The sequence below is a fragment of the Canis aureus genome, chromosome 24 (assembly GCF_053574225.1).
Source record: "Canis aureus isolate CA01 chromosome 24, VMU_Caureus_v.1.0, whole genome shotgun sequence".
In the NCBI taxonomy this organism is placed as follows: Eukaryota; Metazoa; Chordata; class Mammalia; order Carnivora; family Canidae; genus Canis; species Canis aureus.
The window spans coordinates 6,678,056-6,966,413 of NC_135634.1; the positions used below are offsets into that span (position 1 = coordinate 6,678,056).

General features: G+C 38.6%; 6 long non-coding RNA genes and 1 pseudogene across 8 annotated transcripts in view; 2 read left to right on the forward strand and 5 right to left on the reverse strand.

The window, feature by feature from the left end:
- Positions 1 to 78,239: 78,239 nt before the first annotated feature.
- Positions 78,240 to 85,571, reverse strand: LOC144296425 (uncharacterized). The gene is made up of 3 exons (XR_013363544.1): positions 85,361 to 85,571; positions 79,650 to 79,864; positions 78,240 to 78,529 (listed from the first exon to the last, which is right to left on the reverse strand). It is a non-coding gene; the product is annotated as an uncharacterized LOC144296425 (long non-coding RNA).
- Positions 85,572 to 85,629: 58 nt separating this feature from the next.
- LOC144296426 (uncharacterized) lies at positions 85,630 to 170,946 on the forward strand. 3 transcript variants are annotated; one of them, XR_013363545.1, is made up of 5 exons: positions 85,630 to 85,894; positions 86,882 to 87,012; positions 87,736 to 87,945; positions 135,276 to 135,393; positions 137,277 to 137,410. It is a non-coding gene; the product is annotated as an uncharacterized LOC144296426 (long non-coding RNA). The 3 variants fall into 3 exon arrangements; XR_013363546.1 differs by lacking the exons at positions 87,736 to 87,945; positions 135,276 to 135,393; positions 137,277 to 137,410 and adding exons at positions 168,100 to 168,215; positions 170,702 to 170,946; XR_013363547.1 differs by lacking the exon at positions 87,736 to 87,945.
- On the reverse strand, positions 85,988 to 131,986 carry LOC144296427 (uncharacterized). The gene is made up of 3 exons (XR_013363548.1): positions 131,793 to 131,986; positions 94,609 to 94,680; positions 85,988 to 88,713 (listed from the first exon to the last, which is right to left on the reverse strand). It is a non-coding gene; the product is annotated as an uncharacterized LOC144296427 (long non-coding RNA).
- Positions 170,947 to 189,851: 18,905 nt separating the features above from the next.
- LOC144296428 (uncharacterized) lies at positions 189,852 to 207,122 on the reverse strand. Its single transcript, XR_013363549.1, has 3 exons — positions 206,935 to 207,122; positions 205,733 to 205,801; positions 189,852 to 190,531 (listed from the first exon to the last, which is right to left on the reverse strand). It is a non-coding gene; the product is annotated as an uncharacterized LOC144296428 (long non-coding RNA).
- A 19,235-nt stretch (positions 207,123 to 226,357) lies between these two features.
- On the reverse strand, positions 226,358 to 233,602 carry LOC144296429 (uncharacterized). The gene is made up of 2 exons (XR_013363550.1): positions 233,493 to 233,602; positions 226,358 to 226,627 (listed from the first exon to the last, which is right to left on the reverse strand). It is a non-coding gene; the product is annotated as an uncharacterized LOC144296429 (long non-coding RNA).
- Positions 233,603 to 281,534: 47,932 nt separating this feature from the next.
- Positions 281,535 to 281,659, forward strand: LOC144296642 (U4 spliceosomal RNA; annotated as a pseudogene).
- Positions 281,660 to 287,738: 6,079 nt separating this feature from the next.
- LOC144296430 (uncharacterized) overlaps positions 287,739 to 288,358 on the reverse strand; it is a 2,639-nt gene continuing 2,019 nt past the window's right edge. The window contains exon 2 of the long non-coding RNA XR_013363551.1: positions 287,739 to 287,964. This is a non-coding gene — a long non-coding RNA (uncharacterized LOC144296430). The remainder of the gene's footprint in view (positions 287,965 to 288,358) is intronic.

The window sequence follows — 288,358 nt, forward strand, 5'->3', positions numbered from 1 at the left end:
ACGCTTACCACAGTAGCATTATTTAACACCTTTATGTCACATAATTACCATTTCTTCTTGTGGTGAGAACTTTTAAGATTTACTCTCTTAGCAACTTTCAAGTATATAAAACAGTACTATTAATTATAATCACTGTGCTGTACATTAGATCTCGAAAACTTATTCATCTTATAACTGGCAGTTTGTACCCTTTCACCAGTGTCTCCCAATTTCTCCCACCATTCTGTCCCCATTTATTTATCATTCTACTCTCTGTTTCTCTGATTTTGGCTTTTGTGGATTCCACATATAAGTGAGATCATATAGTATTTGTCTTTCTTTTGTCTGTCTTACTTATTTAACCTCAAATCCCATCCATGTTGTCAAAAATAGCAGGATTTCCTTCTTTCTCGTGGCTAAATAATATTCCATTGTGTGTGTATCATATATCATATATATATGTATATATATACACCCACACATATGATTTAATATATATATATATATATATTTATATAGTGTGTGTGTGTGTGTGATATAACGGATATACCACATCTTCTTTATCCATTTGTCCATTTATCAAAATCTCAATGAGATATCACCTCACACCTGTTAAATGTCACACCTCACTAGTCAAAAGACAAGAGGTAACAAGTTTTGGCAAGGATGTGGAGAGAAGGGGACTCTTGTGTACTGTTGGTGGGAATGTAAATTGGTGTCGTCACTGTAGAAAACAGTTTAGAGGTTTCTCAAAAAATTAAAATAGAACTACCATATGATCCAATCCTACTTCTGAGTATATATGTAATGGAAGTGAAATCCAGATCTTCATTCTCATGTTCACTGCAGCATTGGAATGCCCTTCTTATGCTATCTGCTATCTATATCCTAGGATCCTTTATGATCCATGCCAACTCCTCCCTGAGTCCATCGCTGGTCATTTTAGTTTTCCACAATCTCCCAGGTTTCTCGTAAGAGTTCTGTAACACATGATCATACTTAGTCCAGCAAGTCCTATCATGCTGATGTTACTAGCTCTTCTATGATTTTAGAGCTCCATGTTCCATGGATTAAAAAACGCTCTATAGGTATTAACTATAATTATTCTTAAATTAAGAAAATTTTCAAATGCTGCATAATTATGAAGTCACAAGTAAAATTTTATTTCTTACCTTCAGGCCCATCTCTTCTTAACTTCTTGATTTCATCAGTACTAACATTAGCCTACTTTTACATAAAGGTTTATAAAACTTACTTTTGGTTCTGCAAATCCGAAGTTAAATCATTTGTACTTTGTCTCTAACTTTCTCCTATGACAGAAGCCAGCAAACCGTAGTCCGTGCACCAAATCTGGCCAGTTCTTGTTTTTGTACACCTGTAAGCTAAGAATGGTTTTTTCAATTTTAGATCATTTAAGAAAATCAAAAGGTAATATTTCATGATACATGAAAAACATATAAAAATTGAATTGCAGTGTCTATAAACAAAGTTTTACTGAAACACAGCCAGTATCATTCTTTTATGTATTATGTATAGCTGCATTTGTGCTATAATGGCAGAGTTGAGTAGTTTACAACAGAGACATCCGGCCTACTAATCCCAAAATATTTACTGACTGGGGCTCCTGGGTGGCTCAGTTGGTTGAGCATCTGACTCCTGGTTTTGGCTTAGGCTATGATCTCATGGGTCATAAGATTGAGCCCTGCAAAGTCTGCTTGAAGATTCTCTCCCTCTGCCCCTCCCTCCACTGGCACATGTGCTCTCCCTCTTTCTCGCTCTCAAGTAAATAAATAAATCTGAAAAAAAAATTTACTGTCAGGCCTTTTAGAGAAATTATTTGTCATTCTTCTTTCATTGTAACACAAAGGGTTTTTTTTTTTTTAAAGATACTGTATAACTTGCTTACCACACTGTTGAAATAAAAAGACCTTTTTTCTTTTCTTTTCTTTTCTTTTTTTTTTTTTTAAGATGGTCTTCTTAGCAGAGTTTAATTGAGGTCAAGAAAATTTTAGGCCACATCCACTTCTTTGTGGGCTCTGATATATTAAAAAATTGGCATATATATGACACTATATCTTAGTAAAACCCCATAACACAAAGAGTGAACCCTAATGCAGACTTGGACTTTAGTTAATAATAGTGTGTCAATATTGATTCATCAATTGTAACAAGCAAACCACAGTAATGTTCATAATAAGGGAAATTGATTGCTTGTGTGTTAGGGGTGAGGGGGGAAGCATATATTGGAATTTGTACTTCCTGTTCAATTTTTTGGTAAACTTAAAATTGCTATAAAAATTAAAACCTATTATAAAAAGAAGTACCCAAATTGAGTTATTTACATAATATTTTTCTTACTAGTAGGACTATAATTCTGTTGGCAGGGCACTATACCTAGTTTTTAAAAAATGGCATTGCCTAGCTTTTGTTACAGACCAGGAGAGAGGCTTGCTCAATGAGATGTACATGGAAATTGTCTGGAGGAAATTTGTGCACAGTTCTTAAAGGGAGAGCAAACTCTTTTTTTTTTTTTTTTTGAGTTTTTTTTTTTTTTTAATTATTTATTTACCCATGAGAGACACACAAAGAGAGGCAGAGACACAGGCAGAGGGAGAAGCAGGCTCCACGCAGGGAGCCCTACATGGGACTTGATCCCAGGTCTCCAGGATCAGGCCCTGGGCTGAAGGTGGTGCTAAACTGCTGAGTCACCCAGGCTGCCCCCAGGGAGAGCAAACTCAGTTGGCATCTGTCCCTTGACCTTTTTCTCATTCCTTTTTTTTTTTTTTTTTGCCTAATATATTGCACTAAGACTTTAGCAAGCTCATGAGGCTAGGCATTCCTGGAGTGCTCAACCTGGACTCCATTGAGTTACTATAGTGGCTAGCCTTAGAGGGTGCCAACCTCAGAGTTTTTTAATTTCATAAGAAAAAAATTAATTCATACATTATTTAAGTCACTGTTATTTAAGTTTTCTGTGAAGGAAGCTCAAATCATGAAAAAATTTTAAGAGTTTGGTCTCATCAGTGTATCTCTGTGATCACGTGCACACCCTGCACGTGGAGGAAGGAATCGGCACCCCTTTGTGAACAAGAGGCCAAGACAGGGAGCCATTCTCCCTCCTCTCTCTGGGAGTAGCCTCCTTATACTGAGTCCTAAAGCATCCTGGATGCACCAAGGCCAGTAGATTTCTAGGTGTGCTGTATGGCTGGTTATGCAGGATTTCATTTCTTTTTGTTGAACTCCTGGGTTATATTGTGAAACTAAAGTCTTTCTAGTCTTTCCATTTTTTTTTTTTTTTTTGGTGGAACACATCTTGGAGTATTTTTTTGTACAGCAGGTAAACGTTTTTATTGCATATATATATGTACATACACATATACATATACACACATATATATACATATATATGCATTTCATTTTATCTTCTCATTTGAGTGATATAGAATTTTAGCTTCAAAATATTTTGCCTCCAATAATGTTGAAGATTTTGTTTACCTCCTAGGTAGTGGTATTTACTGGTACCATTGGTACTCAAATTTAGTGTTTCTGATGAGAATTATGATGTCAATCTGATTATTATTCCTTTGAAGAAATTTGTTTTTTTCACCTTTCTAGAAGTTTTTAAGTTATTGTTTTATCCTTGGCAATCTTCATGAGGATGAAGGCTTTGACATACAAAACACATATTTTAAGATGAAATGGTGAATCTTCAAATTGCTAAGTCTATACAACCTACAAAGTTAATGTAAGTGCAGCAAAGGTGAGACCCAATGAGTAGCTCTTAATGTTAGCTTTCTCCATATACATGTACATACATTATACTATATATATATATATATATATGTGTGTGTGTGTGTGTGTGTGTGTATTTTTTCCCTCCTTTTCATCTTGCCCATACTCTCCATCTGATGATTCTTAGGTTTTCTTCTAGCTCCAAGCATAGATTTTGCCTTTTGGCTTCAGGACCAGCCAGTACCTTAAGTTTGAGAAAAGGTAGGCTGACACATATTGCCAAAGGGAGAAGTTACTAGACATTTACATTTGCTTTGTGGTCAAGAAAGAGTTTTTAAAGGATATGAATGAGAGACACGAGAGGGAAGTTGAAGACTCTTTTTAGAGTTTGACAGAACTGAGATTTGGGGGATGTCTGCCTGAGAGCCATGAAAATCGAATTCTGGGCCTGTTCCTACTTAAAAAGTCTGCAAAAGATTTCACATTCTACAAGAAGGGGATGGGGAAACATGATGGCACTGAAGGTCCCCTCCAGGGATCTAAAGTTCTACTCAGTGGTTTTTCACAGGGGGATGCCACTGCCATTAAGGAGAGTTTGGAAACATGGGAAGTGTTTTTGGGTTGGCATAATGACAGGACATCACTTTTGGCATTTAGTATGCAGGCCCCAGAAATGACTAAAATTTTAGAGTAAATGGTAAAGTCTTACAAAAGAAACAATTGTCCAGAAAAAACAAGAAGTCAGTAGTGTCCTACTGAGAAACACCATGAGACACAGGGCTACCACCTCTGAGGTGATGTCTTCTGCTTCCTGGAGTCTTCTATTCTGGCCCTTCCTGGGAGAAGAGAGGATGTGACAGGATTCCTGTAGCCAGTTGACAGAGAGTCTAACCTGGTTGTTTCCTAGTCTCACAGATGGCTTGAATAGAGCCATTTCGTCCCTCTGACTTGACTCAACCCAAAGACTATCGAGCCCCGAAGTTATTCTGCAAGACTGAAATGGAGGAGATATGATGTAAGAGGTTGGCTCTTTCTACTCGCAGCCCAGGGAATATCAACAGCAGTTTAGATTAAGGAGGTCTCTGAGCAGTCCAAGGTCTTTGATATAAGGATTTTACATGTGCTCAGCATACTTGAGGGAAAGAACTTCAGATCCGTGAGGTAAAGTGCAGAAGATTAAGAGCTACTAATTGGGTCTCGCCTTTGCTGCACTTTCATTAGCTTTGTAGGTTGTATTGACTTAAAAGCAATTGGAGATTCACCATTTCATCTGAAAATATGTGCTTTGTATGTTGAAGCCTGCCCTTGGCTTGGTTCAAACCCTCCTTAGAGACACATTTTAACAGAAACAGGTCATTCCAATGGAAATCTAACTATTCAGGAATAAACTCCCGCAATTCTCAGCACAAACTGAGGATCTGAGGAGTCGGGAGACAGCAGCCCACACACATACCACCTGCTTCTGCTTCTGGTTTGCCCCTGCTACCCTGGCTTCTCTATGTTCTCCAGCTCTGGGCCTAGTCCACAGGCCTCCAGGGGTCTGAGCTTGTCTACCTCTAGAGTTACTTCCTCTGAACCCTTTCCCCTCTATTCCATTTTAGTTTAGTTATACTGAAGTGCCACAGTTTCACAAATGAATTTTATCTCTCAAAAGTTTGGCCAATTCTGTTTTTCTGTGGGAATGGTTCTGTCTTTGTTCCCACTTTTTCTTCTTAGGAAACTCCAGTGGGTCCTATAATCCCCAGTGTAGGAATCACATTCCATGGAACTCCTCCTTTCTGTTTCTCAACTTGCCCTTATTATAACAGGAGACAGGTGTCTCCAAGTGTGGTCTGAATTACCCCAAGAAGACTTAAACATGCAGATTCCTGGCCTATAACCCAGACTTACTAAATTTGAGCTCTGGGGTGGGACCCAGGTATCCACTTTTTTCATAAGCTATTTAGAATATGGAAGAGGGCTTTTGAATGTAGTTCTCTGTCTCTTACTAAATCATAAACATTTTTTAGAAGTATTTATTTATTTTAGAGAGAGCAAGAATGAGAAAGGGAAGGCACAGGAGGAGAGGGAGAGAGAGAATCTCAAGCAGATTCCCTGTTAATCATGGAGCCCAATGTGGGGCCCAATCCCACATCCCTGAGGTCATGACCTGAGCCAAAATCAAGAGTTGGGCTGCTTAACCAAATGAGCCACCCAAGTACCCCTAAATTGTAAACATCTTGATGGAGTCATGTTATAATATTTACATCCATAGTACGTAAACAGTGCCTGACACACAGCTGGTATTGAACATATCTTTTTGTTGAAATAGTGGTCAAATCACACCACAAGGATGATTTAAGATCTGGGTTGGGTCCTGACTACCACTTGCTGGATATATGATTGGGACAAGTTATCAAAAATTTTTCTCACTTTAATTTGTAAATTAGAGATAATAATACCTATGTGCCAGTGCTTCATGATAAAAATGAGACATACATCATTATTAGCCTGATAGATTTTTAGGTGGTTTAGGGATGCTCAGCAGTTGAGTGCCTGCCTTCGGCCCAGGGCATGATCCTGGAGTCCTGGGATTCAGTCCCACATCGGGCTCCCTGCATGGAGCCTGCTTCTCTCTCTGCCTATGTCTCTGCCTCTCTCTCTCTGTGTGTCTCTCATGAATAAATAAATAAAATCTAAAAAAAAAAAAAAAAAGATTTTTAGGTGGTTTTAAATCTCCAGTACTGAAAGACTATGAGGAAACTCCCCTGAATTGAGGAATTTCTATGGGAAACTTTTCAAAACACTGTATGAATTCAAAATTTTAGCATATTAGACCCAGAACTGGAAGGAATGAACCTCTGGGTTATTCCAATTCTCTTGCAGTGGTCTGCAAGGCTGGTGTTTCTCTGGATATCTCCTGGTTCAACGTGTCTGGTATTAATAATCTTTCCAGACAGATAAATGATGGTGAACAGATTGAATAGAAGACTTGTGTCTACATCAACTGAGCTATTTGCCTGTAGGCACCAAGTTTTCTTTTATTTCAACAATGTATTCATCTGTCCACCCCATCAGCATTTATTGAGCATCTACACGTGTAAAGTAGTAGTAATTACCATATTTTTGGGGTATTGATTGTGTGCCAGCCCCTGTGCCATGAAATTTATGTGCTCTCTCTCAATTTCCACGACAAACTTACAAGATGGTGTTGTTAGTTATCCCCATTCTATAGAAGAGGATCTTGAATGTACACTTTTCCAAAATATTAGAAAGAAATTGTGGAAGCCACATTTAAACTTAAACCATCTTACTCTAGAGAACTCTCTGTTAAATTGCCCTATTGCCCCTGGCATAGACCTTCTCATATGGATTCGGCAGGAAATGCATAGTGCAGGAAGAAACATGACAGGAAGAAACACAGCAGTGACCAAACCAAAAAGCAAAATCGTTCTTTCTTGATTTTAAAAAATCCACTTTCTCACTAACTTTCCAGGGATTAACAAAGTCAGCCTCTTGTTCTGGTTGTGCTGCTGATCTTCACACCATTGAACAATTTTCTTCCAGTACGGCACATTCTTGTTTTTAGTGATGGGTTGAGAATGGTGATTGTTTATAAAGGACTTGCACTATGTAGAAGAGACATAGATATTTGTAATGCATAGCTGACCTCACAGTTTGTAAGATAGGACAGCAGTAGCTACAGGAAGCACTCAGGAAGTCTAGTATTAATATGTGTCAGAAAGGGCTTTGTTGGGATTAGTATGTGTCAGAAAGGGCCTATTCTGAGAGTGGAAATAGGCTTATATTTATTTTGACTTTAAGAGTGTTTCAGACTGTTTCGTCATAGCCTCAAGAATGGCAGAGATCATTATGTTGACTTTTTAATTTTAAATCCTACAGCCTTTTACTGTTCTGGCTATGTTTATTACAGTACTACTGAATGGGCTGGCTCTGACATATTCTGCCAATTCCAATTTGCTCACCAGGCCCAGTTATTTCCCCACTGTTGTGGTCGAAAACAGTTCCCTAAAGTTTCACCAGAAGTAGTCTGTCTATTCTTGGTAAGATTGGCTCTTCATAGTCTAGCCAGGGTGTATGGTGATTGTTTCTTAAGAGCCTTGTTCGGTTTACCAATAGAAAATGTTGTCACTTATTGGGGATTTCTGAAATGTCATAGGGATGATTAACATCTTGCTTTCTGAATTCTGTATATGTAAAATTTCTCTAAAATGTGGAGCATTATTCAGGTGTCTGGGGCTGCATTTCCCTAATAGATTATTTTAAGCTTTTATCACTCATGACAGAATAGGAGGGGTGAAGTTATCTTATAAATCTTTAGTACAGATTGAGGTAATAAATTAAAACACCATAGTGAGAAGCTTCCATACTGATTTAAAATATAATTAAATGATCGTAGGCAGAATGAACAGTTCCACAGATCAATATGCAGGCTTCAGAAAAACGGGTACATTAAGTTCTAAAGCTTACTTTTAAAAGAAAAGAAAGCAGTCATTTTTCCACCAAAGTGTTTTTTCATGTATTTGAAACTGTGAGGAATAAAATAGCTTGTTTATAATCTTTTTTTCAAGTGAGTAATAAAGAATAAATAAAGCTATTAGGTGCTAATATATACTGAGAAGTAGAAAAACTATTATCAATGAGTATTTATTGAATACTAATGAATCCTTAGCACAATGACTTAATAGGGCATTAATTACTTATCATCACATCTCAAAACTTGTGGATTGGAGGGGAGAGTACCTAATCTTCAAAGTTTCCAAATAAAAACTGGTCACATTTTTATTTGGCCTTATATAGAAATTGTTCTATATAAGGCTATAATAAAATATGATTTTTACTTTTGTGTTGTTTTCATGTTAGAGAACATGCCATTAAAGTGTATTTGATATTTATGAAGGCACAATCACTACCATAGGATGACCTATTAATATTAATGATAGTAAAATTAATGAGGTTTTAGGATTTATCTGACTCATAAAAAAATAGTCCAGCAGCAATTGGTATGAATATTCTTGATTTTTACTGTAGATTTGTTAGCATGTAAGCAAATACTTTTTCAGAATAAATAAGACTATGGTCTTTATCCTTAGAAGAATAAGCCAGAAAGAATGAGTTCTGACATGGCTAATTTGAAGGCTTTCCAGCAAAGCCAGTGCCATGAATAGGATGCTGGTACTAACCAGCAGGGCTGATACTGCCATGGATGATGCCATAAGGAGTTCTTTATGGTTTAGAAAGAAATCAACTCCAGTTCACAAATCAGAAAACATGTTATGACATGGAGGGAGTGGGAAAGGTAAACAAAGAGATTTATTAGCATTAGTCGTGATGAATATGCAATTTGCAGAGGAAAATTGATTTTTCACATAAATTAGTGTGTTAAACATGATAGTCTAATAGGATATTCTGTCTGATATTTCCAAACCATACATTAAAATTGTGTGTGTGTGTGTGTGTGTAGGGGAGGACCTTTCATATTTGAATAAAGATCTGTTTTTCCAAGGATTTGCGGTGAATTTATGTTATGCAATTAGCTTTGTTGCTAAGCAGCCCCAATAGCAGTTTTGATGTGTAATTTGCTTGAAACTATTAAAAGGGTTTTGCTGAAGGTTTGAAACCATCTGAATTAGCCTCAGAGAGCATTAGGTGTTGCTATTTTAATGAACTGAATCTTTACATTTGAGATTAAGTTCTAGTGAAACCAAAATAAAATGGCACTTTGGGAAATGAAATGTGTTGAACCAAGTTGAAGGAAATCTAATATTCACTCTATCTCTTTGGGCTTCCTGAGCTTTATCCACTAATGTCCACTCCATATCTTAATTTGGGGACATTTTGTCTCAAAGTGCATTCTGTGAAGCTGCTGCCTAGAGGCCGCCTTCCTTTTAAATCTGCTCTGTCTTTGCTTCCTCCCCAACCCCCAACAGTGAAGGTCATGGGTACAAGGAAGAACCAAGTCAGGGAATGTCGGCTTTTCCTCCAGCACATCTTCTCTGCTCCTGTCTTGGTGGTTGGAGGGCCAGCCCAATGTCTTGCGTAGAGTTTTCACCTCTATGGCTAAGACTGGTCAGACACTTGATTTAGACTTAAAACTCTGACTGTAATAGAAAGTTGTTTTTTGATCTCCTTTATGTTTCTGTTTTGAGGACTCTGACTCACCCACCTCACCCTTGGGCTCACCCTCCCAAACTCCCAGCACAAGTATGACTGAGCTTTGGATATTCCAGGGGCAAAATTGGGCAGCTTCTTTCGGTTTATTGTAGGAGGGGATTTCTGGATAACCCTTGGCTGTGGATGACTTATAAAAATGCTAATAGAACTTCTGATCTGAGAGGTACTTAGAGAACTCTGCTTTCTAAATCAAAAGATTTTTTTTTACTCCATTAGTTTCATCTTGAGTGTATTTATTGCATTTTTGCTTAGCAGCTGCTTGAAATATATACTATCAGCTTGCTTCTCCTCTGCGGTTTTGCTGTTTAAAGGCTGACATCTTACCACATGCAAAGGTTATACTTAGTTGAAGCATATAAGTATATACTTAGTGAAGGGTGTGAATATATTAAGATATTTCTTCAAAAGTTGCCTTATCAGAGCCTTGAGTTTTCTTGTGTAAAGGAAAAATGGAAAACATAAATATGGTTTAGGACATTAAAAAAATACAACTAATTTCCCCATGATTGCTGTGATTTCTGACGGTAGTAGTTTCACATAAAGCGATCATATGTTTTTGTTATTGTGAATTCTGTATCACAAATGTTTAGATTAAAAACTGTGATCTACCAAATGATTATTTTCTGAATACATGTGGCTTTGACCAGTGTATCATCTGGATAGAGTTGATGAATGCCTGAGTATTTTACTGTGAACAAATCAGGGCAGAATATTCAGATGTGGAGATAAAACTCATACACTGCTTGCTAATCTAAAATTAGTAATTCATTATAGTGCATTCAGGCTTTTATTTCTGACTAACCTGTTAGTATGCAAATCTTCTAGTATGATGATGTCTTAGCCTACCAGCCATTAACATCTTAGTAGAGTTTCACTTATCAGATTGTTTTCTAATATAAGCATTGGCTGTGATGGGCTAGTACACACAAGTGGAAAGCTCTCAAGAGTGTGAGAGTTGAGCAGTTAGCTTCATATTTTATACTTATCTTATACCTTTTTAAAAAATGTACTGAAAATAGATCTTTCATTCATATTTGGAATTTCCTACAATATCCCTTTTCTTCTGTAAAAGATTGAAAGTCCTTTAATGCTAACAGTCAGAAATGGACATGACTCAGACTCTTGGTTTTATGTAGCCAGATTTTGAACTTCTCAGTTTGGGAAGGCTTCAACTTTATTTTTAGCAATTTAAAGCTTTGTTATAATTATGTAGTGTTTCTCTACCATCCTGTGAACTTCTGTGAGCCCCTGGTTGGTAGGGAACCCATGACATCTAACATAGCACATAGCCCACAGCAGATGCTTAGTAAAAAAGTGTGTATGAGAACACACTGCCTGTCACTGGGTGCCTGAGCAGAGAGAGGAACATTTGGTGTGATATCTGTTTCTGTGTGTGTGAATACAGAGCATCAGATCCGGGTGCTGTTGTGTGGGGCAAGAAGTTGAGGCTATGATGTCCGTCAGTGAAAATATTCTTTTTGGACTGAGAAGTCCTCTCCTGACATCACTGCTATAGTGAATAAGGATTTCCTTGACAAATATTCTCTTAAATCAAATAATCAAATCTTGACTGAAGACAAACACTAGGAACTGTTTGGTGAATTTTAAAAAAATTCAGTTGAATATCATCCTGATGGCTCTACCCAGAATTCAATTAAAGTGGCTCAGATTATTGAAGAAGCAAATATTGGGCAGCAAATATCAGTTCAGTGGAGCTATTTAATGGAATAACTGCTAGATGCTGTGACCTGTAGGTCTATAATCGGATGGGATCTATGATAACAATTCATATTCAATTCATCATTCAAATATTCAAAGTCCTCTTAATTCTTTAGATTTTTCATTGCTATGTACCTTGTGTGATATCTCTGTTTTGTTTGACACATATTTGAAAATATTCAATTCTTCTGAAAAGAAGAAAAAGGTTAGATAAAATTTATAGATAGATGAACTGATAGCCTACAAGACAGAGACAAAATTCATGGGATATTTTAAATATAGATAATAAATAAGAAACTAGATTGGGAAACAGGCAAACTTGCTAAGATGTATTAAAGATAAATATTAAGTTTGTAATCTGTTAGATTGTAAAATATAGAAAAATAAGAAACTGTGTGTGTGTGTGTGTGTGTGTGTGTGTGTGTGAACAAACAGGACTTTATTTCTCTGGTAAACATCTTAGTGTGACTGGTCCAGGAACTGAGCTGGGAGCAGAGCCTGGCTTCTGCTTTTCTTGCCATGAACTGTGCACCAGGAGCATAGCAAGAAAAGGGGGTAGAGGTAGAAGAACCTGAGGCCAGCAAGGAGTCTTCGTGAGTAGGCACCTATGCCTTGGACAGGTGGGCCTCACTGGAGCTTAAACTTCAGTACAAGAGGTGAAGGGACCATTCCTTTCTCCTGTTGTCCTGGCAATAGCCACACAATCTGACATCTTTTTTTCTGCAAATGTGGCCCAGAAAACCCAGCCATGAGAGCCAGAAGAGGCAGAGAGGCTCTGAGAAAGAGAATCTCAGGTTTTGCAAGCAGAAAGAAGAGGTGAGCTGACCTCGCCTTTGACCTTGATATGTGGGACCCAAGGAATTTAACAAAAATCCCCTACCCCTGGACAAGCAGAGCAGGACTAACTAAGGCACTCCCCCATCCTAGTCAAGCCGCTGAGCACACCCTTACCAGAAACCGGCTCATATAGGAACGCGGAACCCCTAGCCAGAGAATGTAAACCCTGTCTTTTGCCCGCCAAACCTGCACACCAATTCTGAGCAGAGTGATAGGCTAGTTCCAATGGTCACTATAGGGTAGGTTGTAATTCAATTGGCCACCTGCATGTGGACCGACATGACTATGTAACTTTTTGTGTGTGTTACAATCTCATTGGCCACTGGCCCCTGTAAAACTGCTACGCCTCTTAACCTCGGGGTCCAAGTCCCTGCTCCGCTGTGTCGAGTATACTTGGACCCAAGCTCAAGCTTGCAAATAAACCCTGGTGCGCTTGCATCAGTGTCCGCTCCTTGGTGGTTTCTTGGATTCGCAATCTTGGGCACAACAGATTGAGAGGTGTTTGGAATCACCTCCAAAAGAAAGGAGGAAGGACCTTGAGAAAAGACCATACCCTGGTGGCAGCCAGCCTGTTACCTTCCCCATTCCCAAGTGAGGAATTCCATGAGCTGACCCATGATAGAGTCCAGAAGAAGATGCTGGCCCAAAAGAATTTATTAAAAAGTTAAGTAACATTGAATGCACCCCAATGTTTATAGCAGCAATGTTCACAGTTGCCAAAGTGTGGAAAGAGCCCAGATGTCCACCGACACATGAATGGATAAAGAAGATATGGTATATATACAATGAAATATTGCTCAGCCATCAGAAAGAATGAAATCTTATCATTTATATTGATGTGAATGGAACTGGAAAGTTTTATGCTGAGTGAAATAAGTCAGTCAGAAAAAGACAAATTCCACACACACAGACACACACACACACACACACACACACACACACAAGAATATTACTCGGCCATCAAAAAGAATGAAATCTTGCCGTTTGCAACGATGTAAATGGAACCTGAGGGTATTATGCTAAGCAAAATAAGTCAGAGAAAGACAAATATATTATTTCACTTATATGTGGAAGGAAAAATAAAATAAAACGAAAGCAGAAAAGGAGGCAAATTATAGGAGACTCTTAACTATAGGAAACAAACTGAGGGTTGCTGGAGAGGAGGGGCATGATGAAAGGGGGTAATTGGGTGATGGGCATTAAGGCAGGCATTTGAAATAATAATGAGTACTGGGTGTTGTATGCAACTAATGAATCATTAAATCCAACCTCTGAATCTAATAATACAGATCTATGTTAATTACATTGATTTTAAATACAAATGTTTTTTTTTTAATACAAATGTTTTTTAAAGATTTTATTTATTTATTCATGAGAGACACACAGAAAGAGACAGAGACATAGGTAGAGGAAGAAGCAGACTGTCTACAGGGAACCTAATGTGGGACATGATTCCAGGATCCCAGGATCATGACCTGAGCCAAAGGCAGATGTTCAATCTCCAAACCACGCAGGTGCCACTAACTACAAAATTTTTTAGAAGTAAGTAACAATGAGTCAATGTAATCATACTATTGAGTTTCTTTTCCACTGAAAATGTCCTCAGTGGTGAATAAATACATTAGCTTCTAAAACCTTTTTATTCAAAACTTCTGCCCAGAACAAGGCAGCCTCATCTTTAAGTTAGTAGCTTAGTCGTTCTTCAAGAAAACAGCTTTATGATATCATATAAATACAGGCAGAACTTGATTGTCCTGCCTTTCAAAATGTGATAGATTGCCTCTTTCCCTGAGAGGTGAATAAATCATCACAACCTCTTAAATCTTAGTAATCAGTTTTCCTCCTAGTTTTAAGAATGTCCATGAATAGCTCACAGGGGGTCCATTAAACAAAAAATGGTAGAAGAAAAATAGGGAAAAATAAAAAGTGAAAGCCAGAGTTAAAGTACAAAATGAGGAAAGTATGGGTGAGCCTTTGTGTGTGCCCGGCTTATGGGTGTGTAGCATGGTCTCTAGGCCCATCTTTATGAAGTGGAATTTGGAAAGAGATTCTCTCACAGGGAAGGAACTTAACTGTGTTAGGTTACCAGAAACATGTGCTTTTAGGCTCTGTTTATTGCAGAGTTCTAGCTGGGTGAATTTGGGGTGCTTTCCACCTTTGTCCTGGGAGGAACAACTATAGGAAGATTTGGGGCCTGTTGGATGAATCATCAAAATCCCAAAGCATATTTCTAAGTTAACACTCATCTTTGGTGTCACGTAGACTTGGGTAAAGAGAAATATTGCCATATGGTGTCACATAATTGATATTAAAAGATATGTATATTATGTTTGGACATCCTTTTTATCTGTGTGATGGCTGCTGCAAGGCTTATTTCTCAGAAAGGGGAAAGAATGAGAGATATAAAGTAGATTTTCTCTAATTATATTCCTTATACTTTTTCCCCCCTTTTTCCTTTGGTGTAGCACCTAAATCCATATGACACCAAAGATGTATGAATTTTTGTTATCAGGGAACATTTAGGTGTTTTCGGTGATCACTGGCTTATTTCACAATAGCAGAGTTTAATGAAAGAAATGCATTTTTAATTGAGGATGTGAGATTTTATTATATGCTATTATATGCTAAAGTGATATATGCCTTTGCCATTCAACAATATTCATTGAACAAATACTTATGAATAGCCTATGATATATCAAACCCAGTACTAGGCTTTGAAGATTGAGATGCAAATAAGAAAGATTGTATTTCTGCCACCCTGGAACTTTAACTACTGTGGAAAATCACAAACAAGTAGTAGGCAATCCTAACAATTGAGTCTGCTTTGTTTAGGGCTTTACTCCCATACTTTCAATAGAGACTGATGTATGGTTGGTGCTCAGGAGACGTTTGTTAAATGGAGACTCTCGAAGTAAGTGCTATGGCAAGGGGGAGTAAAGGTGCCATGGGTAATCAGCAAATTCTTTTTTCCCCCAGCTGTACTGAGGTATAATTGACCAATGACTTTGTAATATATTTAAAGTATACAATTGATGATTTGTCTGGTAAGTTTTCATGTTACTAATTAGCATCCTTTCTTTTCAGCTTGAAGAACCGCTTTCAGCATTTCTTGTAGGGAAGATCTAGTGGTGATTAACTCCCTCTGCTTGTTCGGGAAAATCTTTAATATTTAATCTCTCCTTTATTTCTGAAGGAAAGCTTTCCTGGATGAAGTATTCTTGATGTTTTTTCTTTTCTTTTCTTTTAACATGTTGAATTTATCATCCCACTCTCTCCTGACCTGGCCACAATCTTCTGTTCCTGATGAGAAACCCATTTAATAGCTTTATTAGGGTTCCTTCGTATGTGAGAATATTTTTCCTCTTGCTGCTTTAAAAATCTCACTTTCTCTTTGTATTTAGACAATTTTGCTATAGTGTGTCTTATAGAAGATGGTTTGAAGCTGAAATTTTGGAGGGACCTACAATCTTAATGAACTTGGTTGTCCAAATCCCCAGATTTGGGAAATTCACAGCCCTTATTTCTTTAAATAAGCTTTCTGTTCCTTTCACTCTCTTTTCTTCTGAGACTCCAGTGATAGACAGATTGTTTTCCTACTGGAATCCTGTAGTTCTTGTAGGCTTTCCTTACTCATTTTCAGTTTTTTTTTTTTTTTTTTCCTCTGACTGGATAATTTCAATTGACCTGTCTTCACATTATTTCCTTTGCTTGATCCAGTCTGATGATGCTGGTGTTTGGTGCATTTTTCATTTTATGCTTGGTTCTTTCTTATGACTTTTTTCTCTCTTAAACTTCTCATTTTGTTATATATTGTTTTCCTGATTTTGTTGAATTGCCTTCTATGTTTTCTTATAGTTCACTGAGCTTGCTTAGAACAACTATTTTGAATTCTCTCTTTCTGTGGGGTTGGTTACTGGAAAATGACTTTATTCCTCTGGCGATGTCATGTTTTCCTGATTTTTCATGTTCCTTGAAGACTTGCATTGCTGTCTTGGCATTTATAGAAGTAGTCACCTCCATCAGTCTTTACTGACTGGCTTCTAGAATCTTCCCTGTTAGGGATTCTGAGGCTTTCTCAGACCTTTCCAGTGGATACCTGCTCCACACTTTTAATTTCCACTTGGAGGGGAATTTGTAGGATTATTTGCCTTCTGTCAATCGTGCAAAACCAGACTGGGCACCAATAGCCTTTTGTCTGGTTTCCCTAGGGTGATACTGAGTGCTGAAGCTTGTGTTTTCTAAAAACACTGCAGATTTCGGCTAACATTCTGCACGTGCTCACTAGTTGTTTCCAAAGGCTCTTTCTCTCCACCTTTGCCCTCAGGAGCACACAGAGAGAGCTGGCCAAGGGGGAGGGTGTCATTAAGGTGAGGTACTCAGAACACTGAGGTGCCCATAAGCCAATTGGGGGAATCAGCAGGTGTGGCATTGCTAGTGGCTCTTAAGCAGGCATCCTGATGGAGTCTGTAAGGCAGTAAGTAGGACACGTGTCCTTTGATATGTTCCATGCTGAGTCCTGGCTGCTATTCTCCCAGCTGCTCTCTGCCTCCCACTCCTACAGTTTGCCACTTAGTATTCTCAGTGGGATGGGGAAGAAACGGGTCTTCCGGGCAGTGTCTCGCACAGCTAGGAAAGCCAGATGATCATGCACACACCCTCATTTTCCCCTGTGGTAAAAATCATGGACAGAGGAGGTCTCTCTTGCATTGAGCTCTGTTACCATAGGGGAGGGATGAAATAGGTAAAATGAAAGTGTTGCTCTAACATTCTTCAGTGTGCCCCATCTTGGATCTTGTTTAGCTCCAATGATGTTCCTGAACTTTCTCCATTGGATTCCCAGACTTCCACAAAGGCATCCTTGTCTGTGAGTGATTGTCCAAAATCAGTGTTCTTTGGGGGGAAATGGTGGAAAACTACTATACTGTCATTTTACTGATGTTGCTTTGGAAAGAGATTTCTTCATGTGATTTTAAATATGATGTGGGAACCATGTAGTATAGTACGTAAGGGCTATACCTGGTGTTTATCCCTAACTGCCCTTTTTAGCTGGGTGGCCTTACCTAAGCTTACTGGGACTTAGTTTCTATGTCTGCTAAATGAAGATGATGATAGCACACCAAAGGATTTTTTGAGAACCTTAAATGAGCTAATAAATGCAAAGCACTTAGAACAATGCTTCTTACACAGGAAATAATAAATGTTGGCTAATAGATTTACATGACAGATGACTAAAAGCTTAGGGACAAATCGAATATATCTAAATTGCTACTCCAATTTAGTCCCTAATTCATATATGTTTTATTCAGGCTCACAACTCTTTAAATAAATCCTTAGGTCCACATATTTTTATAAATTGCCTCGCTTTAGTTTAGGTCAGTTTTTTTTTTTTTTTTCCATTGGACTAGTTATTGGTAGAAACTTTGGTTTCCAGAGTATTTGGGAACCTGGAATGCAGATAAGAACTGAAGACATAGATTTTGTATTTCATGGGTTTGCTGTTATCTTGTGTGTATTCAAACACAAGAACATGGTATGTATAGACCATAATATCAAAAGGAAAGTACAATATTTTCCTCCTTAAATAACTCCAAGTGTAATATGATGGTTATGGCAGAGATACTTGGTGATCAGCAAAAATCCATGTTTCCCGGCATTTTCCAAGCTCCTTTGCACTTAGTTTGGGCCAATGGACTATAAGCAGAAAAGATGAAAATCACTTCCTGACAAGGCAGGTAAGAAATATGTGCTTCTCCATTACTCTCTTCTCCTTAGTTGTAATAATAGGGATATACCAGCAGAAAATCAAATCTCAATTTTCTCCCTCATTGAGAAACATATAAATGTGCAAGTTGGATGGATGAGGGGAAACATCCATAACCCTTCTCACCCCCAGCTCCTGCTTACTACTTCTGGATTTCATTAGTAGATTATTGCCCACATCCTTGGAGGCAATGTCAACTGACCAGCTCTCTTTCTCTGTTTCTATTTCAAAAGTATACAGCCCTATTCCTCCTATATATACTAAGATACAAACCAATTCCACGTGCTTAAGAAAGAATATGGCTTTCTTCATGGATAAAGTATATTTAAGGCTGTGAAAGACCACGAAGGAAGAACCTTTAAAATGTTAAGCTCTGTGAAAGAAGCCAGACACAAAAAGACAACTAATATATAATTCCACTTAGGTGAAGTACCTGGAATAGTCAAATTCATACAGATAGAGAGTAGAAATGTGGTCACTTACGTTTTGGAAGAGGGAGATGGGGGAGTTATTGCTTAAGAGATAGAGAATTTCACTTTGAGGTGGTGAGAAAGTTCTGGAATTAGTGGTGATGGTTTCACAACAATGTGGAGGTACTTAATGTCACTGAACTGTATACTTAAAAATGGTGAAAATGGTAAATTTTATGTTATGTGTATGTCACCCACACACAAAAATAGTGAAGACCAAAACTAATCACATTTAAGATATGGTGAATACCCTGGAGTTGGAACAAATCACTTCCCCTAAGGCATCAAGATCTATGCTATGAGACTGCAGGTGGGTGGGTGTTACATCATATCTTCTGTGCATCTGGCTGCTGATGATAGAAGGGCCCCACTCATCCTAAAAGGGAGGGGTCAATGGAGAGTCTTCTGAGCACTCATCTCGCCATTACATCAATTTCAAAGAGGAAAAAATTTCAACATAGATATACCATTTTCCTTTATTTTGTATCTAAATAAATTAGGGGCTAAGCGAGATGATAAAAATTTCATTGATAAATTATTAGTCATTAGATAACAGATACCATAAAAACAGTTCACTAATGCTTTATTAATCCAATTTTTGGCAAGGTTTTTTTTGCTTGAAAAATAATGATCTCTTTTAGCATCTGGTAATATATGGCCATGTTGCATGGAAAGCACAGGGAGCATCAACTATGGTAAGAACAATTTTCCCTCTTTAGTGTTATAGGTACTCTAGCTGTTAGTGCTTATGGTCTCAGAGGTATCTTCCACACTTCTGTCTGTAATGTGATTCTTCATGAGATTCAGTGGATCATGGTTTCTAGTGTCAAAGAGTTACAAATCAGAAGTCTAGGAAAGGGGATCCCTGGGTGGCGCAGTGGTTTAGTGCCTGTCTTTGGCCCAGGGCACGATCCTGGAGACCCGGGATCGAATCCCACGTCGGGCTCCTGGTGGATGGAGCCTGCTTCTCCCTCTGCCTGTGTCTCTGCCTCTCTCTCTCTCTCTCTCTCTCTCTCTGTGACTATCATAAATAAATAAAAATTAAAAAAAATACTTAGAAGTCTAGGAAGGAAAACTCAATATCATCCTCTTGAAAGATTTATTTGGCTCCAAAAGTGTTAGGCTGTCAGAGCAAAACTTCATTGGTCTTCCTAGCTTCTCCAACATGCCTTTTAGATCATTGTCTCCCTTCCTTCATCCTGCTATTTCCCTTGACTGGAATGTTTTCTCAGCTTCTGCTTTCCTATTTAAGTTCTTTTTTTTAAAAAAAGATTTTATTTATTTATTCATGAGAGAGACAGAGAGAGAGAGAGAGAGAGAGAGGCAGAGACACAGGCAGAGGGAGAAGCAGGCTCCATGCAGGGAACCCGATGTGGGACTCGATCCCAGGACTCCAGGATCATGCCCTGGGCTGGAGGCAGGCTCTCAACCACTGAACCACCCAGGCGTCCCTCCTGTTTAAATTCTAACCACACCTCAAGGCTTGTTGGAGGCTCATCAGCATTAAGACCTCTGCCCTGGACTGATTAGTCCAGTCCTCCTGCAATGTTCTCACATAGCATCTATTTTCTGAATCAATCACTCATTCATTCATTCATTCATTCATTCAATCATTCATTAAAGCTTAAACTTTTTCACAAGTAGCAACTATTTTTTTTGACTTTATTTATTTATTCACGAGAGACACAGAGAGAAAGGCAGAGACAGAGACATAGGCAGAGGGAGAAGCAGGCTCCCTGTAGGGAGCCCGATGTGGGACTTGATCCCAGAACCCTGCCTTTGCCCTGAGCCAAAGGCAGACGCTTAACCACTGAGCCACCCAGATGTCCCAGTAGTAACTATTCTAATCAATGCTCTCTGAGAAAACTGACGCTACTAATTTTATTTCTGTCTGAGTTAAACCAGTTGAAGAGAATAATTTGACCATGGACCTAAAACTTAGCAGAAGCTGAGGCAAGACCTTGATTTAGAATAGAATCCACTAAGTCAATGTTTTTAAAATCTTTTCATTCCATGAATTCTCTAGAAGTCCCTTGATGGTCTCTTCTGCTGCTGAGTCCTCTGGCTCTTTTTTGCAGGCACTGCCGTCCCTAACCTGCCCTGTAGAATTCTAGTGCTTCAGGCTCTGCAACTGTGTCGGGACCCAGAAGTTTCACACAACAGATTGAAAAATGCTTGACTCTGACCCGTTACATCCATCATTTCAGTTTTTGGTGTTGGCACTGTGGTTTCAGATAAAGATAACATATCAAGCCTGTTATAAAAGGAGGAAGGAGAGAAAACATACCATCATCTAGAAATGTTACAAACTAAAAATTGAAGAGTACTCTCTCTGCCTATTTATCTTCAATCACTGTGTACCAAGGTGCTTTGGCAAGAGAGATATTTTGGGACAAACAGTAACTGATATGAGGAACAGTGTTGATTTGCTCCATCTATGAGATATAACTAATAACAGATGGATGTTATTTATAAACTCTTACATGTTTATCCTAGTTCTTTTGAACTCTTTCTATTCTGGGTCTATCAGCTGTTGCTGTTTGGATAATTAATTACACAACCAAACTCAGTTTAACATTTTGAAATGTACATTCTCTATATGATCTGCATACTGAATTCTGTTGTTCATGCTGTCCAATGTTTTATATGCCACTTATTGCCTGACATACATATACACAAGCATGGGGGCATAATGTGTTCATTAATTTTTAAAACTTCATGTCAATTTTCTTTTCTTTTTTTTTTTTTTTAACTTTCCTCAATCCCCTGGCCATATCTGTATCAGCCTAAAACAGAAGCAGTAAAAAAATGTGACCCAAATTATCATGCACTATTTTTAAATGTATTTGTTGCTTAAAAATCATTATTAAATAAATTTTGATAATATGGCTTATGTCAGAAAATGGTTGAATCAGGTTCAGCTGAATCCAAGATAGCATTCTACCTCTAGCTTCTCTCTCCAAATAGGAGCGGAACATTTTTTAACCAGTAAGCAAACTGATCATTAGAACAGAATATCTGAAGTGCTCAGAAGACCAAGGGAGAGAGGGAAGAAGGGACAGGAGGAGGAATGGTGAAAGAGAGAGAGAGAGAGAATCAGAGTTTTTGTTTTTACAACTACATGCAAACAGAACATATTACAAGCAGTACAGGGGCGCATGAACTCTCCTGATCAACTCTGAAGTGAAGTCTCTATCTGATTAGGGCAAAGTGAGTTAGGTTGGAAGAAGAGTATTCAAATGTCTAGAAGGTCAGGAGAGTTTAACCAGTTCTGACTGGTACTTTTTTTTTTTTTTTTTTTAGTTTAAAAGCACTCAAATTCCAAATTTCTTTCTTTATGAAATTATCAAAGAATATCAAAGGAATTACTTCTAAGCTCATCTTTCTACCCAAAAGTCTTTAAAAGAACTTGTGAAAACATTACCAATAAAAATGAAGTTTTATTTGGCAAGAGTTCAGAGCGCTAAATCATCAAGTTTGGCAAATGGGTAAATAAATAGCCATATAGATGAAAACAAAGTATAATATATTAATTATACCTTTAAGAATAGGAGCACCTGGGTGGCTCAATTGGTTAAGCTTCTAACTCTTGGTTTGGGCTGGGGTCATGATCTCATGGGTCCTGAGGTCAGGATCCATGCTCAGTGAGGAGTCTGCTTTAAGATTCTCTCCCTCCGCCCCACCCCCCAACTCATGCACACACACACACTCTCCCTCTCTTTCTCTCTCTAAAATTAATAAATCTTAAAAAAAGAAAAATTTCAGTCATACTGTTAAAAAATTCTGTATTTGTATTTTTTTGCAAAAATTCATTGCTGAAGGAGCAGTTCTTAATTCTGTCTTAATAGTGATATCTCTCTTTTTTTTTTTCTTAATAAAAAGTGAAGCAGCTTTATAACTGGCCAGAATTAGAGTACATAAGGAAATGAAGGGATGTTGAAAAACTGGCCAATAGCCTCACCTGTACTTTTGAGACAGGTAGTGAAGAGTGCCCTGAAATTATTCCTATTGAGCCCAAATCCTTGCTTCATAATGTGGAGGTAGCCTGAAGCATAATGTAGGTTCAAATATTCTCTCTGTTTAAATAGTCTTTCTGCCCTTTCTACTTACATTATAATCATGTTCCTTTGTAATTGTGAGTCTGGGATTCCCTCATGCTAAAATTGCTTTTTATTCGTTAATGCTTTTGTAAAATTAATCAATGGTTGTTCTATTAGGTTTGTTCCTTATAACATATGGATATTTAATGTATCTACTCCTAAATATCTATTGCTGCAATACTTATATACATTTGTGTTATGAAAATGATCTTATATCTGATTAGCCTTAGCTTATACTCTGCAACCAGGAAACAGGGTCTCTTTGTGAGGTCTTTCCTTTGGAGGTTTCCAGAGAGATAATACATAAAAGGGTAAGAGCGTAGCTTTGAGAATGAGGAAGACTGATAGAAGTAATAGAAGGTAGGGGTGAAGAGCTTGGGCTTTGGAGTCAGACTGAGTTCAATTAAATTCAATCTCCACCAACATGTGTAATCTTGCATATTTCACTCAACCTATTTGTGCCTCAGTTTCCTCAAGTATAATTGGGAAATTAATTATAGTATCTACATTATGGAATTGCTTTGAGAAAGAAATAACACACATAAGTATTTAGAGCAATGTTTTGATCCACTTACAAGTATAATCAATTGCCATTTATTATTGTAATTATGAATATTAAAAAGTTCAAATTCCAGCTTTATTACATACCAGTATGATCTAGTGCAGTCTTAACCCTTCAGTTTGTCCATTGCTAAAAGGAAGATTACAAGACCTATCTCACAGGGTTGTGATGGGCATTAATGGCATATTATGAAAACTATTGACCATAGAACTTGGGATATGTAAGTGCTCAGTAAGGTTATACACTCCCTTTCTGTAACTTCTTCAGTGGCTCCTACCAGTGAACATGTGACTTAACATGTTTCTTGGAGTCCTGACCAGTGAGATTTAAGAGTAAGATTGAATTTGAGTTTTACAAGTGGAAGTGTTATGATGCACCAACATTGAGAAAGTATGAGGCAGTTTTACTAGAGTTGAGGAGACTCAGAGGAATAGCCGTGCACCCAAGTCAAGTCACCCCCATCTGGCATAGAAATCAGAATGCTAGTGAGAAAGATGGCTGGTGAGTAGACCTCTGATAACGTAAATTTCTTTCTCTTCCGTAGAAAATGTCACACGGAAGTCAACACATTCCAGGACAGTTAATTGTCAGTTGTTCTTCTCATCTTTGAAACCCTTTTAGGAGTCTGTGAGGTCAAAACTATTTTTATAGTAATATTTAGAGCCAATTTGCTTTTTAAACTCTCTATCATGATTACACAGTGGAATTTACCAGAGTGTGCAAGATGTGTGATGATGTCATCAGTCTGACAACTAATAGGTTGTATTTAAAAATGTTCTCATTTTTAATTCCAATTGTGGTAAATACCTACAGATATAGTTCATATAAAGAAAATCTCATTGGGGTCTTCAACAATTTTTAATGTTTTTTTTTTTTCTTTTAAGATTCCATCCATTTAAGGCATCTGGATGGCTCAGTGGTTGAGCATCTGCCTTTGGCTCAGATCATGATCCCAGAGTCCTGGAATCAAGTCCTGCATCGGGCTCCCTGTGGGGAGCCTGCTTCTCCCTCTATTGTCTCTGGCTCTCTCTCTCATGAATAAATAAATACAATCTTTTAAAAAAGAGAAGATTGCATTCAGTTATTTGAGAGAGAGAATGAGCTGGGCGGGGGGGTGGGGGGGGACAGGGGGAGAGGGAGAAGCAGAGTCCTCACTGAGCAGGGAACCCAACTCGGGATTAAATGCCAGGATCTTGAGATCACGGCCTAAGCTGAACTCAGATGCTTAACATGCATCTGATCCAAGAACCTAAGGATCTTGAGATCACGGCCTAAGCTGAACTCAGATGCTTAACCAACTGAGCCATCCAGGCACCCCAATAATTTTTAAAGCTTTAAAGGGGTCCTACAACCAAAATGTTTGAGGATCACCAATCCAGAAGAAAGGGTCCATTTTATTTCTGAAAGAGGCCATTCTCTAGCTTCTGACTGAAGGTATTTTATGCTATAAACTGCCTAGAATCCTCACCTGATTCCCTGAATATTTGCTTCCCCTTTTCTAGACTCTTGTGAAGACCACCTCAGCTCCTCCTACAAATTATGGTACAATTGATTAGGTGCAGTTTCCTTTGGCCACAATCATCTTCAGACCTTAATCTACCTACCCTAATCAGTTTGGATTGCAGCCACATTCTGTGTGATTGAATTTTGGATACAATCTATCTCTCAAATCATCACATTTATAGTCCACCTCTCAGGGTGGGCCATTAGGTTACTATTTCCCAAAGTTAGTCCCAGAGAGCATCCCAGGCTTTTGAATCCAGGCCTTTTAAATGGAAACTCCATCACTGCATTTATTGTACCAAATACATAAATAGTAAAATCTTAAGAGGAAAAGTGAATATGGCATTTGTTAAAACTGTTTCAAGTTAAATTTGGTGTTTGTTCTTTGCTATTCTGAACTGATGTAATCATAAAAGTCTGGTAAAATTATTCAGACCCATGAAATGACATCTGGAAAACAAAGCTGTGTTGCTATTCATTTGAAGTGCTTATGGAAAGCTGTTAAAATGAATAATTTGAGGAGCTTGGAAATATATTAATACTATATGAGGCAATCATGCAAATTAATAGGAGCCCACTGGTCCTGGATCAAATTGGATAAGGCCCAAAAGAAATTTGATTTTGAACAAGTGAGAATTGTAATAAATTTAAAAAATATTATCTATATTTATTGGCCATAGAAGCTTAGTTTGTTACCTGCTTCTTTGCCTCTCACTGTGAATTAGAAAAACCAATAAAATATAGAAAGGCTATTGAATTCTGAATTTTTACTTTTCTACACTACAAAATTTAACAATTATACACGATTGTATTTTATACTCATATTAACTTTTATTTTTAGTCTTTTATTTTACATATTTTTTTAAGATTTTTAAGATTTTATTTATTTTATTTTAGCTCTTTTTTAAAAGAGCTAAAATAAAAGATTTTATTTTATTTTATTTATTAATCTTTTTAAAAGATTTTATTTATTATTCATTTATTTATTATTCATGAGAGACACAGAGAGAGAGAGAGGTAGAGACATAGGCAGAGGGAGAAGCAGGCTCCATGTAGGGAGCCTTATGTGGGACTCGATCCGAGGACTCCAGGATCATGCCCTGGGCAGAAGGGAGGCGCTAAACCACTGAGCCACCCAGGCATCCCTATTTTTAGTCTTTTTGAATATAGTGGATTGAAACTTGAAGACTTTCTAATTTCAGCTCTGGTTAATAGCTGTACAAAAATAATTTTTTTAATTTATAAGGTAGAAACAACAGCTCCTTATTAAAAAATCTTGTTACAATCTCCTGGTAGAGTATAGACTTGGATTTGAGTTCTAACCCTGGGGCCTACTTATTGACTGTGTGATTTTAGTTATGCTATTTAACTTCTCTGAGCCTCAGTTACTTCTTTGGTGAAATGAAAATAAAAACACCACTGGAAAAACTCAAGCTCCTTCTTGAATTTCCCCCAAATAGTCCTATGCCTGCTGAGGTGCCAAGGGCACCCCATCCAGTTTTTCTCTTACTTACCTATGGGCTCCCAATTTCTCTCTTGTATTCCTCTACCTCAAAGTGGCTATGTCTCCTATGACTGGAACGGCTGCTGATACGTTATTATCTGTGGCTGTGCCACAATTTACCTCAATATTTTGTGGATTAAACAGTAAACATTTGTTATCTGACAGAGCCTATGGGTCAGGAATTCAGAGGTGACTTAGCTGGGTGACTTAGCTGGCTCAGGGTCTTTTATGAAGTTGCTGTCAAGATGTAAGCTTGGACTGTGTAATTGTAAGACTTGACTGGGGCTTGAGGGTCTGTTTCCATGAGGTTCACTTACAGAGCTGTTGACAGGAGCTTTCAGTTCAATGGTGTACTGAAGCTGTTTCAAACTTGCTTTTTAGAGCTAATTGTGGGGCACCTGGGTTCCTCAGTGGTTGAGCATCTGCCTTTGGCTCAGATGGTGATCCCAGAGTCCTGGGATTGAGTCCTGTATCAGGCTCCCTGAGGGGAACCTGCTTCTCCTCTCTGCCTCTCTCTCTGTGTCTCTCAGGAATAAATAAATAAAATCTTTTTAAAAAAGAGCTAATTGTTAAATTTTAGGAATGTTTGCAAGCCAATGGTGAAATACAACCATTATTAGAAATTAAACTATATAAACTTAAATAAACTGCATTAAATCTCAGGGTAATAAAAACTCATGACTTCCTACATTTTCCTTTTAGTTGATGCCCTTGTGGTTATTTATGTCTTTTGTATCTGTATGGCAGAAATATTATGGGGTTGTGTTCTATTGCACATCTTCATCTTGTCTTATCTCTGCATTCAGTGATATTATTTTGGTAGCTTGAAATCTGTCAGGTGGGAATATTTATACTTGGATATCAGCAAACACTACAAATTGGAACTTGATTTATTGTTTTATTGATTGTTTAGACTTTAGAAAGTGTAAATTGTGTTCTATACATCCTTTATAATGATAAAATTACACACACATGATTTTTTTGGAAAGCCAGATGTTAAGTATTTATCAGCACATTAACATACTACTTTCTCTTCCACATACCCTCTCTATAAGGCTACTTGAATGTCCTCATAATATGGAAGCTGACTTTTTTAAGGCAGTGAGCCAAGAGAAAGGGTAAAAGTAGAAGCTTCGAGGTCTTTATGATCCAGCCTTGGAAATCACACACTGTCATTTATGTAATATCTTAGTGGTTACATAGGTAAGCCCTATTCAGTATGGGAGGAGATTACACAGGATGTAAATTCCACGAGTCAGAGAACATTGGGGACCATTTTGGAGGGAGATTACTATGGTCCAAAATGGACCTCCTGGCCCCCAGTGATTCATGACTCTCTCACATGCAAAATATATTCAAACTGCACCTTAAATCCCCCAAAGTCTCATTCTATTGTAAACTCAGCTTGAAGTCCAGAATCTCATCACCTAAATCAGGCTCAGACAGATCAGCTTCTCAGATATAGTTTCTTAAGTACAGCTCCTTGAATACAGCTGCTTTTGATTGTGAACCTAAAGATACAAGCTATTTCCCCAGAATACCCCCAACAGACAGTGGTGGGTTAGGTGTACAATAACTGCTCTAGCCATTCCATTTAAAAACGTGGAAAACAGGGAGTGTACAATGTCAGTGGTCTCAACTCTAACTGGGTATATTTGGGAAGTTGCCTGATTAGAATGCAATCCTGCTTCTCTGTGGTTCTTGGATCTGCCCTCTGGGCTCTTGGTTCTGCTCTCTGAGTCACTCATCCTTTTCCAAGAAACTAAGCCAGGTTTGTAGCTGTGACGCTTTCAAGCCTGCTTGCTGGAAGTTGAATTTTGGAAGTCTGAAGTCCTTGTTTTCATCTTGTGCTGTTTCTGTTCTTTTTAGTCCAAGCTAGTGGTGTTTCTGCCAATATAATTGTCTTAACAACTTTGTGGGTCCCTTAGACAAAAGCCATGTCTGCAAATCTTTTTTTCAGCTAAGTCCTCCCACTTGGGCTTCTGCTGATATTGTTGAAGAAATTCATCCTTAAGCTTCTTAGAAGCCCTATTGTTTGAACAATTCTCTGAGGCACCATGTTAGATCTAGATGAAGTTTTAACAAAGGTGTTTATTGCCACACCCTTGATTTATTGCAAGATCATATTTTTCTAGTAATGTCTTGGACTTCATCTTTGCCTGGAAGCTATTCTGAATTTTAGCAATGTTAGTCAGCTTGAGAGGCTGAGACTCTTCAAAACCAGAATGTCCTTGGCTCCTTTTTGTTTAAAAGTCATTCCTTTGAGCTTTTCTCTCTATGCTTGCATTTTGCTTTAAGAAGCAAGAAGCACCCAAGCAGCACCTTCAACACTCTGCTTTGAAATTTCCTTAGTTAGGTCATTCCCTTGACATGATATGCTTTCTCCTTTCCACATAACTGCATAAAATAGTGTCACTAAACTTCCTCACATTATATAACGAGCATCCCTTTATCTTCAGTTTCCAATAAGCTGTCTATCTCCTTTAATCCCCCACTCATCTCCTCCTCAAAGGTAGTCTGGCTTCCACCAGCAGGCTGTTCAGCACATTTTAGGCTGTCACTAATACCCTCCCTAGAGTCTTTGCAGCTTCTGCCCACTGTCTTTTTCAAAGTCACTTTCATATTTTTAGTTGCTTGTTGCTCTGGTACCTCATCTTCAAGTATGAGAGTACCAAAATCAATATTGGTCATCTATGGCTGTGTAACAAAATATTTCAGAACTAAGTACCTTAAATTAATTAACAATTATTATTGCATCATTTTTGTTGGTCAGGAATGCAGAGTAGCTAGGCTGGATGGTTCTGGCTTGAGATCACTAATGAGGCTGAAGTTAAATTTTTGGCTTGGGATGAAGTCAACTGAAGCCTCGACTGGGGCTGGATGGTCTGCTTCCCAGATGGCTCACTTATAAGGTTGTTGGCAGGAAGCCCCGCTCTATCACTGGCTTTTTGGCAAGAGCTCTCAGTTCCTCACTATGTATCCTATCTATAGGACTGTTCGAGTGTTCATGACAGCTGACTTTTCACAGAGCAAGTGATCCAGGAGAGAAGAAAAATATATAGCCACAATGTCTTGTATGACCTATCCTGGGAAGTCAGACACTGACATTACTGTAATATTCTACTGGTTCCACAGGTCAATCCTACTCAACATGGGAGGGATTATACAAGGACATATAATACCAGGAAGGAGAGATCATTGAGGGCTCTCCTGGAGGCTGGCTACTACCAGTTATCAAATTAAGCATCTCTGGCATTGATATTCACTGAAGATGTCTTGCTACTAGGCCCTCTCATACATGGCCAGAGCTATGTGTAGATGCTGCACTTGGTGCCTAGGCTAAAGTTGAGAATTCTTGCAGTGGAGACTGCTGGTATCTCTTAGATAAACACAATGTACATAAAGCATTAGCTCACTGCCAACAGCCAGATAAGCACAGCAAAAGTTGTATTTTTTCTTGTTGTTCCTATTTTACAGAAGATTTTTGATCAATTTCTGGCTCTGAAATGCAAGTAGCAGCTTCTGGCACAAATATGGGGGACAACATTGCCCTCTTCATGCCAATTTAAATTGTAGTAAAAAAAAATCTAGACCCTTTGATTTTCATCGGTTCTCTTTCATAGTCCTTTGACTGACCCCCGGGAAAATGGAGCTTATTGACTGTCACACTGTGCTTCCCTCCAGTCCAATGACTCGCCTCTTATTTTTGAATCAAACTTCTGCCCCTCCCACAACCTCTCCATTTCCTCCAAGTATTAATTGTTGCTACCCCTCAACTCCAGCCTGAGTGTCCCCAAACCTTCATGCAAGTAAACCCTGTTGCACCTCTCTAACCCCAGGCTTGCTGGTGTAGGGCTGAATCATTTTTGTGCTTGAGCTGGAACCTTCCCTGCTACCAACAAGAGAAGCAACTAAAAAGATGAGGGTCCAGGTGAAAGCTAAGGTTCAGATATAAAACTCCTAATTGACTGAATAAGCCAGGTATATTCTCAGCCTGGGAAGCTGAGTTTCTTCTTTTCTCATCAATGGCTCACCATTGTGGAATCATCATTGACTCCAAAGCATAAATGATACAGTTGTTGGATGTCATTTTCTGATTGTATCTGTTTGAGGCAACAGATATTGCCTTGAAATAGACTCTTCTGTTTGATTTCCAGATGAAAATTAGAATCAGAATCAAGGAAGTGTGGAATTGTTTGAAGAATTTGATGCTTGACATTTAAAAAAACTTCTTCTCAAAGCACACTTGTTCAATCAAAGTAAAGAATGCTGCTCAATGCATTACTTACACGACAGTTCAGGTGCAGCTTTTTGAAATTGTCTTGTCATATGTCTGTCTGCCACCAAATACTCGGTGATTCTATTTTCTGAAGGCTCTGTGGAGGCTTCCCTACAATGCACTATAGGGTCCTGTGAACTGGAGCCACATTTTAGGGAAGAGATGGACAACAGCATTTTAAAAATGTAGATAAAATAGCAACCACATATACTATGGATTTTATAAAAGATAAATGCTACCATTATTTTTAAAATGCTCAAGTAATAAATTATTTCATAAAAGCAACATAAAATAGTTTAAAATGGGGTAATATGAGAGTCTTGTTAGGAATACATTTGTTAGAAATAAAATTGACACTGACAGGGACTGTGATTTATGACTTGATTTATTTTAGGTTAATCTGAATTGCATAAGCCAAGGGTTTACCAACTCTTCAGATGGTCCCTTTGGAGGCATTATATGAGGTGGACTAGGAAAGGTTCAGGGCAAGGAGCTCCTGGCCTTCTGGAGAAGTAGGCAAAGAGGGTGTGGAAGAATTTCAGGAAATGTCAGGGACAAACTGCAGGCCTGAAAAACAAGAACCCCAGGCCTGGAGATCTCCTATGAAGATACAGAGGGAAAGAAAAGCTGGTCTGAAGCAGATGTATAGAAGCTAAACCCCAGGCATGTGGAAATGGTAAGTGGTGGGTGATTGCGCCACTTAGCTTTTTGGACCAAGTTGATTCATTGGTTCATTCCTTCTTCACAAACTTTTTTGGACAATGACTCTGTGCAGATACTGTGTAAACTCTGTAGGACCAATATCACTATTTTAGGTTTTTGGCTTTAGCTCCACCCCGGCTGACACCTGTCAAGTGTAGTTCAAGGCATGGCCCATTCATACAATCGATGTCTTAAGAACCAAATACAATGCCCCATGGTCATCCTCGAAGAGCCAAGTGTGTATGCCTTTAAACTTCAAGACACAGTGGAGAGAGAGAGAGAGAAAGAACTTCAGATCCATTCCTTTGAAAGCCAAGCTTCAGGAAGTCCAGTGTATTTCATATCTCAAAGGCAAAAGGATGTGTGAAGTCAAATGAAAAGAAGTTAGAACTCTGAAAACGTTACCTGGGGGGGTTACGTTAAACCAGTTGTAGCAGAAGTGATGCTGATCCTTGCTCTTGAGAGGTCAGAGCTGATTTTCAGCCTGCATCTCTGAAATGATTTTCACTGCTGACATGGTTGCAAGTTCTCTGTCAAAGGCAGATGGCTCCCTGGCATATATTTCATTTTCTACATCTCTTGGCTCACTGATTAGCAATCCTGTGGGTGTGCCTCTTACTCCTGTTTTTCTCACCCTAGAGGTGTGCAGTAACAGGTGCTCCACAAACGCAGGCTGCTTGCCTTACTTGGCTTGGTGTTTACAATATATAACTTTATTAAAGATCATATAAAAATGCAACAGGGAGGCAGAACCAAAGTCATAATTCTGCATAGCCCTTAAGCTAAAGCTGCCATGAATCTTGCTGATGAGTTTTACACAAGTAAAGGGAAACAAGAGCACAGTTCCAGCCATCCAGGCCTGAGTCTCTTCAAGAGGAGAGTTGCAGCCCTAGGGTAGAAGAAGCCTGCAGGCAGAGGCAGCCCTGAGTTCCCACACCTACTCTGTGTGGGAATGTGAAGTGCATCCCTTGGAAGTGATCACTGTTACAAAATGACAGCATGGAAATTAGAAAAAAAACTTAAATGCGTTGCAGCTAAAATTCTTTGGGTTTGTGTTTTAGTACCACTGTATAGCTAAAATGTATGAAGTTTCTCTCCCTTGAGTGTGAGTTTTACCATGAAGCTAATTTTCTTTTCTTTTCTTTTTTTAAGATTTCATTAATTTATTTTATGGAGAGAGAGAACACAAGCAGGGGGAACCACAGGCAGAGGGAGAAGCAGGCTCCCCGTAGAGCAGAGAGCCTGATGCGGGTCTCTATCCCAGGACCCTGGTATCATGAACTGAACCAAAGGCAGACACCTGAGCCACCCAGGCACCCCAGGAGCTGATTTTCCATTACTGACATCTTAATAATTTGACAAACCTTAAAGGGCAGCCCAGGTTGGGAAAAGCACAGCTTGTAACTATTCTGCACTTCTGATGGTCTAACCACCCACACTTTATGACCATACTCTATTCAATCATACTTTTCAATTTCAGAAAAGTGCTTAATTTGAACACAAGCAGCTAAAATGGTTTCATTATTTTAGACAAAGCTTGCTTTATTTCCTTTTGTTTTTAATTACCTTACTGAACATTATGCAAGTCAATGTATCAAAAATAGTCTATGTATTTAAGAAAAAGTGATTATCTCTACACTTGAAAGAATTGAGCAATTAATTGAGAGTCATTGCTGTGCATTTAATTATATTTCACATTAATGCATAAAATAAACTGTGAAGGTTTTTATAAAAATCTCACATTAATTATTTGATAAGGTCAGAGGAAAGCTTGACCCATCTGAGAATTTGAGTCAAATGTCCACCCAGAGTGATTATACTAAAAAGAAGGGGGAAAAAAATCCCAACATTTTGGCACACAGATTTGGAGGACTTCAAGGTTGTTTGATCTTGCTCTTTTTCTCAGATAGAAATGTACCTTAGGCAAAGGCAATTTGTTTTTGGTAATTTCTCTGCATTGGTTTTCTATGATTAACTGTTATTCTCCAGCTATTTCAACTAATTATCATTGTCTCCCCAAAGGCTGATAAAACAAGGAATCTGAACAGAATTAGGCTAATTTTACTCCATGGCTTATTAGGCATCCACATGCATGCGTTACTGTGCTAAGTACTGTATTGAGCAAGTTCAACTGCTATTATCCCTCCCTTCCACATGAGCACTCCCCAAAATGCTCCAGAACAATCTGCATAAAACATAGAAGAGGGCCAGCAGCTGCATGATCCACTTCCATGCACCCCAGGGAGGGAAAATAAAGGTGAGAAGAGAAAGTAGCTCACAAAGAATGAGGATATATGGACATTACTCACCCCTCTGAATTAGTTCTTTTTTTTTTGAGTCATCTTAGTTCTTCATGTGGAAGCATGAGTTGGCACACAGGATGTTTGGAAGGACAGGTGGGGGAAATGGACCAGGAGAATCGTCCTTTGTCATTTTACTTGGCAACGGACCATCCACATGTTAGCCTGTTGTAACCACCTCTCTGAGCTCTGATGTCTATTTTAGGTCCCATGCCTTCTACATCCTCTGCATACGCTATTTTTTTTCTGTGTGTTGAGAAATGATGGAAATCCTTGTTGAAGAAAATAACTAATTTTGTTTTCTTAATTGTGCTTGGCACCCTGTTTCAGTGCTGCAGGTGGTTAAGCCATCTAAAATGCACACTCCTCAGAGCAGATGGGTTTATAATATGGAGAAATGAATAAAAAAACCTATATTTTGTTTAATCAGTTTTCAAAGTATCTACATTAGTAAATTTAATTATCTTCCCAGCCAAAAATGGAATAATTATGGAAATCCAACTTCCTGAATAGAGAGAGCTCAACAGAGACCTAGGTAAAAATGGAGAAAGTGACCTATGACCCTTCCACTAGATCAGTGGGTCATTCCTTCAGAGATTTGGGTTCAATTGGCTTGGGGTGGGGTCCAGACATCATTAGCTTTTGAAAGTTCCTGTGGTGACTCTAACAGGCAGCCAGGTTGAGAACTCCTGTAACTAGATCAGATTTTCAGTATATGGAGAATTAGGACCAGTGAATACCTTTTCTGTTAACAGTGATTAGTAGCAGAAGCCTGAGAAAGATTTGACAAACTAGTTCGATTAAAAAAATGATGGTAAAATTACTATATAACAAACCCTACTCACTACTAAACTGATTTATAAAAATGTGACTTAATTATATTACACCAAAAATATGGTAGCAAAATGAAGGGAATTCTAGATTAAAATGAAATAGTTTTGTAATTATATCACTTGAAGAAGTTAAATACTTGCTGCCATGGAGAAAATACACTTACACATTCACTCTGCTGCTTTAAGCAAAAGTTAAGCATTTTTTTCCCCTCTCAGTGCACTTACCGCATTGCATTGTAATTGTTTCTTCATTTTTTATCTTTTTGTCATTGTTTCTTTAGTTATTCATATCTTCTGATAGGCTTTTCAAAGTTCCATGAGACTAAGATAACTTATTCTTGCTCACTCTTACATTCCTTATTGCCTAGCACAGTCATGTATGTAACGGGTAATACTTGTTAAAATGAACTATTGTTCTTCCATATTATTCATATTAAATAATTAACATAATAATAAACATCTGCATCATATAATAATAAACATCTGCATCATATCCTATGAAATATGTGTTCTTGAGCACTTCTTTGTATATATTTGGGTTCTTGTCAACTTTTCCAACATTGTAAATCAGATTAGATGAATATTTTCATGCATGTAGTGTATTTCCTCTTTTCAATTGTTTTCTAAGAATAAGTTTCTCAAAAGAGAAATTCCAAGCTCAATGAATAGATGCTTTTTATAATTTTTAAGAATAATTTTGAACATATCGTGGAAAATTTCAAACCTAGACAAAGTAAACAGAATAGTATAATGAAATCCCATATCTCTGTTATCCAGCTTCATTGACTATAACTCTTTGCCAGTGGTGTTTCATCTCTGCTCCACTCTCTTCCACCATTGTGTGGCTACATGCCAATGTGTCTATCCAGTTCTCAACTGCTGGGCATTTGAACTACTTCCGATTTGGCTATGATGAGTAAAATTGCTGTGCTTTTTCATATAAAAATGTTTATTTAAAATGATAGGTTTTCATTTTCCTGGGATAAATACATAATTGTGGAGTTTTTGAGCTGTATGGTAAGTGTGTATTCAGGTTTATAAGAAGCTGTAAAACCTTGCCCCAAAATAGTTGGACTATTTTATATTCTCATTAGCAATGCATGAGAGTTCTAGTTGCTCCATATCCTCGTCAGCACTTGGAAATGTTAGGCATTTTCTTTTTTAGGATTTATTTATTTATTTTAGAGAGAGAGAGAGAGCATGTGTGCAGTGGGCAGAGGGGCAGAGGGAGAGAGAGAATCCTGAAGCAGGCTCCCCACTCAGTGGGACTATCCCAGGACCCTGAGATGACAACCAGAGCCAAAACCAAGAGTCAGCCACTTAACTGACTGTGCCACTGAGACACCCCTAGGCTTTTTCCAATAGCCATTCTAGTGGTTATATTGATATTTCACAATCTAATTTGTACTTGTATGATGACAATGATGTTCAATATCTTTTTCATGTTCTTATTGGGCATTCAAATATCTTTTTTGTGTGAAATAGTTGTTCAAGACATTTGTCTATGATTTTATTGGGTTTTTGGCTTTTATATTATGAAGTTTGTTATATATTCTGAATACTTGTCTTCTGTTAGAAATGTATACTGAAAATATTTTTTCCTGGTCTTGGGCTTCCTTGTCATTTTGTTAACAGTGATTTTTGAAGAGCAGAAGTGTTTTATTTTGATAAGATTCAACTTATCAAATTTTTTTATGGTTCATGTTTTTGTATCCTATCTTAGAAATTTTGCGATGCAGAAGTTGCATTAGTTTTCTCCTATATTTTCCTCTAGAAGTTTTGTAGTGTGAGGATTTATGTTTAGGTCTGAGAATGATTTAGAAATAATTTTTGTAGGATGTCAGTGGAGGTTGTTATTTATTTTTTTGTATGGATATCTAGTTGTTCTATTACTACTTGTTGAAAAGATTATTCGCTCCCCTTGGCATCTTTGTTGAAAAATCAATTCACCATATATGGGTTTATACAGATGCATGTACATGTATAAGCAAGATGGTAATATAAGCCCTCAACCACCCATCACCCAGCTCAATAACTATCAGCATTCTTCCAGTCTTGTTTCATCAATGCTTCCTTCCTTCTTCCAATCCACCACCCTGATTATAATTTTAATAGATTTTTTAGATAGTATTTTCATAAAATTTTTCTGAGTATTTTATAAATGTTTAGGTCTATTATCTATCTCAATTTTTGTATATGGTGTGAGATAGGGGTTAAAGCACTTTTTCACATATGGCTATTCAGTTATTGTAGCACATTTTTTGATAAGATTTTTCTTTTCCTACTGAATTGTTCTAATGCTGCTGGTAAAATTCAATTGGTCATAGGACTGTAGATCTATTTCTAGTCCCCTTATTCTGTCCCATTGATCTATTTATGCCATGTTACATTTTAGTGCCAGTTTTTATTGTCATCAGCAATGAAAATTTAAGAGTATAAGGTGCTTCTTTGTAGATTTCCTTAGAGGAGAGGCTTGAGATGAGGGTTTTTATGTAAATTAATTATCAAGGGTGTGCTTTTAGGAGTAACCTGTAAAAAACTGAGGGAAGCAGGATGGAGCAGAAAAAAGCAAGGCAAAAACACAGCTTCAGGAGAAATCTAACCTTAGCCTAATTCCACAGGGAGCCAGAATTGTACCACAGATATGGTTTTACTTCAGAAGTAAGGGTGTCGGACTGTTATACCTCAAGTCAGTTGTGATTGGCTATGGACCACCTCTGTAGGGAGACTGTCAACTCCCAGAAATCTTCAGGTCAGTTGGCTTCCCCCAGTGAAGGGCAATCTCTAGAGCCAAATGAGGTGTGAGCCATGAGTAGCCAATACCCACACATCTGGGAAATTAGTAAACTGCACCAAAGAAGCACATCTGGGTGGGCACCAATAGCATCTGTGAAAGAAGTATTTTTGAGGTTGGCTTTAACAAAGAGAGTCTCTGGGTATTCCACAAAATGTCCACCATGTTCTTGTCAGAGCACTATTTGTGACCCTGGATACCGAGCTGTCACTTTTCAACACTTCTTTCTTTAAATCAGCACTTTATCTTATGTCAAACCTTTTTTGTGATTATGGGGAGAGTTGAAATTGTTCAGCATTTAGTAGATTAATATTTGCCTTCCTAGTATAATACTAGGCAAATAAATGGTGCTCTCTCTTATCATAAATGAGTATATTTAAGATGCACTTTTTTGTATTTTTATTTTTTTATTATTTTTGATTCAAGAATAATCAATATACAGGGTTATACTAGTTTCAAATGTACAATATAATGATTCAACAATTCTAAACATTACTCAGTGCTCATCATGATAAGTGTATTCTTAAACCCTTTATCTATTTCACCCATCCCCCTACTAATCTCCGTCTGAGATTAAACTATATAATATAGTTTAATAAACTACCAGTTTATTCTCTATATTTAAGTCTTTTTTTGTTTATTTATCTTCTTTCTTTTTTTTTCTTTGTTTTGTTTTTTAAATTCTACGAGTGAAAACATATGGTATTTGTCTTTCTCTGACTTATTTCACTTAGCATTATACCCTCCAGATCTATCCATATTGTTGCAAATGGCAAGACTTCATTCTTTTTTATGGCTGAGTAATATTCCATTGTATGTATATATAAGAAGTATATCTTTTTTAATCCATTAATCTATGGATGGACATTTGGGTTGCTACCATATCTTGGCTAACATAAATAATACTTCAATAAACATAAGGGTTCATGTATTAATGTGGTTTTGTTTTTTTTAGTAAATATCCAGTAGTATAATTACTGAATCATATGGTAATTCTATTTTTAATTTTTTAAGGAACTTTCATGCTGTTTTCCTTCATACAGTGGTCATGCCAGCTTTTATTCCCACAAACAGTATGCGAGGGATCCTTTTTCCTCACATAAGATGCACTGTTGTCCGTGAGTGGAGAAGTAAGTGGTTCTAAAATCATGATGGTTCTCAATGGCTCTAGAAATCCAAAATTAAATATAGAACTTCAAAATGTATAGGGATCTGTTGTACTTGAAGCTAAATTATATATTTATGGAATGATTAGCTTCTACTTGGTGTAGAGACTTGACCTAGCAGCTTTCATCAGGAACTCAACTTTTCTAGTGGCAACAGGAAGCATTTCTGATTGCTCAAATCTCTATTTGCATTTCTGAGTTCACTTTGAATGAGGCCAAAAATAGAATTCTGTGTTGCTTTGAATAAACAAGGCAATTGTAGCACTTCACTGTTCTGCAGCAATAACTGTTTATTAAGGGGACCGTCATGTGCACAAGTGAACATTCAGCTAGAGTGGCTCCATATTTTTATCTTCTTAGACTCATTCAGATGTCTAAAAAGATCAAAACGTTTTTTGATCTTCTTACTTTTATTTTTAAATTTTTGAACTACCTGAAGTAGCATCTGAAACATGTGAAATTACTTTGTAAATAGCTATATCTGATACAAGTTTTATTGTTATTAATGTTACTACCTAGAATTAATCTACAGGCAGTGATTACAGTTGAAGATAACATATACCTGTTTCATTTCATAAATGAAACAATTTGACTTCTTACTAGGAATGAAAAGTTTGGTCAAAACATGAAGCTTAATAAATCACTCCAAAATTGATACTTGAGTTACATATATTTATTATATTAATGAACATAACTAAAGAGAGGAACTTTCATATAGGTTGAACCAATATATGGTATCACTAGAGAAGGTATGAAAGGTTGTCTAGGAATAATACCTGTCTATTCATATGCATTAGCTTAGTAAGTAAAGGAAGGAGGTAGTATAAGAACCCAATTTAGAAGAATAATCTATACATTTTTTTAATTGACACAGAAATTAGCACTAGAAGTAGTTCCAGAAGAACTGACCTTAGAAAGGGGAGTCTCTGAAATGGTTCTGAGTTATTTGAAATTGATTAGATTTAAAGGCAATGATGATCTTGTTCCCATAGGTAAAGAGAGGAGGCATTAAAAGCCGTGGCATGAACATGGAAAATAATTAAACTTTTACCTGTTTCCTCTTATAATCAAGTGCCTGTAAAAAGAAGGTAAATCTTTGAGTGACTGCTCATTTGTTGCCATAGAACATTTTATTATGAATAAAGAATATAATAGGTTTGACTGGTTGCTTCTAAGTTCACTCATTGGTGAACTTGACTCTTTTTTAGAAAAAAAAAAAATGAACTCAGACATTTAAATTCAAGATGCAGTCTACTCACCAGAAATCTATGATTTCCCTAGAAGAAATTCTTATCTTATGTGCCACAGATTTCTGAAAACTGGATCCAGAATCTAATGTGCTGGATGACTGAATTGCAATATATCTTCAGGCGGTAAGGGGCATTGGCATTGACTGGTGACCATGATGGAACTTTTTATGTCATACACATCCCCTCCAAAGGAAACATTGAGGGATCCCTGGGTGGCTCAGCAGCTTAGAGCCTGCCTTTGGCCCAGGGCGTGATTGTGGAGTCCTGGGATCCAGTCCCACGTCGGGCTCCTTGCATGGAGCTGGCTTCTCTCTCTGCCTGTGTGTCTCTGCCTCTCTTTCTCTGTCTTTCATGAATAAATTTTTTAAAGAAAGGAACATTGATAATTCTCACTCATGGAGCTAGTGGGACCATTTGCAGGCTTTGTATGTAATTTTTAACCATGATGTTTAACAATAAGATTTGAGAACATTTTATCTGCAATAAACCTTGAAAATATTTGCATCCATAAGTTACTGAAAAGATAAATTCTGAGGTCAAGGGTAAGGGATGTGCCATCAATGGACCTTGGCAGTATGACAAACAGCTCAGTTTGCTGCATTGAAAATATAATCAACACAGGACAGCCTTGGACACAAAATGCGAAAACAGAAGTGACAAACCAAGTGAGTTTAATAAATGGATTTTGATGATAAAGTTCAATCTAAGGCCCCTATTGAAGACATTTAATGGTTCCAAGTGGTATAAAAAATGAACAAGATAAGGGGTAGTGTGCTATAATGGAAAAGAGATAGGAAGAATGTGGAGCCTGACTGATCCAAAGATCTTTGTTCCAACATTTATTAGCTGTGTAATCTTTAACAAGGTGCTTAGTTCTTCCCCTATAAAAATGGCAATAAACTGCCTTGCAGGGTTTTTAATGAAGATTAAATGAGGTAAAGTCTGAAGTTGCACATGGTAGATGTCATAAACTTTTTTCTCCTAAAATTTGTGCAGTTTACTTCCTAGATATTTTTTGGGCAATCAGGGAAGAAATTTATGCTTTCGGGCTAATAAACTGTATTAGTTCTTCTCAAAGCTTACCGTGCATGCATTTGATTTATCTGGGATCTTGTTAAAACGTGGATTGTGCTTCAGGGTAAGATCTGAGATTCTGCTTTTCTAGCATGCTCCCAGACAATGTCTACCTTGCATTCTGCAGACTTCCACTGAGTAGCAAAGATCCAGATCCTATTGACTGCTTTTGTCACACAGTGGGAGTGTCATTGGTAAGAACCCATGCTGTGGGAATGGGCTGGCTTTCAAGTCAATTAAGATCTTGGAGTAGTCTGCTTGATAATAATAGACTGTGGTTGGTGTGAAATGATGAGTACTTAACTGAATGAACCAGAAATCCACTCAAAATATAAACAAGTACTGATATGTAAACACAATCTCAACTCTTATTAAAAAATTTAAAAAACTCAACTCTCATTTTAAAAAGAGACTTAAGTTTATGACATTCTCTGTAGCTAAAATCCATTTTACCTGGCTTAAAGGTTTGCTTAGTTTTATAAAATAATCATGTATGTGGGTGGAATTATTTTGTCTTTTGTTTTACCCTTTGATAGAGTAACTAATGTGATCAAGGTCTTTAGAAAATACAAGAGCTTAGTTTAGGTGAGTCACTTTACAGTAATTTTGAATTACAATCTTTTTATTTTTTTCAGGTCTTGAGATGCAGAACATTGGTTATACCAACTAATCTCATGGTTCATGATTGAACATAAGGCTTTAATTCACTTGTGGACATTTAAAAGATATTTTAAACAGCAAGCACAGTGCAAATTCTTAATATTCAGCCCAAAATGAGGTATTATTTTTAATAGCAGCACAAGATTTGCAATCACCTAGTCATTAGGTTTTTTTTTTTTTTAAAAGTCCCTCACACTGGAGCAGAAGACTTAATCTATGCAATGCAGGAAGAAAAAGATGACTGTGAATTGAATTTTAGAGGACAGAGATAACTGAGAGAAAACCACCACTCTTGCTGTGAAATAATCATTCAAAAAATACTAGAGACACATGAATTCTATAAATACAAATGGATTAATGATTCCATGAATCTTTATGATTTTTATTTATAATCTTTTAGTTTCCATCTTATAGCTAAATTCTAGCTACAATTTTTTTTTCTAGAAGAAAAAAATTTACAAAGTAAAAATGAGATTTGAAAAGATGGCTAGGAATCGCTTTCCAAATGTATTCAGCAAAAGAAAAATATTAAACATTAAACCTTCTAACTCTGGGCCTCCAGCTGTCTAACAAAGCACACATGTATCCTAAGTAGACTTTGTGAACTATAGTCACATGGCTTTCCCTCGATCTACTTGATATCAAGCATCCAGGTGGAAGCAGAAATACTCCATCAATCAACTTTTTGTAAATAATAGATATGAAGCTTCTTGCATGTAATATGATAAATTTTGGAAAGCCAGATTTTTTTTCGGTTCTTTTTTGGAGGTTGTAATGACAATTTAACTTTCAATTGCCTTAAAAAGTCCCAGCTTTTTTTTTTTTTTTTTAAGATTTATTTATTTATTTGAGAGAGAGAGAGAGAGAGAGAGCGAGCATGAGGAGGGGGAGGGGTAGAGGCAGAGGGAGAGGAAGAAGCAAACTGTTAGCTAAGTGTGGAGCCCAATGTGGGATTTGATATCAAGACCCTGAGATCATGACCCTAGTGGAAACCAAGAGTTGGAAGCTCAAATGAGTGCACCATCTAGGCACCCCAAAAAGTCCCAGCTTTAAATAAGAAAGCAATGTGAAAGCTTTGGGGGGCTTGAAAGGAGGGTTTCAAATAACCTACCACAAGAAAAGGGTTTAGTTTTTGTAGTTAGAAAGTTAGGCTGGGCAGCCCGGGTGGCTCAGCGGTTTAGCGCCACCTTCAGCCCAGGGCGTGATCCTGGAGACCTGGGATCAAGTCCCGTGTCGTGCTCCCTGCATGGAGCCTGCTTCTCCCTCTGCCTGTGTCTCTGCCTCTCTCTCTCTCTCTGTGTCTCTCATAAATAAACAAATAAAATCTTTAAAAAAAGTTAGGCTACCAAAAACGGATCTTTAATCATTTCATTAATAAAAGCTACAGGCTACTTGATTCCAGTTTTGATTCCTAATGCAGTTTATCACTTAACATGCTACTGTAGTGTATAGGAGCTAGACAACATTTGGTTCATTTAGTTCCCAGCCCCTCTGTCATGGACAGAGTAGATGCACATCTGAATATTGGATTCTAGTCCTAGCTTGACCACTTACTGGTTATATGACCCTGGATCTATCACCGTGTCTCCCAGGACCATAGTTTCCTTATATGTGAGACGATAAATGTTGATAATAATAAAAACCATATAACTACTAAATAGTAAAGTAAGTAGGAAGAAAGTAGTGAAACTAGGATTAAACAATCCTCTTAGACCGCAAGTCTTCTTACCACTCTGCTGTCCTCACTCAGGTTGGTGGACTCGCTGATATTTGCAACTCTAAAATTCTCTGAGACCACACACTATTATTTATATTCCCCAAATGAATGAGAACATATAATGTTTGTCCTTCTCCGATTGACTTACTTCACTCAGCATAATACCCTCCAGTTCCATCCATGTTGAAGCAAATGGTGGGTATTTGTCTTTTCTAACGACTGAGTAATATTCCATTGTATACATAAACATGTGTGGGAAACATCAGAAAGGGAGACAGAACATAAAGACTCCTAACTCTGGGAAACGAACTAGGGGTGGTGGAAGGGGAGGAGGGTGAGGGGTGGGGGTGAATGGGTGATGGGCACTGAGGGGGGCACTTGACGGGATGAGCACTGGGTGTTATTCTGTATGTTGGTAAATTGAACACCAATAAAAAATAAATTTATTTTAAAAAAATAAAATACAATATTGAAACTTAAAAAAAATAAAATACAATTCTGTGAGACCATATAAGACCATCTCACACATCTACCCAAACTATTGAGCAAGATGGTCTTTCATCTAATTTTTAAGTATTTTTGGGATAACATTTTAAAAAAAAAACATATTAAGGAAGTCTTTGTATCATCACCATTATGGTAAAAATATTTCTTGTTGTTTAGGGATACTCTTCTGATACAATTCTAGCACATCTCTTCAAATATGCCTTCTTATATTTGGGATAATGTGTGACATATGTGAAAATAGGGTATCTCATAGCCTGTTTTTCCTAAGGTAAATATTCTTAAATATTTTCCTCTCTTGTCTTCACAAATCCATCTTTTCTCACGCCTATGTTCCTTTCCCTCTACCTCCCCACACTTTTTCCTCATTCCTTTTAATTGTTTAGTCAAAATGTATACATTCATTTATTCAACACACATTTAAGAGCAACTACATTTCAGGTATGGTCTTAGATGCTGGGACTATCACAAGGAACAATTTCTCCAGAAATTTATAGTCTATTTATCAAGACGTGGTTATTATAATATTAAACATGATGATTTTATGTGAGAGATGCTATACAAATATCAAAATGGAGTAGTTAATTCATTGAAGAGTAGAGGAAAATTCACTAGAGGAGGGAATGCTTGAGATAAATCTTGAAAAAGAGAAAGAAGGGCCCTGAGAATAGCAGGGACATCATTTGTAAGCAAGAGAGGCCTGAAAGAGCAGTGTGGTTGGGAAATCCAGAGTTGAGAATGACTGCCTTGAATTGCATGAGTCAGGAAAGGGGAGAAATGAAGCCAGAGAGCTAATTAAAGGCCTGTGTATTTAAGAAGGGAATTTAAACTCGACTCCCCAAACTTTGGAGAACAAGTACAAGATTTAAAGCAGAGAAGAGCATCATTGGGTTGCCAATTATTTTTCCAGTAATCTTCTTGAGAAAGTGCTAGGAAACATCCAAGACAGTGGTATATAAATGAGATTTCCTTTTGTTTTCTATATTAAAAACTATAATCAAAGCCAATTCCTGACATCAGCAGGTAAATTCAAATCAGAGTATATATACCTCTAAGGGGAAAAAATTATTTCTCAGAATTAGTCACTCTTCCCCTAGCATTACTGAGATATAATTGACAGACAACACTGTGTAGGATTAGGGTGAACAATGTGATGATTTGATATACCCATATATTGCAAAATGATTACCGTGATAAGGCTAATTAACATCCATCACCTCACATAGTTATGTATGTGTGGCGAGAAATTTAAAGATTTATTCTCACAGCAACTTTCAACTATACAATAGTTTTTGTGTGGAAGTGGAACATTGTACTAAATTAGTGGAGAGACCATACAATTTATCAACTAAACTAAACTTTTGAAAATGAAATGGGACACTATTAATAATTATACCAGGATACGAGCATAAATGTCACTGTCCCAGGTAAGCTGTGACTTAGGCTACATTTATCATAGGCCTCTACAAGAATGTGAAAAGAGCCCTAGACTTTGTCTTTAGAGAAACACACACATGCAGCCTACATTTCACATATGATTTAAGTGGTCCATTAGCCCAGTTCCCAGTTACTGTATGGAAATTTCGAGATCTACTCTCTTAGATTAAGAAAGATGTCCTGGACAAAATTATCCCAAATTCCTCCTTCATTAAAATTTTATAATTTCATCAGTCTGCTATGCTGATAATCATGAGTTATTGGCACAATTCTAGACAGTTCCAGTTCCCACTCCAAGTGTTCAACCCTGGGCTGCAAATGAGAACCTGGTGTCTCTTTACACTTAAGGAACTTTATTACTTTACATGTAAGGTGTAGCCTCTTTCCATAACCACCCATGAAAAAAAGAGAGATTTGACTAGCCACTGAAGGAGCCTTACTTTTAGTCACACAGCAGTTCAAAGCATAGGCCAATTGTTCCCAGCAGTTCTGTCTACCTATAGAATGAAGCTAGCTGAGGGCTCCATGGAATTCCCTGACCAGGTGTTCCCCAATTCCACCATTCCCATTCTAGTCCACTTAGAATCTGCACATCAGTGTAGCTCACGGACAAGGTAGCCATGAATGGTTGTGTGTGTAGTTGGGATATGGTGCTCACTTACAATACTGATTGAAATGCAAATGCAAGTGTCTATTTTTCAATTGCATATAAAATCATGAGCTTGATTTTCCATTTGAATAGAATAGGTAACAAATATCCGCATTTTGAGAAGTATTTAGGAAATGGAAATTAGGATGACAAAGAAAAGAGTAACTTTAAATTCATAAAGAGAAAAAAAATAGAAAGGAGAATATACCTGAATGAAATCCAATAAATAGCATGGAATAGAGATGGTTATGATTTGAAAAGGTTTGAGCCTACTTTTCTATTACCAAGGCAACCATCACATTATGCAATTGCAAAACAACAAAGAAAAAGCAACAATAATGGGAACTCCGAAACTCCAAATGAGAGGGACAATTTGTGTACAGATGCGAATTTAATAAAAAAGAAGATGGAAAGCTGCTTTGTTCAAGCTCACTTTTGCTGGGAAGCAAAAGAAAATGTATTTGGAAAAATTAACATTCTCTTCTACATTTTCAGAAAATATCAGAGAAAATATACACATGCCATTCAAACTATATATTAAACCTTGCTGAATTGATAGGTGGTTTTGTTGGTCCTTTCTCTCAAAGATGTAGGTGTTTCATATACAGTGATATTTAATATTTATTTAAAACTCTCAGTGTGATGAGCATTTTATTGAGATACTTTTTCCCAGAAGTTTGAATTTTAATTTACACAAGTGGACAGGCTGAACAATTTTACTTATCTCTCTCTCTCTCTCTCTCTGTCTCTCTGTCTCTCTCTTTTGTTATTTGTAGGAGGCACTTAATCAAAGAGATTGGTGTTCAGCATTTAAGATATATTATGCATGAAAACATTGGCTGGGAAATTTCATGAGGAATGTGGTAAAAAGCTAATGATCATCACCTGGTTTTTACCCTAAGCTAAATAGGAACCAAATATGCATATTTACATCCAGCTATGTGGAAAGCACAGACTTTTTTTCCAGTTATTTTCCAAAAAGCTCTTGTTTTTTTTTTTTTTCCTTTCTTTCTATCTGTTCCAACCTTGATTCTTAACCTCAATGTGCCTGTGCTTGTACACGCAACACATGTACACATACAGTAGTACCAGGAGAGGTGATAGAGGGTCAACTATTAATGTGAATTCTTTTAGTACCCTCGGGTCAATTTGAAGAATGATTCTGTAATTTTGTATTATTGGATCAGTATCAGGGGCTGCCTGATGTCTTTTATCCTTTCAATGGTAGTTAGTCCAAACATATTGTCTTTGTCCATTTGGGATATTGTAACAGAAATCCCGTAGACTGGGTGGCTTATAGACAACAGAAATTTATTTTGCATAGTTACGGAGGCTGGGAATCCAATGTCAAGGTTCAGTGTAGTCAAGTTCTGGGGACACCCTTCTTCTAGACTTGCAGACTATTGACTTGTGCCCCATGTGGCAGAGAGCAGAGAGGAAGCAAGATGAGCTCATCTAATCCTAATTGTGTCCCAAAACTCTACCTCTTAATACCATCCCACTTGGGATTAGGGTTCAATATAAGAATTTTCTGGTGAGGGAAAATACAAACATGCAGTCCATAACACATAACACATGTTTTGTGTAGCATCTTACTTCCATGTCAAACCATTCTTCCTCTGACCACATTGAGGAAAACATAAGCAACAAAGCCATCTGTGGTTCTATTGGTCAGGAGCTCATAATCCCAAGTGATGGGACTATTGCAGTAAGAATATCTGGAAACCCAGGCAAGACAAGGAAGATGAAGATACTTTCCTGAGGAAAGCTGCTGCCTCTCTGGCTGGAGTAATATAAAATCCAGGTGAGGTGGCAGATAGCTGCTATAAAATAATTGTCAGTGAAACCTGACACCTGCATCCTCTGGTTTGTATCTGTGCTATGTGAGGACACCCTTGGTTCCTGACCCACTTTCTTTCCTAAACTTTGAGAAACTGCCTGTTCTGGTAGTCACCTCATCATGAGGACTATCACTGTAAAAGCACCCTCTTAACTACCTAGACCCACTCTTGATTGATAAAAAGCACAGAAAAATCTCTCGCCCTTTCTCTCTCTCTTTTTTTTTTTAATGTCTCTTGTCCCTTTGCATCTAACCAAAGACCATCATGTGTGCCTAAAGACCAATTAGAAAATCTCCCCACTTCCAAAAATATCACTTTAATAGAATGCTTCCCAATTGGACATGCTCTTGGTATTTCCTATTTTCATTTGATAAAGCTTACTCTCCTTCTGACACCCTTGAACCCTTATTGAGACAAAAAAAAAAAAAAAGAGGACAGAGCCAGTTTTCCTGCTGTAAATTTATGAATAAACAACCTTTGTTAATTGTGTCTTGGACTTCATTGTGCTTTTCACATCATCAATTCTGCTCCTGTCATTATGTCTGTTTTCATTTTAGGCCTGTGGAATGGCTCTCTATGCCTCACCTTGGGCTCATATGCTGTTACTGTCCTGTTCTTCTGGGATTACCATGGGTCTGAGAGCTACTCCAGCTTGGGATCACAACACCGAGTGTAGCCAAGAGGAATCAGGGCTCGCGTTAGTAGGCTGGCTGTAAGGGGGTAGATGTGGAGGGCTGTTTCTGCAATACCCTCATGCTCTTTTCATGATGATTCATTCCTATGCAAGAAAGGGTCTGTATTTGTTTCTCTTCCAGGCCTGGTTTTCTGGTCTCCCCAGTCCTGTGGTGTGTTTTGATTAAGTCTCCTCTCTCCCTACATTAGCCTGAGTTGGGTTGTTCCCGATGCCTAAAACCTCCTGATAGATATAGATAGTCTCTTTGAAATGAGAAGGAACCTAATATCCACTTCTCCTGAACTTACCAGCATGCTGTTTCCCTGAAAGTGCTGACCTCATTCCCAGGGGGATAGATAAGCATTCATTCATATGATGGGATTTCAAAGGAGGGTTAAAGCAGAGCACTCTGAACAGTGGATCAGAACACAGAAGGGTCATCCAAGGGCTTCAGCGACTTCCCTTAAGGACTGTCCTGCTTCCAAGAAATGCAATCATGGGAGCAGAATGATGTGGAGGAGTCTGAAAGCTCAGAATTGCATTAAGTGACTTTCCCATATGTGAGTTATTTGTCTATTGGAAATAAATTTATCTGAATGTTGTATTGATCTTTTTGCCAGGCTGGCAAAAATCCCGGGGAGAGAATTTACCACTGAGGAAGGCAGTGGGTCATTGCCTTCATAACGATATCCAATTTTAGAATCTCCTTTGGAATTTTGAAAATGTTCAATAGGACTAATGTTTTCTGGATCACCACAACAGTGAGGTACTCTATTTTGGCTTTGGGAATCAGAACTGTGGTTAATTAATGCCTTTCCTTCAGGCTGAGAACAAGAATGTTATAATACCTGAGGCTGTATTCAACTCCAGATTAGCATATATTACCCCCGGTGATAACTGAAATTGCTCTGAAAATATGTGGACAGACTCAAACCAAATTTTGTTTGTGAGTGCATTGCTATCTGAATTATTCAGAATGTGGAAAGAAAAGACAACCAAAGATAAATGACCCCAATTTTATTATTCTGCATTTATTATCAGAACATCTTAATTACTTCTCTTGAAGTATGTATTTTTGATAACAATTGATTAAATATTCAATTTTTCTTTAAGTTTGGTTTTTGGAGAGTATCTTAATTTTAAGGAGAGATGAAGTTGGAGGAAATCATGCTGGCAAACTTAATGCTAGTGAAATTATATGTCTGGTCTCCAAAGATTCACTTGGAGGATTAGTGGGATGAGGAATTTCGATTCGATTTTTAGTTTGTTTGGATTTTGCTATGAGCCTGTTAGAAGCCATGTTCTCTAACCTGGTACCTTTACTTTCTGATTATAAAATACCTGAGATGTGATTTTACCTTTTCAATCAAATCTTTTGTAAAAACCATTGAGTGAGAGATCTGGAAAATAGGAAGGGCGAGGCATTCTTGGTAAGTGACGTTGGTATCCTTCAGCACTATTTATTTCCAGTAAAGATTTTGGATACTTTATCTGTGCAATGCTATACATTAAGCAACACAGGAATTAAGCATGATATATTGTCAATTTTACATAGATTTTACAAACCATAGATGACGAGGATTTTAAATTAATGTATTTTTGGAGGGTGGATCTATATAATATTTATCTCTGTATATCAGGCATGTGGCTAGCATACTCTGACCGGTGTGTGGGCATCCAGCAAATACGTGAATAAATGAACAAGGTAATAATTATCGTTGGGGATTTGTTGCCTACATTGAGTTTTTCACCCTGTTTTGTAGCTTTATTTTTCTTTCTGTTTCTTTGTAGTAGTTCATTCAGCAAAAGTGGTTTTGAGGCAATAGTTTGTATCAGGGACCGAATAGATGGTGGTGAATCAAGCAAGAGTCCCTGCCTTCTGCAATCTCATACTGCAATGACCAGTTGGGAGGGGACATCTTTCTTAATCTTGTCAACTGTCTTTGAACAATCTGGTCTGTCTTTGATTAATTTCCACTTGAGACGTTGGAAGAATGATAGCTATGGTGGGAGGTGAATGGGGTGACAGTAGGAAAAGCCTTGATTGCTTGGGTGTCACCTAAACAGGGAGCTGATAAACTTGAATGTGAATATTTTTTTGAAATAAAAGTACCAAGATAAAGAATACAATGAAATGAGAAGACAAAGTTACTGTGAACCAATTTGGACTAATTAACCAGGAAGAGGAGATGCTAGTTGATCCCAAAGTCTTGAGGAATGGTCAGTCTCTCCATTTGTGAAGCTGGAGCATATTTCTTTGATTACAATCCTGAAAAGAGTGAGCATCCTCTTTTGTAAAGACTTTATAAATAATTACTAAGGGCATTTGTTAAATTTATTTATTTTAATTAACTAATAAAGTGGAAGCAGAGCAGAGAGCAAAATCAGGTCTTTTTTCTTTAAAAATGACATCTGTTATTACTGCTTATGTTGAACAGAACTCTTCCGACATAACTACGACCATATGAAAATTGTCTCTCAGAGATAATTTGTGGTTTTGAAGTGGAATGCATAATTGCTTACTTAATGAAATAATGTAATTTAGGATTGGCATATCCCTTTATTAATATTTTTTAGGTTCTCTCTCTTGTTTGAAGGCATATTTTCTTTCAGTTTCTTCAGATTTGTTTTTCCTATTTTTTCTTTGTTTTCAATCTGCTGAGGTTTACTAGTCTGAAATTCACTCTCATTGTTTACTCTCCCTGCACTTTATTCTCCAACCTTGTTATTTCCTCACTTCCTTAGTCCTTAAAAGATCTATAATCTTCCATCCTCTCTGGGCTCAAAAATCCCTTGGAAAGATTTTTTAATTTAATTTAATTTAATTTATTATTATTATTATTTTTTGGAAAGATTTTTAAAAAATTCCTTATATTCAATCAGATTTCAAGACCTTCATATTATACATTTGATTATTTTCACCCCTGTTCTTTTCCATCTACATTCTTACAATCCTGCAACCTCATTCCCTCTTTCCTGAACTGTTACAGGATACTGAGCTTATCTCTCTGTTTCCAGGAGCTTTCCTCTTAGTTTCATTTTGCATATTAAAATTGGATTAATCCTTATAAAGCAAAACTGTGATCATGTAGCTTCCTGCCCTCAAATTTTCCATGATACTTTATCCATATTGAAACAAATACAAATTCTTTATATTAGCACACTGGTTTCCACATTCTGGTCTTACCTCTGTTAGCTTTATTTCCTACTGTCTTCTGAAACACATCCTGTGTTCCACCCAGCTGAATTTCTTGTGACTATAGAACTGTACTGTCTAATGCAGTAGCTGTTGGCCATTAGTAATAAGAGAGCAAATATGCAGATAATGGATAGACCATTTATAAAAGTAGAACTCAAAACCACAATGTGTAGATAATAGCCTAGAAGACCAACCCATGGTCTACAGTAACCAGCCCAAGAAGCCAGCCTGTGATCTATAAGTGAAACTTTCAGAAGTCAGACCACTATCTATGGCAACACTGCAGGAAGTCAGACAATAAGCCCTATAACAACTTCTCCAAATGGCCAAGACCTGACTCACAACTGACAGCCTCTCTGAGTTTAACCCCCACTTCTAACTTAAGGACCAATTAGAGAAAGCCAAATATGCATCCTTAATCAAACACAAAGGATGCCACACTTATAATTAGCTTTCTTACAGCTTCTCTGTGCCAATAGCCTCCAATCAGGGCATACTTGGAGCTTTCCCTTTCTTGGATTGTAAAGCTTCTTTCCCTACTCCTCTGCCTTCTTTTGAATCTCTGCCAATACAATTGATAGTGGCTGACTCCCTTGCTAGAGCAAATTCTGAGTAAATAGCATTAGACTGTTTTCATTTGGGTTGGTCTTTGCTTATTCCCATGGTGGCTATTTAAACTTTAATTACTTAAAATTATATAGAATTAAAATTTCAGTCCTTCAGTTGCACAGACCAAATTTCAAGTGCTCAGTGGTTTAATGTAGCTGGTGGCTACCATACTGGACAGTGCAGATATTTCCGTCATCTCAGAAAGTTTTATTGGACAACTCCACACATGCCTTGGGTTTTCTTACTGTATGCTACTCCTTCTGTTTGAATTGCCTTCCCCTCACATTTTCACCTGCTAAACTCCTGCTCAGCCTTCATGCCCTTGTTTGCTATTTCCTTCACGAGGCCTTCACTGATTCCCTATTTAGACATCATCCTTCATTTCTTAGATGTGCTTTTCCTATGGTACTTCTCATAGTCTCTCTTCTACTTCCATGATATTTTCCTTCCTGCTGTATTATAGACTCTTTGATCTTGCACATCCTACAGAGTGGTCCCCTAATTAACTTTTTTCTCCTTCCTTTCTTCCATCCTTCCTTCTTCTTTTCCTTCCTTCCTCCCTCTGTTCCTCCCTCCGTCCCTCCCTCCGTCCCTCCCTCCCTTCCTTTCCTCCTTTCAATTTAAATGTGGTTTGAAGGGGAAAAAAAGGATTAGATTAAATCATTTGCTTTAAGAAGCCACAGAATGACAGATGGGATTGGATTTTATGTTTTTCATCTGGGACATAGAATGTAAAAAGCGTGTTGCACACGGCTTTGTTCTTTTATTCCTGACTCTGCATCTGTTATCCTCTAGACAACTTAACACTAGGAGGATGTTTATAAAGTTAGCTCAGGATCAGGTCAGCATTTTTTATTGCTACTTCTCAAAAGTAATGTAGGCCTTCAGAAGTCTTTTCATAGAGTAGTGACTGGGGGAAAAACAACAGGTCTAAGATTCCTCCAAACACTTTTAGAATGGCTAACTTTTTTTTTTTTTTAATGGAAAATGGCTAACTTGTAATAGTGTCTTCAACACACCAGGCAGATTCACTCCTCTGTGCCTTGCTCATATTTTCCACTCACCTTCAATATGACCTCAAGCTTTTCTACCCTTATTACACCTCCGTTCCTGGGGAACTTCCTTCAAACATCAAGTTAAATATCACATTGTCTGTGAAGTCTTTCTTGATCCTACCAAATGGAGTCACTCTTTTCTTGGGCTATTTATCAATAACTGATTGTACATCTCTATTCTCAGTTGGTGGATGATGTAAGCACTAACTCTTAAAGTAATGTTAGTAGGAAAAATACACACTGCCCATAGAAGGAAATTAACCCACTATATTTCTTTTTTCTAGGGTTGTTGTTACTGTTATATATGAATACTCTAAGATAAGGAAATTTTACTGTTTATCTCCCTTCACACCTACCCACATCCAAAGGTCATGAGCTCATCATTTCCTAGAGTGGAGCTAGCAAACCACTTCTTCACTTGTATGCCAACAGAAATTATGTCTGGGAGAAAGCATTTGCTATTTAGTGGGTGCCTAAGGTTGTGAAACCTGTCAGAAAGAGAAATTAACCTGAGTTCTGAAACTTATTTACTTATCAGGAATGTATGGGATACCCTGGGATTGGGGGTGAGACTGTAATTCTAGGTCACTGGTTAGGGATGCAGCTTTAAGGGTGAAGACAGTAGGAAGCAACAGAGTTGGAAAAGACAATGAACTATCTATGCTGAACATCTTTGAATGAACTAGGTGGAAGAGCCACTTCCTTTTGGGAGTTAAAGAGAGTGAGGTGGCCAGTGGTATAGTAATTGATCCCATTCATCACCATCACTCCCTACTCTGTTAGATTTTGGAAACATTTCCTGAACCTTTTAACAAAGAACTACGTAAGCCTTTATTGTTTAGTTGTATTTGGGCAAGAAAGCATTTGGAATGGGTAGGTGTGCCCTGTTCTGATATTCATCAAACATTGGTCCACACTCTCACTATTGGCAATTGGGTGCCAAGACACAAACTCCCAGCCAGAGGAATGACAAGAATAAAACATTTTTTATATTACCAACCTAGAGGGTGCTAGGAAGAGGAGGAGAATCTTCCTCTTAGAATAATTAATACAGAGTTACCATAATTATTCATTCATTTATTTAATAATATTTGGAATAGATTTTGGAAAAATTGTTGGCTTGAGCTAAACTGAGTAACTTAAGAACAGATGTTGTATCTTATCTCTCTTTGCATCTTGGATACACCCACAGTGTCTGATACATGCCAGGTGCTTTAAAAAAAGTTACAGAGTGAATTACTGAACCTGTTGATTTATGAGGCTTAATTATTGGGCTGGAAGTGAATACACTTGCTATTCTGTTGGGGGATAATTTGAGAATTACTTTTTCAAACTCATGGACTTTCTTTTTCAGGCTGGAGGAAGAGATGTGGAGTTAACTTGAACAGCTATGATCAGAATCATCTTGTGAAGACAAATTATAGAATTATGAGATCTCAGAGCTGAGAGAATCTTGAAACCCACTTATTTCCATTCTTTTATTCTGTGGATGAAGATACTAAGATTCAAATAGTTTCCACATAGCTTCTATAATTTGAAAATATTATTTTAGTCTTGCCAACTGCCAGGTTAATTTAAAGGTTTGGGCTTTGTAGTTCAAGTTCCCATTTAATTTCTCAAAGTTCATGAACCCTTTCCACTTGGATACAGGTCTGAGGGTGGTGCTCATTGTTTCCTATCCTTTCATCCTGCGTCTTTCAACCCACTTACTGAGAACTCAGCTCACTCCTACCTTAGCCTCCTCCTCTCCTGTGGACTCTGGAAGAAACCTGCATTCATCCCAAAGACTCCTTTTAGTTTTTCCATCCATCCTTTACCATCCCCTAGCTCTGAACTTCCCCAACGCAGTGAGGACTTTGGGGAAGAAAGTGCCATTTAATCATGAAAACACATAGTTTTACCCTCTGTATCTGAACATTTTCTTTCATAACAGGAAGAATTAGACAAAAGAGTGTATTTTTTAAAGTACCTATTTATTTATTTGAGAGAGAGAGAGAGTATAAGCAAGGGGAGGGATAGAGGAGAAGTAGAAGCAGACTCCCCACTCAGCAGGGAGTCCAATGTGGGCTCAATTCCAGGACTTTGGGATCATGACCTGAGCTCAAGGCAGATACTTAACTGACTGAGCCACCCGAGGAGTTTATTAAAACCATGGCAGTGTTTTAAAAAATCTTTTGTCCATTTTATCAGATAAATCCAGGGTTGCTTTGGATTGTTTGAGGAACAAGTACAAGAAGCTAACCTGTATTAGTTCATGGAGTGGTTTATGTAGGAGTTAAAACCTAGATTAGAGCAGATGCTACTGCACTTTCTGGTACAATTTTTCTGGGGTCCAATTCAAAATGATGACTTTTCCTGTTACATTGGTTGGAGGGGGTTGCAGTTATCTTGTGTCCTGGCTCAAAAGAATGAGCAGGGTGAATTGATAGCTCTCCTTTCTGCTTTAAGTTGCTGAAAATATTCCACTAGTAGTGACTTAAACAAATCAGGCTGTATTTTTCTCTTATTATAGGAGTCCTGTTGGTGAGGAGTAGCAAGGTCAGTTCTGTGGCTTGGTGATGTTGGAAGTCTGTCAGGCAAATTTTTCCTCTACCAACTAAGGTCTGGGTAGTGATGGTTAGGGCCTGTGGATTAACTGACAATCTGAAATTTCAATCAAGTTTAATTTTAATCGACAGAGGACAACTGTATTACACATGCATGCAGCAGTATTCCAGAACGACTACCTCTCCAAGCAGCAGGGATAGAGACTTATATATAAGAATAATAGTCAGGTGTTGATGATTACAGCTTCAGTGGGAAAGTATGGGAGGTTCTGATAAGGCTTGCTACACATTTACACATTTTCTCATCCAGGTACTGGTGCTGATGGTCATTCTCCTTCCTTACTGGACGCTCCCTCAAGGGGATTTATGGCAGCAGAATCCTCACATTTTCTAGGTGCTAAGGATTAGGTTTATCCCTCAGTGGAGGCTGAATTTTCAGAAAACTCTGTTGAAACAAGGGAAGTTTAGAGATTTCTTTCTTAGATGTTTGTGCAGGTGTTTTCATTTTGAAGTAGGTTTGCCATTTTGGTGGGTTTTGTTGGTCCCTCTAGCATCTCTGTGTCTCATGGTGAGAAGGGTCCGGCATGCATTCAAAGTGGTAGGTAGGCAGTGTGGAGCACATCACTTCTCCCCTGGGCTCTCTCCGACGGTGGGGGAAATTCTGTCACTGAATGCAGGCATCAGAACCCCTCCCCCTTCCCAGGGAGCTTTATAATACTATAGATTCTCAGGAGCTTGTCCTGGAAATCTGATTCTGTGGGTCTGGGTGTATTTAGGGATTATGTATGTACTTGTCTGTATGTGAGCTCTTTTGGTTGGTCAGTCCCATGGTTAAAAGTAAGGTTGTTAGGGGCACCTGGATGGCTCAGTGGTTGAACGTCTGCCTTTGGCTAGGGTGTGATCCCAAGGTCCTGGGATCAAGTCCCACATCGGGCTCCCTGCAGGGTGTCTGTTTCTTCCTCTCCCTGTCTCTGCCTCTCTCTCTGTGTCTCTCATGAATAAATAAATAAAATCTTTAAAAATAAAAGTAAGGTTGTAAAATCACTTCTATCTCCAACAAAGGTCATTATGTTATTAAGATGATAAACTTTCAGGAACCCTGGGTGGCTCAGTGGCTTAGCGCCTGCTGGGAATGATCCTAGAGTCCTGGGATTGAGTCCCGCATCAGGTTCCCTGCATGGAGCCTGCTTCTCCCTCTGCCTATGTCTCTGCCTCTCTGTGTGTGTGTCTCTCATGAATAAATAAATAAAATCTTTTAAAAAGGGGCAGCGCTGGTGGTTCAGCAGTTTAGTGCCACCTTCAGCCCAGGGCCTGATCCTGGAGACCTGGGAGGATAGGGCTCCCTGCATGGAGCCTACTTCTCCCTCTGCCTGTGTCTCTGCCTCTCACTCTCTCTCGCTCTCTCTCTCTGTCTCTCATGAATAAATAGAATCTTTAAAATATAAAAAAAAATCTTTAGAAAAAAGATGATTAACTTTCTCATCTGTAAAATAATAGTCATACTTTTTACTTTAAATGAAATAATATGTGGGATGCCTGGGTGGCTCAGTCAGTTAAACATCTGACTCTTGATTTCGATTCAGGTCATGACCTCCGGGGTGGTGAGATGGAGCCCTGCATTGGGTCCGTGCTAGGTGTGAATCCTGCTAAGTTGGCTTAGCCAGATTCCTCCAACCTTAATATTGGATCACCCTTAATATCTAATTGGGTTCCTCCCCCTCACTACCCCCCACATAATATCTGAGCACCTTGTCCTGCCTTTAGGAATCTGTTAGGTTAGGTTAGCAAAAATTACCCTACCCTCTTAATAATTTTTCATCCACTGTCCCTCTACCTAGCTTCTTGGCTATAAAGTTTCTACTTTTCCTTGCTATATTCTGATTTGACCCCAAGCATTCTCTCCTACTATAAAATCCATGTCAGTGATCCCTGCATGTATTGCAAAGGTCCTGAATAAAGTTTGCCTTAACAATTCTTTAACAAGCATCATGGATAATTTTGCCTTTAACGTATTCTATGCTTTTCTCAGAGACAGCAGTGTTGTATCTTATTTCATGGACCAATGTGTTATATGTAATGTTTTCCCCCACTTTTCCCTGAAAAAAATATATATATGTGTAGTGAAATATCTTTTATAACTATTTCCAGAGAGGAAAATAATTCAGACTGCTTGTTCCTATGTTTGATATAGCTGGTAAAGGAATTAGGTGATAGAAATATAAAATTAGACTATTCTTTGGACTCTTAAAGTCTGTTAGAAGGAACACAGAGATGTCTATTCAAGTCTGCCCATGGGAGAACATAGATCAAGATGGAGTGGTTGAATGTGAATTGCTTCCTCTAAAAATGACACAACCATTTTAGTAAAATACGGGCTGGTATCTTTGTTTTTTAAGCCTGAGTTTAGAAATATTTACAACCCAGTGGTTCTGGAGTCTTGAGGGATTTTATTTCCCTTCTATTCCACAGTTAGTTTTTCTCATGTTGATTTCTGTAGCTGTCCTCAGTTTTACTCAGAACAGTGATTTGACTCTAGTTTCCCAAACTGTAGATGGAAAATATGCTTCTAGTTTTTATTTGATTTGTTATCACAAAACACTTCCAGCAAGTCTCAACCTAGTGAAACAGTTGATTTTCTTGAGATATACTGAGTACATTGGTATGAGGAGAAGCAAGAGGGATTAGAAACATTTTGTTGGTTTGTTTGCTTTTTCCCCTAAACCTCATTCTGCCCAGTAAGTCCAGGAGGACTTGAAAATCCACTGTTCAGTGGAGAAAGAGAGAGGCAGCATTGCCACTCAGAGGCACTTCCCTATCATCTAACCCTGTTACGTTCACAAATCCTCACATTAAAAAAAATATCTGAGAAATAACTTTTGACATAAATAGATTGAATTCCTCTAACTATGGGGTGGAAGGGAGTGAAGCCCACTGACTTTGCTTTTTAACTTCACCATGTAGGTAAACTTACTTTCTGATTTCTGTATTTATTTATGGTTCCAAAATTAATCATATGGTTAAACCTATTCTACTTCCATAGCTGCTTTTGGCTCTAAAATGTACTGATATTTGCAGCTGAGAATTTCCCATCTCATGCTTCCCTCCAAGTTGGAAATCCTAAGTACTTTAGAGAAGCTCTCCTAGTAAACATGAGGCTTGGGAAAAATCATGTTGAAAGAACCCCCTTCTCAATAGTTCTTAGAATGCGAAAGGTGAAGAATGTCTGTCAGGAGCAAGCTTCTTTCTGTATGTACTTTGGTGTCTGCCTAAGAGATATTAAATCAGAGAACATGCCTTCAAAGCTATCACATCCTTCTGCTAACATAACCGAGCTCTCAAGAATTTCTGTGTGTCTGTGGATTGCATAGGAGGCCAATCAATGTAATCCTTCCAGGATTACTAATGATAGGTTCAACAGGGAAAAGTGAATCTTATGAGGGATCCTTTCCCTGGTGCAGTTATTTTTAGAATCATATTTAGGTGACAGGGATTCTATTCAAGTGTCCATTATATTTAAAGGTAGCCATAGGGAGGGCGTGTGTTTTAATTATTTCTTTACAGTAGAGCTGGCCTCGCACTGGAGCAGTCAAGCTTTCCTACCTGGCTCCCTGTGATCAGCAAAATGCCAAGAGACAGAGTAATACTCAGCAGGCTGTGACAGTGGATCCAATCCATGACCTCCACCTAATTAGCAGCCTGACCCAACCAATCGGAGAAAAGCCTTCCTTTGATTCTGGTAGCATAGATGTGGCTGTGACAAGGACAGCAATGGCTTCTTTGGTGTGGCTCCCAATGAAGCTGTGGCTCTGTTTGAAATGCTTCATCAATGCAGACATACCAATGTAGGGTGTCTTTCTGCCACTCTGTATCTTGTTCTCTCTTTAATTAAAATGACAAAATGTTCAAGTTACCCAGTGATCTTTATTTCCTTTTTCTCAGAGATGCATTAAATGCTCACAAATATGCATTGAAATCCAGTACCTAGATCTTTAGAAATTTTTATTTAAAAATTTTAATGGTTTATTTGAAATACTTCCAGACTTACAAAACAAGTAGCTAAATAGTACCAAAAAATCCAATATACCCTTCACCCAGTTGCCCCAAATGTAAACATCTTACATAATCTTAGTATAATGATCAAAGTCAGGAAATGAACATAAGATACTATAACCTGCCTATAGATCAATTTTTCCAATTGTCTCACTAACATCTTTTTTTCTGATCTAGAATACAACCCAAAGCCATATATTGTATTTAGTTGTCCTGACTTCTTAGTCTCCTCCAATCTGGGACAATTTCTCAGTTTTTCTTTATCTTTCATGACCTTTACACTTTTGAAGAATACCAGTCAGTTATTTTGTAAAATCTCCCTTGATACAAAATTATCTGTATGTTCTTCATATCAAATTCAGATTATGCATCTTTGGCAAGACTATCACAATGGTGATACTGCATCCTTTCCAGTGCATCACACTGGGGAAAACACAATGTTGATATGTCTCACTCTTGATGTTAGTTTTGATCACTTGTTTAAAGTGGTATCTACCACTGTAAATAGACTGCCATCCCCTCTGAAATCGAAAAGTATGTTGTGGGGAGATACTTCAAGATTATAAACATACTGCTTCTCATCATGTTTACTTAATGTCTTTGAATTTTTTTCATAGTTGCTTAGTGGCAATTTCATTTTATATTAATATATTAAAAAATCCTATTGTGATAAAATAGGATCCCCATTGTATCTTTATGAATTAAGAGTTAATACATTACAAAATGAAATGTCAAGAAATAGACATTTCTTCAAGACTTGAAGGGGATCACATGGTACAAACTTCCCTGTATAAAATAAATAAGTTATAGGCATGTAATGTATGGTATGGTGACTATAGTCAATAGTACTGTATTGTATATTTGAAAGTTTCTAAAAGAATAGTCTTAAAATTTCTCATCACAAGAAAAAAATTATAACCATATATGATGGCAGATGTCCACTAGGCCTATGGTGGTGATCATTTTGCAATATACACAAATATCAAATTATTTTGTACACCTGAAACCAATACAGTGTTAGATGTCAATTATACTTCAATTAAAAAAATTAAAATGCTAATTGTTGAGGATGCTTTTATTTTAAAAAGAAAAATACAACAATATCTTTGGATTTTTGCAACTAAAATATTAGTAGATGAAAGAAATCAAAGAACTAAATAAATGGAGAGATATTTCAGGTTCATGGATAGGAAGATTAAATACTGTCAAGACATCAGTTCTTTCCAATATGTTCTAGAGAATCAATGTAATCCCGGTCAAAATCCCAGAACTAACTTTGTGAATATTGACAATCTGATTTAAAGTCTTACATAGAATGACAAAAGACCCAGAATAGCCAATACAATGTTGAAGGAGTAGAACAAAATTGGGGGACTGATGCTACTCAACTTTAAGACCTACTACAAAGCTGCAGTAATGAAGACTGTGGTACTGGAGAAAGAATTGACAAATCAGTGGAGCAAAATGGAGAGCTTAGATATAGAACCACATAAATGTGGATAACTAACCATTGACAAAGAAGCAAAGGCAATACAATGGAACAAAGATATACTTTTTAACAAATGCTGCTGGAGCAAATGGACACCCACATGCAAAAAACTGAATCTAGACATTGACATTGCATGCTTCAAAAAAAAAAAAAAAAAAAAAAAACTCAAAATGGATCACAGAACTAAATATAAAATGGAAAACTATAAAACTATCTTAGAAGATTACATAGAAAAAACTTAGATGACCTTGAGTATAGAGTGACTTTTCAGATACAACACCAAAGGCACAATCCATCAAAGAAATCATTGATAAACCGAACTTGATTAAAATTATAAATTGCTTTGCAAGGATAATACCAAGAGAATAACAAGACAAGCCACCAACTGACAGAAAATATTTTCAAAAGACACATCTGATTATGTCCAAATATATGAAGAATGCTTAGATTTCAATAATAAGAAAACAAATAACACAATTAAAACAATGGGCCAAAGACAGCCAACACATCTGACAATCTACAGATGACAAAGAAGGATATAAAAAGATGCTCTGCATCATATGTCATTAGAGAAATTCAAATTAAACAACAATGAGATACCACTATCTACCTATTAGAATGGCCAAAATCCCTAAAACCGAAAACACCAAATCCTGGCCAGAATGAACTGTCATTCATTGCTGGTAGGAATGCAAAATGGTACAGTCGCTTTGAAAGAAAGTCTGACAATTTCTTAGAAAAATGAACATACTCTTACCAAGTGATCCAGTGATCATGCTTCTTGGTATTTACCCAAGGAGTTGAAAAGTTATGTCCACCTAAACAAACACCTGCACACAGGTGTTTATAGCAGCTTTATTCATAATTACTAAAACTTGGAAGTAACCAAGATGTCTTTCAGTCAGTGAATGGATATGTAAACTGTGGTATATCCAGACAATGCTAAAAAGAAATGAGTTATCAAGCCATGAAAAAGACAGGGAGGAAACTTAGGTGTATATTACTAAATGAAAGAAAATAATTTGAAAAGGTTGCACACTCCAACTATATGCCATTTGGGAAAAGGCAAAACTATGGAGAGAGAAAAATAATCAGAGGTTTCTTCATGTTAAGAAAGAAAGATGAACAGTCTGAGAACAGACTTTTAGGGAGTGAATATATTTTGTATGATACCATAATGATGAATACATGTCAATTTGCATTTGTCTAAATCCACAGAATATACAGCACCAAGAATGAACCATAGTGTACACTGTGGACCTTGGGAGATTATAATGTGTGTACCACTCCCCAGGAGGAGGGTGATAATGAGGAGGATGTGCCTGTGTGGGGCAGGGAGTCTATAGGCAATCTCTGTACCTTCCTCTCAATTTTGCTCTGAACTTACAACTCCCCCCCCCCCAAAAAAAATCAATTATTGATAAAAAAAGAAAGTGTTAGTGGAAACATGTAGTAGTCTTAATAAAGATATGTAAAAAAATTTGTAATATAAGGGTGAGAGCTTTGAGGTATAAATCCTATTTTTGTCATTTTTACTATTGGTCTTTGTTCTACCAACATCAGTACTGTAGTCTATGGTCTTTGGCAGTTTCTTACAATCTTTTCTTGGGTGAAAAAAGAATCCAACATATGATATGTGAACAAGGACGCAGTTTCAAAAATTCATTGAATGAGGCACATTTACTTATTCTATATGTCTAGATCCAGTCTCTTTTCTCCCTTCTTTCATAACAATTATTGCACCTTACTGTATATATGTGAATTAAACATAGTCCTGATCTCAAGAGAGTGCTATGTTAGGGATAACAGGATGGCATATATTTCGATCAGGTGCAGGGAGTGTTGGTTGGCTGGGTTTGGCCTAAGACTCATCTATCCTGAAACCACAAAATGAAAATCAAGGTGCAATATTATAAGTGTTACAAAGGATTAAAGAGAAATCAGTATGAAGATTGAAATTTGACAGAACCAATGCTTAATGAAGGAGGTTCAGATTATCTATCTTGTCTTTCTGGTTTTTGCTGCTGTGTGGTTCAGATTAAGTGCTAATAGTTATTGGTTTCTACAAAGAAAAAAATCAAATGCACTGAACGTGAATGTGATTGAGTGGGTGTCTTTTGAGACATTGAAAGATTCATAGCATGGCTGCTTGCTGGGAACCAGTTCCAAGGGAAGATGTCAGAAGATGACCCTCTTTGAAGTCTGCCCATGATTAGAGGCTTGCTCTTCTCTACTTAATCCTGAATCATTTGGGGAAGGGCAAGCCCTGAACATACTTTATGCCTTTAAAAAAAGACAGTGTAAGGGTCTCAGAACCTATAAACCTTGCAACATTATTAAAGCATGCCAACATTTAACCAGTAAATGATGGGTCTTTTTACCATTTGTGATTTAAATAATTCCTCCAAATCCCTCATTTCCCAGAATTTCTAAAAAGAATTTCAGGCATCTCTTCATGCATCATTAAAAAAAAAAATTTAGAGTGGTAAAATATATAAGTGCATCACTTTTCCAACAACTGAAGAGGTCAATTCATCCTATAAAATGATGAATAATGAAAAAACTGAAATAATACTTTCATTAGAGAGATGTGCAATAACATTTTTAACAGGGAACTCTTCATGGAGAAAAAGCTTATAGAAACAGGACAAAAATAAGTAAGGATACCTATAAAAAATGGAATGGAATAATAACTATTTGTTTTGAAAATGGAGATTTATACCATTTCCTAGATTTCTTCTGACTAATAAGAGAATGGAAAAAGGAAATATACCATTCATTTTACTCTACTGAGCTACATATCTGTTAGGTCACTTATGGGGACAACAGTGCATATTCTCAGCCATTTCAGTTCCCTCTGCCTCTGTGTTCTGATTTGACCATCCCCTTCAGCTGCTTTTATTAGAAGGCTGAATAGACCTGGATTGGAGATCAATAAGAATAATGATGGCCAGTTCAATGACTCACACAGATGTCACTGCCAAGAAAAAAGCTCTGACTTCCTGTGAATCCCAAAAGCAGCTCTTTTCCCCTAGTGTTTTACCATGCTACGTGCTTAGTATCCTGTGTGAAAGACAAGCTAGCATGCCAATCATCAGACATTGCAAATTTAGTTCCTTCCAAGTCTCTGGGTAGATAATCGTATTGTTAGTTATGGGAAATCTGATACTCCTTACAAGTGTTTATTAATAGCAGGGCAGTCTTGCTTGCTCAAAAACAGTAAAAAGCTCTTTATAACATGTTTCAATTTAATATAAATCAACATTTATAGGAAAGTTAGATGTAATTCAATTCCATTAGTAAAATGACATGCTACTTACAAATAAAATACTTGTATCAACTCAGGTCTAATAATTCTCCCCATCCCTTCTCATCCATTCTCCTTGTAATGTCTTTTTTGAACACTATTCAAAAAATATGACTAATTGGTCTAACAATGTTAGATCTTTCCATCTTGTTTCCTTAAGAAACATTTGGCTGTACTTTTAAAATTTAGTCTGAAGCTGCAATAAAAATGATTACCAGTTACCAAGTAGGATTTTACAAGGTAAATGCTAGCCTTTGGTACATGGTCAGTGGCAACACTAGAAAGAAATAGCACAGGTAGAAATGTCAGTGTGCTCACCAGATCAACAACCACCACAGGGCCCCCAACTCTACATTGTGAGCCAAGGAAGTAGGTGTGGCTAAGTAGAGTTGATGCCCTTGAGTGAAGCGAGGGGCAAAGAAGTAGAGAGAAGATACATACTTCTTTTGGTAGTAGGAATGAGCCTCCCGTGGGGCACGTGAGAGTTTCTGTACCCCTTGGGTGCTATCACAAGGTGCTTCCAAAGATGCTTCCAAAGATGCTTATAACAGCTGGGTGCAGAGGCTGGCTCTTGTGAGGACTGTTGCCTACTTCCTTAAGCAGTCACAGGAGGGGCGCTGTGGTAGGGTGGCTCTTCCCACTCCTGCAGACTATGACCTTGGCTTCCTGCCGGTGTCCTGCGTCCACTGTATCCACACTTTTAATACATACCTGTTCTAGAAGTAGATTAGAGGGCTTTTATTTTGGGGAATGTATTTACTAGTCAGATATGGTGAAGGCTTCAGATTGAATCTAGAGATTGTAGAGGATAAGAAGTCCAGAAAGACTAGGCAAGCTCTTAAAGTATTCTCAGCAGGAAAAATGGTGAGTGGAAGGAAAGGGTATATACTATTGTAAAGCCTTTTTGGGGTAGAACTATTCTGACATTCTTAAATAAAAGTGTAAAGTGAAAAAAAGAATGCAGAAATTGCACACATGGGTAATTATGACTCCAGAAAACAAACACATTTGTGCATATTACTATAACTGGGAAGAAACACAATAGAATGTTAAAAAAATGTCATTTCTGCATCGTAGGGAATATGGATGAATTTGTCTTCCTTTCACTTTTTCTTATTTTCAACACTTTCTATAATAAGCTTGAATATCTTTCCATAATGAAACGTAATGAATAAGACACACACATACACACATACACACACATGCACACATGCTGAAAATATATTCTAAAGAGAATTTTAAGCCCGCACTAACTGCCAAGCTTATGTAGAGCCTGAAATTCCTGCTGTAATCCCATTTTTGGTTGAAAGCATTGTCTTCGGGAGGGTCTCATTTTAATGTATAGAATACTACCCAGTAGAGGGTAACATTAATCCATTAATACCTCAGAATGAAAAATGTATCTGATTTTTCTAGCCCACAGGACTGCAGGGAGCATGAAGTTGCAGGGATGGGGAAACGTAGGTGGGGTTTGGTGAAGAAGGGCTTGGATCTTGGCAATTCTGGTCCTGCGGAGGGCACAGATCCTGAGGTGAATGTCTGAGAGGACGTGGCACTCAAGGCTTTTTTCAAGGAAAGGAAAGCCGGCCTGGCCCGGGGGGGGGGGGGGTTGTTAAGGAGAATGAGGTGCGGGGCTTGGAAACAACAAACTTGCTTTAGGTTTTGCTCCTGCCTCAGGTTGCGGCAAACGTGCTAGTTGGTAAATCTCTGCGCAGGTATCTATTTCTTTGGGATAAATCCCTGGAAGTAAAAATACCGCATCAAAGGACATGGATAGTCCAAGACTTGGTGGCCTCTCGCAAGCCGGGTCTGGAAGAAGAGCCGAGCCCTGCTTACTGGGTGGCGGACTGGGAGCGCCCGGCCCTCCGCGAAAGGCCAGTCTGGCTGACGTTTCCGAAGCGAAGCGGACCCGCGAATTCCTCCGTGGGGAATGTTAGGACTTTCAGGGGGACGTCCACAGTCTTGCGGGAGGCGATTCCGAAGGCCCCTGCCCGGAGGAGCGGCCGAGGCCCGGGGGAGGGCGAGGCCGGCCTCCCGGGGCTCGCGCGTCCTTGACCGTCCTTGACCGTCCTTGACCGTCCTTGGCGGACCCCGTTGTCCCCGCGGCCACACACGCCTGTCCGCCGGGGGTCGGGGTAGCTGCAAATAAGCTCTGCAAGGCTGGCAGCTTTAATTGTCACTTAATAGACCCATTTCCTAAACTCCCTAGTATCTTGCGCCGATTGTGATCGTCGAGGGTCCCGTGAGCAAATCTCGTTTCAATTGATGCTTCATTTGGCCCGGCTTGAGGAACGGCTGCGCGGCGCCTGTGGAACAGCACCGGGAAAAATACCTCCTCGTCTGTTGGTGGTTAAAGCATTTGAACTTTAATACTTAAAGTACAGCCCATCTGGACTCCGTAAATGAAAGCTTTACTTCTCAGAGAAAAGGATTTGAAGGTCTCTTTGTCTCCCACCGAAGGTTTTAAAAGGCAGTCAGCAATTAATAAATGAGATCATCGGCAAAATAAAATTCTTTTTGAACCGGATTTAATAGGTTCATATCTCAACCTTGGCTTAGTAGTGTTTAGGATGAAAGGATGCTGGTTATTTGTACGACCTCTGGGAGACCTATGATGATGCGGGTGGGGAAGAAATTATAATCCTTCAGCCATTCATGCTTGGAAGATTCCTTTCAATAGGCACATAAATTATCCATGTCATGCTTTCCTGTGGGGGACTGTTTGGAGGCTATGACAATAACCAGAAAGTATATAATGCATCATTATTTGCCACACGAGGCTTTTGTGGTTGTTATTCCTTGATCTCCCTCATTCTCTACTAGGGTCATCCTTGTCAGTTAAAAAAGTCTGGATATATGTTCTTCACATAAGGCATTTCTCTACTTTTTCCTGAGCTATCTTCTGTAACAGATGCCAGGCACACTTTCTTCCACGTGCATTTCTCAATAAACCCTCACATGAGATTGGGTCCTGCCGCATAAATTACTGGAGCCTCTCTGACACCTCCTTAAGGATTATGTCCTGTTTATTGCCAGCAAACCAAAAGCAGGTTCATTACAAATATGAGTCAGACAGAAGACACCATAGCGTACTCCCATCAATAGCCTTCAGGTGACTTCTCCAACCTTTGAGAAGAGGAAGTACTTTGGCCATACCAGAAGGTGAGAACTGGTGTCTCTGAATCCCTAACACAAGTTTGCACCCCAAAATCTTAGATATAATAGTTACCTTGAAAAAGTCACCGTGGGGGGGAGGAGCAAGATGGCGGAAGAGTAGGGTCTCCAAATCACCTGTCTCCACCAAACTACCTAGAAAACCTTCAAATTATCCTGAAAATCTATCAATTCGGCCTGAGATTTAAAGAGAGACCAGCTGGAATGCAACAGTGAGAAGAGTTCGCGCATCTATCAAGGTAGGAAGACGGGAAAAAGGAATAAAGAAACAAAGGCCTCCAAGGGGGAGGGGCCCCGCGAGGAGCCGGGCTGAGGCCGGGCGAGTGTCCCCAGGACAGGAGAGCCCCGTCCCGGAGGAGCAGGAGCTGCACCGACCTTCCCGGGGGAAAGGGGCTCCAGGGAGGTGGAGCAGGACCCAGGAGGGAGGGGATGCCCTCGAGCTCCCCGGGACAGTAACAGAGCAACTGCGCGCCCAGGAGAGTGCGCCGAGCTCCCTAAGGGCTGCAGCGCGCACGGCGGGACCCGGAGCAGCTCGGGGGGGGGGCTCGGGGGCGGCTCCGCGGAGGGGGCTGCGCGGCCCCGGGAGCAGCTCGGCCGGGCTTGGGCAGAGGAAGAGGCTCCGTGCGGAGGGGGCTGCGCGGTTCCAGGAGCAGCTCGGAGGGGCTCGGGCGGCGGCTCCGCGGAGGGGGCTGCGCGGCCCGGGAGCGCGAATCCACCAGCGCAGGCCCCGAGCAGAGGGCGCCGGGACACAGCCCAGGATCCGGCCTCCCCCGGGACAGGCAGAGGCCGGGAGGGCCCAGGACAGCGAGGACGCTCCTGCCCCAGCTGAGCAGAGCAGCGGCCCCGCCCCGGAGCCTCCAGGCCCTGCAGACGGAGTTCCTGCGGGGGCTGAATCCAGGTTTCCAGAGCTGCCCCGCCACTGGGGCTGCTCCTCCTGCGGCCTCACGGGGTAAACAACCCCCACTGAGCCCTGCACCAGGCAGGGGCACAGCAGCTCCCCCAACTGCTAACACCTGAAAATCAGCACAACAGGCCCCTCCCCCAGAAGATCAGCTAGACTGACAACTTCCAGGAGAAGCCAAGGGTCTTAAAGAACACAGAATCAGAAGATACTCCCCTGTGGTTCTTTTTTTTTTTTTTTTTGGTTTGTTTTTGTTTTGTTTTGCTTTTTGATTTGTTTCCTTCCCCCACCCCCTTTTTTTCTCCTTTCTTTTTCTTTCTCTTTTTCTTCTTTTTTTATTTTTCCGTTTTTTTTTTCTCTTTTTCTTCCCTTTTTTTTTTCTTCTCTTTCTCTTTTCTTTCCTTCTTTCTCTCCTCTCTTTTTCTCTTTTTCCCAATACAATTTGCTTTTGGCCACTCTGCACTGAGCAAAATGACTAGAAGGAAAACCTCACCTCAAAAGAAAGAATCAGAAACAGTCCTCTCTCCCACAGAGTTACAAAATCTGGATTACAATTCAATGTCAGAAAGCCAATTCAGAAGCACTATTATACACGTACTGGTGGCTCTAGAAAAAAGTATAAAGGACTCAAGAGACTTCATGACTGCAGAATTTAGAGCTAATCAGGCAGAAATTAAAAATCAATTGAATGAGATGCAATCCAAACTAGAAGTCCTAACGACGAGGGTTAACGAGGTGGAAGAACGAGTGAGTGACATAGAAGACAAGTTGATAGCAAAGAGGGAAACTGAGGAAAAAAGAGACAAACAATTAAAAGACCATGAAGATAGATTAAGGGAAATAAACGACAGCCTGAGGAAGAAAAACCTACGTTTAATTGGGGTTCCCGAGGGCGCCGAAAGGGACAGAGGGCCAGAATATGTATTTGAACAAATTCTAGCTGAAAACTTTCCTAATCTGGGAAGGGAAACAGCCATTCAGATCCAGGAAATAGAGAGATCCCCCCCCTAAAATCAATAAAAACCGTTCAACACCTCGACATTTAATTGTGAAGCTTGCAAATTCCAAAGATAAGGAGAAGATCCTTAAAGCAGCAAGAGACAAGAAATCCCTGACTTTTATGGGGAGGAGTATTAGGGTAACAGCAGACCTCTCCACAGAGACCTGGCAGGCCAGAAAGGGCTGGCAGGATATATTCAGGGTCCTAAAGGAGAAGAACATGCAACCAAGAATACTTTATCCAGCAAGGCTCTCATTCAAAATGGAAGGAGAGATAAAGAGCTTCCAAGACAGGCAGCAACTAAAAGAATATGTGACCTCCAAACCAGCTCTGCAAGAAATTTTAAGGGGGACTCTTAAAATTCCCCTTTAAGAAGAAGTTCAGTGGAATAGTCCACAAAAACAAAGACTGAATAGATATCATGATGACACTAAACTCATATCTCTCAATAGTAACTCTGAATGTGAACGGGCTTAATGACCCCATCAAAAGGCGCAGGGTTTCAGACTGGATAAAAAAGCAGGACCCATCTATTTGCTGTCTACAAGAGACTCATTTTAGACAGAAGGACACCTACAGCCTGAAAATAAAAGGTTGGAGAACCATTTACCATTCGAATGGTCCTCAAAAGAAAGCAGGGGTAGCCATCCTTATATCAGATAAACTAAAATTTACCCCAAAGACTGTAGTGAGAGATGAAGAGGGACACTATATCATACTTAAAGGATCTATTCAACAAGAGGACTTAACAATCCTCAATATATATGCTCCGAATGTGGGAGCTGCCAAATATATAAATCAATTATTAACCAAAGTGAAGAAATACTTAGATAATAATACACTTATACTTGGTGACTTCAATCTAGCTCTTTCTATACTCGATAGGTCTTCTAAGCAAAACATCTCCAAAGAAACGAGAGCTTTAAATGATACACTGGACCAGATGGATTTCACAGATATCTACAGAACTTTACATCCAAACTCAACTGAATACACATTCTTCTCAAGCGCACATGGAACTTTCTCCAGAATAGACCACATATTGGGTCACAAATCGGGTCTGAACCGATACCAAAAGATTGGGATTGTCCCCTGCATATTCTCAGACCATAATGCCTTGAAATTAGAACTAAATCACAACAAGAAGTTTGGAAGGACCTCAAGCACGTGGAGGTTAAGGACCATCCTGCTAAAAGATGAAAGGGTCAACCAGGAAATTAAGGAAGAATTAAAAAGATTCATGGAAACTAATGAGAATGAAGATACAACCGTTCAAAATCTTTGGGATGCAGCAAAAGCAGTCCTAAGGGGGAAATACATCGCAATACAAGCATCCATTCAAAAACAGGAAAGAACTCAAATACAAAAGCTCACCTTACACATAAAGGAGCTAGAGAAAAAACAGCAAATAGATCCTACACCCAAGAGAAGAAGGGAGTTAATAAAGATTCGAGCAGAACTCAACGAAATCGAGACCAGAAGAACTGTGGAACAGATCAACAAAACCAGGAGTTGGTTCTTTGAAAGAATTAACAAGATAGATAAACCATTAGCCAGCCTTATTAAAAAGAAGAGAGAGAAGACTCAAATTAATAAAATCATGAATGAGAAAGGAGAGATCACTACCAACACCAAGGAAATACAAACGATTTTAAAAACATATTATGAACAGCTATACGCCAATAAATTAGGCAATCTGGAAGAAATGGACGCATTCCTGGAAAGCCACAAACTACCAAAACTGGAACAGGAAGAAATAGAAAACCTGAACAGACCAATAACCAGGGAGGATATTGAAGCAGTCATCAAAAACCTCCCAAGACACAAGAGTCCAGGGCCAGATGGCTTCCCAGGGGAATTTTATCAAACGTTTAAAGAAGAAACCATACCTATTCTCCTAAAGCTGTTTGGAAAGATAGAAAGAGATGGAGTACTTCCAAATTCGTTCTATGAAGCCAGCATCACCTTAATTCCAAAGCCAGACAAAGACCCCGCCAAAAAGGAGAATTACAGACCAATATCCCTGATGAACATGGATGCAAAAATTCTCAACAAGATACTGGCCAATAGGATCCAACAGTACATTAAGAAAATTATTCACCATGACCAAGTAGGATTTATCCCTGGGACACAAGGCTGGTTCAACACCCGTAAAACAATCAATGTGATTCATCATATCAGCAAGAGAAAAACCAAGAACCATATGATCCTCTCATTGGATGCAGAGAAAGCATTTGACAAAATACAGCATCCATTCCTGATCAAAACTCTCCAGAGTGTAGGGATAGAGGGAACATTCCTCACCATCTTAAAAGCCATCTATGAAAAGCCCACAGCAAATATCATTCTCAATGGGGAAGCACTGGGAGCCTTTCCCCTAAGATCAGGAACAAGACAGGGATGTCCACTCTCACCACTGCTGTTCAACATAGTACTGGAAGTCCTAGCCTCAGCAATCAGACAACAAAAAGACATTAAAGGCATTCAAATTGGCAAAGAAGAAGTCAAACTCTCCCTCTTCGCCGATGACATGATACTCTACATAGAAAACCCAAAAGTCTCCACCCCAAGATTGCTAGAACTCATACAGCAATTCGGTAGCGTGGCAGGATACAAAATCAATGCCCAGAAGTCAGTGGCATTTCTATACACTAACAATGAGACTGAAGAAAGAGAAATTAAGGAGTCAATCCCATTTACAATTGCACCCAAAAGCATAAGATACCTAGGAATAAACCTCACCAAAGATGTAAAGGATCTATACCCTCAAAACTATAGAACACTTCTGAAAGAAATTGAGGAAGACACAAAGAGATGGAAAAATATTCCATGCTCATGGATTGGCAGAATTAATATTGTGAAAATGTCAATGTTACCCAGGGCAATATACACGTTTAATGCAATCCCTATCAAAATACCATGGACTTTCTTCAGAGAGTTAGAACAAATTATTTTAAGATTTGTGTGGAATCAGAAAAGACCCCGAATAGCCAGGGGAATTTTAAAAAAGAATACCATATCTGGGGGCATCACAATGCCAGATTTCAGGTTGTACTACAAAGCTGTGGTCATCAAGACAGTGTGGTACTGGCACAAAAACAGACACATAGATCAGTGGAACAGAATAGAGAATCCAGAAGTGGACCCTGAACTTTATGGGCAACTAATATTCGATAAAGGAGGAAAGACTATCCACTGGAAGAAAGACAGTCTCTTCAATAAATGGTGCTGGGAAAATTGGACATCCACATGCAGAAGAATGAAACTAGACCACTCTCTTTCACCATACACAAAGATAAACTCAAAATGGATGAAAGATCTAAATGTGAGACAAGATTCCATCAAAATCCTAGAGAAGAACACAGGCAACACCCTTTTTGAACTCGGCCATAGTAACTTCTTGCAAGATACATCCACAAAGGCAAAAGAAACAAAAGCAAAAATGAACTATTGGGACTTCATCAAGATAAGAAGCTTTTGCACAGCAAAGGATACAGTCAACAAAACTCAAAGACAACCTACAGAATGGGAGAAGATATTTGCAAATGACATATCAGATAAAGGGCTAGTTTCCAAGATCTATAAAGAACTTATTAAACTCAACACCAAAGAAACAAACAATCCAATCATGAAATGGGCAAAAGACATGAAGAGAAATCTCACAGAGGAAGACATAGACATGGCCAACATGCATATGAGAAAATGCTCTGCATCACTTGCCATCAGGGAAATACAAATGAAAACTACAATGAGATACCACCTCACACCAGTGAGAATGGGGAAAATTAACAAGGCAGGAAACAACAAATGTTGGAGAGGATGCGGAGAAAAGGGAACCCTCTTACACTGTTGGTGGGACTGTGAACTGGTGCAGCCACTCTGGAAAACTGTGTGGAGGTTCCTCAAACAGTTAAAAATAGACCTGCCCTAGGACCCAGCAATTGCACTGTTGGGGATTTACCCCAAAGATACAAATGCAATGAAACGCCGGGACACCTGCACCCCGATGTTTCTAGCAGCAATGGCCACGATAGCCAAACTGTGGAAGGAGCCTCGGTGTCCATCGAAAGATGAATGGATAAAGAAGATGTGGTTTATGTATACAATGGAATATTACTCAGCTATTAGAAATGACAAATACCCACCATTTGCTTCAACGTGGATGGAACTGGAGGGTATTATGCTGAGTGAAGTAAGTCAGTCGGAGAAGGACAAACATTATATGTTCTCATTCATTTGGGGAATATAAATAATAGTGAAAGGGAAAATAAGGGAAGGGAGAAGAAATGTGTGGGAAATATCAGAAAGGGAGACAGAACGTAAAGACTGCTAACTCTGGGAAACGAACTAGGGGTGGTAGAAGGGGAGGAGGGCGGGGGGTGGGAGTGAATGGGCGACGGGCACTGGGTGTTATTCTGTATGTTAGTAAATTGAACACCAATAAAAAAAAATATGTAAATAAAAAAAAAAAAAAGAAAAAGTCACCGTCGGTGGAAAAACTTTTTGGAGATTGATGGAGTGGTACAGCTTCTGAAACCTGGGGTTAATAAACCATCCCGGGTTATAAGAGGAGGATGATATGGCAGGAAAAAAAATAAGGTATCTAATATGAAAGACAAAATGAGTTTCTAGACGATAGCTCAGATTTGGGATAAATGCTTGGTTTTTTTTTCTAGTTCTGTCTGAATTCTACTATAAGTTCTTTCACAAAGTGGCAATTGTGATTTAAATATAAAACCAACAATTTGCTGTAATGAAATTTCTTGCCCCCATATTTGCCAATTGAGTAAGAGGTTAATGTATAAAGAACATGTTTCATTTTTTTCTCATGTAAATAGAAGATGTAGAAAATAATAATGTGAATCTGAAATAATGAAAACTTTTTTTTTTTTTTTTAGAATTCTGAAAAAGGAAAAACCCTTGATGTAGCCCTGTGGTTGGGAAAGATACCCTCGTTTCTTTTTCTAAGATTCAAAAGCAAGGCCATGAGCTGGAGCTATTTGCTCATTTGAAGTAAATTGCCTTGACAGTGCATAAGAGAGAGAAGAGCACTGAGATAATTGGGTTCAAAACAAGTGTTTGCTGAATGGAGACAGGAAGCTTTTTGTACAGATTAAAAAGTGTGTAAGTGAATGATTGGGCTAAAGGTTGTATTCCAGAAAAGATACAGGGAGGCATCATAATTCAATAGAGCATAAAGAGGAAAGAATATTTGGATATCAATTTGGTAAACACAACTACCAACTGTGTGCACAGCTCAGCATTTGGGGTGATTCAGGAGCATGTTGTAGAAGGCACCACTGCAGGAGCACCGTCTACATCCCCTTACCTTCTCAGAAGGTCACCTGCAGCTTTGGTGGGCAGTTTCCAACCACACTGAGGACTTTCACCCTCAAGCATCTGGGGCTTCTGCTGCAGGATGTTTTCTGGCTACCCTATTTGTGTACCTGCCAGGCCAGAAGTTGTGGGGTGGCATTAAAGCATTTGAACTTTAATACTTAAAGTACAGCCCATCTGGACTCCGTAAATGAAAGCTTTAATTCTCAGAGAAAAGGATTTGAAGGTCTGGGGGAGTTCAGAAAATCTCAGCTATAAGTCTCAAACAATGAGAGATAGGAGTTGGTGGATAACTGGTCCCTGATGGGACAATTCTGGGATGTGAAATGCAGTATTTCACAAGGACCCCAGCTGGAGTGAGGCACAGTTGCCCACGGTGGTAACTCACTTACTTAAAGGCTCTTCATTTGACTTTTGTTTTCCTTGCCTCGCTTCCCCAGAGCTATGATCTGCTTCTTTGGATCACTTCCCAAATAAACTACTTGTACCCGGATTTTTCCTTAAGCTCTGCATTGGAGAGATTCCAAACTAAGATATATGCTGAATAGATGTTTGGCAAAGAAAAATAGGGGGACGTTATTTTAAAATATTGGGTTTTAAAAACTTTGTAGAATTATTGAACATTTTGTACACCTGAAACTTACATAACACAATGTTAATTACACTTGAATGAAAAAATGGATTTTTAAAATTTGCATTTAGAAGCACAGAGTCTAATGGGAATTGAGGCTATTTGATGGAAGGGAGTGAGAGAAGGTTACAAAGAGAAATGTTGAAGGGAAGTAGCATGATTGCAACATCTGGGTGGCTCAGCTGTTGAGGGTCTACCTTCAGTCCAGGGCGTCATCCTGGAGGCCTGGGATCGAGTCCCACATCAGGCTTCCTGCATGGAGCCTGCTTCTCCCTCTGCCTGTGTCTCTGCCTCTCTCTCTCTCTCTCTCTCTGTCTCTCATGAATAAATAAACAAAATCTTTAAAAAAAAAAAAAAAGAAGGAATTAGCAAGATTTACTCCCAGACTGGTTGTGATGTGTCTGTCATTGAGTGGGAGGTTGTGGTGGAATGTAGCTCTCAGCTTTGGGGACAGTCACGAAGTTTGCATCACCTGAAATGATTGACAAGGAAAATAGGAAGAAAAGATTTATGGCGGGGGGGAGGGGAGAACCCCACAAGGAATAAATGTGTTTAGCATGTGAAGTCCATAGGATTTCTGGTCTTCCCCCTCAGCTTGTCGTATCAGTTTATCATTCTTCCATACAGGAGTGGTGAACATATTCACATGTACATCCACAGCTACGTTCTTTTCCTTCTCTTTAGAAAAAGACCAAGGTGGGGAAATGAAAGACAAAAGATCCTAATGTACTAAGGGCTCACTAACTCCAGAGTATGCCGTGTGCCGTGTGTGTGTGTGTGTGTGTGTGTGTGTGTTGTCTGCTTGCTTCAAACTTCTCAAGAAACAAACAAAAAAATGCCTTATTACAGAATAACACCTGCTATATAGTACAAGTTGACAAGGATACATTAGAGCTGTTTATTCTTATAAGTATCTTAATTTAGTTGAATCCTCTTGACATTCAATGATATCCATTAACCTAGGCTGTTTTTGAAACCGATGATACAGTCCTGTTTCATAATTTAAAATTTGTATCGTATTTTAAAACTCATTCCCCACTCAGGATTTTTATAAAGTTATATAGTTCCAGTTTGGATTAATAAGAAGGTTACCTTCCTGGAGTTTGTAACCCACAGCGCCTAGGTCTGCTCTCAAGGTTATGAGTTGAGTTATGAGATGACAGAATGACAACAGTAAAATGGAAGTGATTTTCCTAACCAGCCTCTCTCACCATCTGATGTGTGGAATTTTTTCCAGCTTTCGCAGCTGAGGCATTGCTAATTGTTGATTTGCATTAAGATTGTAAGCTCTGGCAAGCCTGAAATTCATTTTGGCTCATTTCCTCAGCCTCATTCCACAAATAGTATCTCCAGCCCCAAATGCTGAGGCCAAGGGAGAAAGATCCTGAGTAGTGTAAGGCACAACTTTGGTCTTTTTCTTATTGTAGAAAGATGCTTTTGATAGCAGTAAAAAAGAAGTCTAAAAATTAGAACATGTTCCCTTAGCAGTACCTTTTATGTGTCATTTTAGACCAAAGTCCCTCACATTCTGTGGAGGAGGGATTGAGTTTTTCCATATCAGGGCATTTTGGACAGAGAGAGGATTAGTCCTTTTGGGGGTATTTTGATCATTTCTTTCCAGCTTCTTTCAATTCTAGCAACACCTCAGAGATGGTGGCTATGTGGGAGGTCGATCTATGTTTAAATCAACACTGATTCAACAATATATTTAAGCCTTTCTTCAGAATTCATCATGTGGTGACAGCAAAAACAATCTCAAGGATAAATGAACATTTTTTGAGGGTGGGAATTTTTTTGATGCTAAAAATACTGCATTAAATGATCATGCTTCTCTGAGCTCTCATAAAGAGCTAAAGTGGACAGATTTAAATGGCATGATGTTTTTCTTCCTATGATTTCAGTTGATTTTACTAGAAATGGGATCAGGATGTCATAGGAAGGAGTAACACTGCAAACCCACTCCCACTTTTTCTTACTAAACACATGCAGTCTCTTTCCTAACAGCATTTAGGATAAGTAACAATTTTTCCATCTTAAAGTTAGCTTTTAAGAGCATTATCTATATTCAGAGATTTGATAAACACATCTAAGCTCAACTACCTACATCAATCACGATATACAATTTCATCTTTTCTCCTTTGCATTTTTTCCTAGACTAATGAACCATTATTATTTTATTTTCTTAATGAATGAAATGTCTTTAGATATCAAATTGGCAAATAATCCTATTTAGTGGCCAAGATATGGACAAAGGAAAAGATAAAAACAAGACAAACCATGCCCTCCTCCAAATGAGAAACTCAATAAAATATGGTTGGTTCAATGGATTCTGGGAGGAGAGAACTTTGAGACAAATAAATCACTGATTTATTACATGTTTTGAATTTCGAATTGCTTTGGGATAATATGGATGCAAATATAAACAACTGGGACAGCTCAGTGCTTAAAATATTTGTATATAAACAGGAAGAGAAATGGCCATAGTAGGGTTATTTATTTCTTGATGAAGAGAGCAGAAAATGATACTAAGACCTTGTGATCAGCTTTTGCAGATGCTTCAGTTTATAGTATAATGTTCATACCGACTGAAAAGGACTGAATTTGTAGACTGCACTTGAAGAATTCAGATTGGAAGCGGAACCGGGGAGTGGAGGTAGGAAATAATAAAGGATGATGTTACAAGTTATTCTTTGTTTTGTGATGAATCACCCCACAACTTAGTGACTTAAGCAACAATCATTTTATCATCTCTCATAACTTTTGTGAGTTAGAAATTCAAGAAGGACTCAGCTGGGTGCTACTGGCTGGGGATGTCTCATGCAATTGCAACCAGAGAGTGGTTGGAGCTGAAACAGTGATGGAAACAGGACTGGAGCAGCTTGACATTTGGCTGGACATTTCTCAAGGTGCAGTTGCAGTGCTTCTGCATAGGATCTTGTCCCTTGGGCTGGTTTGGGCTTCCGTACACGTAGCAGTTTCAGAGCGGTTAGGCAGCTTGTAAGGCCAGTGCTCTAGTGAGCAAGCAAGAAATGTCAATGTTTATGAGTTAGTCTCAGAAATCACTGTCATTTCCACCACATTCCACTGGTTATCAATAAGTCACAAACCTGCCCAGATTTAAAGGAAGAAGAAATGGAATCCATTTCTTGATGGGATGCCACATTTCTAGAAAAACACTGGAACAGGACATAAACTCTTAGATCTACCCTTGGGGAGTAAAGTCTGGCACAGGTGGCCAGGTAAAAGAAAAAAAAAGCAATGTGCTTTTTGTGTGCCTCACCTGTCCACTCAGCCAGGCACATCCTCCATTCTTGACCTCTTCTGCCCCTATGTCTTTTAATCCCAGCCTGCTCTGAATTGTTTGTGTTTTCATAGTTATGAATTTATGGATCCAAATCTGGAAGCTGTGGGTCCTGGCTCTTCCTGGATTGTGTCCATCTCAAATTCCGTATCAGCTCCCTCTATGGGTTCTGCTTCAGCTGCCTTTTCTCTGGGTGTTTTGTGTAAGCACTTGCTGCCTTAGCCCCTGTTGCCAAAGGATTTCATCCCTTTTCCCACATTGCTGGGTCAGTCCCTGTTGCCTCAGTGAATGCCGTGGGAGATTCAGGAGAATGGGAAGACAGTATTGACTTATGACTGGAGAAAGACATTTTAGCTTTTACATTTTGTACTAGCTGCATCTTTGAGGAGTTGGTGAAGCCAAAGCTAAAAAACAGACCAAAGTTGAATTCATGCATGAAAAGTTGGGCCTATAAGAACATTAAAGATATATTCCAGCCTGCATTTTACAAGTGAGGAAATTAAAGTCCAGTGAGATCTACTGATTGTCTCACAAATCCTAGTACCAGGGACTTGAATGAAGGTCTTCAGATTTCTGTGTAGGCACACACACAAAAAGTTTTATGTGCACCAAGCACAGTCATTAGCAACACATTGAATTTTGCTTTTGTTTTGTTTTGTTTTTAGAAGTAACTGTCAATAAATATTGAAATTCCTTTGTTTACATTTTTAACCTTCCAAAGAAACTCTTGGTATTTAAAATACAAGAACCACTTGGGTCTTGTTGAATGATGGGGGCAGACACTTTCATCTTGGCCTGACTCTGCAAGAGACTCAGGAATACCTGCTCACCTTGTGTTCCCTTATCCTTAGATTCTTCTGTCTGCTCTTAAATTTAGCTGGTACCTGAGGCTTGACATAGATCAATGGGGATCAACACTGGTGATGAATTCTCCTCCTGCTCTCTTGGACAAACTTGCTTCTGAGCTGCAGCCAAAATTTGGGACACTTTTGAGAGTCAAACTTCAGTCAAATGATTTCTTACTGCATCCCCAAGGTCAAGGTCTCTAATGGGGAAAGGTTGTGGGTAAAGAGTAAGCAGCTGAAGAATTCTAGAAGAATCTTCTCTCCTATCCCTCAAGGTTTTCAAAGTAGAGATGTCTAAAGGAGGGCCAAATGGTTCCTCAGGCAATATGTAATTCAATGTCCTCAGAAGATTCAGTGAAATACTGTATTATATTTAAATTTCAGACAGTTAAACACCAGTTACTTATTGGAGTGGCAGCAGATTATAACAGAGCAGGGCACTTTGGAATCAGATCCCAAGGAGCCCATTTTAGCCATACCACCTAATGTTTGGGTGAGCTTGGTAACAAATTTTCTTTTTAAAATTCTAGGTTCTTAGCCTATACAATAAAACCATGCCTGTTATGGGTTGAATTGTATCTCCTCCTCCCCTAATTCGTATGTTGAAGTCCTAATCCCTGGTACTTCAAATTGTGATTGTATATGAAGACAGGGTCTTTAAGAAGGTAATCAAGGTGAGGGGTGCCTGGGTGGCTCAGTCGGTGAAGATCTGACTCTTGGTTTGGGCTCAGGTTGTGATCTCAGGGTTGTAAGATGAAGCCCCAAGTGGGACTCCGTACCCAGCGAGGAGTCTGACTGGGATTTTCTCTCCCTTTCCCTCTCCTGCTGCCTGCCCACCCCCTACTCTTGCTCTCTCTTTCTCTGAAATAAAAAAATAAATACATCTTTAAAAAAAAGGTAATCAAGATGATATGAAGTCATATGGGTGGCTGTAATCCAATATGACTCTTGTCTTTATAAGGTGAGGGGATGAAGACAGAAACCCACATAAAGGGAAGACCTTGTGAAGACATCTGAAGAAGATAACCATCTATAAGCCAATGAGAGAAAACTTGGGAGAAACCAATTATGTTAGCATGTTCTTAGCTTGCGTTCAGTATGGTGAGAAAATTAATTTCCTTCATTTAAGCCACCCAGACTGTGAAACTTTGTTATAGCAGCCCTTACAAACTAATACAATGCCTTTAGAATGATTTTTAAATTTTAAACCACTACACAAATATACAATTATTACTGAAATAATGTTAATAGCTACTGTCTGGCAACATTTTGAACCTGAAGGAATTTGAGACTTGGGAAATTGGGTAGGTCCCAAAAGTACCCAAAAAGCTATGGAGATTTCTCTAAGACTCCAATAGTGTGTCAAAGGGTCATTTCTTACCCTGGGCTCATTAAATAACAAAACGCAAGGTGTTTTCTATGTCTGGTCATGTTCTAGGCTGTGTCAGGAAACCCAGAAGGAAGGAAAAAAAAAAAAAAAAAGGAAGCTTTGTTTTTCCATGCTCATACATATGGCTATCTTCTAGCCCAGAAGGAGAATCCAGTTTCCTTCTTACTACTCAGAATTCCCAAATATAGCTGAATTGGTATTCAATTTCTAAGAAAGAATTTGAGTTACGGGATGAAAGTGTGGCTCTTATTTAGAAAAAAAAAAAAAAAAAAGGAATCACCTTAGGTTTCATAAGGGGCAGATTAAATGCACTGAATTCTAGATGCTTATTTTTATTTGCATTAGACAGAAGTAATTTTTCTAGCCTATACTTTTCAACTCAATGTTTATTTAGTCAAGCTCCTGGAGAATTGGTCACTGCCCTGAGAGCATTAAGGGGTAAATTGAATACACAGAAAGTCATGAGCCTTTTTTTTTTTTTTTTTTTTTTGCAGTTGATATAATTTGTGTGGGACAGGTTGACAGTAGCCCAGCAAACATGCATCAAGTGTTTGCAAGGAAAAAAAGCACGTAGGGTAAAGCTGAAAGAAAAATTTTGCACTTTTGTTTTTCAGTCTGCACAGACCTCTTCTTAGGATCTGTGTAGGGGACTCAGTCATTTCTATTAAAAAGACTCAGAATCCGTATCTAAGGCTTCCACATAGATTTTAATTTTGTAACCTCTTCTTCCTTCCTTCTCCCCCACTTCCTAAACCACAGTCTATTTTCTTTGTACAAGTTTTCCTGACCTCTGGCCCCAGCAAGAGAATTGTAATTAGAACCCTGGCAAAAAGTATTATCAACTTGGAAGCTGAGCAGAAAAAGAATAAATTCTTAAGTAACTTTTGTGTGATGCCTTGATTTGTAATTCAGTTAAAAAAAACCAAAACTATGAGGATTAAAGCTCTTGGTTTGATAGTAATGAGCAATATAAAAATTATAGTGAATCAGAACAAGTTATCATCAGTGGAATGCTTTGATCAACCTAAGATGAAAGGCAATTTGTAACTATAAATGATTCCTTTTTAATCAGATTAATTGTGTTGCTCTGTTTTGGGGGTGAAAGCTGAAGCATCTGAAATTCAAGCTAGGTAATGATGGTAAACATTACTGAAGGAACAATTATCTTGCAGGGTTTGTCAGGGCATTTCATTTCTATCACTTACAGAAGCAATCATTTCATTAGGAGTTTTATCCCTAATTTCATTTTCTAAAAATGAATCCTTTAGAAAAAGATGAGTTAAAAGTGTTTTCAGAGAAGGCATAGGTCCAAAAAATGAGTTTCCAAGTTAGAACTGAGTGAGGTCAGGGTGAGGCAAAATATGCAGATACGTCAGGCTGGGAAGAGAGTAGCTGGGGCCATGGCAGAGGTGCAGGAGACATTCAGACTGGACTCCAACGGGCTAGACGTGGAGCTTCACTTATCAGTGGCTGTCGCTGAGGTGAATACTCTTTCTGCTGAGGAAATGCTGTTATCATCTTCCCTTCCTTCATCCCATATCTCTCCTCACTCAGTCAGGGGGAGCAGTCTGGTAACTGATGTTTATGGCTTTGGAAGACCCTCTGTTCTCTTAGTCTGTACCAAATGCCTGGATACAGATCTTCTGGGAGTTCCTAGGGTCTAAGGGTGGCAACCCATCTTGAAATGGCTTAGGAAGAGTGGTCCCTGGCCTAGATCAACACACCTGCTGAGCAGTGGCACACCAGTGGGAGTAGCTAAGAAGTCCAATGGACCAGTTCTGGTATTTATATACTTTTAAAATTCCTACTATCAGGGAGGCCCCTTTGAGTTTTGGTAGTTGTGCGCACAAAAGATATTAGTATTGACTGAGCCCAGATTGGTATTGGCATCGATAAACAAATGCTTCACTGACGACTAGTTTGTACCTTGCCTAATATACTGCCACCGAGTACATCTGCTGGAGAGCAGGATAGTAAGAGAGTAGACAGTATAAATCATAAGAAGCTTGGATAAGCACATGGATATAACTTTCCCAGGGAGACTCGGGGTGGCCTGGGCTGAAAATGGTGATATATTGATGAGTTTGAATTGTGTTAGCCAGCTTTCAGGGGCACATGAGATTGTTCCCTTTTTTGGTATTGTTGTTTTATTCTTATGACAACAGAAATATATGTCATTTTATTAGAACATTGAGGAAATTAAGATAAACAAAAGTAAAATAATAAGAGTGGACTGAGAACTTTTCATCTAAAGATAATCACAATACTATGAAGGGGATGTCACTTCTTCCTGGCAGAATTAATCACTTGCATGTCTGTGGGTGGCTTTTGAGCACCCTTCTCTTAGGGATCATAATGAATTCATTGTATTCCCTCCCCCCCCTTTTTTTTTCCAAGTATCTGTTTCTTTTTTCTAGATCATGAGTAACTTAATGGTGGGAGATAGGTCATACTGAGAGTTTCTAGATTGTTGACTAATTGACTGAGTGAGTGAATGAATGTCACTAGACTATTTTACTCCAACCTGATGGCATCAGTTGAGACTCTGAGTTTATGTTATAAAATTCAAATTGCTTAAAGAGGCTATTTTTTTTAAATAGTAAGCTTATTTTATTTTTAAAGATTTATTTATTTATCTTAGAAAGAAACAGTGAGTGAGCATGACTGGGGGGAGGAGCAGAGGGAGAGAATCTTCAAGCAGACTCCTTGCTGAGTGCAGAGCCTGAGGCAGGGCTCCATCTCACAACCTATGAGATCCTGACCCTAGATGAAACCAAGAGTCAGTTGCCTAACTGACTAATACACCCAGGTGCTCCTAAAACTGCAGGCATATTTTAAATGTTCCTCTCAAGTCCTTGTTCCCTTTAAAGCCTGCTTTCATGGTTCCAGGATTAGAGGAAGATGATTTGCCACCATTGTGGTGGCATAACAATGCTTAAGGAAGCTTGTCCATAACAGGCTTAAGGAATAGATCTTAGAATTTTATGTAAGGGAAGCCTCAAATGGAAGAGAGTTGGAGAAACCACTCCTTTCTGCTTCAGGTTCATACTGGAAAGGAGAGGAAAGACAGGCTGGGCGTATGCCTGTTAGATGAGTGGAAAGAAGTGCGGAGGACCATGGTTTTCTGTTTGATATCCCAAAAGGCTGCAGGGCTATGGAAAGATCCCTTGATACTGAAGTCCCAGGGAGAATGCAGCAGAGTCTCAGTATTTTCTACAGCCAACAAAAACTGGAGGCAGACCTTGTCATTGGCCAGCAAAGTGCGGGCATCACTGGAATGCCAGCAGAGAGGTTTATCCATGAGGTTCATACTCCAGAGGCCACAGCTATGAATGTTGCCAGGGTAAGCAGTGATCGAATGGACAACGGGCATCTGACTAGCAGCCAGAGGAGTCATAGAGCTCTAAGAACCTCTGTGTTCCAGAGCCACAAGGGCATCCAAGCTCTTTCTTTTTTTTTTTTTTTTTTAATTTTTATTTATTTATGATAGTCACAGAGAGAGAAAGAGAGAGAGGCAGAGACATAGGCAGAGGGAGAAGCAGGCTCCATGCACTGGAAGCCCGACGTGGGATTCGATCCTGGGTCTCCAGGATCGCGCCCTGGGCCAAAGGCAGGCGCCAAACCGCTGTGCCACCCAGGGATCCCCAAGCTCTTTCTTTTATTCAAACCCATACCAATAGAAGAGAGGCTTGTAGATATAGGAGACATTGACCAGATTAGAGGAAGTCAAGTACTTTTTCTCCCTACTAAGACCAGACAAAATTTAGACTTTCTCTGCATTTGAGTTCTAGTGTGAATAATTGTGCAAGTCTGGTAGTATGCATAAGAGGGGAATTTCTTGGTTTGCAGAACCCAAAGGGTGATAGGGAGATAAGCTAAACTGTGAGAAGGGTACAGTTTCACCTGGAGGCAGGAGCTCAGCTTTCTGCCTTCTTCACTAATCTCTGCTTTGCCACTTACCTTTCTCGCTACTGACCAGCTTCTTCATGTGAAGAAGTTTAACATTTTATACTTTGACTCTTAGAAGATGGGAGACCTCCCTCAAGTTTGTTTTGATCTTGAGTTCAAATTCCTAGGGAAATGCTTATATGGATCTAGTTTGATCAGATGTCCCACTTGGACCAATCAGCTGTAACCTTAGGGATGCTATTTTCAATGGCCCTCTACCTCTTGGATCAGTTGCATACTCCTAAACCAACAAACCATGACCAGGGAGTCAGGGACATGTAAATCCAGGATGGTTTCCATGGTAGCCATGGTTGGAAGGACAGTTCCCAGGAGTAAGTAAGATATTGAAATAAAGTACCACTTGGACAACAACATGACATGAATCCTCTTGTCGGCATGTGCACTCTCCAGGACATTCTGGGTTCTTGGGAGCAATGGAATGTTTGGTGGCTCATGCAGAGAAATCCACAATAATTATACCAGCCTCCAAGACGGACCCAGTGATTCCTCCCACACGAGGTGTTACCACACGTTGAATCTAGGCTGGCCTGAGTGATAAATAGAACACAGTGGAGATGATGGTGTGTGGCTTTGGAAGCTGGGTCATAAATGGCATTGTGACTTCCACTCGCTCTTGTGGGCTACTTTCTCTGCTTCTGGGGACACTCAAATAGCCCTGGGAGAAGTTCATGTGGACAGAACCAGAGGCCTCCTACCAACAGCCAGAACCAATTGCCAGTCATGTGAGCAGGCCACCTTGGAAGCTGATCCTCTTGTCTTCAGATAATTGCAGACCTGGTGGGTATCTGACTGCCGTTTCATGAATGGCTCCTCTAAGTCAAATTGCCCAGCTAAGCTGCTCCCAAATTCCTGACCCAGAGAGCTACCAAAGGTAACACATGTTTATGCTTTTTTAAGCTGCTACACTTTGGTTTTGGTTTTGGTTTTTTAAAGATTTTATTTATTTATTCATGAGACACAGAGAGAGAGGCAGAGACATAGGCAGAAGGAGAAGCAGGCTCCATACAGGGAGTCTGTTGCGGGACTTGATCCTGGGACTCTGGGATCAGGCCTTGAGCTGAAGGCAGATGTGCTTAACCCCCGGAGCCACCCAGGAGTCCCTAAGCTACTACATTTTGGAGTAGTTTACTATGTATGGTTAATTTCTCAACCCAGTTAAATCATAGTGAGCTTTCCAGGCCTGAAGTAGCCAAAAGCCCATCTAATATGACTCAAAGAGAACATGGCCAGAGAACTCTAAATTGTTTTCTTTGGGTTCTATAGATATTCTGTCAAAAACAAAACAAAAGAATTCAGAAAACAAAGGATCTCTGACACATATTTTACCTGGTTTGCTAGTATCACCAACACATTGAGTATACCTCAAGAGAGAGAAAAAAAATAAATAAAACTGACATTGGAAAAGTAGTGGGAATATCTGCATTTTCATCCCTGCTCTTGGTCATCATTAAGTTATTTCTGCTCCAACCTCTCCAGGTGGCTTGAGGATCACATGAGGTAATGAAGGTGGAAGCACTCTGAACATTTCCCACACCTTACAGATACCACGTGCCACTGTTACAATCATGAGGACAAAGAGTGTGGATGTGGATTAGAATTAGAAACTGGGAAAGAAAAGGAAGAGAGTAAGAGAGAGAAATAGGTGAAAAACTGCTTATTTTCCCCCTTATTGAAAAGGCATTCTAATAAGAGAAAAATATTTTTAGTCAATTTTGAATGCTACCTTAATATTATTTGGGGATGTCTTTGTATGTAGCAAAAATATAAAATCAGACCTCCCATAGGCCGATGAGGTAGAGTTGGTATTAAGCGGATTCCTAATAATTCTGTTTCCTGGCATGCTCCTGACATCCTGCAGCATAATGCAAATGCAGCTGGCTACCCGGGTCATAGCTCCGACTAACCCATCACGCTCACTGATGTATGACTTCACCTCTCTGAATGTGTTCTCCATATCAGTCTTCCCACGAGGATCCCATACCTCAGCAGGTATATTTCATGAGTGGAGGTGTAACTGATGAATCTTCTAATTTTATAGTCTGAAACGGGATGATAAAACGCTAGATTTATAGATAGTGTTTCATTGTGCACAACACTCACGTTCCTTATTCCCATCTGGTGTGAAGAAAAGAAATTTGTTCTCCCTTTAACGTGTCATGCTGTTAAATGTATGTTGCTTAAGATCTTGAGGAGTTGAAGCATAGCTATCCACCAGCATAAAAGATATGGTGCTGTGGGCAATACTTTCATGCAAGCAGAGCTTAACCGAAGGCATTTTATTGACATTGCAGTGATTTTTTATTTTGGATGGAGAAGATAAACCTTTATGTCCTGGTTTATTAACAAAACCTGTCCTCAAATTAGGATGCGCTTTCTTAGATACACACGTGGCTGCCAATTCCCCCCTAAATTTCATGCTATGAAGTGTGCAGACTGCTCCATTGTCATAGTGTATCAGAAATTCTGCCAAAGGAGTGCATTTTCAACTGCAGCCTTAGCAAGCGGCCTTGGTGTGGCCATGCAAAATCGCTTCTTAACGGATTTCAAGCGAATGAAAATGCAAGTTTCTCCCTCCTGAAACCAGAATCAGAATTTCTGCCCTGTACCTAATAAGGACTGCCCTTATGGCTCCCCAAATTCCATAGAAAGAACACTTGTACATGCGTACTTTTATATTTAGCATGCTCTCATTAACATGTCATTTCTCTCAAGGGAGAACAATTAGGTATTCATCTCATTACAACAGAAGAGATTTACAAAGATATGAGAGTCACAAAGGAGATAAGAAAGGAAAAATAATGTGTGTTATTTGAAAAAGAATGTATGTTATCTGAAATCACTACATTTGAATAATACTGGTCTGTATATAACTAAGACCTCAAAAAAAAGAAGAAAGCAATGCAAAATGAATCTGAAAAAGTGGTGAGTGTCATAGAGCAAATCCTCTTTTTTGTGCATCATGTCAAGTAGTAGCATTTCCTACTTTATTAACATCAGCGTACATCATGTGTGTATGTGCGTGTGTATCGATACCAGTTGATACTGCTTTATGACTGTTTTACATATTATTTGACTTCTTAGCACTTTTTGTTTTGTTTTCTGGACCAACATCTTCCAGGAACCTACTTAATTTTATCTTTTTATATTGAAATGACAAGACCTTTTCTGTGTGAAAATATATGATTTGCAAACATTTTTAAAGTGTATGTGTTTAAAAATACTGTGTGTTAGGTTTTTTCCAAAATGAACGGTGGAGAAATGAAAAAAAAAAACAACCCGGCAGAGCCAGGCAGTAGGTTCGAGGCGAGAGTGCTTTTGATGGGGAGCGCTCCCGGGCGAGGTTCGGTGACCCGGAGAGGTGGCCCGAGTCAGGGAAGTCGCGCCCAGGTTGGGGAGCGCGGGGGGGTTTTAAGCCTTGTTGGCTCCGGGTCGGATCCGGGTGGGTCCCTTGCCAAATTGGGCAAAGGATCACCGTGTCCCTAGGAGACTGGCTGGGGTGGGGATAGTACAGGCGACGGGGGTGGTCCCTGGCTGGAGAGTCCTGGATGGAAAGTCTCGGCTTCCCGTGTAGGCTTCCGTTTACTGGAGACGATGTGGTGGTCATGGCTGCTTTGGCGGGAAGATCAGCCATTTTGACCCAATTTGAGATGTTGGCCGTGTTGGGTGCCCCTGTCTCTCAGCAGCCCAACGCTGTGAAATAAGCAAATTGAGGGCATGTAAATAAAACACAGTTAGGATAGAAGAGATTTTCCCCAAAGTGTAAGAGAATTTTTATCAAGATTATCATGGTAAGATTTTATTCTTGCTAGCCCATGAGCCCACGCTGCCACACGCTTTCCAGGTAAATAGTTGATGGGCTCAAGTATCACTGCATAGCTCTGACTTCCCTCACTTTGTGACAATGGAATATTTATTTAAGTACTATCTCATTTAATATAAATTATCTCATTTAAATATGACCACAATGTCCACAAGGTTGCTATTTGATAGTAGGTACAGAGATGCAAATGATGATTAAGAAACTTGATGAATAAGGTTATAAACTGAGGGAAGTGATAGTGACGTCGGTCCTTCACGGTTGGCCCTAGCTGCCCCTTCATTTCTGAGCTTGCCTTTCCCCACTTTGTCACTCCCTCAGCTCCAGCCCCTGCAATAATTCCAGTCTTGGGACGCCTGGGTGGCTCAGCGGTTAGGCCTCTGCCTTCGGCTCAGGGCGTGATCCTTGAGTCCCAGGATCAAGTCCTGCATCCGGCTCCTTGCATGGAACCTGTTTCTCCTTCTGCCTATGTCTCTGCTTCTCTCTGTGTCTCTTGTGAATATAAATACATAAAATCTTATAATAATAATAATAATAATAATAATAATAAATAATTCCAGTCTTTATAGGAACTATGCTTCTCCAGCATTTTCTGATTTTGCTCTGCTTGGTAACTCCTTACTTCTACTTTAAGGCTTGGTTCATGTCCTGTGGGACTCCTGTGGTAGTCATTGCTGGGTGCCCCATCCCTCAGGTTGTCCATGTATCTGTGTACACCACCAGCAGAGCAATATAAGAGGGATTTTTGATCCTGGAGACCAAACAAAAAACCTTTGATAGAAGAAATAAAGTATAATTCTTTTGGTGAGTTTATTATGTGGGGATAAGAGAAATACCTTTCTGTGAGGAAGTTGTGAAGTAATGCATGTATGCCTGGCTCACTTAGTACATATTCATTATCGTTATTGTTATTCATTCCAAATGTATTTCTGATCCAATGAATATTGTAATAAGTGAAACAGAACAAATTCACAGTGAGTTAATAAATGAATCCAAAAAGCTGTAGAATACAGGAAACCTACTTCTTTCCTAAATGATATCAAACAATACTGCTGTGCTTTAGTATGGAAATTACCTTTAGGTGTCTGAGATCATAAAATAATGTTAATCCTTATTGTGATAGCAACAACAATAAAACCAATGAAGACAATAAGCCCAATAGAGATTCAGTGCTTACTCTGTACCAGGCCCTACCAGGTTAAATATTTTCTGTGAGTCATCTCATTGAATTTCCACAGAAACCTCTCAAAGCAAGAGGGTTTTTTTTGTCCCCTTGGGACAGATGAAAACCACTGATTAGGAATTTCCTTGTGCAAGCTTCCATAACTGGAAAAAGTGGAATGAGAATTTGAAGGAGGTATAATTCATTGTGATTTCACCAATCTTTGGTGCACCTGGGCCTGGCCTCTGCTTCAACCCTCTATTGGAATAGCATGAAGATATTCTCTTAAATTCGTTTTTAGAAGTTAATTTCCTTCCTGCCTGCTTTTCTTTCCTTCCTTCTTTTCTTTTTTTTTTTTTTTTAATTTCAATTAGGTTTGCAATCCACTTAGAATTGATTTTTATATTTTCTATCTTAAATTCCATTTTAGAGTCTATTTTTTTTTTGTAGCTATAGGATTCTAGGTCTACAGTTTTTTTTTTTTTTTTTTTTTTTAGCACTTTAGAGATGTCATTTCATTGTCTTCTGGACAATACATAGTTGTAATTAAAAAGTCAGCCATTATTCTTATTATTGCTCTTTGAAGGTAATGAGTCTTGTCTTACAGACTTGAGTCTCAGCAGTTTTCCTATGATGTACCTCCAGTGGTTCTCTTTGTATTTATACTCCTTGACATTGATTGGCAGAGCCTCTAAAATCTTTATGTCTCTCTTCTTTTATGTCATTTGTCAGTTTTGCAAAATTCACAACCTGTCTGTCTTCACATATTGCTTCTGGCCCATTATTTCTCCTCTCTCCTTCTGACACTAATACTTGTCAGGGTTTTTTGTTTTTTGTTTGTTTGTTTTGTCTGTTTGTTTGTTTTGGTGTGTGTATGTATGTGTGTGTGTGTGTGTGTGTGTCATATGTTTCTTGCAGCTTTTTCTCTTACTTGCCATTCCTTATTTCTCTTTGTGATTTCAGTGCAGGTATTTTCTATTGATCTACTTCCAATTCACTAATTCTTCCTTGCACACTATTTAATATATTGTTTGAACCATTCATCAAAATTTTATTTTAGGTTATTTATATTTTTCATTCCTATAATTCCCATTTGGTTCTTCTTATAGATTGTGTTATCTGGTGACACCATCTTGCCCCCTATTTCCTTAACTAATAATCATTGATATTCTAAAACTCATGTCTGGTAACTCTGATTTCTGTTCACCTCAGTGTTTCAGTGTTTGTTTGTTTGTTTTTAAACTTCTCTTGCTTTTTGGTCATTTGATCTCCTTGCATATTTGGACCCTCTTCTGTTTTTACTCCACCACCACCTCCAACTTGGTTCTTGACTATTTGTTTTTCTAGCATGCCTGGGTTTTTTTTTTTTTTTTAAATAAAATTATTGTCTACTAGAAACATATACACTTGATCCACTATAAATGGAAATTTAAGTGTGTAAATACAATCCTCACTCTACTTCACTTAGCCTTCTTTCCATAATATTTTTCTGTTGTGAGTCAAACACAATTTACTTTATTCCACAATCTCTAAGTCACATATCAAGTTCCATGAGTTGTCTCTTTCTTCTTTATCTTTGAAGTGAGGTAGGTGGAACATCTCTCCATTTCCTTTTGTGGGTAAAGAAGGAAAATGTCACAACACTTCAATAATATTTTCCAATGAAACTTTCATTTCAATCTCAGATCTTTTTCTTAGCCTTAATGAACACATTTGTAAATAGTTTGGCACCTCATTTCAGAATAAAAGAGTACTAGCTACTGTCTTGTGGCCTCACATGAAACAGACAAAAAAAATTTTTTTTAAGATTTTTTTATTTATTCATGAGAGACACACAGAGAGAGGGAGAGGCAGAGACACAGGCAGAGGGAGGAGCAGGCCCCATGCAGGGAGCCCGGCGTGGGACTTGATCCTGGGTCTCCAATGATCACGCCCTGGGCCGAAGGCAGGCGCTAAACCACTGAGCCACCTGGGATGCCCCCAAATTTATTTTTTAATAACCTATTACAAATTTGAGATAATGTTATCCTTCTTCCTGATATAAAAAATATTGTTGGGGTGCCTGGGTGGCACAGCCATTTAAGCATCTGACTCTTGGTTTCAGCTTAGGTTGTGATCTCAGAGTTGGGAGATCAAGCCCTGTGTCAGGCTCTACGTTCAGCACAGAATCTGCTTCAGTTTCTCTCTCTCCCTCTCCTCCCTCCCCTCTCTCTCTTTCAAATACATAAGTAAATCTTAAAAAAATACTAATATCTATTTAAAATGTTTCATTTTAATTGTCTAAAATTGTGGCGAAACCTTAAAAATGTAAAAATTATTGGTCTGTATATGCCAATAAACTAGTTAGTCCTTGGATACTAGAAGTTTGGAGAAACATTGTCCTGAATTTGTTGTACTGAATTTATGTGGACATAACCATATAATCTACCCACTAAGAACAAAACTACCAATCTGATTCACTGTAGTCATCTGATTTTGAATATGTGGAATATATGGTGTCGGCAGAACACAATATCTAATCTCAATAGGCAATTAGAATTGAGTCTCGACCTAATTTATATTAGGATATCATCAATATGTAGAAGTCAGAAATGGCTGACACACTAGGGTAAAGGATATAAATGAGAAGTCAATAAAAGCCAGAACATGCAAAGCTCAGGGGAAAATGAGCTGATGCTCTTAAGACTTTACACATGATAAAGAGATCCCCTTTACTCTGGTGTACACAAATTATTTTACCCTTGTGTATCCTTATCACTCTTATAGTCCCTACGTCCATGGCCAAGACTAAATATATGTATTGCTAGCTACCGTTGACCTTTGAACAATGTGGGGGCGAGGGGCATCAACCTCTTGAGCAGTTGCAAATCCTCATATAATTTTTGTCTCCTGTGAAACTTAACTAATAATAGCCTACTGTTGACTGGAAGCCTTAGTAATCAGTAACATAAATAGTCAATCAACACAAATTTCGTATGTTACATGTGTTGCATATTGTATTCTTATAATAAAGTAAGTTAGAGGAAAGGAAATGTTATTAAGAAAATCTTAAGGAAGAGAAAATACATTTACAGTAGTGGACTGTATTTATCAGAAAAAAACTACATGTAAGTGGACCCACACAGTCCAAACTCATGTTGTTCAAGGCTTGATTGTTCTTCTAAATCCACCTACTCAAAATTAAATAGGAGCTGAGCAGAGCAGAGTCTGAGACTACTTAAATCCATTTAAGTGTGTGTGTATGTGCCTGTTGTGTGAGAAGGAACCCTGACCCTGTGAATCCTGATAATGACTACTTAGGGATAGAGTTATTATGATGATGATTATGGAATAAAATGCCATTTTAGCTAAACTAAGCCTTTCTCCTCTCCTACAGAGACAAAGTTCCACATTCTTTTTTGTCATCAACCTTGCTGATATCTCCCATATCTTACACTATCATCATTTTGACATTCTATCACTGCTACATGCCATTAGCATCCTGTTCCATTGCTGTCTTGGAGAATCTTGATTGCCCTGTGAATTGACCCAGCAATTATGGCCAAATGCTTTAGGAATGCTCCTGTACATTATAAACACATCAATGGGCTTGTGGATGTGATAATGATAATGATGAAATTACACTTTCTCACTTTCTGTAGCTTCCAGAGAGTCACTCACAGGGGGATGCTTCCTAGTCTAAAGTAAAACTCCTTGTTTACTAGTCCTTGCAATGTCTGGGGCCTTGGAAGCTTGAGGGATTAGAGGCCAACGGGTAATAATCTTTGCCATGGTCTTTGTTTCTGCTAATTCAGTGAGAGGCATAAGCAAAGTATTATTAGAATCCTCTAAGATTCTTACACCACATGAATTTACATAAATTATTAACATCAGAGAATTCCTTTTTCCTTGGATGAAGTTTCCCTTACTAAGGATTGTGTGTTGATCACTCTCACGAATTTGGAGGATTATAATGTGGAAATAGAGAAAAAACAGAGTCAAAATCTCTTTCTCGGGATCCCTGGGTGGCGCAGCGGTTTGGCGCCTGCCTTTGGCCCAGGGCGCAATCCTGGAGACCTGGGATCGAATCCCACGTCGGGCTCCCAGTGCATGGAGCCTGCTTCTCCCTCTGCCTGTGTCTCTGCCTCTCTCTCTCTCTCTCTCTCTCTCTCTCTCTCTGTGTGACTGTCATAAATAAATAAAAATTAAAAAAAAAATCTCTTTCTCTATCTCCCACTCCCAGAAACCATGATTGAGGTGATACTCCCACTCCTGAAAACTGACTTGTTGACTTCTCTCTGATGATATCATTACTACTCAAGCATGACCAACACCTGCGTTTGGTAATGTCTTTGGTTGAGTATGTGTTGGCAGTTTGGGGAAAGAAGACGTCAGATCCAGAAGGAATACTCCTTTTTGCTAAAGACTGATATATTTTGTGTAGGGGCTTCACTAGAGACCTAACTTGAAGTTTCATTTTAGTAAACAATATTCCTTTCTCTATTCTTTATACCACCTGTGGTCCTTCCCCACTATACACTTGATTCCTCTCAATGGTAAAAAACACACTGTAGTTGCCCTAAAATCAGCCTGTTCATGGATCCACCAAGGATCTTTTGATTTTTACCTTTGCATTTTCAGCTTTGATATTGTTACCTAGGGCAGGACTCTGGATCCCTCTGGACTATATTTTTCTCTTCTGTAAAACAATAGAGTAAGAAAGTGAGAGAGCAAAGAAAAACTTCTGACTTTTTTCTTTCATATATTATTTCATCAAACATTTAATAAGGGAGCAAGAGGTATATAAGTGAGATAGATGAGCCCACCAAAAAATATCATAGTAAAGTAGAAGAGAGAAGCTGATGAACAACAGACACTTATATAGTATGGCAAATACTGTAAGGCAATTATGATACGCTAGAGGATCATACTTCAAATAATAAATTCTGCTTAGGAAGACATTTGGGAGGGTTCCCCAAAGAATATGTCAATTAAGTGGGGTTTGAACAATGATTAGAGTTTTGTCAAGTGTGGTTGCAGGAAAGCAAATTTCATACAGAAGGGAAGGAATAAGCAAAGGTTCGTGCAAGTTTAGGGAATGATAGGCGCTCAGATTTTACTAGTTAGCATTATGGATGATGGGAAGTGGTGGTGGATGGAATGTGGAAGCATGTGGTATAAAATCACTAGAGGCATTGAATGCCATGCTAAAGAATTTAAGAGAATGGGGAAGTAAGTGTTTTTCTTCCTAGTTTTGAAAACAATATGATAGATTAAATAACAGAAACAAAGGTAATTCCTTAAAGGTGATAATTCTTGGTTGGGTGATTTTTTAGTAAAAAATAAATAAGAAGAAGTATGTATCACATTGTCTATCTTTAGTGCACCATGAACTCCGAGAGTAAGTCTCTTCTTTCAAGTGTTTGCTTCATCTGTTACTGTTTACTTTCGTTACTGGTATTTGGATTGGCTCTTGAACTATCCTGGCATTGATTCATCTTTCCAGACAGCTGCTCCTTTGAAGCATCATTGCAAGAGATGCTTTCCTACTTACCCAACAGAGTGTATACTTGTCAATCAAAATATAAATAGCACCCAAGCAACCTGCATGTCCAGAGGCTGGAGGAGAGACAGGACTGTCTCCCCACTGAAGTTCTGCCAAGTTTAGAAAGACCAGATTCTTTGTGAGCCCTCTGAGATTGTAGAGAGGGACCCCTCATGAAAACTTGCTTCTGCTGTCAGTCTTGTATACTCATCCTTTATTATTCCAATGAGAAGTTTCTGAAGGGCTTCCTAAAACTAAAAAAATTACTATACCACAGTGCTACACCTGCCTTAGGGGCAACTGAATATATCTTTCCATTGCCTTGCCTTCTTCTGTAGTAGCATTAGATTTTTTTTTTTGCTTTTCTCCTAGAACTCTATACCCTTAAATGCTCAGGCCTGAAGTTTTTTATTATTCAAATCACTGAATCTCTTTTTTAGTGACTTACAACAATGAAGGCCTCATGGGGTCTGAGGGATGACTTGTGAGGATAATCAGTGAGTGCTTTCCATTCACAGTGTCTGAATCAGACCTGTCTTACATGCCATCGGGTAGATTGATCCCAGGAGTCAATGCAAAAGCCCCAAGAGGGCTTGTGATGGTCCACTCACATTTCTTAGAATGCCTGGAAGTTTGTGAGTATGACTCTTTCTTGTCTCATACTCTCTCCCTTTTCAAGAGTGACTGACTAGCAAACAGATTTGGCAAAGCAGGAGAGACTGAGTGCCACTGTGAATAGAGTTTTTGGTTTGAATTTGTTTTCCTGTCAGGTGTTGCTGGGAGATTCATCCCCTTCAAACCACTGCCAACTATGTGAACTCCAACAATTTGGTAGGGCAAAGTAATCATTGGCAAATACAGCACAACAAATTGTTGGCTAATAGCAGAAGCTGGAGATGCCTCTGTTAATGAATCCAGCAAAGCCTTTTGTCAACTAGGTGAAAAGTCTCATCTAAACCCTGAGAAGCCAGACCTGGCACAGGGAGGGTGAGGCCAGGAAAATTGCAGAAAACAGAGGATTTGTTCTATCATTAATTGTCTTTTGGAAAGGAAACCCAGGCTTAGGGTTGATCATGAAAAACAATGATATGATTGGATGCTCAGAAATCCTAGTGCATTCAGAAATGGTAGAGAAAGAAAATATGGTAGCATCTGCCCATAGAATTTCAATCTTTCCTCATCAGTTCCTTTGACAAAGAAGAAAAGATGTCACCATAATTTAAATACGTCATTCCTTGGCTCTATCCCATAGAAATGAGGTGAACTAGGAGTTAGATGTTGTTGATATCAGTTCTCAGAATGCATTGTTGCTGTTTGATTAACTAATGCTATAGGTTTTTTCATGTGTCTTTGGGAGTATAATATCACTGTACCATATTCGAATTCTTCTGTGTTCGAATTTGTTGATATGTATTCACATACATACAGGTCAAGATTTTGGTGAACAGTATTTACTCACAGAAATTGTTAGTTACTGTTAGGGAAATTCCTATCTTTTATTCATTTATTCATTCCACCCACAAATATTTCTTGAACATTCACCATGTGTCCAGCACTGTATTAGGTGCTCAGGATATAGCTGTGAATAAAATAAGACAAAAATTCCTACCATCACGTAGCTTGTATTCTGGTGGGAGGAGACAGGTGACAAATATATAAGTAAATGTATAGTATGGTGATGATAATGTGTGTTAAAGAGGAAACTAAAGCAGAAAAAGGGGATGAGGTGTTGCAATTTTAAATAGGATAGCCAGAAGAGACCTCTGTGATAAGAAGTCATTTGCATAAAGACTTGGAGCAAGGTAAGAGTATTCTAGGCAGAGGGAAATCACAAGCAGAAAGGCCTTAAGCCTGGCATGATTTGAACAAAGGAAAGAAGGCTGGCATGGCTACAGTGATGTGAACAAGAGGTAGAGTGGTAGGTCTTGAGATGAGATTAGAAGGTTCCCTAAGAAAGGTGAGCCAGTGCTGAAACACCACACGGGCTTGGTAGCCATTCATAAGGATTTTGGTTTTTATGTAAGATAGGGGGAAGTAATGCAGGACATGACAAGGTGTGTTTTATCCTTCAGGCTGTAGGATATCAAATGAGGGTGATACAGTACAAAGTTATTGCAAGAATCTAGATGAAAGATGATGGAGGAATGGCTTATGCTAGAAGTGGTGAAGGTGGAAAGATGGAGTTGGATCTGGAGATATGCTGAAGATAGATCAATAAGCTATTGGAGTAGGCAGGCCCTGGGGAGGCAGAGCTTGGGAAAGACTCAGGGCAATTCCCCAAAGGGACATTAGTAGTCAATGCTTCTGGGGGGATGAGATATTGGTCCTTTCAGGGGCATCTGGACCAGTATCCACTACATCTGTACCTATACCTTCCAGTAAGGTAACCAGAGTTGTGACTATTACTCCCACTGTACAGATAAGAAAACCAAAGCTTAAAGAGATTAAACAGTTAATTCAAATTCCCAAGGTTGCAAGTGATGCATCTAAGTCTCAAACATATTCTGCTGTTTCCTCAACCCATAACCCATCTGCCACCTGCTTGTCACAGTTGTTCACTTACTAAGTCGAAGACCTGTTTCCATCTGCAGTGCTGAAGTACCTGCTCCTAAGTGAGCCGCTGTACTGAATCACATGCCTTCACATGTGGTCAACTTGAAGATCTTTGCCTATGAGCATGGGTATGGGCTGACACACACCCGTGTGTATCATGGGGTGTGCACCTCATCTCTTTCCATCTCCCCTTCCTCATTTCTTCCCTCCCTTCCTCCTTCCCTTTTTTCCTTCTTTTCCTTCCTTCCTTCAACTAGCTCATAATAATTATAATTACATTTTGTGCCCAGCAAAATACTAAGTGCTCTTCATGCATTTCCCATTTATACTAAAAGTATGAATACAAAAGCTAGTGCAAAAAGCTAAGTATGAGCCCTGGAGGGAGATTAGTTTGAGGTGGGGGATGTTCCCCTTTGAACATGCTCCTGCAGAGATGCCTGTGGGCCATTTAGGATGAAAGATACAAGGCTTAAGTTGAGAAAAGTCTCCGTAGAGACACAGATTTCAGAACTTCTGAATGTTCTTTTCTAAAAATGTTTCCTAAAGCTCTGACTGATAATCTAGGAGTTGGTTTCCTACTTTACCTTATCCTTCTTGTTGTTTCTGTTTTTGTGTGAGTAGAACAGGTGAGTTGAACAAAACAGAATTGCATTTAAAACCAGCATAACTTTATTTTGCTTCTCACTATTCCTTTAAACTTTAATCAGTGGAGATTTTCTTCCTCAGATGCTGGATTAAGACACTGGCAGATTTCAGCATCTGTTTATTCTTAGAAAATGTACATTCTCATAATGATTTTGGGATGCAGGCCTAGTCTGAATTTCATATGTCCAGTCCAAGGCCTTATTCCAGAAGTCTGACTTGGTTTAATGTCAAAGCATTGACCTTTTCCTGGACAGACCCAGGTCCACCTGGAAGCAGAAGGAGAATGAAGGGGCAGGACTTTCCCTCTCCCTAACATCTGTTTCCTATGATGGGAGGAGAGAAGGGGGAGATATAAGGAGATAGGATGGTTCTTACTTTGTTGGGTGGCTTCAGACCCTGGGCCTCCCAGATGGCTATGTCTGGTTCTGTCTGTGGGGCATGTTTTGGCCTCTTTCAGGTTTGGTCTTCGTGGAGGCCGAGAAAATTAAGGCCATTCTACTTTAAGTTCAGCGTTATCACAAGTACAGCCATCCCAGGCCCCTGTGAATAAGAGCTGAACTTTACCTTACTTCAGTTACAGGAAGAAAACAGCTTACAGCTTGAAGTCCTAGAAAGCCCCGTATTAGAATAAGAACAGAGTCCAAGCCAAGGGCAGGAAGCCCCTATTAGAATGAGAACAGAGCTCAATGCCCTTGAAGGTCCCATATCAGAATGTAAACAGAACTTGAGAAATTCCTCCACCCCTCCTGAAAATCCCCTAGACCAGCCTATAAAAAACCCAGCTGTAACCTACGTCGGGGTCCAAGTCCCTGCTCCGCTGTGTCGGGTACACTTGGACCCAAGCTCGAGCTTGTAAATAAATCCTCGTGTGTTTGCATCAGTGTCGGCTCCTCGGTGGTTTCTCGGATTCGCAATCTTGGGCACAAGTCTTCTCACCTGAATTGCCTTAAGAAAGAAAAAGTCGCTATTCTGGGTGGCCACTCATGACACCTTCCTCAGCTTGGGAACATTGGTTGGACCCCCATCGCCAACAAGCCTCTTTCTCCAGACATCTTCCATTGGCTGGGACAGGACCTGAGTACTCACACTGACACCAACTCCATTCGTCCTGCATGGCTCCTCCCTGGCATGGCAAAGAGTTGCAGGCCATGGTGCCTCAGCTGATATGGTTTGGAGTAGTGCTGGGGTCTGGAACTAATGGCCAAGAAAGAATTCTTGAGATGCCTTTGGTACAATTAGGTGGTTTTATTAAACATGGGGACAGGACCCCTGGGCAGAAAGAGCTACACTGGGGTTGTGAGGAGTGACTGATTATTTATGTTGGAGTAGAGGTAGGTAAGGACAGAGGGAGGTGTCTAAAAGGACTTTCATATGCTAAAGAAGACTCTCAGGATACTGGAGGCCTGGCTATTGTCAAGATAAGCTTGTTTCCCCTCTAGCAAAGCATTAAGATAATTGGGAGTTTCCTGGAGGAATGTTATAACTCCACCTATCTCAAGTATTTGTCAGTGGGATGCAGGTTATTAGGAAATTTAATTTTATTTACACTCCCTTCTGCCTTTGTTTCCCACATCCCTATGGAAGGGAGGGTGATATTAGGGCTCCAGAAAATTGAGTCTATGGGTTTCTGGAAGTTAGGTCATTAATAAAATTGCTTTTTTCTTGTAAATCACTAAGACATTTATAAACAGATGGAGACTCCTGTCCTGCAGGACTGTGATCTATGAGTTAACCATTTGTTTTTCCCTTACCTTAGTTTTAGGGCAGCCAGGAGTACCTGAGAAATGTCAATATATCCCACCCAGGAATTGAGGGTGGGGGCAGGGTTGCAGGGTGTTAGCTTGTGCTTTGCCCTCAGCTTGCCTTCTGCTCACTCTTCATCAGTCACAAGAGCAGTGCTTTGGCCCCTTCCCTGCTTGCTCAGTTTCTGCTTTCTGAGGCAGGAGTCAGGCCCCACCTGCAGTCCTCTGAAGCTTCTTCAAAGGAGAATGGAGTGCCAGTTCCTACACTTTGAAATTTCAGGGGATGCAGGGCATGCTCTTCAACGTGAAGGAGAAGCTGTGTGCTCCTTCCCCATCTCCTCTGAGGAGAATAATTCCTTGGTAAAGGAATGATGGGAAATAACCCTCCTTCCATTACATGTTTCTTTTCTGTTCCTCAGATACATGAGTAAAAATACTCCGGAGTGAGAAATAAAAGTGACATTAGGAGGTTACTTAATTAACAAGTTTGAGGGAGGTCATGAAACTTTGGAAGAATAACCCTTATGATTACCCTCAAAGAAGGATACTTGAGACAAGCTAGAGGAAGAGCAAAGGATTGAGTTTTGTCCCTTTCTCTGGTAGCCATTTCTCTCTTTACCTCAGATATCCTGTGGTGAAGTTTTGGCCCTGGCTTCCTGACTTACTATGTGCTAAGATATTCCATAGGCCATGGAGAGCCTTATGCATCAAAGGGGCAGCCAGCGATACGAGGGCCAGGGGACTGGTGTGGACCGAGGTCCTGACTCTCAGAAGGTCCTTCTCCTGTGTGTAAGTTCTGCTATTCCATAAATGTTAAGTAAAGGAAATAGGCAATTTTGTAGATAGGAAGACCATTCTCCACTGCCAAAAAAATTTGCTTATAAAATTCCACGAATTTCAGATTGCAAGTCAGAAATTTCACACCCAAAGTGAAATTGGCGAAAAGCCCAGAACTCGCCATTTTCACTTTAGATACTAAAATTCTCACGTGGATTTACTTAAAGAGTAACCAGGGTGTTAAAAATGTCCTTTAGGCTTAAGAGTTATTTACATATGATTCATTGGCATGATTGTTTACTTACCAAATGAATTCAGAGTTGGTTTTGTTATTTTGAAACTGTTCAGGAATCACATTTTTATTTATTTCTAGGACATTTTGTGATCAGAAAACATTGAGGTTCTTACAAAGAAGATGTATATAACTGATGATCTGTTGGTATACTTTCACATCTTACATATTCTTTGTAAAAATCAAATGTTACAGTGTTTTCCTCTAACTGGATGCACTAGAACCTTATTAAGTGGTCTAATCAGTTGAATCAGAATCTTGGTTTAATCCTCTCCAATTCGATATAGTAATTTAATATTTGTTGTACTTCTATAGAGGGCTATAAACTGCCTAGGATAAGCTGACACATTGTTGTCAGTTCTCCATGCTCCAGAATCTATGTATGCCCATCCATACAACCATGATCCAATAACAAATACTATTGGTCCTCATTACTTGTGGATCCTGTGTTTGCTTGCAAATTCACCTGCTCACTAAAATTTATTTGCAGCCCCCAAATCTCTATTTGCAGTGTCTTTGTGGTCATTTGCAAACATTTGAGTCAGTGAGAGGGCACATTCCCTGTTGAAGTCAAACAAGGTGACACTCTGCCTTATTGTTTCAGCTCCCATATTAAAGACAAGTATCATTTTCACATGTAGTCAATGCACTGTTTTTCACTGTTGATGATTTCCATGTTTAATAGGTCCCTAAATCTGAAGTATTGTCTGGGTTCCTAAACATGGGAAGGCTAAGATGGGCCTTACAGAGAAAAGACGTGTGTTAAGTAAGCTTTGTTCAGGCATGAGTTATATGGTTGTTGTCTGTGAGTTCAACATTAATGAATCAACTGTATCTATTTAATAAGGTGGCTTAAATACATGTAAAACACGGTTATTTATTCATTGGTTGGTGAAAATGACCAGAGACTCCTGGGAAACTAATTTGTATTTCTCTTAGGAATGAAGGCTCAGTATTCACTGATTCAGTGTTTAGGATAACTTTCTAGAAAATGACTACTGCAAATAACAAGAATCAACTGTATCTGGTTTCGAGTGATATATTTGCTTGGGCATCCCATACCCTTTTGCCTACTGATTGATATATTTACTTAGATAAATCCAGTTATTCATTCAACACATTCTTATTAGGCATTACCTGTATGGAAAACTGTTTTGGGTATTGGTGATAAAATGAGGAGTAAAGATAGCCACACTCTCTGTCTCACAGGCTAGAGGGAAAGAAAGGTTACAAACATATAGGTCAATGTAAAATTACAAAAAAGTGATAGTGCTGATAAGAAAAAGCACAGGGCATTAGGAGAACAGAGCTGTATATTTGTAGGACCTGTCATCATGTAGTGGTGTTAGGGCGTGTAGTTCAAGCTGAGACCTGAGGGAGGAGAAATAGTTAGGTAGACATGGTGTAGAGGTGTGAGTGAGACTTCTGGGCAGAGGAAATGGCACATACATGGACTCTGTCATAAGAGCAGGTGTGGCTCCTCTAGGGAACTGAGAGCCCCAGTGGCTGGAGATGGAGAGTAAGGAGGGCTTGGAGTGGGATATGGTGCCAGGGATAGGCAGGGAAGAGTCATATGGAAGCTTGCAAGATCATTGAAGATTGGTTTTCATCTAAACATCCTAGATAAGTCATTAAAAAGCATGGATATGGTCAGGTTTGTATTTTTAAGTGATTACTCTTGTTGCAGAGGAGAGAATAGATTGGGGGAGATGAGAAGCCGAGGAGGTTAGCTCTTATAGAAGTTTGTGCATCACGTAATGACAATGTGAGGTGGACAGGTGGGGGGAAAGGCAGAGGACTAAGGGTTGTATGAACCATGGAGAAGACAACATTGTTGGTACCAAAAGCAGACTGATTGATATAGAATGACATCAGAGACAGGAGGCTAATGGTGGCCAACAGATGCTAGCTGTGTGAGTGCTGGCATAAGAACATGATAAGATGTGATGCTCCCTTGCTCTGAATGTAGAGATGTTTGTGAGACTCAATCATAAAAATGAGATGTGGAGCTTCAAAGCTCAGCTTCCACATTTACATGTAATTTCCCTCCAGAATTGCTTTATTTGAGTAAAAAAGATTTTTTTTTTTGCTTTTGTTTTTTTTCCAAAGATTTTATTTATTTGTTCATAGATACAGAGAGGGGCAGAGGCACAGGCAGAGAGAGAAGCAGGCTCCATGCAGGGAGCCTGACGTGGGACTCGATCCAGGGTCCCCAGGATCACACCCCAGGCTGCAGGCGGCTCTAAACCGCTGCGCCACCGGGGCTGCCCAATTTTTTTGCTTTTGAGAACACATTTTTAAAATGCATACAGGGCTATATTAATACAACCCATCCACTTCCCCTGCTCATATTTTACAAAACAAACAAATACAGATAGCAAAATGCAGTTTTGTAGAAGATTTACTGGCCATTATAAATTATTATGTGATTGGAAAGGATAATACTGATTTTATACCTTACTTGTCATGGCATCATTTAATAGTACTCTCTGATGTGTTTGTAAGGTACAAATTACATTGCTTTGTTTCTTGGAGATTTTTTGTTATGTCAAAAAAAAAAATTTAAGGGCATTTTATGTTCTAAAAAATGTTTTCCTAATTGATGAAAAGATGAAAAGAATTTATTCCTTAAAATCTGATTAATGGGTCAATGTTTACTTGAGATAAGCTCTACCTCAGGAAAGTATTAATAGCATTTTTTGATACTATTTTTCCACCTATTCTGTACATTGAATGGATATGCAAGAAATGAATTTGCTTCTGCCCAAATATGCCTCTCCCTTTTGTGTTGCAAACATCTAGAGAGAGGTCTTCCATAGAGAAAGAGTTTGTGGCCGACAAGTTGGATAGATAAGTTTACTAAGGTGAAAATATTACTCAAGAACTGACATTGCCAGTTCCACCTTTTTTCTCTTGTCAGCTTATTCATTCAGTTACAGGACTCCACAAGGCTCTGGAAATACAAACATGAAAGGAGCACAGTCTATGCTCTTTGGAGTCTGCTAGAAGAAATGGTCATGTAAGTGAACCGAACCTGATAAATTATTGGGAAAGGTTATTATAAGCTGCTGTGAGAGCACAGGAGAAGAAGAAATATCAAGAAGGATTTCCAGAGGAAGGGCCATTGAAGGCTTGAAGGAAGAGTTAGAATTGGCCAGACAGATGGGACAATGTATGTCAAAGTAGGTAGGCATTAAAAACACGGTGTATTTGGAGAATTGCAAATATTTGGAAGATGGTCATGAATGAGTGAAGAGAGACTTAATTTTTTAAATTTAAATTAATTAGATAATGGATAGTGTAGATAAAATAATCCATTTGGATTTTTATAATCAATTTTGAAATCATACACCTATTGGGATGCAGATGAAATAATTACAGTGGTCTAAATTTCTTATGAATTGCTTTCAGGTTTTTGAGTAACCCAAAACATCCTCTATGAGCAGATCTATTCTCCTTTCTTCCTCTTTTCTTCTTTTCTTCTCTAGGTTCCAGCATAATAAAGATCAATATTTACCATCTTTTAGTTTTCAAGGTAAGACTCTGAGGTTTCACAGGTGGAAGGAGATCATGTTTAAACATCCTCCTAAATTAGATTAATGTCAATTCATTCTTGCAATCTAAGAATTAAAAGTTTCCCTCAATCATATTTTGTTGCTTTTTAAAAAAATGAAAACTGATTCCAAATTCTCTCAGATATATTCTCTATTTCAGAACTATCTGCTAGTAGAAAATTATTCAAAGCCCCAAGATTTTTAAAATCAAGCTTTTAATAAAGAGCATGCAAACAGCTTATTTTAAACAGAATATTTCACAGGAAGCAATGCTAAGTATTAGCTAAACCATTTAATATAACCATTTAATCACCTACCCTGATTATAAAATTTTAAAGATCTTAAAATAGATTTCATGCAAAGCCTAAGTCTTCTCACATAAATGAAAACAACACTGTATTATCTCCAGGTTTATTATTCTAAAAGGTTTTAGGTTTTTCTTTCCAATTTGGATTCAGATCAAACCTAAATAAATGAAACATCTTTTTCCTCTTCTTGAGGCTGTCCTGACTCTGAAGGCCTTAGTTTCCTTGGTTGGAGCTGTTTCAACATCTTGAAATGAAACGACTAATTAAAGTGTTTTTGTGTTTGGCTCAGAGTCTTTCTTTTTCTCTGGCTGGAGTTCTGTCTTTGGTTGCAGCCAATGCAGCATGTTCACATTGCTAAATTTTGGTGGAAAATACCATTGGTTGGATAACAAAAACAAAAATGTGTATGAAGCATTCGACAATTGATTATCTACCTTTCTCTGCCTGAGAACAAGGAGGAGATGTGTCAAGAAGCCATCACTACTTTCTTACAACTTCATATCCATCAGGCCCCATAATAAAATATTTTCTTTATGTGGTTATCAACTTTATGTAGTACCTTCTGTCCTATGTTTATGAGTGCTTATTGATTTTAGAAAAAAAATAACTTATTTTATTAACTTTTTTCAAGAGCCTATATTGCCAGATTTTGAGGATATCATACACTTTGATATTATTTCTTGTGTATCATTTGTCTGCCCTACTAGATTACAAGCTCTTTTCAGAGGACCAATGACTTTCTTTTTCCCTACTGAATCCCTCCTATGGGATACTGTGTCTGAACATGGTTATGTACAAAAAAAGTTGTTAACTGAATAAATGAATGGATGGGCTGAACAAATGCCCGTGTTCAAAAAAGAACATAGACAAATGGGGACAAAGAAGCAAACCAACAGAGGCATTCATAAAAAAAAATAAAAAAGCCTACAGAGCAAAAATGATGGAACAATTCCAATGTGTTTAGAGTGGGTAGGAGTGGGTAGGGAATGTCAGAAAAAGAATTTACAAAGGAGACAGTGTCTCAGTGGTAGCTTGAGGAGTAAATCAGAGCTCCCCAGCAGACATGGACATGGACAAAGAGAGAGGGGAATACATGGCAGCCCAGGGAAACTATAATGACAAGACATGCATACTTTATGACGATGTTCAATTTGAGATATTTGGGGGCCATGAGGGGGAGATTCCTAGTGGGTTTGTAGCTCAAGATAAAGTCTCTTAATGTAAGCTCCTACATGACCATATGATATATGTATTTATTCATTTATCTCATTTTTCAAATATGGTTCTGGGAACCTGGGAACCCCAAATAAATAATAGACAATTTGTAGAGGATCAGATTTAGATTATGAAAGCCTCCTATGCACAATTGTGGAGAATGATTGAAAACTGTACAGTTGATAGACTATAGTGCAGTGTTTTACAAAGGTCTTTAAAATATAGTTGTTCATTTGAGAAGGATCATTTCATCCCTACACACACAGGAGGAATCATTACTTCCAACAATTTATTTTGTGTGGGTCGTGCCAGGTCTTAGTACAGAAGATTTTCAGGGTGTTATTGTCCTCATTTTCTAAGAACTTAGAATATAATGTGTACTTTCCCATACTAAACATAAAAGGACACAAATAAACAAAAAAAGAACACTGGGAGCAGGTCTACTATAATGGGCTTCATAACGTTAAAGGAAATGAAAAGTGAATAGTGGAAGAAACTCAGATACTTTGAGTCTAATCCTGACTAATTAGCATAGAAAGTGCCATTACTTTGTGCATGTGGAGCAATGAGTAAAAGCATCATGGACTACTAGAATCTTAGGAATTTTCTGTCCAAGAAGATGATGTGGGGAGATATAGGCAGACAATGACTGAGTTTGGAAAAGTGAGGAGGTGGGAATTGGATGGCCGGCTGAGTGTTGAAGGAGGGCTAGAATGTATTTGTGACCAAAAGAAGTTAAGTCATCTAGGGCGCTGAGGGAGAAGTGTTTGAAGCATAAGGAAAGGATCTGGATATGGTCTTTCATGTGAAAGGCATTAGAAATAGTTAATAAATATCTCCTTTCTCCAAGAAAAGAACATTGTAATGGTAAAAATGTTAGAGCTCTGCAGGTAAACTTTTGGGGTTATAAATCCATCTTTCTAATCACACCCTGACTTTGCAATGTCATTATTTTAAAATTGCTTTCTCAGGAAGGGTCTTTCTGCATCATAGAGTATGACAGTATCTACTTGGATATTCCTTCCATGTGTATTGTGCTGAGTGGCTATATTTCTATTTCAACATAGGCATTTTGAGATCTCTTTATGTGGGAGCCTTGAAAGTTGGCCTCCTCTCATTATGCTTTAGCCAATGAATCCAGGAAGTGTGGGAACTAAGAGTCCTGTTCCAGTGACCTGTAGAATATGTGCTATGTTTGTCTTCTCCGCTGTGATAGTCATCAATTATGTGTGCTCTAAGCGCATACTAATCTTTATTTTAGAAGAAGGTTAAAGGGTGTCAGGAATGTATCTCTGTGCTTCAACTTAATAAGGAGAATGAAAAATCCCTAGAGAAGTTGAAAAGAAAATAATTCAGGCAGCATGCTAAAAATAAAAATATATTCTAAAGAAGTATAAGAGAGGACCAGGAAAATCAATATTGGTGTTGAGAGGTACAGGAGTGAATGAATGTGACATTGGGAGAAAAAGCCAAGGAAAAAAATAATCACCATTATAGCATGACTTAAAACTCTGCTTGAAGAGGAAACGATGTGCTCTTTTTCTGGGAATATTTAGAAGAATTTCTAAGTATTAGCCAGTGAGCAAAATCCTGCTAGAACCTCAGGAGGAAGTGACCTACATTCCTTCCCTCTACACCCAAACACACACGCGCACACACACACACACACACACAGTGATGGATGACGGTTGATGACTCCATACCAAGAAATATGTAGGTCATAAGATGAGAATGTTTAAAAGCTGCCTGAAACCCAATGTCCCTCCTATTTTCAGCTACCCAGTGCATTTGCTTTCAGCATACCTCCCTGGGAATGCATGTTTCTGCAAAAAATGAACTTAAGATATATTTTTAGTGATTTGGAAGATCTGAATAAGAAGTTAAATGGACATATACACATAGTATGTTATTTCTTTTTCCAAAGTCATGACTCTGAGAAAGAGAGAGAGAAAGAGGACATACTTGGAATGATAGGATGTAAGTAAGAAAATAAAAGAATTTGGTCCTCTGGTATGTGGCTTATGATAAGAAAATGGTAGATAGCAGATTCTATTCTATGAGAACTGGGAAGAAAAAGTTGTTGAAGAAAGTGACTGAATCTCTTGAGAGCAAGGACCATATTTTATTCATCTATGCATCTCCAGCATCTAGTACAGTGCTTTGCCTATAGTAGGGACTTAAAATTAAGAGGCTTTGATTTAAGAAGTAGAAAGAAAGTGCTAAGCAAATGAAACCATGAATCATAATTCTATAAATGAAAATAGGTAAGAGCAAAACCAAAAACATAACAAAGACAACAAACTGAAGTGCAAGAGGCATTCAGTTATGCTTATGAGAAAACAGCCAGGAAAACTGGTCATGAGCAGTAACTTGCTGAACTTGTACACATGGAAGTGCAGAACAATTAGGGATTCAAGCAAAAAGAGCTTGAAATGTTAATACACGGAAGTAGAAATTATTTCAGAGCTATCAGGATGTTTCAGTGAACCAAGATAATAGAAGAGCACACAGCCTTCCAAGGAAATACATTTGATATGGACGGGGGTATAAGTAGGGTAAATCAAGAACCAAGGATTAATTCAAATGAGTAATGAACATGTGCAGGAGATATCAAGATATGAAGACGACCAAGACATAATATTTGATACCAAAGACTTCACAATCACAAGTGAATATGAATACATAAGTATTTAACTAAGATAGGAAATACAGATAAGAACTATAACTGATATGCCCAAAAGGCCACATTGTCAACTCCTGGAGTTGCTCTAGCAAAGTCTCAAGAGTGGGGGGCTTAAGCAACAGACATTTATTGTCTCATAGCTCTGGAGGATGGAGTTCAAGATAAAGACGTGGTACCAGCATTGGTAGAATTGGTAGAACCAGCATTGGTTCTTTCCGGAGTCTGTGAGGGAGAACCTATTCCCTGCCTCTCTTCCAGCTTCTGGAAGTGTGCTGTCAATCCTTGGTGTCCTTTGGCTTATAGAAGCATCACTGATGTATACCTTCATTTCCCACATGGCAGTCTTCCTGTGAACATATCTGTATCCGAATTCCTCTTTTTTGTAATGTTTATCAGTCTGCTGGTTTAAGACCCACTCTAATGACCTCCTCCTCACTTGGTGATTTACAAAGACCTTGTTTCCATATAAGGCCACATTCACAGGTACTTGGGGTTGGGACGTCAGCATTCTTTCTGGGAGACACAATTCAACTCATAATAGCTCATAAGAAAATTGGAATCACTGTGGCATATAGGACAACATGGCTAGCTTGGTGGAGGATAGTAATAATAGACTTTAAAAATTGCTCTAAGATACAAAAGTAGCATAAATGTGAGAAATAAAATGGTTGGAAATGGGGACGTCTGCTTATTCAGTTAAGAAACTGAATTTTTAAACTACAACTTTATTTATCAAAGTCACTAACCATTTACTGACCATGTTCTACAGGCCAGATGCCATGTAAGTCACCAGAGATACAAAATTGATAAGCTAGTCACTCTCTCCAAAATATCTAATAAATGCTGAATTTTATTTTGGCTGAAAGAATGTCTCTCTCAGTATATAGAAAGAATAGTGCAGTTGTGAGTGCGGATTCAACTACTATTACCTGGAAATAAGCAAAGAAGTTACTCCTCGGATGCCTGGGTGGCTCAGTGGTTGAGTTGAGCCAGAGTTGTCTGGCTCCCTGGCAACCCTGAGATTTGACTTTCATATCCAGCACCCAGGGCATTGTAGAACTTGAATCCATCCTAGTTTGAATTGTGAAATGTTACAATAGTATAGAAAACCCATGCATGCAAATGCAAAATCATTTCTTGACATAGTATCCTGAAAGTTTGAAACAAATTTTAAGTTTTTTAAAAAATAAAAAATGAACATTTAGTTCGTTTTTGGGTTTGCATTATCAGAAGCAATGCTGGTGTGAATCTGTTCTTATGTATAGGCTCAGGGTACTTGTCTGTCTGTTTCTGTTGGATACGTATGACCCTTTAGTGTATCAAGTTTCACATTAAATTTCTCTTCCATGCTGCAGCCAGAGTGAGCCATGTGACATGAGCAGTCGGTATCTCCCATTGCCTGCAGACTGTTCATAATACTTTTCGTGACAAGTCCCAGCCTCAACACCCACATTTCATCTCTAGTCATACAGAGCAACATACAGAAGTCAATTTTACAACTCTGCATGTGCTCTTACTATTCCCTATTTCCACCTGATTCAATCTTACCTTTCAAGATTCCAGAAGCTTTCCTGAATTTCCAGCCTAGATAAAATGCCAATTCTGACTCCACAGCATCCTCACTAATTCTAACTTAGCAAAGGCATCAAAATGATCTCTTGATCGTCCCTCTGTGCCTCATGCCTCTGGCAGAGTAAAAGCTCCCTGAGGACAGGTGCATGATTTTTTATCCTTGTAACCACATAGTACCAAGTGTATTGTGTAACGTCAGGCTTAATATATGTTGGATTTTAATATTCATAACCATGTAAATAAGATATCTGTGCTGAAGCATCATCATACACATTGCCAACCAATAGTTTGAGTGGTGAGACTTGACACTTTGGAACAGGGAGAGGATGAGAGGTCAATATGCCTTCAGAACATTCTGTAAATGAGATGACCTACGTGGAATCTACTGGAACTTTGTGGCCTCGTGGAAATGCTCTATAAACATTTGCTGAAACTAAATGAAATCAATCATTTATTTATCCACTCATTCAAAAATCTTTCATTCAAAAATTGCAGTATCCCAGAGCTGGTTGCTGGAGGAATTAAAAGAGGGAAATTGAGGCGCATATGTAAATGAAGCATAACTATGTAATAGGAAGAGTGTTATAATAGTTCTCTATCTAATGTGCTGTAAGGATGCATAGAAGGGAGAGGCCAACTCTGTCAGAAGGTGTAAGAGAAGGGACATATGCGTTGTTTGCCTGCTTTCTCTCAGCTGCATTTTCTGCTTCTCTGCCCTGCACTGTGACTCAGGGAGCAATATTTCTAAGGCCATCTTTGTCTCCTGGCTCCCAAAGAGGCCAGTGGAGGCACAGTGGAAAATTGAAGGGCAAGATGAAGGAATAAACCACCAACTCTCTTCCCATTCTCTTGCTCTGAGGAGCATTTGCACCAGTAGCTGCTGCGTGTCCGGCATGGCTCCAGTCCTGCTGGGTAGGCTCACTGTTGTTCCAGCTTCCTCCAGGTAGCCCAGCTCCTTGGCTCTGCCAGCATCATCTTCTTCCTGTATACCCCTTGCTTTTTCTAGTCTCTAGGCTGCCCCTAGGTAGGCTTCTCTGCTTTTCTATTACCTGTGAAATCCATATTCAGTAGTAAAGTCATTGAAATACCTCAGTACTGTTTCCTGGCTCAGCCGTGGCTGATTGAGAAGCTTCTGACAGAAGGGCAGATTTAAAAACTAGTGGTATGGGGCTGTTTCTAGAGATTTCCTTCTTTTTTATACTGGGTATTCTGTTGTTGTCTTGCTTGGTGGCTGTGGGAAAAATTTTAATTTACCCTAGACTCAAATTTCTTACTGAAAAAAAAATCAGAAAAAATGTAATGTATTTAGCCATATTCATTTAATCACTCATTCAGCAAATTTTGTTGAAGCTCTACCCCCTGGAGGTGCATGCCAGCCTTGAGTATGTATCACTATCAGGACAGATGTGACCCTTGCTCTAGAGAGTACCATGGACCAGTGGGTTGAAAGATGCTTGAACCACAGTCACTTAGAAGATGCTAGCTTTGATCAGAGTGTCTTAATATTCACATTTCCTGGAGCACCTGAGTGACTCAGTCGGTTAAGCATCGGCCTTCGGCTCAGGTCATGATATTGGGGTCCAGGGACTGAGCCCCCTGGAGGGCTTCCTCCTCAGCACAGAATCTGCTTTTTCCTCTCCCTCTGCTCCTCTCCCAGCTTGTGCAAGTTCTCTCCCTCTCTCCTTCTCTCTCTCAAATAAATAAAATCTTTTAAAAAAGATTTTCATATTTCCTTTAAAGGTAAAGCATCCACTACCTTTTCCAAATCAGCACAGTTGACCCTTGAACAATGCAGGGGAAAAGGTGTTGACCTTCTACACAGTTGAAAATCCACATATAACTTTGGAATTCCCCAAAACTTAGCTACTAATAACCTACTGTTGATTGTCTTACCAATTACATGAAATGTCAATTAACACATATTTTGTATATTTTATGTGTTATATATACTGTATTTTTACAATAAAATGAGGGAGAGAAAAGAAAATGTTATTAAGAACATCATAAGGAAGAGAAAATACATTTACAGTGCTGTACTATATTAATTGAAAAAAATCTGTGTGTAAGTAGACCTGCGCAGTTCAAACCCATGTTGTTCAAGGGTCAACTGTATTAGTAAATGACCATGTTATTGTTTGAGGATCACAGAGCATGTGGAAATCTCTCATTAAAACTAGATGGAGACCATGGATGATTTTAGCTCAAACAGCTCTAAAAATGGAACTAAAGGAATTGTGAAATTTATAGTTTTAAATAACCTCAAAATGATTTGCTGTAACCTTCTTAATCAACAGACCTGCAATTAGGGAACACATGTGCCCTCTTTGTGACTCACTCTGAATGAAATATGTTTGGCAAGAACTCCTTTTCAGAAGCTGCTTTTGTTTAGGAATGCTTGCCATTCCTTTATATGCTAGGGTAAGGTCTTTCACATTTAAGAATGAATGATTATCTCAAAGGGATGAGGGATGAACTTAATCAACCCCTTATTCTGTAGGTGGGAGCATATCAAATTCATTGCATTTTGATCAGGAGAAATCTTATTTTTACATACTTTCCGAATATAAATTTTAATATCCTCCAGAAACACATTTCAGTGTCAAGAAGTTTTTTCATCTTATCTAATCTCCCAGGCTGTTCTTAGTAAAGATGAAGGACAATTGGCTACAGTCCTCTGTATTATAGACTGAAACTATAACTATGTGTTTATTCACTCTTTCATCCAACAAGTTTTTTACTGAGCATCTACTATAAGAGCCAGGCCCTGGAATGAAATAGTGAGCAAAAGCAGACATGGTGCCAGTCCTTTAATATTACTTTCATGGTCAAAGGATCTTTACTTTTCATTTACTTTCTTAGATCACTCTTTCCAACCCTTAATTCCTATTCACACTGTCCCATTGACATGCCATGTGGTTTTGAGTAAGCCACTAACACTCTGTAAAATCAGTTTTCTGAATCTGTAAAATGGGAGTGGTTATAGCACTTAGCACACAGAGCTACTCTGAGCCTTGAATGAGCTAATAGATACTCAATAGCTTTTCTGAGTCTTGGTTCATTTATTTTTAAAATGGAAAAGATATTACATTCTTCCCAGAATTGGGTTGAGTATTACGTGAACAAAGGTACAGTGTAGGTATTTAATAAATGTTATTTCCTTCCTACCTTTTTAAAATTAGAACCACTAAAAGTTACAAGACATTCTGACTATGGTTGATTGCCCTCTAAGGTTGTCTATCGAACCTTGTGTGTGAACATAAAACAGAGAGCCCTATAAAATAAAACACAGATTTTGTGAAGCAGATAATCCATTTTCCTTCCTGACGTTCTGATTCCCATTTTGTGTGCTCTTAGGGCAACTCTGATTATAGAACATTTTCAATTACCTAACCAATAGAAGGGAGAAATCGTGAAAATAATCTAATATGACAGATAACCCAAACCATGGATGGATGCAAAAATCATTAATATTCATTTATTTTGCTGATCCAATCCACGTTTATCAAAAATCTTTCAGGCAAAGCCTTATGTTGGGAGCTATTTGTTTCAGAGTAATTGTGGCGACAGATTTACCCTAGCAATTGATTAATTTGGACTTCTATTTAAATTGGTTTACATCCTTTAGACTCAGAGTGACTGATGTGAGAAGATGGGGCAGCCCAGGGTGGAGTGGTAACAGAAGGGTCAGGCTTAGATTATAAATTCACTCCATCAATAGTCTGTATGTAATTTCATTTGTAAAATGATGACTTCCCAGAAAGAAAGAAATTTCCTTATTAATATACATTTTTAGCACTTCATGAGCAGTACTTTCAGGGTAAGAGAACCCGAGGACATTTCCATATGACTGAGCACTACCCTCTCTATGTAGGCTGCAGTCATGACCTTCAGTCAGGTACCTCCAATGGCCATGGACAGGGGACTGGGCACAGGATACAGATATTTATACAGAGTGAGCCTACAGGGAGCATCTGGTACTGGAAGGATGATTTGAAGACTTAACCAGATCACCCACTTCTTTATGTGATTGGAAAATGGAGGATGGCATGACCAGCCAACTCTGTGAAGGGAACACCAGCTGATAAACAACAATGCATCTCTCTTATGATTCCCTTAAACTGGCCCTGGAGATTTAAGATGGGAATATCTGTTTATTGGATTTTAATTTAGGTCTCGTCTTGTTTGCTGGTGCCCAAAGATGATTTGGGAAATGAAGGGCAAAAAAGCTCATGAAATATGTTTTGGTCTCAACAGGAAAGCTTCTGAAGTCTGTGAGGTGTGTTTTCGGATGTCAGAGTGCTTTGGGGGTTGGTGTGATCTGGTTCCAATGAGTAAACTTAGGCTGCATTTGGCAGTATCCACTCAAGAGTGCACCATTCTCATTAAATGTTCTAGCAATTTGAAGTAGTGAGTTCTTGGTGGACAGAGTAAGAGGAGTGATCAGATTTGTAGTGTGAGGGAAGAACATTGAGTAGGCACTTCTGCACCTGTAGTAGGGGCAGAGATGTAATTTACATTTTGGCATAATTATTGACAAAGTTAGGGATGAATGGATGAATTCGTTGATGTGGTATTTACACTCAGCTGAGAATTCAATGTAGAAAGCCTATAATTAGGATATTTGGAAACAAGTAGTTTTGAACATTTTTCTGTTTCACTAGCAAACTACATGAGGCAAAATAGTTAAAGGTGCCAGAAGCCCCATAAAGTGGACAGAAGATGAAGAAAATATTCGTATTTTTCTGTCATGTTCACTAATCACAACGTTCCCCTATTTTTTTTCCCAAAAATCATCACTGTATCAGGAAATACATCTTTGTGATATGTCCTGAATCCAAATAGGATAAAATGAGATGAGGTTTTTACCTCCTTGTTCAAAAATCCTTTTTTAAAAAACTTTTTTTTTTGTACCAGGAAGAAATAAATATCTATGAAAGGAAAATGAAGAGGAGCTAAGAGTAGAATCTAATTGCCCACTTCAATCACTCCCACGCAAAATGCCTGGCTAAAAGATGGGCAGACAGAGCAGCAGCCTTTTGGCAAAGATTTTAAATAAAAAGAAAGGGGAAAAATTGTTCCCATAAGAGTTCTGTGGAAAACTGGAGACAGCTGCTGCATTTCCTCCAGCCTTCTATCTCTTTCAACCAGACCCAAAGACAATCCAGCTTTTAGTTTAACTAATAATTTGCTGGTTTTGATGGTGGAGGAAAATGAGGATCACTTATACTGCTCTTTCAGTCAAGGAGCAAAGTTCCCAAAGAGGAGTGAAACCTGTATCATGGGGAGAAAAATAACCACTTCCACAGAGACCAGAATGTGAATCTTTCCTAGTGTTTCCTTTTCAGTAGCTTTCACTTCCACATGGAAGCAATGTTGCAGAAAGCCCCATTTATCAACCCATTTTAACCTCTAGCATCCATGTAAATTCAAACTGAGATCAATGCACCTATTTTCAAGTCGCGTCCTAATCTCTCCAGCATTTCCAAGCCCTCACTCAAACTGCTTAGGAAATTCTTCCCCTTCGTGAGGCCTTCCTTCATTAAAACATCCACATTATCTAAACTTCATCAATCTGAGGAAGAATCCTGGGACTGCATCTAGATCAGTCCCAAGCAGTTGAAAGTTCAAGAATGAGAGCCAAAGGGGCAAGAAAGCCAGAGGTCAATTTTTGAAAAGCATTAGAGTCACACCTGAATGCAATTTAAAGGCTGTAGTTAGGACTCAAGAATTTGGAGTTGCAGAATTAAACCAGGAACCTAAGTTTCATGCTGTTTAAGAGGAAAATGTCAGGGTATTGACCTTGAAAGAGATGCGCTCCCCAGGGTCCATACTGGCTGGTTGCTGGCACACAGTTGTGGAGGGAGAGTATTAGAGTCCCACTAGCTTCTTGACTGCTTTGCGGTCATAATTAATGCCTCTTCTGTTTTCTTGTGTAACCCTAACCAACCCAGGAGTTTCTGTTTTCTTAAGAAGGTCAAGCTGGCAAAGCTCAATTAGTGTCAGTATATAAATAAAAAGGAAATCCATTTTACCTGCCTCTGTTAAAGAACTTTCAAGGGGAACCTATTCTACATCAGCTGTTCCTTTTCTGTTTTCCCTAGGCTCTGCAGCTTTTCTCATCACAAACTCCACACTTCCCTTATTGCTCAGCTAGAGAGGGCTTTCTTCCCTCTGCTTCCCCTGCTGGAGCCCTTCATTATGTATACTCCCAAATACTCTTACCGGTTTCTTCTCAATCTCCTGTTCAGTTCCTCTCAACCCACTGTCCAAATTCTACATCAGAAAGATCTGGGACCTGGACTAGTTCAGCCTTATTTGCAGGCAGGAGGCTGGAAAAGAAGGCAGCAGTCTGTGCTCATTAGTAAGTCTTGGCTCTGGCTCAGCTTTTTGTCTTCTGTCTTCACCTGCATTGATCCTCTAGTTTTTGATGAGTTCTACTTTTCTGACCCCAGTAAAATAGTCTGTCCCGTCACTGTGACCTTTCCAGATTTCAACTTCTCTATGGATATAAGGTCTAAAATACTATTTTCTTATGGTGATGGAGGACAGAAGTCCAAAATGATTTTAGGAGTCTAACGCCAAGGAGCCAGGGGGGCTGGTTCCTTCCAGACACTCCAGGGAAGAATTGGGTCCTGGCTTCTTCCAGCTTCTCATAGCTGCCAACATTCCCTGGTTTGTGGCCACATCACTCCAAACTCTGCTCTGTCACATTGCATTCTCTTCTGTACTCAAATATCTCTTTCTTACAAGGACACTTGTCATTACATTTAGAGAAGATCAGGACAAGCTCACCATCTCCAGATTCTTAATTTAATCATACTTGCAAAGTCCTTTTTGCCATATAAGATAATAATCACAAATTCCAGGTATCTGGACATGGATGCCTTTCGGGACTGTTGATCAGCCCACCACAAGCCTCTGGGCCTCTCAGTTTTCTGGTCCTTCCCAGAGGGGCCATTTGATTCTCTAGACACCACCAAGATACATTTGGCCTTTGGACTACAGATTTCTCTTACAGTGAACTCTGCAGCCATGTGAGCCACTCTTGGCTTTGAGGCATGTGTCTCTTCTATGAAGGAAAGAATCTGGTTGAATGACCCTTGAAATGACAGGGTTTGATATAATATTGGGTAGGGAATGGTAGCTGCTGATGTAGCTCTGATAGCTGAGACAAGCCAGCAATGAAAGGATCAGAACAGATGGAAGAAGGTGGTAGGACATGTTGAAAATTCAGGTGGTTTCTATTGGCACAGGGCCAGATTAACAAGAGTAGTAGACAGAGAAAGGGCAGCTCTGTGCACATATTTCTGCAGATACCAAAGTCTCTGTTTCCAGTTTTGTCCTGAAGCCACCTTCTTTTGTTGCTGTTTTTCCATGGCGGTATCCAATCTGTCACACTAGCCTACTCGTTCTGTCTCTCTATATCCCTGTGTCTATTATTTTTCTATCTGATCAGTTATATCCAGGCCTAGGCTCTGATTCCCCCACCTGGCCCATGAAACCCTAAATTCCTCATGTTCAGCACTCAAGCCTCCCTGGCAACCACATCAGCCATATTTTTCTTTTCGCTGGTCTTGCTGGTCTCTTTTCTGTTTCAGTGCAGATAATGAATCCCTATCATTTTCTCCATGGCCCCTTCTCTTCTACCTTTATCTCATGGCATGGTTGAGCTCCATATCTTGGGAGTTGGGAAAACTATCTTGCCTACTTTTTCTTATGTCTCAGTGCTTCTCTTTCTTTTCAGTCATAGCATTTCATGGGTCACATTTTCTGGCTTGCCCACCTTCCACATCTCAGGGACTGACATAGCAGCCCCTAAGCCCAACAACCTTGGCTAAAATACCACTTTCTCCACTAGTTCTGTTGGCCAAATGGAGAGTCAATGTGGCCCAGCCTTCCAGCCCTAACAAATGCAAGACAGGGCATGAATGCTTTCAGTTTATATGTCATGGGGAATGAGGACGGGAGTATATGACACAGAACTTAAAATAATGTCAGGATATAGGAAGCACTGAGGAAACATTAGCAGCTGTCATTATCATCATTATTACTGGTTAGTTACCTTAGTTTTGCTTTATATAGAAGTTCTTCCTCACATTATTGATCAATTGTATTTGTATATCACATTATTGATCACATTATTGATCAATTGTATTTGTATATCAGTTCTTTCTAGTTTGTCTATGTTGCCATCCTCTTTTTTGTAGCAAGTCTGTATTGGTGCAGACTACTTTTGAATATGAGTTCTGCAGTTCGGTGACTAATGTGTTGTGATTAGTGTCTTAGCACAGGACAAAGCCCCTAAGGACATTTATGAAGAATCACTCAAATATGATAATTCTTTAATAAGAAAGATTCTAAAGAAGAAAGAGACGATTGATGCCTCATACCACCTTCATCAAATGCTCTAATTGTTACTGTAATCCAGGGCCATTGGCATACAAGGACTGTAGAAGGGACATTTATTATGAGAGATGGGACTGAGTGTCCTGACTTGATTGGACTGCTTATTCTCTTAACCCAAACAAACTGCCAGGGGTAAAAAGATGGTTCATGTAAACAACTTGAATTTCAAAAGTGGTTTCTGTCTTCCTGATCTGATGTATAAGCTTATCACCTGGTTAGGTAAAAGAAGATCTGTTAAAGACTATGTCAGGTGACACTGTTCTTCAAGATTGAACTGAGCATTTTCCTGACCCAAATCTATGAGCAGACCTTCTGCTTCATCTGTATTCACTCCATAAGAATGCACTGTATGCACTTCCAAAGAAATACACATCAATATCTGTAGGAGGGAGCCAGGCATCTCCAGAAAGAAGCCAGTCTGAGGGAAAAGAAGGATTCTGTCTACCTTGCTGACTCATGCATGGCATGATGCACAATATGGAGAACACATTCAGTATGTGTCATTGAATAAATGAATGAGTGAATGAACTGACAAATCCAGGGACCATAGAGGATACATAATTTCTTTTCCATTGAATTGAGAACACAGTTCCTCCTTGTCTATCCTTTACTGGGGTAGGTCAGATTGAGTATTTCTACGGAGGATCCTTTCTACAGAACTTGGCCTTACTCCCTAAAGCTTCCTAAGAGTAGGGATAGAATAGGGAGTGTCACAACTGCTCCGTCCTCTCTCTCCAAGCTCCACAGGGGCTAATTTATTATATATTAACTCATTAAAGTCTTTATTCCAATGCTTTTATTTTCTCCTTAATGTGCAAATTATAAAGATTGCTCAGAATATGAAAATTGGCCTTTTTTTCTTTTCCAGCAGGTTTCCATACAATCAACATGTCTTTGCAATGTTATTTTAGAAATACATTTGAGGCATTGAAAAGTGAAAAGAACTAGCATTATTTCTTGCTCATTTTCTGCAAAAAAATCCCTACCCCTTTTTATTTTTAATTTTAATTTTTAATTTTTAAGTAGGCTCCATGCCCAGCATGAAGCCTAACACAGGGCTTGAACTCACAACCCTGAGATTAAGACTTGAGCTGAGATCAGGCGTCAGATGCTTAACTGACTGAACCACCTAGGAACCCCATACCAACCCATTTTTTAAATGTAAAAAAAACCCACATTTCTATGTCATCCCCAAGAACAATTTTTAGATACACTTATCAGGTACAAAGTAGTACCTGGGATTGCATATTTTTTGGGATTAGCTGCTCAGAAACCATCTAGCTTTTCTACTTGGAGAGAATCCCATAGAAGCTGAAGGGAGGCAGAAATTAGTTTTTCCAGCTCCTTGGCTGTTAGAAGGTGAACAAGTGAACATTCCTGGTTCACCCAATGTCCCCACCAGGGTACTGAATTCAGAGCCTATAATGTAAATATGTGAGAATGACTCGAAATCTTGCTGTGGTGGTAGCTATGGGGCTCCGGGTTAAGTTGCAGGGTTCTGTGGTAGCAGCATCCTATACTCAGTGTTGCTCATGGTATCCATGCCTGTAATGATGATGCACAGTGAACAGCAGCAATGATAGCAGCGTCCTGGCCACACTCCTTATAAGGCATAATTGAGGCTGTGTTTCTGGCAGACTGGACTTTCATGGTTCTTGACTTCTTCATATTTGGTTTTAAAGCCTTCTCATTGGGGGACCTGGGTGGCTCAGTGGTTGATCCTCTGTCTTTGGCTCGGGTCATGATCCTGGGGTCCTGGGATTGCATACCACATAAGGCTCCTCACAGGGAGCCTGCTTTTCCCTCTGCCTATGTCTTTGCCTCTCTCTCTGTGCCTTTTATAAATAAATTGATAAAAATCTTTTAAAAAATAAAAGTAAATAAAGCCTTCTCATTAATACTGGAAGAAGATGGTCTTCCAAAAAGTGTTGGTGCAAATCAAATGACATTCATCAAATGGGAAAATATGATACCTGGCTCCTATGCACTTATAATTACAGATAAACCTCTTTTAAAACAACCTTAATAATATACGTGAAAATGTAGATTTACAAACCTGATACATTAAATAGTATTTCTTTCCTCCTAAAGGTTTTCTGTAAGTTGTTAAACTCCCTTGTAGATTTTGAATAACATAAGGGATATGTAGACAATAAATTAAATAAATACAGCTATCATAACAGGCCACACAAGGACACATTTAGTTAAAAAATTACATAGGGTCACAATGGTGTTTTGAGAGGTATGTCAAAATTTGAGTTTTTAGGGAGGATAAACAGATCTGAATTGTGGAGCCTTAAAGCTTTTTGAAGCCCTTGATCTTCTCAAAGCAACTGCTTTCTAGGTCTTCCTTCTCATGCTGGATTCCTGGGTCTGAACCTCTCCAATTCAGTTGACAACACCATTCAGTCCTTAAAATGAAGCATTGTGCTATCTAAGGGTGGGGTAAAAGAACTGATGGTAGTGGAGTTTATAGTCAGTTTAAGAAGCACCACCTTTCTTGGTTTGCCTTCATACTGTTTGCATTTTGTTTCTCTTTGAAAAACATGTACTAGGGACCCCGGGGTGGCTCAGTGGTTTAGTGCCTGCCTTTGGCCCAGGGTGTGATCCTGGAGTCCGGGGATCGAGTCCTACATCAGGCTCCCTGCATGGAGCCTGCTTCTCCTTCTGCCTATGTCCCTGCCTCTCTCTCTCTCTCTCTCTCTCTCTCTCTCTCTGTCTTTCATGAATAAATAAATAAAATCTTTTTAAAAAATGTACTTGATGTTATTTCACTGCAATCAAGGAGCCAAAAATAGTTCTTAAATGGGCTTAGCATTTTTACTCCAGGTGTGGAGTTCTTGTTCTTTTCTGTCTTTGGGCCATGGTATAAGAATCCACCTGGTTGTTTAGATTTCTGCTGCAGTGTCAGGTGGTATGTATTCCTTCCCTGTATCCACTAGTCGATATCTTAATTTTTAAATTATCTTAGAGAGAGACTTTAAAAGGAAATCAATGGTGAAAATGAAGAAACATTACTCTAATAATTGATAACACTTCACTCTATTACATGGAAATTTGAAAGTATTATTAACAAGAGTGGTAAATGAAAAGTATAATCTCTGTATTATTTGTGGTTTTTTTAAACCTTAGATGAGCCTAGATTTGAGGAAGGAAAAAGTAAAGTGAAAGTTACTAGGCTCTGACATTTACATTTCTCCCAGGCTGTATGTCTAAGAATGTATTCCTATTTAAAAATGTGTGCAAAAATGCATATACATGGCATAAATAGGCACATACTTCTATTTGAGGAATTTTACCTTGATAACTGTGCTCCTATATTTTAAAACTAATATCAACTTTTAAAAATATTGAGTTGGTTGTAATTTCAGAAGCTTGAAAGGCACATTTGGCAATGCTGGAGTCTTCCTTTTGTTGTGATTCTGGGTGATGAACTGATTCTTCTTTCATGCCTTCTAAGTACTTTTTGCAAAATTTTGCTTTGGGTAAGTAGAAGTCATTGGGTGAGCACACTCTTTAATTACTCCCTGCTACCTATAAGCTCCCCCTCCTCCCAAATTCAAAGGAACAGAGGCTCTCCTATTTCCCAGTAGCTACACTGTGAATTCATGCCCTCCACTCACACAGAAACTTCCCTTCTTTTTCTTTAAACTCCCTTCTGTATTGACACCCCTCTTCTCGTGCCTGCCCCCCTTAACATAGTTTTCTATATACTCTATTATCTCTCATATGAGAGCCAAAACACCAACATTTTATTAAACCCTAAATACCCTCTATATCAGCTCTTTGAAGGACAAGCCCAGTCTCACTCTTTCCCATTTCACTCTGCTCCTGTGGTCTGACTTGCAATCCAACCCATTAGAAGGCTCTGACACAGGACTCTTATTATCCACATTCATGAAAGTCGGCAGACCTGCCCCAGTTCATATCTTGCTAGCTCTCTCTGATATTTTATCCTAGTGGTCACAACTTCTAGTTAAAAATTCTCCTTCACTGGCTCCTCTGGCATTTCTCTTTTAAGGTTTTCATGCTTCCTCTCTGGCCTCTCCTTACCACTTTTATAGATTTATTGTTACTGGCCACGCTATCATGTTCTCCAGGCTTCTGTCCTTGAAACTGCCCTCTTCTCCTTGTTAAGTGTTTCCCACCAAAGCCCATGGTTTCATCTATGACTGATATTGGATGATCCCCTATTGTTCACACATCTTTCTGCAGACCTCCAGACTCATATTTTCTGTAATGTGTGAGACATATCCGAGACTTAATTTTTATATTTTGCTCCAAATATATATTTGCTTTAAAATATAATTTTTAAAGAAGATTTATTTATTTTAGAAAGAGAGAGAGAGAGAGAGCAAGAGAGCACATGAGTGGGAAGGGCAGAGGGAGAGAGAGAATCTCAAGCAAACTCCATGCTGAGCCCCTGGTGGAGCTCAAGACTCTGAGATCACGACCTAAGCCTAAACCAAGTCTGACGCTTAACCTACTGTGCCACCCCAAGTGCCCCACTCCAAATCTAATTTGAATTCTTCCAGTGACCCTAGATAGAAAATGAGGCACAGCTTAAAAAAACATCCTGGACATTTTCTTCCTTGACCCTGATTCCACCATGTTTCCCATCTGTTACTGATTTCTATATTCTGCCTTAGGTCAGAGTCTCTCTAAACCACCATCTCTTTTTTGACCATCATTATTTGCTTAGTCTTCGCTTCAGGACCATATTCCTTCTCCTCTTGACCACTCTAACAGTTCCTTGTGAACTGGTTTCTGCCCTTCGTTTACTTCCTCTACTGCAATGCTCTTTACTGCGACCACAGCAGTGTGCTCTGAATTGCCATGCTGCTCAGGTGATTCCGTCTTTGAAAAGCTGTAAAGGTTCTGCGTCTTCCACAGAGCTTTCAGCATAAAAAGCCAATCCTTTGGTTTAATACACAAGGCTTTTGTGTTCGAGACTCCTCTCTTCTCCATACAATGTTGCCAAAGTATGTTTCTAGTAATAGTGCAGGAGAGGGAGAGAGGGGTTCTATGTTCCTACCACAGGCCTTTAAAACCTTAATGTGCACTCTCAGTCTACCAGAGGTGGATATGGTTTATAACTATACAGTGAGTGTTTCCCCAAGTTGTTTGGTCAAGGAATCTTTTTTTTGCCAAGGATAATTTTCAGAGTTCTGATAGTCCACACAACCCAATTTGGAACATCATTTTTTTTACCTATTTCCTGACACTTCCCCTTGTACACTGTAGTCCAGACAAATGGAGATTCTTGAGGTTCCCAGAAAGTACACTCTTTCTTACCTATGTACCTTACACCAGCATTCCTTTTGCCTAGAGTATCTTTCCCTGACTCATTGATTTAATAAGCCCTTATTATTTTTCCTTTTCAGGATGAGTATCTCTGCCTCTAAGCATTCCTCCTTGCTTTTCTGTATCTCCTGGATCTGATTTGAACTTCCTCCTCTGTGTGCCCACTAAACTCCGGTCATAGTATGAACGATGTATTCATATCTGACTCTCTAATAGCCAGACACATCCTATTTCACTTTGTGTCATGGGCATCTTACATATTGTCTGCCACAGAGATGTTCAATAACTCTTTGATGAATTCACAAATGAATGAATGTGTTTAGATTGGAGAGGAAAAGAATCTGTCCCAAGACATGGCATTCTGGTGGAAAGGTTTGTGATCAGGACAATGGCTAAAACCAGCTGTGCATTTCTCAGAAGGGGAGGAGTGGAATGTAAGGGGAGATAGTAAAGAAAGCTTGAGGAAAAAGACAACAAATGTTCTCCTGGAGGAGTGGAATTGGTACCTGGCTTCCCTGCTAATCTATAATAGACAATTTGGCAAAATCAGATTTTTTTTAAATCAGATTTTTAAATGACTTGTATCTGAGAATTAAATACCACATGTATTTATTATAGAAAATTTGGAAGTCACAGAAAAGCACAAGGAAGAAAATATTATCTCATGACTAAAAAAAAAACAAAACAAAAGCCAAACTTTCTTCAGATCGAGGAGGAACCTCCAGCTCAGGTCAACAAAATTGAATTATAGTATAACATTATTTTGAAAGATGTTTTTCTTTATTTAATGATGAGCTATAATCATTTTTTTTTAGAATTTTTATTTATTTATGATAGTCACAGAGAGAGAGAGAGGCAGAGACATAGGCAGAGGGAGAAGCAGGCTCCATGCACCGGGAGCCCAATGTGGGATTCCATCCCGGGTCTCCAGGATCATGCCCTGGGCCAAAGGCAGGCGCTAAACCACTGTGCCACGCAGGGATCCCCTTTAAGGTCATTTATATTCTTACATAATGTGATTTTTAATAACTGCAGTGCATTCTATTGTACGATACCTCCAACTTTGATCATTAATTATTGTTGGATATTAGGCTGATTAAAATTTTTTGCTACTTTAAATAACATCATGATGAATGTACTTGTACTTAAGAAATTTCTGGGTCAAAGGGTTTGTACATTCTGATGATTTTTATTTGCAACTTGTCTTTTAGAAAGATGATACCAATTTGAACTTTAATCAACAGTATAGGAGAATGATAATTTTCACTCATTCTCATCAACTGGATTTAAAAAAAAATAATTCTGGGCTATTTGGGAGATAAAAAAAATGGTAACTCCTTTAATTTCATTTTTTTGTTATTAATGATGTTAGAAATGTATTCATTAAGTTTTTGACCATTTGTATTTTTCCTTTATAAAATGTTCTTTCCCCATCTGTATTGACTATATTGATTTTACTGATGAAAATGTAATGAAATTTGATTCCTAAATTATCTTTTGAAACACATGTTATTGCTCCTAAAATGGTTAATGATAAATGGTAAATACAGATGTTCTAAATCTAAAAATTTAGGTGTCAATAAATCCTTAAAACTAGAGAGCAGCCATTCAGGTCTTGATAGTTCTCAGGAGTGAAATTATAGAACTTTTGACCAATTAATTGCTTCTATCTCATCTTGTTCCCAGAATATATTTTGAATCATGCCATATGCCATTGTTCTTATGCAATTGTTTTGATCAGCACTCTCTCTGTATCTGAGTGAAAGACCATAGATTTTGGATTAAAAAAGAGCTGGGTTGGAATTCTTGCTCTACTTGCAATAGTTTTGTGAATTTGGAATTCAACTTCTCTGAACTTGTTTATTTTTTTATTTTTATTTTTTTCAAAGATTTTATTTATTTATTCATGAGAGACACATAGAGGCAGAGACACAGGCATAGGGAGAAGCAGGTTCCCCACAAGGAGCCTGATGTGGGACTCGATCCCCAAACCCGGGATCACGTCCTGAGCCAAAGGCAGATGCTCAACTGCTGAGCCACCCAGCATCCCTGTTTTATTTATTTATTTTTTTAACAGATTGGGTTAACAGTATCTTTTACATTGGATTAACATTTAAGTGAGATATGATTGAAAAAGTCTAGGTCAAAACGTAGAACATAGTAGATGTGCTGTAATGAACCTAACAATCAGTAGGATTTCCTGATTGTTTACTACGTATGATCTGAACAACAACAACAACAAAATAATCATGCTTAAACCTTGGTAAAATTCTCCATTATCCACGGTGAGGGAAAGTCTATCTTGCCAGCTTGGTTCCCGGCTCCAGTAATTCTGGAAGAGCAGCTGAATGGCAGACCAGACTAGTTGAGTTATGGTGAAAAATGTGCTGAAGGCAGATCTCCATGAGGCCGTCAAGTGACTGAGCCTCGGAATAAGCAGGCAAGACCTTCAGACTCCATAGCCTGTGCCCTTGCCAGATTTAATATATTTTAAACCAAACTTCTTGTATATTTCCTAGACTGAGTTCCCTTCCCAATAATCTAGTTTCTGTGAGCAGCATCACTTTGGATTCATCTCTGTTTCCACCCTCTTGTCATCTTGTTGGGCTTTCTGAAATGTTTTGTTAGGATCTCCCTTTTCCTATTCCCATTTATGCTGCCTAGTTGAGGTCTTCATCAATTTTGATTTGGGCAGTCACAGCTGCCTGCAGGTGGGTGGCTTTGTCTTTAATGTCTCCCAGCTGCCTCCCCTCCATGATGTGCTTCCTCATCATCTACCTCAAATCCAAGTTCTCTTGTTCTCTTGAAGTCCTGTCATTTGTTATCAGACTCAGGTCCGTGGACCCAGCAACAGTAGAAATGAAGCTAGACCCAATATTTAAAAGCACAGGCAAGACTTACTGAGGCAACACCTACAGCTGGATGGACACACAGTCATCACAAAGGTATCAGACTGACTCCCCGAACAACAGCCAGTGAAAGTTTTAAAGGAGCCCAGGTGGGAAAGGAGCCACGTTTAAGCATGTAGGAGCAGGGACATACCAGAAGTTAGGTGCACAGCTACAGTTTACACAACATGCTGCTTCATATGTCCTATATGTTTCATTTGCATGTTAAGTCTCCACTTCTGGGCATGTATTTAAATAATGAGGGAAAGTCAGTAAAAGTCAAATTTGGTGGACATCTTGTCTTAGACTAGTTCAAAGAGTCTAGCCTTGCATCTTGGCTGGTGCTTTGCTCTGTAAGAAAAAGCAGTAGCAGCCAACAGGTCGTTCTGCAAGAAAAGTGATAACAGCCACCAGGAAATGTCCTGGGTACGCAGGGGCTTGTTCCCAAGATCCCTGACTGTCTCAGTTTGGCCTCAATATTTATATATTCAGTCTTACTTTCTCATAGGATCCAGTGTGCCTTTTTTGTCCTACAGAACAGAAATCATGCTTATTTTTGATGCCCCTGATGCTCTTCCTTCTGCTCAGAGCTACCTATCAAAATTCTGGCCACCTCTCAAAGTTTAGCTCGAAGTCTTTCTTCATGAAACTTTCTCAGATTTGTGTCTTACTTTTCTGAATTTCTGTTCCCAGATAATTACAATATTTAGGGTTAATGGTTTCATGAGTGTTGGTTTTCTTTCTGTGGCTCTGCTGTGGAAACTCTGGAGGGAATGTTCATCTATACACATCTGTAGCTTTCCCGGTGCCTGGTCCAGGTCTGGCCCACATACTTTCTATCAATGATTTATGAATAGGATGTGATTGCAATGGGTCAGCCACAGGGTAGCCATGGATGTCAGGACCATTTCTGCCTCTAAACCTTCATTTACTGTGGGATTGCTTTCTCCCTCCAGCACTTCCTGAACAGTCCTTTTTGATCTGATGGTTTTTCGTTCCAATCACAGCTCTTTCTCTTTTTTTCTCCTGAAGATTTTTCCAGTGTATATTGACCTCTGGTCTTCCTGCTTTGCACAGCACAAATGGTCAGCTCTATCCTTTTTGACACTTAACCATATGCCATTGGTTATAGCTACATCAGTGATTCCTGTTTGGTGAGCCATGAGAATTTTCTGCTTTGAGAAGCCTGGAGCCTGTTTTCAGGCTGAGGTGTCTCTTTATGTTTCCCTTCTTTCACTCCTAGACCTTAGGGAGAACTCATCCTTTCTTTCATCTTTGCAATAACCTCTACCTACTTTATTTTCTGGATTCTTCTACTACTAAGACTTACTGAAGAGTCAGCCCCTCATATCATGCAAATAAGCATATAGTTCCTTTAAACTTTTAGGGTTCAGCTAATAACTAAAGGGAATACGAAGTTGAGGGGGGAATATAGGAGATGCTACATAGATATACAAAATAAGCTACACAAATATAAGAAATAATACCATATTATAATATTTTATTTATCATTTCTGATAGTTTTTACCAGCTGGGGCCCAGAAAGCCTACTTGTTTCTAGCATTTCCCTTGTAATTGAATAATTTAGTTACTCGCACAAGTTTGCTATGTATCAGGCACTGGGACAGGAGCTTGGGATGGAAAATGGATAAGACACAATACCTGCCATTAACCTATAAAAATGCTCAAATCCTTGCATTGGAAAATGTACCAAATGCTCCTTAAACTTCCTCATTTCTTTAGAACCTCCCACTTAGGTCCTAAAGTCCCATTTTTCCTTGGGACTCTTTAGGCCTTAAAGTATGGATTATAGAGGGGAAAAATAGACTCTAACTAGTGTTTTATGGCTGCAACTTCATCATAACCATAAAATGATGGAACTGGTATTTTTAATAATAATAACAGAAGCTACACATGGATATGAAAGTTATCATTCTGAGTAATTCTCCTGGGAGCCTACATATCTATTTCACTGATGTTGCTCTTGCTAAAAACTTTTTTAGCATCTTTTTAGATACTGTTTTCAAACCAATTTGATCACCATTTAGGCACATTTAGCTGCACTTAATTTTGTATCCTAAATAGTAGACTATAACTTAATTATAAAACTCATTTTTTGGATTCAGCTTAGAATAACTTATGGCCATTTCCAAAAAATATACATACGTATCCCCAGATGGTAAATATTTGGCACTTTGGGGTAGATATCTGTGCTTCTGGTCCTAAAAACAGATGCTCAATTGGAATCCTCAATAGCTTCTGAGCAAGGAGAAAATGATTAAAATTTGTGTAAAGCTTCTCAAAGGGGCCATTTTGACTGACAATCACATGCTAGATTGGGTTACCGGAAACAGACTGAGATGTAAAGTTGCTTGCAGAGTGTATAGTGTGTAGTGCTCTTGGGAGATACACTGTAAAGAAGTGAGAAAAATAGGATTGGGTAGAGGGGAGAAACTGACCCTCAGTGCAATTGTTGCATGGATATAAGGATTTAGGATTATAAAAGACCATAAAAAATTACTCTGTTCCAATAAATCATACACCCTAAATATGACTCAAATTGTACAAGAGACTAAGACACTTTAGTAGAGAATGCTGCTCCATGAATACATATAAACTGATCTGCTATTAAGCTTCTCATCTGATATATGGAGATCTACTAATATAGATTGAATTATGCCATCTAATAAAATGGCCAACAAGGGGCATCCAGTTAGGGAATCCCAATGCAATTTAAATTTCTTAAATAGATTGCAATTTTATTATAATTATAGAAATTATTTCTTAATTTCTCTACTTAATTTAAGTTGGTCCAATTTCATTGTTTGAAGTATATTTTGATTAACATTGAATCTACACTAGCAGGTTTATGTGGAGAAAAGAGAAAGGAATCTATGCTAATCAATTCAATTGAGCTCAATCAATGCCCAGAATAAGGGGCAGCTGAACTCCTGCCTTAGCGTTGGCATTTCAATGAAATCCTCAGACTGACTGAAGTTTGTTACTTCTCTGTACAAATAATAGCTAAATGAATCAATGAATAAATAAATAAGTATTCTATTTTACTAGTTCCAATTTACTCTCCAACAAGAAAGAGCACCATGGAAAGTCAGCCTGTACCTTTAGGTTGTATAGGATGCTCTATTAGGACTGGTCTGGCTAAATGAGCATAGAGGAGCCTTTGTCCCTAAATCTCATACATCAGGGTGTTGTTTTGATTGCAAGCCCTTCCACCAGTTCCTACAAATTCTTTATCACGTTCCCCTCCAGCTAAGTCCCCTGTGCTTCCACATACATGCAAATACCTCTCTCGTAGCATTTAGGCATCTGTGTGTCCATTTATCTCTCCACTAAATTCTAAGCTATTCAATAGAAGCAATATCCAACTACCCTAATCAGATGATAAGGATTTTAATATTTCACTTTATAAATGAGAATGAAACACTAGAAGTTGCTCAAAGTTTCACACCTCCTCAGAGATGGAGCTAAGGTTCAGACTTAGAACATTGTAACTCTCCTTATCCTTGTCTGTGGAGGGCTGTGTCCTAATCATATCTGTATCTCCAATATGAACAGAATACCTGACACATAAAAGGACCTATAACAGATAACTTTCAGCTGTTCAAGTAATTGAGAGATCCCTGTAATAGACTCAGCCACCTCAAGGAATATAATTGACTATAAACTACACAAGATATGTTCTCCACCTGAAGCTATATGCCACACAGCCATTCCAGTATATCCTCTGGCCCTGTTGTTCTACCTTCTGAGACACAGGCACTGTAACTGACTGTCAGGAGGTATCTTCTTTTTCCCTAGAAGTTAGAACTAACTAATCCTAGAAGGATCACTTCTTTTTCCCTAGAGTTAGAACTAAGTCTCAATGGGAAGACCTCTTTTGGGGAGAAGGGACAGGAAAAACTTAAAAAACTTTATTCATCTGGTAGGTACCAGAATTCTAGTTGACCTTTTAAATCATTGATTTACCTTTTCTACTGTCCCAATTCCCCATGGGGACTATCACCAATGACAATCATGCTAAGAATAATCCCTGGCACATTGCTGGAAGAGCACATGGATAAGGAATATTAACATTAATTCTCTGGTGTAGATTTTACTATCAGAGCTACTGATCTGCTAATGGGTGGATAGGCTGATGGGGCTGGGTCCAAGATGAAGAGAAACACAAAATGAAGAAAAGCACTTGTTCTGAGGGACAAGTCCTTACCCAAACTATTGGTACCCTCAAGGACTCCCAAATTCACCTGCTCTTATCGGGGTCACTGAAGATCTAGAAAGCAATCTTTGAAAGCTTGAGAGGACTCACCTGCATAGAGTAGTCCACTGGTCTACCAAGTTGTGGTAGTGTTCCAAGATAGATCAGCTAACTTGATTTCCCATTGGAACAAAACTCACTAGGCTGCAGATCACGTTGGTGCACTGGTAGTTCTGTTAGTCTCCTAAAGGGCATATTGAACTTAATTTAGTTTTCTATTTCATTATCATTGCATTTTCTGCTGCTTAGGGAGCAGGACTTTGTGATAGCTTCCTGATTGGCTCTTCCTGATTGGCTGATGGAAATCTTTTGGTATCTCTTGGGTTTTGTTTTGTTTTGTTTTGTTTTGTTTTTGGTACTCTGCCACATAATCTTGCACAACCCCAGTCCTTTCCAGAGTTATTATGCCACCCCATTTACACTGGCCCACATTGTGTCTGTCACAATCTGGATTCTGTGCCTAATCTTTTGCAATGTGGAGGAGGACAAGGGTTGAGCTGAGATAAAGGATATATTGCAAACACATAGGAGTTAACATATAGCACTTTTGAATGACCTTTCAGGACTTTTTAATATTTCTTGCCTTTTAAGTTGAAGGAAACACCCTGATGTGTAAGAGCATATACTGACACTGATTTACAAGTACTTTCTACATTATGGTACAAAAATAGGGCATAACAAGGAGCACTCAATATAGGAAGAAAATGCATATTTATCTAGAAGAGAACAATGTAAACCACAACAAAAATCAACAAAGAACCTAGATTTGTTTTCAATGGCTGCTGTCACAAATTGTCACAAACTTAGTGACTTAAAACAACAGATTTCTTATTGGACTTTTCTGGGTGCCAGAATTCTGAAATAGGACTTACAGGACTAGCATCAAGGTTTTGGCAGAACCTTGTTCCTTCTAGAGGCTTTGTGGCAGGGTCCATTCCTTGCCTTTCTTAGCTTTAAGAGGTAGCCCATATTCCTTGGCTCATGGCCACATCTATTCTACCTGTGCTTCCATCATCACATCTCCTTCTCTATTTCTACCCTTCCAGTTTCCCTTGTGATTACACTGGGCTCACCCAGTTAATCCAAGGTAATTTCTCTACCTTAAGATCTTACTTAAGTACATCTGCAAAGTCTGTTTTGCCATGTACAGTGACACTTACAGGTTCTGGGAATTAGGACACTTTAGGGGTTCACTTTTTTTCTGCCTATGGCAAATACCATTGCTTCTGGTGTTGAAAAAAGGACTTATTTGAGTTGATAAGAAATATGACCCTGGGTATTACAGGAGACAAAATGGAGGTCCTTAGTAAGGCACTCAGTCATTTCAGCCTGCTTCCCTGTCTTCTGCTGATCACCTATTGTCTATCTGCTTCAGCTACCAACCATACATTGCCATTATGTTCATAAACTTGCTTGCATATTTTTCCTTCTTTCCTTACCTATGGAACATACTTAAGCACTTACACTTGTACTATGCATGTGTCTACACAAGAACATACAAACCCAACAAAGACATCATTATAGGGGCAAAAGTGAACTCTCTTCTGAAGTGCTTTCAGCAACTGTGGTAGCTGAATGTTCATCCAGCTTGGGATTATTGTTTAGGTAGGAAATAGCCATCTTGCATCCTCAGGATCTCTCTGAGAACATCATTAAATTAGGTTCAAATTTCTGGAATTTTCTGACTATTTTGTGCTACAGTGATTCTTCCATGTTTGGAATATCTACATCTTGTCTGCCTCCACTTTTTATTTCATGGCTCCAGGCAGAGTAGGAGCTGGCTAAAATCTCAATAATTTGCTTTTAATATAACAAAGTTTGAAGCTCTGGTTACATTGATGCAACAAAAATTAAAAATCAATGCACACACATATATATGTGAGAATGTTCTATTAATTAAGTAGTAATGGTATATTTCAATAAGACTGAATGATTCATAGGAATTATTAGGAAGGAGCACGAATGTGAATCTTTCATCTTTTTAAAAGTTCTTTATGTTTTTTCTTTAAGGGAAAACCGAGTTTGCTTTTGCTAAGTAGTCTTTAATTTCCCTTTTATTTTAGGGTCTACAGGATGTATGTAATTTACAGTTTTCAAGATATTCATTGTTTATTTTGCATGAAAGTGATGATATAGAGTTACATTGATTGTAACAGTTTAATTGATGATATAAAGTTAATCACTTTTTTGTTTCAGCAACTAAACCATTAATTTCTAAAGTGGATACTCATTCATAACCATAGTGTTAGGTTATTTTTTTGTTTTAGGTTATTAAAATGAAATTATTCACAAAATTAGTTTCCAAAAGACTAAATATTAATTTTACATTTTCTCAATCATTTAAGTTCTTTGGAACGTTTGTGGTAAAGAGTAGTACAAAATGGAACACATACAGTCTTGCGAATTCTCTATTATTCAAGAGTCTTTCCTAAAGCAGAGGCTTCAGACAATTTATGACTTCATGATCAATTGTTTGGGCTATTCTTTGGTTTTCCCATTTACAAAGCTAAAAACACTGATTTTGTTTGTTTATTTTTTAGAATAATAATTTGGGCAGACTCTTGAGGAGAATATTGCAATAATAATCCATGATTCCGACATGCTTTAGGAAAATGGAAGACTGAGAAATAGATTTACTATGTTCACCAACAGTTTCACTGAAACCTGAGAGACAGTCCTGGAGTGTGGTCTAGCAACGAAGATGATTCACTGCAGATCATTTAGAATGCTCTGTGGTTTGTGCTCTGATGGAGGTAAAAACCGAGTGTTAAGAGAGCATAGAGGCAGAACTGCCTCATTTTGTTTGCGACAGCTAAGGAAAGCTTCACAGAAGTGGTCTTTGAAATGTCTTTGGGGCTTTGTGCTTTTCCAGATAGGGATATTACTGCAGGAGGGCACTATGGATTGGCCAGCCAGCCAGAGGGGAGAGATGGGACATTTTTTCTCATCTGATCATAAAACTGCTACAGGCATGATAAAGAAGTGATACAGACTTTAAATATATAGACATATTTTGAGAGTCTCATACTTCTAAAAGTGGAGAAGCTGATAAGCTTTTGCCTAGTTTTGCTGGTAGGTTCGTCATTTTTAGGTAGTAATGAAATAAAAATGTTAGTGAAATAGCTTGCCCAATTTAAAAAGTTGTCTGACTTTGCAGAAGAAATTTATCAGATGATTTGATGACTACAGCTTTGCTCAGTGATAAACCACAGACTCGAGTATCATCTCTTTTGATTCAAATCCAAGGTATGCCATTTACCAGGTGAATTACTTTGAACAAGTTACTTAATTTCTTTGGGTCACGAAATTTTTATTCATGTAATAAGGAAAATATTAATTCATAACACATAGAGTTGCTGTCAAGTTTACAGAAGAGAATCTTATAAAATGCTTGGCACATAGTAGGCACTCAAACATTTGTTGGTATTATTATGATTAATAATAACTTTAGAAAGCTGTCAATGAACAAAGCCTGCATTGACCTGTCTTGCTATGCTGTATTCCTCACGGACCTTACCTTATTTTACAACCTAGATGTCTGGCATAAAAAGGAGGAACTGTCTTTGAGGAGTTGGAATCAATTATGTGTTAACAAGACCAACATGTATCTGGAAATTTAACCATTCTGCCATTAATTAATCTGGGAACTCTGGTAATAAAATTTAAGATTTTTCTTCTTTTAAAACTAGCTGTGGATTGCATCTAAATTTACACTAAGTAGGCTATCAAAATCTTCTGCTTTTATTACAAAAGACTTGTGTAGTGGAGAGAGACAGTTTAAATGCATAAGGAATGAGGTAGAATAATGATTTGGTGCATATATTCTGATAATTACTACTTCCTTTCCCCTGGCTTCCCTGCGATAAATGTGCTGTCTTTTTAAACTTCATTAACAAAAGATTACAAATTTTAATAGGGTACAATAATTTTACCTTAATTTTAGAGCAATACATTCCAGGTATCTGATCTTCCTGAGTTATTTTCCCTGAAATAGCCTCATGATTCAAAAAATTATTTAAGAGCTGAAGTACTGTATGGTGTTAGTACCAAATGCATTAATATTTTAATTCTCATGATAGAGATCATTAGAGATCATTGAACCTTTAATATTGAAATGAAACAACAGACAATTGTGTTCTGCAAAAAACAAATTATTTTGACCAACTTTATACATTTTAATAGGAATTAAGATTTTCTTAGCGTTGTGTGTGGCTTAGTGGATAACACACTAAGAAAATCTAGCAACCAGTGCTTAGCCAGATCTAAGTGCCTAAATTGACTGGGCTGTAATTCAAGAAAATATTTGAACCATTTTAATGTTTTATGAAAATCACATCAACAATGAATAGGTTTCAATACTGAAAATGGCAGTTATCTAATTGAGAGACCACCATGGACAAAATCCTGGCCTTTCATTCACTGGTCTGGCACCTAACCTTTGTAACATTGATTTTTTTTTTTTTCCTTTTCTGATCGTGTTTCATATCAGTGATGTTTTTAAACCTCTGAATTTGAGGAATGATAATCTACTGAAGCAATTAAGTAAATAGATTATATGTTTATGCAAAATCCATTTCCAAAGTTCAAGAAAGAGCCATAAAAAGTTTTCCTGGAACAGTCTTGGGTTTAGAAGGAACTTTTTTTTTTTAATGATTTTATTCATTTATTCATGAGTAACAGAGAGAGAGAGAGAGTGAGAGAGAGAGAGGCAGAGACACAGGCAGAAGGAGAAGCAGGCTCCATACAGGGATCCCGACGTGGGACTCGATCCCAGGACTCAGGATCACGCCCTGGGCCAAAGGCAGGTGCTAAACTGCTGAGCCACCTGGGTTGCCCTAGAAGGAACTTCTAAGTAGGAAACAGAAATTTTCCCCCCAACAGAAATTGTCCTTTAAAACTGTCAAGAATAAACAAACAACAACAATTATTCTCTGATTCTCACCTCTCCAAACACTGATAGTTTTCCAGATTGGTCCTGTGGGATACAAGAAGCCTCTGCATTTTCTCTAAGTAAGAATTTTTGGATTTAACTTCATACTTGTGATTTTTTTCTTGTCTCATCATGTTATCAATTACACCCTGAGGCATTTTTAAGATTCTGTTTAATTGATTTCCACAGTGTTCTGTAGAGACTGTCACTAGTCATCAATTCCTTCAGTTTAATTAATTAATTAATTTATTTATTTTTTGCAAGGGGAGAAGAGTAGGACAGGACACCATTTTAACATATTTCATTGTGACTCTTTCATTCAATATTACTTTGTATCCAGCTGATCCAAGAGTTGAAGTTGTGATATTTCTGGCTTTTTTCCTATATATAGCACTAGCTATATCCAATATACTAGCTCAGAGAAAGGGCACAATAAAGATAATTAAAAAAAAAAAAAGAATTAGTAGATCAAGTTACTTCAGTCTCCACTCATTTGTTGGCCTTCAGGGATTTTACATATAGAGAAATTATGCAGAAATTGCTTTAGAATAATCCTGCCAGAGTCAGAAACTGCCTTGTTCTCCACTTACTTTCCTCCCACCCAGCCAGGTGAGCCTTTTGTCTCCTGTGACTTCAAGGGCATCCATTCTTTGAAACCATTTCCTACCTGTGTCAGGAGGCATAATATGGATGGAACTCCAGTGTATCTTATTGGAAAGGGCAAGAGATTTGCAGTTAGGTAAGTAGGAATTTCCTTGATTTTCTCATGGTTAAAATGAGTGTGGAGGAAGAAAAATTTTTTCTACCCTCTTAGTTCTGTACCTAGGGACTGCAAATTAAGTAAGAAAGGATGGATCAGTAGGAGGAAAGGAACATACTTCTTATAATTTTTTCATGCACAGGAGTTACAGAAAAGAAATGAAACACAAAGAAGTGGTTAGATTCAAATGCTTACACACCCTTTTAACAAAAGGAGGATTTGGGCCGTATGAGACAATAAGTTGTGGAGAATAACTAGGAGATATATTGGAGAAACTAATGGAAGATAAAAATTATTTTAATGAGGTCCATATATGCAAACTTTCTTGGTGTCAACTCCCCCTCTTCATTGATAAGCATGGCTCCCCTCTACCTGGAATGGGAGTTGGGGAAAGGAAGCAGGGGGTTGGAGAGGGAGGCACTTTGTTCAAAGTGAAATTTATGCCCTGAACTTAGGCAGACAAGGGGAGAGCAGAGAATTCTTTTCCTATTAATTCTCAATTGCCTTCAGTTCAAAATAATCCTTGTGCCAAAATGGCATATTTTGGGTTGGCAAATCCCCATATCTTTTCACTCTTGGCCCAGAGATCTTTTTCCCAAAGTCCTTGTCTAGGTCCCTCATTTCCATTATCTGATTTCCCAGATAGAATCTTGCCCTTCCTACCCTACTTATATCCATAATTAAGCTTGACTTTTCTCTTTCTTATGTAGCTTTTCATGGCCTTGATATATGGTCTTAGATCACTTGACCAACTGGACTCTTAGGCCTAAGTCCAGGATTAGCTTACTTCTCCAATGGTTGTTCAATGTAAATTACAAAGTCAAGGTCCCAGGGATGCATCTTGTAAAGCATCTTCATCTAAGATGATACTATCACCTGCTGAGAACTTCTCAGTGAATACAAATTAGCAAGGATGAAATCTCTTCTGTATTTTATTCTTCATGTTGAGATACTTCTAAAAATTATGTGACACATAATGTGTCATCAGTTTTTATCACCAGTGTTGGCTTTTTCTTTCTATCAAATAGCTTTCAACTCATGAAATCCTGTTCAGTTTCCTCTTATTTCTTCATAATTAGTTATGACTCTCTCAAATTTTCTTCTGAATATTTCTTGCTTTAGGCATTCTTCTAAATTGACCTGAATATACTATTTTTGCATTTTGCTATTCTCCACCAATACTTCCGATGGCTCTTTATGTTCAAAGAGATAATAGCAAAGTTGTTATTTTAGCATTTAAAATATTTTGCCACTTAAATCCTTCTTCTGTCTACCTCTATCCTTATCATACACTATGCTTTCAAAAGAATTCTTTAATAAGGACTGACCAGGCTTCTTTTTTTTTCTTTTTTAAGAAAGAGAGAGCGAGTGGGGGAGGGGCAGGGGAGTGAGACGCTTAGGCAGTCTCCACACCCACTGTGGAGCCTGATGTGGGACTCAATCTCATGACCATGAGATCATGATGTGAGTGGAAACCAAGAGCTGGACACTTAACAAACTGAGCCACCCTGATCAGGCTTCTTTAGCTACAGTTCATAAAAACCCTACATGGCATGAAGCCTTTGCATCTCACGGTATTCCTGGCATTTCATTTCCATTCTCTCTTCAAACTTAAATCAAATGTCTGCTGACCATACCTCTCGGATGGTCTGGAACATGCACAGTTCATGTCTCTTGTCTCCCTCTTTGTCATTCAAACGTGTCCCATTTTGGCAGAGAAATGATATGGTCACTGTACTTATGAGTCTTTCCTTTTCCTTCCCAAGCTGTAGTGACTACTTCCCTCTAAAATCATTGAGACTTTTCTGTGTAAAGCACTAATTTAGCACATAGCACATGATGTAATAAAATGTTTCTACTATGTCCAAAGTGACTTAATATACTATCTTTACTTTTACATATAATCTATTAAATCTATTTTTTAGTTAAGAAAAAAATACAAAGAGTGGTTTTAAATAACTTGCCCAGTGGCAGTTGTAGAAGAACTTTGATTTAAACTTTGAGCCAACTGTCTTCAGGGCTTTTGCTTGATCCCTGAGGCTTAAGCTTATGGTTTTTGAAGGACAGGGCCTGTCCTTGATTGTGGGGATTTCATGGAGAGCTTCTTGCTTGAGGGAGGATTTAAATCTATGTCCATCTCAGAGGAAGACTCCCTATCTATAATCCAAAAGAAATATGGTACTTGTTTCCTGTACTAAATTAGAAGGCTGCTTCAGAGTGAATCCTTTCTTTCCAAAATGATGAGTATTCGCTACCTCAGTTACTTTTTCCCAAGTCAATACCAGAGATGAGCATAGACCTTGTCTTGAAGTCTCAGGCCTGGAGCTTCAAGAACTGCAAATACATTCCTTGAGTTTTAAGGCTTTTGCTTTACCTGTTGCAGCCCCATGTTGAATCAGATAGTTGGGGTGATGGTAGTGGTGGCTGTGGTGATGGTGGTGAAGTCAACACCAAAAGTGTCATTCATTTGTTGGGAATTATTTTTCATTTTAAATTTCATTGCTATGCCCACAAGGGTTTCAGATTTATAAAACAAGCCCATCTATTCCTCATCAGAAATTACTTATTTTAGAGTTTGCTGAGGAATACAACCATGTCAGTTAAAGAACTTATGTATTATGTAAGCTCATCTTAAAAAAAAAAAAAAAAAACATTGCTGAAAGATGTTTGCAAGCAGCAATTGTCTTAATATACAAACTGCATAGAAGTTGAAATAATCCTCTTGTTCTCTTCAAATGAAGGTGGACAAGGCTATTAACTTTCTGTTGTCCTTATGTCCCTTCACCTATCCTTTTAAAATTTTTATTAGGCTCTTTAATGTGTGGGTTGAAATCAATAGAGGACAAGCTATTAAAAATTATTGGTCGGCTGTGGCTCCTCACTAAATATTAAAGCAGCTTGGCAAATTAGCACATACCTCTAGGCATTAGGCCTGGGAGAAATAATGGTCTAGGCAAATAGACACTATAATCCAGATAGAAAATATGACCAGCATGCTACTTTGGGTTTCCTTTGGCTGTTGTTGTTCACTGTTAGCATTATTCTGTTTTTTGCTTTTATTAGTGTGAGGAGGCAGGATGGGGAGCATTAATTGTTGGAAGGATCCCTTCTAAGGATATGTTATATCAGGAGCTAGAGAAAGATCAGAGCAGCTTGGGAGAAATAGGAAACAGGTGCAGAAACAGGTGAGTGGAGTATTGCTTATTACTGCTCTGTATTAAGTGCCTGGGAGAAATGGGCAATTTCGCTGGGTGCTGTGTGCCTTTTATTCTAGAAGGACAGGTAGACAACCTGTTAATACATGCAATATGAGGAAGATTGTCAACCAAGAAGCTTAGGGGAGAGGAAGGGCTGTGTCGGCAGAAAAGTTATTTTCCCAGGTAAATGATGAAGAAAAAAGCACAGAGTGAAGCTGATTCTGTGGGTATATAATGGAAGCTGAAAGATTCAGGAGGAAGAAGTAGTTCTGAGATAGGGATGGGGTCATCAAAAAGATGAGGGAGAGATGGGAAATACCCAGAGGTCAGAAGAATGTAGTTTCAAATAAAAATTCCTTTACCTATCATTTCTGTTCTAAGTTTCAATATGCAATAAGTCAGTCTTTTAAATCTTATCACTAATGAGCAAAAATAAATAAGTAAACAGTACAACAGTGCACCCTTATATTTTTCTGATTATGTAAAATCAAGAAAATGGTATCTTTTGGGTTCCCATGTGTAAAATGAAAAAAATGTGTGGTCAGTTATTCTGTCTCTACCCCAGCAATTGCCTGGTCTTTGCTAACCTAATCTGGGTATTGAACCTAAGATTAAATTCTGTACCACATATTTTACTCAGGAAAAATTTTTATATTTACATTTTGCTTTATAACTAACCATTTTTACAAAAGTTATGGAGACTAAACTTTGTTTAACTAGTTTATAGCCTATATGACATTTCTATTTGGAGGTTCTTAATTTTTTGAACATTTTTTTGGTCAAATGAATTATATTAAAAAGTTTTTCTTAAAAAGTTATATGACAGGGACTATTTGCTTTTTTGCACATGAGTAATTTGGCTGAACATAAGAGTCTTGGCTCATGACATTTTCCTCTCAGTGGTTTCACATATATTGCTCTATTACCAGCTAGCATTTCATATGGCCAATGAGAGCTCTGAGGCCCATTTAATTTTTTACCATTTGCATAATTTTGTCCACATGTATCATACGTCTGTTTTATCTCTTATGCATAAACTTCCCTATACAGTACAGATATTTTTCCTAGCTTATAAATAATGAAAGATGGGTGAAAAGCACTGGGAATAAACCAGAGGTCCAGAAAAGTATAGAAACCATACCTTCCTAGGTAAAGGAAGAACTGATGGAGAATGATGGTCACACATAATAACCATGTATAAGGAGACCCAACATTACATCACACAATGATAAACTGTCCCAAGAAGAAAGCTGAACACCCAGGAAAGTTCTCCTATTTCCTGGGAGATAAGTCTTCTGGATGATTCTATTGATTACAATGAAAAAATAATGATATGCAATGAGAAATAATGATACACCATAAAGTAATTACAAAATTGAGGCCAGATACCCTATACTAAAAAAAGAAGGACATCTAGGTAGAAAGGAGGAAGTGCTAGGAATAGAGTGGGAGATGGAGAAGTGAGGAGGCAGAGAAGGAACTACATTTCTGTCAGTGCATAGGTCAGGTGTTCCACCTTGTCATCAATTCTCTGCCAAGTCAGACCAAAGGAAAGAACTCTAGAGTGAAAACTGTTCAGTTGTGTTGATTAGTTACTAGGAAAGATGGAGAAATACATATGAAAGGACCCTTTCTGATAGATTTACAGGCCTTTTAGCAGTAAATATTTTGGTTCCTCATTTCTAGCCAAAGCACAGTTTGGAAACAGGTCAATGCTATGGTACTTTAAAAATCCTTTTACTTAGAATATTTTGAGATTTATCTAAATGCATCATCAATTGGCAAATTCTTTTGATTTGGGAACTTACTTTTTAAAAAGTTTTGACTGAGACACATTTTCTTCAGTTATGTCTCTGTTTATTCATTCTGTTCATTGATTCTCTATTCTTTGATTTTCACATTTACCATGTTCTCTTTCTTTTTGTTCATTTATTTGCCTCTTGGTTCATTATCCCCCTACTTTGTGGGAGAGCATGTTGAATTTTAATTCCAGTATCTAATTTAAATTTTATTAGAATCCTTTCTTATCTCAACATGTCCCTGGTTTTTCTCATCCTGTTATCTTTATATATTATGTCATTTTCCTTTACGGTTTTTCTCTTCCTTTTTCATGGAATCTGATATTTTTGTACTGAAACATAAAATAGTCTCTCCCAAATTAGATTTTTTCCCTTATTACATTCTTATCAGAAATGCATCATCCGGATCCCTGGGTGGCGCAGCGGTTTGGCACCTGCCTTTGGCCCAGGGCGTGATCCTGGAGACCCGGGATCGAATCCCATGTCGGGCTCCCGGTGCATGGAGCCTGCTTCTCCCTCTGCCTGTGTCTTTGCCTCTCTCTCTCTCTCTATGACTATCATAAATAAATAAAAATTAAAAAAAAGAAAGAAATGTATCATCCTACTGAGTCTTCTAGTCCCTGTATTAATCAGGATAGGCTAAGCTAACTTGTAATAGCAAACAATTAGAAATTTTTTTGGTTCGTAACAAAATTTACCTCTAATTTCTGTGGTTTAACCTGTAAAGCTCATGAAAATGTTGCTGCTGGTAGGATATTTCCTCTCCAGGCTGCTTGCCCTCCATGGGAGTACCCAGCAATTCAGACCCTCCTTAAAAAAAAAAAAAAAAAAAAGATTTATTTATGTTAGAGAGAGCAGAGAGGCAGAGGGAGAAGGTAAGGAGAGAAGCAGACTCCCCATTGATCCCAGAGCCCCATGCAAGACTTGATCCTATGACCCATGATATCATGATTTGAGCCTAAATTAAGAGTCAACCAACTCAACCAACTGAACCACCCAGGCACCCCAATCCAGATCATTTTGATATTGTTGCTCCACTGTTTCAATGTTTATCCATGGCAGGTGTAAAACAGGTGGGTACTGCAATTTGGTGTGAAATACAGAAAATTGTCTTCAAAAACCCTAACGTAATCTTTTTATATTTTTCATGACTTAGAGGTATCTATTTCAGTTCAGATACCCCAATTTCTGATGTATTCTTTTCTTCCCTAGTAAAACCTGGAGGAATTAGATTTCAGCTCATTCATACCGATTTATAACATTGACCAGGTACAGTTTTTAAGCAGAGTCTCAGGCACACAGAGCATGGATGGTGTGGAGAGAAGGATGGGCAGTAGTGCAGGAGAGTAAAGCAAAAGGGGGAATGTATTTTCCCTGAAATATAAGCCAGCCAAGGACTGAATTGTGTCTTCCCAAAATTTTTATGTTGAAGCCCTAATCCTCAATATGACTGTATTTGGAGATGGGACTTTAGGAGGTAATTAAACAAGACCATAAAGGGAAGAGGATCTAATCCAATAGAGTTGATGGCTATTCTCTCTCTCTCTTTTCCTCTTTCTCTTAGCTGTGCTCAGAGGAAAGACCATGTGGGGACTGCAATGAAAGGCGGCTATCTGTAAGCCAGGGACAGAACTCTCACCAGAATCCAAACCCTGCTGGAGCTGCATGTTAGACTCCCAGACTCCAGAACTATGAAACATAAATTTCTGTTGTCTAAGCCCCCCCAGTCTCTGGCATTTGGTGATGGCAGCCCTAGCACACTAACACAGAGGTCATGCCTCTTTTAGCCTCTCCCCAGGGCTGGTAAATTTGGTTCCATAGCCTCGTCAGCATCTTCAGCTGCTGAAGACTGCATTGTTTGTGCTTAGGTAGTCCTGGCTTCATCCAAGCTCAGCAGTAGGTTGGAGCCCACATCACTGAGGCTCAAGTCTGCTCTGATCCAGCTTTCCTGCACAGGGAAGTGGCTACCATCTGTACCACTTCAACAGCAGGGCAAGGGTCTGAGAGAATGGTGCTAGCTCTGGTGTTGGGGTACAGGTGCAGGGAATTCAAGAGCAAACTGCGTCCTAAGGTCAGGTGAAAAAAGAACTCATAGAGAAGAGTTCCTTCAATGTTGGTAGTACAATTTGACTTATAATCTAGAGCACATGAGTTTTTCAGTGTGTCTGTGTGGCCAAGCGAACTATCAGGGAGTTGTCAACACTGACTACAGATGTCGAAGACTTTAAAAAGTTAGAACAGAAAAGTGATTTAAAAAGTTTTATTTGCTTATATTTAAAAAATTTAGAGAGCAGTCATTTACGTGGTTACTTAGTATTTATGCTTTGTCATGTAGAAAAATATTATGCATCTCATTAAATTGGTGTCAAATTGTTATTATTATTTTAGATTTTATTTATTTATTCATGAGAGACATAGAGAGAGAGAGGCAGAGACAGAGGCAGAGGGAGAAGCAGGCTCCATGCAGGGATCCCGATGTGGACTCAATCCCAGGACCTCAGGATCACGACCTGAGCCAAAGGCAGACGCTCAACCACTGAGCCATCCAGGCATCCCAAATTGGTGTCAAATTAACTGGATAAGCTGCCATTGATTAAACTTCACACTTAGTCTCATGTGAAAACTTGGAGTGAACATTGATGTATATCATTCATTTTGTCACTGACTCACAGTGTTTTGTTTTACAAGTTCTGCATTTACAACATTTGCTCTGTCTTCCCAGATACACCAGAAGCAAATTAAAGAAAAGTGATATCCTTCTTTCCTTCTTTTATATTACCAAATACCAAGAAGACTCTCAATAAATATACATTGAATAAAAGAAAGAATATGTACAATAAAAATCAACTTTGTTATTTGTGCTTATTTTACAAATAAGATTTTAAAATCCATCTTTAAATGTCAAATAGAAAAAAATTTAATAGATATATTTTTAGAATCAGAGCATCCAGGGACACCTGAATGGCTCAGTGGTTGAGCGTCTGCCTTTGGCTCAGGGCATGATCCCTGTCCTGGGATTGAGACCCACATCAGGGTACTTGTGAGGAGCCTGCTTTTCCCTCTGCCTGTGTCTCTGCCTCTCTCTCTCTATGTCTCTCATGAATAAATAAAATCTTAAAAAAAAAAAAAAAAAAAAAAAGAATCAGAGCATCCAAAGTTCCTTTAGAAATAATTGTGGTCATTTCTCCTCGTGTTTTACCAGAGCAATAGATTTGCAGTTTTCAATGAGATCATTCTCCATGGGCTTTGAATAGTACCCCATTAAATACCTTTTTTATGCCTTTGTCAAATTCTTTTGGAATGAATCACCATATCCTGATGCTTTCAGTAAACTTCATTTATGTCTCACTTACATCACTTATAGCCATCATGTCTTGCTTTTTTTTTTTTTTTTAATGATGGTTCCACGCCCAGGATGGAGCCCAATGAGGGGCTTGAACTCACAACCTGAGCTGAGATTAGGAATTGTACCCTTAACTGACTGAGCTACCGAGGCTCCCCTTTAATGATATCTTTTTATTTTTATTTGTTTTTTAAGATTTTATTTATTTATTCATGAGAGACACACACACAGAGAGAGGCAGAGACACAGGCAGAAGGAGAAGCAGGCTCTATGCAGGGAGCCTGATGTGGGACTTGATCTCGGGTCTCCAGGAGGAGGTGGCACTAAACTGCTGAGCCACCTGGGCTCCAGGAGGAGGTGGCACTAAACTGCTGAGCCACCTGGGCTGCCCTGATATCTTTTTATGAGAATGCAAACATCCTGACAAAATTTGAACTCCTTCAGGATTAAGGTTGCATTTGCCTCTGTAAAGATCCACTGACATCTGGAGGTTTACTCTTAAAGCCAGTATCCTGGTATAGGCAAGATCATCTCAGGTTTTTAAATTTGGTGACTAGTGTCTCTTTGTTGTTATGATATTTTTAATATGAAAACAGAAGTGAGCTATGAAATATAATTAATTTTATTTTTAAAAACACATAATTTTTGGCAAAATGGGTTTTGAGATATATGTGCATATGAGATGTAATAATAATAATATTATATTATTATTATTATTTCATAATATATATGAAAATCATGGACTTTATATCTGTAAAATTTTAGATTTGAAATATTTAATTTCTTACATATTCTACCTTTTTAGAGTGGCCATTTTTATGAAATGTTAAGGTTTTCTGTCCATTTTCATAAGTCTATTTTTTCTTTGTATTTAAATTCCAAGTTCTAGCTCCATTTTTAGATATTCTACTTCTGGGCAGCCCCGGTGGCGCAGCAGTTTGGCGCCGCCTGCAGCCCAGGGCATGATCCTGGAGACCCTGGATCGAGTCCCACATCAGGCTCTCTGTATGATGCCTGCTTCTCCCTCTGCCTGTGTCTCTGCCTCTCTCTCTCTCTCATGAATGAATAAAAAAATAAAAAAAAAAAAAATCTTTAGATATTCTACTTCTTGCATCCTCCATTACAGTCTTTTACCCAGGATGTCTTTGCTGGCTGCTCCTACTGTTGACATCCAAGTTCAAAGTCATCTTAGCAGAACCTGTCCTTATCTCTCATCTCTAAAGAAAAAAACAAAACAATAAAAACAAGTACAAACAAAAAAATTGTCACATTTATTCCACTCTATCACCTAGCTCTATGTTATTTTCTTTATCCATGAAAAATATGAGATCACCTTGTTAATATCTTTGTTTCTTTGCTTCTTTTCAATGTTCCCCAACAAAAATGCAAAGCTCCTTGTGAGATAGGTCCCTGCCTGTCTGATTTCAAGGAAAAACTTAAAGTCCAGAGTAGATAGTGCCTGTTGCACTATAAGCCTTGAATAAGTGTTAAGTGAAAGGAGTATAAAATCATGTTCCCCAAATGTCAATGAATCTAAGGGAAATATTTGAATATATGGTGAAGAATGGGTTATCATAAGTGACAAACCAACCCAAGACTAAGGCCCGGCTCCACTGAAATCCTATTAAAATAAATGAAAGCCTGAGGGCTTCTGGGAGTGGCCCCTCTTCTCATTGCAGATCTTATTCTTCCTTCAGCCAGGGGCCCTAAACACAATATCTCCCCCATAGTTCATTTCTCCTATAATCCTTTTTGATGGAATTCCTTGCCTCATCCCAGGGCAGCTACATTTCTTTCACGGCTGGGCTGACTGCCCAATGGCCCAGATAAAGATAGAAACTTGAGTGGAATATTTTGTTCTGGGATGGCTTTGACCTTCTAGCTGCTCAATCTTCTGGGAGAATGACAGTCTGTGCTTGATGTAGAGGTGAAAAGGTGTTTCCACATCCCAAATGCATGTCTGAGATGGAGCAGGGTAGATCCTTAAGCAGCTGGGGAAGAACTGGTCTTTCTGGAATCTGGGGAATGCTAGAGTTTCTTCAATTGTGCACTTACTCTTCAGCAGCTCAGATAAACACAGTTTTATTAACTCATATTTGTATTTCTTTTCCCAGTCAGGACTGACTTTCAGGATTCTGAGTGATAATGACAGAAAGATCATTCTGTTCAACCTTTCAGTTAGGCGTCTGCCTGGCAAAAAGCATTGGTCAAAAGCAGCTAATTCCTCTGACTTTGGCAACGGTGAAATAAAGGCCATTTGAAGTCATGCAGTTGGAAAAATAACACTAGGGCTCTAGAGAGGGTACAGAAGTATGAATGGTGAAACTCTAGGACTGTAATTATTACAGATGGTCAAGTCAGCCTAAGAAAGGGCTCTCTGGAGACCCAGTCCTAGGCACCCCTGCCTGGGGTTGGAGGAGGCAAATAAGTGGAGAGGGAGGGAAAGAGGGAGGACAAGACAGCAGAGGGCATATGAACTTGGTTGTTGATGCATAAAGAAGAACTTAAATATCGAGTCCTTTATTTGGTGATTCAGCCTCTCTTCATCTTTATGATATCTTAGCACCAAAGGTTTTAAAAGCATTAAAGATTCTACTTAGCAGGGGCTACCGAAAACCCAACCACCACTTTCCCAGCAGGGTTTTTTTAGGAGTGACCATTTTATGATCTCAGGCTTTCCTATGGTCTGTTTTGTACATTTACAGTTTGGCCAAGCCTTCTGACATTCTCAGGGAACTATTCTGGGGGGTCTAAAAGGATAATCTGAATTTTCTGCTATTCAAGGATTTTTTTTTTCCTTATAAAATCGTCTTGTATCTTCCCTTCTCACAAAATGCTGGCAATCCAGATATTGTTGAGATCCTTTTTAGAGAATTGACCTTTCCAGGTTGTTAAACTCTTTCAGCTCCGAGAAAAATAGATTACTTTAGATGAGATCTAAAGGGCCAATGGAAGTCTTAAACCTACTATAATTCCCACAAGTAATGATTGTTATAGAAACCTTTCACTGGCATCATTGTTCGAATGAATAACTAAGGCTGAGGGGAGAATAGACTCACTGGGTTGTTTGCCCTTATGCATATTAATTCACAAAACCAAAGACCTGAAGGGGGGAACATTATGAAATGAAACCCTCCATCCCCCTGCCTCCAGGGAAGAGTTCATTCAGATACCTCAAGACAGAAAGTCCACTACACTTAACAATCTCCATAAGAAACCCTGCCACTTTAATGATATGCCCCAGTCCCTTGTTAGTCCTTACTGACAGGTGATTTTTCATGGACTCTAACTTAAATAATTCCAAAATGAGATTAAAAATACTATTGTCTGGTTTTCTCACTCATGTATCCCCAGTTTCTTGAGAGAATGATTGGCATCTAGTAGGTACTAACTACATCTTTTGAATAAATAAATAAATAACTGAAAAATAAATAAAAATTAAGTTATACAACAGAGAAGATGACATAATTGTACAAATTACCAAGTATTATTGACAACATATTCTGTGTGTAGTGCTGTTTAGGGTTCATGTGGTATTTGAAGATGGAAAAGGGAAAAGAGTTTGTTAACCACAGGTTTTGACTGTTTCTCACAGTCGAGTAGGGGTATATCTCCATACACAAGTCACCACAATGCCAGGCTGATTATGAAAGATGCTATCACTATCATCCAAAGTATAATGAGATAGCATGAAGGAAGACCTATATTAGTGTTACAGGATTTCTTTTCCTTTATTTTCTGGAGTTCTTGGTCACACCACTTTGAAGAATGAAGAAGTACAAAGCTCCCAAAGAGGGAAGGGACCCGAGAGGGTTGCCACTAGAGTTTCTAAGTCTAGGGGGTTTTATGGGCTGTTTTAGTCTGATTAACTCTCCATGCACCTGTCATCCAATCAGATTTTCAGCATCTACCTATCACCTGGGGAAGGGTGGATGGTTCCTTCCAGGGTGGTATAAAATCCTTTTAAGGGTGGTTTCCTCTTAGGGTTGGGCAGCCCCTTGTCCTTGCCAGTCTTTCTTCCAAGTATCCTTCATCATTAGGATGAATAAAGATGGCCTGGAGGTAAAGATAATGAACAGGTTTGCATTAGTGGTAGTACTGAAGTTGAAGGCCCTTCTAGTAGAAGTGATGCCCACAGTAAAGGCATAGAGGCAGGAAAATGCATGATTGGATCCAAAACCATTGACAGTCTGCAGTCTGATGAGTCTTAGGATCATGTGTGTCTGTGTCTGTGTGTCTGCTGGTGGTAGTGATAGAGGTGGCAGGAGCAGGTGGGAATGGACTGGAAAGGTTTGCTGGGGTCCCAGAGAGTTCAGAGTAGCAAAAGATCATTCATGTTACATACCATCACAGTGTAAGTACCATGAAATCTGGAATTTGTGTCCATTTTGTCTACAATTCTATCTGTGGCTCCTGGAATATTGCTTGGAACATATTGGGTGCTGGATAAATATTTGCTGAGTGAACATAAAATACTATTACTATGAGGATGGCAACCATAGATCATGCCTTTGTACAACTTCAACTCTTATTTTGTTTCCATTTTCTCTGCCAAAGAGACAAAATTCAAGCTGAGAAACACAGAACAATTATCAGTAAAGGACATTTAAGGTCATGAGAATAAAGTGACGTCTAGCCTCTTGGAACAATTTCAACATTTTTGATGATTGAAAAATGATTTATTTGGGTACTGAAATTAACTTCAGACAGAATTCCACAACAACTATTAATAATTATTTTCAGAACCCATGGAGAATAATGAAGGTGACATGAAAATGTATTGGCTAATACAGGCCCAATTCTTGAAAACAGATTCTACCAAGCAACATACTAAAATTTGGTTCCTGGCTAAATTCTAGAATTCTAGATTATTATTAAGGGTTTGATTTTTTTTTTGTTAGTGCTTGGGATTGCTAATTGCAGTAGGTGCCTGTGCCATTCCTAGCTACAAGGTAATTGGAAAAAGAAGCTATGGATGAGAGATAGGTCACAGATCTAAGTGAGATTTAGCTGTGCACTTTAAGAGCAACATAGCGGCAGTAAAATCAGTCTTGTGTATAGTCATTGGAAATGAGGTAAGTCTTCTAGTCCAGTGGCAATTAATCAATCAGTAAGACAGTAATCAAATTGTAAATGGGCTAAATTCTACAAACATAGACCATAGTAGTAAAAACAAGGATAATTACTAGTTGGAAATTACTGCTTAAATTGTAGTCTGATAAGTGTGTACATACATAGTACTGAAGAGAAAAAGCTATAGTCAGACTAATTTAAATTAGTTTACAATATAGCTTCAAATGTGCAACCCAGGCTTTGCCACAAAACTCTACCTTATAGGGTTATTTTCAGGTTCAAATAAGCTAATACTTGGAAAGTTCAGAGTCTAATGCCTGATACAGAGTGAGGACTCAATTATTAGTAGTACAAAAAAAAATTAAACAGCTTTCAAATAAAACCTTTATAAAAATTTCATTTGTCATTAGAAAGTGATAAACATCTTTTCATAAATTGTATTTTATTTCATAAAGTGGGAATAAGCAACGGTGTAAAGATTGGTGGATTTGTATAATTCACTCATATATTAAGGCAACAAATGCTGATTGGGCACCTTCTATCTGCTAATACTTTCCTGGATACTGGGATTGGAAGATAATTAAGACAACATATTTATTAAGAAGCTCAATCTAGTATGGGATCTCTTAATTACAGCATGTGTAGGATCTACAAAACTTTAGTGCACATATCTGATTCATCACTATCTCTGTTAGATCATAAGCTCCTTGGGGGCCAAACTATTTTATTTCCATCTTTACATCTCTGACAGCTGTGGCCTACCAGCTATTACACAATATATGAGCAATGACTTCTGATCACATCAAACTAGACCTCAATTATTAATACCTCGAAATGCAGAAAGTAATATAAAAACATTATTTTAAAAGCATGGCTGAGATTGCAAGACAGAAATGAAATTCTCCAGTTGCCAAGATCAGAGATGGATTGGGAAACCAGAACCATAAGTTCATGAGTTGAAGGAGTAGCTACTTTGGGTGATGATGCTGGTATTGGCAACAAAGAATTAGGCTGTAATGTCAAGAGGATCAGAAATGAACTACTAAAGAATGGACTTCATGAAGAAAACAATTGAATCCAGAGAAAGGACTTCTAGATAAGAACCAACAATGAGTAAATAAATTGGTGTAAGCATTGGCAGTACAAATTATTATCTATAGTTATTAATCTGAGAGAAAAAAGAAGCAAGGTGTTAAGATACCAATAAAATAGTGTGTAAGACAGAGGAAAAGGTATGTTCTGGAGGAAGAGAATGATCCAATTTATATTTTGTTAGGTCAAGTATGCAAACTAAAAGTTTAAAGGTAATCTTTCGTAAATAGATTATATAATTTCTAAGCCATGAGAAAGTAAAAAAGGATTAAAGAAAACATAATTGATAGAAGGCAGAAAAGGTAAGAAAACAAAAAATATGGTAAATTGAAAGCACTAAATAAGGTGGTGGAAACTAATCCCAATTACAGCTTTTATTTATTTTTAAAATTTTTTTAATTGGAGTTCAATTTGCCAACATATAGAATAACACCCAGTGGTCATCCCATCAAGGGCCCACCTCAGTGCCCATTACCCAGTCACCCCATCCCCCCGCCCACCTCCCTTCCACTACCTCTTGCTCATTTCCCAGAGTTAGGAGTCTCTAATGTTCTGTTACCCTCACTGATATTTCCCACTCATTTTCTTTCCTTTCCCTATAATCCCTTTCACTATTCGTTATATTCCCCAAATGAATGAGACCATGTAATGTTTGTCCTTCTCCGATTGACTTACTTCACTCAGCATAATACCCTCCAGTTCCATCCACGCTGAAGCAAATGGTGGGTATTTGTCGTTTCTAATGGCTGAGTAATATTCCATTGTATACAGAGACCACAGCTGCTTTATCCATTCATCTTTCGATGGACACTGAGGTTCCTTCCACAGTTTGGCTATTGTGGACATTGCTGCTAGAAACATCGGGGTGCAGGTGTCCCGGCGTTTCATTGCATCTGAATCTTTGGGGTAAATCCCCAGCAGTGCAATTGCTGGGTCATAGAGCAGTTCTATTTTTAACTCTTTGAGGAACCTCCACACAGTTTTCCAGAGTGGCTGCACCAGTTCTCATTCCCACCAAAAGTGCAAGAGGGTCCCCCTTTCCCCACATCCTCTCCAACATTGGTTGTTTCCTGTCTTGTTAATTGTCACCATTCTCACTGGTGTGAGGTGGTATCTCCTTGTGGTTTTGATTTGTATTTCCCTGACGGCAAGTGATGCGGAGCATTTTCTCATGTGTTTCTGGGCCATGTGTATGTCTTCTTTGGTGAAATGTCTGTTCATGTCTTCTGCCCATTTCATGATTGGATTGTTTCTTTGCTGTTGAGTTTATTAAGTTCTTTATAGATCTTGGATACCAGCCCTTTATCTGATATGTCATTTGTAAATATCTTCTCCCATTCTGTAGGTTGTCTTGTAGTTTTGTTGACTGTTTATTTTGCTGTGCAGAAGCTTTTTATCTTGATTAAGTCCCAATAATTCATTTTTGCTTTTGTCTCCCTTGCCTTCATAGATGTAACTTGCAAAAAGTTGCTGTGGCCAAGTTCAAAAGGGTGTTGCCTGTGTTCTCCTGTAGGATTTTGATGGATTCTTGTCTCACATTTAGATCTTTCTGCCATTTTGAGTTTATCTTTGTGTCTGGTGTAAGAGAGTGGTCTAGTTTCATTCTTCTGCATGTGGATGTCCAATCTTCCCAGCACCATTTATTGGAGACTGTCCTTTTTCCAGTGGATAGTCTTTCCTGCTTTGTTGAATATCAGTTGACCATAGAGTAGAGGGCCCATTTCTGGGTTCTCTCTTCCGTTCCATTGATCTATGTGTCTGTTTTTGTGCCAGTACCACACTGTCTTGATGATCACAGCTTTGTAGTACAACCTGAAATCTGGCATTGTGATGCCCCCAGATATGGTTTTCTTTTTTAAAATTCCCCTGGCTATTCGGGGTCTTTTCTGATTCCACACAAATCTTAAGATGATTTGTTCCCACTCTCTGAAGAAAGTCCATGGTATTTTGATAGGGATTGCATTGAACGTGTAAATTGTCCTGGGTAGCATTGACATTTTTACAATATTAATTCTTCCAATCCATGAGCATGGAAGATTTTTCCATCTTTATGTCTTCCTCAGTTTCTTTCAGAACTGTTCTGTAGTTTTTAGCATATGGATCCTTTACCTCTTTGGTTAGGTTTATTCCTAGGTATCTTATGCTTTTGGGTGAAATTGTAAGTGGGATTGACTCCTTAATTTCTCTTTCTTTGGTGTCATTGTTAGTGTATAGAAATGCCACTGATTTCTGGGCATTGATTTTGTATCCTGCCACACTACCAAACTGCTGTATGAGTTCTAGCAATCTTGGGGTGGAGTCTTTTGGGTTTTCTATGTACAGTATCATCTCATCTGCAAAGAAGAAGAGTTTGACTTCTTTTTTTTTTAATTTTTATTTATTTATGATAGTCACACACACAGAGAGAGAGAGAGGCAGAGACATAGGCAGAGGGAGAAGCAGGCTCCATGCACCGGGAGCCCGACGTGGGATTCGATCCCGCGTCTCCAGGATCGCGCCCTGGGCCAAAGGCAGGCGCCAAACCGCTGCGCCACCCAGGGATCCCGAGAGTTTGACTTCTTTGCCAATTTGAATGCCTTTTATTTCTTTTTGTTGACTGATTGCTGAGGCTAGGACTTCTAGTACTATGTTGAATAGCACTGGTGAGAGTGGACATCCCTGTCGTGTTTCTGATCTTAGGGGAAAGGCTCTCAGTGTTTCCCCATTGAGAATGATATTTGCTGTGGGCTTTTTGTAGATGGCTTTTAAGATGCTGAGGAATGTTCCCTCTATCCCTACATTGAAGAGTTTTGATCAGGAATGGATGCTGTATTTTGTCAAATGCTTTCTTTGCATCTATTGAGAGGATTATATGGTTCTTGTTTTTTTCTCTTGTTAATATGTTTTAGCACATTGATTACTTTAGGAGTGTTGAACCAACCTTGTATCCCAGGGATAAATCCCACTTGGTCATGGTGAATAATCTTCTTAATGTACTGTTGGATCCTATTGGCTAGTATCTTGTTGAGAATTTTTGCATCCATGTTCATCAGGGATATTGGTCTCTAATTCTCCTTTTTGGTGGGGTCTTTGTGTGGTTTTGGAATTAAGGTGATGTTGGCATGATACAATGAGTTTGGAAGTATTCCATCCCTTTCTATATTTCAGAACAGCTTTAGTAGAATATGTATTGTTTCTTCTTTAAACGTTTGATAGAATTCCCCTAGGAAGCCATCTGGCCCTGGACTTTTGTGTCTTGGGAGGTTGTTGATGACTGCTTCAATTTCCTCCCTGGTTATTGGCCTGTTTAGGTTTTCTATTTCTTCCTGTTCCAGTTTTGGCATTTTGTGGTTTTCCAGAAATGCGTCCATTTCTTCCAGATTGCCTGATTTATTGGCATAGAGCTGCTCATAATATGTTTTTAAAATCATTTGTATTTCCTTGTATTGTTTGTGATCTCTCCTTTTTTATTCATGATTCCATTAGAGTCTTTTCTCTTGTTTTTAATAAGGCTGGCTAATGGTTTATCTATCCTATTAATTCTTTCAAAGCACCAACTCCTGGTTTTGTTGATCTGTTCTAAATTCTTCTGGTCTCTATTTCACTGAGTTCTGCTCAAATCTTTATTAACTCTCTTCTTCTGCTGGGTGTAGGTTTTATTTGCTGTTCTTTCTCCAGTTCCTTTAGGTGCAAGATTAGTTGTGTATTTGTTTTTTTTCCAGTTTTTTGATGGATGCTTGTCTTGCGATGTATTTCTCTCTCAGGACTGCTTTTGCTGTATCCCAAAGATTTTGAATGGTTGTATCTTCATTCCCATTAGTTTCCATGAATCTTTTTAAGTCTTCTCTAATTTCCAGGTTGACCCTTTCATCTTTTAGTAGGAGGCTCTTTAATCTCCATGTGTTTGAATTTTTTCCAAATTTCTTCTTGTGATTGAGTTCAAGTTTCAAAGCATTATGGTCTGAATATGCAGGGGACAATCCCAATCTTTTGGTATTGGTTGAGATCTGATTTGTGACCCAATATGTGGTCTATTCTGGAGAAAGTTCCATGTGCACTTGAAGAATGTGTATTCAGTTGCGTTTGGATGTAAAGTTCTGTAAGTATCTGTGAAATCCATCTCATCCAGTGTGTTATTTAAAGCTCTTGTTTCTTTGGAGATATTGTGCTTAGGATATCTGTCATTTGCAGAAAGCACCGTGTTGAAGTCTCCCAGTATAAGTGTATTATTATTATCTAAGTATGTCTTAACTTTGGATATTAATTGATTGATATACTTGGCAGGTCCCACATTAGGGGCATAAATATTCATGATTGTTAGGTCCTCCTGTTGGATAGATCCTTTAAGTATGATATGGTGTCCCTCTTCATCTCTTACTACAGTCTTTGGGATAAACTTTAATTTATCTGATATGAGGATGGCTACCCCTGCTTTCTCTTGAGGACCATTTGAATGGTAAATGGTTCTCCAACCTTTTATTTTCAGGCTGTAGGTGTCCTTAGGTCTAAAATGAGTCTCTTATAGAGAGCAAATAGATGGGTCTTGCTTTTTTATGCAGTCTGAAACCCTGCGCCTTTTGATGGGATCATTAAGCCCGTTCACGTTCAGAGTTACTATTGAAAGATATGAATTTAGTGTCATCATAATACCTATTCAGTCCCTGTTTTTGTGGATTGTTTCTTTGGACTTTCTCTTTCTTTTACAGAGTCCCCCTTAACATTTCTTGCAGAGCTGGTTTGGTGGTCACATATTCTTTCAGTTTCTGCCTATCTTGGAAGCTCTTTATCTCTCCTTCTATCCTGAATGCCCGCTTTGCTGGATAAAGTATTCTTGGCTGCATGTTCTTCTCATTTAGGACCCCAAATATACCCTGCCAGCCCTTTCTGGCCTGCCAGGTCTCTGTGGAAAGGTCTGCTGTTAATCTAATATTTCTCCCCATATAAGTTAGGGATCTCTTGTCTCTTGGTGCTTTAAGGATTTTCTCTTTATCTTTGGAATTTGCAAATTTCATTATTAAATGTGGAGGTGTTGAACGGTTTTTATTGATTTTAGGGGGGGGGAACCTCTCTATCTCCTGGATCTGTATGCCTTTTTCCCTCCTCAAGTTAGGGAAGTTGTCAGCTATGATTTGTTCATATACACTTTCTGGTCCTTTGTCCCTCTTGGCGCTCTCTGGAACCCCAATTAAACATAGATTTTTCCTTCTGAGTCCGTCATTTATTTCCCTTAACCTTTCCTCATTGTCTTTTAATTGTTTTTCTCTTTTTTCCTCAGTTTCCTTCCTTGCCATCAACTTGTCTTCTGTGTCACTCACTTGTTCTTCTACCTCATTAACCTTCATTGTTAGGACCTCCAGTTTGGATCGCATCTCATTTAATTGATTTTTATTTTCAGCCTGATTAGATCTAAATTTTGCAGTCATGAAGTCTCTTGAATCCTTTATGTTTTTTTCCAGAGCCACCAGTAGCTTAATAATTGTGCTTCTGAATTGGCTTTCTGACATTGAATTGTAATCCAAATTCTGTAATTCTGTGGGAGAGGGTACTGTTTCTGATTCTTTCTTTTGTGGTGAGTTCTTCTTTCTAATCATTTTGCTCAGTGCAGAGTGGCTAAAAACGAGTTGTACTGGAAAAAGGAAGAAAAAAAAAAAAAGAAAAAACAAAGAAACCAAAAGAAAAAACAAAACAAAACAAAACAGGAGGAGGTGTATCCTCTAGTTCTATATACTGTAAATCCTTGGACTTCCCGACTTCCCCTGGAGCTTTCCAGGGCTGCTCGGTCAAGAACTTGCTCTTCCCATATCCTTCCAACTGGTCTTCTGGGGGAGGGGCCTGCTGTGCTGAGACTCAGGTGTGCACCTGGGGGAGCTGCCCTTCCCCCTGTCAGGTGCACGGCTCAGTGGGAGCTGTTTATCCTGTGAGACCTCTGTTCCCTGGCAGCCCTGCTCGGTCCCAGACACAGGGTGACACCAGGAGGAACGCCACTGGCAGCCACCAGCTCTCCAGCCCTGGAGTCAGCTCCCGCAGTAATTACTGCAGCTCCCAGTCCGCAGGGGCCTGATGCTCCTGGGGGCGGGTGACGCTGACCTGCATAGCTCGGGGCTCCGGGTGGCAGGAGCATCCTTGCTGTCCTGTGCCCTCCCATCTCTGCCTGTCCCGGGGGGAGCGCAGGATCCTGGGCTGTGTCCCTTGGCGCCCTGGGCTCCGGGGCCTGCCGCTGGAATCACGCTCCTGGGCCGCGCAGCCCCCTCCGCGGGAGCCACCGCCTGAGCTGCTGCCGAGGCCCTGCTGGGCGATGCTCCAGCCCTTTCCTGAGATCAGCCTGCGGTGTGCGGTGCTCCCCCCCCCCCGGGGCGCACTTCCTCTGTTAGTGACCCCAGAACCTGGGGGCCCCACTGCCCGTCCTTCGGTTCTGCCCGAGTTCACTGCTGAGCGCCTTTCCCTCCGGGAAGAATCTGGTGCAGATTTTTAAAGCTCCTGCTTCTCCCGGGCTGGGCTCTCCTGTCCCAGGGGCTTTCACCCCCGCCTTAGCCTGGCTCCTCGCGGGGGCGCTCCCCCACTGGATTCTTTCTTTCTTCTTTCTTTCTTTCTTTCTTTCTTTCTTTCTTTCTCTTTCTTTCTTTCTTTCTTTCTCTTTCTTTCTTTCTTTCTTTCTTTCTTTCTTTCTTTCTTTCTTTCCTTTCTTTCATTTTTCTGTCATTCTACCTTGTTAGTAGCACAAACTCTTCTCTCTGTAGCATTCCAGCTGTTCTCTCTTTAAATCCCAGGCTGAATTCATAGGTTTTCAGGATGATTTGAAAGTTATGTAGGTAAGTTGGTGGGGACAGGTGACTTGGGGACCCTACTCTTCTGCCATCTTCCCAATTACAGCTTTTAAATAAAATAGGTGCAGATGGCTTAAATGTATAATTAGAAAATAGATTTTTAGATTGGATTTCAAAAATCTAGAATATGTTATTTAAAGAGATATAACAAAAGGGCTCGTAAACAATGGAAGAAAAGTAGAAAAAGATAATACTAAGCAAATAGTAAATCTAAAGCAAGTTGATATATCTACATTAATATTAGAAAAAACATACAGCAAACTTAAATGTATGCCAAAAGTTACATTACGTACAAGGTCAATTATAAGCCTTATGTGGTGACATTTGGAATAAAAGTTTTTATTACACTGGTGAGGAATTGCCATTTTTCAGAGCAAAGATCTTAGATTTGTTTCATGATTTCAACTGGGTGTGAATTTTGGTCAAATATACTAATATTAAAAACAATAGCTAGCAATGATAACTAGTATTATCTGCCAGCCACTTTACAAGTGCATTTTATAGTTTCAAGGTTAAACAATCATCTGAGATTGTTACTCTTAATAAACTCCCATGTTAATGATAAAGAATCTGAGATTTATAGAAATTAAGAGCTTTCTCTTAGGGACATGGGAGTCAAATCTAAGCCTGAGTCTGTATGCTTTTAGCCTGGATGCTCTGTGGCCTTGATTTGCACAGAAACTTCTTGATAGCTAGGCAAAGAAAGAGCCTTGGAGACAGATGAGAACAGCATGAAGTGGCAGTGAAGATCCTATGCACTGGGTACTTTGACTAGACATCCACCTCTAAGCCTTCCCAGTAATGTGAGAGGACCTGAGGATAAAAGGACCTTGTACTTTTAGAATCCTTTATTTATGGCGAGGGAACACAGAGAGCTGGAGCCCCAGAAGCCCCTGGTGGCTCTGGGGAGGGAAATCTTGAGTACCAGAAGTAAAATTATTTTGTTCTGAGACATCATGCTCTGTCTAGGGTCACCTCGAAACATTGCCCCTGTGTGAAGGTGATTGAACAAGGGATCCATTTCCTGGGCACAAGGCTGCAGTCCCCAGGAGGAAGGGATGCCTTTTTCGAATCTCACACATAGATCGAGTGGGCCAGGGGCATTGCTGTCTGTCCTTTTAACCTTAGGAGCCCAAGCATCAGAGACATATCTGAATCCTAGTCCTTCCCACACATATACTTTTTAGGGGTCTATGAATCCTGTTTTGAAGGTTTGTCACAGCAGCATGCCTAGAAAAGTCTGCTTCCGTTATAATATCTTAAAAACAGATGTCTTCTGATTGGCATAAATCCATTCAGGCCGTTCTGGACTTCACAGCACAAATGTGTAGCATGCTGAAATGATGGCTGTTTTAGACAGCAGTGAGTATTACTGAAAGCATCCTTACCACCCATCTGTCCACGAGGGAGGAATGTTTAAATGCCTTGCACATCTGGCCTCCTCTCCTGACCCCATTTTGGGGCAGGAATACAATATGAACTGCACCACTGACAATTGGAATACCTTTCAGCATTTCAGCTTCTAACATGAAGGTTGTCTGGTTTCATACTGAGCCCAAGCTCAGCACCCGTCTCTGTCACTCCACGGCACGTGGTCCAATGCTTGCTTTACTTATACATATTTGCCTTCATAATCTATCTGACTTGGGAGGTCAGAGAGGATAACGTCATTCACCAATTCAGGAACCATTTCCTGAGTGCCTATTATATACCTGGCCATCCAAGGTTCTGAGGATCCCATGGCAAATCTGGCAGCCAAGTTCATGCTGAGCTTGCCTTTAAGTTATATGCAAATACATACTCTGGAGTGCTGGTAAGTGCTAGCTGGGAAGATAAGGTAGGGAAAGGCAGACAGGGGTGAGTGCTGGAGTGAGGGATGCTCTTTTATATTGGATATTCAGGGAAGGTCTTCCCAATATTCGGCAGAGAGGGAGATTGAGCATAGTTGAGCCATGTGGAACATGTGGGGACAGAGCATTCTAAACAAAGACAAAGATTATCAAGGTCCTGAGGCAGGAGCCTGGCCAACATTTTTGAGGAAGACTGGGGAAGCCTGGTGTGGCTGTAACAGAATGAGCGCTCGGAGCATAGAAGTGCAAGGCGAGAAGGGAGCGAAGACATGCAGCACAAGAAGAACATCTGGGTGTGAGAGTCATTTCAGCATTGCATTTCTAGCTTTAATGCTAAGTCGAAGGTCAATTTCTACAAGGCTCAGTTTTTTCATCTTTGATTTCCCTCTATAAAGAGACCAGACCTGATTTAACTCTAAAAGATTCCTCTGGCAATGGCTGAGCAATGTTTATAACCTCCACTGGATGAAGTGTAGTATTTTCCATGTAGTAGGTTTATTAAATAAATACATTAAATAAAAGAGAAATTCTGATTTTCCAGGATCATTTTTATGCACTCTTATTCTAGATTTACAGCAACAAGTACACTGATATTCAAAATGGTACCAAATAATTACTATTGACATGAAGTAAATAGTAAACACCAAAATGAAAATAATGGAGTCTGATTTATCCAAATTTTAGTCCTTCATTTTTTATTTACAATGCAGTCAGATTTTTCTGGGAGATAATAAGATGTATTTGAGCTGAATAAAAGTATGGCATTGAATTACAGGGGCTTGCGTTTGGTTATTTTGAAAAGACACCTACAATCTGGGGTACATCATAATTAGTTAAAGAATAATAGGTAGAACTCTGATGCATATGTGAGAAATAATATAATCTTAACTATCAATTACCATCGATTTTGGAAATATTAATTGTTTAAAGTTACACTCAATTTGGAATTTGAATAGAAAATTACTTCTTTCCTGCTTTGTTTGAATCAGGGTGATATATCAACATACCAAATATTTTCTCATTTTAACTTTTTGATATATTTTTATTCCTGTATACTTGGAAAATTTGTTGGAACCAAAAGTAAAATATGTGCACCCCAGGAAGGTTGTTAGAAAGTTGTGATAATGCTTTCTGTGGACTGTAGTCTAAGGGAATTGCCTTTTAGTGGCACATTTTTCTCCACGTGTTACTATATAGTTGACCCTCAACTAACAAGGGGGTTAGGGATGCAGACTCCCCATAGAGTCAAAAATCCACATATAACACTTGATTCTCCAAAAACTTAACTGCTAATAGCCTACTGTTGACCAAATGTTCCCGATAACAACAACAAAAACAACATTGATTAACACATATTTTATATGTTATATGTATTACATACTATGATCTTATATCTTATAATAAAGTAAGCCAGAGAAAATGCTACTAAGAAATGTATAAGAGAAAATACACTTACCATTTATAGTATTATTAAAAAAAAAAAACTTGTGTATGTGGGTCCATGTAGTTCAACCATGTGTTATTCAAGGGTCAACTGTATTCTCAAAATATTGTAATTCAACCCGTATTGATTTGCACATTTTGAATGTTTAACTATTTTTTGCTACAGTAGGAATGCAGATAGGAGGTTAATGAAAAGGACAGTGCTAGTGATCCAGCCATCCAGGGTTCCTGAGAGAAAGAAATTTTAAAACAAGAAACGTTCAATTAGATTTCAAGATGGCTTTGTCAAAAAACATGCTGCCAACAAACTGTGGAAGTGCAAACAACAGACTGTTGGAGCCAAGAGGAGAAAGATAAGGTCTGCAAAATTGCTGACTGTGCAAAGAAAAGGCTGAAGGGATTAAAAGGAATAAAATCTTTTTCAAATATATTGAAAAAGAGAGAGCACCAGAAAGTAGGACTGCAAATGAATAAGGAGGGAGAAATCCATGTTAGCTAAAGTGGCTCAAGACTGAACTGATTTTAAAAATCTCAGTCTGACAAGGTGAACATACTTTGGGCCATTGGGACATAATGAAGACCCGGTTTATTAGAAAATAATTTAGGCAGCTGATTGTATTTCTGCATGCTAATGGAAAGAGATGAGTATCCTCAGACATGCTTGCTGTTACCTGTACTAAAATGTCTATAAAGTAATTTGTCATTGAAGCTACTGCTTTTATCCCGAAGTGAAATCTGATTCTGCCTTCAGCTCCTAAACACCTCCACGAAATTAAGAAATCAAGTGGAATGTATAACATCTCAAAGGACTGATAAAAATACCAGGATGCCAAGGCCATAAGTTTTAACCCTACTCTGGCCACTGTCTATTTCACTATAGCTCTATCTATATCTGTTTCCTGATCTATAATAAGGATGATTATACTCACCTACCAACAACATGTGACTTAGGAAAAGTTAAGCATGTGTCATAAACATAATGTGTTTGTATGATATGTAATTAGAAAAGAGAGTAGATTCAAGTCTGTAAGAATTCAGCCACTGAGTTCAGTCAACCCATATAGGCAACGTGGGTAGGTGACTAAGTGCATAGTCTATGGAGACAACTACCTTGGCTTGAGTCCTCCTCTTACTGCTTACTCGCTGTGTGACATAGGGCAAATGATTTACCTGGTCTGGACCTCTTTTCCTCGTTTAAAAAAGACTAGACATGTAGTGCTCAATAATGTCAGCTGTGCACAGGGCCTTTATTGTATTTTCCATAGGAAAAGTCAAAGCAGGGCAAGGTTTAATTAGTTTGAATAATTCTAGCCAGTTTTGGGGCACAAGGGCTTTCCTTGGTTGCCAGGGACTTTGCCCTCAGTCGACCTAGGGCTGAAGAATATTGTGAGTTCAAATTGATGGCTGAGGGTAAGAGCACTGGACTAATTAGTTTGCATATGAAAGATATGCCCCTAAGCAAGGAATTTGCTATGTTTAGGAATTGTCTAAACATGAAAGAAGCAGTTACTTCCCAGTCAGTCTTGAAGCCACAAATACTAGATCATAAAAAAATATAGAAAATAAGGGGGACCTGGGTGGCTCAGTCAGTTAAGTGACTTGGTTTGGCTCAAGTCATGATCTCCAGGTTCTGAGATCAAGCCCTGCAGCAGGCTCTGCCCTTAGCACTGAGTCTGCTTGAGAGTCTCTCTCACCCTCTGCCTCTGATCCTACCCCTCCATTACAACCTCCCACCCCACTGCTCATGCTGCCTTTCAAATAAATAAATAAATCTTAAAAAAAAAAGAATACAAAAAATAAAGAAAATATATGTACTATGATTGGCCCTGTGATGAATGGATGACAAATACAGAATCTAAGAAAACACAGAACAATGATAAATAAGCGGAATTATCCAGTGTGTTGTAAGATGATAAATGCTACAGAAAAAAGAAAAAAAATAGAGCTGGTCTTGGGGCTTAGGGAGTGCTGGTGGGTGGCATATGTATAGATTGCAGTGCTAAATAATATGGATGGGTAAGTCTCATTGAAAAGGTGAGATTCAAAAAAAGACCTGAAACAAAACTTGCTCTAAAAGGAGATTTTAATATTTTAGGATTATAGCCGGTTACAGAAACTTAGCAAATCCATTGCATAGCTCATTCATTTATTCGTTCAGTTTATTGTTCAGTTAGATATTAAACAAATTAAGCATTACTAAATAGATATCAGAGATACAATGGTGAGCTAGAAAGACATACACTGTTATCACAAAACTTGTTATCTTGTTGGGGAGACAAATATTGATGCAAAGAACACCAAAACAAATGTTTAATTGCAACTGAAAAATAGCTACACAGTTTAAGAGAGCCTGTAATAAATGGATTTGATCTAGCTAGGGAAGGTAACCTCACTGAGATCTGAAGAATAATTAGATGTTGACTAGGTGAAAAAGAAAAAAAATACTATCCAGGTATAGAAAATAGCATGTGTAAAATCCCCAAGAGGGAAGATGTTTGAGAAGAAGGGAATGGAAAGAGCAGGGTAGACCACGGGGCAGATGAGGCTACAAGGGTGAGTGTGTGTGTTGGTGGTGTGTGCAGGGGGGGCTGAATATCACACAGGTCCTTCAGGCCACATTAAGAGTCATACATTTTCCAGATAACAATGGCCAGTGAAAGAAGGACTTTAAGCTGGGGGTATCTATCATATAACTTGACTTGGCTTTGAGAGAAGATATAGGAGAAGTTGAGAGAAGAGCTAAGAAGTTCGTGATAGCTTCAAAAAGAGGGTGGTGGTGCAGAGAGGGGAGGAGGAATGGTCTTGGTGATGGATCAGATAGAGCAATGAGGATAAATGAAGCATCGAGGGTGACTTCTGGCCTCTGTCTAGTGCTTGTGGCGGTACCTTTCATTGAAATAGGGGACAACTGGTAGAGGATCAGGACTTACGATGAAGATCACAGAATTGGTGTTGGACATAATGTGATTGAAATTCCTCTGAGACATGTTGGAGGAGAATTGAAGTAGGCAGTTGGTTATATGAGTCTGATCTACTGAGGAGGGATACAAGCTAGCAATACCCCTTTGGGAGATATTAATTTATATAAGTAACTGCTGGTAGGGTTGGGTTAGATTTCTAGGAGGGGGAACATAGAGTTAGAAGAAAGAACACGGAAGCCTGAAGCACCTAACACCTCTTCACCTGAGTAGAGGAGAATGAAACTGTAAAAGAAGTAAACAAACCCCACAAAAACCAACCAAACAAAAACAGGCCCCCAGTGTTCTACAGACTACAAACTTCAAGGTCAGCCCAGGAGAAATCATGGATACCTGAAGAACATCAGTCCTCTGATTAAACTGATTTGACCTGCTTAGAGCTCCTTTTTTCAGATTCAAACTTTGAACCTGTCACCCTCACCCAGGAAACCCAGCTGAATCCTAGACTTTCTGCCCATTACTTGAAATATCCTGTTGTTTATAGAGACCTTATTTAAAAGCCCTCTCTCTACTAAAACAGGCAGAGACAAACCCTGGGGCAAACCCTCTTTCTGGCCTTCATCTGCAGGCCATTTCCAGATTAAAGAATGAGGAAAGTCTAACAATGTGCTCTTTGAACATTTTCCAGCCTTTTGACCCATCAAGACCTGGGTTTGTCTCTCTCCTTTCTATTAGGGGGCAATATAGGCTGGACATTAAAACAAAACACATGCTTTATAAGTAGACAAGACCTGGTTTAAATGCCAAGTCTACAATTAATTTGTCTATGTGAAGCGTCGATTTCTTCATTAATTATACGAAAGTGATCCTACCACCTGTTAAGTTTGTTATGAGGATTATAGGAGACAATATGGACTGTAGGGGAGGAAATATTTCTAACCTTTCTAACCTTCTAGGTTCTGTGGCTAGTCCAAGAATTAAATTGACACAGAGAAACAGAAGAAAAAACATAAATTAAGTACATACACATGGGAGTTTCACAAAGATATGAGACTTCAAAAGGCAGTCAGATGATAGAGACTTATATATCATCCTGAGCTAAGGAAAGAGTTGGGAGTTTGGGGCTTTTAGATGAGGGAGGAAGCAATGTGTGGATAGGATAAGAGGAGGAAATGTATGGTAAACAAAGATTGTCTTGTTATGCAGATAAAGTCACTCAGGTGAAAAAAAGATGTTATCTCTGATAGTTGCTCTTCCTGGGACAGGTAGTGTTTCTAAAAGAAGTTTTCTTTGTAAATATAGATCTCGCCCACAATTGGGGACATTTGTACTTTCTTTTAGGAGTTAAGGGGAGATAAGAGCTTTTCCTTAGTCTACTGGGTCTTGGTTTCTCTCAACTCAAAAAAATCTGCATGACAACATGGCAAATTTGAGGTTGACATGTTCTGAACATCTTCAGGGTAAAGTGCGTTAGTACAGTACTGGAACATGGTATGTGTTCAGTAAATGAAAACTATGACTTTATTCTTAACATGCACTCTGATTTCTCACCATTTTCATTCAATCTGAGAATTGCCATCATTGTAGAATTTGGAGGATAATGTAAAACGAAAGGTCAATATTCTCTCAAACTGTAAAGTTTTATGGAAGAGAAGAAAGAAGAAATCCCATGAAAGCCTAAATATCAGTTTGCAGCAGATTTATTAATCTCATAGTTTTATCCACAGGCTCACATGCATCTAAACTTACACCTGCACATGCATGCATCCTGTGCACCCTACTGCAGAGAATACAGTAGGAACCTGACTGTAAGATCTCTAAGCCCTAGATCCTTTTGATATCTCTTTTATGAAATCCAAGAAGCTTTCTTAGCTCTTTCTATTTCACTTTTTTAAAAAGATTTTATTTATTTATTTATGAGAGACACAGAGAGAAGCAGAGACATAGGCAGAGGGAGAAGCAGGCTCCATGAAGAAAGCCCAATGTGGGACTCGATCCCAGGACTCCAGGATCACATCCTGAGCCAAAGGCAGATGCTCAATCACTGAGCCACCCAGAGGCCTCTCTATTTCACTTATTTATCATTCTACAGATTATAATTTTCCCATCCGACTTTGAACAGTGTCAGAACTATTTAGTCTTGCTTCAAACTGTTAACAAATAGTTGGCCAGTGCTGGGATGTGACTGAGCTCTGGGAATCTCTTGAGCCTTATTCAAGTAGGTCCCAAGTTTGGCATTCATTCTTTTCTAGTCAGATTTCAATGTCAAGAATCCAAATGCTAAATCATGTTTCTAGGTGGTCTCTGAAAAAACATTCATTAATTCTTTCCCCAAACTTCCACGATTGACTATTAGCTTAAGTACAACTGTTAAATTACGATTCCCTAATCATTACTGATAATTAGTAATGTGCTTATAAAGGTAATTGTTATTCTTAACTTTGCTCTGAGTTATGATCAACGATCACTGCTACCATTGTACTTGAAAAATTAGGAGTCAAATGGCTCCTGAAACACTTTGGTATAGATGTACCAGTCATTTCTTTTTTAATGTAGTCTTCTTGGTAGAAGCTCTAACTAATCACATGTGATCTTTTGTAGCAAAAGATACGTAGGGTAGTGTTTCGTTGATTTAAAACTTCATTTTAAGCCCCCAAACTTCTCTTCCAGACCTATTAACTGATTATGCAACAGCTATTTTATTTCCTTTCTGCTCACTCTTCATGAAGCAGTCTTTGGGTAGTGACAGTCTTGGACAGGACCCATAAAAGAAATGGAGGGGCAAAATAGTCTTTCTCTAAATATTTAGGTCTTGGATTTGGTGCCAGAACTCCTCAGCATATGACCGTATATAAATCACTTAACCACTCTAAGCCTCATCAATAAACAAGAATGAGAACATCTGTTCTTCCAACCCTCTGAGATTTATAGAAGCTCTACTTTGCTAAATGTGAAGTTTGTAAACTGCAAGGGCCTTATGTAACTAAGTTATTATCAGTCAACTTTCCTTTTAATTAATGCATTAGGAATTTAAATCACACACACAACTCATATCACAGTAATCTCTATGTTTTTTTTTTTTTTTAATTAGGTCCTTCCTTTATTATCTGTGTTTCCCTCCCTTTAATTATTTCCTTTCATTGCTTCTAGTCCAGATACAAATGAGCCAATAGAACACGAGGATGTTCCTGCCACATACACATATGGGATTCTCCCCAGAAGAGCTTCCCAACAAAGCTTAACTATAAAGAAATTCGGAGAAAAAGGTGAACCTGCTCTATAATACTCTTTCTCTCTAGTCTAGATTTCTGGTTAGCCCATTGCCTTATGTTGTTTATTTTTTACCCCAATTTCTGGAGGCCTTAAATCTAAAATCTTAGAATTTTCCCTACTATTAATCTTCCAAATATGGTCACTTTTCTGGTATGACATTGCCTGTGAATTAAGAATAAGATGATGCTCAATACTACCAACAATCATTTAATTTCTTTTATTTTTTACATTTGTCTTTCCTCATATGCCCTATTTATTTGTACCCCTTCTTGTAATCATGCCTCATATTTGGACAATGCTTAATACATTCCCTCTGGGAAAGAGTGTCATTGAATGGGAACCTCAAAACAACAATCTAATTAGGTATGTGATCCAAGAATGGCTATTAGCAATTTTGTTTTGTGAATAAAGAATCTTAGTTTTGCCTCCTTTTGCTTTTCCTGTACTGGCAGAATGGAGATTGGAATTCCCTTTGCTAACCTCAAAAATAATATTTTTAGCTAGACATAACTTTGGGCTACAATACTTTACTCTCCTTGTTTCACCCTCCTACTTCATGAAAATTAGGGGGTCTATTTGATAATCTAGAAGATCCTATCAGTGCCTTTACCTTAAAGTTGGGTTCTAAGTCATAAAATATTTACTGTGCCCCTGTGTGTAGTGCTCCTAACTTAAAGATATAATGAGCTATAAGGCACCCTCCCTAGTCTGCCAATATATCATAATCCAGCTGGAGGATTAGCAGGTGCTAATGAGAAGATAGAGAAAGATTCAAGGGCAAACTTGCTAAATCCTATGCGATTGACACACAACAATAAGTGCAATGGGTGAGGAGGGAAAGTCACTATGTCCCCAAACTATTGACAAAAGGATTGACATCCAGACCTTGCAGTTTCAAAGTAAGGAAGAAGTCCCTCACTTTAATACTGGCTACAGGGCAATATGAAGAGAAAAAGAACAAAAGTTGTGTCTATTGATAAAAGCAGGAAAGCTCATATTTAAAAAAAAAGCCAATTGAAAGGAAAAAAATATGAGTGGTAGAGGTAGTGCTCATTCAGTTTAAAGCTAATGTAGTTTATCACGGAAAATCTATAATAAAAGAATTCAAGCTTTTTTTCAATTGTTTCAGGGTTCTGTATTCATTGAACGTGGAATGAAAATAAAAATCAAAGCAAAGCTTTAAAAAGGACAGAGATATGTAGGCTAATGGACAATTTGTCTGAGGCAATGGCTTTTAAGGCTGAAATTTCTCTGTGTGTATTTTTACTCAGAATTTAATGTTTTTAAAGATGGTGCCCTGTGAGTTACCATGACAACCTGTAGATATCATCTTTAGAAGGCTACAGATCTCAGCTCAAAGTATTGTGTCCACACACTTTTGGAAAAAGCCCGTTGATGCACTGTAGATGGGCTGAACAAAACATGGAGTGCTCACCGCTATTACAGTGCATTCCCTGTGCATTTCTTTGAAATATTTTATCATGGCTGAAGCTGCTTCTATAGTGTTGAAGGACATCCTCCCTCTCATTTCATCATTACCTTTAAAATCTGAGCATACTTCATTTTCAGCTCTTTGTTGAACTTCTCCCAAGACAGGCAAACATAAAGGCTAAATTAAAGCTCATTTCCTATATTACATGCTTCTTTTAAAAGAGAAAAGATTCAAGTGTTGTTGGTCATAGTGCATTTTTTGAGTTGTTCTTTGTCCTTGAGCTGCGTTTTTTCAAGGTAGTATCATTAATAACAAAGCTGGGCAAAGGACTGACAACTAATTTGCCGTTGTGAAGAAAAGGACTGCAGGTACAGATGAGGTGAAAATTCTCCAGATCATGGTGTTTTGGTCACCTTTGTAGTGAGATATGTGCATGGGGAAGAATGATTATGAAAGCTGTTAAACAATCACCTTCATAGACAATCAAGTTCAGCAAATTCCCCAGAGAGAATAATGATTGTGACGATATGTTGTTAAGTGTTTTTACTGATCAAATATGGGGTGGGAAATTGAGATATTTAGTTGAGTAATTGAAAACAAAGATCTTCAACTAGTTCAAGTAAATGAAATATTAAAAAAAAAAAAACACCCACTATTTAGGGGCACGTGGGCGGCTCAGTCCATTGAGCATCTGCTTTGGCTCAGGAGCCCACGATGACTGATGGGGCCCTGCTCAATGGGGAGTCTGTTTCTCCCTCTCTCTGACTCTCCCCCTCCCTCTCATGATCTCTCTCTCCAATAAATAAAATCTTTAAACCCCTATTTTATTTTATTTTTTAAATTTAATTTCAATTAGCCAACATATGGTACATCATCAGTTTCAGATGTACTACTGTTCAATAATTCATCTATTTAAAAAGGATATTGATAATACTCATTGCTTGGTGTGATTATTATGTGTGCTGTCTGAAACTCAGATTGTCAGAGGCACAGAGTGGGCAGGTGACCTAGAGTACAGTGACATTAATTTGATTTTTATTTTCAAAGTTTCATGAGGTACCCCCACTTTGGTGAACAAGTCATTTCATTGCATTTATGAGGACAGATTTGGATTTTGAATCTCACCCCGGCACTGAACCTTGCCAGACCAGAAGCACCAGGTAGCCACATTCATAGTTATTGATGGAATGTGATACATTTAGCTCTCTCAGAGACTCAGTGTTTTTGTAGTTCACAGCCATGGTAATCTTATGCCTTAAGGATGTCAAATTATTTGGTGAATGTGAAATAACTTACCCTGTTTTCAATGATTTTTTTGGTTATGATTATGATTATTATTTTGTAATAAAGATTGAATTATATAAACATTGAGTACCCAATAGGTTTTATTTGTAAGCATAATCTTAAGTATATGTTACATGATTGCTCTGCAGGAAGTTAATGAGTATAGGTGAACAGCCATAATTTGGTGTAATTAATGAATCAAAAGGTCTTGCTAGGTTGTTTAACTAATGTGACTATTGAAGTAATTGAACTAATTTTTATGGGCTTTGGTGTCGTCTTAGTGTAAATAGCTGTTCATAAAAGTTCATGGTAATATGTTTTTTTTTTCTTATGAGAATTCACTTAACAAGTGATTTTTCCAGAGTAAATTGTCTGCATGAGGCACAGGAAGATGGTGCTCACCAAATTCCCTTAGGCAAATGAAGAGAGGCTTAAAAGAAAAGTCTGCATTACATTTCAAGAAATCCTGCTACCAAAAAATGAACAGACCATGATTAAGCTAGAAGAATGTATTTGAAATACTTTTCAAAATTCAACCTAGTGAAAGTTGTGTTACCCAATTGGCAAACACTACCAAAGTCATCAAATAAGAAGAGAGGAAGCTAATGCCCTGGTGTCTTTCTCTTTCCCTCTTCTCTCTTTCTCTCTTTCTAATGTTGCAGTGAAACAACACTGCAACATAACAGAGTAATTTTACATAAAGTGGCCTGATGTAACAGAGAAAAAGACATAGAATAAGGTATTGACAGTAACAGTTCTTAATTCATTACTAAAAATTTTACTTTTAATCCTAACAGGAAAAATGATTTTTACCTTGTCATTCTTTCTAAATATTCATGAGAAATCGCACTTGCAATTAAAAAGTGTATGAGCAATACATTTGCCGTTGGCAAAATGAACATTTCTATCCTGTGAAGATGTTAACAGACTAACAATTGTTACTGGTGAGAAAGGAGAACGGATTTAGAATTAATGGAAAAGAGGAGGAGCACTGGGGTTTGAAAAAAAAATTGGAGTTACATTTCTTTCCTCTTATAAAAGGAATACATGTTTGCATTCGGCATTTGTGGTTTACCTCCCCTTCTTGATAGCAGTTTGGATTTTTATTTGGGAATCTGTATCTTCCCAATTTTCATTCCACTTGGTACTGGTAGGGCTCCCACAAAGACTAGGAGAGAGCATAAGACTGGAGTCCATCAATGCCTAGCATTCTCCTGACATGCAATTGGTTTATTTTGAGCACATGACTTAAGGCAGAACCATCAGAATGGATCATAGGGGTTTTGCTGTGCAGGTGGACTTGAACCGAAAATATTTAACCCCTAGAACTGGGACCCCAAAGGATAGCCTTTCTGGGAAGGAGTCAACCCAGGAAGTATAATTTAGGAGAAGAGAACTAGAATCCCGATAAACTACTTTGAGTTCCTGTATTTAGCCACAACTACTTTGAGTTCCTGTATTTAGCCACCCTTGAGGCAGTGCTTATCCCAGGACCACTGTATTATGAAAACCAATAAATTTTCTTTATTTCTTAAGTTAGTTGGGCTGAGCTGTTGCAGATAAATCCTAATACATATATTGCTCACCACAGGAAAATTGGAAAACACAGAAAGGTGCAAAAAAATTATAATCACCTATGACTCAATTTTGATGTATTTATTTTCTATTCTTTTTCTTGTTGCTACATGAATAGATAACTTTGGTTAAATTGACGTGTTTTTCCATTTGTTTTCTTTTTATTCCTGCGAAGACATACAAATTTTGTTTTTTATTAATCCAAGATTATTTTTACATATATGGATATATATTTTTAACATATGTATGTATATATGTATGTATATATCTATGTGTATATAGATATGGATAAATATGTGTACATAATATTTCAATATTAGGGTTAAATTATATTAATACTTTTATATCCTTGCTGTCACCCAACATTGTGTCATGAACATTTCCCCATTTCATTAATACAATGTTTAATAGTGGAAAGTATTCCATAGTATATATAAACTATTTAATTTAACTTTCATTATTCTTGGACATTTAGGCTATTTCCATTTTTTGAAATCTGGTTGTTTATGTTATTGGTAAATAAATATCTGTCCACTTTGCTATTCCTTTGGATTGGTTTCCTAGCAAGAGCATTATGGATCTTAAGTGGATGCATTTTTAAAGGACTTCTGATATACACATCAAATTAGTTTTCAGAAAGTTTATACTAATTTATATTCCCAAGAACCCTGCCAAACTAGGGCATCGTTACTTCATTACTTCTTATCATATTCACTGATTTAATAGGCTCTAGTATCGCTATATCAGAAATTTCTAAATTTCACTTCTGGGACATTGAATATTATTTTTTCATATGCTGTTAATCATTTACATTTGTCTAGTAAATTGATATTCCTGTCCCTTCCCAAGATTTTAATTGGCATTTTAGGTTTTTTTCTTATTGATTTCAGCCTTTTGTTTTTCAAAATCAGTGATTGCAATAAGTAGTGTTGCACCATTAGTTATTTTGGTACTTACTGGTGCATCACAAATAAAATCCTGGGACTGTCAACTCCCTTGATTCCAAACTAACCATGCAATAGATTTTTCTTATCTGAAAGTAGAAACTGATTTGGCTTTTGAAACCAAAACCTCAGATCACTCTTTCTGTAAAACTGGGGTCAGACAGTGAGTTTGGCACCAAAAACTAAAATATGCAACTTCAGCATTGCCCATTGTTATTGATTTACCTGCACGAAGACTTGTGTCCTGTTCATTCTATGGCATTGTAGCTCACAGATGTGATTTTTATATAAGGCATTTATTCCATGTAAAATTCTGATGGAGAGTTTGAAACGACTCTTTCTTCCCATAAACTGTCACCAACCACTTGCAACTTTATTTACTAGAAAGAACACATTCTGTTTTCTGAGGGTAGTGTTGATTTTTTTTCCAGAATAGCAACATAACACCTTGTCAGTTCTTACTCAAAAGGTTGTTTCCTCATATTTTGATGTTAGATCATTTCCCAGGGATGAGAGATAGAGAAAAAAACTTCTAAATACAAGTCTACAAAATCTCTACTTTCAAAACCTGCTTTTATTGACTGAGTAAACTTGGCAGTGGATTTTATTACTGTATGGTACAGAAACCTCAATCTAAAGAAGAAGGAAAAGCCAGAGAGAGGGCGGGGGTAGGATGAAAGGAATGAAAAAGCTTACTCAGTTAAAACCTTTATGAAAAGCTAAAAAAGTCTCAGCTCTACTTTTTGTCTTCTGATGAAATTCTAATTGCTGACAAAGGCTTGTTAATTTCATTATGGTAAGTACATCATAGGTGATGTATAATTTTCTAATAAAATATATCTCTTTTATTACTTTCTTGACCCACACCTAATAATTAATAATCTAAAGGTGTTTAAAAAGTGACATGGTCATTTTAGCATAATATTTAGTGCTGTTCCTCATATTTAGATGCATTAATGGGATTATAACTTTGCTCCTCAATGTGAATTACCACAAAACCTGGGCATTTCCCATTACATTTTCTCCACCATTTATCTTTGATATCTTGGTTATATTTATTATAAAGTCTGCTAAAAGTTCCATTTTGGAAAATTGTCAGGAAGAAGTACAAAGACTTTTCTTCCTCAAGGCCTTAGCATTTATTTTGGCCCTGATCAGCTTAGATTCGATTTGATATCATTCTTTATAATTTAGTCATATAATATGAATATTATTTATAAATATGTTTCAGTTTAAAATTTCCTGAGAAGATAGATAAGCAAGCCAATAATTATGAAATCTAGATCCATTAAGGAAGAGGGAATTGGGATTTATGAAGTCAAAAGAAAGACAAAAATGCTTATTTCCTTGTTTTCTCCTGTCATGGCCTCAGAGCTGTTGGTTTCCTTCTGTCTCCTCCATTTCTCCAGCTGGAAGCATATCAGTGGTTGGTTTCCCCTGCAAAGCCAGAAAAGAAGCAATAATAGATTTGAAGGGATATATGTTGGTAATACAAGTAGATGAGCCTAGAAGCAGGATTCATGACCAGGTAAGAAGAAAGAGAGAGGGAAATGGATGGAGGATCTGTTAGGAAGAAGGAGGATGAAAACCTTCGAGAATTCAGAAGGGGAAGACTGCAGAAGCTCTGGCTCGGTGTTACATAGAATGGGGTAAAGCCCATGCAGAGAGAGGTCCTAGGCCTGCTGCCTTAAGCCTAGCTCCAGCAGGACAGAATCTTGACTCTTCTCTCTCCCCATTCACCACATTGCTAAATCCCATTAATCTTACACTCTTAGTACATCCCAGGTGCATCCTCTTATCACTGTCCTAACTACTGGTGCAGTTCTCACCTCATTATGTCATTCTTGGATGAATCCAGCCTCTTGCCCTCTGAGCCATAGTTCTTTCTACACCAGAGCCCTGTCTGAAATGCAAGTCAGATCATGTCACCCCTGATTTGAATCATTTTGAATGGGCAAAAGACTTGAATAGAAATTTCTCCAAAGAAATGTGCAGTAATCACATCAAAAGATGCTTACTTACCATTGCAATCATTAGGGAACTGCAAATCAAAATCATAACGAGATGGCACTTCACACCCATTAAGATGACTATTATAAAAAAAAAAAACCACCCAGAAAATATGAAGTGTTGGTGAGGATGTGGAGAAATTAGAACCCTTGTGTATTGGTGATGGGAATGTAAAATGCTTCAGCCATTGTGGAAAAACAGTAAGGAGGTTCCGCAAAAAATTAAACATATAATTGACACTTGATCCAGCAATTCCACTTCTGGGTGTATGCCCCAGAGAATTGCAAGCAGGGATTCAAGGATGTTTAGAGTCCCATGTTCATCACATTTATTCACAATAGTCAAAAGGTGGAAACAACCTAAGTGTCCTTTGATGGATGAATGGGTAAACAAAATATTGTATACAAATACAATGGAATACTATTCAAACTTAAGAAGGAAGGAAATTCTGGCACATGCCTTTCCATGTGTTGAACCTTGAAGGCATTATGCTAAGTGAAATGTGCCAGTCCAGAAAGGACTAATATTGTGTAATTTTACTTCTATGAGGTACCTAGATCATTAAACTCATAAAAACAGAAAGTCCAGTGATGGTTGCCAGGGGATGGAAGTGGGGAGTCAAGATGACTGTTTAATGACCAGAGAGTTTTGGTTCTGGAAGATGAAAAAGATTCTGGAGAGATGCCTGGGTGCCTCTGCCTTTGGCTCAGGGCATGATCCTGGAGTTCGGGATCAGGTCCCACTTTGGGCTCCCTGCATGAAGCCTGCTTCTCCCTCTGCCTGTGTCTCTGACTCTCTCTCTCTATCTCTCTCTCTCTGTCTCATGAATAAATAAATAAAACCTTTAACAAGAAAAAAAAAGATTTTGGAGACGAATGGTGGTTATGATTATACAGCAATGTAAATGTATTTAATGTCACTGAACTGAACTCTGCCACTGAAACCTAAAAATGATTAAAATGGTAAATGTTATGTTGTGTGTATTTTTTAAAAAAATTACTTTGTGGCTTCCCATTAATTTTAGGATAAAAACCCAGTTTGTTAGCATGATATATCTGTCTTTCAGGATCTGGTCTCCAGCTCATTTCTCTGGCTTGTCATTTCACGTGGCCCAGACCTCTAATGCTAGGCACTTCTCTGTCCTGGAAGACTCAGCTTAGCCTTTTTCACCTTCTCTGGGAAGTCTTCCCTGACCCACCTCACACATCCCCCAAAACTGGGTCTTACCCTTATCTTGCCTCCTCTTTTCTATCATACCACCCTGTGTGCACTTTCATCTAACATATTGAATTCAAAATTCTAAAATTTGTTCTTATCAGGAGATCCTCTTTAGGCTGCTAGGAACTTGAGGGTGGGGATTGTCTTTTATCTCTGTTGCTCCACTGCTTACTTAGAACATGGCCTTATACCCTGTAGATGCTGAATATATGTTTGCTATCTTAACAAAGGGATACAGCTGATTTGGAAGGAAAAGGAAACTTCATAGTTTGAGCTAAATGTTCCATCTATAAATAAGAATAATAATAGCACTCACTTCTTAGGATTTTTGAAGAATGATGTAACATCGATAATATTTAGAATGACACCTGACCCATAATAAGTACTCCATAAATGTTAGGTATTATTATTCATTTTTACTATTGAATGCCCTATGAAACTTTTAAAGTAAGATTCTCACATTTCCATTAGAATAAGGATGTCAAAGGGAAAGTTTGGGTAGAAATTGGCAAGGAAATGACAGAGATAAACACCAACCCCTCTGGATTCCAGGCTCCTCTGTAGTTTGTCTTCACAATTGGTTAAAAGAAGCATGCCTGCTTGGTCTGAGCAGAAGAGTGGTGGTATGGAGGTCTTTCCTGATATGATTGTGGCTTAAACCACCCCACAGCCTATCAGCCATGATAATACCCAACTTCCATCAGAGGTGGTGCCTCCCTTGAGTAGGATGGGGACCTTCCTTAAGAGGATGACTCTGGAGATAAATTGCCCTTCTCACTTGAGGATTGCTAGTGCATCTGACAGCCCAATTCCCCATCCAGCCTCACTCTCATGGCTCAATACCTCAGGTCCTGCCAAGCAGCTGGAGTTCCCATTTGACTCTCCTCTACTCTATCAGGGTAGTTTCTTGAGTTTGATTCTGAACAAAGAATGTGCTCAGGACTGTGTTTACTGCCAGGTCCCTGTGGAATTTGTCAAGTTTATTTTTCTTATTTCTCCAAAATATGCAGCTATCTAAAATGTGTATCAAAGAGAAGTATGTCAAAAAACACTTAAAAAAATTTACACTATGATTTATGCTGGTAGTCTTTTCTCCTTGCCCAGTTAGAGCTCAGAGAAAGTCTGAGGAGATGTCCAAAAGTATGTTTCATTTGTGGGTCAGAGGTGTTTATTTTAGCCTAAAGGAAATAAAGGAAGATCCTGGAAGAAGATCTTGGGAGGAGAAATAACTTCACCTGAAAGCACAGAGAGGGGCACTGAGAAAGCTCAAATGTGGAAGCAGAAAGATGGCCTGGCCTGGCCTACCTGATTTTATGGTAGAATGGAAGCAAGATCAACAGCCTGGAGACCAATAAGATAAGCATTCTGTAAGGTTCTGTGGTGTCAGTAATTTGTCAATGATTGTTTTTCTAAGAAGAGTAGACTAAAAGTCTGAAAATGGAAAAAGCCTGTGTGCTTGACTTTAGGGCCATAAGGAGGGAGGAAGCTGTGGGAACTTTAGGCTATTGTATTGCTTGTCGTGCTGTGTGTGTGTGTGTGTACGTACATGTGTGTAGGGGTGTCCAGTTGGTTACAGAGTGAAGAGAAAAGCAGACTGAGTCTTATAGCCATGACTAGGTGAAAGAAAGCAAATCCAGGTGTCCTCAGGGCTTACCTTTGGAAGGACATACTTGAATGTCCCAAGTAAACACTAATGGCAGTTGGCTCAAGAGCAGCCCTCAGCTTTGTAAGGGGGCAAGAACTCCTTCGTGGGTGTTCATGAAACTTCTGGAATTCGGTGCCTTTTGTAGCTTGCCCCATGAGCTGTGATTGGAAGGAAATGTGATCTCCCTTCCCCATAATTTTCCATTCACACTCTTTATGGTAGCAAATGCCGTGGTTCACGCCATCATTGCCCTGATAGGACACCCTTGGGTGGTGATGCAATTCTGATGTCCCTTAAGCAGGGAATCAAAGATTATGGGGAAAGAGCAGGGGCAGCTCTGTCCTCTGCAGGATGTGTGGAAGATGGAGTTGAAAAGAAAATGAGACAGAAGAGAGCAATGATATAGAATTTTAAATCTGGATGTGTCCAGGGCTATTCAGAACAGGATATTCAGCCCAGGGCAGAGACCACAGGGCTGGCACACATCCTACCCACTCACCTATTTCACTCTGACAGCTGTCATCTCCATTCAGCCTGAGACAACTGAGAGAGCAGGGCATTATATGGTTTATTGCATTATCCAGGCCATTGTTCCCCTCTATTAGTAAGGACATTGACCGTAGTTACATCTGATGCTGTATCTATTATGATTTAGACTGCCTACACAAATATAAAAGAATTGGGTCAGACTGAAATTTACTAAGTCCTACAACCAAAATTTGAGCAAATTTTGTGTATGTTAAAGGTCAGAAAGTAGGTCAGTGAAATCCAAGATAATAGCAGCAGTCTAATTTTCTGCTATTCATAAATTATTTGAATAAATAAATCAGAATGATAGATCCTATAATTGTGTTTGCTATGGTTATGGTTTTATATATTCAGTATATTTGTATGAAAACTTCAGGTTCATAATGAAGCATTAATTTTAATACTTCAATACAAAGTCAAACTTATATACATAACAAAAGGAGTAAATAACTACAGACTTCAATGTTAAAAAACTCTTTACTATTGTTGTACATGTTGATAAATTAGCTTTTTCCTTCTCCTTTCTCTAAATATTAGTGTTATCTTGAACTCATTTATAGTATAGATAGTTTAATCTCTTAAAGAACATGAGTTTTGATATATTTACTTTTGTATATTCATGCACAGTCCTAAAGTGAGAAAAGAATCTTTATTCTATATAGCAAGATTTCATTGTGATTAACTCTTGTCTCTTGATGTTTGTGAGAAACAGGGTAAACCATGCTGAGTCAGAGATTTTTACTTTCCATCTCCTTTTCCTGAAAAATAAAATAGTTTTGCATCGTGGGAGTTCCAAACAATTAAGCAAATTGAAGAGGTAAATATGTACTGAAGTGTGATTCCAAACCTTCTGACAATATTTTGTGGTGTTAGATTAGATTCTGAATCTCTAACACTCTTAAATGATGGAAAATATTAAAAATATTAAAGAAAAATCAAAATTGTCTACAACTTTCATTTTGGAGAGTCTTTTATAAGAAATCCAAGAAGAAATTAAAAAACATTTAACTATACTACATTTTTATTTTTTAATACTCAGTAGAAACCAGCATAAATTCAAAGGGCAAATAACAGGCTAAGGGAAATATTTGCCTTGGATATAGATGTGATAGGTAACAGAATAACCAATATATTTGCTATCCAGCAGCAGAGAGATCTTTATAAATTAAATCATGGCAGTCTTTTAATGAAAACTCTCGCCACTCCCCAGTTTGCTAACAGCCAGCATCATTACTACGGCCGAGGAGGTCCAGCGCAATCGGATGGGCAGCTACTTCCTGCCTTCATCACCTGCCCCTGCAGCCCTGCTCTTGTCCACTTGGCCCCAGCCTCGATGGCTTCTTGCTGTTCCCTAGATACACCACATCTGCCGCCGTTTCAGAGCCTTCCACCTTGGGAGGCTCTTCCCAAAAGTATTCTCTTGGCCCCACCTGAAGATCTTTGCTTAAGTGTGCAGTTATCAGTTCCCTGAACAACTAGCAAAAAAAAAAGCAGCCCCCCTCAACTGGGCTCTCCCTTGTCACTGTTTTGGTTTCTCTTTGGTACTTTGACATATTCCTCCTACTCTTGTTGATTTGACTTTAGGCTCTCTCTCTCCATTAGGCAGTACATTTCAGTGAAGTCAGGGATTTTGTTCACTGCTCTATCCTTAGTCTACAGAAGTGCCCTGAAGAGAGTAACCTTTACACACTGATGAGAAAAAGATGAAAATACAATGGGAGAATGGCCGTAAACCTCAGAAGAAATCTAAGTGGTCAATACATGTATGGCAAATGCTTATACTTGCAGAAATAAAGAAAATATACAGTAAAGGGATTGGATACCATATGCTTACCCATCAAACTGGCAAGAAGGTTGAAATGCAATGACATCCAGAGCTGTCAGATATGTGACCCATTGGGCTCTCTCCTAGCTTGCCGGTGAATGTGTGAATTGCTGCTGCATTTTAGGAAAAGAATCTGCCGGGATTTGTTGAAATGAAATGTGTTCATATTTAGAGAAGGTCTGGGATTCATGGGGCCCAAAGCTCACATCTCATTATCTTCATTCATTATAACTTTTCATGCATTATTCTTTAAGAAAAATAATAGCAAATTACAGGTACAAGACTAAGTCTAGGACCATTTAAGGGACCTGTGCAACCAGGGCTTTGAAGCCAAAGCTTTGTTAGCTTCTTAGCAAACAAAATCCTCCTCCATTGTACATACCCTCTGAATACAGCCCCACTTCTGGGAACAAATAAAGAATAAGAAGAACAAGTATTAAAACCTCCAGTGTATAAAAGATGTATGCATAAGGCTATTTACTGCAGCATTATTTGTAGTGGAATAGAAATTGGTGACAATTTTAATATCAATAATGAGAAATTCAAACAAATATAGTATATCCATTCCATCTATGTCTTTCTGGTAGGTTACTAAAAACAATATCTATGCTATATTTACACAAGGGAAGCAAGTTGTAAAATGATATGTGTAGTATAATTCAATTTTGATAAAATCAAGAGAGAAGAGAAAAAACAAGAGTAACATCACAACTGTCCATCTGTGTATATATTTACATAGAAGTCTGTGTGTGTGTATGAGCAATACAAAGGTATAGTGAGATATGTTTGTTAACACCGAGTACTTTAGGTCAGGAGTGGGGGTGCTAATGGATGGGGGAATGGATAGTAATTTTTTTATACATTCTTGAATAATTTACCTAGTTTCAAAGAATACATTCGTACTTTCTTCCATAACATTACTGAGATATAATTGACATATAACATTGTGTAAGTTTAAGGTGTAAAACATTTAAGTTAAGCCACTTCTATAATGTGCAAGATGAGTACCACCATAGCATTAGCTAATACCTTCATCCCATCACATAACCATCATTGTGTGTGTGTTAAGAACATTTAATATCAATTCTCATAGCAACTTTCATGTATTAATATCATGTTATCAGCTATGTTTACCATGCTTACATTAGATCCTCAGAGCTTGTTGATCTTATACCTGGAAGTTTGTACCCTTTTACAAATATCTGTCTCCTCATTTCCTCCATCCTTCAGCCTCTGGTAACCAATATCTTGTTCTCTGTTTCTTTGAGTACAGTATTTTTTAGATTCCACATTTAAGTGAGACCATATGGTATTTGTCTTTCTCTGTCTGACTTATTTTTTTTAAATTTTTTTTTCTCTCTTTTTCATTTAGCATAATGCCCTCAAGGTGCAGAGATGTTGTTGCAGACGGCAGGATTTCCTTCTTCCTTGTAGCTGAATAATATTCCAGTGTGTGTATGTGTGAGTGTACCTACACATATCACAACTTTATCCATTCATCCATTGACAGACACTTGAGTTGTTTCCATTGTTGACCATTATGAATAGTGAGGCAATGAACATGGAGATACAGATAGCTCTTTGAGATTCTGTTTTCATTTCCTTTGGATATTTGCCCCAAACTGAAACTGCTGGATAATATGGTAGTTCTATTTTTAATCTTTTTGAGAAACCTCCAAACTGTTTTCCATAGTAGTTGCACCAATTTACATTTCCACCAATAGCACACAAGGATTCTTTTCTCTCCACATCTTTGTTAGCACTCATCTCCTGTCTAATGCATTCATGCTTTTATAATTAAAAAAAAAGAATAAAAATTTTAAAAGAAAAAAAGAAAAGACAGTCCTTTTATTGTGTATTGGTGATTTTATGGCAGGGATGGTGACACTGATAAAATATGTTTGATTTGTTCCTCATTGGCATAGCTCTGGGTAAAGTTCAGCCCTTCTCTCAGAAAGCAAACAAACAGAGACAAGAGAAACATCAAGAAACAAAGTGTTTGGAGTGTTCATTGAGGAAACAATACAATGCAAGCTATGCTAAACAAAAAATGGATGATGAAGTACAAGATAACATTACAGCAGAGAATTGGCATAATCATCAATAGCAAACAAACAGTTTGAAAGAGAGCTTCTGGGTTAGTGTCACCCAGGGGTCAAGATAGACACTGACCAGATACATTAATTATGATATGGTATCAATATTTTTGTATTTTAATTTTTTTATAGAGAGAAAGAGAGAGCTTGTGATAAGGAGCAATGGGTGCAGAAAGAGAGGGAGAATGAAAATCCCAAGCAGGCTCCATGCCCAGCACAGAGTGTGACTTGAGGCTAGGTCTTACAACCCCAAGATCATAACCTGAGCTGAAATCAAGAGTTGGATGCCCAATCAACTCAGCCACCCAGGCACCCTGATACAGTAACAATATTAATGAAGGTGAATCATATACCAGGTGCTGTGTTGATTGGTGTAGCCTAGCTGACTTAGTTTTCACACAGCCTCTGAAGTGGGCAGTCTGATTACACCCATTTTACAGAAGGGATGATTGGTTCTGACACCATCACATGACTAGAAAGTGGTAGAGCAAAGACTCAAGCCCAAGCCTATCTGATCCAAGCCCTTGGGCTTAAGTAGTATAATAACTGGCCTTCTAGGAGTATAACAGATACGCACATTTTTTAAAGGATCTTGTATCTATCAGGAAGAAAGTATTAAACAGTTAACAAGAGGCTGAGTTGGCCTAAAAAGGCACTAGAATTTCTAGTAAGAACGTCAGTGTTAGAGGTATTGAATGTGTAAGTTTGTGTAAAAGGTGAGTCACATTTTATTCATCATTTGACCTGCACCAAGGGTCTGATGAATTCCAACAGCAGCACAGAACATAGATTAAGAAATTGGTTTTATTGGGCAAAGGGAAACTTACAGAAGCCAAAGATCAGCAAGAGAAGAGAAGGAGCCTTTTTATCTGTCTAACAAGAGTCATGCCCAGAGCACCTGCAGTGTGGGTCCATATACACCTGTAAAGATGGCAGCCCTATGGATTCTGTTATTATAGGATAGACATATTTGTTAGAGCCGCATGTGTTTGGCATAAACATGGAGAAGAAGACTCTGGAACTTCTGACTACAAAGTATGTAAAGTTCAGCTGGAGAATCAGACAAGGAAACAGATACTGTGGTTATAGTGTAAGTGCTATGACAAAGGCAGGTTCTAGAGCCTTGGGGGTGAGAGAAAGAAAAGAAAGGCATCTGAGCCAATTTCCAAAAGGAAAGGTCTTTTTCAAAGTGAATCATTTTCTCATCTGTTTGAAGTCAGGGGACTGGACCAAATAACCTTTCCTTACACAGAGTTCTGTGACATGGAGCACAGTGAATGGAGGCTATGAAAAGGAGGGCTTCACCTTAACTACTAGGCTTCCCTGCCAAAGAGAAGAAAACAGAAGGACTTTAAAGGGACATGAGAGTCCCACTTCGGGCTCCTGGCATGGAGGCTGCTTCTCCCTCCTCCTGTGTCTCTCCTCTCTCTCCCTCCCTCTATGTCTATCATAAGTAAATAAATAAATATTTAGAAAAAAATAAAGGGACATGAGAGATTTGGCTAGGGTGACGAACTCTTCAGGGGTTAATTGGAGGCTTCCCAGATTTAAAAATTCTAGACTAAAGCATGGCACCTGCTGCAGTAAATAATTGCTAGATTGTTATAGGATCTCTGAACTTTGTCAGAGCTTCTAGAATTGAGGAGATAACTATATGCTGGTCTGAAGTGACTCTTCATCTGTAGAAGGATATAGAAAATGAGGTCCTCCTGCAATCCTCCCTGGACTATGGATTTTCTATTCACCTGCCACCTGTTTCTTTCTAGAGAATAGAAAACAAGCAGCCTTTGGACCATCAGACTGAGCTAGTGGTTGTTTCAAAGCCATGGGCCAAGAAAATGAAATTGTTTATACATCTTTTCTGTGGTGTTGCCTTCAAATTTGTTGATTAAAAAAGAAGGAAAAAAATAATGACCTAAGTGAACACAGGAGGAGGATGGAGGGATAGAACAGATGATATTTATGACTGACTGAGAATTTCAATCCCAGCAGCTAAAATGATGAACTTGGGATCACTGGAAATGGGAATAGTTGACTTAACAGATGGTAGGCGGCTCTTGTCAGTGAAGTCTGTTCTGAGCATGAGCCTAATTGAGTAGTTCATATCTGTATAAATTAACATTTTTTAAAGCTATGATATTCTCGGGAGAAGTTTCAGGGTAAACATTTAGAGTTTTCCAGGTCTTTTTGGTGGAAAACATATCACTGGACAAAGGTTAAATTTGCCAGTTCAAAAATTGTACATTGGAAATTCAAATGGACCGTGATCTGTCTTAAAATTGATGCAAAAATTGGAGAGCTGAAATGCACTTTTTTTCTGTCTCTCATGATGTTCTTCTGTAAGTTCTGTTGTCTGAACAGCTCCTTGGGGCAAACATCTGCCTGTTTGAAATCTTATTAGGAAAATAACTTCATTTAAATCTTTCCTCATAGCCCCTCTCATGCAAATTTCAGTGTACAGTCAGGCGGGCTAAGGAAAATTGAAGCAATTAAGTATGCCCAAATTAAACTTTTTTTTTTATTTTTTGGTATATTCTATAGTAATTTTTCCATACAATTCCATGTTTAACACTGAATATCTGTCATTTTTTTCTTTGGATTCCTTAAAATTGGCCCAACAATACCCAGAGTTCATGTGATGCTGTGTTGGGGCTTACTGTTCCTGGGAACTGTAAAACTAGACACTGCTAATAAATTGACATATGTAAGTCCAAGTGTAGGGATCACACAGCAAAAAGAGAATTCTTTTTTTATTTCTTTTAAAAATTTTATTTATTTATTCACGAGAGACAGAGAGAGAGAGGCAGAGACACAGGCAGAGGGAGAAGCAGGCTCCATGCAGGGAGCCCGATGTGGGACTCGGTCCTGGGTCTCCAGGATCATGCCCCGGGCGGAAGGCAGGCGCTAAACCGCTGCGCCACCCAGGGATCCCCTCTTTTTTATTTTAGAGAATTTCAGAGAAGGAAAACCATGTAAGGCAGGGGAACAACAAAATGGCAAAAATCTGCTAATGCCAGCTCATTAACAAGAGAAAAGAGAAATTCATAGTGCACTTGTGATACTTGTAATTTTCCCAAGAATTCTTAGGGTCAAAAAAGGACTTACTGGTAATGCTTGTCATCTGGGCATCAAATAAAATTCAAATGATCTCCCTTTCTATTTTAAACTTGCAAAAGAGGGCAGCCCGGGTGGCTCAGCGGTTTAGTGCTGCCTTTGGCCCAGGGTGTGATCCTGGAGACCTGGGATCGAGTCCCATGGCAGGCTCCCTGCATGGGGCCTGCTTCTCCCTCTGCCTATGTCTTTGCCTCCCTCTCTGTGTCTCATGAATAAATAAATAAAATCTTAAAAAAAAAAAAACTTGCAAAAGAAACTAGTTTTTGCAAGGTTAAACCATTCAAAAAGAATAAAAAGCTATAAAATAAAATAAAAACGTCTCTCCCAATCGTTATAATCTTCTTTTTTTTTTTTTAAGATTTTATTTATTTATTCATGATAGTCACACAGAGAGAGACAGAAAGGCAGAGACACAGGCAGAAGGAGAAGCAGGCTCCATGCACCGAGAGCCCGACGTGGGATTCGATCCCGGGTCTCCAGGATCGCGCTCTGGGCCAAAGGCAGGCGCCAAACCGCTGCGCCACCCAGGGATCCCTTGTTATAATCTTCTACCTGACCCATGTTTCAGTCCTCTGAAGACCCAATTTTTAACTTTGTCTGTTTTGATTCTTCCAGTGGCTACCCCTGTACATCAAAATCATGTGGTTACAGCAAAACTTCTCTGGGTGCTTAAAAAATATATATTTAATGCATCCAGTACCATCCCCTTGTGACAGATGAGGAATTCAGCATACTTAAGCATCTCTCCACCTCTTCCACTTCTCCTTTTTTGTTATGTTATAAAATTTGGATCTTGTTTTGGTTACCTCTACATCTCTAAATAAGGTGCTCACACCTTTTGACATTCATCAACTTTAGACAGTATCTCCAGACACCCGTTAGGAGTGAAAATGCATCTTCATTCACTTATATTCCATTCCACTCAAATGAGGAGGGCCTTAACAGCCCATAGGACAATACCTTTAGCATTCCCTTGGTGAGTTCCAACCTATTTAGACAGAAGTTTCTCAGTTTTAGTTGGTAGAAAGTACCACTGGACAGGTGCTTGAGAAGAGGCAGTGAGGATACCTACTGGCAAGGTTGATTCATAGACAGACCTTGAATCACCACCCAAATTTTGCTTTACTTTCCATTCCATTGTCCTCAGTCTGGAGCTTCAAGCTCCTACTAAGTTTACTACAAAGAGTATTTATTACTTCTTATGCTGAGTGGGGACTTTCTGAATTCTTTTTTTGTCCACAAATTTCATCTTGTTAAATTTCCATCTTATGAAAATTTATCAAAATCTCTGATTGCCTGATAGATCCACTCATTCTCAGTGTTATTATGGATCTATTGCTTTTGTGTTTCTTTGGGAGGGAAGGGAGTGAAATACATGTGCTTGGGCCACCATCTGGAAAGTCTTGATCTTTCCATTCCAATCCTTACTCTTCAGTCAAAGCTCTCAACTGTTTTGTTTTTTGTTTTTGTTTTTGTTTTTGTTTTTTTCATATGTAGAGATTGGAATGAATACCATTCTGATCAGTCTATCTGTTCAAAGACATGGAGTGTCTTCCCAAGAAGGTCTTCACCCCTTCCTTGCTTTTTAGCCCTCCCTGACTCAGTACCAAACAGATGAACTATTGCTTCCCATTAATTCCTCATTACCCTTTGCTCCAATCAAACTGAATTGCTTACAATTTCCTGAAAATAACTTTAATTTCCTACTTTCGTTCTGCATTGTCCTCCCACCCCTTGGAATGCTTCTTCACCTCAATATCTGCCCCTCTAGACACGATCTAGCCTACAGAAGTGCAAGTCAAAGACCAACTACTTTGATGAGTTTTTTCTGACCTTAGCCAGTCGCTGTCTCTTGCTCCTCTGTGATTCCACAGCATACTGTAGACGTTAGCAGCTCTCTGTGGGATTTAGCACAACCATTTTCAATTGTGGTTGCTCCTGCAGTATCTCATCTTCCTTCACCTATAGCCTCATGGAGGACAAAGTATATGTCTCAATTAGGTTTGGATTTTCTACAACTCCTAGAACAATGGGAGCCTGACAAGGGTTTGCAGAGGTTGTTCACTGGAGAAAAATGCCACATTTTCTGCTCCTATACATTTACCACAGATATTTCTTAGGATTCTTTGTGCTTTCTCGACAACTTGTCTTAATAATTCTTAGTACGAATTCACCACTACCCGCAAGGGTGTTCCAGTTAGTGTTCCATAAGAAGGATAGATGGGGATTTCAGCATGGGGTAATGGGAAGTGACCAAGAAATAAAAACTGCTTGTGAAGAAATTCTGTTGTTTTACCACAGGGGCATCCTCAACATTTGGAACCACTACTGGTGTCATGGGAAGCCTGAAATAGAATCTTTAGAGGTAGATGAGATCATAGCTGGAAATTTGGCCACTTTCCCATTACCCCATGAAAATCCCATGTGTTGGTCAGTCTGCTTGGTTGTGCCATAGTAACAAATAACTCTTAGTGACTCACAACACACGTTTAGTTTTAACTCACTCTATATGACAGATGCAGGTCAACCATAACTCTGTTCTATGTGTCCTCCTAGTGAGGTCTTTGAAAGACTCAACCCATCTGGGAAATTCTGGACTTGTGGCAGTAGAAAGGTGTCATGGAAATGTTACATGATGACTTTAAAACCTTCCACCCTAAAGGGACACAAATCACTTTCCCTTACATCTCATGGACTAAAAGAAGCCACATGGCCAAGCCCAATGTCAAAAGGATAAAGAAATACAAACCTGAAGGGAGGGAAGAGAATAATTAAGAAAACCCATATAAATTACCTCATATCAGAAAATAAATATTGGTGACAATAATAATAACATCAGTAATAATAAATTATAAGTGAATAATAAAAGCTACATGTGGGAACCTCTGTGGACAAGACGCTAAGTCACATTATACCTTATCCTTGAACAGCTCTAACATGTAAGTGGTAGAAAGGTTAGTTTATTAGCCAAGGACCATCTAGTTAGTTAGAGAACCAATATTCTAAACCAAGTCCTCTGGCACCTAGTGAGAAGTAAATAAATTCCATTGTTTTGCCAAAGTGGAGCTATAGGGCTTTGCACAATTATCCCAGCAGTGTGTAAAAATAGGCCCCCCAGGTCACCTGAGTGAGTGGTTCAGTCTATTAAGCATCTGCCTTTGCTTCAGGTCATGATCCCAGGGTCTTGAGATCAAGCCCTGCATCAGGATCCCTGCTCAGTGAGGAGTCTGCTTCTTCCTCTCCCTGTGTCCCTCTCTACACTCGTTCTCTCGCTCTCAAATAAATAAATAAAATCTTTTTTAAAAAGTGCCCCAAAGCACTATTTTTATCTTTGATTTCAACTCTTCATCTGAAGCTGCCTTGGGTCTCCAACCTTGTAGCTTCTGATCTCTTTTCTTCCCTCACATGAAACCTAGGGTTTGTCATCATTTGTATTTGACATTGTCTTTTGAGAAAGTGTGGGTTATTTTGGTTCTATCATCTTCTTTACCCTTGAGTAACCTTCCAAGGCCTAACCAGAAATCTTGAAATCTCCCTCATCCATGGTTATGGCACCAGCAAAATCTGAACCCAATCAGCCTTTGGTGGCTCATTTTAAAAGAGCTTTGGCAACGTCAAGCTACTCTCAGTGACCCTCTGTAAATATTCATAGGCAGGGATCTTTCTGATAATTTATTATGAATAGAAATTGTTCCCCCTCAGTTTCAAGTTGTCATCTATTAGGCAGTCCTGGTATTTCATTTTAATGTAAAAAAAGATCACTTAGTGATATACTCTGATAATTCCTGAAATCTGTCACCTATCACAGGACAGCAGTATTGGCCGTCCTCCAAAACTTCCCTGAGGCAAAGCACAATCAGAAAAGAAGGTAAATATTCTAAGAAAAGGAGGTGGATTTTCATGGTGAACAACACTGAATCATACATTACAAAATGTTAATATAATTAGCAGCCTCTTTATCAACTTATCTGCATCATGGGTGTGTGGAAGGGTATTGACAATGGAAGGCCTTGCTTTTCTTCATGATTTAAATTGCCTGTATAATTCACGAACAAAAAGTAAAGCAGGGACCAGAGCAGAGGTATGGGTTGGTTATGCAGGTCATCGGTAATGGGTTTAAATGCATTCTTTCTTCCCGCCCCTGGCCTGCCCATGTGTCAGGTGCACAGAGTTGATTGGTTTAGAGTTCACTTTCACTCTGATTTTACATCAAATGTGTAACAGCACTTTGTAACCATTAAGTGTTTGGCTTAGCTATTAAATATTAAAGTTCCACTGATTGCTAAACCCATAATTAAAAGAGGAAGGAAACCCATAATGTTACAGATGTTTTCCCATTTGGTAATCATGCGGTGAGAGTAACATGAATATAGATACAGTAGCTGTTTGGTATGAATGGGACCTGCTGAGAAGACCCAGAGACGATAAAGAAAAGCAGTTGAGATGTGTGATTGTTAGCAGAAGAAGAGAAGGCCCACATGCGTGCAGGAGTGTGGATAATAGAGGGAAGGTAATGCAGGGCTGTCCCCTTAGATGTTGGTAACCGGAAGCAGTGTGCTGGATGCAGAAGCAGTTCAGGATTCAGTTCTGTTTGCTGGGGGGCCTTGGGCATGTCTTTCAGAGCTTCACTCTTCTCATCTGTAAAATAAGGATACTGCCTGCCTTATAAAACTGACATGAGAACTCAAGGAGGTGATGGGTATAAAAGTTTTAGCAGTTGGCGATTGTAGCTAATATCATTTCCTTGGTCTGTAAGCTGCATGAGAACATGGACTTTGCCCTCTTTATTGCCATGCTTTGGCCCAAAAGATGTAATATACAAATATATGTAAATATAGATATATACACACATATATATGATGAATAAAAGGATATATCTCTTATAATGGGCTCTCAACAAACATGCACTGAAATAATGAGTTTAAGAAGAGTCATAAATGAATAGAAATGAGGAACTTGAAAGAAAAAAATATATTGAAAAGATTGGTTTATGAGAAAAACATTAAGAAAATTCTGGTTAGGTAACAGGGAACATGTATGTGAAAAGGTCAACTCCAGGGCAGGGCACACATGTCTCAAATGATCATATAGGATTAGCAGAAATAACTGTCTTGGAGGAAAGCATTATCTCAGGAAATGATTTTGACATTACATCTTTTTAGACTGTGGAACAATGTTCTGCAATGAAGGTAAGGGACCATTCTTGCTGGAGAATGGTTAACGTTGTAGGGATATGTAATCCCACCACTGCACTAGGCTCAGCAAACTGACTCCACCAGATTGCATTCTGCCTCTGACTCCAGCTCTCTGATAATCTAGAGGCAGAAAAAGGTTAGACTTTTCTTCCAAGAGCCCTAGAGATATGGAATCTCAAACAAGGGTTTGGCCCTATACCTACATATGCTTGTTTTGAAAGCATGACATAGTCAAGTTCCATGATGCTGTGTCTGTAGGCTCATAGTTGGCTGCTTTTAGAACAACCCCCAGCATTTTGCAGCTGGCTCTGCATGCTGACCATTTCAAGGCACCCTGAACAATCACCCATTCTGGTTTGACTCTTCTAGTCTTTTAAGACGTGTTTTGAGAGGAATAAACAGCTCTACTTCAAACTCATCTAAAGAGAGGTTATGGCATTTTAAGACATTGTAGACCAAGTATGAGATAAAAAAGGCATTATTGAAGGTATTCAGGTCAATGCTGTAGCTTTGAGTAGGGTGCTAGTATGCACATTTTCACAAGACCAAGATTTCAATAAAAGGGTTAATGTGTAATTATGATCAAAGTCCAAGTGATATGCTATTCTGGGGTATCTGCAGACTGCTTTTTGCTGGGGTACACATAGTATTACTCAGTGCACATTAAATATTAGGTTATATAGTGCTTAAGGCAAAACAAAGTGAAATTACTTGCATTTTGTTGAAAAATGAGTCACTAAAGACTCCAGGAATTGGAGTCTAGACAGAGTGAGTGAATAAGCCAGGCAATGGAAGGGCCAATCATTGCAATTGATCCTGACAGCTTTGCCTACATCAATCTGCACTGCTCAGTGAGGCCATGGAAATGACCAGATCAGAAGGGCAGCTTCCCTCATGTCTCTAGGTGGGTCCTTAAGTCCATGTAACTGCAGTAAAACCACTGAAAGAGGAAATGCAGCATAAACAGCAGAGCAGCACTTTTGACATAGCACCTTGAACAGTGATGCTCCCGAGGAGCCGGGTTGAAGGCAAATGTCAGCTGGCTCCAGAATTTCTATTTGATGATTTTTATGGGGATTGATCTGCCCACAGATCAATTGCCAATTATTTATTTCACGGTTAACCCAAACTCACTGGGGACCCATTGTTTCTCTTCTGGTGTAAAAGCAAGTTCTTTTCAGAAGTAGTATTCAACTTCATTATGGGTTAAATAGGCATTTAGGAATAGGTTTGGAAATTTAATCACCATGTAGGATGTCCTTCCCATGGGAAATATGTTCCAACTTCCAAATGACCAACAGAGATGCCACTCTTCAGAGTAGTAGGTTACTTGCCCCTGCACTAATTTTCAGCAGAACACATAACTAAATATAAACATGCAGTTTGCAAAAGGTCATGGTTGCGATCACTTCTAGATTCTTGATTTCATTAAGTAAATATTTGATCCCTTTTCATTTTGTGGTGCTAAGCTCTGTATAAACTGTTTTTATTGACATTTCTTTATTTTTTGAAAAAAATATTTATTTATTTATTTGAGAGAGAGAGTGGTCACAGAGGGAGAGTGAGAGGGAGAAGCAGAAGCCCCGCTGAGCAGGGAGTCCAATGCAGTACTTGATCCCAGGACCTTGAGATCATGACCTGAGTGGAAGGCTGGTACTTAACTGACTAAGCCACTCAGGCACTCCCATATTGACATTTCTAAGTTAATTTTTAAGAAAAGCTCTTTACTGTACTAATATCATAAAGTATCCATATTTTGCAAAACAAATCTGAATGATGTAATAGTAGAGAACCAACAAACAATGTGGCTTTCACTAGAAGCAGAAATACACTTAAGCTAAAATCTTAATTGTCAATGTCGTCTGATCTGAGGCGCCCACCATGCTTCACTGACCCACAGATCTCACCGACCTTCTCTACCCACACCACAAAAATCATTGTTACCCTTTCATTATTAGGTTAGGGGTGCTTTATTGCCAAAGGATTCTTAGGTGGTATGGGAGGAGGTAAATTTACCCTATGTAACATAACCAACTGTGCCTGTCCTCCCAACTCAGGAGGAAATCAAATGATGTATATGCATGAACCTTGTATGTTTTCAAGTGTTTTTAAAGCCCACACATCTTTGGAGAGCAAATAATTAAATAGCAAAATCAAGCCACTCTATGTAGGGAAAATTTCTTATTTTATGACATAGGAAATAACAGTGATAATAACTTCCAGGCAACAAAACAGTTTTGGTTATTGTTTTGTCTTTGCTTTTGTTTGCTTTACTCTTTTTTTTTTTTTTTTTTTTTTTGTAGCTTTCAGCCTAAAAGTTACTTTCTGTCCTTTAAAAGCTAGAGGCAGGCATATATATATATATATATATATATATATATATATATATATATATTATATGTGTTTGCATATATATGCATATATGTATATATATGTGTGTATACCAGTTGCCTGAATTTTCTGGAAAATAGAGCCTAAACCCAAACTTATGTGATCACACTTTATTGAAGAGTTAATCCCAGGAAAACAAGAGTGAGGAAGAAGTGGAGTGAGGAAGGAAGGAGTGTGAGCAAGAAGAAGGGAGTGTGTTTCTGAGATGCTTGGCCTCATGATGAATTGATTGTTTAGTGCCATAGCAAGCTCTGGAAAGAATACATGACACTGCTCCCTGTCTCACCAATTTCTCCAGGGTTTCTAAGTCCAGTTGGTTGAAACTTGCCTCTGTAGTATATTAATACTATAATACCCTTTAGTTTTTGGATCCACACCCATATGCACTTTGTAGCAACAGAGGAGTACTCGGGTGCTTACGTGGCCTGGGTGTACGATGAGTCACCCACACAGCACTAAGGATGTGTCTCAGGGTCCTGGATCCATAGAAGAAAGAGCAGCAGCAACCAAGCTCCATGACTCCAAGAAACACCAAGGAAGTGTATGGGTCTGGGGTGAAGCCCAAACCATACATAATAAAACAGAGCATAGAAGAAAGCCACTTTAGATAATCTCTGCTGCCACTTTTGCTAAGTGCAGTTTTGAGAAGGGAGGACATTTCTGGTTCTTACACTGCAGAGAGTTGTATAGAAACCAACAGTAATGGAAATAATTAGAGGTATAGAGTTGATCAAAACTTGACCTCTAATGACCACTTTGAGTAGCTGCCACAGAGAGAGTAAGCTTTTTCTGCAAAGCAGTGTTTCAGACATGATAGGAGGGAAGAACTTGATACAAAGCAGTGTGACAGGAAGAAGTATGCAGGAAAGATGAACCAGTGATGTAGAAACAAAAATCCCAAAGAGTAAGATAAGATGAATCTAGGGCAGATCAAGCTTCATCAGGCCTTATAGCCCCAATTAATTGAAACATTGTGTTGATTTTTTGTTATTTATATATAATTTATTCATGCAACAGATATTTACTGAGAAGCAACTGCAGGTCAGGTTCTATTCTATACTGCAGTTTCTGCCGTGTTGACATTCAGAGTCCAGTGGAGGAAGACAGATGGTAGCATGTCAGAGGGTGGTGAATGCCATGGAGAATGATAAAGCAGGACAAGGGAGAGGGGGTGTGTGTGGCAGAGTGGCAGGAGTGCTATTTGGTACAGGACAGTCAAGGAAAACCTCTGTGAGAGGCAACATCTGAGCAGAGACCTGAAGAAGAGAAAGGAGTGAGCTGGGTATCTGGAGGAAGAGCCATCCCTGAAGAGAGGACAGAATGCAAAAGCCAGGAGAGGCCAGCAGGTGTTGTTGAGGAATATACATCTACCTGATGAATACATATTTTTCCAAGTAAACAACATGGTAAACTGCATATAGTTTATTCAGTATTCTCATCAGATATTCTCAATTTTACTGACATCGTAAATGTCAGAATATCCTATCATTCAAAAGAGTTACCCAAAAATGGGAAAACCAATTGACAATTGCAGTCATGATCCTGGCATCCAGAACTCAGTAACACTAATGATGCATATAGAATCATCTGGGAAGGTAGGAAGAACTTGCTCACGGACAAATGTGACACCCAGCTAAGTGTACATGGCAGATGGGTCCTGAAGGGACAGGTCACCAGACCAGCAGAGTGTAAAGTTGAATCAGGAAGAAAGAAAAGTTCTACCTGTGGTTGACAGCTCTGAGCCTGAGGACCTGTTTTGAGGATGCTTTGTTTGGCCTAAGGTTAATAACAGTTGATAAACTGTTGAATGTTTTTTTAAAAATTGAGTCAAGATGCCTTCAGGTCATGTGTGTACTGTTTTTGCAGTCAGCTGTAGTGAGGCTGCAGATGCAGGGTATACCAGCATGACGTTTCAAATCATGCCAAACCTACATCTTTCCAAGAAAGAAAGAATGCTCAACATGTGAAAATAAGTCATAAGGCAGAAATCCAGATAATTCACACACATGCACAGAACCAAAATGGGGTATGAGCAGTGTAGAAGAACCACTGCAGTACATCTGTATTTTCTTGGAGGTCTGGGCTATTTTTCAAGGTTTACAACTGGGCTATAAAAGTGTATTTTTGACATTTTAAGTCCCAGGCTGAGAACAAATTTTGATTTTTAAATTCAAACTTATCATTCCAAAACTCATTCTGGCACCTTTTTGGGACTTGATGAATTGTTTCAAAGATGTTTATTGCTTTTAAGTCTCTATTTTATTGTCAAGTTTGTAATACATAAACTGCTTTGAATTTTGTTAGGATAGTGATTAGACAGTGACGTGACTTTAAAACAGAAAACAAAAAGATTTAACTGGATTAGGAGAAAAGGATAGTACATTTTATGTAGTTACTCTGTTTCTAAGAATTAAAATATGCCTCCTCTGGATATGTATTTGCATCATGTAACATAATAAGAGAGCTCCAAAAATATCACTGTGTTCTTTGCAAGAAAGGGCAACAATTTGTTCTGTATCAACAGCAACATTGTCTATTTCAAACAGCTTTCAGCTGGGATCTCTAAATTCTGCACAAATATTATCCAAACCACCTAATACCATAAATGTTGCCATGGTTGGTCATTGATTAGAGCAGTAGGTTGAGAGCTAGTTACTCATGAAGTTGACTCAATTTCTTCTGACCCAAAGTCAAGTGGCTTAGAATATCCAGGTGCCTCTCAGGCCAAGAGCCTCCTTAAACAGCCAAACTCATTGTCAGGTACTTGAAGATCTTTAAAAAATGTCAGTCTTGTGTGAGACTTGCTACATCCTATACAACTGTACAATTTGATACATCCTAGGATTTTAGGATTCTGATTGCAACTTATAAAAATCAGCCCACAGAAAATAGATATGGGCAACTTATTATACATAACCAGAGACCTCACAGAACAGAAAGAAAGGCAAGCATGCAGCCACACCTCAGAAGGAATGGGGCAACTGGCAGGCCACTGGGAACCTACACATGGTCTCATTCAGATTCTGATCTCTGCTTCTCTTCATGTCTATCCCTAATCGTTGTCTTTCTCTTAAAACCTATTTTTCTGCTCCTTTATTTACATGGCATAATGTGGCCATTCTCAACTGCCATGTTTATATGTTTTAATTTTTGCTTCCCCAAAAGTGATGACATCTGTTCCTCTATCTCAGTTATCTATTGCTGTATAACCAATTACCTTAAAGTTAGTGACTTTTATTACCTTGCTTACTTCATTTATTTATTTATTGCATTTATTATCCTATAGTTTTTGTGGGGGAGGAAACAAGGTGTGGCTCAGCTGAGTGCCTTCTCCTCAAAATCCCACACAAGGCTGCAATTGAAATGTTCATTAGGGCAGCAGTCTTATGGAAAGGTTTCACTGAAGGAGATTTGCTCCTAAATTCAGTTCCTTAGAGATTGTTGGCCACACTGGCTATTGACTTCTTATAATTCCTTGCAACACGGGCCTTGCCTTAGAGTGACTCACAGTATGTCAGCTGGTTTCTATCAGAAGGAGCGAGAAGAGGAGAGCCAAGATAGTAGTTGCTGTCTTTTTATAACCTAACTTCAGAGGTGACATTCCATCACTTTTTCCTATTATATTTGGTAGAAGTGAGATACTAGGTTTAGTCCACACTCAAGAAAAGAGGGCATAAATTCTAGTATACAGGGAACGCAGAGGGCCTTTATAGAGGATGCCTATCACATCCTCTCTGTCTTTGTCTCCTAATTCCAAATCCATTGGCAAAGGCCTTTCACTGACCTAACTTGGGTCCGATGCCTGTAGTTGTCTCAGCTAGCTGTAGAAAGAGTGTAGACCCATGGTATATGTGGTACACATGGTGGAGGTAGTAGTATTGCAAGACAGAGGAGGGACCATTATGGAAAAGGAAGACAGTTAAAGGGTTTGAACCTGAGTAAAATACTCCAAAATATCACTACCACCAACTTTCTTAACCATTCTTTCTTAATGGAAATAAAAACTTTCCTAGCAGATTATTCATCTCCCAAAGGACTAAAGTTCTGTACATACAGATTTTCTGAATAATTCAGATTCTTGAAGCCCTTAATCCTAAATTATTATGTAACTAAGGCTAATGTGCTTTTTAAATGATTCACAATATGTGCCATTATCCTTTTTTAAAATTTGTTTTTATTCATTGAATTTTGATAAAATATATATAACATACAATTTACTACTTTCACCATTCTTAGCCATATAGTTCAGTGGTGTTAGGTACACTCTCAATGTTGTACGACCCTTGCCACCATCCATCTCAAGAACTTTTTTCATCTTCCAAAACTGAAACTTGATACCCATTAAACTTATTAATCTCACATTTCCCTTTCCCCTTCGCCTGCAGCAATCACTATTCTATGTTCTGTCTCTGATTCTGATTGCTCTAGGAAACTCAAATGAGTGGAATCACAGAGTATTTGTCTTCTTGTGACTGGCTTCTTTTATTTAGCATAATGCCCTTACCAAAGATTCATCCATTTGGTAGCATGTCTCAGAATTTTCTTCCTTTTTATGGCTTAATAATCTTCCACTGTATCTGTATTCCACATTTTCTTCATCCATTCATTCACTGATGGGCAGACACTTGGGTTGGTCCACCTTTTGGCTATTGTGAATAATACCACTAAGAACACTGGTATACAAATATCTGTTTGAGTCCCTGCTTTCAGTTCCTTGGGGTATATGCTCAGAAGTGAAATTACTGAATCACAGTAATTCTATTTTTAACTTCTTGAGGAATTGCCATCATGTCTCCCATTGAAGCTGTGCCATTTTATACTCCCACCAGATGAGCACAAAGATTCTGATTTCTCTATATCCTTACCAATGCTTATTTTCTGGTTTTTGTTTTTGTTTTAATAATAACCATCCTAGAAGATGAAAGGGGGTATCTCATTGTGGTTTTGATACACATTTCTTTAATGATTAATGATGTTGAGCTTCTTTTCATGATATTTTGCCATTTGTATATCTTTGGAGAAATATCTGTTCAAGCCCTTTGTCCATTTTAATTTGTCTGTTTTGTTGTTGTTGTTGTTGAGTTGTAAGTGTTCTTTATATAGTCTGGATATTAACCCTTTATTAGATGTATGACTTGAAAACATTTTTTCCCATTCTGTGTGTTGTCTTTTCACTCTGTTGATAGTCTCCATTTTAAATTTTGAGATAGTCCAGTTTATTTTTCTTTTGTTGCCTGTGCTTTTGGTGTCATGTAGAAGAGATTATTACCAAATCTAATGTCATGAAGCCTTTCTTCTATTTTCTTTTCCAAAGAGTTTTATAGTCTTAGTTCTTAGATTTAGATCTCTGATCCTCTCTAGCCTTTGTAGGCATAATCTGATGAGCCTAGGAAGTTGGTATTAAATTTTGACTGACATTTCTGTTTATGGTTAAGTAAACATCCATCTTTTATGTTCTTAACTTAGAAAAAGGAAAACATTGTCTACACTTCTGTACTCATTATGACATTTGAGAATCCCAAAGATTTGCAAAAACTTAATATTACTAAATTCTCTAATTATCTCCCAAGGTGTCTCAGACTGTAATTTATTTATTTTTATTTTTTAAAAGATTTATTTATTCATGAAAGAAAGAGAGAGGCACAGAGAGACAGGCAGAGGGAGAAGCAGGCTCCATACAGGGAGCCTGACATGGGACTCGATCCTGGGTCTCCAGGATCATGCTCTGGGCTGAAGGCAGTGCTAAACCACTGAGCCACCCAGGCTGCCCTCAGACAGTAATTTAAGAGACTATTATGCTATACCAGAAAATCTGAACTCTGACATGATTTAATAGATGCACTTAAAAGCTTTTGAAAAGGCTGATTAGAGTGTTGTTTTCAGGTCATGATTCCTAAATATGTTTATGATAAATGTTAAGTGTGCTTAATGATCTTGATTTACCATTATAGTTTTAGTGCTCTATATGACATACAGTACGTATCTAAAATCTTTAGATCGTTGTCCATTTCTTTTGCCTTCCCCTTTCTAACTCTGGGTTTGTATTTAGGATGCATTTAGGATACAAATATCCTCATCTGTACCATAGGTGTTTGTCACCACACCCAAGTGTCCCACATATGTTCTTTCTACAGTCACCAGCAAGGAAAGAAAAACATTTTCTTATAAAACAAAGTGCTTGTTGCACAGGTTAACACTGGAAGCCTCTGGTGAAGCCCCTTTATTTACATATCCCTCTCTAAGCACCTGGTAGCTGTTGCTACAGGAGTCCCTAGAAACTCCATAGGTAAGTAGATGAGTTATGAAAATGCTGACTTTTATGATACATTTAAGGTGCTGGAAAATACCAATTTGATCCAAACTAATTCAGGTTATTATTTGGCTAGAGTCAAACATTTGGAAAGGGTCACCAAATGGTTTTAGTATCCAAACCTTCTGGTAGGTCACCCAGAGCTAGAGTAACTTGTTGCTCCTTTGGCCTTTCCAATTTGATTCCCCAAGCTTGGCTGGAGCTGGGAGGGAATGAAGTATGAAACTTCCAGGAGGAACAGGAGACAGCATTCAATGGCAGAAGCGTTGCCTAGGCTGCCGCACCTCATCCAGCTTACCATCCCATGCCTTTCTGTCCCAACCTATACTATTATCATCCCATGTTAGGTAGGGTAGGCTAACGGAAAAACAGACTCAAAGTGCAACAGCTCAATATAAGAGAAGTTTTTTTTCGCTCTATTTCTCTCTTACAAGCTCAGATTCATCCTAAATGAAAATATGTTCTGTGTTCTAGAATATTTTCATGGGAACCTAGAGATCATTTATCATGGATATGAAATTAGTAGAAGCAAATGCTCTTGGCAATGGGCTTAAGTTATTTCTTTGTTGAGGGATATCAGACAAAGGTTTGAGTTTAGGCATAACAGCTCAAATCAGCCTATACATGAAAGAGGAGGAGGAGGGGCAGGATGGCGGAAGAGGAGGGTCCCCAAATCACCTGTCTCCACCAAATTACTTAGAAAACCTTCAAATTATCCTGAAAATCTATGAATTCGGCCTGAGAATTAAAGAGAGAACACCTGGAATGCTACAGTGAGAAGAGTTCGCGCTTCTATCAAGATAGGAAGACGGGGAAAAAGGAATAAAGAAACAAAGGCCTCCAAGGGGGAGGGGCCCCGCGAGGAGCCGGGCTGAGGCCGGGGCGAGTGTCCCCAGGACAGGAGAGCCCCGTCCCGGAGACGCAGGAGCTGCACCGACCTTCCCGGGCGGAAAGGGGCTCGCGGGGAGTTGGAGCAGGACCCAGGAGGGCGGGGATGCCCTCGGGCTCCCCGGGACAGAAACAGAGCAACTGCGCGCCCAGGAGAGTGCGCCGAGCTCCCTAAGGGCTGCAGCGCGCACGGCGGGACCCGGAGCAGCTCGGGGGGGCTCGGGGGTGGCTCCGCGGAGGGGGCTGCGGGGCGGGAGCGCGAATCCACCAGCGCAGGCCCCGAGCACAGGGCGCCGGGACACAGCCCAGGATCCGGCCTCCCCCCGGGACAGGCAGAGGCCGGGAGGGCCCAGGACAGCGAGGACGCTCCTGCCCCGAGCTGAGCAGATCAGCGGCCCCGCCCCGGAGCCTCCAGGCCCTGCAGACGGAGAGCTCCGGAGCTACTGCGGGGGCTGACTCCAGGGCTCAGAGCTGGCCCCGCCACTGGGGCTGTTGCTCCTGGGGCCTCACGGGGTAAACAACCCCCACTGAGCCCTGCACCAGGCAGGGGCACAGCAGCTCCCCCAAGTGCTCACACCTGAGAATCAGCACAACAGGCCCCTCCCCCAGAAGACCAGCTAGACGGACAAGTTCCAGGGGGAAGTCAAGGGACTTAAGGTACACAGAATCAGAGGATACTCCCCTGTGGGTTTTTTGTTGTTTTGTTTTGTTTTGTTTTGCTTTGCTTTTTGATTTGTTTGCTTCCCCCACCCCTTTTTTCCCGTTCTTTTTCTTTCTCTTTTTCTTTTTTTCTAACTTTTTTTTTCTCTTTCTCTTTTCTTTCCTTCTTTCTCTCCTCTCTTTTTCTCCTTTTCCCAATACAACTTGCTTTTGGCCACTCTGCACTGAGCAAAATGACTAGAAGGAAAACCTCACCTCAAAAGAAAGAATCAGAAACAGTCCTCTCTCCCACAGAGTTACAAAATCTGGATTACAATTCAATGTCAGAAAGCCAATTCAGAAGCACTATCATACAGCTACTGGTGGCTCTAGAAAAAAGCATAAAGGACTCAAGAGACTTCATGACTGCAGAATTTAGAGCTAATCAGGCAGAAATTAAAAATCAATTGAATGAGATGCAATCCAAACTAGAAGTCCTAACGACGAGGGTTAACGAGGTGGAAGAACGAGTGAGTGACCTAGAAGACAAGTTGATGGCAAAGAGGGAAACTGAGGAAAAAGAGACAAACAATTAAAAGACCATGAAGATAGATTAAGGGAAATAAACGACAGCCTGAGGAAGAAAAACCTACGTTTAATTGGGGTTCCCGAGGGCGCCGAAGGGGACAGAGGGCCAGAATATGTATTTGAACAAATTCTAGCTGAAAACTTTCCTAATCTGGGAAGGGAAACAGGCATTCAGATCCAGGAAATAGAGAGACACCCCCCCTCCCTAAAATCAATAAAAGCCGTTCAACACCTCGACATTTAATAGTGAAGCTTGCAAATTCCAAAGATAAAGAGAAGATCCTTAAAGCAGCAAGAGACAAGAAATCCCTGACTTTTATGGGGAGGGGTATTAGGGTAACAGCAGACCTCTCCACAGAGACCTGGCAGGCCAGAAAGGGCTGGCAGGATATATTCAGGGTCCTAAATGAGAAGAACATGCAACCAAGAATACTTTATCCAGCAAGGCTCTCATTCAAAATAGAAGGAGAGATAAAGAGCTTCCAAGACAGGCAGGAACTGAAAGAATATGTGACCTCCAAACCAGCTCTGCAAGAAATTTTAAGGGGGACTCTTAAAATTCCCCTTTAAGAAGAAGTTCAGTGGAACATCCACAAAAACAAGGACTGAATAGATATCATGATGACACTAAACTCATATCTCTCAATAGTAACTCTGAATGTGAACGGGCTTAATGACCCCATCAAAAGGCGCAGGGTTTCAGACTGGATCAAAAAGCAGGACCCATCTATTTGCTGTCTACAAGAGACTCATTTTAGACAGAAGGACACCTACAGCCTGAAAATAAAAGGTTGGAGAACCATTTACCATTCGAATGGTCCTCAAAAGAAAGCAGGGGTAGCCATCCTTATATCAGATAAACTAAAATTTACCCCGAAGACTGTAGTGAGAGATGAAGAGGGACACTATCTCATACTTAAAGGATCTATCCAACAAGAGGACTTAACAATCCTCAATATGTATGCCCCGAATGTGGGAGCTGCCAAATATATAAATCAATTATTAACCAAAGTGAAGAAATACTTAGATAATAATACACTTATAGTTGGTGACTTCAACCTAGCTCTTCCTACACTCGATAGGTCTTCTAAGCACAACATCTCCAAAGAAACGAGAGCTTTAAATGATACACTGGACCAGATGGATTTCACAGATATCTACAGAACTTTACATCCAAACTCAACTGAATACACATTCTTCTCAAGTGCACATGGAACTTTCTCCAGAATAGACCACATATTGGGTCACAAATCGGGTCTGAACCGATACCAAAAGATTAGGATCGTCCCCTGCATATTCTCAGACCATAATGCCTTGAAATTAGAACTAAATCACAACAAGAAGTTTGGAAGGACCTCAAACACGTGGAGGTTAAGGACCATCCTGCTAAAAGATGAAAGGGTCAACCAGGAAATTAAGGAAGAATTACAAAGATTCATGGAAACTAATGAGAATGAAGATACAACCGTTCAAAATCTTTGGGATGCAGCAAAAGCAGTCCTAAGGGGGAAATACATCGCAATACAAGCATCCATTCAAAAACTGGAAAGAACTCAAATACAAAAGCTAACATGAAAGAGGAAGCTTTATTTAAGATTCCTTTTACCATTTTCCAGTTTTTTCATTATATTTATATCCATAAATTCATTTGTATAAGCTCTCACTATAGGAATGAAAATATTTAAGTTTTTCAGCTTAAATAGTTCATTAGGATTTTAGCCTGCAACATTTTCACGGACAACTCATTAGTTCTGATGATTTCACACTGTTCTGTACAGCTGTGTCATGACAATGTGGGTGCAGTGAAATATTAGGGTTAAGCTGGGCCATCCATTATGAATTCCTGTTTCAGCTGCTTATTGATGCCATCCCTAAAATAAATGAATAAACCTTTGACATTCCATTGTTTGATAACATACTCAAAATTATTCTTTAAAGAAAGTAAAAATGCTGCTCAGTTCTGCTCAGTTACAATTATTTTTCCCCTAAGAATGGTGAATTGGTGGAAAAGAGTTCAGTGTGGTACATGTAGACTTCTAGAGAACACTCACTCATCTTTCCTATGAATTCAGATTAATCAAATAGCCTGAAATACAGGTCAGTTAGGTCTGCTTAAGGCTTCCTTTTAGATTTTGACAAAATTGTCCTAATTCCAAAACAGTGAGAATAGAGTCAACAGGAGAGTAAAAAAGAGTTAGTGGCTGATCACTTTGCATCTTCACAGGGTATGGAAAGCTCTCTGAAGAGCCCAGTAACAGACAAGATAAAGATGAAGGCTATAAAAATATTTAGAGATGGGACTAATATTCGAAAGATTCAGATTAAAAGCATAACTTTGAAATTAAAAGAAACTTTAAAATTTCTACTTTGGTTTCTTATCAGGATATAGGAAACCATGAAAAAAAAAAAAGGATATAGGAAAACATGATCTCCTTGAAACTAGAGCAAATTGGTCACAAGGAACCATCCGGATGAGATGAAATGATGGGTGCCTAAACTGCCCTCTAAGACAAGTGGAAGTTGGAAGCACCAGATCCAGGCAAGGATTCCAGGTCACATTTCGAGGGGAGGTGAGATTAATCTACCAGCTACAGGGCATGAGGAAGCATAGATCCAACAAGAGCTCAGCAATTCTGCCCAAAGAAGGTAGCCTGGTTAGGCTGGGGAGAAAGGCAGATTCCAGGACTCCGGGATCAGGAGAACCCCTGAGGGAGATCTGTGCTGAACTCCCTCAGGCACTTGAGTGAAGTCCCTGTGACCTCAGTCCTGGGCTGTAAGAAGCCTGCAAGCCTCTGAGCTGCTTCAGACAAGGACTGCAATGACAAGGACAGAATAAATGGGATTTGAAAGTTGTAACCACAGAATTAACTAATTCCATTTTAGACACAGCAAAAAGCCAAGTCTGGCTCTGCTATGGCTTTTTGAGAAATTGACTTATTTTTTCTGATCCTTAGTTTCCTCATTTATAAAATGGGGCTCAGAATTTAGTGGAAGCCCTCATGTCTGACACAATTAGGGCCAGTACGTGGTTGGTTAATTAAAAACAAACAAAACAAAAAAACAAAAAAACAAAAAACAAACAAAAAACCTCAGCTCAAGAGTGGAGTTTTAAGGAGGAATAGGTATTTACCTGCAATATTTTTTAAAACACAGAAAAGTGCATTTATTACCCAATATTTTGGTGCAGGATTAAGGCATTTTTCTGATTAAAGTTAGAGTCCTTCCTTTCTTGCAAAAGCAACATATATGATGAATTGTCAACTATCTTGTATCTTTGTTTTTAAATGGACTGAAATCTTACTGTTTAGTTTAAGTGCACAATCATTCCAGATCCTTATTCCCACTCACATGATCTCCACTCTATTTATTTTTTAGTTTTTTACAGTTGTCTGGCCTGTGACAAATCTAATTACAATTTTTGTTTTGTTTTGTTTTAGTTGGCTTGCCTTTAAACTGAGTCGTTTTAGATTACTCAACTTAGTTTTCATAGAAACAGCAGCTTTCTTTCATTTTCACTCTTTTTCATTGATATGTTAACTATTTCATTAGATTACCTAATTATAGTTGTAACTGGTTTGTAAACTGATGCAACTGGTGTTTGGCAAGCAAACAACTCAAACGGTGAGAGCAGAAGCCAGTGAGCATACAGAACAGCCTCCCAGCTGGCTACAGACATTCGTTGGCATATGGAGAGAAGGAAGAACATCAGTCATTTCAGTGTCTGGTAAGTGAAGATATGTTAAGAGTGCTTCTAATGAACTTCATAAAATTATCATGGGGATTACAGGAAAAGTTGATGTTGAAGGCTTGTCAAATGGCTATACTCACTAGAAGCTGGTTTCCTTCTTTTCCTTCAAAAGCCTCCAGAGCACAGTGCCTTGAAGAATGGCAATCCCTCTGCAAGCAAGTCAACTCAGTAATTAGATGCTTCAAATAATTAATAATAATAATAATAATAATAAATAATTAGATACTCAAGACTGTAATATAAAATTTCAATTCCTTTCTGCCTCCTACTCCATTGTTTTAAGCGCATCAGTCTCTCTCAAAGTTATGGATGGTCTTCTTTCCCCATGCTCCAGGGCCATCTTATTCAAGCTTGATATCCATGGCTTTGGCAAGGCACAACTTTCTGTTCAGGCTGAACTGGTGAAGCACTAATGTCAGGCTTCCAGAACAAATAACTGGGAAGGTTGCTCTTTAAAGTTTAATGGTATTTGGAGTTCCACATGATTCTAATCTAGGCCTATGGGGTATTTATAGGGTGCTTTTGATGTTCTATCATGTTTGACAATACAGTTTTCAAAAAATCAAATAGGATAAAGTATCCACCCATGAGTTGGGTATCAAAGATTATATTGGGGAGAAGTTGTGCACTCTGTTTGCCAATTATTTTGCTTTAGAAGGCAGCTTCCATGTTGGTAGAACAAAAGAAAGCCAATGTAAGGTAGGCAGTGTGCTTCCTATTTCTGAGGAGTCTAATTTTTCATTCTTTGGCTCAGCAGGGTAGGGGCTACACATACTCCTAAATGCCCCTTCCATTTTTCCAAGGAAACTTCTCCAATATGTTTATGTCTGGACAAAGGTAAAGAAATATTAAGAGCCACATACAACTGCCTATCATTTGTCTAGGTACTTAGAAAGGATAAAGTTTTGTTCTACCACTCAAGTGAATCATATTAGAGAACTTGGTATGGCTTAGTCAGAAAACTCTATTTCTCAGCATATTTTCCTGGTCACATATTGAGGGCTATTGCTTCTCTGGTTCTTTGCACAGATTTGGTTGCTCTGCAAAAGGCCTAAAACTTTGTGTGAGCTCCTTCTGATGGCCCACCTCAGCCACAGAGAGATTCATTACACAGAAGAAAGGAGCAGCCAGTGAGTACCTGTTCTTCCTCTTCTAGGCCATTAAAGGAGACTAGTAACCAACCCAAAGTCAGCATCTTTTCCCTTGAATGAGAAAGAAACTATCCCACCCATAGTCTCTGAGATGTGATTCAGCATGAATAAAGAGTAAAAGAGTTTCTTACAAATATGTCACTTCCATAAGGTGTCAGCAGAGTTTGATATATTGCTCTCTGGGCATAAGCAAGCCCTCACTGTAGAAGACTTCACAGACTTTTCTGGAAAAAGCATTTAAATGGCTGAGTGGGGAAAGAAGAGAAGAGAAAGAAGAAGAAGAGAAAGAGAGAAGAGAAGAGAAGAGAAGAGAAGAGAAGAGAAGAGAAGAGAGAAGAGAAGAGAAGAGAAGAGAAAAGGAAAGAAAAGAGTATATTTAGGCCTCAGGTACAAACTTCATTTTTGACATCATTTTGCATATATCTGGTTGGGGTCAAGTTTAGAACTTGGGAGTATGAGGTCATGCATTCAACCCCACGGCTTCTCTCCATGGTTTTGACTGTGAGCTCACAAAATGAAGCTGTGGGTCACTGGATGGAATCCTTATAGTAGCACTTTGCAAAATTTGTGGTATTTAAAATACATAGCAAAAACATGTGATAATTTTGTGAAGAATGGCTTCTGAGTAAGAAAATAGGATCTTCTGAGTAATCCTTAACTTCAACAGGAGAAACCCATTATTTCTTGACTCAAGTTCATCTTCTTTAGATGATGCTACTTAGTTTTGGGGAGCTAGATCACCTTAATCTAAAGAAGACCCTTTTAATAATGAAACCAAGAAATTAAGGATTGCTCAAAAAGAAATAAAAAATTTAAAGATCCAGGAGAAACTACTATGGTCTCAGCTTTACATGGCTTAATTATCTTCTCTCCAGACTTGTCCAGCAAAAGGCTACCTTTGAGTCTCAAAGCACCTCAGGCATTTATGGATATGCTCTGTTCCCTGAAACTCGTGTAACAACAGACATATAGAAACAAATCTGATGACCTCAAAATGGTCTGGGTTTAAAAATTGGTCAGCTATTCATTGTAGTAAATTCACTTTTGTTCTCTTTTACCTGCAGTTAGTAAAAAAATTTATTGTGGTAATAATGGCACATGTTCTATCCTGCATGTCCACAATATTGAATTAGAAAACTTGATTGAATTAGAAAAGTGAAGAATTGTGATGTTTTGGATCATAAAAACTGCCAGATAACTGCAATTGTAACATTTTGGAGAGGAATTGGCAGAAAGGAACTTTATACTGCAGATCTCCCCATGTGAACTCTGAGTTATGCAGAAAATCTCCCAACCCATTTTTAACAAAACCTATAGCCAATCTCAAACATGTCTAATTTTGGATAACTTAAAACTACTAGATGGTTAATACTTCTGTTCTCAACCTGCTATCCTAAAATAAGGGTTCCTTTATTTCAAAAGATTATTTTTAAATTAGTTCTTGGCACTCTGAGATTTGCCATTTTTGAGTTTGTAGTTTGAAGTAACTGCTACTTCTTTTTACAAACTTTTCCTGCAATGAAATAAAATGTACCCAGGGGGCAGTTGGGACTCCTCTCCTCTTCCAACCAGAAAAGTTGATGATATAAATAGCTTTATTGTTTAATTATATGTTAAATATTGAAGCCTTTTTGGCATCTTTAGTATTAAATTATTATATAAACCTTAAACATAGAGGAACTAGACCTTCTGTAACTGCAGGTTGGAATATGATGTCCTTTATTCTGTCTGGTATTCATTATGAATTTATTATTTTCAAATATGGTATTATTATTTATAAGTGTATTAGAATAAAGCTGGATGTTTTGATAAACTCTCACTTTGTCTTTTCAGCTGGTGTCTTCCTGTAGCATGTGAGATGTATATGCAATGAACAGAATTCTCTCTGTAATACATGGTTAAATTGGTGGGATTCTTGGGTGGCTCAGTGGTTGAGCATCTGCCTTCAGCTCAGGAGTGATCCTGGGGTCCTGGGATCGAGACCTGCATTGGGCTTTCCTTGAGGATCCTGCTTCTTCCTCTGCCTATGTCTCTGCTTCTCTCTGTGTGTGTCTCATAAATAAATAAAATCTTTAAAAAAAAACACACGATTAAATTGGGAACATGATCCATGTTCTTTCTCAATCCTTTCCAGATGCACTCAGTTAACCCCGTTATTTTGCAAACCATGAGTGGGGCTCATCGTTTGCCAAATTCCTCTAAAATTAAGTGTTCTTGGACGTTGGTTAATTACTTGGATGAAGGTGGCAGAAGCAAGTTCTGCAGTGGCCTCTGAGATGCATGGAGACATGAGACAGGCAGTTGGCAGTCAGTTGGAGTCAGTAGGAAACATGGGAAATTACATTTTAGGTGTTCATGAAATACATCTGGGAAATAAAGGCTGATAAGTTCTGCAGTAGGGTATATCAATAACAATCTGAACACCCTTGCTTCGGTGGTTTTGTCAATAATTTCAAGGTATAATTTTATAACTGCTTCTTTTTATTTCATAATACATTTTTCCCCAGTAAACCTTTTTGACAGCAACAAGCTAAAAGAAAAATGAAAGTGCATGTTTAGTTAAAATTAAGTACTGATTTTCTATGTCCCAAGAAAGTAATAATAACTATGTGACTTGCAGAAAATATTTATGAACATTTACCATCCATTATAGGTATCATAATGATACCACTAATGACAAGAGAATCAGAAGATACAAATTTGCTATAGAAGCAACTATGTATATCAAAAATTGGTACTTATTAAAGAAATGTCCAAAGATGATAATTTAATATGGATAGTAGCAAGAAGTGTGTTTAATTTTTATTACATGATTATTCATTTAGATCAAATGATTGTTCATCTAAATTTATTTTACTTATTTTAGACTCTGGTTTCCTATGCATGAATGAGAAATGAAAGACAGCTGTTTAGTAAGTTGAGCCTGTTATTAGAGGAATTTGGCAAACAATGAAAGATATGAATTTTATATCAGTGTCATCAAATGATTCAAATAGAAAAATCCATCACATTAATTCCAATCATAGCATAATAGTTTCAATTTATGCAATCAAAATAAAGCTTCAAATGTTCATTAAAAAGAAGATAAAATACCTACAGTTATTGTAAATTTTATTATAAATTTAGTTAAAACTTATGACATCAAAGATAGAATTATTTGAATATAAATTTTGGTGAAGTGCAGTGTCATGATATAAAGAAAAACAAAGCAGACTAAATTAAGAAACTGATTGGGTTCAATCATATGTGGAATTGGTTCTCATGCACACATAATTCAGATGGAAGTACAATTTTTGATAGTCTACCAATTGATGTCAAGTCAAGACTTGTCACAATTTACAAATATTTTTATGAAGAAGCTAATGCTGAAATTAGAAGAAACACTTTAACATGATAGTACATGCTTTTTCTCTTTATGGCCCATCATCTAGTTCAATTGTAAAAATACTGACTTTGAAGATCTACTTTATCAACTTCTTATAACCTCAGTGTGCCATAAAAAAAAATGAAGTTTTATTTTGTAAATGAGTTTACCAAATTTTGATTGTGTTTTGTTCAAAATCACTTGGAAACTTTTGATCATAGTATTCAACATACAGAAGAGGGCAAAATGTAGTCTTTCAAGACTTTTAGTTAATTGTAATTGTTGAAAACATAGATCATAAACAAGAGAAAAGCTAAAATTATTACCATAGTAGCAGGGGAAGAACTTCATAAATCAAATCATAAAAGATCAAAAAGTTAAAAGTTTTGACTTGCAAAGCAAACAATTTCAAATTAAACAATGGCCATTTTGAATTTCTTGACTTATGGGAAGAATTTTTTGTTGGCATTCCTATTTTTTAATTGGATAAATTTATATTCTAGGCCACAATGGAACGAAATTGGAGATGTGTATGGTTTTGTAGCATTTATGTCTCACAAAACATTCAAAAGAATAAAATTTTGTTTTATGAAAATATTTATCAAAGAAAAGCCTTTGGGATGGGACGAAAAGATACAATGTGTGAAAATACTTGGGCGACACTGTTTACATGCTTCAAGATTAAAAAAAAAATTGAGAATATCTTCTAACAGTAGAATTTGCTCTGAGCTTTTCAGATGCCTCAACATTTGTGGCTCTCTTATTTTCTCAGTTAAATTCCAATATTTAAGACAGAAGATAATCTAATACAGGAGTGCAAGTTTGATGTCCATAGAATTCTCATTTCCTTGTTGGTCCTCTATTTTTCCCTGAAATATATTTGAGTTTTCTCTTTGTCTTTGATATTCTTAAACTTTACCATAATGTGTCCACATGTTGTTTTTCCTGGCTGGCATCTCTAAGCCTCTTTCAGCCTGACGTTTTTCATCTTCCTTCGACTCCAGGAAATTTACTTTCATTTTTTGTTGGATATTTCCTGAACTTTTTAATTTTTTCTTTCCTTTAAAGAATTCTATCTCCTGGATATTGACATTTTTATTTCTATATTCTGCATCCCCTAGCTTTCCCTTCATATTTTATCTCTTTATCATTTCCTGGTGATCTCTGGGATAGTACTGTACCTGCTGATTGAAATATTCTTTTCTTTTGTGGAATTTATGTGACTACTGAACTCGTCTATTGTATTTTTTATATCAACTGTTTATTTTGCTCATGTTTAGTGTTTTCTCTCAACTTTTTAATATTTTCTGTGGCTATAAAGGTGAATAATATATACTACTCTTCTTTTTTTAAGATTTACTTATTTATTTGAGACAGAGAGAGAGAGAGCAGGTGCCCGAAATATACTACTTTTCTAAAGGATTGCATACTTAAAGCCAGTTTTCAAGAAATTCATAGGTTTGATTTAGTACTTTAATCACGAATCTTTAATTCACTTTGTTTTCTCTATTATTCTTCTAATATTTCAGGCTTGAGTGAAACCCTTCTTTTACCAGATGCGGTGGTTTGAATAATGTACCCTCAAAAGATACATTCAAGTGTTAGCCCCCAGTCCCTGTGAATGTGGCCTTGTTTGGAAATGGAGTCTTTACAAATGTGTTTGAGGAGGGCATCCCAAGAATGTGACTTCCAGTTGGTCTGTGAACCTGGAATCTTGCAATCAGAGGCTCTTTACCCTGTCCCCTGTCCTTGGAATGTACATTCTGCTGGACCTTCCCACTGCCGGAAGCCTATCAGGGACACAGCCTCGAGATTGTAATGTGGCATTGAGATCATGTGGACAGTTTATGTTAGAAACTTTCAAGGTTTGGAGGGTGGATGCAGAGATTTCATTTTGCAGCTGCCAAAGGCAAGTTTTTTTTTTTTTTTAAGATTTTATTTATTTATTCATGAGACACACACACACACACACACACACACAGAGGCAGAAACACAGGCAGAGGGAGAAGCAGGCTCCGTGCAGGGAGCCCGATATGGGACTCGATCCCGGGTCCCCAGGATCATGCCCTGGGCCGAAGGTGGCACCAAACCACTGAGCCACCTGGGCTGCCCTTCAAGGCAAGTTTTGTATGTAAGTTTATAAGTTCCCTTGCTTATTAAACACATCACTGACCAGTCTGGAGAGGTCTGCCTTTTTCTTTGGTCTCTCTCTCTCTCTCTCTCTGACCTTGGGATCTGGACCTGACTTCAGATTATGCCTGAAAAGCTTCTGAGGAGGTTTTGACCCAACAAGATGTAATCAAGTGAAGCTCATCCTGGATTAGAATGGGGCCTAAGATTGAGGACTGATAGTTTATAAGAGAAAAGGGAGAGGGGTTTAGATGCAGAAACACAGAAAAGACACAAGGGAAGAAGGCCATGTGGAGGTGGAGGCAGAGATTGAAACGAGGCACCTATAAACCAGGGATTGCCAGAAGGCACCAGAAACTAGATAGAAGGAGGAAGCATTCTTCCTTAAACACTTCAGTGGGAATACGATCCAACCACTGCCTTAGTTTTGACTTCTAGCCCCCAGAACTCTGAAGGAATAAATTTTTGTTGTGTTGAGCCACCCTTTTGTGGTAAGTTGTTGTGGCAGCCCTAGAAAACTGATACACTATGAAAGGCATTTTTAAGATTTTATTTTTAAGTAATCTCTACACCCAATGTGAGGCTTGAGCTTACAACCCCAAGATCAAGAGTTGCATACTTTACTAGACTGAGACAGCCAGGCGCCCCTGGAAAGCATTTTTTAATAGTCTGAAGCCCTCCTAAGCCATACACAGTGCATGAATTTCAGTAACTTTGCAGATAGTACTCCCTCAGACTTTGTTCCTTTCTCTGTGGAGACGAACTTCACGACCTGCTTAAATCTAACCAAAGTATAGGCTTTGGTTTGCATTAACGTTCTCTTCACACGCCGCATTTCTGCCAGATTAATGCTTATTTTGGTTTTGTTTTTCAGCGTCCTCTGGCTTTCAAAGTTTTGCTGACACTATATCTAAAGGGAGAGGTAGAAACTTGTAAGCTCTTTAGGTAGAATGTGGGCAGTAGGAGGAACTGGCCCAAGCATTAGTTCCTGTGGATGCCCTTAGCATTCAGCTCAGTGCCTATTCTGTACCGCGTGTTAAAGACCCATTGTTTGAATGGAATCAAAGTCAGTAGGGAGTTTTTATACTCATGAGAATCTAAAACTAGATGAGTGTCATTTTATAAATACCCAGGGATGATTTTAGACTTTCAAACTTAACTATGCAATAAGAATTAGTGTTCTTGAGGCACCTGGGTGGCTCAGTCCGTTAAGCATCAGCCTTCAGCTCAGGTCATCTCCAAGTCCTAGGATTGAGCCCCAAGTCAGGCTCCCTGCTTGGTGGGGAGTCTGCTTCTCCCTTTTCCTCTGCCCCTCCCCCATGCATGTGTGTGTGCTCTCTCTCTCAAATGAATAAATAAAATCTCAAAAAAAAAAAAAGAATTTGTGTTCTTCTAAATGTGTACCACATAGCCACTTCACTGTCTAAAAAAAGGATTTCACAATTTACTACAATTTTTACACATATTACTTGCTCTTCTAAATAACCATGGATTATTCTATTATTACTTACCCCTATCTATGTGTGGAAACAAAGACTCAGCAAGATTTAAATACACAACCAGTCACAGAACCAAAATTCAAGGCCCTGTCCAGTAGAGGATTTCAACAAAACTTTAAGAACTGTGAAAGACTGAAAATGTCATTATCAGCCCTCTGCCACATTTCTGGTATGTATCATGTACCCTGGTTAATGTAGAGAATATTTTGTTTTTCAGTCTCAAAGCTTATCCTTTTCATTTAGTACTATGGAGAAGAGTATACCAACCGTGGACTAACGGTGAGAACTCAAAGTGGGTCATGAGATGTAGCATGTTTTGCAGAAAATGGAAAGTAATCTGCTCAAATTTCTTTGGCATGGCAGCCAAAATGAGACAATCACTTTGGCAGTGATGTATGAGAAAGATTTAAAAGATGTCTTCTTTTAGCGACATTCTTGATAATGTAGATGAGCTGCTGATGTAACTTTAAAGAAATTCAAGAGATAGGAAACCGTAGTGGGAAGAAATATGGGCTCAGCTCTTATCTTGAAAAATGTTCTCTGTTGTGATAAATGCCCACGCCACCATCTCATTGACAACACCAGTTACACATTAGACCCCAACTGTTTGAACTTCTTAAGATTATGGCATCGTTTTGAAATATTTGGTAATATTCTAGGAAAATTCAGTTGAAAAATGGCTTTCCATTTGAATTTTATATAGTTAAAAATACTTTCATACTTGCAAGTTTTAAATTTTTCTGTTCCAAATAAATTTTCTGCTAAAATCCACACCCACAACCTTGCTATTATTGCCTTTCTTAGTGATGATGAGATCAGTAATAAGGAAACTAACAAGATGGCACCAGTACAACATTAACTGATGCAATGAAAATGTGCATGATACATGCACCAAAGAGACAGGGATCTAACCATATTTTACTTGCTTTGAATCTAACCAACCTTGTATTCTATAGCCCACAATTTGTCTGCTCACTGTATTATTTTGCATTTCTGTCCATTCTACACAAGTTTTCACATCATTGCATTTTTACTGTGTGCCTTAGAGAATAATCTTAAATGGGATTGAATTTGCTAAGCCCTACTGTCACTTTTCCTGAAAAACGTATATATTTGGAACTATGAAAGTTCAATTGAACCCTTGCTTTTACGGCACATTGTCAGTCATATACTTGTATTATGTCGAGATTTTGACCAGGATTGCTATTTCAGGATTATATTGTACTGAAAAAGAAGAATAAAATCAAATATGTAGAATTTTAAAAATATGTATATCAGAGTGAGGACTTCATCCTGGTCCTGTTTTGTGTTGAGAAAAAATCAAGTTGTTATGCTAGACTATCAAATACATTAATTTGCTGCTTATGTGAAGTTTGATAAGGAAGAAAATGTAGCAGAAAAGACTTGTGTGAAAAGATGTTGTTAGATATGATATATGCATTTGAGAAATTCAAGAAATTTATAAAACTAAACATTTATTTTTAATTAACATCATTTGACAAATGGCATTATTTTGATGCAAAAAGGACTTAATATTTCTTTTCCATTTAACAAAGGTTATACAGTGACAAGTCTTATCTGATGACAAGTTTAATATTATTTTTTTAAGATTTTATTTATTTATTTATTTATTTATTTATTTATTTATTTATTATTTATTTATTTATTTGAGAGAGAGAGCAGGGAAGCCAACACTAAGGCTCCAGCCCAGGACCCTGAGATCATGACCTGAGCTGAAATCAGACACTACCAATTGAGCCCCATTATTCCTTGTTTAATTTTATTTATATACAGTGCCCTGAAAACTAGGAAGATGGAATAATTTTTCACAGCTATCCCTACCTGAATTCCTTGCAAATCACTAAGAAAAAAGCAATTTAAAACATTCTCTCATCTTTTTAAAAAAAAATTTTTTTTTATTTATGATAGTCACACAGAGAGAGAGAGAGAGAGGCAGAGACACAGGCAGAGGGAGAAGCAGGCTCCATGCAGGGAGCCCGACGTGGGATTCGATCCCGGGTCTCCAGGATCGCGCCCTGAGCCAAAGGCAGGCGCCAAACCGCTGCGCCACCTAGGGATCCCTCTCTCATCTTTTAATGGTTAAATATACAAGTATCTTAAGCTGGTAATAAAAAAAAAATCTACTTGAGTTGATTTAGTAAATATATATTTATGAAATAAATGTGTTCTTGATGTTGGTAAACAAATAATATGCTGTGTCTCAAGAAATATTAGAAGTATCTGTTCATTGAATAATAGCCACATACTGTTTTAGATGTTCAAAGGGAAATTTTAATGAAGCTTTCTTTTAATAAATATCACTTTATTTTTACAGATAAAATTTACATAACTAATGTATGTTTTATAAAGTATTAAAGACTATAATTCTGTCCACTGTTACTTAGTGGAAAACATACTGTATAAATTTCTATTCTCCTCAATCATATTCTCTAACTATCCCCAGAATTTCTTCCTTCCTGGGCTTGTATGAGCCTTGGAGAGAGGGTCTGGATTCTGGGTGTTGCTGCATTACACACTCCCTATTTGCAGAATGACAGAAGAAAAGTGAGCCATGATCTCTGCAAGCAACATGAGAGGTCTGGAAAGAACTCACTCCTGGACAGTTCATGTCCTTATTAGAATTGTATAAAAGAGAAAATGAGTCAAAGGTGAACATCAGATTCTGTAAAAGATATTCTCCCCTTGGTATCAGATGCAGCATTTCATTTCCAGGATACGCAACACAGTATAGTGGTTAAGAGCATGAACTTTGGGATCAGATAGCTCAAAGTGCATGTCCAACACTGACAGCTGTTGGACTTTGCATAATCTGCTTAACCTTCCTTTAGCCTTCATTTCCTGACCTGTACTAGAGCCCTGGAATAATAACTACCTCCTAGAGTTGTTCTGAGAGTAAGTACTACATGAAATTGCTAAAATCCTGGCACCCCCTAGCAAGAACTGGGTAAGAGTACTGGATTGCTGTTGCTTTGTTATCATTATTTTCCACAGAAGAATATAGGCGAAACCATAGGAAAACACAGGAGAAAACAGACTCCTTACCCTTCTAGGACTAGAAAACTGTGATCACTGGCAGAGAAGAGCAGTTTAATATTTGTTATGAATCACAGTACTCAAAGTACTATCAAGTTACTTTACTCTTAGTAAAGCCCCTTGCTATTCAAATATATGCTATTTATGTAATTCATACTGCATGGTATAAAAGACAGTACTGGAGCAATAAAAATAAGTCTAGAGGCTAGCCAACCTAACTGAAATATACAGTTTGAAAATTTTCCACATCATTCAAAGTAACATATCTCAGAATGAGCAATATTCAGACGCATGGAGGTGGTTATTGGCTTCTGAACAACAAATGTCTTAAACTTGTTTCTGTAGGTTTCTATAAAGTGAATTATCTCAAAGGGACACCTTTACCACTTAGGAGGTCTTCCTCTATTCTAAATTTTCTTTTTTTTTTATTCTAAATTTTCAATGTATCTGATTTATTTTAGATTAGCAGATGCAGTGCATCATTTATTTTAGTTTTTTTATTGCATTTTAAAGAACCAGACTAGTTGGGAAAATATTGGAAAGAATCCGTTAAAAATAATTTAGGTATTCATAAAACCTAACCATTCAATATTCATATTCTATTATGCTTTGAGCATCTCTACATGAGGTCATTTTAGCTAATGATTTTATGTTCCAAGTTTCATCATCTCTACCCTGGTAGGATGATAAAAATGTCAAAGAAAAACTATAAAACTTTTGAGGAACAGGGGGATTTAGGGTAAAGTATCTTTATTAAATTGTGATTTTAAAAAAGTATGGCTCAGGCAAAAATAGATTTGCTCTTGCTGTTCAGCAATTTCAATTTCATTTTTAACAAAATAAAAATATTGAAAAGTACTATACATGGTATTATATTTTTGTATTATGTGCACTGTCTTAATGCATTACTATTAGATGATTTATATTTCTTAGGAAAACTATCTGATTTTGCCTAATATTCATTAACATAATTGATTTAATATCAAATATCTGCATTTTTTTCTTGTGGGTTTTCCAAAATTATTCTCACAGAAATAATCTTCAGAACTGCTATTGTTCTATCCATCACAAGATCATATGATGAGGAATGAAAGTTAGAAGCATTCGTCTTTGAGATTAAGCCCTTTTGCTTAATAAGAAGGGTTTTGCATACTTAGGAATGTTGCTGAAAACCCAACACAGGATTTGAAGTGTGTCTGATAGTCTGTACCTGGTCTTTATGGTAAAGCCTATCAGATTGATAAATTTTTTCTTAACTTATATCATTGTCATAGCAGTGGTTGCCAAAATCATAAATTCTGTGAATGAAAATAAATGACTTTTAAAGTATATAAGTAAGCAGCTATATGTTCATTTTTGATGAGAACTTTAGAGTTGCACAGAATTGTCTAACAATGATAACACTTGTAGAAATATTCACGTGAATGCATATATGAATTCATAAATATATATGAATTTTGCTTGTTTTTATACTGAAATACTATACATGATGATTTTTGGTTTTGTGCTCTGTATTCTAGATCAGATCAGTAGTATTCACATTTTTTGAAAATACACTCCATCAACAAAATTTTTTAAAGTAAATACTCTTTCCCTTCACATTTATTTTGTAAATTATCTGTACTACCATACTAATATGTGCACTATCAAGTATACAGAAGAATAAAAACTTAAAGTTTATTTCAATTTATTAACATCTCAGAAAACTCACTTTTTGCTCTGTGTGATTTGAAAATTTAGAAAAATCTCAGTTTTATACTTAAAATATTTCAAAGGTCTAGGTTTCAACTCAAGTTATTTTGATACTTGCCTTCAATGGGTTTTATATTGTATATTGTTAGTGATCTATTTTTATTCTCTCTTCCTTCATATCTTCCTTAGGTGCTCTAGTCAGCACAAATGTATTTGATTAGTATTCCAAACCTTAAGCTCAAAGTAATATGGAAAAAGTAATTCTTAATTTCCTGGGTTTTTCAGGACAATACAATACACTTGAGAAATAATCATGGAATTATTGGACACGGGCAGCCCACTGTGAGACAGTGTTGGGCCAAAGCTCTACCTATTTTTGTTTTGAGCTAGTTACAGTGATGTCTATACAAAATGAGATTGAGATATCAGAAATTCCTGAGATAATGAAGAGGAGAAATCCAAAGGCTTAGGGAGACAAGAATTTTTAATTGAGTTTTACTCAATTTTTAATTGAGTTCAAATGAGTTTGAATTTTCATCTTTCCTTTTAGAAAGGAAGGGCCCCAAGGACACTTCCTTAACTAAGGATTAAAATCTGTATTAGCTATGTAAAAACAAATATTATTGAAAAATGCTTGGGAACAAACATTTCTGGTAGGCCCAAGTGAAAGCTTTGAAAGATCCTGGCTTTGAAACAGGTTCTCTGACTTGAAGTTTGATAGAATCTCTAGTTGGCAGAGTACCAGAAACAGTAATAAATCATGAAAAAACAATTATCTATTACTGAAATAAATAGTATCTCAGTGCAGTAATCATGATTGTTTGATCTGTAAAGATATTTGTTGGTGGCTAATTGGTCTTGGGATCCCTAGGACTCTAGAATTTGGGCAGACTTGTAAAGTCTTGCTTAATTTATAAAACCCAAAACAAACAAACAAATGTAAATCTAGAAATGAAGGTGTGATTAGAGGCACATGAGTGAGAATCAGGGTCACTCAATTCCCAGATATGAACCAATTCACAAATCCTTGCAGAAAGACCCCAAGACATGGAAATTATATATTGTATAAATCTTCTTGTCTGCATACTCAAAGAGATTTATAGCTACTTGCCAGAAAAAACTGAATTGGAAAATAAATACCAAGAACTGTGGGGGTTATTGACCACAGGCTTTGAATTATGTGATTCCTTTAAGATTCAGAAAGTCATTGTGAAAGTTTTTGGAAGTTAGGGATTAAGTGGAGATTGGGCCAAAGTCTGTATCACAGTGGATTCCAACATCCGTGTACATTTCTATCCCATAGTTATTTCTTTGGTTACTAAAGGAAGAGTTGGCTGCTGGAAGATTCCCCACAGTAACTCTCTGATAAAAGGTGTGAAGGCTGGGACACCTGCATTACTCAGTGGTTGAGCATCTGCCTTCAGCTCAGGTTGTGATCCTGGGGTCCTGGAATCAAGTCCCATATCAGGCTTCCTGCAGGGAGCCTGCTTCTCCTTCTGCCTGTGTCTCTGCCTCTTTATCTGTGTCTCTCATGAATAAATAAATAAAATCTTAAAAAAAAAAAAAAAGGAGTGAAGGCTATTATGATGGGGGCCAAACATAAGACTTCAGAACTGCACTTCTAAAAAAGTCTAATATAGGGGCACCTGGGTAATTAAGTGGCCAACTCTTGATTTAGGATCAGGTTGTGATCTCAGGTTTGTGAGATCAAACCCTGTGTTGGGCTTGGTGCTTGGCATGAAGCCTGCTTAAGATTCTCTCCTTCTGCTCATTCCCCACCCCTAAAAAAATAAATCAAAAATTAAAAAAAAAGTCTTATATTAGCAGTACTGTACCCCAGGTGAACTTCAACAGACATTAGCACCATATCCAAAGATGTAAAATATTCAGAGACGTCTCTTTTATTCCCAAACAAGCCACCTATGTCTCCATGAAGAATATGAAAGGGTCTAGGAGAATGACCAGAGACTATTACAAACCAATCTGGTGATGATTGCAATTATACTTATTGTTCCAGGTGAAGTCTTTCTTCTAAAACAAATAATCACTTCCCAACATCTGCTATGCAGTTATTTTTTTCTGGAAAATGCTTTTCTGAAACTATTCTAATAAACAGGATAACAGAAGTGATCTACTTCTGAAAGGCACAGCAGTACACTTTTGCCATTTTACCTCAGAACAATGCAACTCTCATCATCTCGTCAGTCCACCTCACTCTCATCTCCTGTATTAATATCATGTTACAAAACCTTTTCATCAGGAATGAGTACATGCCCTTGATACTTGGTTTAACAGATCATATTTTTCAAAAATGGCTGTAGCAATATCTCCAGCCCCACCTACCTTTCTTATGATGGAATTTTGGCATTCTTCCCACTTAGAGGTAGAGTCTATGTTCCCTTCCTTGAAGCTGGATAGGATTTTCTAATTTTTCATCCAGAAGTGGTACTGTGTATCCTATTAGGCTAGATCACAAAATATGAAATGATTTCCATTTTATTTAGTAGAATATTTGTTCCCTGAAGCCTTCACCTGCAGTATAAGCAAACCAACTCTGTGCTATGAGGAAATGGAAAGATAATCCAGATAGACCTGAGACTGCATGAAGAGAGAGATGCTGGCCTTCTCCCAGCTGCTTCATCCCCTCATCTAGTCCAATTCTAGCCATAGTCTGACTGCAACTACATGAGAGATCCTGAGGTGGAGGTGACCAGCTAAACTTTTCCCACATTTGTGACTCACCAAAAGCTTGAAAGAATAAAATGGTTGTTGTTGTTTTAAGTCACAAAGTTTTGGAGAGATTTGTTATAGAACAATAGGCTCCAATACCTGGTAAGATATATTCCTGTCTAGGAATATAAGCCCAATGAAAATTTATGTACCTGCCATCTCAGAGAAATTTCTGGTTACTTCTGTAGTACAGAACATGTTATGATATTGCATCCAAAGTGAAAAACAAGTTTTCAAAACTCCTACCACTAAAGAAAGGAGCTTTGGAGATTTTGAAGGCAACCATTTATTGCATTTGGGAGCAACTAAACAAGGCTGCATGGTAAGCAACTCTAATACTTAGACCTTATATCACAGTGAATCTAATGTTGTTCAAAATTCACTGTGATGGATCCAGATACTCTAGGGATATTGTGAAAAGATCCATTAGGAGAATCACTGTGCAAATCCCTTGAGTTTTGGATAAGAACTGTATTTTTTTCATAAAATATTTATTATTTCTTAAAGAAAATACCCTTGATTTGTTATTGGGCCCTAGAGATACCAAATGGCCCACAAATGAGGTTTCTGTCATAAGTAGAATGTTATATGACGCATTGAGCCATAAATTTGGGTAGTTGATCATCATCAATTATAAAATTAAGTTTGAGTAAGTGGTGAGGGCACCAGTATTTTGCAAGATCTGGTGGCTTATAATGTTGGTGTATCTATTTTTACTGCATTACCTACTTCTCTCTCATCCTGAAGCTATGACCTGGTCCTGGTGAGAACTGAAGAGAATATTCAAGTCTATTTTAGAGGGATTTCTATGAAATATGTTGAAATCAGTCCAAAGTGGAATACTGCAGTTTTATATCTGTGACTAAGAGGTGACTAAGAAGGGAAATTCTCCCAATGGTCAGAATTTCAAGTGATACAACTATCTGGTTGTGCATTTTGCTTAGAAAGAGAGATGGCTGGGGGTGTGGAGATATATAGATTTATGGAAAATTATAAATGATTCTGTGGGATGGCCTGAAAATTATAAGAAAGAAGATCAAAAGACTAGTAATACGGAGAAATTTAAAAAAGGTAAGTCAAAGGAAGTCTCAGAAGTGACCCAGAATGTGAGAATATTCATGTTCCATGTGAACAGTGAAAGCGATTCCCAGGAGTCCTTGAGACCAATTCACATGGTCTACAAATTCAAAACTATGTTTATATGATACTAAGATGTCATTTATAGTTTTCACTCACAATATTTTCATGAATGGAAAGTGGAGTTTTCCAGAAGCTACATGATATTTCAACATATTGACCATAAAATCAAACATGAGACTCCAGATGTCTTCTAGTAGGTCAGGTATTAAAAAGACTTGCACAAATGTAAAATAATGTCATGCTTGCCTGCCACTATATTATTTTGCTTAAAAATGTTGTGTTTGAAAGAAGTTATTTGTGTTAATATACAATGAAATCACTGTTATTTTGAAGTGAATTAAATATATTTCAAATTTTCTCAATTTTAATGTATATAATTCATATAAATAAGACTCTGAAGTTCACAATAGTTTTTTTAGGGAATGAAGGTAGTAAGACCAAAATTTTAAGAACCACTCTCATAGTCTATCACTTGCTTTATTGTATGTTTCTATACTTTCTGGTCCACTTTCCTAAGCATTTATCCATGGAATCATATTTTATTAATTTCTAAATACTTCTTCAATTTATCAAGGCCATTTGAATCTGGATCTTTATGCTAAGAGACTCACTATTTCTTTCTCCCATTTGGCCGCTCCATAAAATAAAAGAGCCGCTCCCTATTTTAACTGGATAGCATCTTTTTTTTTTTTTAATTTTTATTTATTTATGATAGTCACAGAGAGAGAGAGAGAGAGAGAGAGAGGCAGAGACACAGGCAGAGGGAGAAGCAGGCTCCATGCACCGGGAGCCCGACGTGGGATTCGATCCCGGGTCTCCAGGATCGCGCCCTGGGCCAAAGGCAGGCGCTAAACCACTGCGCCACCCAGGGATCCCAACTGGATAGCATCTTGATGAAAATATCTTATTACCCTTGACACAGATCGATCATGGCTGGGAATCCACTGACAATCATTCTTCTTCATAGTTCACCAAATGGTAATACATCAATCCCACACTTAAGTGGTCTAGACCACATTTACCCACTTTATTACTGATCTGATCTTCTGAGACAAAACAAAAAGCCACAGCAGAGTCATATTGGCTGTAGTAGTTTGCAATCTTTTAATATTTCAGGTTTTTCCTTCTGGTCTACAAAGTTATTGGTAAGATTTAAGCTCTAAATTTTTTCTTTTCTGTGCTAGGTAGTAGTGGGAACATCCACTCAGTTTTTTTAGTCTTCCAGCTGTTGCTTTCTGCTGAATCTTCTGCAGTCTACTTTGGGCATGTAGAGTTCAGGGGTCAGCCAACTATTTGCCAGTAGTTTACTTTTTAAATTTTATTATTATTTTTTAAGTTTTATTTATTTAGAGAGAGCACAGGTATGAGGGGCATAGAGAGAAGGAGAGAGAATCTCACACAGACTCCATGCTGAACATGGATCTCCATGTGGGGCTCAATCTCATGACCCTGAGATCATGACCTGAGCTGAAACCAAGAGTCAGATGCCTAACTGACTGACACCACTGAAGTACCCCTGCCAGTAGTTTGTAAGCAGATTTTGGGTTGTCTGCCTCCCATCTCTCTGTCATCTTTCCAGGATTTCCTCTCTTAATTTCCAGTGGAAATTCATTAAGAATTGAAGCACTTCATAAGAATGCTACTTTCTGCTCAAGTTCTAACCATCTATGCTTCACAGGGAAAGGAGTGTTCCTGATAGAAAAGTTATGTGGTTCTCACTCAGTGCAGTATCTTTCTTCATGTGACACCTCTTCCCCACCTATAGTCTGTGTCTGCTTTAGGGGCTCTCTGTGCCTGAAATCATTTTTTTAACAGAATTTGTAATAATTATCTGTATGGAGGTTAGTTCATTACCAAATAAGCAACCATTATCAGATTGCCATTTAATTTAAAAACTTTTTTTTACAGTTTTTAACAATTATTATTTTTTAGTTTTAACAGTAATATAAATTTATTTATACATAAATCCCATAGAATAAGAAGAATAAGTGAATAAAAGATACTTCCTTTAAAATTTATAATTAAATGGAAATTGTAGCTTAAAGGCATTTTGCTAACTCCCTTTTACACACACACACACACACACACACATTCTTATTATTGAAGACAAAAATCTATTTCTATGAATCTATATTGCATAACTAATAATGGATAATGCTTTTTGTGGGAAAGTAATTGTTATAGGAATTCCAGCTTTTACTTTTATTTCTAGCACACAAGCTGTTTCTAGGACTGTTATAGTTAATTTTGTATTTCAACTCAGCTAGGCTATGATGTCTAGTTCTTTGGTCAAATACCAATATAGATATTGCTATAAAGATGTTTTCTAAATTTTAAGTAAAGCAGATTACTTTCCATAATGGGGGTGGAACTCACCCAATCAGTTGAAGGCCTTACAAGCAAGTCTGAGGTTTTGGGAAGAAAGTGGAATTATTTTTTAAAGTAGGCTCCATGCCCAATGTAGAGCCCAATGCGGGGCTCAAATTCACAAACCTGAGATCAAAACCCTGATATCAAGACCTGAGCTGAGTTCTAGAGTCAGGCACTTTAACCAACTGAGTCACTCAGGTGCCTCAAGGAAAAGGAATTTTATATTAAGACTACAACATAGAAACCCTACCTGCATTTTCAGCCTGACGGCTTGCCCTACAGATTTCAAACTCAAGGCTGCAACATCAACTTTAAAATGAATCTGCAGCTTGCTAGCCTGATTTAACCAGCTTAGACTTATTAGCCTTCACAATCTTGTGAGCCAGTTCCTTAAAATCTCTCTATATATATACAGTTGACCCCTGAGCAACTTGAGGGCTGGGAGTGGCAACCTGTTGCACAGTCAAAAATTTGTGTATAACTTTTGACTCCCCCAAAACTTAACTACTCATAGGCTGCTGTTGACCAGAAGCCTTACTGATAACATAAGTAGTTTATTTACATATATTTTGTATGTCATATTATTATATAGTGTGTTCTTACAACAAAGAAAGCTATAAAAAAGAAAATGTTATTAAGAAAATCAGAAAGAAGAGAAAACACATTTCTAGTACTATACAAAATGCACATATAAGTGGACCTGTGTTGTTCAAGAGTCAACTGTAGATCATATTGATTCTGTTTCTCTGGAGAACTCTAATACAAAAAGAATACTTGGCAACTTGTATTATTTTTTAGAAACTTAGATGTTGGGACGCCTACATGGCTCAGTGATTGAGCATCTGCCTTTGGCTCAGGGCGTGATCCTGGGGTCCTGGGATTGAGTCCCACATCAGGCTCCCTGCAGGGAGCCTACTTTTCCCTCTGCCTATGTCTCTGCTTCCCTCTCTGTGTCTCTCATGAATAAATAAAATCTTTTTTAAAAAAGGGAAAGAGAGGGATCCCTGGGTGGCGCAGTGGTTTGGCGCCTGCCTTTGGCCTAGGGCGCGATCCTGGAGACCCAGGATCGATTCCCACGTCGGGCTCCTGGTGCATGGAGCCTGCTTCTCTCTCTGCCTGTGTCTCTGCCTCTCTTTCTCTCTCTGTGACTATCATAAATGAATAAAAATTAAAAAATATATATTAAAAAAAAAGGGAAAGAGACAGATGTTATGTTCATTTTTGCCAAATTTTCAACTGTTTCATCCTCATTTTAGGAATGCCTTTCAACTTATATTGACTTTGTGATTACTTCTGGTGAATGTTCTTTTATCATAAACAAATAAATTATTTAAATAAAAAGATCAAAAATTAAACATTAACAGGGTTTGTTTTTACTTTTGATAGAATTAAGATAGATGGAAGGATTTAAAGAATAACTGTTACTTTGCGATTAAATAATTTTATATTAAAAGGAAATTTTCAAAAAAAAAGGAAATTTTCAGGATATAAAAGGAATTAAATAAACATTAACTTGCATGAGTTTTAAAGAACTAAATAAAAAAATACACACAAACATTATACTTTCACAAAAAGTTCTAAGTTATCCATGAACCTATTTTTTGTTTATTCTGAAGGTTAAAAAAGCTTTTATGCAGGAAAGCTGAAAGGATAGTATGCTAACTTGAACAAATAGGTTGTACAAAAATGATTCGAAAATTTCCTTTTTGATATCTTGCAAAAGTTGGATCCCATTATATGTGCCTTGTTCTTTCTTAAAACCTCTAACTTCAGACTGTAGTTGAGCAGGAATATGGCTTAGGGTTTTCCTCCAATCATTCTTGGACTCCAGACAAGGTGCTAGACCTTTGAACAAACAAGTAGGTTACTAGCTAGTACCTAGGAAAAGACAAAGCTGTGAATGAGAAAGGTTCCTTACACGTGTTATTTCCCCACTCGGGTCTTCTCCATTTTGTCATTTTTAATCCCAGATTCAACATCTCCTTCAAGTCCAGTCAGTTTGCTTTTAAATACCAGACACAATAAGGGCTTCTGGGTGGCTCAGGTCATGATTTCAGCGTTCCTGGATCAAGCCCCACATCCAACTCCCTGCTCAGTGGTGAGTCCGCTTTTCCCTAAGCCCCTCCCCCGCTCTTGCTCTCTCTCTCTCTCTCTCTCTCTCAAGTAAAAATAAAATCATTAAAAAAAAAATACCAGACAAAACAGAAATCAAAGAAGGTGACTTGAATTCAGTTTTCAGTCATTTCCTCACTTGTTTTACCATTTTTTAAAAATTTATAAGATGTAAAGTTGTTAAATTATTCACAAGAAACAACAAGGAGAATTTGAATTTAAGCTGGGAGTTAAATAATGCTCGTGGCATTATGTGTTCTCCTTAAATGTGTGGTAGAAAGAGAAAATCCCCATTGATTCAAAATGGCTCTCTTAACTCTACCAACTCATGTGACTGTAGCATATGGCTGACTCTCATGCTTATTTCCAGTCTGGAGTGATAACACTTGGTCTTTCACCACTGAATTCAGTTAATAGGTATTGTACAAGTCATTGCTTATAGGTAAATTTATGGGGTGTGTGTGTATGTATATGTGAAAACCAAGAAAAATGAAATAAAAGGTTATTACATTTTCAAAGAAGTTCTTCAGTATTTGAATTTGAGGATCCCTCCAATGTGTTGGTCGAGAAGAGAATATGCATTTATTGGAGGGGAGACTACCCCACGAGCGTATACACAAAGCCCATAGACTCTGTCCTTGGGCATGGAGTGGAGGCATTGTGGCCTGTATGGTGAGAAACTGGGTGGGGGAAGCATTCTTCTTGGGAACAATAGTCACAAAGATTGTTACCTGAGATGTTCCTTCCATTGTGTCTCTCTAGAAGACAGGGCATCCTGATCTTTTATTTCCCATCAAAAGTGAAAAGATTGAGGGTCATTCTTTGCTGCTTGAATGGAGAATTGCACAAATGTTTCTTTGTCAGAGAAAAGCAAGCAGAAAATAAGCACAGCTTGGCCACATTTGCCCGGAGTGCAAAGTGGGCTATGGGGAGACCAGGAACCCTTTGGAAAACAGCCACATGTGTAGCACCACTAATCACAATCCAAATGTAATTGTGGCTGGTTTTGATGAAGCCGGGGAATGTGTTTTACCTGTTTTCTGGTTTTCAACAGTGTGTCTGCTTCTTAGAGACGTTAATTCACCAGAGTCACTAAAAGTACAATAAAGCTTTCAAGAAATCTGAGATCAAGAGTATTTATGGCTTGTAAAATAGTAAGGATTTCTCTGAGCTCTTATGAAGGCATGCTTTCTGATAATGGCCATTTTATAAGATAGGCCTCAAACTGAATGACATGAAGCAAAGGCAAAGGCTATTGGCTTTTCAGTTGTCACTTCCTAGCACAGCCCCAGAGTTTAGGTATAAGAGGTAGAGGGACCAACCCTCCAAATCTGAAATCTGACTCCAGTTCAAGTAGGACCACAGGCTCTCTGGGGGTTATGAAAACTCTGGAGCCCTGAGATCTGGTTCTCCAGGTCCTAAAGCACTGCTCCTACAGCATCTGTTTTAGGGGCTGAAAATGGTGGACATTAGCAAATAGCATGCAGCAAGCAGAACACCCTGCAAGAAATAGTCATGAGCAAATGTGAAACACTCCAGACATTCTCAGAATAATTGGGGAAGTCTTTGCAGATGGCCTGTAGTTATATAGGCAAGCCTCTAATCATGTAGGCCAGCAGACTCTGTGAATTCATATCAATGTGATTGCAATTAAACTTGTAGTTTGGGTGGCCTGGGGACATTTGAGCTACATATATTAATAAAACTGATGAACATTTACTTTTCTCCATTATTTTACTCAGATGATATTGAGCGAACAACCCCTGAATTGCCTTGTAACTTAATGCCACTCATTATTGTTTATACATTAACCAAACATACTCAATTGAATAATCTTACACTTGATTTATTTCTATTTATTCTTTCACTGTTAGAAGCTTTCACATTTCTATTTTTCTAGCACATACAAAGAGTTATTTATGAACACAGTAAAACAAAGAAAGTGCCTATTCAAATATGCCTGAAAAAAAAAAAACACTAGTCATAGTAATGGCCTCTTTGAATATATTTGTTATATTCTTTGGGGGAAATTGGAAAATGATTAAAAATAACTTGCATTTGTATTACAGTTCATGTGTCACAGCCTTTTCATAATTTAGATATTAGCTTATCTTCCAAAACTTGGAAATCTGGGTAAGGCAGGTGCTATTCTCATTTCATAAATAAGAGACATAGGATAGATAGCTTGATTGACCATTCTGAGCAAGACAGTTACTGACAAAGCCCTGGTGTTAAAGCCAGGGTACAGGAAAACCAGTATGCGTCATGCAAAAAATATTGTGTTTCTATTACTGTGTGTTCCAAGTATCGTTCTAGGTAGGAGGTACCCCATTGTGAACAAACTAGACTAGAAGACCTATATTCAGAAGCTTATATTTTAATGGGTAAGACGCAGACTATGAACAAATAGATAAGTAAGATATATAGTATGGGAGGCAATGATATATGCTATGGAGAAAAATGAAGTAGAACTAGGGGGACAATATGCATCTCTGTCAGTGTATGTTTGTGTGTGTTGGGGAGGGGGTTTGATGTTTAATCAGGTTGCCAGAAAAAAATTTCAATGAGGAAAGATTTGAAAGACTCAAGAGAGTGAGCCATATGGCTATAGGGGGAAGAACATTCCAGAAGGAATAGCCAGTACAGAGCCCCAAGGCTTGCCCGGTATGTTAGATGAATAGCATGGGGGCTAGTTTGGGAAGAATGAGAGGAGGGAAAGACATGAGCTCAGAAAGGTATGCAGAGGTCATTAAAGTTTGATTTCCAATTCCTCAATGACATATCTTTTTCAAGATGACATTTTGTTTGCATTTGCAAGGGAATTTTTACACCCTAAGTGGGACGTGTGTTATTTTCCGTTGGAAAGAGGCAGCATAGTTGATTTTGATCCCGGTAGCTATATAAAGAAAGGCTGAACTGAGGCATTCTGATTCACATGCAGCAGCCACAACAGAAAACCTGCAGACACCTTTAGTAACCACTTTGGGGTAGGAGTGGGACAGCAGGGGGAGCCAGTGACCCTCAGCCAGCAAGTGGCATTGGGCATGGGCTGGAGCATAATTTCTCAGGGAAAAAAAACACCAGAAATGACTCTGGCTTTCTCAATGCATTGCTGCTGGGCAACGTGGGGTGCTGTGCTGGCACCCCAATCCAGAGCAGAGCCTAATGTCTATTGCATCCCAGCCCTAGGCAGAGGAAGAGAATACTGACTGTAGACAGGAAGGAGGAGCTAGGCATGCCCACTGGTTCCTGAATAGCTTTCCCTAGGAAAAACCAAGGTGCCTCCACTTAAAATGCAAGTATTTCCAGATAGTTCTCCATTAGCCTACTGTCTGCTGCAATAACTTTCAAAGCATGGTCTTAGAAGTGGCAGACTCAGTGTTACCTGCGAATGCTAGAAATGTAAATGTGCAGGTCCCATCCCAAATGTACTGAATCAAAACGTTTTGTAGGGTGGGCAGAAATCTGCATTTATCAAGCACTCTGGTGATTTTTATAGAGGGTAAAGTTTGAGAATCTGTAGCATGCAGGAGAAAAACCAAAGCACTAGGTTAGTAGGCATTCAAAACCACCCCATCTGGGCTCTACCTCTATTTCCAGCCACATCCTATCATTTTCTCTCAGGCTCAGCAAACTCCAGCCGCCCTTGCCCAACGCCTTATGGTTACTTAGGTTTATACTAATTCCATCATTGTCGGTTCTTTCTTCTTTGCCAGGATGTCCTTTTGGCGAAATCAGATTCAATCTTTCAGAACCAGCTAAAGCAGCTCAACCTTGGCACTCCTACATGTCATGGCTAATCAACAGTAGCCCACTTCATGACCACTTTCCCTGGAGTGTAAGAGTTAATTATCTACATATCTTCCTTTGTTTCCAGATCAGAGACTTTGTGAGGACTGGGGCCATAAGCTTGAGTTGTATCAGCAGTGCCAACACAGTGCCTGGGCCACAGGGCTTAAAAGCTTATCTTTTATGTTATTGTTGAATAAATGAAAGACAAGGAATTAAGCTACCATCAGCAGTTGATATTTGAGCGGATGGGTGGCCACCATTGCATTAGACAGCCAGGGGTGGAGCTGAGGGAAGGGATTTGGTCTGAACTATGTTTTGCTCTCTGGAGAAGATGAGTTTTAAAGGTGAGCTCTGAGGCTCTGGGCAGAAGGGAAACCTAGGAGGGTACTACATTCCCAGAAGGAAACTGAAAGGCAGAAGTCTGAACTGAGAATGAAAGTAGTCAGGCACCCCCAAAACAAGTTTGCTCCAAATTGTTAGGCAATTGTGCATAACAGTCAGTGCTATGGGCGGGGGGGGGGGGGGGGGGGGGAGGCTTCAGTTGGCCAAAGCTTAGACTGAAACCTATTCCTCCCCAATTAGTTATGTGACCAGAATGTGTTATTTAGCTCTTCTGAATCCCAAGTTTCTTTTGTAAATGAGATATAATATATAAAGTGGGAATAATTATACTAACCATAATAGAAACCAACCTTTATTGAATGCTTCTATAGGTTCTCTCTTTTAATCTTTACAACCACTCTCTGATGTCAGAATTTGGACCTCCCATTTCTTAGCACAAAGAGACTCACTGACTTGCCTATGGTCATCGAGGGGGAAGTGAAAGGCGGGGGTATGAACTTGAGTCTAACCATTGGACTCTGGGGCCTGAGTTATTTGCCATTATGCTATACTACCTCCTTAAGGGTCTGTGAGATAACATATGTAAAGTGCCCAGCAAGTGATGAAATGATAATCGCAATTTTTCTAGGAACAAGCTGACTTTAGGATGTGGGGAAAATAATCCCAAAATATGGGAAAGAACTTTGGGATGAACACTAAATCTCTCTGCATATCTTTGTCCTTCCCTTGGCTGTGAGAAGGATGTTCTAACTCTGCTACATTTGCCCATTATCCTTTGCCTACCTGAAGTTAACCACATCCTTAATTTGTGGAAAGAAAATTGCTCTTTCCATCTGTGGCCTTAATCCAATTGTTAAGGATGCTGTTTCAAACAACACAATATTAGCTTCTGCTGAAAATCTTGGGAGCCTCCCTCCCTGTATGCCTTGGAAAAAGCACATGAGCTGAGTGACATAGTCTCCAGGTCTTTTATGCTTCTGGGAATGGAATTCTCTACCCTGTTGCTTCCGTTCAGGAGAAACCCACCTTTCTGAAGAGTTCTGGCAGGCTTCTGACATTAAGACAATGCAAAAGCACTTTGCTGATCTTAAAAGAATGGCCTCTATCAAGAGAGAAGAGACAGCCATGTGTCCCCAGAAATGCTTTCTCTGGATTGCTAAGGATGAGTGATTCATAGGGTTGAGGAAACTTTGCCCAGTCTAGAGGTCTTGGAAAGTATTACTTACTGAACAGAAAGCCAAGATAACATCCTGTATGCTTTTCTGGTGATTACAAGAAGGGAAGCTTTTCCAGCTGATTTTGAGAGCTCCTTGTCCTAAACACTTTCCCTTCAAGCCACAGGAAGGGAGATAGGAGCAACTATGTATGGAAGCTGTTAGCAAGTTCAGAATCATGAAATGACCTTGATTTTCAAGGCCACAGTGTTCTTCATTTCTTCAATGGTTCTAGTTTTTTTTTTTTAATTATTTATTTATTTATTCAACAGAGAGAGAGAGCGCGCAGATAGGCCGAGTGGCAGACAGAAAGGGAGAAACAGGCTCCCTGCTAAGTAGGGAGGATGGAGGGGTTGGATCCCAGGACCTTGGGAAGATGACCTGAGCTGAAGGCAGACACTTAACCCACTGAGCCACCCAGGTGCCCCTCAATGGTTCCATTTTAACAGCTTGACTTTCTACCTGGAGTTTAGTGAGTTTTTTTAGGCAGCCAGATGTGGGCCTGGCCTACCACAGGCCTGGGAATGTGCTGTGTGCACCTGTCTTTGTGCAAAGTAGAGTGGGCCTGTCATGGATTGAATTGTATTCTTCAAAAAGACATGTTGAAGACTTCACCCCTAGTACTTTTGAATGTGACCTTATTTAGAAATAGGGTCTTTGAATATGCCATCTATCCGAGATCAATTCAATATGACTGGTGTCCTTATAAAAGGGAAATGAGACAGACACAAGGAGGAGAGAACATCGTGTAGACACAGATACGCAGTGGGAAGGCAGCCCAGTGAGGGTGGAGGCTGCTGCTAGCGCCCTGGGAAGCTGCAAGCAGCAAGGGAGGATCCTGCCCTGGAGGCTCCAGAGGAAGCATGGCACTGCCAATAAACTTAATCTCAAACTTCAAGCCTCCAGATCTAGGAGAGAATACATTTTTGTTGTTTAAGGACACTCAGGTGTGGCATTTTGCTCTAAGGCCTAGGCAACCAGTAGAACTAATGCAGGGTCCTGTTCTAGAGGCAACAGGAAGCCGGGGCCTGAGCTCCCTGAGAATGCCCTTCATGGTGTCCTTACTGAGCTTTGTAGCCTCCTTCAGATGTTAGGCTGATGATGGTCAGGAAGCACTCTTCTGGAGCTCTGGGCAGTAGGGAACACCAAGGAGAGTCCTTCCTGTCACACAGTGGATAGGAAGAGCTGCAAGACTGCTGAGCCCTGTCTTGTGATCCAGCCTAAAAGCAACATCCTAGTATAAAGGTCACCTTTCTGAGCGTGGGCTGCTAGCTGTCGTGCTTCAGGCTGCAGGCCACTCCTCTACTCCTCACTTGGTCTAGAGAACATGTCATCATGGACCACAGGATGCCAGAGAGGCAGCCTGGCCAGTTACCTTGACAACCTTATGATGTAATCCTCTAAACTACTTCCTGGCTGCAAGTCTAATGAGATTCTAGACACCACCAGCTCCTCCCAGCCCGGGCGGCAAGCCGCTGAAGTGAGTGCTACGGCTCACTTTTAATGATCCCTTCCAGTGATACCCATAGGATGTATTTGCATTAGCAATGAGAGGGGAGTCTGTCACTGAGCTGCATGGGATTTTTGCCCAGGGGACCCAAGGTTATTGCTGGCAGATCGGCTTTTGCTGTGGGCGCCCTCAGTGTGGCTCAGCTGCTGGGAGGCTTTCCTCAATCTCCTTGCTATGCTTTAGTGCAGATTCCCTGCAGCATTTCCACAGCACAGAATGAACATGACCCTCAGTCAGATAGATTTCTGGGAACTTCTGCACCCAAACTGAACCCTGAGTATGTCAGAAAATTATCCCAAGGGATTTCTTAACAAAGCAGTTTCTCTTTGTCTCCAGTCATTTATGCCCTAAATGTCTTTAGGGTTTTGAAAGTATGTTTTTAAAAAGCAGAGGCACCGGAGCTAAGTCAACACCCACAGGTTGCAGACGCTGCTCCACACCACTCATCATTTTGAAAAGTACCCCCAGGCCACATCCTGATTAGCCAGAGAGCAGAGCAGGGAGGGGCTCTCTCCATCTACTGCAGCATTTTGACAGATGCCAAAAGTGGATGTACATTCAGCAGTGTGTGTGAGAGATTTTATTTATTTGTCCCTTTCAATGAATAAGTGGCCATTCGCCTCCTAACAGCAGATAGGAGAGGGGACGAGCAGGAGGGCCCCATGCTCCGTGTCTCTCCGGTCTGGCATTAGTGTCAATTGCAATAAACTCAGCAGAGAGAGCTGGAGGAGTGAATGCCAGGACTCCTTCTCCTGGGTTTATGTGAGGTCAGAGCCAAGGAGCCTTCTGCACCCAGAGGAAGCCGTTTTGTGATGATTCGTCTATCTGCCCAGGTGGGCAAAGAGTTCTGATAGGCTGTGAGAACAGAACAGACTGGGGCTGACAGTCCAGATGTCTGGGTCAGAGGCTCTGCATCATCCTTAAAAGCCACACTGAGTGTCAAAGCCAGGGAATCCTTTGTTAAGATGCCCTCAGGCCCAGAGGGTATATTTTCTGGGTGGTGGAAAGAAATGAAATGCCAAGTGGTTCAAAAATCTCCTCAAACATATGGATACTGTTTTCCAATGCCAGCCAACTTTATGGTGGCAGCAGATTCCTAATATCTACTGTTGTTGTGCCCCTTCAGTTATGTCTTTGATATGCTGACTTGCCATCTGGCTGGAACCGGGAGCCTCAGTCTAGACAGCAGGACAAACATGAAAATGCCTCATGCCTCATGAATGAGAATGTTCTCACCTCAAACATGAGAACAGAAGGCCTCTGGGTCTAGGCAAGGTCCTCCCACCTGCAGGAATAATGGAGACGTGTACTGGAGGTGGAGACACAGCAATGCTCTCCAGTGAGAACCTTTTGTGCCTCTCTCTCAGGGTAACATACCTCTTGTGTCCATACATGAACACTGGTACTTTTTCATTTGACTGGCCATCTCAGCAAAAACTGAGACTGTAAGATGCAGCTATGTGTCAAGAGTTGTCACAAGTTGTGGTCACTTTTTTATTTCTGTGATTATAAATAATTGCCATAAGCATGTCGTGTACCATCTTGAGGTTTGCCCGGGAAACTGATTATTGGCCCATGATTTCAGTGACTACTTTGCACTTTCATTTATGATCTCTCTCATTTGCTGAGTGAAGGCAAATGATATCATAGCATCCTGAAAAGGAAGATTATACAGTGGTTCAAATCAGCAAGGGGGTAGAAAAAATGAATCATTTTGGGACCTATAGAATATAGGCACTTGAAAATTCAAAGAATTTGTGCTGTAGCAGCCAGTACCATATTTATGTTGAGAGCAGATGTATTATGCAGATTGCATTTTTGCGCAGGCAAACTTGCAGCCATTCATCAGCAAAAAGCATAGCAGTAAAAAAAAGCCATGCAGAATTTTCTGTCGATTCTAGCAGTAAGTGGATTAGATATCCACTTAATGCAGGTTTCAATGACACTGCAATGTGAAACTTATCTTCAAGCGAATAAATAAGATCATTGTAGAGTTATCAAGGGACAACTTATTAAAAATTTGTATCCCAGGATTGACAAAGTTTGGGACTTTATGAGGCCTAATTATTCTGAACTAAAAAAGAGAGAAAACTTTAAAAAGTTATAGCTTGTGTTTGTACAACTTATTTACATCAAAGTGGCCTCTACTTAGTTTCATGTTTTTGCAAGTTCAAGTAACACAAATAATTTATACAACACTGGATGTCTGTTGAATTTATTTTTCCTTTTAAGGGAGTCACGGTATGCAGCCTCCAAGGTGGTCCCAATGATCCCAGCCTCTAGTACTCACATCCTGTGTGATCAACTCCCTAATTGTGTTACTGTTGGTCTGTGGGACTAATAGAACATTGCAGAATTGATGGTAGATCAATTCTGAGGTCAAGCCATAAAATACACCGTTGGCTTCTGCTTCTCTCTCTCTGTCTCTGTCTCTCTTTCTCTGTCTCTCTCTCTCTTTCTTTCTCTCTCTCTCAGATCACTCACTCTGGGGAAGCCAACTGTCATGTCAGGAAGACCCTCTGGCGGTCTGTCCTATGGAGAGACTTCCATGATAAGGAACTAAGGCCTTCTGATGGAAGCCATGGAGTGCACCATCTTGAAGGTAGATCCTCCAGCCCCAGCCTTTAGATGACTGGAGACCACGCCCAAATGCTTAAATTGCCATGTCATGGAGACTCTGAGCTAGACCTCTCAGCTACTCAACTAAGCTATTCTGGGATTCCTGACCCTCAGAAACTGTAAGATAAAAATTGCTTTTTATTTTAACCTGCCAATCTTAGTTACGCAGCTATAAGAGAGCTGATGCAGGAGCCTAGTTATGACTAAATACTGAGAAACCCTAATAAATGTCACTTCCTGATTTGAGCCCATGATTCAGGAAGTAAATATATTTACTGCTTAGTCACCAACTAGGACTTCAGCATGAGCAATTTATTAGTGCTATTGGCTTTGCCTCTTTAGAGTGAGCTAATTAGTGACATTCATTCCATTTTCATGTATTCTTTCAAAAAATGCACATTGGAACAGATTCAACATTGTCATTTGTCATCATTGTCATGAATCACTCCATTCAGGGGTTCATCTTGGTGAGGCAAAAAAATGCCCAGTCTTTCTGAGTGTTTGTCCATCCTGTCCCAGTTCTCTTACAATCCATCTGGCTACAGAATAGGACTGCAAATCTCACTCACATTTCAGCTAGATGTACAGAGAACATATAGCTCTTTTATTTTTTCTGTAGAAAAATAAAAAAAAAAGCCAGTCTGGCTTTCCTGCCATTGATCACCTGGGAACAAACAAACTGAAACAATTGACAACTGATACTAGTACTTTGGTTCAAACATAATCTGATTTACAAACTTAGAATGAACTTTGAACTCAATCTTTTAGGGGGAAAAGAAACATACAAATTATTTCTCATTAACTTTTCATCAGTCATCTGCTTAGCACCTAGCTTCATTTCAAGAAGTCACCTGGGTATGTGGTGGGAATGGTGGGAATGGGACTTACAAAATCTCATGATGGAGGCAAAATCAGAGTCCTTGGATGTGATGTCCCTTGGCTCCCTGACTTTTGGAGTGATGTTTCTTGTCCTGTGTACCTTTGTGGTTGCATTCTACCAGCTGTTTCTTCTCTCTTCCTGGTTGGTGTCTGTTGTATTCTATACATGACCAAGCCCCCAAACCCTCTCCCATGGGTGCTATGAAGCCTTGTGAGTTCTGAGGAGAGCTCCAGCTTGGCTCCTGTCTGGGCCACATCCTCCATGGTCCTTGCTACAAAGCTGCTTGGTCCTGAGGAGGGTGTTGCTCTCTGTCATGTCCAGATTCTCAGGTATACCTAGGTCCTGTCCATGTCACTTGGAAGCCAGGGTGGTCCAGGAAAGCTAAACCTTAGGCTTGCCTCTGCCTAACTCTACCAAACAACCAAGATGATTTTGATGTGGCTGCAAACAAGGCTGGTAGAGGACAGCTATAAGAAACATGCTTCTGCAGTCCCAGTAGCTACCATCTGCCCTCAGCCTGAACATCCAGTCAGTCATGTGATATCTGAAATACACACCCAATCCAGGCTGAAGCCGCCATGAAAGGATAGACAATGTGTATCACACAATGTAATAGTCAAACCATGTAAGGGCCTTCCCTTTCTCATTTTCTTCTTCTCTGATCACTTTTATCCTCTGGGCTCCTATCTCTCATTTCCTGTGTAATGTCTTTAGTCTGCCATAGAATTGTAAGCCTTGTTGACTTGCTACCTGATCAGGACTTAGCTAAAAGGATTATTTTCTTTATACTACTGAAGAAGAAAATGAGTACAGTCCTCCAGTATAAAGAACAAAGGGATTTAGAGTATCAGTAAGGCACTCTGTTGCTGAAAGTTCGTATCTTGAGTGTCAGGAGGCAAGTATAATCTTAGTCTTTCCCTGTTCATTATTTCTGGAACAAATTTTAATTTCCCATCCAGATGGTTGTCTTGGGCCAACCTAGGTGAAGAATATGAACTCAGAAAGGCAAAAGAAATATTCTCATTACTTATTTTCGAAATATGACCCCATTATTTCTGTCTGTATTATTATTTTTCATTATTGGTAACCCATTCATTGCTTATAATTTACAAAATGGAGACAGTGACACTTATTATAAAAAATTTGAGTATAGTTGACACACAATGTTACATTAGTTTCAGATGTACAACATAGTGATTTGACAAGTCTATTATACATTATACTCACAAACACTAAAAAGAGAAGTGCCATATGATACAGTAATTCCATACTGGGTATTTACCCAAAGAAAATGAAAACTCTAAATCTGACACTTGATTTCCATTCAATTTCATTCCATTTGCCCTCTGTTTTGGAAAAGGCTCTGGGTATCAACTTCTTGTGTCCCTCACCATCCACTTTCTACTTACACAAGGAATCAAAATTTCTAGAGATACTAGAGTGTTGGTTTATAAAGTTCAGTGGACCTTATGAGCAACCAAACTGACTTTGGCGTCCTTGGGCTGCCAGAGTGCTCATCCAATGCTGGATTGCCCCTAGGAAGGCAGGTAGTGCTTCATCAGGGAGCTCCCTCAGGATACTCAGTGAAACTGTGGAACTGTCTCTGTGTTTGTTCCACATTCCTGTTCATTCCCTCCTAATCATCTTTGGACATGAAGTGTGTCCAGCTGAGCCAAGAAGTTATATATCAAAGAGTCCTTTATCATCAATGAATTGTTTTCTCCCTTCAGGCACATCAGCACAGAACTACCCACCACTAGTATCTCCCCTTGTGTTTTGTATCACTCTATTATATTTCTTTTTTTTTTTTAAGATTTTTTTTATTTATTAGAGACAGAGAGAGAGAGAGAGAGGCAGAGACACAGGCAGAGGGAGAAGCAGGCTCCATGCAGGGGGCCCAATGTGGGACTAGATCCCCGGTCTCCAGGATCACGCCCCTGGCTGAAGGCGGCGCTAAACTGCTGAGCCACCGGGGCTGCCCTCTATTATATTTCTTGACGTAAAATCAAACCTGCTGGCTCAGCGGTTTAGCGCCTCCTTCAGCCTGGGGCGTGATCCTGGAGACCGGGGATCTAGTCCCACATTGGGCCCCCTGCATGGAGCCTGCTTCTCCCTCTGCCTGTGTCTCTGCTTCTCTGTCTCTCTCTCTCTCTCTGTGTCTCATGAGTAAATAAATTACAAAAAAAAATCAAACCTGTTTATGCCTTATAGGTGTAACTAGATGCCTTCTTACTGCTTTCCCATTAAGCCAAATTTCATAAAAGACTGTTTGGAAGAGTGCCTTCCTCAAATTCTAGTGTCTTCCACATCAACTACTCTAGCTACGGTTGAGGTCCAGCTCTTACAGGTTCCTCCTATCATAATCCTCAGCCCTTGGGTATGCCTGTGGCATTATCTTTCCCTCTTTGTATTTGTAGGTCAGTATTTATTGTCTGCTTCTACTTTCATTTGAAGGCAACATTTAGGGAACAAATTCTCTAAAGGAGACATTAACACTTGTGTGTGTCAGCTCCACACTTGACTCTGTTTATGTCTATGGTATGAGTAACAGTAGCCAACCAGTTATTAACCGCTTACTGTACTTAAGGAAAACCCCTCAAAAGCATATTTTCACTTAGCCCTCACTGACAACTCTATTATTTTTATCTCCATTTCATAGACAAGGAAACTGAGGCTTGGATAGGCCAGTTAAGCAAATTATCCAAGATCATAGTTACTAAATGGTGGTGCCAGGGTTCACAACCAGGGTTGTGTGTCTCCAGAGCTCTTGCTCTCCCCTGGTCTGCTTATTTCACATCATAATCTCAAGGTTTTATCAGATATGTGTCTTATTAACTAATATGTGTTTAAATATAACAATTAAAGAAGTCAGCTTCCTGGAGATTTCCAGTTGGGTATCTTCCAGATATCTCTGAATCAGGTGACTTCAGGTAAATTCATCAGGGTTCATGTTAAGCCTGCTCATCTCTCTGAAAAGAAGCAGCAATGCCAACTTCTTCCTCTTTGAAGGCCCTTATTCCTGAGGGAAAAGCCCATAGAAGTGTCTGTAAACATGCAATGGGTGTGTTCCTTGTCGTGGATGGGTACTTTGCCTTTCTGAGACTAATTCCCAGCAGGAATCATCTTTTTCAGGGCAATTTCTTATAGCACATCACAGCATAAACAACCATGTAGGGTTTGTATGTGGCAGGCCACTGGTCTCTCTCATCCCTCCTCATGAATTGCCCTTGCCACGTATGATGGCTTTGGCTGGTGCTTTGTTTTTGTTTTTGTTTCTTTTTTTCATTTTGGCTGAAAAAAGTATTTGAAGGTGGGGAGACAGGGCAAAGGTGAGGGAGCAGAAAGAGATACTGAATGAGAAGATGAAGGCAAGGCTAATTCCATTCCTCATCTGGCTCACAAAATGAAACGTGACTCCTGAAAGGCTACAGGGATGATTTGACAAGAAACCTGGAATAACTTCTGGCACACAAAACTATATTTAGACCCAGGTAACACAGTCTTACACAGAGTTTAGGAAAAAAATGTTCCTTCCATTTCTGTGTAGAATGCATAACTGTGACCACAATCTGGAAGGTCTTCAAAGGTGGAGGTGCCAGTCATATCTGCTGGAATTCATTTTTATAGAATATAGCAACAGCAGTGGAGGAGAGGTGACTAACTCACAAAACCTGCATTCAGCAGCTTGAATGATGAGACCAGAAGGTAAGACAGTGAGCATGCTTGGGAATTCCTAAAATCAACTGGGGACACGAGTGACAGGAGCGGCATAATTATGTTGGTGGGGACTTTGAGCTGGTTGCATTTTATTACAGTTGTTGCTGAGACTGTAATTTGAGCAGCAAAAGAGGGTGGCATATGGACACTCAAGTTTATACATTTTCACAGGAACTGTAAATACCCTGTGAGTGTAAATGCAATAGCCTCTTCTCAGTTGGGTATTGATAAAACTCTATGTTCCCAGTGACTTGATTAGCAACTCTCATCTGATTCCTTGTTCCTTGGTAGTCCCAGGTTCTGTTTGATACTTCTTTGCTTCCACATTAATCTACATGACGTGATGATCCTTGATGTGTTGACCAATTTCAAGGCTTGGAGCTCATATACTAATACAAAGACTTCTTTCTATGATTGCTTAAACTTAATTCCTCCATATAAGAACTTCCTGTCTTGCCACGTATCATGCAAATCTCATAACTACCTTTCATTTGCATTGCTCCTATGTTTAATTGATAATCTCCATGATTGAATACATGGCAGAAACACTGGGGAGAGTGGGCCTTCTTCATTGTATAATAGCTGGGCTGGTGCTTTCAGCTAAAATATCTGTATTTCTCATGTCGGCTGGAGGAAGATTCTCCTAGCCTTCCCTTCCCTATTCTTGACTGGGGAAAGATGAACAGCCAGGTTATATGTTAGCTGGAAATACCTACTCTATTTTCAGAAGCCCTTTCATCTATGGTTGATTCTCTGTCCTACAAACACCCTTCTCCTCCACCCTCCCAGATTATATGAAACTGATATTCTCCGTTAAAAGGAAGAAATACAACTTACTTATTTAATTCTTCTTCTATATAGATTATGCTACAAGTGTTCATGGAAAATGAGGCACCAGGCCCAGGAAATAGTTAGCTTTAGAGCTGTCCATCAAAGATGACAGTTTCCCTAGAACAGTGCCTTAAAACAGAAGTGGATATCATTTGTTTATTAACTTGGTTCACACGTACTCTAGGTATATTTGATAGAAAGAGTTTAAACAAGAACAACAACAAATATTTCCCCACTTACCTTAATCATAGGAATTTTGGTTGTGAATATGGTTTATCAGCAAATGCAGTTTGGTTATTTCTTTTTCTATATTGAAAACTGGATCACATAAACCATGAAGTTCTCTGATTGATTTTGCAGCTATTGGATTATTTTAAACAAAAAAGAAAACAGCCACAGAATAATTGAATCAGTCTTGTTATATAGACATAGCTTCAGGCCAAAGCCCCAGGCATTTCTTTCATTCTGCGTTCTTGTTGTAGAAAGACTCTATGGCTTTTTCAGGTATTATTTCAGATTTTTTTTCCTGTTTCCAAATGCATTGTATATTCAAGATAGTCTTTATCTTTACATTTTACATTCTGAGAATTCATGTTTAAGCAACATACTGCCTTTAGAAAAAAAATCAGAATGCATTAAGCTTCACTATTTCCCTTTTACAAAGATTCCTTTAAGCTTTGAGATTGTTATTCAGTGAAGTCAAGTGTTAAATCTGCCCTCATCTTTGGTGTGTTCAGACCACTGGCTGGAACGCTTTGGATTGACATGATTAAAAAAAGAGCTCAAGCCCAATCTATTTTAGCTTTACTCTCCTTTGTTTCCAGTGATGTATGAAATTTCTCTTAGGATATTACAAATTTTCTTCCAAATTTTTCTTCTCTTGTCAACTGCAAAAAGTCCCCTTACATCACTTTCTACTGGGGCTAGATCATGACACGCAGCTTTATTTAACAAATGCCTCAAAACATGCATCTGACATCTATCTTAGAAACCCATTGCAGCCAGCTTTAAAACTTCTTGCTGACAGAGGCAGGACAGAAATAGAGCACATTTTTGTCATATTAATCTTAAATAATGTGGCTTTGTTAGAAAGAAAAAATATCCTACTAAAAATCTTGTGTTGAATTTATGTCATAACTATTAAGTTAGCTATAACTTTCTAATTGCATTTTGAAAAATAGTTCCATCAAAACACACTTTAGAGGGGGTGATTCTTTACTTATAATTTCATTTTATAAGATTTCAGGGTCATTTTTCAGATTGAACAAGTTTAATTCTGCCTTACTTTTGACTCTGTAATAACAAGATACTCATTAATTAAAAGGCATTTGTGAAATTTGAAAAATAAAATGATGGAATATCCAATAGGACTAAAAAAGACATTTATTCTGGTTCTACCTAGGTTTTCTACATTTTATTCTTCTAAAACATTCATCTTCTTTTTTTTGAAAAGGGAAAAACATTCTTGCTTTTGAGAGTATGTCTTGATTTTGCTTTTGGAGAGGTGGTGGTGACCAGAACAATAGAGTGTCTTCTGAGACCTAAAATAGAGGTCCTAATGCCAAAGTGGTAAAACTAAAGGATCCTACTTCCAAATATAGTAACTGCTTTCCCACTGGTACTGAATTTACACTATGCTATTCATGTTTCCATTTATTACTATGATTTTTTTTTTGAGATAAAGGCTCTCAAAAAAAAAAAGAAAAGAAAAGAAAAAAAACAGTGACAGTGTTGTGGCTGTCAGAGCAGGCAGAGAATGAGACTATGTCAGAGGACTAGGAACATTACCTAGGCCAATATTCCAGGATACTGATCCAGATTCTGTCTATGGCATTTGAACAGCTATAGATTTTGCACAACAGGATTTCAAATTTCAGCTACTCTCTTTCCATCCCAGCAGCAAACAGACCTAGGCCTGGGCAGAAACTCTAAAAAAATGCATTAAATCTGGTACTTCAATATAAACTAAAATCTTGCATGAAGAAAATTGATATTTCAGAAGTTTAGGTGTTCTAAGAATATTGTAGTTCAAAAAGGAAGCCCTTGTCTCCAGTTACTATAAAACATGCAGAGATAGCTCATTATTTTGAGATTGTACAGTGTTATGATAGAAATGAGGCAATTCTCTAAATAACACACATAAAAACAAAACTACTCATAATTCAATAGCTGGTTGTTTCTAGGGGCAAGGTTGTTTCTAGAATATCAAGGTAGAATTATTCAGAATGGTAGCTCCAATTCTTTACATGACATCTTTACAGTAAATTTATTTGTATAACATACATACTTGTATAAAATGCACCTAGAAAGGTACTCAAGTTCTATGTACATGACTAATTATCACAAAGTACACACACCTATGTCACCATCTCCTAGGCCAGAATATAGACTATTCTAAGCACCCATATGCTCTATTCACTCAGATCCCCTTCAGGAGCACTCATTAGGAGTGGAGCTGTCAACAGTCTCCAGCTGCCATACTTCTAACAATCTACCACAGCATCCATGCCAAGGAAAATCTCTCCTTCTGCTGTCCCCAGCCAATGATCACACAAGGCCCAAACCCTAGACCAGTCCATTCCTGCACAGTCCAGGACTCCTCCCATGGCCAGTCCGTACTCTGTGACCCCTCCAACCCCCCACAGGTTAAGCCAAGATCTTCTCAGAGCTGAACTGTAGTCTGAGGCTCTTCCAATGAAATTGTCATCTGTGCCTCTCTCTCTTCACAGGTTGTGAGGCTCTTCCACCTACTTTTGCTCCCTCTCTCCTTTACCTTCATAGGAATTTCTCTAATAAATCTCTCACACTTCTAATTCTATCATGGTGTCTCCTTCCCAGAAGACTCTAATGAAGACAGTTGGTACCAGGAAAGGAGATAGAAAGATAGAGTTTGAGGACCAGATCACTAATCATCTGGCTTGCGAGGAAGAGGCTCAGTGGAGGCCCCATTGTGACTGTTATGTGGGACAGAAAGAGTTCCTGATGCAAGGTGGTAAGCCAACTCTTAAGGCTTTCACTGGTGGAAATCTGGGGAAACACCCTGGTGGAAGGGAATACCCTTACTACTGCAATGATTCCAACATTTGTAAGATGTTGAGGGGAAAATGCAATAGGACAGTAGATTTGGCTGGTTATTACTAAGTTGTCTTGATGGCTTATAGAGGGATAATGAGCTGAGGGAGCTTATGAAAAATTGAAGGATATGTGAGAACTTGATAGTTTATGAAGAGGCCCTCATGTCCTAAAGTAGAAGAGTAAACATAGCTAAGAAGCAAGCATAGGACCTAATTAGAGTTGTGTCACATGAAGGCCAGGTCATTGGCTATAAAACTTGAGACTCTGAAATATAGTTTGGGCACTCTCTTAGTGTGGGAAGGCACTGCAGAGGCCTCTCAATAAGACAACAGGATGGCTCCCCACTCCACCTCAGAAATTGTCCCACCATCTGTCCTGGCTGGATGTCAGACAAAAAGCAGGGTTAAATCCCAGGGTAACCTGCTGGGATGTGCTAGACATGAAAAGGGAAGAAGGATATTATATCCCAAAGGAGGAGAAAGAGTTAGCTAGGATGGGAGGAGCAGAAACCAGGGAGAGTACTCTTGGGCCTATATTTTGAGGGTGCTTGACCAAGAGTACTGAAGAATAAGATCTGATAAGCAAAAATTCTTTGACTCAGGGGCACTCTTTTGAGACACAGGATTTAACATTCTGGCAAGGACCTGAGAGGATAGGAAAGATTTAATGCTAGAGTGGGTCTAAGAAGCATAGGAGGGAGTACTGGCCTTTGCTGATGTAGATGAAATGCCTGAGTGCCATGGCAGATGACATCAAAAGGGATAAAAAGCTCAGGGCTGTTGGCACACTAGAATACATTAAGGGGATACGTAAGGCTGAAAGATCAGAGAACTCCTTCTATGAAAACCCAGAGGACATACTATTCACCAAGGCCATCACGAATGCATGAATGAGAGGGACACCAGCATCTCTAAAATGTTCAGTGGAGATTTCCCTCTGTAGGCAATAAGACAGGCAATCACAGAGCTGGGCTTAGCACCATCCATAGGGATGATTGGACCCCGAAGCAATAGAAAAACCAGAACCCAGAGAGCCATAATGACTGCAATGACTGGTAAGATTGGAGGCACTACCTATGAAGCACTAACTGTAGGGAGTTATGGCAATGGTTAAAATAATTGTGTTTCTAGAGGCAAAGGAAATGGGAAGCTATTGAGAAATCTGCTTCACATCTATAATCAGAAGAAATACTGGAGGGGAAGAAGGTCTGGAACCCATTGACTTAAGGGATGCTCAGGTCCCCAGGAGGAAGGACACTGCCATTGCATAGTAAATATATATTGTGATGATGCCTGCAGTTCTCTCCCAAAGGTAACTGTGCCCATTTACTTGGGTGATTATACACTGGGAGAGGGGGATACCCAGATATTTCAGGGACTAGTGGACAAAGGGTATGAATTGACATTGATACCCGGAGATGTGATGTGTCATTGTGGCCCCTTGAAAAAAATGAAAGCATATAGTGGCCAGGTAAAAAGTGAAATCCCAGCTGATGTTTGACTTATGATGGGACTATTAGGTCCACAAATCCACTAACTATAATTTCCTCAATCCCCAAGTAATAATTGTGATTGATATACTTGACAGTATATACCCTGGGCAGTATATACCCTGATATTGGGTAGCTCTTTGTTTTGTGGGTTAGGTACTGTCATATCGGTGAAAACAAAATTGGAGCCTCTGAAACTTTCCCAAATCCTAGTCAAGATGGCAAATAAAAGTCAATATGGCATCCCAGTGTGAATGATGGTGATGAGCCTTCCCAATAAAGTCTAAAGGATATAAGGGTCATTACCATCTTCATTTAATTCATGCCATCTACCCACTGCAGAAAAAGATGGATCTTGGAGAACTGCAAGTTCAACCAACTAGCAGGCACTGATCATGGATGCCATGCTAGATGGTACTGCTGTTAAGTTAGATTAATAGTAATAGTACATGATAAGGAGCCATTGATTTAGTGAATGAATGTGTTGTTTAGTGAATATGTGCATTAGTGAATGTGCACAGACTAGAACACCTTCTCCTTTAGAAACAGTGTTTACCTTCTTGGATTAGACATTCATTTGGAGTTTAGCTCTAGAGCTATTTTAAGTCTCCCTATATCATAATGCAATCTGAAGAGATCTAAACCATGTGAGCATCCTGAATATAATCATATGGTCATTAGATTAATGACATCATGTTAATCTGGCAGAACCAGCAAGAGATGGCTTGAAGTTATAGTAGGACATGTGAGTTCAGAAGGTGGAAAATAAATCCTAGAAAGATTCAGGGACGTACCATTTTCGTAAAGTTTGTAGGGATCCAAAGTAAAGGTCAAATGGCTGCATCTTGAGTCCTCTACTACAAAATAGGATATCTGATGGGACTGCTCAGGTTCTTGTAACAACACGTGTCACTCTAAGAAATATTGATCAAGCCTATATATCTGTTGATTCCTCCGGCTGTCAACTTTGGGTTCAGAGCAGAAAAATACTATGTAGCAGGTTGTGTCTTATGATCCAACAGACACTATGGAGGAGTCCATAGTGGGAAAAGATGAATTATGGAGTTTATCTCATTGCAGTTCTCAGTCACATAATCAGCAAGGCCATGCCATGAGCAGCCCACTGCAGGCATCCTAAGTCTTTCTAGAAACAGCTCCTGGTGTATTCCTGGGCCCTGTTAGGGGTGGTATGTTCAACAATGGTGTAAAGGGTCGCACTTTGATTCATTCTGAATCAGGATTAAACATTTTGGCCTGAGGTGGAGTTTACCAAATTATCTATCATGTCATAAAGTTGTGGGCTAACTTTCATTCCATCATGATATGGAAAAGACACATTTGGGTGAGCCTGAGAAGGACCAGAAGGCATGAGTAAGGCTGCATGTTATTCACCATGGTTGCACACATGCACGTATCTCAGCCTTGCATCTATAGCTAAATGACAAATCCTATATAACTAACAGAAGAGGAGGAAAAATCTCAAGCTTGGCTTATGCATAGATGCAAGCCCAAAATAGATGGTTCCAGAAAGGCAAAAGGGAGGGAAACTCTTCCCAATGGACTGAAAGGTGAGCAATGCATCTGGTCATATCCTTTGTATGGAAGGAGAAATGACCTGAAGTGAGAATATTTACACAGCTATGAAAATTGATACATATGTCATTTTTGTAACCATCAGCTCTAATTTTCTTGGGTAAATACCAAAGAGTAGAATTGCTGGATCATAAAAGATATTAATGTTTAGCTTTAGTAGCTATTAGCAAAGTGTTTTCCAAAGTACCCATGTACACTCCCAAAAGCAATGTATAAAGTGCCTGATGCTCCCCAACTTCCTCAAAATATGTTATTAATGTTAGCCATTCTGGTAATGTATATTGGTAACTCGTTTTAATTTGCATTTTCCTGAAGACTAATGATATTGAACATCTTTTCACATATTTATGAATCATTTGATATCTTCTTTTATGAAGCGACTGATACCTCTCCTGCACATTAAAAAAAGTTGGTTCATTCTTTTTTGGAGATCTTTATATATTCTAGATAGGGGTTCTTCGTTGGATATATTTATTATAAATAACGTTTCCCATTCTGTGATCTGCCTTTTTACTATTTTAATGTTTCTTTCTCAATGAACAAAAGTTCTTAATTTTAATGAAGTCCATCTTATAAATTTTTTTCTTTTTGTTACTATTTTTGTGCCTTATGTCAGAAATTTTTGCCTATCGTGAAGTCTTGAATATGCTCTCTCATTTTCTTCTAGAAATTTTACTGTTTTTCTTTTAGGTCTATTATTATCTATTATCTATTATCTATTATCTACCTCAAACTAATTTTTGTGTATAATGTGAGGTAGGATTTATGGTTTGTTTTTTTCCACATAGATGTCCAAGTGACCCAGTACCATTTATTGAAAAGGTCATTCTTTATTGAATTGTAGCAGAACATTGTTATATATCAAGAGACTCTATATATGTAGGTCTTTTTCTGTTTTATTCATCTATTTGTTGCTTCTTGCCCCCAATCACATAATGACTTTTGTAGAATATGGTTGATTTTGTATTTGATGTGTCCTGAGATTTTTGTTAATTTGCTTATTATTTTCTATAGTTTATAGAATCTTTTGAATTTTTTTTACATACATGAAATTTTCTTTACATACATCATGTCTTCAGAGAATAATGACTTTTCCTCACCTTTCCAATATCTATAATGTTGATTTCTTTTTCTTACTTTCCTGCACTGGCTAGATACTCAAGTACAATGTTGATGTAATTATTTTGTTGCTGATTTCAGGGAAGAAGCAGTCAATACTTCATCCCTATACTGAAGTTAGATGTAGGGTTTTTTAAGATATCATTGATCAAATTAAGAAATTCATCCTCTGTTCTTTGATGGAAGATTTTGTATTGAAAAGGGACTAAATTTTATCAAACGACTTACCTCCATATATTGAGATGATTTTATTTTTCTCATTTGGTACAATCATATAATGAATTATATTGATTTATTTTATAATATTAAGCCAACTGCATTATTAGAATAAATCTTACTAGATTATGATGTATTATCCTTTCTAAAAAATATATTTTATTTATTTGAGAGGGGTATAGAGAAAGGAAGTAGGGGAAGGGACACAGGAAGAGAATATCCAAGCAGACCCACATTGAATGCAGAACCTGACTTGGGGCTCAATCCCATGACCCATGAGATGAGGGGCTGAGCTGAAACCAAGAGTCAGATACTTAATTAAGTCAGATACTTAATCAAGGGGCACCCAGGTGCCCCTCCTTTTTACATAAAATTGAATTTGATTTGCTGTTATCTAGCTCATTCAAGATTTTTTGCAATTTTGTTCATGAGTGATATGAGTTTGAACATTTTTTTGGTGAGTTTGATATCAAGGTTATGCTGGCATAATGGATTGGAAAATATTCCTTTCCCCTTATTCTTTGGAGAAATTTGTGTTATTTTGAACTGTTTTTCATTAAATATTTGGCAAAATTCCTCAGTAAAACTATCTAAGCCTAGAGCTTAAAAAATTTTGTTTTGGTGGGATGGAGGTAAAGATTTTAAATTAAGTATTCAATTTATTTGACAAATAGAGAATTATTCAAATTTTAATTTTTTTCTTGATTCAGTTACTTAATTGTATTTTTCAATTAATTTGTCTATTTCATTTAAATTTTCAAGTTTGTTGACATAAAATTCTGTATAGTACCCTTTTATTATTCTGTCAAAGAATACACAATCTCTATTGATATACCTCTTTTCATTCATATTATTGATAAATTTTGCCCTCTTTTTATTTTTCCTGTTCAATCTTGCTAGAAATTAACCTATTTTATTAATTTTTTTTTAAAAAATTGACTTGGCTTCATTGTTTATTATTGTTATTAATATTACTATTGTATTTTCCTTCTAATTTGTTTTTTTATTTTTTTATTTTATTTTTTTTAAAGATTTTATTTATGTATTCGTAGACACAGAGAGAGAGAGGCAGAGACACAGGCAGAGGGAGAAGCAGGCTTCATGCAGGGAGCCCGATGTGGGACTCGATCCTGGGTCTCCAGGATCACGCCCCAGGCTGCAGGCGGCGCCAAACCGCTACGCCACCAGGGCTGCCCTCCTTCTAATTTGTTAATGGTTGCCATTATCTTCATTTCACTGCTCAACTTTCTTTGAGTTAATTTGTCATCTTTTTTCTCACATCTTATGGTAGACACTTAGGTCATGAATTTTCAACTTGTCTTCTTTTCTAATAGATACACTTGAGGCTATAAGATTTCCTCTAAGTATAGCTTTAGATGTAGCCCACTAATTTTGTTACACTGCATCTTCAGTACTACTTAGGTCAAAGTATTTTTTTTTCCTTTGAACCTGAATGAGTCATTCAGAAATGAATTGCTTAATTTTGAAACATTTACTAGTTTTCCACTTAGAATCTCTTTATAAATTGGTTTCTGACTTAATTCCAGTGGGTTCAGAGAAGATTTTTTGTATGATTTCAGTACTTAAGTTTTGAGATTTGGGCCCAACTTATGGTTTATTTCTTTAAATACTAGACGTGTACTCCAAATGAATATGAAATCTGTAGGTGGGGAATGCAAAATAAATTGAGATTAGGGATCCCTGGGTGGCGCAGCGGTTTGGCCCCTGCCTTTGGCCCAGGGCGCGATCCTGGAGACCCGGGATCGAATCCCACGTCGGGCTCTCGGTGCATGGAGCCTGCTTCTCCCTCTGCCTGTGTCTCTGCCTCTCTCTCTCTCTCTCTCTCTCTGTGACTATCATAAATAAATAAAAATTTAAAAAAAATAAAAAAATAAAAAATAAATTGAGATTAGACTTGACAATTATGGTCTAAATCTTCTCCATCCTTAGTAATATTTTCTTTGTTCTTTTTAATTATGGAAAGAAATTTATCAAAATTGCCCACTGTAATTTTCAATTTGTCTTTTCCTCTATATTCTGCCAACAATTTTATAGTATATTCTGGAATTATGTAAATAATAGCATATACATTTTAAAGTATTACAATTTCCTCTTTTTCTTTGTTTACAATTTCCTTTCATTATTAAAAATTTGCATACTTTATTATATTTTCTACTTATTGACCAGAAGTTTTTTGTATTAGTTTTTTGTATTAGTATAGCTATAGCAGGATTCATTTGATTCATTTTTGCCTGACATAACTTTATTTGTTCTTCTCCAAGCAGACTCACACTGAATGCAGTGCTCCTGCATCCTTTATCTGCTCTAATAGTTAAGATATGTCTTGTAAGCAATATAAAAGTTTTGTTTTGTTTTCAATTCCATCTGACAATCATCAACTAAAAAAACTAGTCAGTTTATATTTAATGTAATTACTTCTATATGGGCATTAAATATAGCACTTATCTTTTATTTTTGTTTCACATGTTGTTTTTTCCTTAATAAGGTAATTTCACTACTCTGTTAGTGTTCTAGTTACACAATCTATTCTTTTTTTACTTGCAATGAGATTAAAATATGCATGCTTGGTTTTGTTTTTCTTTGTTTTAAGATTTATTTATTTATTTAAATATTTTGGGGGGGAGGGGCAGAAGAAAAGGGAGAAAGCCCCAAGCCGACTCTCTGAGCACAGAGACCAACACGAGGCTCAATCCAACAACCTATGATCATAACCTGAGCCAAAACCAACAGTTGGAACTGATCCCACCACCAAGGCTCTCCAAGCTTGGTATTTAAAACTTCACATAGATGTATAATTTTACATTTTCCTGGACAATACAAGGCTCTGAAAACACTTTAACTCCATTTATCTCCTTTTTCTATTGAGCATTATTATTGCTCATTTTAATATTGTGTATATAAAACTTAACTAATGCTATTATTTTATAGTCAAGATTCACTTAGATGAACCTGCCTAATTACCATTTTAAATGTTTTTCATTCCTTTCTGCAGCCCTGTGCTTCTGTCTGAGGTTATTTAACCTGTAAATTCCATTTAATATTTCTGATTATATCATTTAAAGGCTGAATGACCTTGGATGGGCTGTTAGGCTTCTCAAGACTCAGCCAAAATAAGGGTAACTTGGTACCCTAATTCATATAATTCAGATACAGCTCTTACACCATTGCCTGACATATAGTAACCATTCAATAAATAGTAACTAAAATTCAATGATTTTGTTTTTACTGTTGTTATTATTTTATATTAACTACATACTTTTTGGTTATATATCATGTCATTCAAGTGGGAAAACAGATAACATTCTCATTTAAAATTGTGTTGTTTGGAATGCCTGGGTGGCTCTCAGCAGTTGAGTGTCCACCTTCCTCTTAGGGCATGATCGTGGGATAGTGGGATCCAGTTCCACATCAGGCTCCCTGTGGGGAGCCTGCTTCTCCCTCTATCTGTGTCTCTGTCTTTCTCTCTGTGTGCCTCTCATGAATAAATTTTAAAAATCTTAATAAAAAAATATAAATAAATAAATAAATAAATAAATAAATAAAATTGTGTTGTTTGCTGTCCCATTCAAGTTTCCATCTCAAACAATAAATCAATTTAAGATATACTTTGAGACCTTTTAGTACTGTAACAAATTGGCTTATGTCACATAGCTTCTTCAAAAATTATTTTAGAAGAGAGATACTTGGAAAAATCAAATCATTAAGTAAATTGAAATATGGGCATTCCCTTGCATGGTCAACAAGGTGTTTTCAAATTTGTTGTAAAATATTTAAACTGTGTGGTCGATAATTTTACATATCCAAAACAAGATAATATTATATAACAAATGAAACCAAGGTAGAGAAAAATCTTCCTAATAGTTCAGGTCACTAGTAGAAGTTCAAGTTATTGAATGGTAGATTTGAAAATGTGATTATCATTTAAGATGTCATAACACCTGTTAATTTGTTGTCAAATGTGGATGTAATAACAATAATTATTATTATTAAAAATCTAAAGTTCAACACTTAGTTATTCCAGTTTAATTCAATTAACCTTTGAAGAGCTAAGTGCTGTACGTGTGAGGACCAATTATCATTTTGTTTTAGTAGTTTTGATTTAGCTACATATCCAAGTACCCAAGTAAAGTAATTGTTTATATTGAGTTTCTAAATTAATAGACTGATATATATTTTCAGAAAATATAGTAATTATACATTCAATATGTGCCAGGCATTCACTCAGATTCTGAAGAATTAAGAATAAAATATAGCCCTTACTTTCAAAGATCACATAGGCTAGTGGGTGTGCTGGACATTTAATTTCAGAATTGTAAGTGTAAATCTTAGTGATTAGTTATTGTCCATGCTCAAGAAATACTGATATCCTAACTTATAAAAAAATGATCCTTGATTCTTGTGTTAATTAATTTTATGTGTCAATTTAGCTGGAATTCTGGTGTGTCTGTGAGGGAGTTCCTGGAAGAGATTAGCATTTGAATGGGTAGACTGAGGAAAGTGGATTGTCCTTCCTAATGTGGGTGGTCATCATCTAATTGGGCACAAACAAAAAGGAGGTGGAAGGTAGGATTCTCTCTCTGCCTGACTACTTGAGCTGACATCTATCTTCTGTCCTTAGCACCCTGGTTTTCCATCCTTCAGACTTGGACTGGAATTTACATTTATTCTCTGGCTCTCAGTCTTTTGAACTATGCCATTGGCTTTCTTTGGTGTCCTGTTTATAGATATATAGTCTAGATAGATAGATAGATAGATAAATGAGTATACACAGTCAAGCTTATATACATCATGGGACTCCTCAGTCTCTGTTTCTCTGGAGAACTCTGACTAATACAATTCTTAAGCCCAATCAACATTTCAATAGAGGTTGGACCCCATACTGGTAGGACATAGAAATTTAGGTTGTAAAACCTTAAAACAATTTCATTAAACTTCAAATTTTACTTTCAAGTATTTATGGCAATTTGATGAAGCAGGATTTGCCCATGTGTAGTGGATTTATCTACCACTGTTCAGCCAAAAAGGACACAGACAGAGGCACAGTGCTATTTTCAATATTTTCATACTTAAAGATTCATTAGAAGAAAAACTATATAATTACCACATTGTGACATAATGATTATATTTAATATAACAACAAATATATAATATTAACATATATGATATATAAGTATATATTATGCAATAAATATATATATTTATTCTTTGTCCTTGGTCCCTGGCACAGAGTTTCAAAAACCCTTGGAATTTCCTGAATAATAGGAGTGTCTTTTGTCATTCATTAGGAACCCCTATACCTGAGTATGCTAATGTTTGAGGTTGAAGCCTGGTCAGGACAAAAACCGACCACATGATTAGAAGGTTGGGATTCTCAACTCTCATCCACCAACTTTTAAAAAGAGGGAAGGGGCTAAAGATTGAATTTATCTCCTAGCCACTAATTTCATCAATTATGCCTAAGTAAAAATACCTTGAATGAGGCTTGGAAGTTTCCTTGTTGGTGAACATGTAGATGTACTGGGCAGACAGCACATCCCAATTCCATAGGGACAGAGCTCTTGCACCTCACCCGCTCAAGACCTTGCCCTATATATCTACTTCCATGTGTCTATTCCTGAGCTACATCCTTTATAATAAAACTGTAATCATAAGTATTATACTTTTCTGAGTTGTCTGAGCTGTTTTAGTCAATTATCAAACTAGAGGGGTTTGTGAGAAGCCTTGAATTTTAGCTGGTTGAGCAGAAATGCAGATGCTTAAGGACACCCAGGACTTCTGTCTGACATTGAAGTTTTGTGGAATTTAGCTCCTTTATTTGTAGGGTCTGCACTAAATTTGGGTAATTAGTGTTAGAATTTAAATGAATCATAGGACACTCAGCTGGTGTCAGAGAACTGGTGTCAGAGCATATACATTAGAAGATTATTAGTATCAGGTTATATAGAAAGAGTAACTTACTTTAAAGAAAAACATTAAGTCAATTTTTTAAAAGATTTTTTATATATTTATTAGAGACAGACAGAGAGAGAGAGAGAGAGAGAGGCAGAGGGAGAAGCAGGCTCCATGCAGGGAGCCCAATGTGGGACTTGATCCTGGGTCTCCAGGATCACACCCCGGGCTGAAGGCGATGCTAAACTGCTAAGCCACCAGGGCTGCCTCATTAAGTCAATTTTAATGCAGGAAATACTCTACAAACATCACATTATGACAATGACTGAGAAATAGCTGATTGAGAAATTCAATGTAAAAAAATGACACTGAAACACTTCTAAGCCAGAGGCAGATAAAACATTGTGTTCTGGCTGGAAGGTGAAGCTATGAATTTAACTCCAAATTTCTTGGAAGTCTTGGTTTAAAGTTTCTGTAGATTTTTCTTTCACTTTTGTAACGTTTAATATAAAAGTAAAATTTCTCTCAAATCTTCAAGAAATACGGATCTTGTGGGTTGAGGTCCTGGTTCATTTTATGGCTTTTGTCCCCTTGACTCATACCCCTTAACCCCATGGGTGACTTCTCCCTACCGCCACCCTAATCCCTAAGGTACATGGGAAATACAACTGGAAGAGAAGAACCCCTGACTGAAGAAGTTGATTCTGAAACATCAATGTAAATTAGACTCACCCTAGGGAAGTTTTTAAAAACTGCAGATTTCTGGATGCTATCCTAGAAGCTCTTATTATTAGGTAGGTCTGCCGTAGGTCCTAGGAATCTGCATTTTATCCAATACACAAAGCTTGCCTAACATAAATAAGCTTTGGACTAGACTTTGAACAAAACTGTCCCAGGTTTTGGTCCCAGCAAAATGTGTGACCTGAGTCAAGCCATTGACCTCCCCAGTCCTACTTTCTTCATCATAAATGAGAGGGTTGGTTAGGTGTACCTGACTATTTCTTCCATTTCCACAGAGTTCTTGCCTTCCTTATCTGTCATACTCACTGACAAATAAATCATGGGGAAAGTTATAGGTCAGAAAAGTCAACTCTTCCCTGATCATGGACTATAGTAATTAAAAGATAGCCCTGCTTTATTCACCAGTAAAGGTTAAACTACCCCACTAAAGTGCCTCCATTTTTAAAAACTGTGCTTTATCATACCAGTATATTAATTTTTCTACTTTATAAGTCATTTAAATTAAATCTCAGATACTGGAAGCATGTTACAATATAATTGATCTCATGTATTTCATTATTGTGATTGTCAGGATTGTTCCCTAAAATTTTCATCAGCATACTAATAAATGCCTTAAAGAAATATGATTTATTTACTCATTGGCAGAGAAAACTATGAAAATTTTTCATGATATTTGTTTTCTTTTTAAATTCTCATCATAGCATTTCTATTATTCCCAAGGAATTATTTTATTCCTCCTTTCTCTCCAAAAACTCCTTATCTACAACTATATCGGGGATAATCCAGAGACACAGACTTTTACACTAGAGTCTAAAACTGCGGCTGAGAAAGAGGAACATATAAGAAATGGGAGGGGCTGGTTTATAGTAGCCAGAGGATGAGGCATTGAAGTTCCAGAAAAGTACTTGTTATTTATTCCTGTTAAATGCAGGCATTAACAATAACATACAAACATGAGGGGGAAAAAAGAAAACAGAAAATCTAGATATAATTAATAGCTGGCAAGAGTAGTCTGTGTAGAAAAAAATAATATTATGCAGATAGATCAGTATTCCTAGTCTCCCCTATTTCTAGCACATTCATATCTGAACTCCAAGAATCAACCCTCCACCCTCCTTGTCCCCCCAGGAGGTATGAAGAAGAAAGGAACCAAATTTTGGAGACAACCCATTAGTAGAGACAGGACAGGGAGGAGTCAAAAGGAATGTCATAAAGACTTTGGAAATATTGAAAGTGTGTGCTCCCAAAGGAATACTCACTCCATGCACACACATTCAAGATGTTTATTTGCTCTTTAGAAAGGAATAACAGGTCAGCCACACTTTCTGGCTTGTGGCTTCCCACATCAAGCTAAATCCCTTGTTTCTGCTGCTCCAAGAAATCTTACTGGTTCCCATCTCCCTGTCCTGTAAAACCCCAAGGTCAGACTCTGGGGGCTGAGAACAGAGGAGGGTGGAGAGTGGATCTGGAAGGCAAATGGAGAATATCCTGCACAGCTGAAAGATATCTAAAACCAAGAAAATTAAACACATTATTTGCAAATTGTTACCTCATTGTGCAAACCTGACATCTGCTCCATTGCTTCCTCATCTGTGCATCAGGTTTGGATGACCATACTTTTTCCTTTACTGCTTATCTGTGGCACCCTTACAACTGCAAGGAAGGAGGGATGTGATAAGTTCTGGCTGGGAGAATGTTAGCAGAAGGCTATGGTGAAAGTTCTGGGAAAGGTTTCACTTTCCTGATAAAAATTACAGATAGGGTAGTGATGTCATTCTCTTTTATTCTGGCTTTTAACAAATATATTTTATACACTGTATATTATAAATTTTGTATTTCCCTCTTATTCCTGCTCACCCTATGGATAACTATCTTGCAACAAAGAAGTAACAAAAAACAAAAAAGTGGTTCTGATATTGTCAAGCTATTGATGCCAACAGTGCCTATCACCAGATGTTTTAAGTGAGAAAAATAACCTCTGATCATTTTCGAAATCTTTGTAAATTGGGAACCTGGTACTTGATCATATCTGGGCCGAGTGGAGTGGGTATCACACCTTGACATCTGTCAGGAGCAGCTGGGCAGAAGGTACTGTTAAAGGACACAGAAAACCGGGATCCCTGGGTGGTGCAGCGGTTTGGCGCCTGCCTTTGGCCCAGGGCGTGATCCTGGAGACCTGGGATCGAATCCCATGTTGGGCTCCTGGTGCATGGAGCCTGCTTCTCCCTCTGCCTGTGTCTCTGCCTCTCTCTCTCTCTCTCTCTCTCTCTGTGACTATCATAAGTAAATAAAAATTAAAAAAAAAAAAAAAAAAGGACTCAGGAAACCGTGGAACTGAAGCAGATCTGAAGACAAAAGTCCAGAACATTTAGACTCAGATAGGTTAAATCGGAATATATGTGAGACAGCTATGAGGAAACAAGAAACATAAAAGTTGCATTTACATATCTAAAAGAAAGGCTTAATCTAGATATAAAAATTTAGAAGTATACATTACATGATGATAATTCAAATCTTAGGAGTAAGGTGAGATCCTCTATTTTACTCAAAGAGTGTCAAAGAGCACTTTCTGAGAACTTCAGCATTTACAGTTTGATGGAAGAAGACAAGTCCCCAAAGGTAGATTTAGCCAAGAACAGAATAAAAGTCAAAAGAAGAAAGTATTTTGAAAAAGGAACAGATCTCATTTTTGGTGCCATGGAAGTAAAGTAAGATGCTGGTCACTGATGTTTAAAAGGTAAAACTAGTTCATGGGGGCTGATCTGATATTTCAAGAAGATAGCATGCCCATTATAAGAGGATGTCATACACAGCATAGCTTTGCTTTGTGAGACCAGTGCTCAAACCTTATTTGTTACTGGCACAAATTAAATATTAAATGATAATAAAGGCAAAGAATGTTATTTTTTTGTTTCTTGTTTTATCTTCAGATGTTGTTGTCGTTTTAAGGTCAGCTGGAACACCTGTTAATGAAAAAGTTACAAGAAAGAAAAGAAAGAAGGAAGGAAGGAGGGAAGGAAGAAAGGGAAAGAAGGAAGGATGGAAGGAAGGAAGGAAGGAAGGAAGGAAGGAAGGAAGGAAGGAAGGAAATATGTAAAGAAAAACAGAGTAAAGTCAATTTTTCGTTACCAGGATAACATAATTGGATTAAAATAATGGCCATAATTGTTGAGCTAGAAATGGAAAAATCTTAATTAAAAACTCAGATGCTTTCTTTTTTCCTTGTCATTAGAATGACTGGCCAAGAACTGGAAAAACATACCAAAAGTAGATGATGAAGGAAGGCTCCAAAAGCATGTCATTGAGCATGTCCAAAAGCATCTCAATGAACCATGGAGACAAAGATTTGAAGGTTTATCTGCCTTTTATTAAAAAATAGCTTGGGGGTGAGTTATCCAGTCACCCAGGAAGCACCTCATGACTTACTCCTCATTGTTCTGAATTTGGCTATGTTTTTCACTTTATTGGCAAGACCTTGATTACCTCAAATGGCCTAGGTGAACTGAAACTTGAAAATACTTCCTCTAAAAGAGCACACCTCCAGCATACAGTCATTTCCCCTGTGATGTGGTAGGGCTTACAAGTTCAGCATCTTCTGCTGCCATCAGTTCTAACATTCAATGTCAGCTGCTGCGTTTGTCAGCATTACGTAAGAGTCAGCGGTGGTATTATTCTATTGTTGACTTAGTGCTATTTTTGCATGTGTATTGCCAAACCACATTTAGGTTTCGTTATGGTTATATTTAACCTTATTCTTCTCAGTAACCTTTTAAGGCAAAAAAAAAAATATTTCTCTCAGTAAGATGGATATTTGTAACTGCTAGAAACTTCAGATTTCTTACAGGATTCATTAAAAGGGGAGAATGCTTGATAACTCTAACCATGGGTCAGCATTTTTGAGACATGGCTCCATTCCTCTTTGGCCTTTGTCTGCAGTGCCATCTTGAACTAATAAGTTGGAACTTTCTTATTTTCCTTAGAATAAACAGCTGCGGTCACAGGTAATCTAGGGGAATTATCAAGACACTATCGCTATAATACAAAAGCAAGAAAAACAATTATTTGACATACCTAATTCTTTACTATCTGTTATATTTATAGAACTGTGCTAAATACAATAAAGATACAGAAAATAATCAATAGATTCTTCCTTTTATTCTTTAGAATAGATAAGACCAGTAAATGACTTCATACCTCCAATATAGCCAGTACCATATGATCTGCAAAGGGATTCAGAGAAATAATTTATTTCCAGTGGAAAAGATTGCAGCTACAAGACAAAATCTAGATTTTTTGGAGTCTGAACTACATTACGGTCTTTTCTTCATCACTCTCCATGACTTTATATCCCTGTTGTACTGGTATACAGGTATTCCCCTGATATACTCTTTGTTCCCCAACAACCATATGCTTTTGCATGTGTAACTTGATGCTCATTCTGTTCCCTTCTCCTGAAATGCTCTTCTCCACCTGGTGAAGACTATTTATTTCTTAAAGGCCAATTATTTTGTTGCCTGCTCTGTGATGATTTCAGTAATACTTCCCTTAATCATTCTGACCTGTGGGTCTCCAGGGCACCTTATCACTAGTGTTCACTAATATTTCAAGATGAATCATTTTTTTATTTTAATTTGTGTATCTCCCACCTCAAAAGTGAGAACTCTTATAAGGAAAGAACTTTGACCTATTTATCACCATATTCCCAGGAGCTAGCAAAATTCAGGCAACATAATAAATGCACTCAGTAAATATTTGTGGAATAAGGTAGCATTTATGTTAGGATAGCATATTGGCCAGACCACACAGGGTGATTTCCCTATCCAGTTCTGGGGGAATAACTGGGACACCAATAACACTCTTCTGAAACAGTTTCATGTATACAAATCACCATGTGGTCTTTCTACCCTCGCCATGGCTTTTTGGATCAACTCTATAGTATTTTGTTATGGCAGCCCAACTGACTTAGACAATTGCCTACAAAATAATGCATATTAGTTATAGAAAATGTGAAAAATATGGAAATACACAAAAAAGAAAAAATTAAACATCTTAATAACCACAGGAGACCTGCACTGTTCATATTTTTGGTCTATATTTCATGTAAATACTTAAAGGATAAATTCAAGTTTGGGCTCTGTAGAGTTATTTGGGAAACAAATAAAGGGGAAGTCAAAATTGTACTTCAGAAAGATAGGTCTTGGTGTTTTGTGGGTAGAACTGGAAAGCCTGGAGATATTGGAACAAGTCAGAGATTATTTCTTTAATTAGGCTACATCACAAAGGCTTTGAATAGGCACTGGAATATGAAAAATGGGACAGGTACACAAGACATTTGAGAAGTATAAATGGTGTTGCTCAACAATGTCCAGGTGTGAAGATGAGGAGGCATAAGATACCTGAAGTAGGGTAAGAGTAAAGTCTGCCTTCCAGTGGTTAAGAGGCTTGACAAAGAGTACTGGGGAATGAACGTGCAAGCTATAGTGATGGCTCTGGAGTTGGAAAACGGGTTACACAAGTTCCTGCAAGACCTGCAGAACTTGGCTTCTCAGAAGAATGAAACCGATCTCATAGAATTCCTGAAAAGGTTCATGGGTAAACAGAAGAGGAACATAAAATATCTGGAATACCAGCATAGCTATCAGAAGGAATTAGAAAGGCTGACTTCGAAGGAAGGCATCTCGGAACAGTTTGGTGAAGCATCAGGCAGACAGGCTTAACATCTGAAGGCAACACAGCAAGTCTTCCATCGTAGTAGTTCCCAAAAGCAGCTACTTAAAAATCTGGATCTCCATTTGAAAGAAGACTGCTTTACTTTTAATAGTATCCCAATCTTCATTGTCATACATGGAAATAAATTGGTTTTGCATTATAAGTAAGTAAATAAATAAATAAATAAATAAATAAATAAATAAATAAATAGACTTGGAAGATAAGTAGAGTTTTAATCAGGTAGAGGTGTATGTACATACTGGTAGGGCTGGTCAAGAAGATTCTATTGAAAAACATAACCTTCTGTAAAATTGGAAAGATCTATACTTCACCTGTTCTTTGTTAGTCAGGAACCAAAGTTTCTTCTGGCCATATTTAATAATTATGAAAAATGTCTGAAGTGACAAAATGGGTAGTGAATGTTCAGTGAACAGGAAAAAATAATACTGCATTCGAGTCTAGAATCTAGAGAATAAGAACAATTTCTGAAGACCATCAGAGATTCCATAAGAAACTGATTATGATCAGTTTTTGAGAATAGAAAAGATGAGTTTTGTATTTGATATTGACAAAGAAAGTATTGATTGAAGAAAGTATTGATTGGTACATTTCCATGTACAGACACACTTCTTCCTCACTGCATCACACAATTGAGGGATGATGTAGTGCAGGGAGATATGACTTTCCCAACATAAGATCTTGAACTAAAATTCAGCAAACCTCTTCACCTTGCCTGGTCCAAGTTTCTAGTGCTTGCAGAGAAGGGACTGACGGTTGGGAGTTTCAGAGCACTTTTCTTAATCTCCAGGAGGGTACCATTTCCAACTTGTTTTTCTATGTGCTCAGGCCTGCATCCCTGTGTGTGATAGTGTTTGCTGTGCAGATGGGAGATTAAATGGAGCTAGATAAAGGAATGAGTGGGGTCAAGGATGGGGATGCAAATTGCATTGGGATTATATGCTAGGCTTCCTCTCCCCACACCCCAGGAACTCACACAATAATTAGCTGCCAACTTGTATGTGATCTGAGTAATAAAGTGGTAATAATCAGCTTCCAATTTACATTGTAATAAAGTAATGTACAAAGATTTGAAAATGAAGGCTGTGTCTCTGCTGATAACATCTGTTAATATTTTCAAACTCTATATTTTAAAAGCCATAAAGCCTTTGTTGATTTAAATTGTCAAAAGCCTGAGGAGTCTTTTGTTTTTGCATATATTCTAGGCAAAAGAAGTCCAGAGTATTTCTTTTCCCCCCAATATGTGGAAGAAGGCATGCTCAAATGTGCTTTACAGGAAGTTTAGAAACCCTGAGACAGGCTGCCTAAAGACTGTGGTTGGTGGATGGAACTGGAGGGTATTATGCTGAGTGAAGTAAGCCAGTCGGAGAAGGACAAACATTATATGTTCTCATTCATTTGGGGAATATAAATAATAGTGAAAGGGAATATAAGGGAAGGGGGAAGAAATGTGTGAGAAATATCAGAAAGGGAGACAGAACGTAAAGACTGCTAACTCTGGGAAACGAACTAGGGGTGTTGGAAGGGGAGGAGGGCGGGGGGTGGGAGTGATTGTGTGACGGGCACTGGGGGTTATTCTGTATGTTAGTAAATTGAACACCAATAAAAAAAAAAAAAAAAGACTGTGGTTGGTGGGTTGTTCTACAATTAGTCAGGTGACACAGGACAAGCCCTAGCCTTTTGGAGTAAGAATAGGATCACTGTAAAATAGTCACCTAGAAATCTACAGCCTCAGCTTATAAAGCCAGCTTCTTATTTACGCTTAGGAGATGTATGTTTCCGTAACAGATTCCACTGGGAAGAAAGGACTTGTTTGTTCACATATGCAAGAAGCACAGACCAGCATTGTGTGTGAGATCCAGAGCTTGCTACTAGAGATGGATTCCTCTCTGAAGGACCATTAATAAAGGTCTGTGGCAGGGCCTAAGAGAGAGAAAATAGAGGTGCTGAAGGACTTCTGTGCATCCTTTTTTTTTTTTTTTTTTTTTTTTTTTACTTCTGTGCATCCTAATAGGAAGTAGACAGTTTGCCCAACTGACAGAAAGGAGTCCAAAGAAATTGAGTTCAAAATTTCAGCAATATAAAAAAGTAGAATATATAAAAACACCAGTGCTTGTATAGTTTATGTGTATATATATTTATATTTATAGACATATAATATATATATATTTTTATATATGTATATATTTTTTCTGTATAGAGAGATTCAGGATAAAAATTCAAATAACAGTATTGCACAATATGAAAAAAATTAATTATTTTATCCTCATTTTTAAAAAAGATTTATTTATTAATTTTAGAGAGAGTAGGTGTGTGAGACCGGGGAGGAACAGAGGGAGAAGGGGGGGGAGCAGACACCCTGGTGAGCAGGGAGCCCCACACAGGATGCCATCCTATGACCCTGAGATCATGACCTGATCCAAAACCAAGAGTCAGATGCTCAACTGACTGAGCCACCCAGGTGCCCCTATTCTTATTTTTCAAAAGCGAAAATACTTTGATTTCTAATGGAAGTGCTGGAAGGGAACTTTAGCATAAAACTATTTAAGTGTTATCTGTTTTCACATCACAGTTGTTCACAAAGATATAAGGAAATGGTGGAAAGTGATACAAACATGCCATTCCTAAAGTAATGTTAACACCTTCCAAACAGATAACTCTGAGACCGGGTAAATACAAAAACATACGCATGAATAAGTTATCTGAGAATAGGGAGAAAAAGAAGAAGAAAAAGAAAAAACACCAACCCAGTCCTTTAACATATGTTACTCTGCTTGGCTCAGCCTGAATTCTCATTGCTTGTCTGGATTTGGTAAATAGGGTCTTCAGGGGTCCCTCTGCCTGCAGTCTCTCCCACCACCAAGTGACCCTCATAACGCTCATACCCCACCTCATTCCGAGTTTATGTTCACAAGAACCCTGGGAGGAAGGCAGGGAATATTACCCCATTTTGAGGTTTAGAGAGATTGGAGCTAGGGTTTGAATGAGAATGTTCAATCCAAGCCAGAACTCAAATGTTCTGACTCATATTTTTAGTCTTCTTTGCTACACCCTGCACTTGAGCTACACTCCCACAAACATTCTGATTACACCCTTGTTCTTATTAAAAATCTTCAATGATTTCCTACTTCATTCTGAGTCATGTCAGCCCTCCTCAGCCTGTTGCATAGAGCCAGCCATTGTCATGGCAACTCAATTTGTCTTTATTTTTTTTTTTTTTTTTTTTTCAATTTGTCTTTAATATTATTTTCCCCCATGCCCTTCTCTCATGGAGAAGTCCCAATCTGCCCTGGGCATCCTGTTTCTGTGCCCTTTTTTGCATTCTTTCATCTTTCCCAAACACTCCTCTCTCTTTGACATATGCTTCTCTTGTCCTCAAGAGTCTTACTGCTCCTATTGCATTTAGCAGTAGCTTCTATTTTAGCACTCCCCAGAGTCTCTCTTGGACTCGAAATATTCATATACATGTTCATACCCTTCACCAGTCTGACTTTTTGGAGTACAGATTATGCTATTTATTTTTTCTGTATTGTGTCACCCATAGTTTCTGTAAGTTATGCCTTGCAGATAGATACTCACTAAATAGTTCTCGAAATCTAACATCTGTTGAACTATCGTCTTGTATTATTATTTAGCTCAGCACTCATGCATGCCTTTTCTACCCAACTAAATTACAAACTCTTTGAATATTGCTCTTCTACTTTGTAGGAGCTTAAAAGTATTATGATTTTTGAAAATTTGATTTGAGGAAATGTATGATCTCTGACCTTGAAATAAAAATTCCACCCTTCTAAAATGATACTCAGATGTCAAAAGGAGAGATAACCATTCAGTAGCAATCCCCCATACCTTCTATGACAAATTTCCTAGGTTGATCTGGAATCTACATGACAGATTGTCAATGCCAAAGGCCAACAAACTCCATCTATGTGAATATGAGCCTTTTGAAAAACAAAGAATCCAATTAAAGAAGAAAATCCAGAAAGAAGACAAAAGGTTTTGGTTTGTTGTGTTTTTTTATGCCAAATCAACTAGCTTGCAAGAATCAGAAAGTCTGCATCTAGATATATTAATAAAAACACATACAGATAAGTCTCAAAGCTTGCTCTTCATTTATTGGCCTCCAAGCCCAATTATATCTGCTCTTTCAAGTCAATGGATTAATTTTTAATGTTTTTTTTTTTTTTTTTTTTTTTTTGCCCACGGAAAGACAATACAAAATGGCAGGAGCATAATTCTAATTTATTTCCATTTCAGATTTTTATACCTGCAATTATGTTTGTGCTAAATTAGATGAAAATGTCAATCTACCAATTTGCTTCTTCCTTTGTAACCTTTTGCATACAAAGTTTATCATTCTGACAAATAAAAGGCCTCTCCAACCTTGACGCTTAAGAAGAAATGCAAATTGTATTTTTCCAAATTGGAAAACAACTATCAATCATGTCATTTAAAAATTAGGTGAGATATCTAGTGAAGTTTGAATTCTTCATCTGTTTGGAGCTTATAGAATTAAAATATGATCTAATTTGATATTAAAAGAGCAAAATTAGTATGAGTAGATGTAATTTTTTCAAAGATTTTATTTATTCATGAGAGACACACACAGAGAAAGAGAGAGAGAGAGAGAGAGAGAGGGAGAGAGAGGCAGAGACAGGCAGAGAGAGAGGCAGGCTCCATACAGGGAGCCCGATGCATGACTCCATCACAGGACTCCAGGATCATGCCCTGGGCCAAAGGCAGATGCCCAACTGCTGAGCCACTCAGGTATCCCAGATATTGTAATTTTTTTATTCAAACAATCCAAATATTAATTGAGGATCTGAATAAATTGCACATTCCATTTTAGGGAAAGCATTTTGAATCTTTTGCTTGGATTCCAAAGTGTGTAAATAACTCTTAAAATACAGAATGCCCATTTAATTTCAATGAAATAAAAGCTAGCACTTTTTAAGATATCTTACCCTAGCTTCCTCCATTCCCAGGAACTACTCCATTTCTTATTTATATGTAACATTTCATTTCACAAATTGCTACAACAACACTGACCTTTAAAACACGTGAACTGGCTTTCCTGGTTCTCAACTTCCCGCGCGCGGAGTGTATCTTCTGAATTGTTAAGCCCAGCTAGAGTGAGTTCCACAGGAGAGAAGCTCCTTCCTCATCTCCTTTCCTCAGTTAAATGTGATTTTGGGCACCAGTGATTTTCTGTGACTCTCTTCCTATTAGAGGCTTTGTTCTCCATGCTCTTGTGCTCAGCCAAGGTGTTTAGGAAAGAAAACAGGTGCTTCCTGAATAAGCCACCCCGATTGGAATTTACACTAACATCTCCAAGATAACTCCTTTCCCCGAATTTCCTGTAGGCAGATACTATGATTCCTATTTTATAGCTCCTAAAACCGAAATAGAGATTAAGTGAGCAAGATCATCATGGAGAGGCAGAGGCAACACCAGTGTCAGGTTTAGTCCAAAGTACCCCCAGGGGGCCACTGAGCCTGGTGGTGAGAAGAGAGAGGCTCCCCACCAGCGTGGGGCCTCGATCCCCTCCCGGTTTCGGCACCAAATGTCAGGTTTAATCCGATCGGTAGTGAAATGGAATAGAGAGGCCAGGCAAAAGTTGGTGAAACAGGCTTTGAAGGGGACGTGCTCTCGGGCGACCCCCGGCGGGGGAGGGAGAGAGCGGGGAAGTCGCAGGCGGGTCGCAGGAGGGCTTATAAGGAGTTTTGGTGAGAGGGTTGGGAGGGAACATGGGGTGAGGTTTCCTTTGGTGGTGTTTCTCGGGTTCTTGGTCTTTTCCAGGTCTTGTGGTTTTTTTTTTTTTTTTTCTTCTTCTTCCAGTTAGGGCAAGCGTTACGGGTTTCCTAAGCCAAGTTAGGGTAGGCGGCAAGGCGGTGTTGGCGGAAGATGCGGTGCGGCGGCGTCATGGGCAGGTTGCTGGCCTCCGGTTGGCCGCGTTGAGGTCCCCAGTCTCGCCAGCCCGACAACCAGAAGGCACGTACAGGCTGACCCCCGGGGTCTTGAGATTTCCACTTCTCAAGGGCAGGACCCGTGCTTGTTTCTGCTGCTTTGTAGGGTTCTTAGAAAGCACCCTCTGCCCCACAGGCTTCTCTTAAAGGATGAAGCTATGCCTCGGTGGGAACAATGTGCATCGCTGCCTCCCTGGTGGATTTTAAGGGACCCTCCTCAGCTGCCTTCCTGCCCCAACACAGTGCCTTGGGATTAACTTTTGTCTTTAGCATGTCTGTGTTCAAATGCAAATAAGTTTCCCAGGAGGTCTAAGTATTCTTCCTTTAAATATAGCATATGCCATTTAACCATGTCACAGAAAAAAGCAGTCTGCATCATCTCTTGGTAACTCGAATTCACAGATGCAAAATGAGAATGGTGAGACAGAAATATGGATGTATTTAGGTCTGAAAACTCTACCTGGAAACTCCATTCATGATTTGAGTTTATCTACATTTTCCCGAATAGATGATCTACTGTTTTCATAAGATTCTTGAATCTTATGAATTTAAGACTCTAATTACGTCGGCTAGTGATATGGACTGGATCCAAGACCACCTCGGCCTTCTTGAAATCAGAGGCCTTTGAAACCCACCTGTCCTTCTTCCCCAACACTCGCCCTCCCTAATTGCCTTGAATCCACTTGCCTCATTTTACCAAGCCCTCTATTCCTGTGTCTGTCAGCCACCACAGTGCCTGACTGCCAGCTCACCCTGCATCTCCCAAACTGTAATCCCTGTTAAGACTCTGGATCTGCTTTACACTGCTTTCTTCTCCCACCCCTCCTCAATTCTTGATCCCTCCCACTGTGCTCTCGGGAAATCAGGGTCCATTGTCAGCAAAATAGGCTCTATTTCCTCTATTTTCTGAATGTTTACTCCACCCTTTGGCTAAAGGGTCAACTTTCCCCCACCCCTGAGGACCTTGCTTTCCTGTAGCCCCTTACATGGTGGCTGCTTATCTTTCAGAATTCTCATGTCTCTGGGCCTGGAGGAGGGGGAGGCTCAATCTCCTATTATCTCCTTGTGGGGGCATTCTGTTTATTACCCTTCTCTTCTCCCTCAAAACCCAATTTGTATTCCCATTATGAAATCACACCATCATCTACCTTTCACTGTTGTTATCTATCTACTCCTGGTTCCCCTTTCTCTTTTTTTCAATAATTTCAGCTCCAGTACTATTCTTGTCTTAATTCTTTGTAATTCAATATACATATAGATGATCATATCAATACCCTGGTCCCTCTATTCCTTGAACTTTTTTAGTAATCCTGTCCTCTACGCCAGATAATTATTCCCATGGCCATACCTCCAGCCTTTTTCAAGAGTTTCCTTGTTTGATTCACAGAATGCTATTCATGATTTGAGAGAATATGTTCTCAAAACTTATAAGGAGGTTACATAACTAATACCATTCCAGATTCATAGGAGTGAAGTGAATGCATCACATATTTTGGGTATCTGAGGGTATTAAAGCTTCTTAGGGAACCCAGACTGAAAGAGAAAACCAATGATTATGATTCTTTTTAAAATTTTTAATTTAAATATATTTTTTTTAATTTAAATTCAATTATTTAATATATAAGGTATTATTAGTTTCAGAGGTAAAGTCCACTGACTCATCATTGCTCACTACATCATGTGCCCCCCCAATGCCCATCACCCAATTACCCCATCCCCTTACCCCCTTCCCTCCAGCAACCCTCAGTTTGTTTTCTATGATTAAGAGGTTTATGGTTTATCATCTTGTTTTGTTTTTATCCTCCCTTCTCCCATGATCCTGTCTTGTTACTTAAATTCCACATATGAGTGAGATCATATGATAATTGTCTTTCTCTGATTGACTTATTTCACTTAGCATAATGCCCTCTAGTTCTAGCCACGTCTTTGCAAATGGCAAGATTTCTTTTTTGATTGCTGAGTAATATTCCACTGCTTACATACCACATCTTCTTTATCCATCTATCTATCTGTTGGACATTGGGGCTCTTTCCATAGTTTGGCTATTGTGGACATTGTGCTATAAACTTGGGGGTGCAGGTGCCCCTTCAGATCACTACATTTGTATCTTTGGGGTAAATAACCAGTAGTGCAATTGCTGGGTTGTAGGGTAGCTCTATGTTCAACTCTTTTGAGGAACCTTCATACTCTTTTCCAGAGTGGCTGCACCAGTTCACATTCCCACCAACAGTGTAGGAGGGTTCCCCTTTCTCTGCAACCTCACCAACAACTGTCATTTCTTGACTTGTTAATTTTAGCCACTCTGACTGGCGTGAGGTAGTATCTCATTGTGGTTTTGATTTGTACTTCCCTGGTGCCAAATGATGTGGAGCATTTTTTCATGTGTCAGTTGGCCATTTGTATGTCTTCTTTGGAGAAATGTCTGTTCAGGTCTTCTGCCCATTTCTTGATTAGATTATTTGTTCTTTAGGTGGTGAGTTTGATAAGTTTTTTATAGATTTTGGATACTAGCCCTTTATCTGATATGTCATTTGCAAATATCTCCTCCTATTTTGTCAGTTGTCTTTTGGTTTTGTTGACTGTTTCCTTTGCCATGCATAAGCTTTTTAACCTGATAAAGTTCCAGTAGTTCATTTTTGCCTTTGTTTCCCTTGCCTTTGGAGACATGTCTTGTAAGAAGTTGCTACAGCTGATATAACAGAGATTGCTGCCTGTGTTCTCCTCTAGGACTTTGACAGATTCCTGTCTCACATTTAGCCTTTCATCCATTTTGAGTCTATTTTTGTATGTGGTATAAGAAATGGTCCAGTTTCATTCTTCGGCATGTGGCTGTCCAATTTTCCCAACACAAGTTGTTGAAGAGACTGTCTTTTATCCATTGGATATTCTTTCCTGCTTTGTCAAAGAGGAGTTGACCATAAGGTTGAGGGTCCATTTCTGGATTCCCTATTCTGTTTTACTGAACTATGTGTCTGTTTTTGTGCCAGTACCATACTGTTTTGATGATTACAGGTTTGTAATAGAGCTTAAAGTCTGGAATTGTGATACCACCAGCTTTGATTTTATTTTCAACATTCCTTTGGCTATTTGGGGTCTTTTCTGGTTCCATACAAATTTTAGGATTATTCGTTCCAGCTCTGTGAAAAAAGTTGATGGTATTTTGATAGGGATTACACTAAATATATAGACTGCTCTAGGTAACATAGACATTTTAACAATATTTATTCTTCCAATCTAGGAGCATGGGACATTTTTCCATTCCTTTGTGTCTTCCTCAATTTCTTTCATGAGTTTTCTATAGTTTTCTGAGTACAAATCCTTTACCTCTTTGGTTAGATTTATTCCAATGTATCTTATGGGTTTTGGTGCAATTGTAAATGGGATCTACTGCTTAATTTCTCTGTCTTTTGTTTCATTGTTAATGTATAGAAATGAGACTGACTTCTGTTCATTGATTTTATATCCTGCCACTTTGCTGAATTCTAGCATGAGTTCTAACAATTTCAGGGTGGAGTCTTTTGGGTTTTCCACATAGAGTATCATGTCATTTGCGGAGAGTTTGACTTCTTTGCCCATTTGGATGCCTTTTATTTCATTTTGTTGTCTGATTGCTGAGGCTAGGACTTCTAGTACTATGTTGAACAACAGTGGTGAGAGTGGATATCCCTGTTGTGTTCCTATCCTTAGGGAAAAAGCTCTCAGTTTTTCACCCATCGAGAATTATATTTGCTGTGGGAGTTTCATACCTGGTTTTTATAATATTGAGGTATGTTCCCTTTTTCACTGTGAAGTTTAATTGAGAAAGGATGCTGTACTTTGTCAAATGCTTTTTATGCATCAATTGAGAGAATTAAATGGTTCTTTTCTTTTATAACATAGTGTATGTATCACATTGATTTGCAGATGTTGAACCACTTTTGCAGCTCAGGAATAAATCCCGCTTGGTCATGGTGAATAATCCTTTTAATGTACCATTGGATGCAATTGGCTAGTATCTTCATGAGAATTTTTGCATCTATGTTCATTGGGGATATTCCATAATTCTCCTTTTGAGAATTATGTGTGATCTTTATCTGGTTTCAGGATCAAGGTAATGCTAGCCTCATAGAAAGAGTTTGGAAGTTTTCCTTCCATTTCTGTTTTTTGAAACAGCTTCAGAAGAATAGGTAATAATTCTTCTTTAAACGTTTGGTAGCATTCCCCTGGGAAGCCATCTGGCCCTGGACTCTTGTTTGTTGGGAGACTTTTTATTACTGCTTCAATTTCCTTGCTGGTTATGGATCTGTTCAGGTTTTCTATTTCTTCCTGTTTCAGTTTTGGTAATTTATACATTTCTAGGAATGTATCCATTTCTTCCAGATTGCCTGATTTGTTGGCATATAGTTGCTCATAACATGTTCTTATAATTGTGTTTTTTTGGTGTTGGTTGTGATCTCTTCTCTTTCATTCATGATTTTATTTATTTGGGTCTTTTTTCTTTTTGATAAGTCTGACCAGGAGTTTATCAATCCTATTCTTTTAAAGAATCAGCCACTAGTTTCATTGATCTGTTTTATTCTTTTGGTTTCTATTTCATTGATTTCTGCTCTATCTTTATTAATTCTCTTCTCCTGCTGGGTTTAGGCCATATTTGCTGTTCTTTCTCTAGCTCCTTTAGGTGTAGGGTTAGTTTGTGTATTTGAGATCCTTCTTGTTTCTTGAGAAAGGCTTGTATTGTTACATACTTCCATCTTAGGACTGCCTTTGCTGCATCCCAAAGATTTCGAACAGTTGTATTTTCATTTTCATTTGTCTCCATGAATTTTTAAAATTCTTCTTTAATTTCCTAGTTGACCCATTCATTCTTTAGTGGGATGCTCTTTAACCTCCAAGTGTTTGAGTTACTTCCAAATTTCCTCTTATGATGATTGACTTCAAGTTTCAAAACATTGTGAGAATGATCCCAATCTTTTGGTACTGGCTGAGACCTGATTTGTGACCCAGTATGTGATCTATTCTGCAGAATGTTCCATGTCCATTCGAGAAGGATGTGTATTCTATTGCTTTAGGATGGAATGCTCTGAATATATCTGTGAAGTCCATCTAGTCCAGTGTCTCATTTAAAGCCCTTGTTTCCGGGATCCCTGGGTGGCGCAGCGGTTTAGTGTCTGCCTTTGGCCCAGGGCGTGATCCTGGAGACCCGGGATCGAATCCCATGTCGGGTTCCCGGTGCATGGAGCCTGCTTCTCCCTCTGCCTGTGTCTCTGCCTCTCTCTCTCTCTGTGTAACTATCATAAATAAATAAAGAAAAAAATATTTAAAAAAATAAAATAAAATAAAATAAAGCCCTTGTTTCCTTGATCTTCTGCTTAGATTATCTGTCCATTGCAATGAGTAGGGAATTAAAATCCTCTACTATTATTGTATTTAGATTGATGTGTTTCTTTAATTTTATTATTAATTGCTTTATATAATTGTCTGCTCCCATGTTAGGGTCATAAATATTTACAATTATTAGATATTCTTATTGGATAGGCCTTTAATTATGATATAGTGTTCTTCTTCATCTCTTATTACAGTCTTTGGCTTAAAATTTAATTTGTCTGATATAAAGATTGCTACCCCAGCTTCTCTTTGATTTCCATTAGCATGATAAATGATTTTCCACCCCCTCACTTTCAATCTAGGAGGTGTCATTGGGTCTAAAATGAGTCTCCTACAGATAGCATATCAATGGGTCTTTTTTTTTTAAATCTAATCTGATATCCTGTGTCTTTTAATTGGGGGCATTTAGCCCATTTACATTCAGAGTAACTATTGAAAGATATAAATTTAGTGCCATTATATTACCTGTAAAGTCACTGTTTCTGTATATTGTCTTTGTTCCTTTCTGATTTACATTACTTTTGAACTCTCTTTTTAATATTTCTTGCAGGGCTAGTTTAGTGATCACAAATTCTAGGGCATTCCAGTTTGGTAGGTAGATTGTGATTCTTTATAATCCTAATTTCAGGCATTTCTATCTCTGACAACATTCTATCTTTTCAGCATATTCCCATCTCCCTATCTCAATATCCTTAACTTATTGGCAATGCAAAGTCTCTTTTGCCATATAAAGATAAAACATTCACAGATTCTAGGAATTAGAAGGTGAATCTGTACGGACGCCTGGGTGGCTCAGTTGGTTAAGCCTGATTGTTGATTTTGGCTCAGGTCATGATCTCAGGGTCATGGGATTGAGCCCAGAGTCAGGCCCTGGGCTGAGTGCAGAGTCTACTTTTTCTTCGCCCTCTGCTCCTTCCCCTGCTCCAGCTTTCTCTATCCCTCTCTCAAATCAATCAATAAATAAAATATTTTTAAAGAGGTGAATCTTTGGGGGTCATTATTCTGTCTACACACAGCCCAATTTCAACAATTGTTATCAAGATTATAGATGGTATAATCTTGATCATCCTGAAGCACAAAATAACTGTTCATCCCTCTTTTGATGATGCTCAATATCTATTAATGAATCCACTAATTCTTTGAAGGTTGCAAAATAGTGATTTTTCAGATTTTTCATTTAATTTTAACAGCTGGAATAATCTATGAAGAGACACTTCATCTATGATTTAGTTTCCCATCAGTACAGTTTGTAAAGGAAAGGGAGGGTAAATGGTTGATACTATGCCTTTATTTACCAGTTTTCAAGAAAATGAACTTATTTCTTACCATTCTTCAAAGGCAAACTTTTTTGTATTATTATGGACTTACAAGTTTACGGATACTGGACAGGCTCAATCCATTCCAATTAATATTATTATTTTTAAACACAAATTGTCTCCTATTTGTCCAGTGTAAGCCTATTTAAGTTAGTGCCTAGATGCTTTAAACAAATCATACAGTTTTTGGTAATTTCCTTGATATCATCTATGAAAAGATGTTTTAGGATGGTTCTTCAAATCGTCCATTCTCCAAATATGCCTGGTTTCTTTTAGTGAGAAATAGTATTTCAGAATCACAATCTATATGCCAGGAGATGTCCCACTGCTACTGGGTTTGTTATTTTTGTATGCCTTTTTAGCGGACAGAGTTAGAAAATAAGAAAAGTTTTAAAAAAGAAATACTTCATTTATTCATTCTGACATTTCCAATTAAAACTTAAGCTATAGGGTTTTTACTGTCTAATACAAAGAATTCTGCTTCTCAAGGACTAGAGAATGTTAGAGCATCCTGTGAAATATTCATCTGCCTCATCTCAAGTTACCCACACACAACAATACAGAATAAAAACACCAATATTACTCTTATCAGTAAAATTACTGAAAGCAATTATGTTTTTTTGCCTTTTCTGTCCCAATTTCCTCCCTCTCATATTTTTATAATTTCAAAGCATACAGCCATTAGACAGTGTCTTCTTCTTAGCCCTCATTTAATCTTAATTATTATGTAACTATATACTTATTTACTTCCAGTCATTATGTCCATGTCTCAAGTCATCTTAGTCATGTTCAGCTTGCTATCTAAAAGACTCTTCAGGAAGATCTCTTGTTTATAAGGCATTGCACAATTTATATCTGGAAGTCAGTTCAGCTGGATATAAAACATTCACATTTTTTTCTTTGAATGTATTCAGTATGTTCCTCCATTTTCTTCTGGTATAAAAGATCACTGTGAAAAGTCTGATGACAGTCTAATTTCCCTTATAAGTCATTTATTCGGTCTGACTAGATGTCCAAAGCACCTTCTTTTTTTCATAGTCTGGTAATTGTACAAGAATATGTCTTATTGGTAATTGTACAAGAATATGTCTTACTGAGCATTCTGAGTGGATATCAGGTGCATAATAGCCTCATTCAATATGTACTTTCATATATTTTTATTTTCAGTTTTCTTGAATTCTAATTTTTAGTATTTCTTCATTTCCATTTTCTTCTTCAGGGATTTCTTTTTTTAAGATTTTATTTATTTATTCATGAGAGACACAGAGAGACAGAAGCAGAGACATAGGCAGAGAGAGAAGCAGGCTCCATCAGGGAGCCCAATGTGGGACTGGATCCCAGGACTCCAGGATCACACCCTGGGCAAAAGGCAGATGCCCAACCACTGAACCACCCAGGCATCCCTTTTACAGGGATTTCTATTATCCTTTTTGTTTTGTTTTGTTTTGTTTTGTTTTTTCCTTATTGTTAATATTTGTCACTTTCTCTTAAAATTTTTTCACTGTATTTTTTTCTCATTTTTAAATACTTTCTTCTTTTCCCCTTCCGTTTCTCTTCAGATATTATTTGTTGTCCTTATTTCCAGTTGTAGTCTTTCTAATAATTGATATAATCACAAGTCTAATAGTCTGAAATGATTTTTTCTTTTATCTCTAATTCTTTATTGAGTTTTGTCACATCAATTCAGAATTTTTGTAATTGTAATTTATACTACTCTCATATCTTATGTAAGTTACTTAGTCTTTTAATTTATTTCAAAATAGTAGGTACAGATTTTATCTGTTTGGTCAGCATGACTTTCTGGCAGGTCCAGATGGATGTTATTCTGTTCCTTCTTCTTTATCTCCTAATAGCTCAGTTTGGGATTTGATTTTGATTGCTTTCTGTTGCTACTTTTGGGAAATAATTTTTTGCAGTTTTAAAGGAATTTCTGGAACAAAATAACTTTGAATTTCTTAAAATACTCTCTTGGTTTTGTTGTTGATGTTATCACATAGTATTAAAAAATTGAGTAGCTTGTTTTTTGAGATTTCCTGGCTCTATTCTCTCTTCCTGCTTCTATCTGGATCTTCTTTTTCTTTCATCTTTATGTCCCTAATTGCTCAAATTTAATTTCAATCGTGGCGGTATTTCCTCACTAAATGGTCTTGCCATGGAAGGGAGCCCTGGTGTGTCTGTCTGGGACATTCCTAGGGACACTGATGCTCCAAATCCTTTATACCTTACTGAGGGGTCCTCATACCCACTATTATATTGGGCACGACTTCACCCAGTTTCAGGTGCTTTTCTCACATTTGTGGGTCATGAGCTCCTGTAAACATTTGTTGGCTCTTTTGGGGTTCTACCTTGAGATCCATCTGATGCTTCCCTCTGCTTCCTTCTGCACAGATTATGTTATATGCAATGCTGGTGACTGTTGGTTGTTCATCTCCACCTGCTGGCGTTTTAGAGTTCATGGAGATACCACATCAACTAGATTTGTTGTGAATTTTGTCATGGGTTTGTTTTGCTATTAGCTACTTTGTCTTTTTTTATGTGGTGATTCAGAGAGATTGAAAACAATACTATCACCATCATCTTTTCAGAATGCTACATCTCCTCTCTCTGAGAGAAAGAGAAATTTATTTATTAAAAAACAGTAAATGTACATTTATTGAAATTTTATTTTAATGTTTGAATTAAAAATAAATTCCTAGTTATTAAACATTTTTCTGTAGAGAATTAATGTTTTATTTTTATTATAATTATAGACATATTATTAATAAACTTTTTATTTTGAACAATTTTAAATGTATATAAATACTACAAAGATAGTGCAGAGAGCTCCCATATACCTTTTACTCAGGTCTACTTTACCTTAATGTAATCATTTCACATTACTGTGATATATTTGTCAAAACTAAGCAACCATCATTGTGCATTACTCTTAAAAAAAAATCTAGATTTCACCAGTTTTTCCACTGATGACATTTTTTTTCTGTTCCCTGATCCAAACCAGGATACTATGTTGCATTTACTTGTCATGTTTTCTTGTTCTCCTCTGGTTTATGACAGTTCCTCAGTCCCTCCTTATTTTCCATGTCCTTAACAGTTTTATAAGTTTTATAAGTGCTGGTCCGGTGTCCACAGATCCCAGTCCAAGTAGTGTACTTTAATGAACATTAAGCGGGGTTTCCCATTATCCAAGGACACATTAGACTAGAATCCAGATGGGCAAGTGTATTTAGTAAATGTTTTTAGGAGACTTATTTTGATAAATTAATAGGAAAAGTTTGTTTGAAAAAGAGGGAATGCTTTTTAATTGGTATGTCAATCATTTGAAATTGGAACCTTGAATTACTTAAGACTGTTTTCCTCTTATCAGGCATTTTAAACATTCTCCCTGAATATTCTGTTTATACAATTAATAAAGGCTTTATAGGTAATTCAAAATTAGGTTTCACTGTGGTTCCTTCTGAGTCACATAAATTTCCAGATTGATATTTAAATTAATGAAAGTGTTTTTGGATACCCTATATTTCAGTTTTAATATATATGAACACAGAAGTATATACAATCACATATAAAAATACTCACTAGGAGTCATGAGGCACTATGCAATAGTGGGAAATCCAACTCTTAGGTTCCCCATAGACTCGCTGTTCATGCCTATGCATTAAATGAATAAACCTTTGATTGGCTAATCTATTATTTCCAGCCATTTAATGATCAATGAGGATTGCTGAAGGAATGAGTGATCTATGATGGTGATCAATATTCATCATGAAGATAGCTGAAATGGACACCTGCCACATATTGATGTGGCCTAAATCAGAGAGTATACTGAAAACCCATGCAGATCCTGTCCTGGGCAGAGGAGTTGAGATAAAATTTCTTCCTTTTAGAAGACCGTTGTGGAGTCTCCCTCCCAACCTGATATATCCTGCTGTAGGATCCAACCTGGACCAGTTCTTTCAAATTATAGATCATTTTATCCCCCACTTCCCTTTCAGTGAAATGTTCTTGCCCAGCATCTTAAGGCCTACATCTGACTTCCAAGTTAAGCTTCCTGATCTACTGATGGATATTTTTCATTCTTTTGAGTATCGTTTTCATCAGTGGTCTTACACCTATCTTGCCTTAATTTGAAAAAGGTCTGATGATTGCAGATACACGTCTCATTTAGTAGATGATGTCCCAAACTGAAGAAATGGGAATCTGTAGCATCTCAGTGGTAGGGAAGATGATGCATTTGGGTAGGTGGTCCCTATTGCTGCCTCCAAACCACACATACACACCCAGTGTATTGGTGCAATCCATGAGAGACCTCGCTGTGGTCCAGAGTTTACAAGTTGTTTTCCACCCCTACCCCAATCTGAGAAAACTAGACTTAATGATACTTAGATCTACATCCTGGGGAAATTACAGAGAATACCTGGGAATGTGCTGAATTTCTTGGAAGTGAAGAACTAGCTCAGAATCATTATTGTGTCACCTTGGCCCCGAGGGAGGACCGCTATGGGTCTTGTCTTAACCACCACCTCTATAGAAAATCACAATTTCTCTTAATAAAAGTTTAAGAATTCAGGAGTGCCAGAGTCCCTGGATTAAGCCTCAAACCAAACCATCATGGAAATTATGAAAAGGCCAGACGGTTGTGAGATACAGGGTACCCGTGAAATTTGTCCCTCCTTTTCTCCATAGAGCAAACAGAGGTTTGCGCCTCATCTCTGAAACAATCACATTCTGACTCGCCTTGGCATCCAGGGCGTAGTGGAGAAAAGCAGAGGGGCGGGAGGTGGGATTTCCAGCAGCAGGGCTGGGTTTGGAAAAGCTCAGGAAGATGGTGGAGGAGGTTGGCCTCATGCAAAGAAAAGGCAACTGTGGCGAAGCCAACCGGCTAAGCTGGCCTGAAAGAGGTGGGCGCAGGCCCCCGGGTCCAGGAGTGCCCGTGCCTGGTGGGCCCTCCCTCTTCTCACTGTGGCTTCAGAGCTGCTCTCTCGGCTGACAAGATCTCTGACGAGAGGCCGCTAGGGTTTTTCCAGCCCTCATGACGGCAGAGGCTGTCTGTCTAGTCAAGTATGTTTTAAACTAGTTGCCATGGAAATATGTTTTAGGGGTATCTGACGCTGCCAGGGGACCCTGACTGGCAGGATAGCAAATCAGGCTCTGATTTAACCTCCCGATACAGTCTGTTGAGCAATTTCGGAAGAAGCGCGCGCGGCACCGAGGTTTCAGGCTGTTTGCAGGGTTTGCAGGAGACGGAGAGCACGCGGCGCGCGGCAGGGCCGGGATGGGGGCCGGGATGGGGGGCGGGATGGGGGGCGGCGACCGCGCCCCCGGGCTCCGCACGCCCCCCCCCCCCCGCCCCGCCCCGCGCTGCGGCCACCGCGGAGCCCACAGGATGTAAAGTTCCAATCAGCCTCTTCGCAGCCTTCATTCGCAGGAGACCTGCTGCGGGAGAAACCCAAATCGGTGGCCGACGTGATAATCTGCAGATCAGAAGGTTTGCGGACCATGTGCGGATGTCACCTGTGATTTCTGTGTGAGCCAGTGATCACTCGGCATTGGCTGCATGTGGCTTAGTAGCATCAGCTTGGAGGAAAACACCCTTGTGAATATGGGTTCTGTCTATAATGTAAGAAGTGAATAGATGTCTAGAAACCCTGATTTTTTAAATAAATCTGTGCAGAAAGGCTGGCCATTTGGGCCTTAGAATGTTTATTGTGACATAGATCGTCAGTTTGACTATAGAGATTGCTCAAATTCACCTAATTGCCAGATTATTAGCAAAATCATACATAAACAGATTTAACAAACAAATAAGAAACCAGAATGGAGAAACTTCCGAGCTCTGCCTAAGGCTCTGACACAACATATATATTGTCATATATATTACAATCTGTATATGTATATATATGGACACACATATGGATGGCGGGGCCTTTTTACTTAATTATTTACAATTAATTATTGTCTCTCAACAGTAAAATGGAGATTATCTTTCTATAACGCAGTATTGTAACAATGCAAAATGAGTTAATATCTGCAGAGCATTTTTAGAATGGACATCTTATTTTTGATGCTGTTATTTCTACCCCTACCCTTACTGTTGAGGGTGATCATTGCTAATTTATCTCTTGAGAGCTAGACGTCTGGACCCAAAAGGCTGTGCACCCTCTAGTGATTCATTTTTCCAATGGGAATGATTCTTGTTCCTCTCTTTTCTGGGTAAAATACAAATTAGAGACTTCTGGGGAGATTCTTTGCTTCGATTAAGAATCACCTGAATAAGGTATCCTTCCTTAGTTTCCTTTAGAGAAACTTGAAACTTGAAAAAAAATTTTTTGAATAACTTATTTAAATACATTAAAATGAAATAATGCTTAAAATTCAATTCTTCTTCAGTCTCCCTGGACACCTTTGGGGGGCTCAAAGGCCAGATAGGGTTGGTGGCTACCACATGGGGCAGCACAACTTTAACTGTCCTTTATGAGCAATATAAGAGATTTTTTTAATTTTTTTTTTTTTTTTTATGATAGTCACAGAGAGAGAGAGAGAGAGAGGCAGAGACACAGGCAGAGGGAGAAGCAGGCTCCATGCACCGGGAGCCCGACGTGGGATTCGATCCCAGGTCTCCAGGATCGGAGATTTTTTTTAATGTAATAGGATACAAAACCTTTATTGATAAAGTTTCAGATTCTACTTTGCAACTAACCTTTAGGAAATCAGTTGTTGAGTTTGGGTTCAGTGGACAGGATATCCATAGTTGTTCAAAAAAGCTATTAAAATACTCCTCCCTTTTCCAACTACATACCTGAGTGAGCCTGGGACTTTTTCTTTCTTTTTTTTTTCAATTGTTTTTATTGCAGTAAAATACACATAAAGTTTACCATCTCAGCCACTTTAAAGTGTACACATTCAGTGTTACTAAAAGTGGTATTTAAAGGTGGTTTTCACCCAGCTTCTGACTGCCAAGGATCACTGAATGGCAGCAGCATAGGCCTTTGTAGTTTTGGTGCCTGGCACAGCAATGCCTTTTCATTCCCTGCTCTGGGAAGCCCCCACCCGCACCCTCAAAGCACAGGCACATCCTCACACCACTACGTTTGCATGCAGCCACAGAGCCCTCAGCAGGGAGTAACTCTTGTTTATTGAGCTTCTAATAAAAAGGAGTTCTATCAAATCTAATATAGTGAAAACTGCAGTCCTAAAAGTTCACTTAAAGTACCCCAGATGTAGCTTTGCACAGTGGCAGTATCGTAGCCAATGAGGTTTATCCGAAGTGCGATTATTGCTAATTGAAAACTAAAGTACCCTAGATGTATGATGGTTTATCAAAATTCTTACATGGTGCTCAGATAAAGCAGCCCTTTTAAAATATAATTTTGTTAATAAATTTATTCTGGAAAATTTTAAAGAAATATATAATCAAAATATTGAAATGATGGAATAAAAATTATTGATAAAGGCTTTTTTCACTTAAGCAAAAATCAGTGCAAATGACAGTTACTTCAATGAAAAGCATTATGCTTTACTCATCTAGACTTTGAAGGACCTGCCAGTTCATCTGCAAAGAAGTGCATGGATAAGCATTCATATAAAATATTTAAATCACCAGTGCATTCTTGTTTATGACATTCCTAATCCATATAACTCATGTACCTGAAATAAACATCCTCGAAAAGAAGAGCAAATTAAGCTCATGTAGGAAGACAAGTGGGTTTTTATGGTTTGTGCCTTTCCTTCACATGGCCCTCCTTCTCCTTTTCTGATCTGTGCTTTGTCTCCTTCCACCATCAAATGTTTTCCAAAGGTAGCAAATAGAGGTGTGAGCACAACTAATGGTAAAAATGAAGGTCTGGATTTTCTGCATTAACCAACCGAAATAACCCGCTGTAATTCAGCTTACGGCTCTGACTTGCGAGCTTCCTAGGACTTGCTGCTACTGCCTCTCATAAAGATCCAGATCCAAGCTGTGTTCTCTACAATGCACCAGCTTTGAGATCATGGGGTTTTGTATCCCAGAACAACACATATGCCACATATGCCTCTTCATTCTCTCCATTTCACAGATGGCAAAACTGAAATTCAGGGATCCTTATTTACAGACACACTGCTGATGAGCAAGATTTAATCCCAGATTTTTCTGGCCCAAAAGACCTGTCTACTGACCATCCTGATTGTCACTCTGCAGGTGCTAGGAGAATTATTGCTAATTATTATGTAAGGGCCTGCCTCTTCCTCTTCCTCTATGGTCTCATAGGGATTATTAGTCTCTAGAGACTAGAGATTTATAGTCTATCTTGGGATTCCTTGCCCTCCAAACTACACCGTAAGATATCCAAAGATGCCTGTGGGTTACCTTAGTCTTTGATAGCCTTGCTGTGAGCCATGGAGTGGGGGCCTGACTTGCTGTCAAGTGGTAGACCCCAGGAGTCTGCCTGCTGCAGGTGACAAGGTCAGCTGCCACTGGAGCCAGTGGTGAAAACATCAATTTTATAAGTTTGGGGAAATCAGGTAAGTCGTTAATTAAATCTCCACAGCAGATAAAATAACTTAAGTGCTCTTGAGAATGAATCTTTGCTTTCCTTTAAGTTCATTAAACTATTTAAAATTTCAACAGACACTACTTTAGGAATCACATTTTCGACCTGTCTGCAAAGATTTAACAGTTTCATTATTTTATTGACACAAGTTCCAGCATTCAGAGACATGCATGCAACTCTTGATATTTCTGCACTAATCAGTATGATGAAGGATGCTATAGATTCATGATCTTGTGTATGACTTAACAATTTCCTTGGTTTCTTTACAACCGTATTGCATATCTATTTCTGGAGGTTATAATACCTACATAGAGATATATGCTTTTGATTACCAAGAAATACATACTAAAATGCATAGCAGCAGGGAGAGAAAAATGATCAGATTGTTTAAATTTAGTTCTTTTTACTACATTTAGTGACAAGTTAATTATTGTTTGTTTAAATAGGGTCCTCTACCTGACATGGTTGTCTCAGGCACATGGAAGTGTTAAGTAAGCTTGGTTTTCTGGTATTAAAATTTGTAATGTTAAAAGTCACATACATTCGTTGGGGGAAAAAATTGCATTTATCACCAGACTGCTAAAATAATTAGCTCTGGGGGCGCCTAAGTGGCTGAGTAGGTTAAGTGTCTGTCTTTGGCTCGGGTTGTGATCCCAGCGTCCTGGGATCAAGCCCCTCATTGGGATCCCTGCTCAGGGGAGAGCCTACTTCTCCCTCTCCCTCTGCTACTCCTCCTGCTTGTGCTCTCTCTCTCTCTCTCTCTAAATAAATAGAATCTTAAAAAAAAAATAATTATCTCAGGATAAAGACATTCAGCCAGAAACAGAATGAATGGTATTGCTAAATTTTTATACTTGTTGCAAACATTAGCATCTGGTCTTGACTCTTTGGAAATAAAATTTATAACTTACTAAAATATTTAGTGAGCACCTACTTTGTGCCTGGCACTGTTACATGGTGGTTAATCGAAGGGCTATTAATTCTTCTGTGAAGAGGCCAAAAGCTCATAAGAACATAACAGATGCTTGGTTAATGTCATTTGAAACTGAACACTAAGAGAATGGGCAAATTCCAAGTGAATGACACCAAAAGCTAAAGTCACCCCCTCTCCCCCACCTCAAAAAAGTAACTTATCTTATTCTGCTTAGCCAATAAGAATTCTTTGTTTTTTTGATGTCTGCCCTTTTCTTAGGCTTTGGTTTTACAGATGCAAACCTCTTCTTCTTATGAGCCTTAAAGTTTCTATAACATCTGAGTATGTTCTACTCTTGGCCAACCTACCTCAGTGGGTCCTGGATCACTGGAATACAGCCTTGAAGCTTCTATCCAGCAATCATGGCTCTCCTCCATCTGACCCCAACCTCCTTTCCAGCCTCTTCCCTCACTGATCACCTGCCTCCACTTTATACACAGGCCGGCTTAGGACACTTGCTTCTCCCCAACCCCCAGCCCGGTCCTCATCACTTGCTGAAATCGTCTCCTCAACACAGAGTGCCCTGTCTCCTCATTCTTGCCTGTGAAAACCTGACGCATTCTCTAAGGAAGACTCCAGTCTTGCCCCAAGTAATACTTGCTGGTCTGAGTTCTGATAAAGCTTGTTTTGTCCCTGGCCTATGATGTTTCATTATTTGAGTACTTGTCTTAATTTTGTGTTAAATTGTAAATGTTCAGGTGGGCTCTATGTCTTCATCTCTGCATCCCCTGGTGAACTCCATACCACAGTACTTGGTAGAGATATTTGGTGAACAAATGAATAAATGTAGGGCCTTAAAACTTCAGCCCTATGTTTCTAGCTTGGAAATGACATAGTATATATTTAAGTCTACCATCATGCCTTGCCTACCTGCACCTGTGCAAAAGTGTTCATGTACTGAATTTTAGAAGTGCATTGAATTACCTAGGTTGTTTCAGACAACAAGTAGTGGCCGATTGTATGTCTTCCTGGGAGATCCCTATTTATGTCAACACCTACAGGGATTTTGGCCTTTAGGTATCACAGATGGAGTGACATGTCATCTTTGCACTATGAAACATGGTAATAGAGTGGCCGAGTACACAGCTGCTCCCAGGGAGAGGTAGCTCAAACGCCTTCTCAGCCATACTCTCACCACTGTAAACCTGCTGAGGGACTCTATCTGGACTTCTCAAACTCTTTCTCCTCTCCATGAGGGAGAGAATTGGGCATTTACTGGGCCAGCTAGTCAAAAATAAGGAAGCATAAGTGTGCCTTCCATCTTTCCTTTTGGTATTTCTCTATTCCCTTTCAGCATCTTACTTCTGAGGCTACGTCTAATTCATAACATGGTGCTGGGAATAGGAATTAACTTAGTATATTGCCCTTCTCAACAGTACAAAAGACAGTATTTCCTAGAAAGCAAGGTTTCTCTCAGGATAGCATGTCAATCTTAAGATCCCTTGTGGACATGTCAATATAGTTTAGCAATTACATGTGACCCAGGAGAATACATACTAAGTCAGTTTCCTTATTTATGAAATAAGGAAATATTGGTCAAAATAGTACCTTCTCAACGTTGTTCAGAGGATTAAATGAGATGTTACTTCTGTCAGGAACTGGGAAGTCAGATTTTACCCTACCCGTAATCTGAGGAATTACCCTGCCACAGTTTCATAGATGCTGGTAGAAGACGTGAGACTCTGGGGTCAGAGACAAAGGATTTTATGACTCATAGAAAAAGCAGTAGTCAGAGTAGCAGCATTCTCTTATGCTGGTTCCCAAGCCCAGTTTCCACACAAAAACCCCTGCACACATACAGTGGGCTGCCTTCTAGAAGAGCTCTGAGCTTAGAGAGTCTGAATCTTTTTAGGATGGGCAATAGCATGCTTAGTAGTTGTTTCAAAGGGAGACATTATTGTTATTATGTTGGACAGTAAGCATGGATGCTCTTTGCTCTGGAAGGAGACAGTATATCCATGTTCCAAAGCTGTTTGCTAGACAAATATCTTGAAAAAAAATCTGAAACAGCCAGTGCCTCTGCCTGAAAGACATGTAGCAACGTGAATGCCCCAAGAAGACTTGACTTCGAACTTGTAAAGCACTTATAAAAACATCTGGCAGAGAATTAGTACTCAAGAACTGTGATTGTTACTGTTATTAGGTCACAAAGAGGATTCTACTTCGTTAAAAGATGACTTCGTTCAGTTATTAATCAAAAAAGGAGAAAGCAAACAAATCATCATGCATCTTACATGTTTCAAAAATCCAAATATATGTTCTTTATTTATAGATGTTCAAACCAAGTCAGACACCTTGAGAGGCGGTTTTGTTTTTCCTGCCTGTATATTTGGTGTTGGCACTAATTCTGCACATATAATACTCTAGCTGCATGTTATCTGGGAGAGAATAAATAAATTGGGGCCACTGCCTATTCATTGGAGAGTCTGATCTGTCCACCTCTGAGGTACTGCTCACTGCTTCATTATGCACAGTCATGGCTTATCCTTTTTTCTGCAGACTGGATGTGGTGTGGTCCATTTCCTTCTAAAAATAAATATGCATCTGGACATTTTGTCTTCAAAATGCCATTGGGTTTTTCCATTAAGTTGAAATGATAAAGGATGATTTTGAATGGAAATGGAAGCATCATTTCAACAACTTGATGAGCTCTGAGTTGCAAGTTGGGTCAAATCAAGACAGAGCTAAAGGTCACACTTGCCCTAGGAGTGAGTGCCCACTCTTCTGTCCCTTGAATAATCCTTCCTTCCAGAAAGAATCCTGCTATTCTCTGAATGACCAGCTATCTTATCTCCAGGAAAAAATGATTAATTTACACTACTCTTACTTATGCCTAGCATCTGGTATTGTGTGTCACACATAATACAGGCTCAATAAAAAATTTCTTAATTTTTTAAAGATTATTTATTCTGGAGAGAAAGAGAACATGTGTATGCACAGGCATGCATACAGAGGGGAAGGGTAGAGGGAGAAGGAGAGAATCCCAAGCAGACTCTCTACTCTGTGTGGAGCCACAAGCTGGGCTTGATCTCGGGACCCTGAGATCATGACCTGATCTATAATCAAGAGTCCAATTGGCTGAACCACCCCGGCACCCCAAATTTTTTTATTTTTTGACTAAGAAGTGGGGGATCCTATGTACTCTCCCACCCAGGCAGTGTTTGAACATGCATAAAAATGGCACTGCTTAGATGAAAGAGGAGAGCCTATGAGAACGAATCTCCATGACATTTCAAGTCAAATGGGAAAGATACTTTGGGACACGGTTGGGGGTGGATTGGCATTCTTGAAGTTCTTTGAACCTCATGATAAGAACTTTCTTCTTTACACCAGGAGATCATCCAGAACTGGCGCTTCTCAAATGTAATGTGCATTTGAATCACTTGGGGATCCTGTAAAATGCACATTCTGTTTCAGCAGATGTGGATGGGGTCTGAGCTCTTGTATTTCTATCAAGTTCCCAGGTGACCTGGAGGCTGTTAGTCCACTGATGAAAGTTTGAATGTTCTGGATTTGGAAAACTTTGCTACGGGGGCTTGAGGTGGAGAAGGGAAAGTAGGGCCTCTGTGGCTGCTCGACTTCTAGACAGAAGGCACTCTGCAGGCTTTACCTGGCCCTGGCAGTCTCCCAAGAGAACTCAAGCCCCAGTGCTTACCCGATGTTTTTGTACACCCTCCCAGCTGAATTCAGAAAAGCAGGTCAGGATAAGTGGTGGAGGAGGGAGGGGGGATGAAAATAACCCTAGACAGCACTGCTTCTGTGTTCCAGCACACTGCGGCTGGCACAGCTCGGGGCTCTGAGAGCAGATGGCAGGCGGGCAGCATCCCGTGGAGGAGCCCCAGGCCCTGCTCACACGCCCTTTCCCTCGGCAGCCCTCACACCTCTCTCCTCAGCTCCTTCCCAGGATGAACAGAGAATCAACTGACAAGCAGACTGCTGATTATTAATCACATTCCCAAGTCCTCGTGTCCATGCCCAGACACCGAGTTGGCAGAAAACAGCCTTGCTTTAGAGCAACCTGCTATGGCATCAGACGGAGCCAGCCAGTCCTGTGATGTCAGACTTCCAGATCTTGGGTGACATCTCTGGGCTCACAGTGCAGGAAGCAAAGACGCCAATATGTTCTCATACAATATATAACTTGCTTCCTAAAACAAAACAAAACAAAATAAAATACAAGTAATTTCTGGTATGGTGCCTAGAATTATGATGAGGTCAACTGAAGTCAATTCAGCAGTTATCTGCAGTTGTGGGTAGTTAGCCAAAGTCTGATCAAGGTAGATGGGCCAGTTTTCTCCTCGGATTCAAGAGCAGAGAAGTGTCCCCTGGGCCCTGGCCAGCTCGCTGCCTCCCCTTCCTCCCTCCACGGCTTTCCTTCCGTGGCTGTGCTCCCTCATACTTGCTGAGGCACCACTCCCAAGCCAGGCCTGTCGGAGTGAATTCCCTTCTCCCACTTCTCACTACCCTGCCATCCCCCTTCGATTCCTGATGCTAATCTGGCAAGCAACCTCGCAATAATGTTTTAGTGAGAATGGTAGCACA